Below are 288,358 nucleotides of genomic sequence, written 5' to 3'. Positions count from 1 at the left end.
TAGCACTCGAAGCATTCACTATTTGTATATTATGTTTATACCAAATCCTAAGTACTATGGAGCACTTCCAGAGCACGATGAATTTGCCTGTGTGTGATGTATAACACCAATAACAATCGCAACACCACGCAATATTATTGGGACAACCCAACATAGTTCATAACAATACTAAACAGTGTATATTTGGTTTGCGGTAACACCATGTGTGTATCTACTTGCCAGGTAGAGTTGTTCTTAGGGAACTGTCTTGCTTTATTCTACTGCCGCGGAGTAGATAATCGGAGGTTCGGGAGACTTCTCAGTTCTGAAAAGAACTGTCCTGCTTTATAACTATTACCAGGGCGGATGGTATAGAAATTAGACTGGACTACTACTTTAGCTTATAGGATCGTATTATCTGTACTGCCGCGGAGTCAGTTCTGAATCCTTCAGTTCTGAATAGTAAACAGTACAACGAACTAGCCTTGCTCAAGGCAGTCGAATTATTCACTCTGAAAAAAGACCGCCGCTGTATAAAAACCCACCCGTATTCACTGTGCGTAAAACCCACCCGTATTCACTGTGCGTAACATCGCACGACACGATGCCCCCGTACACTATCCGCATGCGGAGGCCGTCAGGCCGACAGCCTTGTAGGGTCTGTGTTGAAGCCACTGACCTCATTACTATAATAAGCGAAGAGTTCCCACGGTCAGCTCATTACCATAATGCCCGCGAAAGATGAGACATGTCTACATCATCACACACCACCACCACGGACGCTCAGCGAGCATGATAGGCGTGTGTGATTGGACGTCAAAATGAATAATTCATTTTCCTCACATCCTGTGTTGTCTGATAGGTCTGACGAACGACATACATATTCATGAGCTGCATACTAGCATGTCCTAGAGCCCCCCCCCCCCAATTTCGTACACTGTTGGAATTTGTTTCAATACAACACATTAAAACGGGAAGATACAGACCCGACAAGGCTGTCGGCCTCACGGCCTCCGCATGCGGTTAGTGGTGTACGAGTGCGATGACTTGTGTGAACAGTATTCGTGCGATGTGACAGTGTGTATACGGGTGGGTCATTCGGTGTGATCGCACACACCATGCACAGGGTATACGGCGGGTGGGTTTACAGCTGCGTCTTTTCGGAGCGAATAATGCGACTGCCTCTAGCAAGGCTAACAACGAACCAGCAAATAACAAGTCACACAAAGAATTCGCGTCTCTGAACTGAAGGATATAGTTTGTTATCACAGAGAGCTATACAGATTGACAGCAGTAAAATACTACTGCCATTCAATTGATAACTAAAATGTTAAATATAATATTAGTGTCTGAAGCCGATTGTTATAACACCCGACCAACCTTTGAATTAGAAAATAAACAAATGACTTCTCGAAAAAATCTTAAGCGATAGTTATCTGTTGAAGTTACCAAACCAAAATTAAAGTTATTATAAAAACTTATGTTTCAAAATTAGTCCTAAAAAGGAACCTATTTGTTGCAATGGACAATGAGCTTTATTATTGAACGTTAATTACATTTACTTTCAAACATTACAAATATGTCGATGACCTGACTTTAAGTCAGACCCTCTCTAATCCTAATGAGAGCTCCAGCATGCAAAATGTGCTTAATGACCTAAATCAATGGACTGATCTGAATAAAATGAAACTTAATCCCGCCAAATGCCAGTACATGAATATCAGTTTTCAACGTAACCAACCTGATCCACCCACCTTTGACATTTAGATTCTCAAATTAATCGAACTGATTGTTTGAAATTGTTGGGTATTTATATACAGAGTAATTTGAAGTGGGATTCCCAAGTGAACAACATGTGTGGTAATTTTAACCGTAGACTGTTCTTTTTACGCCAGCTTAAACGTTGTTTTATTTCTGTCAAGGATCTGTTAACTGTATATGTTATGTATGTCCGACCCACTATCGAATACGCCTGTCCTGTCTGGTACTCTGGACTTACTAAAACACAACTCATAACCCTTGAAAGGTTACAAAAAGGGCTTTTCGTATCATTCTGGCTGGTCAGCCAAATACACCAACATCATATGTTGAAGTATGCCAATTGTTCAGTTTACCTACAATCACTGATAGACTGAGTCATTTATTTGTCAATTTTGGTAAGACCTTGTTTGAATCTGAAAATTACAAGCACTGGCTCCCACCAAACAAAAACAACAACTTGCGGAATGCCAACAAAATGTGCCCCCCAAAATGTAGAACTGGTCGTTACAAAAATAGTTGCATTCCATCCCTTGTCCAAGCACTCAACTATAGCTCTTGTTTTTTGTTCACTCAGCTGGCTTGCCTTTTGTCCCCAACCCTTCGCCTTGTTCCTTTAAGGTGACTTGCTGTGCAATTTTTTGTTTTATCTATTTTGTTACTGGCACTAGCCAGTTTGCCCTTTTAATGTATAAAAACAGATTGTAATTCTTAATGTTTTTTTTTGTAATTTTTAAACATTTCGATTTTTTATGAATCTCTGTATTTAAAACTCAATTCAGCTTGTAGCTGCAATGTTTGAATGTGTTTTAATAAACTAATAATAAATAAACTAAGAATAGCAAAACAAATTGTTTGTGATATTGGAGGCATTGCTGGTGTGGCTATTAATGTACTATTTGGTTTGAGGTAGCATAATGTGTAACATACATATAGGTTTATCTTGCTCATCTGCCGCATGGAGTAAGCTTAGTTTGCTTTTCAAGTCGAAAATATCTGGCCGGATGTAAATTTCGCCAAAAAAATCCGCGAAAATCGGGCCAAGTAATGTTAAAAGACTATTGATATCCTTTGTTGTTATGGTTGATTGAGTGTTGGTTTGTGTTTGCTGTTGAAGGGGGTTGCACAAAGAAAAATTCCTTGTGGTTTATATTGATACAAATAAAATCCATAACACAGAAAACACAATGCTCACCAAATTTTTTTCACCATCCTCGATTTTGCTTTACGTCGGTTTTTTTAATTGAAGGGCGTTGAGAAATTTAAGAAAGCTGCACTTAAAGACAAGGGCCTGTTTCTTGATTCATGTCAATAGAATAATGACGATTGTATTGAGTCATATACAGAGCCAGATTTGTCATCAGGGTAAAAAAAGAACGGCTTTCAGCACGTGGTAATCAAGCTCCCCCTTTTCGCCCAGGCTTTCAGGCACCCATCCGACCGGAGCAAAGCATTCAAGTTGACGGTTATGCTCTGGTTGGTTAACAAGAGGGTCCTCTGCATTCGCATTATGGCGCCGGTCTCAATATTTAGTGCTTTCCAGTTTAAATATACCTTCATCTATTTTTTAAAAAGGCAGTTGTGAGTCAAGTATTGCAAAACAGCATGTTGAGCTAATTTACGAATAAATTTGATTGTACATTGTACAACAAACCATTATACAAAGTGTGATTTTGAAGAAAAAAATGCAAGGTTCCTCTGCATTAGCACCATGGCACCAGTATCGATACTTTGGACATTGAATTGCAATAATAATTTTGAGAATTTTCCAGTTTATAAAATGCAGTTGTGAGTCAAATATTGGAAAACAACGTACTGTGGTAATCAAGATAAAATTGATTTTACGCTGTGCAAAAAATATTTGGCCTATATAAAATGCGATTTTGAAAAACAAAAAACACAAAACAGGTCCTCTGCATTAGCATTATGGCGCAAATCTCAATACTTTGGCTTCGGATGACAATATGTAGTATATACTTTCTAATTTATATATCCCATAATCTTCTTTTAAAGCGTAAGCATGCGATCGATGGAGAGCTGTTGATAGTATAAAACATTGTGAGTAACGTATCCCTCTAAAGTAATTTTCCACGAATTTGATTTCGAGACCTCAGAATTTGATTTTGAGGTCTCGAAATCAAACATCTTTTGAAAGCATGCACCAAACTACGTGTAGCAAGGGTGTTTTTTTCTTTCATCTCGCAACCTCGACGACCAATTGAGCACAAATTTCAACAGGTTTGTTATGTTATGCACATGTTGAGACAACATGTTGAAACGCCCTTGTCACACGAAGTTGTGTGCTTTCAGATGCTTGATTTCGAGACCTCAAATTCTAAATATGACGTCTCGAAATCAAATTCGTGGCAAAATTACTTCTTTCTAGCAAACTACGTCATGTCAGAGGGAGCCGTTTCTCACAATGTTTTATACTATCAACCTCACCCCATTACTCAATACCAAGTGAGGTTTTATGCTTAATATTATTTTGAGCAATTACCAATAGTGTCCACTGCCTTTAAAATAAACCCGTAATTCTCGACAACGGGAATTGATAATTGTTTTAATGTTTTCTTGAAAATTAAAGCATTTCATGGAACAATATTTCAAAAGGAGTCTTTAACCATTACCTTCTGTAAACCCTGTAAGTTATTTGTAAATTTGTGAACTTTTTTTTTGTGCCGAAAGTGTATAATGGCTTTAAGCAACTTTAACTACGGCTATAAGGCCGAGAATTTTCGGCGTTCAGGCAGTACAGCCAGTACGCATATACACGGGCATTGGGTATCTCCCATTGAGTGTCCATTGGAAACTGAAGGTTGAGAATGAATGCCAAACACAAAATACATTATACTCATTTTGACTCTGAATATAAGTATATTTTTAAGTAATGTGTTTCCCTATTCTCATTTTTAAGACACAGCCGTCGATTTCACAAAACTCTTCCTAACTTAGGATTAATCTTAGGACTTAAGGACGAGTTCAGTTCCGTATCCGAAGACGTTGGGACGCATTGAAACCATCCTAAGTTGGGACGGGTTACTCGTCCTAACTCGAGATAAGACGAGTCCTTACTCTTTGTGAAATCGACGGCAGGACCATAATGTAAAACAGCCGTTGTGCTGATATTTGTATCCTGCTGTGTAAAGATCTTGAGAAAACAAATAATAAAAATTTGCATTTTGTAATCACCGCAACCAAAAGCGTTTATAGATTACCGATATTTTTTTCAATCTGCACTAAGTTAACTTTATTAACTGCAGAATACACATGATTTTAGAGATCCTTTAATTGCTTTCCAATACAATTCGCATATGTTGCCACATCAAGTGTAAATCAGTACTCAATTGACATTGCTATGGATATTTGTTGTTGTGTATATATATACACAAATATTTATATTAAAGGAACACGTTGCCTTGGATCGGACGAGTTGGTCAAAACAAAAGCGTTTGTAACCGTTTTTTATAAAATGCATATGGTCGGAAAGATGTTATAAAAGTAGAATACAATGATCCACACAAGTTTGCCTCGAAATTGCGTGGTTTTCCTTCTACTGTGCGAACTAACATGGTCGGCCATTTATGGGAGTCAAAATTTTGACCCCCATAAATGGCCGACGTGTTAGTCGACGAGGTAAAAGGAAAACCACGCAATTTCGAGGCATGTTTGTGTGGATCATTGTATTCTACTTTTACAACATCTTTCTACCCATATGCATTTTATAAAAAACGGTTACAAACTCTTTTCAAAGACCAACTCGACCGATCCAAGGCAACGTGTTCCTTTAAGTTTGAAAGGTCATTTATTTTGAATAACGTGTCCTTATAACTAAAAGGATTACAATAACTAAGCTTTTAAAAGTTAATAATGCTGCAAACAAAATGCCTTTCTGTTATAAAGGAAAGCCCTTTCGCTTCTGCAATGTGTAATTGAAACTGCTAGAGTCGCTTCCTGAACTGAGCAGTTTCATTTAGGCGTACCTGAAGAGCTCACGCTTGACATTCGGACTTAATTTATCCCAATGAAAGCCGGTCAGAGAGTTAATTTCATCATCCCTTGATCTAGTTTGAAGCTAACGTTATTAACAGACGAAAATAAAAGACCGTCACTCGCGGGTGCCCCTTACAAATTACCTGGAGTGTGTGTCATCTAACACCTCCGATCCGCTGGGAGCGCTCGGATTTAAAGACAAATCCTTTTTGAGCTGTTAACCAATAGAATTAGAGGATTAGCTCATAACTGGTAAATCACCACTTGGGACTGCGTCATGCGATGAATGATATTATAACCCTCCGCAATCAGTTACCGTGGATCCCTCGGAAGAGCGCCCCTTGTTAATTGATGAACTCATTTATTGCAGGGGTTTTCCTTGTATGCTGTCGGTCAGCTAGCGTTGAGTAGACGGCATGGGTGTTACAAAAGCATGGGTGGAGGCATTTGATATACAGACTCAGAAAAACAGGTTCAAAACTGGATTATTTTGTAACTTTTTGAGAGCTCTGGTCTTATCGTCATCCATTTACGTCATACACTTCTAAATTATGATCCTATAGCATTTATATAAGCACCAAGGTCGCGGATAACGTATTGAGTTCCGGTAGTTGACTTGTTGTTGGGTGTGATGTAAAAGGAGCAAATGTGAACTAAAGGTCCATCAGACATTTTACGAGGTCATTGGACATAATGAAAAATAGAATCTGACTGAAGGCTTTCAAAAGGCACTGGATACTATTAGCAATTACTGGCTAATAATTATTGGCATCAAAACTTACTGGTAATGAGCAATGGGGAGCGGTTGGTGGTTAAAAACATTGTGAGAAACGGTTCCCTCTGAAGTAACTTAGTTTTGAACAAAAGGTAGATTCGCACTCAGTTATTCTTGTTAAAGAGGAAGGGAATGCCAAATTAATGTTTGTGATGTAGGCCTACATGTTCGCATTTTGTACTAACTTCCAATAGATTGAGTCTTCACGTGAGTAGGGAAAATGACAAGTCCCTCTACATAACGTTAAATAGGTGCTAATTGCAAATACATTCGATACCATTCCAGTACTAACGTTGTCAACATCCAAAACATCTGTTGACTTCGTTCTGAGAAAGATGGGTCCGTACACATTTTTGTACGGTGTTCATTACTGACTTGTTCAAAGAAACATTCAAAACATGACGTCAATTGGATTTCAACAACTGATGGGACTTTAAATTCCGGGGAGGGTTAACCGTGTGTTCAAAATTCAGTGCAATTTTATATGAAAATCGTTGAAAGTTTACTATACGGTTAGTGTATTATAGCAAAATGCAAAGAGAGTGAGCAATTGCTTCTAGATTGGTTTAGTTTACACTAAAACAAATATGTGTGGGCTGATAACCAAGGGAGCAATTTAAATTCGTTTTGCAATCATAGGTTTTTGTATGTTTTTTTCCTTGTGTTTGAATCTAACTAACTAGGACTACTGTCAAAGTCCCGGTTAGAAAAATATAAAATTGGGAACAGATTCCAGCAACGAAGCACTTATTTTGTGCCGTTACTGGAAGCCCCTACAGTGTTCCGTGTCAACCGAAACGCATCGGAGCGTGACACGATGACCCGGAACGCGTCATCAAACACGTTCCTGAAGCTTGAGAATAACATCTAGGCCAGGGTTGGGGTTTGGGGGGGGTGGTATATAGCAAGCGAGACAGAGCAGACAGAGGTAATAAAGTATCGGGCTTGGGAAAAGGAATGCTGATCGAGATGAGATTCGGGGATGGTTAAGGTAGATCAACTCATGTGTCGTCAGGTCTGAGACTTGCATGGCCCTTGTGTCACGTACTGCTCTCAGCACTGTGGATGTGGTTTGGGATGTAGCCGGGAGACATCGGTATTTAGCACACCGCCAAACGGTGAAGCCTTTCCCTACTCGTATTATTGCCGATCAAAGAGAGCGCTGTTTGAAGCACACGGGGTGAAATGGGAATTTTTGCTCAGATTTCGATTAGGTACCGATTGCTCCATTCTTATGCTCAGGCATAAGGGTCCTTCTGATGTTTTATAAGTGATTCCATTTAGAACTGAGAGGGTCGTAAAAATATGTCAGTTTTATTTGTTGGTTTGAGGGGAGAAAATGCAAAGCTTGTCCATCGGGCTGAAACACTTATTCCTGTCTTGGGTGAAAACAAAACTCATTAGTTCTTTGATTGCTTTTTTTTTGTGTTTAACTAGCAACTTCTTAACTCACACAAGCAGTTTTCTCATTTTGGAAACGAAATACTAATTTTTTCAGCCTGTCAGTCAGTCAGTCAGTCAGTCTAAGTCAGTCAGTCAGTCAGTCAATCAGTCAGTTTCACACAATGTTTTATACTATCAACCTCTCCCCATTGCTCGTTACCAAGTGAGGTTTTATGTTGATAATTATTTTGAGTAATTACCAATAGTGTCCACTGCCTTTAATAATAACATAGACTTAAACACCGTATGGGACTATTTTGTCATCGTCTGCACCATCCCATGTAGCACATGTATTGTACTGCACAGAGATTGGTACGACACAAAATGTATATAACGGTCACTTAACGAGTACAGCACATCAGGTAAATCCTTCATTCACAGGAAGTGCACTTAGACTCAGAATCAGGTAAATACTTGATAAGAAAAATCTGGTTAGTCTCATGGCAACTTAGCGTCTCAAATAAACCAGAAGTTTTTAGAAGTTGTAAATAACTCTGAAACATGGGGTAAGGAATCATTGGACCCGGACACCGGGTCACGTCTGATCCAAGAGCGTTGAGAGAATGCGACATAAAAACTTAAAACTTTTCCAAACATTAAAATCATGTATAGTAAGTTTACAAAAGGCCTCGGGAAGCTTATGAAACAGGGCCTTGTTCTAATTCTTAGAAAATAACAGCCGAGTCTTACTGTCAACTTGTCCAATATCGTTCGCTCTTTTTTACAATATTCCTCGTAACCTGCCTGCGTGCATCCCCCACTCGTCACCCCCCCCCCCCTCCCACGCTACATCAATTTGATGATAAACTCTGTTTGTGATTTTCAACACTGATTAGAGACAGAGCGGATACAAATCGCACTAAATACTTTGAAATCCCAACAGTGGCGTTCGAGCGGTTAACATCTTGAAATGCTCTGTTTGTAAAAGGTTTCATTATCTCTTATAAGCATCTCCTTTTACCCGAAGCTCTTCTTCGTCTTAATTTCCGCAGAGGAGACAAAAGACACAATCTCAGATTTGTCCTCATCCCTCCTGCTCGTGAAGTAACACTGAAGGGGCCGTGGTGAGAATGTACGAGAAGAAAACATGGAGGAGCGGACGGTCGCTGCCGGCACGGGCAATAATGATAATTTGCACGGCGGCAAAAATCAATTCGGGGCGGCAGGTGAAACGGGTCGGCACCGCCAGTCCGTTAGGCGGGGTAAAGTGTGCTGTTTGTAAAAAGTTGCCTGTAGCCACTGTATGCGTATGTACTTTTTTAATGTGATCATTGAGCGGTTCTCGTACAGACTGTCGGCTGAGAAAGTATCTGTAACAATTCGTGCCATAAATGCTCTGTAGTTCGGGGCACGGTTTGTTGGTTGGGCCTTGAAGGGCCACTCAGCCCACGCAGATTTGTACATGAATATAGAATGATTTCTTTTAATACATCTTAGGTAAACACTTGCATGTTTTGATTGTTTATGTTCCAAACCGTGGCCACCGACTTAACCTATATTGTTTTCTTTTTTTCTTTTATTGGTTTATTAAAACACATTCAAACATCGCAGTTACAAGCTGAATTTAGTTTAAGATACAGCGAAGTTTGATATTGGATGTTGGACATTCACATAGGTATGTACAACGAATATCAATGTTGCTTTTTCGATATTGGACATTGGACGTTCACATAGGTTTGTACAACAAATATCAATGTTGCTTTTTCGATATTGGACATTGGACGTTCACATAGGTTTGTACAACGAATATCACTGTTGCTTTTTCGATATTGGACATTGGACATTCACATAGGTTTGTACAGCGAATATCAATGTTGCTTATTCGATAAATCCAATATCGATGGCACAAGATATAAATTCACTGTACTAACATACGGGAATATTCAATATCCAATATCGAAAAAGCAACATTAATTTTCGCTGTACAAACCTATGTGAGTGTCCAAGATCCAATATTAAACTATCTTTACTGTCATGACGTATCTTTAGGTTACCAACAATTGTACACGCGTTGTCTAGTTAAGTTTGAAACAGACATTGAGCTGTATAGGTGCATTCATATGCTATAGTCATCCCGGTATCCCATGACATGCGTTCAAGGCTCGTTTCAGTCAACATTGACTCAAACTGAAAGAGGATACGCGAATCTCTTTAAAGGTCAACATCTAGAGCCATTACACGGACGTCAAATCCGAGAAAAGTAAAAACCACAGAGGAATAAAATATAATAGACCGAAGAAGATTCTTCTTCCATGGATAAACAATACAGTTCAGAATAACATGACAAGAGTCGATCGGCACAACATTGCAAACTTTGAAGACATAATCGAACACAATAACTCAGTTATGTCAAACGATGCTTTTGAGTCAACCTTATTACGTCAGAAAAAAAAATATGTTTGGCCCTCGTGGCCTTTATACATATCAATCTATTTAAGTAAACCAGACATCTTGTTGTCATCTAAAATCCACGGTTGAATCATGAAGAATCTATTTCTGCCTCCATAGTTGAATAGAGTACTGGAAGGTATAATGTGTGGGTTTATGTCTCTCGGTGAATCTGTGTATCGTAACATAAAGGGTTGGATCGGGGGCATCTCTGCCCGCAGCTGATTTCACCAAACGCTGTGAGTTAGGGCGAGTTTAAAACTCGTCCTAACTTAGAATGGGGTCAGTGTGTCCTTACACCTATGGATACAGCCGTCGATTTCACCAAACTCTTCCTAACTTAGGATTAATCTTAGGACTTAGGACGGGTTCAATTCCGTATCCAAATACGTAGGACGCATTGAACCCATCCTAAGTTAGGACGGGTTACCCGTCCTAACTCGAGTTAGGATTAATCCCAGCGCTTCGTGAAATCGGCCGCAGAACTTTTAAGTTCTAAGATTAATCTTAAGTAGGAAGAGTTTGTTGAAATCGACGGCTGTTCCCTTTCGTGCTGTCACTAGTATTAACAAAACATTGAGTTCGTGTTAACAGAAAATGTCCCAATTCAAAACTTCTGCAAACACTCTTTTAAACAACTTAGTTTCCAACAAATTCAACACTGTTTTTGTTACAAACTGTCGCTATCTGTTTTTGCTTTGCAATTGTGACCCGCTACGTGAAAATGAGTCAGATGTTGACAATTTCAAGAATTGAGTTGTATGCATGGCTGGAAAGAACACATCAGCAGCAGTAATTTGGTATATGTCTACACTTTGGGGTGTGTCGCGTTGCAGAGTTACTGCCGTTTGAAAATAGCCAATACATAATTTTTTCTGAAAAACGAATAACAAGTAAAGCGATGTTTTAAACTACCATTTCGCGCGAAAAGATACAATAAGACATAAGTATGAACACAAAATTGTTGTATTCATAGCTTTATCGCCTAAAGGTAAGTGTTCTCAATGTTAACCATGCATATAAAGATCCTGAAAAGTTTTTTTTTTTTTTTTAAATGCATCGGGCGACATCTGACTCATTTTCACGTGGCGGGTCTCAATTTAAGATCCCTATAGTTGTCCAGCTGCGATGGTAAAAACAATGGCTGTGACCAACGAGAAAGGTCTGTCTTTGCTGTGACGTTGCAAAAAAGGGTCTTCAGAGACGGGGATGCAGTTTTTTGTTCTACACTAATATAAGAAATGCCACTGCCCTATTGTTTTCAATGGGGAATTTTGTTCATCACATTCGATTAAGAACGGGAATTCTTAAATAAAAATCAGGAATTGTTTTTAGTATGGATGTTTTTAGGATGTTTTTCAATGGGAAAACTGCGTCTTCCCAAATCGATTAAGAAAGGCAACTCTTAAATAAAAAACAGGAATAATTTTTTAGGATGGATGCTTTAAGGATGCTTTTCAATGGGGAAATTGTGTCTTCTTAATCGATTAAGAAAGGCAACTCTTAAAAAAAAGAATCGGGAATTATTTTTAGGATGGCAATTCTAACGAGCAGAAGAAACAAATTGCCACCTGAGGAGAAATAGGCTGCCTCCTTCCGACGAAAAACTACACATACGCCCATAAAAATCAAGGAACTATGCAGACATAGCTGTATGTGTGGAAGGGTTTTGAGTGAGACTCCGTTTGGTCAATTTCAGTCAGATTCAGCCATCCATGCTAATCACTCAAGACGTTAGAATGCCTTGGTGACTACATTTCTTTACGCTTCATTACAATTTCATTTCGCTCTATAAAGTCTTGAGCCATTTAGTCCGTGAATAAACTAGAATCAGTTAAATATAGACACATAATTATACAAAGAATAGCAGACGGAGGTCACATGATCAAGCAAAGTCAATAGTCTAAAAATAAACAGCATGTTGACTTTTTGAGGTTTGTATTTTAGAGGGAAATATACGTAAGTGGTCATTTTCGTGGGCTAAAATGAATATATCTTGGGGTTTTATACAAAAATATGGTTTAATATAATATTTTTAAAAACGTGGATTTAGTAGGCTGTTTTTATTTTGTTTTCCTTCATAGGGTTTGTGGTTTTTTTGTGGTTTCTGTGGTCTATATAAACTCCAATGTTGAAAATGTCTTCAAAATATGCTAATCTTGAAAACGGGCTTTGCTAATTAACGGTTAATTAACGAAGAAATAAATATACATGACAGTTATACTGTATATTATTTCATTTGTTTGCAATCATAGCTAGGCAACTTGAACTAAAGTTTACCCCTCGAGCCATTTTTATCAAATTATGGCAATAATAAAATGTCAACTAATTTGTTTCAATGTTTACCGGCGTACACGTAAAACAGACAACACGAGTATTCTGTTTTCTTGTTCGGTGTTCATAATAAAGCAAGGAGCACGCGGTGGAAGTCAAGGACCACTTAATTGATAATTTAAAATGGTTACCACTGCGAGAGTCTAGGTAGTGATGAGTCACCATAACAGCTTAATACACACGTCACAAAAACATTCGGATGCAGAGTGAAAGTTATAGAGAGGGAGAGTTAAAGAGGTTGTTGCCGATTCACGAGTAGAGTTGTTTGCGAAACGAACACCTTGGGCCACACCGACAAAACGTATATCCATAAGAAACTATTCACTTTATAAATTATACTTTTTGTAACTAGTTTTCAGCAAAATAAAATATGCTTATACTAGAAATAGGCTTATGAAGAGGGACTTCTCTAGGGGAATCAACGAAAATAAATTGATACATATGGATGTTAGCCTACTGTGTTGTTTAATGTATTTGTATTTCGCACCTTCAGAACTCAAACTAATGGTTAGCTCTCGAAAACTTGATATCAAATAATGGCAACAATAAAATGTCAAGTTTTAGTGTTTTACCGCGCACACTTAAAACAGAAAACACGAGGAGTATCTTAATTAATGTATGTTTTATTTGTTATTATAAGCAAGGGGCACTTGGTGAAAGTCAAGGACCACCTAATTGATAGTTTAAAATGGTTTGCGAGAGTGTATCTGCTGATGAGTCACCATAACAGCTCATTATACAAGTCACAAAAAACTCTTTTTTTTTATTAGAGTACAGAGTGAAAGTTATAAAGAGAGTAGAGAGAGTGTATAGTTGAGAAAGAGGTTGTTGCCGATGTACGTGAGAGCTGTTTACGAACACCTCGAGCACACACCGACAAAACGTATATCCGTTTGAATCTCGAAGAGCCCCGGAAATGATTCGGTTACCATCGATCGGGGCGATTTGAGCAGTTTACCTTGTTGTCAACTTGTGTTGACTTTAATGAATCGGATATTAAAGGGGCAGTATATGGCAGTAATAATATATTAGGTTGGTGTTTCATTTCATCTTCTTGACCAGGAACCCTCGTATGCATTAAAACTAGGCCTACTATATCTTGACGACTGCAACATGGCCATTCAATAGAGATTCGCAGAACAAAGACATTAGATGGGGCATGACTAAACGGATTTTTTCGAAACTAGAAATATTATTCAAATGCTGCAGTTTTCAACGAGCACACAAAATAACATGCGGTATGCTCATCAAATCAAAACTTGAGTTATAGAGCAGCTTTTAAGCTGCTTACAAGCACAAATAATACTAAAATAATCCAATCTGGGATAACAACTGTAAATTATCAATACTACAAATAAAACGATTCTCGAAATCGAAATACAAGTATATTTGTATTGCTATTAATTTTAAGACATATACTTTTCCTTTGAATATCACACCATCATAAGTGCACCAAAAGAGTTTTTATATGTAATAGTTTCACAATTGTTTGAAGAAATTTGAAAATGCCATGTGTTTTTTCTTACTGTTTGAGAACAGGTTAGTTTACCATTACAACGGACACCTTTATATTTTGGAATGCTCTCGGGGAGTTGGGCAATGGTTAACATAGGCCTATACATAATGTCCATAGCTTCTAACGGTCTTGTTCCAGAAGTGTGCACTAGAAGTGAATAGGTTGAGATGGATGTTTGGAATACAACTTGATGTTTGGGATTTCTACAGGCTAAAACCTTAAGGTTTAAATAAATATGATAACCTGGAGTATATGGCATCACAGGATCGGGTGACGGAAATTACTTTTAAAGGTATAGGATCATAGATTTGACAATGCTTTATGGCAGCTTAAGAACGGTTTAGTAAAAATTGTCATTTATGTGAAATTTCAGCTGAGTACATTGTCTTCTTAACTGATGAGAAAAAAAGCAAACAACTGTCATGTTAGTTTCACAATAACGTCAAATCCTACACGTTTAGCCAGCGGAACCAACCGCAACTCTCGCCGCAGCATTCGGCGGTGGACACAAAGCCTCATCATTCCGAGAAACGGCTCAGGCATAAATCGTTTATCCGTTTTTTGTTTTTGTTTTTTTAACCCCCAATTTCTTCGAATGGAATCCATTTTAAAATAGTTTGTACAATCAACAGCTGCAATGTTTTAACATCAGGTTAGTTTGTCATGATCATTATCTGGAGTGTAGCCTTTTTTTTACCAATCTGATGCTACTCTCACAATGGGGAGAATATCTTGCGAATATGAATGTTTGAAATTCGCGATGAATTCGCCCAAATGTAGCGATTTGATAGTAAATAATGTTCTCGGTCATCCTTAAACCTCTCCTTACCATTATCTTACGCATAATACGTACGCTTTACCAACAGTACCAATGGCTTACCAATGGCTTACCAAATGCGTACGCAAATCGACGGCGAATTACCGTCTTCACAACGTTCGCTGAATGTACGGAAGCGCATCGTATTGCTGCTCTCACAGAATGGCGAATGTTCTTGCGAACATGAATATTTGAACTGCGCGTAGAATTCGTCCAAAATGGCGGTTGGATAGTGAATATTTTCATCTCGGTCTCACCCCTCGATCGTCCTCGGTCTACACTCTCCTTACCAATATCTCACGAGTATATTACGAATGCTTATACCAACGCTTGCCAATGCCTTTACGAACGTTGCCAACGCTTACGCAAGATTTACCAACGTTACCAATGCTTACGAAAATCACGCCGAATTACCGTCTTCGCAACGTTCGCTGAAATTAACAAACCGGTTTGTAAATTGAGCGATCGACGTAAGGAGGTGGGGAATAATTTGTGAACGTTCCGAATTTGTTACCAACGCTTACGAAGACACGACACGGCGAATGCTGCAAAGTTTGAGCGATTGTCAAATATGTCCTTCCGACAGCATATTCGCTAGCATATTCGCCGTGTGAGAGCAGCATAAAGTGACCAATCTTCGTAAGGAGGTGGAGAATGACTTGTGAACGTAGTGACTTTGTGGCGAATGTTGCGAAGTTTGAGCGATTGTTAAATATTTCCGTTCGTAAGCACATTCGCTAGCATACTCTCCCTAGTGTGAGAGTAGCATAAACGAACCTCTTTTTTAGGCACTGGACCAGTCTTCTCACTTTGTGTATGCCACCATATGCATTAAATAACAAACCTGTGAAACTTTGAACTCAATTGGTCGTTGAAGTTGCGAGAGAATGATGGAAGAACACCCTTGTCGCACAAGTTGTGTGCTCTAATATGCCTTGAATTCGAGACCCTCAGCTGATAATTTGGTGAGAAATTACTTCTTTACAATACGTTACTTCGTAGGGAGCCGTTTCTCACAATGTTTTTTATTATATAACTGACACACAGATCCTTGTCATTTGATTGGTGGAACTTACTTCACGTGACATTCACTATTACTCCCATCCGCACCGGCGGTCAAAAAGACCAATTCACCCTTGGGGAATAGCATTTTCCATTCAACAGTTAGGATCATCCTTGTTCCCAATGTTTTGAGGAGCACAGCGCTGCCGCGTCGCTGCTAAAACAAAGGAGTACCTGTGCAAAAGGTTGTGATCCGATTTGTGCATTGTTGCCGCTAGCGGCGCTTTATGATTTTTGGTTGTCAGTAATTTGTGTGATTTTTTTCATAATGTTATACCTTTAAAATACATCAAATGACAAGGATCTATATGTCACTTATATAAAACAAATATTGAGTGGCTTTAATTCGTGGAGAGGAAGGAATACTATCGCTCGGTAAAATTTGGACTGTTCCATTTCACTCGGCTTCGCCTCGTGAAATGGAACAGTCCAAATTTGACCTTGCTTGATATACAAACCCGATATAGGCTGTTATTTAATCAATTAAAACTCTCCTTCAACTATAAATAGAGTATATTTTACAACAAGTCACACATGGAAAGTAGAGAAGCAAGTACCAGCACCATTAAAACGAAGATAAATTTGCCATAATCGCGTGAAGTCCCTTAAGTTAATTACGTTTGGAATGATCAAATTTGGCTGTGAGTATTTGACTCACTCTTTCTTTAAAGATCTCTATGGGAAAATTCTGAATTCCAGCATCAAATTCCGAAACGAGATTTTCAGTGCATCTTTTCAAGAACATGCCGTCAAGGTATTTCGACCTCACCGGATGGGTTAGTGTTTTTCTGATCAGAGTTATTTTGGGAGCGAGAATAAAGGAGACTATACTTTCAGATGGTCATTTTGTGTATAACAGTTTATATCAATAAATAGCTAGCCTTTATTCGGTTTGCGGTAACACCATGTGTATATCTACATAGCAGTGAAGAGGGTTGGTTCTTTGGGAACAGAACTGCTTTTTGTTTTACTGCAAGATCTAGTTCCTAAGAACAAAACTCTACACAGCAAAGTGGATATACATATGGTTTTACCGCAAACCGACTTTACAGTGATACATAATCACGCAATACCTCAAAATACACAGCCTTAAAGCCATTGGACACTTTCGGAACAGAATAAAAAAAGTTCACAAATTTACAAATAACCTACAGGGTTTACAGAAGGTAGTGGTGAAAGACTTCTCTTGAAATATTATTCCATGAAACGCTTTACGTTTTGAGAAAACATTGAAACAATTATCAATTATCGATATCGAGAATTACGCATTTATTTTAAACACGTGACATGACACGGCGAAACGTGCGGAAACAAGGGTGGGTTTTCCCGTTATTTTTTCTCCCGACTCCGATGATCGATTGAGCCTAAATTTTCACAGGTTTGTTATTTTATATAATAAGTTATGATACACGAGGTGTGGGCCTTTTGGGCAATACTATCAAAGAAACAAACTCTTCCAAGATCACAGATTTATATAAAACCTACATGGTCTAAAGATGATGATAGTTGAAAACATCCCTTGAAATATTTCAATCTGAAATGTCATAGTTGATGAATAATAATAAAAACTAATTTTCCGTATGGAGTTTATCGCCCAGTGGGCGTTTTGTTTATTTATTTTTTGAATCGATGCCGTGCAAAATGACAAATCTTTTGTTCACTTTGTTTCTCATGACCACGATGGCTGATTGATCTCAAATTTCCACAGGTTTGTCAGTTTATGTATACGGTGGACTACATAAAGTTTATGAATATGGTGCATTACAAAGGTGCTTACACTGCCAGCAAGCGTTTTGTTAGCAAAAACTATTTATGTTAAAATGTTCCTTTAACATAAATAACTTTACCTACGCTACACTCTTTGACCGGTGAGAGGGTTCGTCCAGGCGACAATTGCTGGTCTACTCCCAAAGACACCAGACTGCAATACTAATAATTTCCCTACGGAAAGTAATTATAACCTAACGAGCCACAATTTTCTCTATGCCATTATAGATTTGTTACAGCTGATGGTTTGATGAGAATTGACTCTATCCAATTAATAATGCCTTGTTTGTCTGGAGATAAAGTACAATGTGGAAATTCAGTCTGTGTGCCATCGCCCCCTGTGGCACACCAATAGCCAACCCCCCCCCCCCAACCCCCCCCCCCCCACCCCTTGCAGGATTTCAAAACAATGTAAATGAGCATTTTGAGACTGAGTTCTTAAAACGCCAGCTGCATGAACGCACGGCACCCGAACCCATTTTTAAGAAAAACTCGGGTAACATGTAGGGTCAATGGAGGTTGTGAACACACCAATCCGTTCTTTCAAAGCTCGGGTAACATTTATGGCCAATGGAGGTGTTAAAGCCAGTGGACACTATTGGTAATTGTCAAAGACCAGTCTTCTCTCAACATTAAATAAAATAACAAACCTGTGAAAATTTGAGCGCGATCGGTCGTCGGAGTTGCGAGATAACTATGAAAGAAAAAAACACCCTTGTCACACGAAGTTGTGTGCTTTCAGATGCTTGATTTCGAGAACCCCAAGTTCTAAAATTGAGGTCTCGAAATAAAATTTCTTCTTTCTCGAAAACTACTTCACTTCAGAGGGAGCCGTTTCTCACAATGTTTTATACTATCAATCTCTCCCCATTAATCGTTACCAAGTAAGGTTTTATGCCAATAATTATTTTGAGTAATTACCAATAGTGTCCACTGCCTTTAAGTGTGTATTGCATGATAGCCATAATGGATAATGGGTCCTATATCATCACTGCATTAGCAGTTTCATTTCCAATACAAAAAGGGCACCAGACAATTTTAGCTCTTGCAGTCTAGGTCACCGGACCCATCAGCTCTGGTGTTGTCAGCAGCATGAAGAGTATGGGTTCAAATCCCCGTCGTGACACTATTGCCCTTGAGCAAGGCACTTAACCATAATTGATTCGTAAAAAGATAGGAAGATGGCATTCTGCTTTACCAACCAGCTCCTATAGTGGATGATGATTGCATACAACCTTGCGGATTGTAAAGAGGGCAATACTATTATAATGAACAATGACATTGACATTGCAGAAACATGACATTACTTAACCATAATTGATTCGTAAAAAGATAGGAAGATGGCATTCTGCTTTACCAACCAGCTCCTATAGTGGATGATTGCAGAACTAACATCAAGGTTGCAGCCGATCTTTTCGAACAATTTTGTTTTGATTACTTTATTTATTGTGCTTACATCATATTGGTAAAAAAAATAAAGTCATTTATATTTAGAGCTGAAACGGGTGACAGCGTCGAGATGCAAATGGCATCTTTATAATTTGTGATACTGTACATTTATTTCCATTAAACAGCTGAGGTTTTTTTTCCGTCTGTACCGTCGGTGCTTTAGTTCCCTTTGGAGAGCATTTCCCGGGATGTAATTAATTTGTTCAAAACACTTTTTAATCCGTTGTAATATAGTTTACTCAACTCCACAATTTTATATAAAAAGTCGGCTCCATTTTCTCAATTGGAGAAAGAATAAATGGGGCAAAGACCTACTTATTATGACAATCAAGGATGGTTTGTTGACGGGGGCGGATTGAGTTTCTCTTTTCAATCTGAAATTCCGAGTTCAAAGGGAAGGTTAACGTTTTATTGATTCTGTTTTTATTGATTTTGATTACACATCCAACAGCACAATAGCACTAAAAAAACAGGATGAATGAGAAACGAGAATAAATGTTCAGTTTTAGATGTGGGAGGAAAACCTCGAAGATGGGAAACCCACGCAAACCAGGTATAGGGACTGAAAACCAAATCCACAAGAATGGCCCAAATGTGAGGTGGGGTTCGAACTGGGGTACACAGAGGTGAAAGGCAGGGAAAGAAACCACTGAGCCAATCTGATCCCCAATCCTTAAAAAAATATTGGGGATAAAAACTTACGGCAGTTTCTGAATTATAAAGTAAGTTAAGAAGCAAAGTGGGATTCGAAACTTTGCTGTGAACACGATATGCAATGGTTTGCGGTAACTGCATGTAATGATCGGGGTGGTTCTGAAAAGAACCGTTGGTTTCAACTCGACGTTTCGATCAGTATGCTCTGATCGTCTTCTGCTGAGAAGCATTTCACTGGATCTAAGAAACGTTACTATCAGATACGTTTATCAGACTGAATGTGTATTCCAAATACGGATTAGTCTTCCTGCGCTGACATAAACGCTCCTGATTTTTTGGTGATATCATAAGAACATTACCACCTTTAAAATTACATTTTAACGGTTAATTTTATTGTGTACATCTACATTTATATATATATAGGATTAAAACAATCAAATGGTTTAACACAAAGGTGTACTTTGCATTTAAATTCATAGTTGAATACGAATGCGACCATGTTTTTATTCGAAACCCATTTCAAAAGGATTGACCATTTACACGCTGGCCACAAACAAAAGATATAATGTATGTGGCTTGTTCATTCGTTACTCTTGTTTTAAAGGCACTGGACACATTGGTAATTTCTCCCAAAATAATAATAATTAGCATAAAAGCTTACCTGGTAACGAGTAATGTAGAACTGTTGATGGTATAAAACAATGTGAGAAACGGCTCCCTCTGAAGTAACGTAGTTTTTTTTAGAAAGACACAATTTCTCGCTCATATATTAAAAGACTTCAAGCCTGAAGCCTTTTGTTATGCAAAAGTGTTTTTCTTCTCCCGCAACTTCGATGACAAATTATGCATATGTTAGGATACACCAAGTGAGAATACTGGTCTTTGACAATTACCACAGGTGTCCAGGGGATTGTCTTCACAAAGAGTTAGGACTATTCTTAACTAGGAAGTATCAAAAACTTAGGGCTAGTCCTAACTTAGGACGAGTAACTCATCCTAACTCGAGACAAGACATGTATTAACTATTAATTTTGTTAAATCAACCCCATGCCTTTACATTTGGTGCATGATGAGTTACGGCATAGTAACAGTTGATCCCTGAGTATCCGATTGGCCTTCACTTAATTACCGAGGATTATGTGACCGAGTTTAGTGTTGCATTTCAAATTCGTTAAGTAGAAGAAAACATTGTCAGCATTCTGCTCTTGCCATTAATTTCCTTACACCGAAGGGATGGCGAATTCGTTTTGATTTTGTTTGTTTGTTTGTTGTGTGTTGTTGTTGTTTTGGGTTTTTGTTATTAGTCCCCATGGTGAACATACAAGAAAGGTAAAAATGGGTTTATTATAACAGCAATAGAATTAGCAATAATCCCAAATCTACATGGGAGAAGGACAAATATTCCTTAAAAAGATTTGTTATTAATGGGATTTAAGCTCGAAAACCTGCATCAGTTTGACCCCTTTCGGGCCACACTGACCTATCATGTCCTGCAGTAGATGTCCAGTAGAGAAGGTACACGTGTGGTAATTGTCAAAGACCAGTCTTTTCACTTGGTTTATCCAAACATAAGCATAAAATAACAAGCCTGTGAAAATTCGGGCTTAATTGGTCATCGAAGTTGCGAGAAAATGATAAAGATAAAACACCCTCAATGTGTGTGCTTTCAGATAGGGTTAAAAGACTTCTGGCTATTTAAGTGAGATATTATTTCTTTCTCAAAATCTACGCTACTTCAGTGGGAGCCGTTTCTCACAATGTTTGCTATCAGCAGCTCTCCATTACTCGTTACCAAAATAAGTTTTTATGATAATATGTTCTGAGTAATTACCAAACGTGTACATTCCCCTTTTTATGACACAACCTCATGTCGAACCTCTTGAATGGTTTTGATTCTTCTTAATATTGATGTGCTTCTTATTTTCTACCATGATGCGTAAAAATGATATAATCACCACTATGTGTCCTGGGTCTTATCTCATGATTTGCCTGCACAAGGTCACATGTATAATTTCACTCTTCCCTACTGCTCACAATTTTGCCAGATCTTAAAAGTGCAATATAATAATATATTCCATGCGCAAACATTGCTTAATGAGAAATCAATATTTCGAACATACATGACTGAAGAAAAATGTAACTCAAAATAAAGAATGTATTTTATTTTGTCTGATACCTTAATCGTGTTCTAATGCTCAGTCTACACTTTGGCTGCTCTCAAGAGTTCATGGTTTACCAGAGCTGCTTGGCGTAGACAATAATTTGATGAGTAAAGCACTTGTCAACCTTGTGCTTCGAAAAGCTTGGGTCTTTTATGATAGATAAAAAATTGAATATTAGGAAAAAATTTGTATAATCTTATTAAGCTTTCCGGATATAAAGTACTCATTGTAATGAGAAAAACTCTTGGGTCCTTATTGTTGCTATAAATTATTCAGTAGTTGCGTCATGACAGGGGGAAAGAAAACACAAAACAATTATATTCGTTTGATGCTTTAATCCCGTAAAAAGTGCTCTGCATATTTGTTTATTAGAGAGTGCAGTATTTGGGTCATTCTGGCTAGGCAACATTTGATGAGAAAAACAAATATTTTTAAAAACAATTTCTGTTCAAGTTTCCACAACGTTGGTAAGATTGAAGATCATTGTTCCCAGAGTGACACAAAACTCACTTGGTGAAAAGGTGTTCGTGCATGGTGAAAACTTCCCACTTATATATTTATTTAAATTCCTGAAATGTTATAGTTTTGAAAAAAATAAGTAAATTAATTATTTTTGATCTTGCGAGTGTGAAATTGGATGCTTGAAACCAGTCGAAATAATGTGTGGAATATTAAATTATGTTGACCGCGGGCTGTAATTTTAGTCATTGCGAACAAAAATGAGTTTATTATATAGACAAAAATGTGAGGCTTGAGCTGGGCTCACCGTACTTTCCCCCGCTAGTCCCCCCCCCCCCCCCCGACTTACGACGTGGGACGTCTCAGGTTCTTTCGTGTGGTTGACCACCCCCACCCAATCACCTCGGAAGGTAGTTAACTTTAGTTAAGTATAACAACCCAACTCGAATATTACTCCTGACGATGACTATATAATAGTCGAAACGCTGATACCATTCAGAACTGACTCCGCGGCAGTACAGTTAATTTTCTATACCATCCGCCTTGGTAATAGTTAAAAAAAGCAGGGCAGTTCTTTTCAAAACTGAGAAGTCTCCAGAACCTCCGATTATCTACTCCGCGGCAGTAAAATAAAGCAAGACAGTTTTAAGAACAAACTCTACCTGGCAAGTAGATACACATGATGCAAACCAAATATACATTGATACCTCACCATGCAATGCCTCAAATCCTATATAAAATAGAACTAGAGATTGAGAGTTTGTGAACAAACTCAAGGTGTTCGGTTTCCGGGAGTAAAAGCCTGGATTAAAAAACAAATATTACACCTTGCTTTGTTCTCAAGATTTGTAATAAATGATTCAAATTACAAAAACTGTCAAAACCACATGATTACGTCATCTAGTAAAAGTGTATGTTTGGTGATGTCATCGGTAATACTTGTATGGTGTGATGGTAAAGCATCAAAGGATGTTTTTTCGACCTAAAAGACAATAAACCACGCCCTTTCAAATCATTTCACAGTCACTTCCCGTTTAAACAGGTCAAAAGGTCAACGAAAGTTCACCAACATATCCAGTTCTGTCAAGTACGTAAAGCCCTTTCATATGATGTACAGATTGTCAAAATAGCTTATGTAGTTTAGGAAATATGAGCTTAGGAAATATTGACTGACGACTGAAGAAAAGACTGTAAGGGGCATGTATGTTTTAACCGCCTTGAACGAAGACTATTCTTCATGAAGCTTTTTCGCGCTCTATTGATAATGTTTTTAAAAAGAAGTAAAAAAAAAAAAACGTGAATAAAAAATAATGACTTTTTGAAGTAATAATTTGAATTTTTATTACTCAAGAATGGATGACATCATCATGACCTAACTAACACATTATTCCACTCCTAATGCATATCTAACTATGTGCGAAGTTTCAAGTTCATACGAGTTTGGGAAGTGTGCTTTTGTTCGAGGACAAGGGACGAAGAGAAGAAGAAGATGAAAATCTGGATTGTTTTATTGATTTGTTTGTACTAAAGTTTTGTTTAATCCGGCAGTTTATTTTAGCAAGACCACTCCTAATTGCTTGGGCCTTATGCTTTAACCATTCTGTTTTCTTTGAATGTTTTGTATTGTAACATCCATGTCTGTGCATGGAGGTAGAAATAGATTAGTTTACGTAACGTCCTTTCCTACTAGAGAAAGTTTGAAAGGGCTTATGTTATTTCAGAGATTTTTTTTCTTCAAAATATTTAACTCAAAATAACTTGGATAGTTGTTTTAACAAATAATCAAAACAGTTGATGATTATGCTAAGTTCAAGAAGTAATAGATATCGTAATACTGACGTGAATTCCGTGGGCCCAAAACGCCCTTCACCCGGGGGGAGTGGTCGATCGATGTAACGTCTCTATTCTTCTCGGTGTTTAACCAAAACATGACCAATGTTCGTCATTTTGTACTGTTGTTTTCTCACATAATTAAAAGTCCCATTAATCACTGAAGTAGGTGGCCATCTCAGCGAAACTTCGTCTTCAATTCCACATTGACCACTAAGCCATCAGAAGGGTAACATTTGAACAATTTGAATCTGAAGATTGAAATGAAATCGTTTTCGCAGCGTTCTGCATAGCTATATAGCTCTATGAATATCACGCTATGGCACAGAGTACAACAAACTTGGCAGCATGCCACCAAATAAATTATGCCTTATACACTACACGTGTATGCCACAAGTGTTACGCACAACCAATGGGGAAATTTCGTAGTTCTTTATACAAGAAATTGTGAACTTTCAAACTCGATTTTGAACCAGAAGACGAGCTCAAAATGGGATCACGTCTGCGAGGCATTTACGGAGTTTTTAACGAACTTTCCGATGATGTGTCGATTGTAACAACCCATCATGTAGATCAAAAGTTATGATTTTTTGAAATAATAAACTTTGAAAATTCATAACTCAAGAATTGATGACGTCATCGTGACATAATTCAAACGGTTTCTTCTCCTTATACATATCTGACTATGTGTGAAGTTTCAACTTTATATGTGCTTGGGAAGTGTGATTTTTTTAGCGGACAATCGCCGAATGGATGATCACTGGAGCGTGCTCTGCTGCACCGCTAATACACTACACGTTGTGTGTATGCCTACGTGCAATGTTTATGCACATACCAATGGGGATTTACGTTGTTCTTTAGACGTGAATTTTGAAATTTTCAACCTCTCTTTTGAGCCGGAAGACAACATCAAAATGGGATCATGTCTGTGAGGCGTTTACGGAGTTTTCAATGACGATTCCGATGATGTTTCGATTGTAAAAATCCCTCATGTAGATCACAAGTTATGATTTTTTGAAATAATAAACTTTGAATATTCATAACTCAAGAATTGATGACGTCATCATGACGTAACTCACACGGTTTCTTCTCCTAATAAATATCTAATTATGTGTGAAGTTTCAAGTTCATACGATGTTTGGAAAGATGTTTTTGTAGGGGGACAAGGGACGTACAGAAGAAGAAGAAGAAGAAGAAGTATCAATAAAAAAAAAAAACCGAACAAAAATAAGAGGTGTTTCGGGCTGTTGGCCCGAACACCTAATTAGCTGTTGCAAACAAACTTACCAAGCAAAAGGACCGATGATATCAATATTAATTAGTAAATATTAATTAGCAAATAAATAACATAATAATGAAATTTAAAATTCCAGTTGGAAACAAGAGAATCATACGGTTTTGTCACTCGTATTATGTGATTATATTCCTCATCTAGTTTCTATGATTCATCTTAACCGCCCCCACTCCCCTTTTGCACTTTTTTTCACAAAACAAGTATTTATTTAAAGAATATAATATTTCCACTTCGCTGCAATCTTATTTCAACTCGGGGAAATTCAACACCTTTCCTCGGTTCAGCTTGAGCCACAGAGTACTGGCTCTGTCGGTGTTTTTTAGGCTCTTATGTAGCCCCATAGGCTGATCGGATTTAGTTCCAGGTTTATAACACAACTGTTGTCTTTGAAATGATATACGTTTATATGCAATAAGAGGAACATAACATAACTCACTAGCGGGCGTGACGGCTTTTAATGACACTGCCGTTTTTTGTTGTTTTTTCTTTAAAGGGTTTGAATGGGTACTTTTTGTAAAATAAAACACAATGTCCACAGATTTGCGTTAAAGGCAGTGGACACTATTGGTAATTACTCAAAACAATTATTAGCACAATACGTTATCTTGGTAACGAGTAATGGGGAGAGGTTGATAGTATAAAACATTGTGAGAAACGGCTCCCTCTGAAGTGACGTAGTTTTCGAGAAAAAAGTAATTTTCATCGAATTTGGTTTCGAGACCACCGTATGACAGGGGTGTTTTTATTTCATTATTAACTACCAAATATGCATGAAATAATAAGCCTGTGAAAAACCATTGACCAATTGAGCTCAAATTTTCACAGGTTTGTTATTTTATGCATATGTTGAGATACAGCAAGTGAGAAGACTGGTCTTTGACAATTACCAACAGTGTCCAGTGTCTTTAAGCTTACCAGTACTGGTTCACATGACGAACATTGTTTTAGCATGAAGGGACAACGTATCTACCAGTAAATGGTAAATAAAGGTGTACATGCTAAAATAATTCTCGTCTCACTGACACGAACATGGTTTTTGTGATATTGGTTTACTCATTTCTCAAAAAATACAGCACCTCAGCAAGTAATATTTCAAAGACAAATGGACACCATTGGTAAAATGTCAAAGACCAGTCTTCCCACTTCGTGTATCTCAACAAATGCATAAAATAACAAACCTGTGAAAATTTGAGCTCGATTGGTCGTCGGGTTGCGAGATAACTATGAAAGAAAACAAACACCTTTGTCACACGAAGTTGTGTGCTTTCAGATGCTTGATTTCGAGAGCTCAAATTCTAAATCTGAGGTCTCGAAAACAAATTCGTGGGAAATTACTTCTTTCTCGAAAACTACGTCACTTCACAGGGAGCCGTTTCTCACAATGTTTTATACTATCAACCTCTCCCCATTACTCCCCTCGTTACCAAGTAAGGTTTTATGCTGATAATTATTTTGAGTAATTTCCAACAGTGTCCACGGCCTTTAAGGGAAGCTTTCTACGACCATTATCTTTAAACTGTGTGAGTTTAATGTAGTGGTCGTTGTGTTTTTTGTCCTAAAAAGGTACCCAAACTCTATGTTAGCTGGACGGCAAGCGCAGTTTAGAGAAGATTAACTTCACAATATGAAGTAGGTCTTCGCCACTAAACAAAAGATAAGTAATAATTATAAAAGTAAGTGTTTTCATTATCTTTGAATTATGGTATAGAGCAGGTGTTTATTTATATTGGAATTATACTTGGATCATTGTCTTTGACTTTCTCCATATTTGTAAAGGAAAGTAATTACAGCCAGATTGTTGTGCCACTCCTAGAAAAAAAAACTCAATTAAAATTTGATTAAGCCATCTGCATTGGCCTTGACATTATCAGTGTTTGTGGGGTTTTTGTGAAAACTCATAACATGTGTTGTCCACTGTAGACAGCATTTTCTTGGAATTACATAACAAGAACCTCGCAAAAGTGCATCACAACAATTAGGAAATTTCTTTACACAACGTTGAGAAAAGGTCATACTTCATTTAAGAAAAATATGTGTTTCGAAAAAACAATTGTCAATATTATTATACAATTTATTTCATAGTTGCCGTGGATAATAAGGCGATGGTGTCTGTACAACAGTTTGTAACCGTTTGTTATGAAATGCATGGTTAGAAAGGTGGTTTAAAAGTAGAATACAATGATCCACACACTATGCCTCTATATCGCACGGTTTTCCTTTTACTCTGCGAACAAACACGGTCGGACATTTTGTGGAGTCAAAAATTAACTGCACAACATGGCGTGCCGTGTTGGATCACGACGTGTCGGGGAAAACCGTGCAATTTTGAGGTATATTTGTGTGAATCATTGTATCCTATACTTTTAAATCATCTTTCTAATCATATGCAATTTTCAAAATCTTTTTTAATAGACCAACTCGCCATATCAAAGGCAACTGTGTGTGCGTTCGTTTAGCTTCCCTGGGTCGACCCTGGTGTGTGGCGGTTTTTTTTTCCAGGACGAACGTGGGTAATATCTGCACACGTCCGTCCTGGGAAAAAAACCGCCACACACCGTGGCTGACCCAGGGAAGCTAAACGAACGCACCTTGTGTATCCCTTTAATTAATATGCAACGCATATAAATTATTCATTAAAAGTATATTACTTGGGTGTCAGATGAAAGTATAATGTCAGCAGTGGATACACAAAAACAAAATAATTATTTATGATTCTGGAAACTCTACACAGACACCAGCTTATTTTATCTTGTTTGTTTCCCCATTGACGTTTATAGTGATCAAATAGTTCGAATTTGAATCGACTAAGCCCCCAATTCTGCGTTCGTTTTCGTACAAGGTCAAAGAGATTTGGTGGGACTAAGGTATTCATTGACTAAGGTTTGTCGACTGCAAAGTTGGCATTTGAGTTGAGGTTTTTTATAAATAATATATGAATCAGAAGCTATTGAATCAACAAACAGCAATGTGATCTTATTGTAATGTTCGAGGAAAATTAATTTCCTGTTTATGTTCTTCGTCCGTTTTTCGACGAATCTCATGTTTGTGGTTGTGATTTTTGTTTGTTTGTTGTTGTTTTTAAGCTATACTCGCCTTATAGTTGTGTAATATAGTTGTGTATTTGTGTCATTTTTTTCTTAACGATTTTTTTTCGTCTTATCCGGGTTGAACTGAAACACAATAAATATAGCTCTAGGACGTAAACCTAAAATGGTGATGAGCGTGTGAAGTGCGTGCAAGGGGTCAATACATGTTACCCATTATCAACCGAAACACTTTAGTTTCAATAATTTGATTCTTAATATCCACTTGACAAATATAATGAGATAAACGAATAATATCCACAATCAGATTTAAATATCTTCACCGTAAAGGTTCAAATAGCGGTGAGGGGTGCACCAATCGGGCCAACGTCAACGGCCCGACCGGGGCAAACATGCCTTACAGGCACCCCAAAAGTATCACCCCAAAGTATCACTCCATCCTCGTATTACTGTTAATCCGAATATAATCTCATTTCCGCAGTTAAATCCAACTCTTGTTCGGTCCATTCACTAATAGACAGTGTCAAAACAGACTCTTCATGATTCCGAGCGTGTACTTAAAGGCATGGACACCATTGGTCATTAATGAAAATAAGAATGTTAGCACAAAAACTTACTTAGTAATGAGCAATATGGAGCTGTAAACACATTGTGAGAAACAGCTCCCTCTGAAGTATCGTAGTTTTTTAGAAAGAGGTAATTTCTCACCTAAATAATGAAGACTTCCGCTAAAGCCTTTTATTATGCATCTTTAAAGCACACAAAGTCATGCAACAAGGGTGTTTTTTCATTCATTCTTTTCCAAATTCGATGACCAATGAGCCCAAATTCTCACAGCTTTGTTATTTTATGAATAGGATACACCAAGTGAGAATACTGGCCTTTGACAATATTACCAAACATGACCAGGGCCTTTAAAGGAACACGTTGCCTTGGATCGGTCGAGTTGGTCTTTGAAAATCGTTCTGTAACCGTTTGTTGTAAAATTTATATGGTTAGAAAGATATTGTAAAAGTAGAATACAATGATCTACACATATATGCCTCAAAATTGCGTGGTTTTCTTTTTACCCTGTCGACTAACACGGTCGGCCATTTATGGGAGTCAAAATTTTGACTCCCATAAATGGCCGATCGTCGCGACGTAAAAGGAAAACCGTGCAGTTTCGAGTGATACTTGTGTGGATCATTATATTCTACTTTTAAAACATCTTTCTAACCATATGCATTTCATAACAAACGGTTTCAAACGCTTTTAATAGACCAACTCGTCCGATCCAAGGCAACGTGTTCCTTTAAAAGTAAACGCCAGAAAACGCTTGGCGGTTTTGGTGTTGTAAACCGATATAGTACTAATCCAGTAAATACGGTCGCTTCCGAAAGCAGGGTTTCTTTCCCACTTAATTTGGTTCGGTCATCGGTTCACGTTTCACTATGCTGTGTAACACAGAGCGTACAGCGACGATCCCTCGTGTATTGGGACTCTCGACTTCAGTTGCAAACCCACACCGTTCAAAATTCTGAAAGCAAAAAAAAACAAAATGGGGCTTGCCGACAGTATATAGGACAACAAGAAGTGTTTTTCAAAAACTGCATATCTTGGTATAATACACTATCACGAGGAAATCCCCCTTCAATTTTGAAAAACAAATATAGACTGACTTCGTTTGACAGACCTCCGAGACGATATTGTTTACTTGCTTCATTCAAAGTGTGGATTTTCATCAAATCCCTTGCTCTTTTGAAATGCACCGATATACCAACTAATAAACTAGCACATCTAGAATTTCAACATGGCGGACAAGTTTTGCATTTCAATTCAAAAAGAAATTCGTCTCCATCTCTCGCTCTCTGCGTTGTTTTTCTTTTATGTTTTTTATGTCTTTAAGTTCCTGGGTACATTGAGGATTTAAAGGGGATTTACGGTTAGTTTAATTTTCTGATTATTCCATGTTTGTGCAACTCAAAAATGCATGTGTCTGTTTCAATATTCGAAACTAAGACTTAAGCAAATACTGTTAAGTATTATATATAGCTTCTTGACATTTGCTCCGATGGTGCATTGTAATATCGTTACATACACTTAAGACTGAGGGATGTAAAAGCCAAAAAATAAGTCCCATTTTGAGTTATGTTCTGGACCTTTCGTTGTGACGGTGTATGTATTTGCCGGATATAAAATGGGAGAGCCACTTATTCGTGTAAACATTAAACGGAAATCGACCGTTCAACCGTCGACTTGTCTTGGTTATCCGTCGAGTTGCCTCAAAGCCGAATTGTCTGAACCGTCGAGTTGTCCGAACCCGTCAAGTTGTCTCAACCGTCGAGTTGTCCAAACGGTCGAGTTGTCCGAACGGTCGAGTTGTCCGACGGACGAGTTGTCTGAACACCTTTAATTTTACCATGTGTTGTTCACTCATTTTGATCATTATTATTGAGGGCATGTCGGAGGTGGGATTCTGACTTTGATAATGCAAGAATGCATTGGATTTAGCACACAGTCAGGGATGCACAGGTAGTTTTCAATCAACCAAGTCTAGACCTTAAAACGAGGTCATGGAGGCCAAGAAATGGTACACCATAATATGCCAGCGCTAAAGAGCTGCGAACTTGCATGCTGGATTAAGTTATTTGACCCAATATCACCCTGCGCCGTCTCGAAAAACTTTGTGGCTGAAGATTTTGATTACTATGGCCCCTAAGAGTCATCTAATTGTTCCCCTAAGAGTCATCTTATTGTTCGAAATCCAAAAAATTGAGAAAAAAATTTCGACAGAAGAACTAACATTATTATTCATATTGCATAGTCTGTTGCCATCCATCAAATCAAACCAGGAGCCTGAACATCCGACGTCACGCTTCGAGGCTCGTGACTTACGCAAGATTATCTGCCGTTAGAGCTTACGTGTATAATAACCTTTGACCTCACATCATTTCACATGGCTTTCATCATTGTTCTGGAGATTGTTAGGTAAATCCGACTTACTTGTCTATACATACACCAGATCCTGTCTTTATCCATGTGGATAACGCCAGTAGTAGGGGACCAGTCTATCCAGTAGCCTGCATTGCCCATTTTTTTAGAGGGCGCCCTACTGCATCTCCATTAACGCTTTGTACGGTTCGTCAACCGATGTTCTTCTCTCAACAGCCCTAAAAATACCAAAATGCAGATTGAACAAGTCCGGATTGATGACACTGACGAGACATTGCTCTATAAATATCAATCATCAAGATTGGTGCATGGCTACAATCGGATGCTCCAAAGTGAAGATAAATGTCTCAGTAGGGACTGCTTAACCAATCGGCGGTCTGGACTGTTTGAGTTCTCTTAACTGAACACCAAGCCGATTGTAACAAGATACTGTATTATATGAGTTCCCTATGGGGAGTTTACAGGCGATAAACTATAATACTCATGCCGGACATTAAAGGAAACACTCACACAATAAAGCAAAGACAGGATTTGCTCACGCTTCTAAACAACACTTTTACAGGCAGTGAAAATGAACACTATTGGTTAAATACTCAAAATAATTATTAGCATACAACCTTACTTGGTGATGTGTAAATGGGAGAGGTTGATAGTATAAAACATTTTGAGAAAAGGCTCCCTCTGAAGTAACGTAGTTTTCGAGAAAGAAGTTCCACGAATTTGACTTCGATGATTTTGAGGTCTCTAAATCAAGCATCTGAAAGCACACAACTTAGTGTGACAATGGTGTCTTATTTTCTATCATTATTATCTCGCAACTTTTACCATCAATTTGACCTACAGTTGTCACAGGTTTGTTATTTTCCGACATGTTGAGACACTCCAAGCGAGAAGACTGGTCTTTGACAATTACCAATAGTGTCCAGTGTCTTTAAAGTATAATAAGCATCCTCAAACTATACAGACAACTTTTCTCAGGACAAATTCATTGATCTTTTCACACTTGAATTGCTAAACATGGTAAAATCCCGGGCAAAAGCCATTTCCCGGAAAAATGCTTGACAGTAGGGTCCTCCATGGTGGTAGAGTTAAAGGCAGTGGACACTATTGGTAATTGTCAAAGACTAGCCTTCACAGTTGGTGTATCTTAACGTATGAATAAAATAATAAACCTGTGAAAATTTGAGCTCAATCGGTCATCGAACTTGCGAGATAATAATGGAAGAAAAAAACACCCTTGTCTCATGAAGTTGTGTGCGTTTAATGGTTGATTTCGAGACCTCAAGTTTTAAATCTGAGGTCTCGAAATCAAATTGGTGGAAAATTACTTCTTTCTCGAAAACTACGGAACTTCAGAGGGAGCCGTTTCTCACCTCTTCCCATTACTCATCACCAAGAAAGGTTTTATGCTAATAATTATTTTGAGTAGTTACCAATAGTGTCCATACTGCCTTTAAGCCATACACCTGTTAGCACTGACTGACACGAGGGGTTCAAACTCCCCGGAGATATCCTGTTTTTCGATTCCTATGATGAGACCCTGCTCTATAAGCGTCGACTCTTTGCTTATGGTAGGCAGAGCCATTAAATCGGACCCATGGCCTAGGTTCATAAAGCCTGTAAGCACAAAAACGTGCTGAGCACAGACCGCTTAGCAAAACAGGTTAACAGGCAAAATTACATTAAGTTTGCGTTGTTGATGCCCCTCTCAATTTCTACTTTATAGCAGTTTTTAGCAGAAGGCATATTTCCTGCCAAACAGCTTTATGAAACTGGGTCCTGGTTGATGCTTACATCCAATTATAGTCTGGTGCCGCCTGTCAATGTGACTGACTGCAAAGGAAACTGACTCACATCCAGGGACATGAAAGCTAACATTGAGTGTGTGAACTAGCAGTGTACGGGTATGAAAACATCCTCTCAATGGTGTACCATCAACGCTAAATCGTGCTGGATTTCACACATAAAAGAGCTAGGAAATTGAAATCAGTTCCGTCGGCCGTCGCTGTGACGTCAACATCAAGAAGAAAAACAATCAACAAAACACTTTGAATTTTATACTTCCAGGAAACTGGGAAGGTGCATTTTATAGTCCCAAAAGAGCGCACGCGGAGTGTCTGCACGTGTCTGGCTACAATGATGCTCCAACATGCAAGTAGTCCAAATATTTTTATTTTGTTGTTCCATGAAAGACGAACGAGACTGGTTTATATTTAGACACCTCGCTGCGGTTCGTGCGAACTAAATTTAGGCGTGTTATTCAAAGACCGTTATTCTCACTCGGTGTATCCCCAACATGTGCTTAAAATAAGAAATCTGTGGAAATTTGGACTCAATTGCTCATTGAAGTTGCAAGGGAATAATGAAAGCAAAAAACACCCTTGTTGCACACATTTTTTATGCGTTTAGATGTCTAAAAAGAGCTTCAGGCCTGATTTTTTTTAATCACTATTTGAGCGAGAAATTACCTCTTTCTCAAAATCTACGCTACTTCAGAGGTAGCCATTTCTCACAAAGTTTTACACCATCAACAGCTCTATTGCTCGTTACCAAGTAAGTTTTTATGCTAACAATGATTGAATTAAGTACTATAATACTAAATTTGCCAGCGCCTCTATAAGTCTGTATTGGTTTTTCTTCATGATGGCTCTTAACTTTTGATAGTAATGTGATTGTAGGATCAATGGGGATTACCTTCTCTTTCAGTGTGTAAATTAATTACCTTTTCTCAATGTATAACTATAAACAACTCTGGCGTCGTTGTCCCGTACTGTAGCAGTACAAATTTGCTAGCAAGAAAATTAGGCAGCCATCTTGCGCGTACACCGTGATTTTGCATTGTGACGTCATTCATTTTCGTGCAAACCGCCAGAAAGTTACCATACCTGCTGTTCGTGTGCTTACGACTAGCAGCGCTATGAAATGGAAAACGCACTAAACAGTGAGCACAAAAATCGGCCGCTAAGCAGCTCTACGAAATTGGGCCTTGGTAGTCACTGGGTTGAGTTTCTATATTTTGTTCTTTATTTTTATTAATATAAAAATTGTAAATAATTTGGGTTTGATCAATTTAAGACAAACCATTGTCTGGAGCGGGACTATCCAGGGAAACTTGTCTGCCGGAATCCGCCCCCCCCCTCCCCGCCCCAAAACCCACATGGGAATTTAACATGGGGCGGAGGAAACTGATGATTCAAAAGAGGGCGCTAACAGAAAAACACGGTTCGCCTTAAAGGAATACGTTGCCTTGGATCGGTCGAGTTGGTCTTTGAAAAGCGTTCTGTAACCGTTTGTTATGAAATGCATATGGGTAGAAAGATGTTGTAAAAGTAGAATCGATGATCTACACAAATATGCCTCGAAATTGCGTGGTTTTCTTTTTACCATATCGACTAACACGGTCGGCCATTTATGGGAGTCAAATTTTTGACTCCCATAAATGGCCGACAGTGTTAGTTCGCGATGTAAAAGAAAAACCGTGCAATTTTGAGTGCTACTTGTGTGGATCATTATATTCTACTTTTAAAATATCTTTCTAACCATATGCATTTCATAACAAACGGTTACAAACGCTTTTTATAGACCAACTCGTCCGATCCAAGGCAACGTGTTCCTTTAATGGGATACAGAATCTCTACGGGAACAGAATCTCCTGCCACACTAGTCTTGATTAAAGTCACGTTCTCATGCGGGAGGTCCCTATACCCGCCGCCGTCAAAATGTAGCTATTGTGGTCCCGAGAATGGAACAGGTTGCGGAACAGGGCCCAATTTCATGGAGCTGCTAAGCACAAAAATTTGCTTAGCATGAAATTTCTTCCTTCATAAAAACAGGATTTCTTATGCTGAAAATCATTTGGAAATTTGGTTGGTAACCCTGTTTTTATCGAGGCAATACATTTCATGCTTAGCAAATTTTTGTGCTTAGCAGGTCTATGAAATTGGGCCCAGGTAGGGGTATGCAGAACATCACAAAATAATAGTTTTCTGAGATTGGCACGAGATTTGGATTTGAGTCAAGTCTACTGCCACACCGGCGCTCTATACACTGAGCTGTCTAGCCCTATGTTGGTTGTCTCCCCACATTTTGTTCGGGTGCAATTCATTATTCTTTCAAATCATCATAATGATTTGTTTACCCATGGTACCTTGTTTAAAACCCTCTATAGATCTAAAACACATTTTTCCGCTGTTCCTATTACATGTATTTTGTTTTGGGCAAAAAAGGTTGAAACCCTGTAAAGTGCTATCCTCTGACAGGCCTGAGTGGCAATTATGAGATTATATGACAATGACCCACAGAAACACTTTGTACTGATAATGCATTGATCTTAAAAGCGGGGGGGGGGCTGTTTGTAGGGTTTGTCACGCGAAGTTTAAAATTTAACAAGTAGTCTATAATATTTGCCGGCAATAATTTAGCCCGTGGTGACCGTTTATATTATATTAAATTTTATAAAAAAAATCCCTATGGGTGCGTAGACAAACAAAACGAGCCATCAACGTTGTCAGATGTGTAATACATACAGGAGGGCGCACCAGCAACCGCACGAACGATCGTCATTCCAGACCATCCACTCTCTGTAATTTGCACAAATTAAACCAATGAAAACAAATCCGAAAGGTAAATAGCCTTGCTATTTGAATGTTTACAATGACACGGAATATTTTATGAATTTCACGGCAACAGCCACGCAAACGTATTGACGTTTTCGCTTGTACAACTAAAAGTCAACAGCGGGCGCTATTACAAAACAAGGAACTGAACAAAATCCCAAAAAGCAGACGTTCACGCCACACATGTGCGCGCCATTTACGAAGCTGCAAAAACACCCTTTAATTATGAGGCGCTGTTACAAAACGGGAAGAGGGGAAAATAGGTGTTAATGAACAAGCATAAAGAGGTGCAGCTACATGGACTGAAGCATCAACAAATAGAACAGTAAGTGAAATTGTACTAGTTGCAAAAAGTAAACAATATAGTGAAGCCATTCTGTATACTGTCTTGTGGTACATGTGTTGTGCTATGTGTGTACAATGTGTGTACAATGTGCATGAATTGTACACTACAGTCACACTACCGGTACGGGTAGTGAGTATAGCTGCAGAGTTTCTGTCTTAGACTCGAATTGCATATTCTTGGCTTATTATTGCCGGTCCGCGGGCACCTCTTTAGTAATAGTAGACATTGGAGGAAAGAAATACATAGATATGAACAATGTCATTGCATGCAATGACACATGCAGTCATGTTTTGTAGGTACCATATACTGCAACCAATAGAATGTGTGTGGGGGTTGGTATACACTAGCCCACGTTGTGCGCTGGTTGAAGTGGCTTTCGGATTTCTTATAACATCGGCCTCATCACAGTCGCCATTACTGTTATAAGACAAATGAGAGAGCCAATTACAGCTCAACAATGGGGGGCTAGGTAGACACATAAGAACTGGGGACCTACAACAAAAGATGACAGCCCAGGGTCTAAGGTTGGAAGGTGGAAGGTCCCCAATTGGGTTAAGTTCTCCAATTGGAGGGTGTAAAAAAAAACAGTTGGAGCTGTCACCAAAAGTACAAACATATATAGAGGGACAATAGGAGGTCCCTGATTTCAGGTGCCACACACTTGAGCGTACAGTGAGTGCCCTTGTTTGATCTTTATCCAATGATAAGGTTTATCGCAATTCAGAACCGCAATGCGTTGTGGGAAGGCATATGGGGCAGTTTGCTATGCGGTGTATGTTGTCATTCGCGACTCGCGCACGCATCGCCTGTATCTTTTTGTGGGTTCAACAGCGCCCTCTCTTGATATTTTGCTATTTGCGATAAACCTTATGGAACAATGGACCCCCCTATTGAATTCTCACCTCTGGCAGGCAACCAGCATATTCTAAAGGTTAATACCTAAAGCCTATCGTAGGCGTCAAAATTTCGGTTTCATATGTACGGGATGTCTCGCACTAATTCAGTCAATAGTTTAAGTGCGATGAAATTACCTGTTTTTGCGATATATGGTCATGAAATCTTTTCAAAAATACCCATTGTGGAAGCGCTATCTGTTAAATGAGGTGCATGCTGGTCGAGCAAGCAATCAACTAGCTAGACCGTGCACCTCGTTCCACGCCTAATGCATGCAGGCAAAGTCGAAAAGTGTATCCGGCCTATTCAAAGGTGAGGCAAAAAAGTTAAGGCTTTTCCTCTCCTGCTGCAGTTGGAAGAATCAAACCTCTTATTTCTTTTCATTACTTTTAGACCACATAACTGGGATGCCTCACCCTGGGGTAATGCAACTGATGTACCTTGCTCGATATGTGGCAGAGGGTTTTCTACACCCCCCCCCCCCGCCAAATTTATTACGCACTTTTCCTCATGAACAGAATTAATACACCCCCCCCCCCCCCCCGAGATCCTACAAATTTTTTCAGAGGTTTTCCCAGAACACAATGAATACACAATACACCTCTTTTAATATTTATGCATAAGGTACGTCACAATCTAACCCAAAACGAGGCTATAGGCGCAGCCATTGCAAGTGGTGGCGGACGTGCGCCCATAGCCTCATTTTGGGTAAGAATTATGACGTCATGTATGAATATTAAGAGAGGCGTATAGAAGGCGATACAATGCACTGGTTACAAGTAGTATCAAAATTAAATCTTAAAGGATTCAGGTACTTTTTCAAAATGCTCACAGATTTACATTAAACTACCAGGGTTTATAGATAATGATAGTGGAAAGCTTCCCTTCAAATATTACTAACTGAGGTTCTGTAGTTTTTGAGGAATGAGTAAAATGTAAAGCAAAAAATCCAGCCATGAGAAGTTAATTTACTAAGGCATTGTTCTAGATGTATGCAATCCAACAAAAATCATAATACAAGAACAAGTATTCTTCTCGTGCAAAGATTCACAACACTTTTTTATTGCATTCAGATCAGATAAGATGTTCAAATAAGTTTAAATTAGTAAGTTTTTTTATAATTGCATAATTACAGATTGTATGCCTGCTCCCTCAAGAAAGAAAAGGCCAGAAACAAGTAACAACTCTGAGATGTGAAAAAAAAACACCACCTTATCAACATTTCATCACCGGATGTTACATCTGATGCTGGATTTCTACAAAGAACATGGAGATGAAGTTTCAGCAAAGCCAAGTTCAAAGGTAAGATACTGCATGTGATTAGTCAGGTTTTTTCACTGATCTCCATGTGCCTTGCAAATTTCCTTAAAAAAGGCAAACTTGTCAGTCACAGACATGAAAACTTGTCAGTCACAGTCACAGACATGAACAAATTTGGCCCTAGTTTTTAATATGACCATGGCCCAGTTTCATAGAGTTGCTGTAGCAGAAAACATTGCTTAAACAATTTTCTGCAAAGCCGAAGTTAGCTTGATACTATGAATATTATTATTATTATGATACCAGTCACAAATTGTACATATGGCATGATAATTTGGCTGGTAACCACACTCTTGTTTTACTAAGTATAATGTTGCTGTGCTTAGCTTCCTTTTGTGCTTAAAAAAAGCTCTATGAAACTTGGCCCAGATATCTATTATTTGAAATAATAGTATTTAGACCTCTAACATGAAACATAAAACAAAGCCCAGCTTATGTTGCTCTGTAGTCTTGGCCATTGTGCACCCATTAATAGGTGTCCTATAGCAGGCCTGAAATTCTACTGAAGCAATAGCTTAGGTTGCCCCACTTGGTGCCCCTTCCAAAGTTTCACATGGGTTTTACAATTTGTCAAAGAATTGTGCAGTTTTCTCCCATTGTTTCAGACCAAAATAATATATCTCCAGATATTCATACTAAGATCCAAAGTTTATGTCAAACAATCCCAGCCTTTGATAGTATACATTTGATTATCAACGTTCATGTTTATGAGCTGCACCATTGACTGCTCATGTAACAACTTGATCATTGGAATGTGGTCTTTATTGCGTTCATAATGGATACATTTTCAAAGGATAAATAATCACAAAAGATTCTATATAAAGGCACTGGACCTGAATGGTATTTACTAAAAATAACTGTTGTTAGCGTAACAACTCTCTTGGTAATAAGGTAGGGAGAGCTGTTGATAGACATTGTTAGAAATGACCCTCTCTGAAGCACCCTAGTGTTTGAGAAAGAAGTAATTCTCGCTCAAATATTTAGAGCCTTCAGGCCTGAAGCCTTTTATTATGCATCTGGCTGAAAGCACAACAAAATTATGCAACAAATGTGTGTTTTCTTTCATTATTCTCTTGACCAATTATGTCAAAATTTCACAGATTTGCTAGTTTTTGGCATTTGTTTGGATAAACCAACTGGCCCTTGACAATTACCAAATATTTCTAGTGCCTTAAGGCCGAGTTTAACATTTTGTGAAGCAAGGATTGTAAGAAACATACACTTCAGTTCAGAGACGCAAAACACTGCAAACATATCACAAACATTAAGACCTATACACATTGGTCGCATGCAAAATAAATACTGTAGAAACCTGAGAAAGTGTAGATAATTATGTCCAACTGCAAATTACAAAAATCATGACATTTTCAAACTTAGAAAGACTGAAGGCTGAGAAACGTTTTTTGTAACACTTAGTTAGGCTGGGTATTTTGGTAACTTGCACACCCAGCAAGTAGAATGAAGTGCTCGACGTGTAAGTTTTGTTTATTGTCTGTGTATCAATCGTGAAAAAAAAACCAATATTATGTTTTGTTAACCGAGCATCAGGTATACAAGGAGTGTACGTGAATATTGTAGTAACTGTTTGATGTTTAAAAACTTGCATGGTGTGGAAAATGAGAAGTAACTATTTATCTAGTAAAGTTGCGGGTACAGCCGTGTGTAAATCTCTTTTTGGAAGGGTGTTGGTTCATAAAAGAGCCGGTGTGATCTCAACGTTTTGAACAGTTTACTCATGAGGACCAGCAGAGTGTACTGCTCGAAACGTCGAAACTACACCTGCTCTTTTTAGAGTCAACATTCCTCCCAAAAGAAGTTTGCACGTGGTTGTACCCACAAGTTCACTAGTTACAACAATGGTTTAGTAACTTCTAGATACGCCTACACCATGCAAAGTTTACTAGATATTGTAACTCCTCCTAATGACTGTGATTCAGTGCTCGTTTGTGAAAAGGGAACACATGTGTATAGTGAAATCATTTATTTTAAACTTGATTTGAAAGCACACTTTTGTTACAATTGTTAATCAGGAATTATCCAATAAATCAATTTTATAAAGTCATATATCATACTGGAAGTATTTGGCAAATGTCAATTTTACATCAAATATTTCCATCAGTTGAAGTTTAAACACAAATTATTGGCACCAAAAGTTGTTAAGTAAACTTATTAAGCAGAAATAATTGCTCTTTAAAAGGTATTTCGAATTATTTTAAAACAATCATACTTTTACAATTTAATTACAATAATTTAACATGTCTTATAAGAAAATACGAAGCAGCAATGTCAAGTGACTTCAGCTGGTTTTATCACCATTCGATTTTGATTATAGCGCCATCAAGCTTTTAAATCGGTCAAACGAAAGGCCTATATTTTGATTGTAGCGCCCCCACACTTGAACAGTATTCAAACCTATAGACGCAATGGGTTGATGACGTTAACATGTACTTCGCAAATAAAATCACATTAGCCTAGTGATGAGACTTTTATTTACATATTTTGTGTGTATTTTGCGTGAAATAGGAAAAAACAAGTGAGTTAAAAGCAAATGTGACATAATTATTTGCTGGATTATAAAAAAGTTTTCAGAGACATGAACACGTAGGCCAATATGTACATAATAGTCCTTTACAAAATCTTCAAAATAGTGATCGTAGTGTCACTTCAACGTGTATAAGTGGACCCTGTTTACCCTATTCCACAAACAGTTAACTTTTACAAGTAATGTATCCAAAGTATCCTCCAATATTCGCAACACAACAAATTCCATAACAAAGCGCACTCGTGTTTTGTGCTAAAATACAATGTGTGTACTATATTACAAATTAATAGTTAAAGCGCCCTCTCTTGGATTGGTTGAGCAGCATGAACTAATTCGTTGCGTACGGCTTGTGCAAAATATGCCACTTTAAAAGTGCAATTAAAAACGTTTGTTGTTTGTGATTTAATTTAAATTCATTTATACAATGAACAAAAAATAACGGATTTCTTTGAAAATGTCTGGTGTCAATTTGTGTACACTATGTGAAAAACATTTCATTCTGTTTCTCTTCAGTGTTCTGCTTTTTAAAAAAAAACTTATTAGTCGCAATTCGTGCTGATGCTGCATTTAATTGTGTTTTGTTGTACGTGCCGCAGCTGGGTTTTATGTCTTCTCTAATAAAGTTCCCTTCACTTTCGGTTATTCAAGTTCCCCTAACAACCACCTCCTTCTATGTATTATTTTTAATATCAAATTTATTGTTCAGTCCTTTTTGTTAAAGACACTGGACACTACTTGGTAAACTGTCAAAGACCAGTCTTCTCACTTGGTGTATCTCAGCATATGCATAAAATAACAAATCTGTGAAAATTTGAGCTCAATTGGTCGTCGAAGTTGCGAGATAACTATGAAAGAAAGAAAAAATCCTTGTTGTGTGCTTTCAGATGCTTGATTTCGATACCTCAAAATTCTAAATCTGAGGTCTCGAAATCAAATTCGTGGAAAATTACTTCTTTCTCGAAAACTACATCACTTCAGAGGGAGACGTTTTTCGCAATGTTTTATACTATCAACCTCTCCCCATTAATCAAGAAGGGTTTTATGCTAATACATGTAATTATTTTGAGTAATTACCAGTAGTGTCCTCTGCCTCTAATATAAGACACCTATGTCCAGAGGGTTTGTATATAATATGTGTCCTCTAGATGGATGGACTTGCAACCTTTCCTGACCCCGACTTCATTAGTATTGACCCAGTTATGTAAATCAATGCACGTTATGATACATTCTCATTGGTGGGGTCAGGTGAGCTTTTAGCCACTGGTTACCCATTAGTATCATGGTCTGTATTTATTTATTTATTTATTTTTTACTTCTTGACTTGGAATTTTTGTCTTGGCTTCGGACTTTTGTTTGTCTTCCTTTGTATCCGTTTTCAAATCTAGCTGCAGGTGTGGAAAGCCCTGCTTTGTATCCGTTTTCAAATCTAGCTGCAGGTGTGGAAAGCCCTGTTTCCATTCAATCTGCGCAACGATTTGAGTTTCTTATCAGTTTTTTCAACTCTGTGATTATAACCCGTATGCCAACTTGTTGTTTTGTAATGCGCACGTTAGGCGTAGAATAAGGTGCATGCTGGTCTAGCTAGCAATCAAGTTTGATCGCTAGCTAAACCAGCATGCACCTCAATCAACAGTTGGCGCTTGCGCAGTGGGTATTTGCGGAAGGGTTTATATTGTACATCCCCTATAAAAAGTTGAACTTGTACCGCTTTAGTGCCATTGGCACGCGTTCACTCCTTCAAATTCATGTTTCTTGCCAGTAAAGATATTGTCTCTCAGGTCTGGGTTCGTCTCCGGGAATGTCTTCCGGTACGACTGTCTCGTATCCGTGCGCGTGAAGGAATTCTGCATCTTCAACAGCTTGGTCTGGGGACGATGCCCGAACGGCGAGCTCGGCTTCCAATCCAGTCGGGGGTCCCGCGTTCCTTCCGGGTTGAAGTACCGGCCGTCCACCTGGGGGTTGCTACCGGGGTTCTCAAAAGCCGGGTAGCTCCAGGAGTTAGACGTACCACCCAGTCTCTCACTGGGTCTGTATGTTCTATTATTGACCACGAGGGGTGTGTCCCCACCCCCGGTGGCAACCTGTGCCGTTTCGTTGATGCGGACTGACTTGGGTGTGCTTCCAGCTGACGTGCTGTTGTACATGTTTGGAAGGCTCTTACTAAGTTCTCTGAGGTCATATCTACTGTTGTCGGGTGTGGCGACAGATTTGACCTGGTCGGGGCTGTAGCTGTATGTATAGCTAGACTGTGCTGCGGGTTTCTGGGCTATAGACGCCTCCAGTCGTGGCATCCCCTGCATCATTTGTCTCTGCGTGTATTTGGGTGTGATGTACGGGTTCTTACCAGGGGAGCCAGCGAATTGAACATTCGTGTTCGCTGCTGGACCGTCTACGTTCTGGCGAGTTCTCGCCATTTCTCCCATGGCGGCTTCGAGTTTATACGCGTCCGTCAGTGTCTCCGTCTTGTGGTAGTCCCAAGGCGTGACGTAGTCATACTCGTAAGGGTTATCCCCGTCGTGGTAAAATGGCGGCTTCGTCGTGTAGATCTTATGTAGTGTGTCGTAGTACACGGGGGATTGTAAGATAGGCGTGGTGAAATCCACTTTGCGTTTGAGCATCCTCAGGTCGTGGTGATGCTGCTGCGTCTCGGCTTGCTTCCACCGTGTATTCTTAGTCAGCTCCCGTAGCTCCTCCTCCTTCCTCTCGGCCATCTTCTTCAAGTAGTTCCCTTCCTCTTTCTTCTCTTCGTCGGTGATGATGGGGAGGGAGTTTAAGGGTTCCATGCTGGCCTGTTGTTTTAGCTCTTCTAGTTTGCCCAGCTGTACATCGGGATGTTGGGCGGACTGGAGCTTCTTCCATTGGTCTGTGACGGCAGGGTTCTGGAAGGACTGTTGCGTCTCCGTTGGAAGGTTCTTGTATTCGGGAACCTGAAAATAAATGCACAGATCGGTTAAATATTTTGTGCAAATCGAACTTTATGTATGCAAAAGTACTAGATGGCATAATGGCGAAGACTTAAAAGTGCAGTCGGTCCCACATTTAATGTGCATGGAACCATGACTGGTTCTGCTACAGGAAAATGTTACCGTTAAGCTATATAATTGGGCCCTTGACTAAATTTCTCAAAACACTAAGGGTCAAAGATGAGTTGTCATCACGCCGTATTATGACAATCACATTATTTTGCCTCGAAACTGTTTAGATTGATTCGCATTTGAGATCAAGCTTGGCGCTGTTTGAAATCGGAGTCCCGGTTGTCGCACTAAGATAGTACTTGGCCATTACTGATGTGTCCTTCGAATGGGACATTAAGTAGTAGGTCCCGTGTGTTTGGATTTGTTTTTAGTGCTCGGTAAGGAACCGAGAACACTTCATCGAGGAAAAGTAGGTGTTTGGTTCACATAACATAGCAAACATCCTTGTTAACATATTTTCGCTTACGAGATATGTGAACATGTTCACTTATAAAGCATCCTTGGTTTTATTACCAGAAATAAATAAATAAATAAATGTTTTTATCCTACCTTGTCCATTTCAATCTCCAGCTTGGGCGAGAATGGAACGTACTCGATACGGCCATCTTTGATGACACATCTCACACACTGGTTGGGACCGATCAGGCGGGACACACGACCTTCCAGGGGACGAGGTGGCATGAAGGTAGGATAGGACCGTGGACGCTGGAAAAAAGATTGTAAAAAAAAACAATTAGTGTAATTTTGAGCCAATCACAGCAGTGTCTGTGATAATGTGACATTTGACCTATGACCTGCTCTGAGAAGGTAGAGAGAAATAATGGTTAATCATAAGACAAAGAATTGAGAAGCTATTGGGTGAAGCTGGCCTCGAATCCTTGTTCTGCTGTACGGGCTGAATATCTATTTATGATACGTTGGTGAGAAATTACAATTATTATTGGCTGTATGTGAAGGATAAAGAATCAATTAACTTGACTGCTTGACGAGTGGTGGCGATTTGGCGTCCAGGAGCCGTCCCATGCCAAGACCGTCAGTTGTAAACAATCATAATGAAAATGAGCATGTACACCTGCCAGAGATCTGTAATTGAAAAATTAAAGTAAGGGGACTTGTCTAGCTATGAGACCTAATGTTACGGGTAAGCTAAGGCCACACTCTAAAATACTATGGGATATTGGTCCCATGGATTGGTCCCATGGACTCATGGGTCAGTATGAACCGGAATCTGTGACAAAAAAGACCCAGAAAGGGGTCAATTGACGCAGCATCTGAGTTATACAAAACACTTTTCGGTTCAGCCAGACCTAGATATGGGTCAGGGATCCGGAAACCGTTTAAGTTCTGACCCGATACTTTTTATACAGCAACATTATAAGTGTATGTCTTGCCTAGTCATAGCCCAATCCAATTCAGCCCATTTGGAAGTGGCCTTTATAATTTAAGTCGAGACAAATTGGAAGTCGCCACTATCGATTAACCCATCAAGTAACCGGCTACATTTTGTACCATTAGGTCTTTAGGTTTACCTTTAAAGTATCACTGTCGCACATTATAACTGCAAGGTACATTATCATTCCAGCGCCACCCACTTAAAGCATCGAGGTTTCTATCATGAATAAATAGAAACTTGATTGATCACCGCAGTATTGAATTGTCACTATAAGCACCCTCGACTGAGTAATAGTGCTATCTAACGTTATGTGTCTATTTCCCCTGATGGAAAACACTCGTATGTTCAGGTTGTGTGTTATTATAAGGAACTTATAGCCCCTTCCGTGCGTAGAAACGTAGAGAAATGACATTTCTTGGCGGTAGGAAGCATCAACTGCCCTTTTTGAAGTGTTATTCTTGTCAATAATGTGTGTGGATGATATTGGTTAGTCATCACTGGCTATGCCGCCTTCTTGATATTACTCGTAATGGGAGGTCCAAAAGCTGAAAAGGTGACGCCACAAAACTCTAGAGATTTCTTGAGTTTCTATTTATTTTGTTGTGTACAGTACATAATTAGAGCTTACTTATGAACATAAGTGTCGTTCAACATTTAATGTGGTGGGAAACTTGATTTGAAATCAAGGCGGTTTGCACGTCTATTTGTACAAAACATGGGAAAAGTTGTATATTTTTGAATAAATGTGTAGATTAGTTAATGTCTGCCTGCTTGAACGCCCATAGTCTACTTCCAACAACCAATCCAATCCAATGCAACGCTGCATCACCCAACATGGCCGTCATAATCTGGAATATCCTCTCAGTGAGTCACCTTTTTGAAGTTCTTTTATGCAATTTGATTGAAGCTTTTGCTCTGGGCCGCTTTTCATCTTTTTGATTTTTGGGGTCCCTAAATCCAAGTTTATACCGTCGAAAGTATACAAATAAAAAATTAAACGTTAGATTATTTTAATCCAGTATAACTATAGATATACATATACAAATGTACATGTTAACATGTGCCAAAAACTTACCGAGTAAATTTGTATTGCAAATGTTTTGGGAGTAACTACTAAAATAAAGCTCACTTTGTAAACTCTAAATGTTCAACTACTGCAAAGAACACGATTCTTGAGAGAGTATACTCTCTCAACTATTTATAAATAGCACAGGTGTGTTCAAACGAAAGTAAGTAACCATACTCAAACCCACGTTGCAATGCGGTTGCTTTTAACGCAATCTACCTAAATGTTCCTGCTGTATTTACTTTCTCCATTCACTAACGATTCACCGTTTTTTAGACTGAGAGCTAACGTGTTGCGGTGTCTAATGTATTGACAAGGTGACATACTGGCCTGGCAAGTAAACGGAAACCCACGCGAATTCTCGTGTTTTCTCATGACAAACAGTCACAAATGGAGTTGTGGTGGTGGTTCGATGGGGTGTCATCTGACCAAGTGGGGGAAATTTGTTTATGTTTGCTCTAGATCGATACTTGAAATACAACTCTGTTTTGTAAATAAAACGTTTCTTGCACTAGCCTTAAAACAACGCTGGCATCCGTGAATCATTTGGTTGTAATTCATCTGATTCACCGGATCTTCACTGGTTTTTCATATCGGCGTTTAGTTTTGTTTATGATTTGAGAGATCACTAACATCAGGAGGACCACATTAACTGATTTGAGTTTTTGACCCAAATCAACTGACACCATACGTTGCCACCTACCTCCTGAGGACTGAAACAGGGTTACCCCCTTCACAGTCCCAAGTGTATAGGCATGGTTGGTACCATCATGAGCCTGGCTGGTAGAGCAGAATGCAATACATGTCCAACTTGTTAATGAACTACTAAGAATTGTAAAGTTCTAAAATGAGAGGTTTTTTTTCAAGTGACAATTGTTTGAACAGTTTGTCACGTACATTTTGTAATAGCAATCAGTTATTAAATAATTTCAAAATACCCTTTAGATCATAGCTATTTCTATGAAACACAAGACTAAGGTGCGTCTTCCCTATATTAAAAAAACATGATTCAACAAAGACATTTTTTTTTCATGATGTTCATGTTTTATTGCAAATACAAAATATATTTTTAATTAAATTACAAGTTCAATGCTTACTGGAAGAAAATATTCTTAAAATAGAGTGCGTAAAATAGTGATTACTACCAGGCACGTGTGTATTTAAAGCTACATTCTAGTTTGTTAATATTTGTGATGCTGTGAAAATGGAACAAACATTGCAAAGAAGTATGCTGTTTTGTGGTGCTGTAATTAAATCCTAAAATGCCTTTTGCGTTGAATTCGTCAAACAATTTTCCGAATACCTTTTTAATGCTATAAATCTCTAAGCAATACATGTTGATATCGTTTGTTATATAGGCTCGATTCTTCATACAATTGTACATATGTATTAATACAACTTAATATGTTTATGTAGGTGAGATTTAAAGAGGATCTAAGTAACTAACATATGTGGAGTTTAATTGATGTTAAATTTAACATATGTGTAATCGTTTGCAGTACCCGCTGCTAAAAATAGGATTCGAACTGCCTCTAGCCACCGGGCAATCTCGGTGGTCTAGTTAGTATTACACTACTCTAGAATTGCAAAAGGTCGTGGGTTCGAATCCCACCCGAGTAATATACATATGATTGTTTTCACAGGACTCGGGAAAGTACTGAGTATACAGTGCTAACACACATCGGTGTACATGAATATACCATTAGATGGAGACGGTTTAACTAAACCAACATCGTCCATTATCGGTTATCCGCCTCATACGGGATTTATTTTAATTACTGCTCTCCCAATATGACAAAATTGTTGGGGAAATGTGGGCACAGCAAAAAGGGGAAAAAATTGACAGAGAAAGGCAAACATATTTGTTGACCCATTGTTAATAATCTGTTTATCTGTGTGACATTTCGGGTAAATCAACTCCTCTGCCCCTTCAACAAAAACAGTATCAATGTCCATTTTGTTGATATCATATTATTATAACAATTCCCATGATATTCATACTTCCCATTTAAGCTTAACGTTAACACACTTAAGACTTCACTTCATACATGTATACGAATATGAAATGATAGCGAGCGCGCTTAATCAACGGTTCAGTTCGGTTTCACACACAGGTACTGCGTCTGATTTCGAAAACGCGCAAATCAGATTGAGCGTGTTAGCCACAATTTTTCCCCTGCACTCATCATCGAGGGGTTGTTCGGGGGATATATGAATTATTGAGCGCTGTTCTCTGCACACCTCTGCGCAATAACGGGAGACTTGGCTTGGGCTGTAACAGAACAATCAAACAGATAATGATTAGATAATAAATAAATAAACTGTATGTACATAACTGTCTGACGAAGCTGTACAGGCCGATTTCCTTCGAGCTTCTGGAGAAAATGAGAAAAGGTCATTCATTATTCGTGTTCGTGTAGACCATGCTACATGGACTCAGTTGCCAACCTGGTCGTCAGACCATTTTGTTTGTTTTTATCTGCACACAAAAACACGTCTCACAGAAGCAGGCTAAAATGGAAAGGCTAAACACAAAACATTTATGAACTTCAGAACATACCGAAGTATGATTTACTTGAAAAAGGGACATTTGTTTTGCAATGCATTTACACTTCTCTAAAACCTTTTTACTAGCTCCTTTTTGCTTAGGTGTGATATCTTCAGATGTTTATCCTGAAATAGATTCCAACAACATCCTCATTATTGAGATAATTTGTGTGAGAATAAATACACAATTGTATCTCTCATTACCCATTAGTAATCACATTTTTGGGGTCGATAGTCCATTCGTTCTGTTGACCATACTTTTGTTTTGTCCTTCCTGACTACTTTACTGTGATTGGTTCTTAGCCACCCAATTGGTTGTGAATTACAAATTTTTATTGGCTATAATTTCTCTATAAAAAAAAATGGGTGCCTCCCCTTAAAGGCAGTGGACGCTTTTGGTAAATACTCAAAATAATTATTAGCATAGAACCTTACTTGGTTACGAGTAATGGGGAGAGGTTGATAGTATAAAACACTGTGAGAAATGGCTCCCTCTGAAGTAACATAGTTTACGAGAAAGAAGTTATTTGCTACGAATTTGATTTCGTGACCTCAGATTAAGTCTTTGCTCCTGGTTTTGCTATAAGTGGATGTTTTTGTTTGTGCCTTTTAATGAAGGTCCAGATTGGATCGACACCTAAGACTATCTCCTAGATTCATCTTTGTTTGGTTTCATATGTTTTAAAGCTAAACATATACACAAGATACACTTGGGTTCAATGTAGCTAAATACTTACTAGGCTATGGTTCTCAATTCCCCCTCGTCTCTCCATGTCGACCTTCTCGTCGAAGTTGTCTAGTCTCAGGGCATTGGCGGGCCCGTAACCAGTGAAATTCTTCGAGTATGTGGTAACCCACTGCGAGCGCTCGACATTACGCAGTGCGTTAGCGGTACGGGGATGGATCGAGAAATCTAAATGTCTTGGGGCGTGGGAGGGGAGCACAGCCTTGGGCGGGATGGGGTAGAAGGTCTGCTGACCGCCGGTCGGAGTCTTCCGGTTCTAATGAGAGACAAAACACACAAACAGAGAGAGAAATTAACATTTTGTCAAACATTCTTGAAACAATCTTTGATACCAAAACCTTGCAATCAAGTTTTTCAAACCTGAATTGGAATACATACATAAGCCATTTTACAATGTATGAACTTTGGTGGATTGTTGCCATTTAGAAAGGTTTGCGGTCACACCATGGAATGACTATCCAAATGAGTTGGGGTGGTTCTGAAAAGAGCCGTTGGTTTCAACTCGACGTTTCAATCAGTATGCTCTGATCGTCTTCTGGATTGTTACCGTTGACATACTTTGGAAAGTGTAGCAACTTTGCAGTGGACTAAACAGTAAGACAAGTTCTCAAAAGAACAGTCTAAATAGGTACATGTGTGTATGCATTGATACCTCACCAGTGCCTCAAATAGGGAAGTGTTTTACTTGAGCTTTTTTTTCTAAGTTCGTTGTCTATGGGTACTAATGATTTTTTAATCATTCACTTAATTGCAAACATTCGTCGTGTTTGAATTGGGTCCGATCTATACTGCCCCTCCCATACGCTGAACTGGTGAAATGGGCATCCAAATTGTGTTTTCATTCTGAGGAAGATTTATTCTAATTTACCTGGAAGAAGACATCACCGGGCCAGGACAAAGGTCTTTTGTGTGAATCTAGTGGAAGATCTTGAGTCTCGTATCTATCACCAGTACCTGGGAAATAAATTAAACAAGGTTAAGTTAACCAAAGTGTTAATTAAACAGGGTTTAGTTAACTATAGAGTTAACCACAAAAGTCAAAAGGGATCGGTGGTTGACCATAAACATTTCAAACAGAATGTTTATCTAGTAATTTTTTTATTATTTTTGGGGGGATTAATTTACTTAAATCTTTGTTTATCAGATGCATGTAGTTTAGAAATTATGCATGACACCAACATGGTTCCAAACATAACACAGTTTGGCCTGCTAAATAAGAGGCTGAGTTTGCATGGCATGTATTTATGTATTTTATAACATTATTCTTTCCCTGATAAAACCAAGTGGAATGCTTGTGTTGTTTTGTCAGACTCCGCAGTTGTCTAACCTTTGCTTTTGTGGTTGATTGTCACGTCGTAAGCACTAGCGGGCATCTGAGGGTGGAGTGTACCGGCGGATTTAGCTACTTCCCCGGTCTTGTAGTCGTCGGGTGTGTTGGAGAAACTCGGGAACATTGCAAACCGTGACATGTGTGAACTGTAGGGGTGCTCGGCCGGGAAGGCTTTGTCGATTTGGATTTTTCTGTAGGGTGTCAAGAGAATTGTAATTTGTTATAAATACAACCTTTATAAACTATGTTATTGTATAAAATAGTGTTGTCTCGATGGAACATTTTTGTTTGAAAACTGTACCATTGGAATTACATGCATAGTTAATACTTCATGTTTGAATCCTGTCCCAATTTGCCATCATTGTTAGTTGTTTTAAAACACACTATTGCATTGTAGTAGTCACCCACATCCCATGTATTTCTACCGGAAACTTGGCTCGACTTATTTTACAAACTAAAGATAATAAAAAGCATCTAAATTAAACTTACGTCATGTCGACTTCTGTGGGTCTTGGCAACCTGAAACGCAATTTGAAGAAAAAAAATTGTATCAAACATAATATTTTAAATCTTATTCGCAGATAATATTGAATGAATACTACATAAATCATGCATTTTACACTGCTTGTATCAATCATGTAATTTATAACAAACTTAAAAACGTAACAATCAGGATAAACTTGTACTTACAACTGATCATTTGATCTGGTGTTACTTCTTTTTAACAATGTCAAGTCATAATACTGTTCAACTGGGAGACCCCTGCGAGGAAAAAAAACAAGTTTTTGATAAAATAACTATTACAGTAAATTGAATAGGGCCTACAATATAATAATCCGCTACTTCAAAACAACAGAAACATGTTATAGACATTTTAAATAATGTATGTTTTTCAAAGATTGTGTATAAAATGCAGCGTGATTGCTTTTCGTGACGCTACTTTCGAACTCATATATTGTTGTACGTTTTGGAAAATAATCGGCGATTAGGAAAACATCGGTTGCTGATGCATAGTGAAGTACACGAAAGAAATGAAGTACGTGTACTCGTAAGTAGTTAACACAACGGACGTATCAAAGGTCAAAGTTCAGCATCCATATCAATGGCGTTTTGGGGTCATTTTCGGTAGCCGGTTTATAGTTACAGTTGATGTCGTGGATACCGTTTACGCTAACAGCATTTAAATCCGTAGATTTGCTCGATGTATACCACTTACTGTTCAAGTCCAAATCCAATCAAGTATAAAAAAAAGTAATAAACCACATAACAGAATAATATTAATAATAAATACAGTCAGCATAACGGACACCAATAAATCATTCAACTATCGACAAAGCAAGTATACAAATTGAACTTGTTTTTTTGTAGCAAACTTCCATGAACTTTAATGGGTACATATTGAACGACTGGTACCCAACAATCCACAGAGTATAAGTTGAAGCAGTAACTTTTCCTCAATCAGTTATCGTCTGAACGCAATATTACCAATACAACCGGTGGTAATAATAATAAAATAACAGTAACATGCCCCTCCCTATACAGTAACCACTAGTCTTACGTGTAGTATATTGGGTGAAGTTTGCTGAACACTCGCTTCTCCTTCGCATGAGGGTAACTCCTCGGAAGTGACGGCAGTAAAGACGTCATTTTGGACCCTAAAATGTCCAAAATTACCCCTCAAAAATGTCGGTTTGCTGGCTGCTAAATCTCAATCATGTGTTTGCGTGTACTTCCTGTATGGGACCCCGTTGTCAACGTGTGTGTATACACCCCAACCCAGCACCCCCAAGCTTGGCCAAGTTGCCATGGCGTATGTAAATGAGGTTGAGAGCATGTACACAGACATGATCGATCATTTTATTGAATAGAGTCACCTGTTGATGTATTCATAGATGGCATTTATGATAATGGGCGACGGGGAACACACTGACGGACGGGGGCCTAGCCACACGTGAGACGGTGACAAATCCGATTTGTCATGATTGTGTTTAGGATTTGGACTCAACATATTTTGGTCTTTAGAGGGCTTCACATGGAAATGTTGGCGGAGTTTCTTTCTCCATGTTGTAATAACTTGACTTGTGCACCAGTTGTTGTCATGGTTTAAACTTATGAGCGACCACAGCCAGAAAAAAAGCTATATTTGTAATTATCACAGGACTTGAATTTGTTGGAGGCAGTCTTGTTATTTACTGCAACAACTTTTCAAAAAAGTTGTACTAGACTCCAGAATTTTGTTTAAAAAAATAGCAGAATCATTATGGAGAGAAACAAACTCATTTTGCTACAACACAGTGTAACTTATAGTCCTACTCATTTCTGTTGTGTGTGTTTAACCCCACAAGCGCTAACATGTTTCTCGGATTTGTCTGATGGGTAAACCAGAAGAGCAGACTGGTACGAAGTGTCCAAAGTCACTTCGTACCTTGCAAAAGGTACGAAGTGTCCCGGGTTCGAAGTGGCAAAGGTACGAGTGTAAAATTATTCATTACATTTAATTCAATATTGTAACATTATTTTTGTTATTCGAACTACACAGTAGGCCTAAGGTAGTATGATTAACAAACTAAAGACTGTCGTTCTTCAAGTTGTGGCCCAACACAAATCAAGCAAAAACCGGCCTCGGGGCTGCTTTGCCAAACCCCGTCATAAAATCGGCTCCGGTCTGAATTTCAAAAATAAAACTTCAACGAATGTGACAAGGACGTTTAATAAAGTAGGCCTACAGAATGTTTACGCGGGCATTTATCACAGTAGGCCTAAATGTGTTTGCATTGCTAACAACTTCGTGATAGAATAACTAACATGAATTTCGATGTAATTTTTGCAACAATCGTAATATTGTAACGTTTCATCTTTGTCACGAACCGCCCTGGTAGACCACAAGTTAGTTTAACCCTCCATAGTTTAACCATCAAAGGTTGCCCAACTTCAAATTTACAACAATTTAACTGTAACAATAATAATTTATTTACTGCCCTCTCGTGTTATTGCTATTGGGAGTTGCCAGATGGGCTGTCATTGACTTGTCTCTTTAGAGCTGGATAACATTACATTGAACATGACTGATGATTACAATTAGTGTGTTTGTCTCCATTGCTGAACTATATAAACATTAACTATAGTCGTTTTGTATGGAACGTCGAGAACAGTGAACATTATGCATATTATGATGTGGACTTGGTCTTCAAAGGATTTTACCATTTTTTCCTCTTGTTTAATAACTTGACTTTTAAACTATATAAGGCCTAATCGAATAATTCGCGGAGAGTACACATTGCGTTTTCAGATAATGACAGCAAATTTTAGTACTAAATAATTAGAGGCAGTGGACACTTTTGGCAGTTACTCAAAATAGTTGTTAGCAAAGGAACTGAAAGAGCAATGGAGAGCTGTTTATAGTATAAAACATTGTGAGAAAAGCTGCCTCTGAATTAACGTATAGTTTTTCGATAAAGAAGTAATTTTTAGTAATTTTACATTAAAATATTTGAATTTGGTTTCGAGACATCAGAATTGGGTTTCAACCAAATTAAGTTCAAATTTTCACAGGTTTGTTATTTTATGCATATGTAAGAAGACTGGTCTTTGACAGTTACCAAAGGCGTCTAATGTCTTTAAGGCTTGGGTGACTCCTTGTAAGCTATCTGAACCGGTTTCTGCTCGACGTTTCGATCAGTGTCGATCATCAGTGTGCTCCGACTGTCTTCTTGAGAACGAGTGACTCTACTAATGCGTGTGTGAGCTTATGAGTTAAGATACCATCCTAATCGAAATAATTAATTAAAAGCCTCAATTAATTATTAAAGCATTTAATAAGATTAAGATAAGCGAGTTGAAAACGTGTCTTACCTTATGTCCCTGGCCGCATTCTTGTCCCTCTCGTGACGTCACATCAAATATCGCAAATGAAAAATATCCACAACCGACACCCTAAAATGACTTACCTGGGGTACGGATCCGTCCCTGTGCCGTAGTGCCGATGACCCTTCTCCACAGCGGGTGGGGGCTCATTCTTTGGGCGGTGCTCCTCGGGGAGGTTGACGGGTCCCTCCCCGCCGTACTCCCTCGCTGTTCCCCATGGTATCTTAGGTGTTTTCTCAAGTGCATCCCGGTGGTGCTTGTACCTGATCACAATAGAAATACAAGTTATTGGTGAACAATATAAACATGTTATGAAGGGAACGGTCCACCTTTGGGGTTTTTTGGGGGGTTCGGTTGTTGTAATAAGTAACACAAATGTACAAACGAACAAAACTAACTTGTGAAAATTACATTAAAAAAATGGTAGCGTTTTTGAGATTTTGCCAAAAATCCAGAGCGGTTGAAGATTTATCGTTAATTGGAATACACAATCTGAGAAAGGTTTCTGACGGTATTGTTTTTCAGATTTAATTTACAACTGATATTCGGTGACACTTTAAAGGTTTCAACATTGACTTCAACATTTGACTTCTGCAGTGTTGAAAGTTTAACCCCGTAAAATTGAATGTTGTTCGGCAACTCGAAACACAACAACTCTGCAAATTGTTTGAGCGTACACGTTGTCACAAGTTTTATTTAATTTAGTCTTTTTAATATACATATTAACCTGTCCTGATTTTAGAGGGGAAATTGGATTTGAAACGCATTTCCTCAGATTCAAAATATCCCCGTTTTACAATATCATTTCCATCTGATAAGCAAAACAATTTGGAGCATTCTGTTATGACAGTGTCCCTCGAGCGCTCCATTGCCATTAGGGTTAATACATAAATGCATGCAATCCAACCCCTTCCTCATAGTTCTTCCGCGAGGTAGTTATATAAAATGCAAAAAGGTTTTCACCTTTTCTTCGGAAGCCATGGTTAAAGGGTATGTTTACAGTAATGACTCTGAAAATGAATGACAATACAAGCTCGGGCTTCTTGTAATAAGTTCGAACAGGATTTTGAGATATCTTCACTTCAACTTCAAAATACTGCGGTTATGGAAAAATATCACCAAAACAAATTAAATCTTAGAAGCGTTAACGACAGTAACCCTTCTCATATTGTGTTTTTCAACTGCAGGTTGTTCTTTCTTGGCTTGTTCGAGTTGCCTTGGCTCGGTCGAGTTGGTCTTTGAAAAGCGTTCTGTAACCGTTTGTTATAAAATGCATATGGGTAGAGTGATACTTGTGTGGATCATTATATTCTACTTTTAAAACATCTTTCTAACCATATGCATTTTATAACAAACGGTTTCAAACGCTTGTTATAGACCAACTCGTCCGATCCAAGGCAACGTGTTCCTTTAATGGTATCTACAACTAGGACTGAAACACATTCTCTTTAAAGGCACTGGACACTATTGGTATATTAGAATAATTGTTAGCGTAAAAACTTATTTGGTAACAAGCAATGGAGAGAGCTGTTGTTAGTATAAAACATTGTTAGAAACGGCTCCCTCTGAAGTAACGTAGTTTTTGAGCAAGAGGTAATTTCGCACTAAAATATTTGAATTGAATTCGATACCTCAGCTGAGGTCTAAAATTCGAGGCATCGGAAAGCACACAACTTGTGCCAAGTGTGTTTTTTTCTTCCATTATTCTCTCGCAACTTCGACTACCAATTGATTTCATTTTTTTACAGGTTTGTTTACTTTAAGTGAGAACACCGGTCTTTGGCAATTACCACAGGTGTCCAGTTCCTTTAATTATCACAAAAACAAGTACAATCACCCCATCGATTAGGCCTTTCTGTCAGGTACTTTTTTGGGGGGTTATGGTTCGACTTCGACTCCCTCACTGAGCGAAGTCCAGCCTAATTGCAACAAATGAATTATTATTGATCACTCTGTCACTTTGTGGATAATAGTATCACCTATTGTTTGCTTTGACACCATGGACTTGTCAATGATCGGCAGAGAGAGATAACTGCATATTAAAATGATAAAATCATATTTGTCTTTACACGTTCCACTGATTAATCTTCAGATTTTTTTCAAATGATGAAAAGAGAGGTTGAAGTTTTAATCTGGGAAAATAAACCGATTGATTGATTACATCATGTGAACTAAGTCAGTTCATGATTATAGATACTATTTTACTTTGAAATGAAATAGTATATCTGATAATGAGCGAAGTCCAGCCTAATTGCAACAAATGAATTATTATTGATCACTATAGTATCTCTGATAAGGTATAGTTCAACTGAACTTTTGTGATGAAGCTACTAGGTTAAACTGACCGATTGCATGACAACCATAGACCTTTATCATAGGATGATATCGTCTTTTCTTTTATCAAGTTCAACGTGAGACTGGAAATCGTCTGGTACCTGTCAGTGATGAGATCATCACACTTGTAGTTGATTGCTTAAAACTATTTATTTAAGGTGACGATTCCACTTCGTACCTTTTGCACGGTACGAAGTAGTGACTTTGGACACGGATAGATGAATGTGATGACTAAACTAGAAAGCAAGTGTCATCCTTGTCAAGTTTGCGTGCATACGGTACGGTACCTGCCATCTTAGCCCAATTTCTTAGAGCTGCTAGGCACACAAATTTGCTAAGCATGAAATTTCTTACTTGATAACAACAGGATTACCAACCAAATTTCATTTTGTTGCATACTGCTTAATACTGGTATTCAGCTGTTTGCTCATCCTGAAAATCACGTGTCAATTTGGTTGGTAATCCTGTTTATATCAAGGAAGAAATTTCATGCTAAGCAAATTTGTTTGCTTAGCAGACCTATGAAATTGGGCCCTTGGTTTCCAAAAAGGTTGACCATGGGCATCTTCTAAGGGTGCCTCCAGACAGGCAAAGTAATACCCGTTTAAAAAAAAATTGAACATTTTATTCAATTACTCTTAAACAGTTTAACTGTTTTAAAAAGATGTGCCCTTTTTATTCAAACCAACATCAATCGTAGGGTTCAATCCCCTTGAAATCTTAGATTGGATATTTCATCGAACCGCGCATTGTGCCGGCATAAAGTCCAGGATATGTGACGATTTTACAACTAAAAGACAGTGGACACTATTGGTAACTGTCAAAGACCAGTCTTCTCACTTTGTGTATCTCAACATATGCACAAATAACAAACCTGTGAAAATTTGAGCTCAATCGGCCGTCAAAGTTGCGAGATAATAATGAAAGGAAACACCCTTGTCACAGGAAGTTGTGTGCATTTAGATTGTTGATTTCGAGACCTCCAATTCTAAATCTGAGGTCTGAAAATCAAATTCGTGGAACATTACTTCTTTCTCAAAGGCACTTCAGAGGGAGCCATTTCTCGCCATGTTTTATTCTATCGACCTCTTCAAGATACTCGTTACCAAGTTAGGTTTCATGCTAATAGATATTGTGAGTAACTACCAATAGCGTCCACTGCCTTTAATGGAACGGCTAATATTAATACGATGACTGCTGAGAGTCAAATCTAGATACGACTGACGTTATCATTTTGAGTAAACTGAACATTTCGTTGTTATCAATAAGTCTAAATAATGTCGATTTTAATCACTGTACACATACCACCCACGTATGGTTTATTGATTTATTGTTACATGTATAACAGGTGTGATTGATAAGGAGAGCAAACATCATTGGTTTAATTCTGAAAGTTTACTGTTTATGAAGTTCATATTCTATAGAACCATATTAGTGAAATATTTCCCAGTGAAATTAAGTCATTCCTGAGTATACTGTTGTATCACTCGGATAATCTTAAAAAAGGAATTAGCCGATTCCAGTTGTTGCAATGAGCCACTTCGGAATGTCAGTGGCGCATGTCTGTTACTGCTGACAACGCATTTTGTCTATCTTCCATAACCTTTTGACAATACCCGCTGGTATTGTCAAAAGGTTATTGGAGATAGACAAAATGCGTTGTCAGCAGTAACAGACATGCGCAGCCGACATTCCGAAGTGGCTTCTTGCAACCAAACTTAAGGACAACTTAAATTACTGTTGTATTTCATTTCAAAGTTTCTTCAAAGCTCCAAATCTCACAAAGACCTTCAACTCTTTTCGCCTTACAGTAGTTATTGGGGATACAGAAGTTGTAATGCTCACAACATAGCTCTCTGTAACTCGACTTGTTGCCTCCATCAGTAAAAAATGAAAACAGTTTTGATAGAAAGGGCAGAACAAAGTAATATGTATTCAATAAGATAATTGATGCATCTATCGGTCACTCAACTTAAAACTTCTGAAAGTCCATCATTTTTTACGCGTTCAGATTACATTGAAACTAGAATGTGTACCCTTTGGTGCTGCACAAACATTTCACGCAGTCAAAGGAATAATTGTGAATGAATGAATAAATCATATGTACTTGAGAGTCAGGCTAGAACTGAAGCACGTGGAAGTTTGTTTGTGTTTGCAGGATTTACAATACACTATGCGTGATTATAACCTTTTTGTTTGCGTATAACCATCATAATATACCTCTTGACTTGTTTAAACCAGTACTTCTACGTGTGTTTGGAGGTCAACCGGGGGAAATATTGGTTGGGAATTTCTAAAACCCTAGTCAACACCTTCCTATCCCTGCCTACTTGTTTTCCTCTCCCCCCCCCCCCCCACCCCTGGGAAAAAAAAATATAAAATGTCAGGGGAAACATCTTCATTATTTCTGTGAATAGTAATTTAATTTCCGTTCATTTGTTTCCAATAACAACACCATCCAACAAATCATTCAAAGTTGATCATCATGTTTTAGTGAAACACCGAAAAGTGAATTAGTTCACAGGACTCGGGAAAGTACTGAGTATACAGTGCTAACACACATCGGTGTAAAAAATATATATATAATATCCCTGACGCAAAATTAACATTTTATTTTAAAAATGTATAGTTGGTTATGGTTTCGTCTGGATTGTTGTGCACGTTCAAATCTAGCTTAGTTCGATTTCAGAAATGGAATACAATATACATGTAAGTAGGGACCCTGGTTCTGGTTGGGGTGTTAAAGTTAGAGTTAAAGTTTGATATATAGTTTATTATTACACCATGAATGTGTTGTCACAACTGAAGAGAAATAGCACTTGACACCAAATGGTGTTAAAATAACACTGATTTCTGCCAAAATAATTCCATGGTGTTAATTTTAACACCCCAGTTTGTGCATGCAACATAGGTATTGGATGTACTTCAATATTGGTATATAGACGGAAATGTTTCTTTTGAGGATTTATACTGGTATTTGTACTGGATCGGACACAAGCTGTGGTGTTCTGAAACTGTGGGCTGGAGTTCTTGTCTTGAAACTTGTTCCATGTAGCTTTATGTTGAATGTATTTATAAACATCGTCCTAATCATTGTACAACATTATTCTTATTGTAAGGTGCACATGTACGTTGGCAGCTCTGACCTGTTCATATATAATAATCGAGTGTTTGGGGACAAATAATCATGAAATTTTAGAAAAATTCAACACACTACATTTGTAGTACTTTAAATTTTGGTGTGACATAACTGAAATATACAATGTACAGTGTGCACCCGGTTGTTGGCTTTTAGTGCGACCCTTCGGATTCAGTCCAAGTTGTCTGTGTTTTTCACATCCATTACCTAGTTCGAAGTCCGTAGTTTACAGTGCTTAGCTACGTGATTGAAGGACAAACAAATGTTAGCCATTCTGTCGTCTGCTAAAAAATGTCTGACTTTTGTTAAAACGCTCTAGTGGCTCGCTATGTATCGTGATATTAGTTTCAGACATTGGCCACTAAGGCATTTTACTCACCTGTTAGAGGAGACTGTCGGTCTCTGAGGTACAAGGTATGGTGTGAACAGTTCACTGGATTGGAAGTTTCTTGAGAGGTGATCATTTCCTTGATGTTCCTTGTAATAATGATGTAAACCTAACGGTCCGGGTACTCCACTCACGCTTGCGGCTGCCATAACGATCCAGTTGTGAGAAATTCCAGTCGCAAAATCCTTTCCTTTTTGGTTAAGAGAATTCGTTATCCATCCGTTGTGTTGGGGGAAAAAATAATACAGGAATTGAAGGTTTTGATAATCAGCCTAGGGGTCAGAGCCTACAAATGATACATGACACTAAATGTTACTCACATGGGTTTCCACACTACTACACGCTGGAGACTCTAAACATGGTAGCCCCTAGTAACAGGCCCGACGGCTCTTTGGCGATGCCAGACTTTGTTATGTAAATGAGGCTAATAGACTTTACAACTTTGGCCTTTTGTACGCGACCGTCTGTGTGTCGTGGATGATAGGTATGTTTTGGTTGGCTGTGCTCGGTGAGGCGTAGCCGCTGTTGATGGACGGTGGGGGGTCCGTGTTGGTAAGAAGTAGGATGTCAACAAATAGGGGCAGGGGTCATTTAGGGTGGTTGTGGGGTGAACCATAGGTGAATTGCAGTTGTGAAGGTGCTCACTGACTTCTGATCGGGCTGTTTGGCCTTCAAAAAGCGTTTCGTTTATGTTATGATAGTGGGAATGTAGAATATTATTAACATTACGGCTGTATTCCCACAGGAGTGCACTTCAGGCAAAGCGTATATTATTATTTAGCGAAATACCTGCTTTGTGGGTGTGCAGAGGATTCTTTTTGTTTTTTCAAGAATGGAAAGCGGTTCTCAAACTTTCATCTGAGAGCATTTTAATAAAGCCTGTAAGCACAACTTGCTTAGCACTAGCAGAGAAACCCCTTTAGCAGAATCAGGTTACCAGCCAAACGTATCCATTCCTACCCGTTCGCCCAACCCCAAAATGCACTTGCCCAAACCCCAGCCCACCCTCAACATCACTCGGTAGTTCTCTGAGTGTAAGCTGTAGAGAAACTGTTGGTCTCTTCGTTTTTAAACTACTCCGACCTGTCAATCCAACAGTCCTGATGGGAGAGGCATATTGCCTTCTTGCCCGTCGAAATGTTCGAAAACAAATTGCCTTGCCCATCACTGCGGTGCCCTCTTCACTGTGGACAATGCCCTGCCCTTACAAAATGGGTGCGTTCGTTAAGCTACCCTGGGTCGACCCCGGGGTGTGGCGGTTTTTTTTTTCTAGGACGAACGTGGGTAATTATCTACACACGTTCGTCCACGAAAAAGAAAACGCCACACACTGGGGTCGACCCGGGGAAGCTAATCGAACGCACCCACTAAAGACTGTACGTTCATAAGATTCGGCGATGTACAGGGAGCCCTCTATTGTCGTAAAACACTTCAAGAATGGCCCCCAAAGCGACGCGTTGCTACAGCGGACCCCATCCCACATGTTGACTTTTCCGTGAATGCTTCAAAACAAATGATGTCTTTTAAATCATCATTTGTTTTAAATCATCATTTGTGTGCTACCCTTTTAATAAAAAGGTTAGCACACTCATCAATTCTAACTACGTCAGAGAATGCTCACCTTATTACTGAGTTATTTAGGCGTATTAATACCACACAATCTGCTTGCAGTGTGGCTCGGTTGACTTTGCTTTATTGAAATGGAAATGAACTTTCCCAGCCTAATGGGGTCCGATTTATTCGTGTTGGGAATGAACGATTGCCGTTGAACTATCATATTCTTGATGAGGAAGTTTGTTTCTTCTACAGTTGTTATTCTTGTGGTTCTTTGTTCAATCGATCTTGTGTTTTTAAGTGAGTTTTATAATTAATTTATCCTTTGATCAAGATTTAGCCCTTTTTATATATAATAGCTTCTAATTTTTATTTCCTCATTTATACATTGTTTTTAGGTAAGCTTTTTAAACTCAAATATGCACTTCCAGATATTCTCGCTGCATGTAAATAGGTTTTTCTTAACATAAACATTATTTTGTTCTTCATATTTTTTATTTTCCAAAGTTAAGCTTTACTGTTTTATGAATGTTTGTTAAAGATGCTGTTCCCATTTTAAGATTGGATTGATAGGTTTTCGAGTCACAGTGGTTAGGTTTACTTTTATTAATCCTGGGGTGAATTTCATAAAGGTAGTCCTAACTTAGGACTAGTCCTAGGCAATGCTAAGAGATAGGACTGGTCCTAAGTTAGGACCAGTGACTCATCCTAACTTAGGACTGGTCCTATCTCTTAGCATTGCCTAGGACTAGTCCTAAGTTAGGACTACCTTTGTGAAATCCACCCCTGGCCATCTTAGAATTTGCATGTCCTGTCTGTTTGTATACGTGTCTTGCTTGATTTGCCAGTGTTCTGTTTCAATTCCATCATTGGTTTACAATTGTTCTAGGTGTCACATGTTTTTTTAAGTTTACATTCGTTGTTTCTTATAATATTTTTCGGTAATATTGTATCTGGCACTGTTTGTTGAAATATTGGCCGAAAAATACAAAAAAAAAAAATAATAACATATACATTTTGCAATATGAAAACAAATGTTGACATTATGGGGTGATGAAGTGAACTGCGTAAATGCACAGCCATACGTTTCCTATATCCATGGGTTCACATTGTTCGTGTCCATTTCGTGAACAACAGTTTGTGATGTAGCAGTTGTCTCAATGTTATTGGTATATCAACCAACAAATGACGTGTCAATTATGAATAAAAAGTGCTTGAGTTCTTCGAATACAAGATCTCCAAAGAGTCACTTTATATGTATATGTTGTTCATTTGGTGTCTTTGTAACAAAAGGTGTACACATGATTGTGGCTGTGCACGATACTTATTTAAGTCACCTGGAAGTGGTATTTTTTCAAAATAAAGCTTTTGTCACTAATATATGTGTTTTGATGAGTGGAATGTGAATAAACAGTTAACTAAGGTTTTAAAAAATCAGTTCTTATGTTATTTACAAATTTAAGAGTAGACCCCGACCCGAGAGGGCGCTGTTCGTGACGTCAATCGAGGCAGACTTTGCCTGTAATGCGTAGAGTAAACACAATTGCAAAGTACATGTACGGCCCAAGTCGTAAGTTTGTACGTTTCAAAACAATTTTTTCCGGCAATGCCGACCAGGTGTATTGCTGCTGAATGCAGAAAAACACTTTTTGAAATGTACCAACTAACGACTTGGACGTACATGTACTTTGCACGTGTGTTTACTATACACATTGCAGGCAAAGTCTGCCTCGATTGACGTCACAAAAGGGGTAGGCGGAGTCAGCCCCCCAAACAACTTTATATATTTTTTAAACATATAAATCGTGACAAACAATTACTAAAACAAAAAAATTGTTTTATTGTTCATAAGCATATACTCTTATGTTTGAAAGAAAAAAAATATATATTTCCAGGTGACTTTTAAGACACTGAACCTGAAATGAAATTTAATGTTTTCTTCACAGTCTGCTGCTTCTAACATAATCGTGTAGAGTGCGCCGGCAATACTCTGACATGTATGCAACCGGTTTGTTAGTCCACATCCCCAGTGTAAAATACCTTTTAACCATGTACCGTTGAACTGTGTCATGATTCCCTCAAGAAGCGATCCGGGCTAACCATTAACACAGTCCAGTATATAGCAATGCAAGGTGACCCATTTTTCCACATGTCCGCTTGATTTAGCACCATCCATCATTGCTACGTTAAGAACAACCAGACGAGCTTCGAATTAGGTTATATTGGGGAAATGTTTTTAAGCAAGACTCACGCGTTCACTTCCTAAATGTTCTCTAGCTGTCAGATGACGTACAGTTAAAGGCATATGACATCTTCGGTAATAAGCCATTTGCGTGTTAGATTTGAATATCGTCTTGTACAATGACGTGTTTCATCACAAGTTACCACAATACAATTGTGGCGTTGTGTACACCCGAGTGGGGGAAATGACACCCGAGGCGAAGCCGAGGGCGCTGCTACCGAGGGTGTACAAAACTATGGACCCCAGTCACAGCGTGCAACAATTGTTTTGTTATACCTTTGTTTGATTGTTATTCCGATTATCGAAGTTCTGTTGTCATCTTCAAACATTATTACGACGGACTATTCAATGTTTAATAAGCAGACGAACAAGAAACAATTCCCTCGAACCCGTGTTTATTTCGTGTACAGCGCTGGAAATCGACCAACGACGGGAACGATCAAGGTGATGTACACCGGTGTACATCACTTTTCATATTACCCGACCCCTGAGCCATGTAACATGCGTATTTGTTGCACGGCACGTGATTGGTTCTCGACCAATCAAACTTCATAATTGTTACCGAGGTATAACAATTAAATTTGAATTCCTCTTACTATAATGACAGTAGCATAATATCACATGATTATGGGCAAGCTTTTGCTTATTTTACGTAAGAGACGGTGAACACTTCTGAAGGGATGTGTATGGTGCCAGGGTTTGCTCATCTGGAGGTTTCTATACGAAAGCTTGCCCTGAAATGTAAGCGGTAACTTGTGACTAAGCAAGTCATTGCACCTATGAACATTTGTACTAAAATGGTAACCGAAGTTGCAAGAGAATAATGAAAGAAAAGCATCCTTGTTGGACAAATGTGTGTGCTTTCAGATGCCGAAAGAGAACTTCATCATCAGGCCTGAAATCTTTTAATATTTGAGTGAGAACTGGCCTTTCTCAACAACTATGTTTTTACAGAGAGAGCCGTTTTCCACAATGTTATCAGTATAATCAGCAGCTCTCCATTGCTCGTTACGAAGCAAGTTGTTATGCTAAACATTTGGTTGAGTGTAATATTGCCAATAGTGTCCACTGCCTTTAAAAACAGTGGACACTATTGGTAATTGTCAAAGACTAGCCTTCACAGTTGATGTACCTCAACATATGTATAAAATAACAAGCCTGTGAACATTTGAGCTCATTCGGTCATCGAACTTGCGAGATAATAATGAAAGAAAAACCACCTTGTCACATGAAGTTGTGTGCGTTTAGATGGTTGATTTCGAGACCTCAAATTCTAAACTTGAGGTCTCGAAATCAAATTCGTGGAAAATTACTTCTTTCTCGAAAACTACGTCACTTCAGAGGGAGCCGTTTCTCGCAATGTTTTATACCATCAACCTCTCCCCATTACTTGTCACAAAGAAAGGTTTTATGCTAAAAATTATTTTGTGAAATTACCAATAGTGTCCACTGCCTTTAAGCATGAATCAAACAATTTCCACGGCGCCTTGTGATTTTGCGTTCATAACCTGGCGATATTTCAAATCTGCTTAAACTTTAAGAAATTCTCCCCCGCTGCCATGGCAACGCACTGTTCTCCAGGGTGAGTGGTTTGCAATGGATGCATTATAACTTCGAATGATTTTTTTCCGGAGATGTGGTTAAAACTTAGTCGAGCGTTATACTGATCATTAGTCGATCAGTCGCAGTTTCCAAGAAAGTGAGTCAGTTTTCACAAGTAATCATACACTCATAAATATGGCTGATAAATCACTTTTACGACAACAAAAAAAACAGTTAATGTGTCTGCCATATTGTTTTTTCTCTGGACAAAAAAAATAATCCGTCTAAAATTCTACACAGAGCCGTACTAGTGTACAAAGAGTCTAAAGTCGTTTAATTTTTGAGTTTTACTATCTGTTTAAGGTAATCAATTCAATTAAATTCGATTTGATTTATTTCATCGCAGGTAACAAGTAAAACGTGAAAATTGTTTTTTCATGTATGCACTAAAAAAAAATACAAACTTGATCAAGCCACTGTGTTACAAAAAGAGTCTGTTAAATTTTTTTTTAATTAATTTGCACAAAAGCTGGACCTTTTTAACCAAAGATCTTCGAATGACTTGACCAGTATTTGTTTATTATTGTAGCTTGGGTAATACAGAGTGCACTCTGATATTTTCTCCCGAGACAATGGGAGACTTTCAGGACGCTTGGTGGCGGCAGACTTACCAGGTAAAATCCACTGTTCTCAGTAATGTGCGCAAGCTCAGAACTACGTAAACAATGGAAATTTACCTGGTAAGTCTGCTGCCACCTAGCGCCTCAAAGTCTCCCATTCTTTGGAGGTTACCAAGGGTTTCCATGTGTTCTTTCCACACCCTAAAATTAGTGTCCTGTGTACTAAACATACGTTGGAACCGTATTATGGATAGCCCTTAGTCCTGAAACATATGACTCACAACTTGTGCCCGATGAAAAAAGCTCAGTTATCAACAGTGGGTTTGTTTTTTACAGATGTTCGTATGTTTTGTATTTGAGTCTATAAAAGAGAGCAATCTGTGGAGATGTTTTCTGCATAAACAAGTGTATCATAAACCACTTCCAATGCCATTATACAACTGTTTCCCTTGAAATCGTGAATTCAATTCAACTTTATTCAAAAGTGATGCACCTGTGAGAGAATTTGATCCCACCGATTACTTACGGTCCGGGGGTAAGCTGATATTTGGGTCAATCCAGGTTCGCTTAATCAGGAGTAAACGACAATAATCGGTAGCTTGATCTGTTTTCTCTTGAATATGGTTTAGGAGTATTGTAGGTTATCGGTCGCGGGAATCTGATATTCAGTTTTGCTCTATTTACTTTGTTATGTGTGTTAAAGGCACTGAACATTATTTGTAACGACTCAAAATAATGGTTAGCATAACAGCTTACTTAGAAACAAGCTGTGGAGAGTTTTTGATATAGTGAAAAAGCATTGTGAGAAACGGCTCCCTCTGAAGTAACGTAGTTTTTGAGAAAAGGGTGATTTTTACTCGAATATTAAAAGACTTCAGGCCTGAAGCCTTTTATTAGACATCTGAAAGCACTAAAAATTTTCCAACAAGATTTGTCTTCTTCCATTATTCTCTTGCGACTTCGATAATGAAGAAGTCAAAATTTTCACCGATTCTCTATTTATATGCATTGACAACTGGGACTATCATGCCCGATGATGTTCATCTTTGTCATTTTTTTCTAACCTGTCTGTGTGCACATAATATTTGGTGAAGGCTGTTTTCTCCTATTTGTATCATTGGTTAGCATTTATCTGTCTTAGAACTTTAACTACATTTTGGACAATGGTTTGCCAATAGTTTTACAAACATGCATTCATCTAGTATAGTCTCTAGGTTTCATTACCCGCATTATATTTTATGACCAAATCTTCTTAACCCCTCGACACTTACATCAGACATTGTAAGTGACCCGCTTCTATTACACAAGGACGTTATTGCTTGTTCCAGTTGACTGAGCTGAAACAATGCAAATAAATCAGGTTGTTTGAATAACCTTATGCAACTATAAACTGAGGCTGACTTGACACCATAAAAATCATTGATGCGTTTATATTATAGCGGGAAAGACATGATAGGCCAAAGGCATAAATAATAATAATAATAATAATAATGGAAATTTATATAGCGCCTATCCATGTAAATATGCTCCTGGGCGCTGAACAATTAAAAGAAAACATATTAAAATCCATACAACTAAAACACCCAATAGAAAATACAGTTAACATGTAATACATGCAGAATTTGTACACAACAATCAACGATTAAAAAACACTGAGAATAAACCCTAGTTAAAAAACTGGAATTGCTACAGAGAATACAAAAATATATGTACATGTATTGAGAATTTTGTACTCGTTTTGGGGGTTGTAAGACTGTAACTGATTTCTTCTAGCTTCCATTTATTTATTTGTTAAGTTGTGCATCGGGGATAAAGAATATGATATGTTTTTACCCTTACTCGTGTTTAAGTCTGTGAACAAAAATCCACAGGCAAGTCACTCGGATGGGATTCGAACCCATAACGTTTGCATTGCAGAGCAGACGTCTTACCACTTCACTTCACTCAGTTCGAATCGACGCAGTTCACAGAAGTGCTGAGGGTTTAGCAATTAATACACACATCACGCACACACACACAAAAGAGTTATACTCTTCGTTGTCGAATTACGATTTAACAATTTGGTGTCTTTGTCTTTAAAATAACGTCCATATGTCGAAAAACTTGCATTTGCACCTGCACTCCAAATTCTTATTAAAAAGAGTTGATTTACTCCAACAAGCATGCGAGTTATAACCCTAACCCTGTAGAAACAATCCCTGAATATGGTCAGTTGTGTTAAACAGCAGAAACAGAAACTGCATACATAATATACAGAAATGCACATTTCAGCCATAATGTTATCTCCCAAACCTCGGCCCCTTCATACACTCAAGCCCGGAAGATATTCAAACCTGATAAATAAGTTGATGTCACGCCAGCCAGGTCCTGAAGCACGGAAGATGCCATTATCGCCGTCTCAACAGGGATGGCTGGTACGAGCGGCAAAGAGCATCCACGGTTCCCCCGTCATGAGCTCGAGAGGTACCGGGGGACACCCTGGTGACGTTACTGCCGGGTCAACATCTCTCGGAGAACTTACATCTCTATCTACTTCTCTCTCTCTCTCTCTCTCTCTCTCTCTCTCTCTAGTACTTGTTGAATGTATTATTTTCAACTGGGGCTTTTGAACGTGTGAGGCAAAAAAGCACTTGCTAATGGGTTAAGTTCTATTAGAGGATTCAAAACACGGTCTTACTCTCTGCTTGGATGGAATGATAATAATAATTTGATTGCTGTCGACAATCAGTCTGTGATAAACTTTTGACTATAATGCGCATTTTGTGCGATTGTTTGTAATTTGTATGTGATTGTTTTATAATTGTATGATTTTTTTTCGACCACAAATTGAACTTCGGAATTCGTTGAAATGGTTGGAAATGCTTGACAGAAAGAAAGAGGTATCCATTAATCATTTGTTTTTGTTTTTATTAAAGGTTAATGGAAGGTAGTTTGTATATCATCTCATTAATCTCGTGTATTCTCGTAAATAACGAAAAGGGCTAATTTATAAGCCCATCCCCTGTTCGAGTCACAGAAAGACTCGATCGTAATGTACACATTCAATAAAGATTTATTGATTAATCTTTTCACATAGCTCATTTAAACAGTAAAACCTTCAAAAACTCGAATGTCCTGAGTTACAATGCCAAGGAAATTCATAACCTTTGGGGAAAAGGTCAATCCTATTCTCCAACACTGTAAATAACACTCTGTGGACATGTGTAATTCCAGACAGTGTTTCAGCTCCCTACATGTGAACCTATTGTATCCATAGGTCCACACTTCGTATGTAGCGTTAAAGCACGTTGATTGATTTCCATTCTACGAGGACACTTCAGACAAAGCAATTTCGCAGGATGTAATACCATAATTACCATCTTTATAACACGTAAGCTTACGGAGATAAATTACTCAATTTATCTGAGGGTCATTTACTACAACACAATGACCCTACCTTTGAAGCATTCAAGCAGAGTTAAAGGATTGGGGTACTTTGTGTAACACAAAACATAATGTCCATAGATTTACATTAACCTTGCACAGTTTGATGACAATGACAGTAGAAGGCTTCCCTTAAAATATTACTCGCTGAAGTGATGTAGTTTTTGAGAAATGAGTAAAACAATGTCACGAACATACGTTTTACATGCTAAAATAATTTTCGTTATTTGCCTTACTCAGTTCTCAAAAACTGCATCACCTCAGCCGTTTACCATCATTATCTTTAAACCGTGTAAGTTTAATGTAAATCTGTGGACATTGTGTTTTGTGTTCTACAAAAGTAGCCATACACTTAAACCATCTGCGGTGCTGGTACATCAGTTCAACTGATGAACATTAAGTGGAACGAACAAAATGAAAACACGGGTATCAACAATATCAAGTGATACATTGGGTGGTCGGGATGGTGGACGCCTGAACATCTGACGTCACACTCCGAGGCTTGTGAACTCCCTTCCAAAAGCACCTATGACCCCGCATTCATTTCAAATGGAGTTTCGCAGTCAAATCCTACGTACATTTGTACATCAGTAAACAACATCACATTCATGTCATTATGCACGCTGCATGCATACGACCGAAAGTACAGCTGTCAAACATCACCCCCAGACCAATCAAAACACATACATGGAAAGCTTATGTATACGTCACTGCATGTTTATCTAATAAAATCGTTAAATCCAACGAAATCATTGGGCCTGTAAAACCAGTGCACCTGTCTTTGTCTTTGAGGATTAAGACCAGCCGTAGCTTGGTGGTATCGCTCCTCGCCTCCTACCTCGAATCCCGATTCGAATCACGCCGGGGCAATATGCGGATTGGGTTCAGTCCCTATCTGGCTGCGTGCGTTTTCCCTGGAATTATTTCCCGTGATTTTCCTCCAAGATCTAAAACTGAAACTTCCTTCCTTGTCTTCTCTCAATAAGGTCTTTGGCTAGTACAGTGATTATTAAAGACAATGGACACTATTGGTAATGTCGTAAACCAGTATTCTTACTTGGTGTATCTCAACATATGCACAAAAAGATAAATCTGTGAAAAATTGAGCTCAGTTGGTCGTCAAAGCTGCGACATAATAATGAAAGAAAAAAACACCCTTGTCACTCAGATGCTTGATATCGAGACCTCAAATTCTAAACTTGAGGTCTCGAAATCAAATTCGTGGAAAATTACTTCATTCTCGAAAACTACGTCACTTCAGAGGGAGCCGTTTCTCACAATGTTTTATACCATCAACCTTTCCCCATTACTCGTTACCAAGGAAGGTTTAATGCTAGTATTAATAATTATTTTTAGTAATTACCAATAGTGTCCACTGCCTTTAAAGATCGTTTTACTGAGAGTCCTTGGCTATCTCCAGCCAGAATAAACGAAATGAAACTTTAACGAAATGAAGCGAAACGTTGTTGTCGTTTACGAATGGAATGTTTTTTTTCTACACCCGTCATCGTTCAGAGTGTTGCGAATATTTATCATGGCTTTCGTGACAACTGGACATGATTGCTGTAGTGCAGACACATTTATACCGTGCGTTGATTGATAACGTAGAAACTCTCAAAGCCATTTAATCACATATTCTTATACTTTGATCTTTGGGGAATTCTACGCTTTCGCTTGTGTTCAGCTTTGGTAGTTTATACGTGATGTTAGCAGATACGAACATACGCACTAAAGATCTAGACAAAATAATCATGATATTAATAAGTCGGCATCTTATGTAGATGTAAAACATTATTTCAAAAGTTTACTCAAAATTGGATTTCAAATTTTTTAGATTTTTAGAAAATCATTAAGCTGGATACTTAAATGAAAAATAATACTCTAAAACTTGCCCGTCATAATTGACCCGAGTCAAATGAAACGGGTCAAACTGACGTAGTCAATGTCAATTTAACCCGTTTCTGGTCAGCTTGACCTAGATCAGGGACAAAATGATCGAGAATGGGTCAAACTGACGCAGTAAGAGTCAATATCCTTGTTAAATCCGTTTCTGGATCAGCCTGACCAAGTTCTGATGATGACTTAGAAATGTGTCAAACTTACGCAGATTCAGAGTTAAATATAAATCAAGTTTCTTGGGTCAGCCTGACCCAGCAATGGTCAGACTTCATTGGACACACAATCCGCGAAAATTATGACCCGTAAACTTTTATATAGAGTATAAAGTGTTGAAATTAGCTGCTGAAAACTGTGGCGATTGTCGATGCCTTATCTGCAAAGCCTTCTGCAAAGCTACAATCCCCTCCTCTCCCATATGGAACTTGCAATTTAGCGCCTTTCTTAACCAAATAATTTTGTTTCATTCCTGGCATTCACCTTTCGATAAACAACACATACAGACTCCAGCAATCAGCTGCTTACTCCGGGGCGAACAAACAACGCATGCGCATTGGCTCATTGGATGGTACCCAAGGTTTTTGAATGGTATCACCTCGGCATCATTATTGCTGGGTTTTTTTAATTACAATTTCATCCAGATCGATGCAGTGCCTCCAGTCAGTTCCAAAATAAACTTTGTGAGTGCAAGTTGATAGAGTATAATATAGCTGATAAGAATAAGTCTATAGTTTGATAATAATGCTCAAACTAGTAGTGTTCTATATTTTGTAATTTGGCTCATTTGTAATGCGCCAAATCAATATAAAAGGATGTTCAAGGCGCAGATACAATGTAAACAAAACAATGCATGTATACATAACAATACTTGTACACACTGGAATTATGTATTTGCAGGTTGTACGGGTGCTCATTCGTGCCATTGCTATTTAATTTTCAAGAGCAGTTATTTATATTTTCATAAGGATTTTAACTGTGTCGGGTTATAATTTATTCTAAACAAACCTATGCTACTTAAAGATTCAAGAATTTTAAAGTGAGTTCAATTATTTTGTCAAGAAAACCAAGAACTTCCGGGGCAGAGTTAACCCAGATTGCGGGTCCCTTGCGGGTCCCCAGATTGCGTTAACCCAAATTGCGATACAGTGTGACACGGAACCTTTGTCAAACAGAAGAAGGTGATAATTAAGATCCCATTTCTTAGCCAGATTCGGGTCAGTCTGACCCGTAAATAGTTCTCATTTAACCCCTGGAATCATAATCAATTCTGACCCGGGGGCTTATAGTTATTTCTTCTGAAAAGTTGTAATGCTCTGATCAAACACTATGAACAAATGTGTGTTTATACTCAAACACTCCGGGCCCGCGCCGAAGGCGAGGGCCTTTATCACATGTCAACCACCCTGCAAGGTTTTAAACGCCCGTTAAAGAACGAGTCTCACCACTCTTTTATTCCCATTCATCGGCTCGGGCCTTTATCACATGGCAACGACCCTACAAGGTTTTAAACGCCCGTTAAAGAACGAGTCTCACCACTCTTTTATTCCTATTCATCGGCACGGGCCTTTATCACATGGCAACGACCCTGCAAGGTTTAAAATGCCCGTTAAAGAACGAGTCTCACTACTCTTTTATTCCCATGCATGCCTTTTTTGTTGTTAAAAGGCGTAATAAAGTAAGAAACTCATCCGTTTCTGACGTGCTTGAGCTCTGTATGTACACGTACAACGTCCGTGTGTTGCATTTATGACTGAGGCGCCTATTTGCGGCAGTTTCCGGTTCCGTTTGTGCGCGTACAGTCTTAGTGCAACACGTTCTCGTTTTCCTTTCACACATAGCGCGGCCAACTCACCGACAGCGCCCGCATCGCCCTTAACAAGAAACGTCTTGCACCAAGACTAGCGCTGAGTATCCGCTCACAACCGGTTATAAACACTGGTCATTATCAAAGGTTTGAACAACCCCACGTGACGCGCTCTCCACTAATAGCAATAGCGAAACTGTCTGGGGTATTTATTAATATCTCTTTAGCATTTGAAGTAGGCCCTACCTCAACCTTTCCGTATACATTGGGGAGATGTGAATTATTTATAATTCCCTCCGTGCAATCAAAGCAATCGCATAAAACAGTTTCGTTGTTTGATTGATAGCCGTCGCTGGCAAATCCGGTAATTATGTTTAATGGTATGCTGTCTGTTGATTGTAGCTAAAGGCACTGGACACGTTTAGTAGTTGTCAAAGACCATTTTTATCGCTTGGTGTGTCCGAACATAATATAATAATAATAAACAACGCTTATAAAGCGCCTTAAATCCATGACTGGACCCCAAGGCGCTGTACACATTAAAAATAGCTGCAAACAAGAGCAAAAAAAAACCCAAAGAGCATAAAAGATTTCTAAAAATATGATCCACAAAATGGACCAGCCAATAGTTAAAACCACAAACCTCGAAAAATATGTATCAAATATTAACTCTTTACAAATTTGGACTCAATTTGTCATCGAAGATGCGAGAGAATAGTGTAAGAAAAAACACCCTTGTTGCTGAAATTTGTGTACTTTGTCAGATGCCTAAAAGGGCTTCAGGCCTGAAGTCTTTTTAATATACGGGTTAGAAATTGCCTATTTTTCAAAAACTTCGTTACTTTAGATGGAGCCGTTTTCTCACAATGTTTAGTACTTCAGTTTTCCTTTGCTCGCTACAAAGTTTACGTTATGATTGGTGAATTGTCAATGAATAAATAATTTAAATAAATAATTTAATTTATTTTTGTTTAGATATTATTATTACACGTATTTAGGCCTTTTTCCGTTGGGTTGTAAGCGAGCGGCTTGTCAAAAATACAATAAAATAATTGTAAAACAAAAATATACAAACGATTTTGTTTTTCTTCAATATTTAATCCATTGTTTCCACCAAAGAAACTGCTTGAGTCATCTTGTGATAATTGACAGATTTGAGTGTTAGTGGCCCTGTTAACAAACTACCTTGTATTTTATAAGCCCCCACTGTCTGGGCACAAATGTAGTCATGGAGTCTCTAGACTTCATTTGTTTCGTTTCAAAATATTAATGCCATCTTTAGCCGGCTTTGGTGTCGCTTACGAAAACATCGAGCTGTCGGTTCAACCCTCCTGGCGATACCCGCCTGGGAATCGCACACCTCGTTAGAATGTTTACTTTCAAAATAACCTAAATGGTCTTGATATCAAGTTAGGATTGCCAAGGGAAAACGGCGAAGCTTATAAAGAAAAATATTGTTTTAATATAGTGATCTGATTACGAGAAGATCATGCTTGAATTTATGAATTGGGCAATGTTTTGAAGAATAATTGTTGTTTGTAAAACTCGAATCTTTAAAGGAAAGTTAGACGTTTTGGAAACCACACCAAAATGAAATGGCTATAAAAACCTTATAAAAAGTACAACGGCTTTTGTATAAAGCCTGTATTTAGAATACATCAAACGAAGTAGTTATGAAAAATTTATAACTTTACCCCCTAAAATGTGAATCTGTCAAATGACGGATTAGTCTTCCTGCGTGGACATATTCAATCCAGTAATATCTCAAAAAACAATACAGACCTTAGTTTGAACTGATGCGAACTTTTCGTTGCGAACATCTGACGTCATAAGTCGTTTCGCAATCGCACTTGCAGGAAGTATGAACCGGGCTTTACACGCGAAAGCGAATGCGAAATTGATGTTGGTGACCCTACAACCGGTACACGCCGTTTTTCTAACTATGACGAAATAAAATTCGCTTCGCTTTCACTTTGGCGTGAATTGAACCAGGCTATACCCGAATACATGAATCTTAAATTATTATTATTAATCGATTGTTAATACAAGGGCCCTAGTTCTACGGCAGCATAAACAACTTTGACAACAGAAAATGTGCCTTGGTCGAAGTAACAAGCCCCATGCACACTAAACCTGCAGACTAAGCTACAGTTGTAGATTATTATCATCAGTTATACTGAGCACGTTTTCTCTCCTCTGTATTCCCGTTCAAGGTCTTCGGGAAAGGAAAACAGAGAAGAGGCTGGGACCCGACCTGGTTTATTATAGATCAACCACTTCAAGAAACCCAGGTACCGCACCGAAGGATGAGAGGGTGACGGGTGCGCCGGGAGGGCTGCCTGCCTGCTGGAATATTAAAGGTAAAGTGTAGGGTCCGTGAGCAGTGAAAAAAAAATACTACAATTGAAGATGGCAACGGGTGGCCGTAAGAGTGTGGTTTGTAAGAATTTTAAAGGTGCAGTCTGGACATTCTTGAATTCTGGACAAAACTTAAACATCTCGTTGCTTGGTTTGTGTTGGCTTTTCCCAACATACTATTGTTGTGCAATTTATTCTTTTTTCTAAAGAATTTCCAGTTGGGTTCAGGTTGGACAAATACTTCTCTTGTGGGGTACATTGTTCAATTGTCTACAATGACCCCACACGGGGGCTCCCGTAAGCTCATTATTATGTCTACGCATTTAAACCGAGGACTCGGTTTATTTCGTGTACAAAACCAATGGGGACGTCGTTAAACAAAACATGGGATGTCCTCGGTTTACATCATTTCCAAACTTGTGATTGTGGGTGCGTTAAAATAACTCAACATCAGTTAAATTGTTGAATTTAAGTTTAGAAACATGACGTTATGCTGATACCCTAAATGACATGATACAACCAAACGGGATGCCGGACGGTTCTAAATATTCTTCTTCGTAAAGAAATATTCCACGACGACTTTAAAGATATTATCCATAGTAATGAATGTGCTTAGAGGACGCACTTGTTAACGGGCTTCAATTCACAAATATATATTTCCATTAAAATGATAAAACTATTATATCTTCTTACGTAATGAACTTTTTTTAACCACTAGCATAAGTGATGTTAGTTCGATCTCAAGATCTTATATTTGTTACTTCATATCGAGAATCTTATCTTAATTTGAAATATATTATGCGCGATGATTAATGTAATGTAGTGTCATAAAACCTTTGGGTTGCAAACTTTATCTTAAATTGACCTTGTTTACGGTTGCAACATGACGGTTCAACAATGGATAGGAAATCACCTTTCCATTTTGTAGATAAAACTGTTGATCATCCTGGTATTAACCGGAGACTTCAGGCAACAACCGTCAAATGCAGTCTATTCTCAAGGGTGAAGTCTTTTGGAGAAGAGGTCTTAAGAATGTACAGCCATTATTTTCTGTTTCTTTGATGTATCGTCAATTTCGATAAGAGGAGGTGTGTGCACTGACCGTTGATTATTGTGATCCATCATGTCTGTGCTTATAGATCTGAACCCGAACTTTCCCCCGTCAACTCTTGTGATTAGTATCAATATTTTAAGGTTGGGCGTTGTCTTTATACAGTGTTGTGTTGCTCTAGCTGTTGTATGTTAAATTTGAATCGGGGATGGAGAATATTATTAGTTTTTAACCTTACACATGATGACCTTGCACCGATCGGATGTGTATTAAAGGCAGTGGACACTATTCGTAATTATCCGGAATAATTAGTATCATAAACCTTTCTAGACTACGAGTAGTTGGGAGAGGTTGATAGTACAAAACATTGTGAGAAACAACTCCCTCTGGAGTGACGTAGTTTTCGAGAAAGAAGTAATTTTCCACGAATTTGACTTCGAGACCTCAAGTTTAGAAATTAAGGTCTCGAAATCAAGCATCTGAAAGCACACAACTTTGTGTGACCGGTTTTTTTTTCTTTCATTAATATCTCGCAACTTTGACAACCGATTCAGCTCAAATTTTCACAGGTTGTTATTTCATGCCTATGTTGAGATACACCAAGTGAGAAGACTAATCTTTGACATTTACCAATAGTATCCACTGTCTTTAAAGGCCGTAAGACTATTGGTAATTACTCAAAATAACTATTGGCATAAAAACTTACTTGGTAACAAACAAGTGGGAGAGGTTGGTGGTATAAAACATTGTGAGAAACGGCTCTCTCTGAAGTAACGTAGTTTTCGAGAAAGAAGTAATTTTCTACGAATTTGATTTCGAGACCTCAGATTTAGAACTTGAGGTCTCGAAATCAAGCATCTGAAAGCACATAACTGCTTGTGACAAGGTTTTTTTCCTTTCATTATTATCTTGCAACTTCGACGACCGATTGAGCTCAAATTTGCACAGGATTGTTTATTTTATGCATAATGTTGAGATACACCAAGTGAGAAGACTGGTCTTTGACAAATACCAATAGTGTTCATTGTCTTTAAGCACTCTATGCTCAGTAAATTCCTGGTTTCTGTAACACATAACATCCACAGGCAAATCAGTTGGGAGGTATTGGAACCTAGGACCTTTGCATTGCTAAAATATGTCTTGACCACTAGAACACCGAGCTAGAGGGGCTAGGGCAGTTCGAATCCTATGTGCTAGCAGCGAATGCCGCAACGAAGTTAGACTTCTTAATTTTGCATCGGAGATAAAGAATATTTACCCTTCCATCGATGTGTATTAAACACTGTATGCTCAGTCATTTCATGGGTTCTGTGGAACAATTTCACAAATAGCTCGGATGGGATTCAAAACAACGACCTTTGAATTGCTACATAAAAGATGTCTCGTTGTTTTTTTTTTTATTGTTTACTTGTTTGTGCTTTTTTTTACGCAAGCTTTTTGTTATTTTGTTTGTTATTTTGTTTGTTATTTTGTTTGTTTGCTCCTTTTTGTTTTAGCTTGTTTTTACGCAAACTTTTTGTCCTCTGTTAGGCATCATCCCCTTTAAAATCGGAGATGTTTTCATGAAAATTCATGGCAGATCCAGTTGAGAGCCTAACCTGCCGTCTGACGGTGGGGCATCTTGAGTTTATTGGCCAAAAAAAAAGTAGCTGGCAGCAAGAAGACTAGATATCAAGGTAAAACCATAAATACGAGGTACGTAGGGCCTGACTGAAAGGTCAATGGTGAATTCTGAGAGGCTTGGGGAATCGCGTCATAGCTACGGCGAGTATGCACATTAAGGGAATGGAATAATATTGGGGACAAAAACATTCATAGGGAGATCCATATTTCAGGCAAAAATCTTTATTTGGGTTGGGTGAGGGAAAACACAGTAAAGAGCATGAGGCTTTGCATTTTTATATGTTGTGTGAAAATCTTACAGACCTGCTGCTTGAACGAACGAAAATGTCAAGTCGTAAACTTTGCTGGATTTCATTTAAAATGTTCTCAATGATTAAGGAAATCTAGTACTATGATTATAATTAGATTTTAATTGTGCAAAAAAAAACAATAATTTCGAATACCCTTATCCAGCGCTTTTCTAAGAGCTCAGTTTCTGCTATCACTCTTAAAACGTCATTGTTGGGAGTTCCAATTAATTTGTAAAGCCGCTTTGTTACAGCGTCGGGGTATAACAAAGCAAACTCACCAAAATGACGTCAGCGGCATTGTCCTTTGACGTGCGCCGTCAACGGCAGAAGTGTTTTAAGTTTCTCAAATTTTTAGGTTTGGGGCCTGATTTTGTTGTCGATAACTGCGAAAAAAATGGTGAACAGACAGGTGCATTATTAACAAGTTATAATGCCATCTCATTTAAAAAAAGTCGCTCAGGTAGCTGTTTAAATATTGAGTCAGGGGTGGCACAGCGTGGCATTATCATATTGTGTTTGTCTTCTCGTTTTGTCTTCTAAAAAGAGGGTGGCACAGTTGACCTTATTTCACATTACGCATCCGAAATACCACTGGGTTTCCTCATCCTATCCACATCCTATCAGCATCTTATTGGAAACGAGATGTCAATGCGAAAGCACATGCAGCGCAACACTAATAAGATTTCAAATTCAAATGTGTCTGATAACATTATTTAGTTCAGGCGAGTGGTGCTGTTGGGGGGTGGGGAGGTGGCAACAAGATGGAGTCAAACCAACTTGAAATGTCTTGGAACTGTCTTATTAATGCAACTCTCTTTATAGTTGGAACTGTCTTTGAATTACTACTGGAGCTGTCTTAATTCGGCAATTGTCTCATTAAACAAAAAAATACTTACCACATTGTGTTTGTTGATTTAGGTTTAACTGCAAATGTCTTTACTGCGCCTGTCGTATTGCTACAGTCGTCTTTACAACAGTTGTCTTACTACTGCATCTGGAACTGTCTCAGTACTGTATCTCTCTTTACTGGAACTGTCTTGGGACTGTCTTAATGCTGCAACTGTTTTATCGCTGCAACTGATTCAACAAAACAAATTGACTTCAAAAGTTGTACATTGTTGTTATTATGACATTCTCATATAGTTTGTATTCTTTGTTTTCATTTGTGTTACTGGCAAGGCAATGTGGCAGAAGATGTTTTTTTCCCCTCGAGTCATTTTGTTACATGAGTTATGTCTATTTATTGAGTTGAATGGACTATTCGCTGCTCTGCTGTAACATGCTGCGATGCTTAAAAGCCACAATGTGAAGCAACGTGCGTGATACCACAGTTACGTTTCAATGTTCATCATCTTCAAAATTGATTAGAAAAACATGGCGAACATTGAACCTTTGTGATGATAATAATAAACATTGTGTCATTGCTTTCTTAAAGGGAAGGTGCGCACGTTTGGTAATTGTTAAAGACCAGTCTTCTCACTTGGGTGTATTCCATCATAACCATAAAGAATAAAAGACTTCTAGCTAGAAGTCTTTTATTATTTTAGTGAGAAAATACCTCTTTCTCAAAAACTACGTTATTTCAGAGGGAGTCATTTCCCACCATGTTTAATACTATCAACAGCTCTCCAGTGCTCGTTACCAAGTCAGTATTTAAGTTAATATTTGTTTTGAGTAATTACCAAACGTGTACCTTCCCTTTAAACAATTAAAATAGTATAAAGGAAAGCAAATATTTATTTGGAGTCTGAAACGAGCGACATCAAACGTCTGTTTGCCGCTAAGTCAATGTTGTTTTATGTATTGACACAAAGGCACTGGACACTAGTGGTGATTACTCAAAAAATTGTAAACATAAAAATTACTTGGATTCGAGCAATGGAGAGCTGTCGATACCATCAACATGGTGAGAAACGGCTCCCTCTGAAGTAATTTCTTTCTAAATTATTAAAATTGAATTCGAGACCTCAGTGTAGGTCTCGACTTCATGCATCTATTATTCTTCCATTATTCTTTTGCAACTTCGACGACCCATTGGGTTCAAATTTTCACAGCTTTGTTATTTTAAGCATACGTTGAGATACACCGAGTGAGAAGACTGACTGGTACTTGACAATTTCCTAAGGTGATCAGTGCCGTAAAGCAAAAAGCTATTAATAATCAAATGAAACAACATTGTTACTTTTCAAAACATGTTCATCTTGTTCGCCCTGTCCAAGGCCAGGGAACAATGTTGTTTGCGCGAAAACAAAAGCAATTATCGACACCTTTTTTTAATTATAAGAACAATCCAAGGATAGTCCAACACAAACTGCAACCAATAATTATTTTTTTATTTACGCATCGTTTGACGTGTGAAAGACCTCGAGTTGACACATGGTATAACTACTAGCCGGTGTGAACGGGAAATGATTTTGTTCTGTTTTGTGCTGGTATCCTCCTCGCAGCGACAATCCAACATTTAATATGAGAGTCCTTTATTGATAAATGTAGGACGCTTGGAACACTATGTATAGCGATTGTTTACAGCAAAGCTCAAAAATTTAATATGAGAGTCCTCCATTGATAAACATAGGACGCTTTGAACACTTTGCAGCGACGCTACAACATTATCATGAAAGTCCTATATTGATAACTATCGGACGATATGAACACTTCGCAGCGACGCTCCAACATTAATATGAGAGTCCTATATTGATAAATATAGGACGTTTGCAACACTGTGTATCGATACTTTACAGCGTCGATTCAAAAATCCATTCGAAACAAGGTCGGTTCACTACGAACAAGGTTGGGTGTCTGCCTGGAGTCAGCCATATTGTTTTGAAGAGAGTTTTATCATTTTTTGAGTGAGTTGGGGAGTTTCCGTATCAATTTGGTGTTTCCTTGGAAAATTTCAATTGTCAAAATGTGTTCATGTTACATAAAACAAGTGTTGAACGCATTTAACTCGTACATTGTATCATAAAATCCTCGGCGATTTTTGTCTTCTTTTGGTATTTTTACTCGGCTTCGCCACATAACATTGAATAGTCCAGATTTTCACACCATGATTAGATTCTAAGCAACAATAAACCCATAAAAGTCCAATAATTGTATATCAATTTTTGAAAGGTATGGTCCAGCAAAGGTCTCGTGGGAGGTTTTTTTTTTTTTTTTTTTTTTTAATAACGTGTACCAGATAGAAGGACAATGGTTTCACACAAAGTCATAATTATGTTGATATTATGAATTATTTATCGCAATTAATTGTATTGTGGTAAGTGGCCCCCTGTGCCCGGATGAACGTGTATTATGAGTGTGACCAAGTTAATAATAATATTTTGAAATATGGCTCCAATTGGAAACGTGAAGGTTTGAACAAAGTCCTCGTGTGTGTGTTTTTTTTTTTGTGTGTTTTTTTCTTCTTGTTGTCACGGTGTGAGTGTGTGCTTTTTAAAGGCAGTGGACAGTATTGGTTATTGTCAAAGACCGGTGTTCTCACTTAATGTATCTCAACATATGCATAAAGTAACAAACCTGTGAAAATTTGAGCTCGATTGGTCGTCGGAGTTGCGAGATAACTATGAAAGAAAAAAACACCCTTGTCACACGAAGTTGTGTGCTTTTAGATGGTTGAATTCGAGACCTCAAATTCTAAATTTGAGGTCTTGAAATCAAATTCGCGGAAAATTACTCATTTCTCGAAAACTACATTACTTCAGAGGGAGCCGTTTCTCACAATGTTTTATGCTATCAACCTCTTCCCATTACTCATAATCAAGAAAGGTTTTATGATCATAATTATTTTGAGTAATTACCAATAGTGTCCTCTGCCTTTAAGCAGATAATTGAATCATTTGTATTGATAGGTTGTATGTCAATTAAAGGTTCACTATACTCTGAAGCGAATGTATACTTTTATAAATCACTTTTAAAAGCAAAAAATTACTGTAAAAATTGATAGCTTAAAGCATTCGAGAATGGTTTCACTTAAAAGTAATGGATTTAACTAAAAAAATCATTGACTTCGCTGCAGATTTTCGGCTATATCTATAATTAAAAAAAAAACCGACCACCCTTTGAAATGAAATGTTTACAGGTTAGTTTGATTGTATTAACTACATTGATTAAGGATTGAAACACAACGTACAAAACAAATGAATACACACATTTACATACACAAAAAAACAAAAGTCTATAATAAGGGCAATTTCATTGACCTCGACGAACCTTCGGAATAATTATGCACACTTGACTCGAACGCAATCTTGTGCCGGATGGTGATTGCTGTTAGTGGAATAGGGTGAACTCTCAGAGGTAATTACGCTGATGTGTTTCCCTTAGAGGTGGAAAGGGACACTAGATGGGATGGATCCAATATACATAGAAACCAAGAATATCATTAAACCTGTAGCCCCGGCCGGTAATTCGTGGCTCGATTTTTTGTTTTTCTCGACACTGTCCACAAAGAAATAGATACTGATAAAACATTCCTTTATTGAAGGCACTGAACGTTTTTTGTAAATATTGTCAAAGACCATAACTCTCACTTGGTGTATCCGACATAATAAATCCGTGTACAAATTGACTCACTTTGTCATCGAAATTACAAGAAAAATAATGAAATTAAAAACACCCTGCCGCACAATAGTGTGTGCTTTAAAATGCCTACCTAATTTTTGACAAATTTTGAGTGGGGAAGTTACATCTTTCTCAAAACTACGTAACTATGTAAACTATGTTTCTCACAATGTTTATACCATCAACAGCTCTCCATTGCTCGTCAGTTACCATGTAAGTTTTTATGCTTACAACTTATACGTTGAGTATCTAACCCTTTATATCCAGTTCCTTTCAAGGGAATTGGGTTTGGTAATCACTTTTAAAGCCATTGGACCCTTTCGGTTCAGAAAAAAAAAAAAGTTCACAGATTTACAAATAACTTACAGGGTTAACAGAAGGTAGTGGTGAAAGACTTCTCTTGAAATATTATTCCATGAAATGCTTTACTTTTTGAGAAAACAGCAAAAAGATATAAATTCTCGTTAACGAGAATGACGGATTTATTTTAAACACATGTCATGACACGGCGAAACGCGCGGAAACCATGGGTGGGTTTTCCCGTTATTTTCTCCCGACTCCGATGAGGGATTGAGGCTAAATTTTCACAGGTTTGTTATTTTATATAGAAGTTGTGGTACACGAAGTGTGGGCATGGACAATATTGTTTGAGGGTCCAAGGGCTTTAAATTAATGGTCATAAATACTTTTGGTTGGAAGCCTGCAACGGCTTTCGATAGTATAAAGTATGTTTAAAAACATTTCACTTCGAAGTAATGTGGTTATGGAATAAAAAGAAATATCAGTTGTTACGCCCCAACATTTGAATCTGAGAAAATTGCAAATTCGATGACCAATTGAGCTCCAGTTTTCACAGGTTTGTTTTAGTATGCATGTGTTGGAAAACACCTGGTGGGAATGCTGGTCTTTGACAAAATTACCAAACGTGTCTAGCCTTTAAATGCGTCAATCTTTCTCAAACAGAACGGTATAATCATCTTGTAGTATAATATACACCGTGGTAAGGACTACGCGCCACCATTGTCTTAAGAAGTATAGTTGAGTCCGTGTTATTGTATCCTGCTCGATAAATATTGAATAAATTATGGTAATTTATTTGCCTACATTGTTCATGGCAAACAAACAACAACAACAACCCCAACAACAACAACAACAACATCTTACAGGTTAAAACCGTGTTATTGAATTAGGCTCAATAAATATTGAATAAATTATGGTAATTTATTTGCTTACATTTTTCGAAATACATAGTTAATTTGTCACCGCGGGACTTTGCCCGGTTGCTATTATGTCTACTTCAATATGAAGGTTGGAAATGAGTGGAATTTTAAGCTATGCATTTGTGCCGTGTTAAAAGAAAAGGTCACCAAAACATTATAACTGCAAATGAAAATCAGTTAATATTTTGATTGTACGTAAAGCTATTCACACGTCCAGTAGCAATTATTGTATGGTCTAATTTGGCGTTGTTATAAGCAATGTATTTTACCACATACTTGTTTGGTACTCTGTAATGTTTGCAGCTCGGAAGCCTATTTTAAAATCATTACACAGTACATGGTTGTCCTTGTATCTTGTATCAGAATTAATTAAAATTATGTATTATGCATTCTATTTTAACACCGCAAAAGGGATGTCAAATCTCTCTTTTTATAACGTGGACAATGAAAATCATTGAAGTGAATTGATTACAATTTAATTATTTCACGCTCTCTCCATGCCAGTCTTGAAGATTGAATTTCACAAGAACTACTCTATATGGACACCCCCCCCCCCCCATATAATCATGATATTATTACTTTTATTATGTATGTGTCACGATAAACACATACATATAATACATTTCTTGGCTGTCTTTTTTAAATGAGCTACATTCTGGTATGTTAAATACCCTTTTTGTCATGACGTCATCTGATCCCCAGAATGAATACTCCGGGGGACACCCACTTTGCCAAAAGTACAGTGCAAATTAATGTACTTTGAAAACGGTTCATGTGCAGAAATCGCTACGCTGACTTGGGAATACGCCACCGGTTAAAATGCAATGACCCGCATTTTTGCTCTGTTTACAGGCCATATAATTTACCATAGGCTGGTTCATGCAACAGATGGTAACAGTCAGCACCCAACCATGCTAGCTAACATGGAGACTCTGTTGAGCTTGCCCCCCCCCCCCCTTCATCCCACCCTAATTTAACAAACAAGAGACAAAACAACATAAAGACATCCCCTGTAGGTATTTGTTTTAAAATCGTGTCCTGATGAAATCTCGTGGCTTAACGTAAGCCTTCCCGCGAGATTTGGTATCGAGAGGGAAAATACTAAAACGCCAGAATATATATAGAGAGAGAGGGGAGGCGGGCTGCTGATTGGTCAGCGCAGTACGTGTTATTACGGACAGCGTGAGTGTGTGATCACTCGGAATCAGTGCTACGCCACACACACACAGCGAGCTGGCGTCGCATGCTTTACAATCACTCACCGGCTTGACTATCCCTTGCGTGTATTTTGCTCTCTCTTCTTCGGTCACTTCGGACCACTATTCAATCCTGGATGCGGAGCCGTAATGGACTGAGCTGAAAGGACGACGAGAGGGAGCGAGAAAGAGTTGGCAGTATACGGGCGTGGTGACGCTATGAGCCCCGTCCACTTGGGAGACAGAAATACGCTGTACACCACGTCATCGTTGACGGGTATACACATGCATCCTGTGGATAGCCGGCCTTAGGGCAGCAAGCACGCAACATTATCATTCGGGACAGTAGTAGCTTGCTCGCTCGCACGTACACATATGCCACTGACAACCCCACCTACCGTCAACTGTGATGATATTGGCTTATTCCTCAGGATGAGGCAACATCAGCAAGTCTACTGTGGTCATTATGCCCAGCTCTGTGCACTCGGAAATCCTTCGTCCTACTAGCCCATAAATTGGCTCTCCATAAATTTCGGATATTATTATAGAATATTGGTGTGTTGTTGGAGCAGACTGGTTGTGGATTTCATTGTGGATTTCATTGTGATCATCTACCTATGAAGGAGTTCGTAACTTCAAGATTGCTGATTGGTTTGGGATATTTTTTCCCGCCCAAATAAAAGTATCCTCTCCGTTTGTTTGTTCCATTCGCCTGTTTGGATTTGTTGTCTTTGATGAGCGCGTACCGCTGCCGCGACGTGCCGGTTCGTTTGCTACGTTCAGCGTGGTCGGGTTTATTGTGGTTTGTCTATGGTGCTCAACAGGAGGCTCCGGAATCCGTCATGTCGGCTGCACCCAGCTCCAACCAGGTCGAGGACTGGCTTCAGGCCAACCAGGAATGGTTCGAGGATTACTTCCTGAAATACGGATCCAAGAAGCTAGTTCAGAAGTGGATCGAGAACCACAAGAGCGAAGTGGTCGGGACGGGTCTGAATAATGTGAGTCTGAAACCGGTGTCCCCGTCAAACCAGCGACGGGTTACGTACGCTCAGCTCACCCGCAGCAAGAGCCGAACGAACTCCCAAGGGGACGAGAAATCGGATAATAATAACTCCACCACTCCCGAGGAGGTCGCCCCGATCCGGCCCCGGTCCGGCTCCCGGCAGTACCTCAGACAGGACTTCGCCAAGGCGAGGTCCAGAACGTTGTTCAATACGTGGGCGTCGCCGTCCAGTCCCGGCATGGACAATAAGGACCAGGACAACGACGGAGGGCCGATCTCTCCCCGGGACCCGGCTAACTGTAGACGGGGCCAGCTGCGACGAGCTTCCACAGTGCCCCCTGAGAGACACTCCATCAGTATGCTGAGTCTGCTCTTAGAGCCCAAGGTGCGACTGCCGCACCGGACCAGCATCACCAACGAGGCCAAGCTGCAGCTCCGCTCCACCGATGAGCGAGAGTTCTTCCTGACCCTGGTCAAGGATATCTCCCACGACCTCGATCTGGACAGTCTCCGGGATAAGATAGCCACCAATGTTAGCATCTTGGTCAACAGTGAGAGGTCTTCTCTGTTCCTCTTGGAAGGACCTAAGGGACGGGAAGTGCTTGCCTGTAAACAACACAGATTGGGATTTGAGAGGGACGGGAATTATTTTGGAGGTAAATCCGTACCCTGGCAAGAAGCGGGAATTACTCTGTCTCTTGGTGAGGGGTTTGTTGGTCGAGTTGCGGAGACTGGGCAGGCTCTGCGGATCGATTCCCCGGCTGAGGTAAGTTACCATTCATCTCTATCTCATGACATCAAAACTGGTGCTTTAAAGGCCCAGGACACGATTTGTAATTACTCAACATAATTTTTAGCTTAAAAGCTTACTTGGTAAAGAGCAATGTTCAGCTGTTGATAGTAGAACATTGTGAGAAACGGCTCCCTCTGAGGTAATGTTTTTTTGGAGGAAGAGGTAACGTCTCGCTGAAGTTTTTAACAGGCATCTGAGAGCACACTAATGTGTGCAACAAGGGTTTTCTTTCATTGTTCTTTTGCAACCTTGAAACCAATTGGGCTTGAAATTTTGCAGGTTTGTTATTTTATACATATGTTGGGATACACCAAGTGAGAATACTGGTCTCTGACAATTACCAAAGGTGTCCAATGCCTTTAAAGACACTGGACACTTGAGCTCCATTGGTTGTCGAAGTAGCGAGATAATGAAACAAAAAAACACCATGCTACACGAAGTTGTGTGCTTTCAGATGCTTGATTTCTAAGACTCAGATTAAGAATTTGGGGTCTCAAAATCAAATTCGTGGAAAATTACATCTTTCTCGATAATTACATAAGAGGGAGCCGTTTCTCACAATGTTTTATACTGCCACCCTCTCCCCATCACTCGTTACCAAGAAAGGTTTTATGCTAATAACTATTTTGATTAGATACCAATTGTGTCCACTGCTTTTAATGGAGAAATTTATACGTATTGATCCATGCATGGCTTTATACATTTTTTAACCAATCGATCGAAATATTTAAGTCTGATTTCTGATGATTTCCCTCTCTTGGAAAAACTTTTAAAAATTGAGATTAAATAACCTCAAAGGTCTTATGAGACCTACGTTTGTCAGGTATGTTGGCCTTTGTACTCGATGAAATTATTCCTGTTTCCCCCGAAGGGCCAAACAATCATGCGTGGTTTATGTAAGCATCTGCATCTGTAATTATGTATTTATAATATACATATTATTACTTAACTCGATGTTCATCTGGCCTTCAGGTTCAATTCTTAATTGTCAATTGTCGCCGTCGTAGATAATACAGCACTATTCCCAATCCAATTAGAGGAACAGACAGTCATAATTCTGGCATAATTATTCAGATTATACCACATTGTCGCAAACAAAACATCTAGTCAACTCGCAGAGAAGACTTTTGTGATGACAAGTCTGCAATATTTGAAAGATGCTCCTTTTTCAGGGTGCTTTTGGTTTTTTTTTTTTTTTTTTTTTTTTTAACCCCGATGTTCCATTTATATTAAACGGTCACCAAAAATCCACAACAAAGTCAGTTTGCAGAGAAGACTTTTGTGGTGAAAAACACGCAAGGATTTAACGATTTTCAGTTTCGATTTTGTCTTTATTATTGATATATTATGACCCCAATATTCCATTTTCAGGCATAATGTTAAAATTATATTACCCCGTCGCATAGAAGACTTTTGTGGTGAGAAAAACATCCAATGATCAAAACATGTTCTTTTTTTGTGTGTGTTTTAGATGGACTATAAAACCCCAATTTCCATTACAATTTATCTAACATATATTTTAAAGAGGCCTTTACTATCATTATATTCCGTTAATGGATATTGCATAGCTTCGAGCAATCTCGCCTTTTAATCAGGATAATGCACTGCGAAATGTGTCTGTAAATTTGCCGACTTGCTGACTGCTGTTTTATTAACTAAACAAAAAATCACTAAAATGGCTTTTCATTTCTTTTGTAGATTTTTTGTTATCATGGGAATTGATAAAAAAAAAAACATTCTATAATCATATTAATTCAATTGTGTATCACTACAAATTAGACAAGTAATTAATGACTTCCGTCAAATTATATTGAAAATCATCGGTTGTCGATGTTTTTGCTTTGGCCTAGATCGTTAGAAGCACTGCAATTAGGCACTGCAGTAGGGTCCAGTAAAGTGTCCAGTGCACTGAACACTATTGGTTATTACTCAAAATAAAAATTAGCATTAAAACTAACTTGATACCGAGCAATGGAGAGCTGTTGGTAGTATAAAACATTGCGAGAAACGGCTCCCTCAGAAGTAAACGTAGTTTTTGAGAAAGAGGTAAACAAAATACTTTACTCAAATATTATGGCCGAAGCCTTTGAGGCATATGAAAGCAAACAAATCTGTTTTTGTTTTTTTCTTTCATTATTCTCTTGCAACTTCGATTACCATTTGAGTCAAAATTTCCAAAGATGCGTTTTATAATATACATAATTTTGGGATACAGGTATATTAAATACTAGTCTCTAACAATTACCAATTACGTGTCCAGTGTGCCGTTAAGTCTGTTTGATACTTTTTGATAGGTACCCTCAAAAGGAACTGTCGAGAGCCCGTAGCCCAAGTTCCGCTTACAGCACAAGCCTTGCGCCTATTTTATCACTTCATTTTCACCATCATGCAAGCTTTTCATTTAATTGCACCCCTTACATTTAGCATCGATAATGCATTATCGAATCAATACCAACCGCGGGCCGACTTCCATATCCAATCGACCATATTCCTTAACTCACGTAATTCGATCTAACTACTTTCCTAATAGTATTTTGACAAATGGAACAAATTAAGTTAGCATTTTAAAGCGGAATGAATCGGATTTCAGGTAAATTTTCAGACCTCTATGAATATCTTCTGATACATGATTATGTGGAAAACGCGGAAATCTGTTTAACCTTTGCATCTGCGTTTCACCACACAATGTGAGGTACACACGTGTTCTGATTCACGTCTTACGGGTTAACTTGATCAGGTATCCATTCATTCGAAATCCATTCCGGGTCATAACTGATCCTAATCTGATCCGAATGGGATCAGTCTTACGGATTAACTTGATCAGGTATCCATTCATTCGAAATCCATTCCGGGTCACAACTGATCTTAATCTGATCCGAATGGGATCAGTCTTACGGGTCAACTTGATCAGGTATCCATTAATTTGTTTAACTCTTAAATTATCCAAACTGAGTCGAGACTGATCCAAAACGAGTCACTGACCCAGAAGGATAAAGTTTTTAAAAACCACCAAACAACAAACATAGACTGTTGTATTAATGTGTACTTTACAAAATTATTGCAACCTAGCGTAACTTTGTAAACACACTTGCATTTTGTGATTGTGCCGAACTTACCAAGCGTACAGTCATCATTTCCAACCCGTCAATTCCTACCCAGCCCACTCACCATCTAGAAGAAATTATACGAAACACGCGTACAGCAAGAAATCAAATCTGCTAGTTGTTCAAAATATTTATATGAGGGAGGTTGAATGTCAATGATTTTGTGTTTACTGGGATGGGAGGCAGTGTCCATGCAAAACACGAACACTATAACATATTCATTATTCGGACACCTTTTCTGATCCTGATCTGATCTGATCTGGGTCAACTTGATAAAGTGTCCTGTAATTTGTTTGTATATATTATTTGGATCTGGTCAAAACTCTTGAATAAGACTGATTTAAACTGGGTCAAGTCTGATCCATAGTGGGTCTCTGAGTATGAAGGATCCAGATACCAAGTCAATTTTCTCATGTGGGTTGTTTAATAAGACTGTGGCCTAAAAAGTGGACCCTGTGGAATAATGAGGAATTACAACAGGTGTTTATGTTTTAAAGAGGCAACTTTTGCAGGCAACTCGGATGCCACTAACTGCTGCTGCAGTGTATGCTACAGAGCCACTTAACATGAGTAATTTTGCTAACAGTGTCTTACGATCCAAATAATATATATGAACATTCAAATGTGAACACCTTTTCTTCACGGATAGAGACTGGAACAGGTTGGTTGTAAATTGCTGTGTGACATGGGCCTTACATATTCTATTCATTAATAGCCCATTATCTTACTTTTAAAATTATTTGTTCATCAAGGGAAAGTATGCCTATTGGAGATTGCCTGGAACTGGTTGCATGTATAAAACACCACGTGTGACAAAGGCCTAACAGTTGTTATTCGTGGTTTCTGGGTCAGCTTGAACCGTAAATTGGTCAGACCTCTATGACCAGGTCAATTGAGGAAAACGGCGAGTTCTGATTAGTGCGGGCAATTGTAAAGCTATTCTCAAAATAATTTAAAAAAACTACCAGCAACTTTTGTAATTTCCTGATTATGAAACTGATATCAAAATGATAACGGCGGACTCTTGGATGGTAATGGTATACATTGTATATTAGTTTAGAATATCATCAATTTTCCAGGTTACCAGACAGATAGACATAGTAATTGGTTTCAATTCCTAGTGGTTCCAGCAGACGCCAAAAAAGGATACATAACTCTCCATACTCATGACGCCGAAAAGAAGGAAATCGCTTTTTGTTTCAAATTTTTTCGCTATTATTAGCCTGTCGTCTTATTTTTACAATAATGTTTTAAAGGGAAAGCATACCTTTGTTTTTTGTTTTCCTTCTGGTTGATTACATCATATACAAATGTAGATACACAATGAAATTAACCTGTAGCCACGCAAGAAGAATTATCTAGAATTGGAATACACAATCTAAGAATTGTTCTGCATTTGTTTGGTCCCTTTTTCCAACACCAAAATCTTTGAAAGAGAGCCTTTATTCACTATTAGCCTATCGTCTTACTTTAAAAAAAGAAAACAATTTTAAAGAAAAGTATATCTGTGTTTTTTGGAACTGTGTGGTTGTGTAAATTATATCAAATGTAGGTACCATAATATTAACATGTGGAAATTGCAAAAGTGGTGGCATTTTGTGAGATAGCGCTGGAAATCTGGAGCGGATGTGTCCGCGCAGGAAGAAGTCAAGAATTTGAATATACAATCTCAAAGTGTAAATCCTTACAATGAAATTAACTTGTAGAACGGTTATGTCCACACAGAAATAGTATTCCGTACTTGGAATACTAAATCGGAGAAACGTTTTTGCACTTTTTTTTGGGAATCCCTGTTTCTAAAGCCAAAATCCCTATAAAGAAATCGTTTATCCTATATTGCTAATATTTCTCAACAGCTGCAGTGCTTCGTACCAAACTATTTTATATTCATTAATATTTTGAGTCATTACCAAAGGTATATCTACCCATCAAGTAACATATCTCCCTTGCGGTTTTTAACATTAATTTGATATCTTTAAAATGTGATCAAATATAGATTATTATAGAAACCGCCGATAGTTCGCATCGAACATTGCAAAACAAAGTCTCTTTTTTTTTTTAATTCGTTGTACCATTATTCCTTTGAAAGCAAATTTAATTTACAGCCAACGAATTGCAGTTGCCTTATGCGTAAACCATATGGCACTGTTGATGTTTAATTTCACTGTAAAAATAAACAGATGTAGCGTGTGTTTCTGGTGTGTTTATTTCACTGTAAAAAATAAACAGATGTAGCGTGAGTTTCTGGTGTGTTTGTGAGCTTAGGCAAGAAGTGAGATTGTTGGTACAATCATTGGGTTGCACTTCTTCATATATTATGGAACTGCGAAATTAACAATTGTCACGTTCGCTATAAAGAATGGTAGTAAACATTAATTTACACGGTCGCTTGCAATGGTTACGTCAAGGAGCCAGACGGTCATCCGTGCTTCGCCATAGCAACATAAATTTGAACTTATCTGTTTGTTTGTATACAAATATTGACCACTATTAATTTGTATGGAAGGCATTGAACCACTAAAGTGTATTTACTTGGTGGCAAAACAAAATGTAACACTTTTCATGAAATACAATGCTACCCTTTGTTCTGGATATTTCATTTTATTTATCAAAAAAATGGGTTAAAGCCATTGGACACTTTCGGTAAACAGTATTGCCCAAAGGCCCACACCTCATGTATCACAACTTATGAAATAACAAACCTGTGAAAATTTAGGCTCAATCGGTCATCGGAGTGGGGAGAAAACACGGGGAAACCCACCCTAGTGTCCACACGTTTCGCCGTGTCATGACATGTGTTTACTATAAATCCGTAATTCTCAATGTCGAGAATTGATAATTGTTTCAATGTTTTCTCAAAAAGTAAAGCATTTCATGGAATAATACTTTAAGAGAAGTGTTTTACAATTACCTTCTGTAAACCTTGTAAGTTATTTGTAAATATGTGAACTTTTTTTCTGTTCCGAAAGTGTATAATGGCGTTAAAGATTTGATACTAATATTGGTCAAAATAGGAAGCTGATAATAAGATGCTGTATTTGTTGTGGTAAAATTCCGCCCACACTTTAATGAAACAACCAAGGTTTGCTCCTTACAGCTATGGCATTTGCATATTAGAAAGGTCTGTATGAGTAACTGTAGAAGAACAACCGTTAAGATGGTGCCTTTGGGTAGTTTTATATGTTTTATTATCAAGTTCATGAAATAAACATGAGGACCTTGGGACCTAGACCATGGGCTGGATTAAAAAAAAAATTACATTTCATACTAGTTGCTAAGCTAGGTCACATAAGAGTCTGATTACTTATAATATTAGAAATGAGTAAAAGCTACGTTCTCGCTTGCCGCACTCTAACGTACGGTCTATGTTGAATGCTCAGGTTTTAAGGCAGTGGACACAATTGGTAATTTCTCAAAATAATTATCATCATTAAACCTTACATAATTACGAATAATGGGGAGAGGTTGATAGTACAACTATAAAACATTGTGATAAACAGCTCCCTCTGAAGTGACGTAGTTTTCGAGAAAAAAGAAATTTTCCACGAATTTGATTTCGAGACCTCAAGTTTAGAATTTGAGGTCTCGAAATCAAGCATTTTTCTTCTTTCGTTATTATCTCGCAAATTCGACGACCGATTGAGCTCAAATTTCCACAGGTTTGTTGTTTTATGCATATGTTGAGATACACCATCTGTGAAGACTAGTCTTTGACAATCACCAATAGTGTCCACTGCCTTTAAAAGGGCGTTTGTTTCAAACCCATATACATCATATATTTTGGAGTTCCTTCTACTGCAAAAACAACAACAAATTCCTCTATAGGGTATAAAGAATTGTAATAAAACAACAAATATTAATAACAACTATTCAATAACAATCCTGCTGGTGCAATAGTGTCAGCGGAGCTTTGTTTATTGTACGCAAAAGCTGACCCACATTGGAACAATCGTATACATGTTATATAGGTCAACATAATATGGCAAAACCTTTTATTATCTCCCGGTTGTAATCAAATTGAAGTCAGAATTTTTAGGTTCGTCCCTCGGAGTGGTTTCCGAGTTTTTAATTATAAGTTGTTGTCTTTCTTGTTCTTGTTCGTGTTGCTGTTCTTGATGTTAATATTGTTGTTGCCGTTTAAATGTTGTTGTTTTTCGTTCGTTCTGATTGCTGTTCTTGTTGTGTTGTTGTTGTTGTTGTTGTTGTTGTTGTTGTTGTTGTTGTTGTTGTTGCTGTTGCTGTTGCTGTTGCTGTTGCTGTTGCTGTTGCTGTTGCTGTTGCTGTTGCTGTTGCTGTTGCTGTTGCTGTTGCTGTTGCTGTTGCTGTTGCTGTTGCTGTTGCTGTTGCTGTTGCTGTTGCTGTTGCTGTTGCTGTTGCTGTTGCTGTTGCTGTTGCTGTTGCTGTTGCTGTTGCTGTTGCTGTTGCTGTTGCTGTTGCTGTTGCTGTTGCTGTTGCTGTTGCTGTTGCTGTTGCTGTTGCTGTTGCTGTTGCTGTTGCTGTTGCTGTTGCTGTTGCTGTTGCTGTTGCTGTTGCTGTTGTTGTTGTTGTTGTTGTTGTTGTTGTTGTTGTTGTTGTTGTTGTTGTTGTTGTTGTTGTTGTTGTTGTTGTTGTTGTTGTTGTTCAAGTTGTAGATGTTGTAGTTCTTCTTATTTGTGTTGCTGTTGCTGTTGCTTTTGTGGTGATCCGTTCGTGTCTCCAAAGTAACTATAAGCGGCACATCGTCGTTTTTTGATGACTTGTCACTCATTTTGTCTGCAAATTTGGTATACTCTTATGTGATACAGTTTGCAGAGAATTTGTCAGGCCGTTAATTATTTTGTTGCACATTTCATTGTCAAAAAGCACTCAAATATGTCTTTAAGGCAGTGGACAACGTTGGTCATTACTCAAAATAATTATTTGCACAAAACCTTACTTGATAACGAGTATGGGGATGGTTGTTAGTATATAAAACATTGTGATAAACGGCTCCCTCTGAAGTAACGTATTTTTCGAGAAAGAAGTAATTTTGCACGAATTTGATTTCGAGACCTCAGATTTAGAATTTTGAGGTCTCGAAATCAAGCATCTGAAAGCACGCAACTTCGTGTGACAAGGGTGTTTTTTCTTTCATTATTATCCCGCAACTTCGACGACCAAGTGAGCTCAAATTTACATAGGTTCGTTATTTTGTGCATGTGTTGAGATACATCAAGTGAGAAGACTGGTCTTTGACAAGTACAAATAGTGTCCGGTGTCTTTAATTGAAATAAATATTGGAATAATGAAACAGACTTCCCGATTTCTGCTGTTGAAGGTTGGAGATGAACACCAGTCTCACATACTAGTGAGTAAATTTGGATGTATATAATTGAAACAAAGTTGAAGTGTTTTTTAGCCCTGGTTCCAAGCCATGGGGGCAATGTTACGGTCGTGGTTTCGGTTTTTGTTTCTTCGGGCAGTCTTTTTAGGTGGACGCACAGCCCCGACGGGTAAGCTTGAAATACATTAAGGTGTTTAGATATACGGATCCGATAAATCCGTAGGCAAAGAGTTGGCTAGACTATGCGGCTATACTCCGGAGAGATAAGTGTTTTGCCGTAGCCATGCATGTTTAATTAAGACCTTAATATTCGTTTTTTTATTATTGTGCTGGTTTTGTGTTGAAATGAAATACTTATGTCACATTCATGTTGGCTTACACTGCAAACACGTTGGGCAAATCTGCTGACGCATTTTGTTTGGCAAAGAAGTTTCCTCAATTATTGGTCAAGGATTGCCGGATATAGGCAATCGTTTCTGTTCTTGTGAAAATTTTTGTTTTGCCCCTTTTGTTCTCAATTGTGAAAAACAAAAGTTGGGCATTTTGCTGGGCGAATAAAATCGGCAACCTGAATTCATCATGCAGGTAAAAACTGCTGCACATTTGTTTGTTTTATGCCTACGTGGACCCGTATCGAATCCTGGTCCGGAGCCGCTCACATAGACCTTTTCGCAAATTCCCGCACGCGCGCTTTAGGCGTTGAATTAAATGCACGCTGGTCTAACTAGCGCTCAAGTTTGATCTCTAGCTAGACCACCATGCACCTCATTCAACAGTTAGCGCTTGCGCAATGAGTATTTACGAAAAGGTCAGGGGTCGGTTTAACAAAGCGTTAGGAGACTTGTCTTTGGAGATATTTAAAACGTATGGCTAGTCCTAAGTTAGGACGAGATAGGAGAAGTGAGAAACTCGTCCTAACTCGATAAAGGAGAAGTCTTAACTCTTTGTGAAATCGACCCCCTGGTTGGCAGTGTCTTCGTGATTGTGTGGATATTTTCTCTCAGTGAGGTTTTGCTCACATAACTAAAGACAAGTGCGATTACTCCATCATGTTGTCCGGGCCTAACGGGCTACAGTGTACCTTTTAAGGTCTCTTGGTTTTATAATAAAAAAATAAAATCATAATATGTTACACCATGAATGATTTCCATTTTGTTGTAACGTTCCTCCTCCGGGGGTTCGATGATGATATCGTATGACAAACTCCTTCCCCCGGGACGTCTTTTATACCTCCAGGCGACAGGTTTGAAGTGCGTTCCGCGAATTGCAAAATTTAATTCTAGAATCAAATTGTCGCTGGGTTGACGAACCCACAGGAGGGAAATTAGGAGCAACTCAAAATGACGCAGAATATGCTTCCTTTACCACAGCTTTGCACACATTTCGAATGTTTCATTATTCGTGGACAGGCTAAACAAATCCGTAAGTGTAATCTTCTATTAAAGACAAACGACCAGTCTTTTCACTTGGTGTAGCTCAACATATGCATAAAGTAACAAACCTGTGAAAATTTGAGCTCAATTGGTCGTCGAAGTTGCGAGACAATAATGAAAGAAAAAACACCCGTCACACGAAGTTGTGTGCATTTAGATGCTTGATTTCGAGACCTCAAATTATAAATCTGAGGTCTCGAAATCAAATTCGTGGAAAATTACTTCTTACTCGAAAACTACGTCACCTCAGAGGGAGCCGTTTCTCACAATGTTTTATACCATCAACAGCTGTCCATTAATCATCACCAATTAAGGTTATATGCTAATAACTATTTTGAGTAATAACCAATAGTGTCCACTGCCTTTAAACACCCCCCCCCCCGTCCACTCTGGAAAAATAGTCACTAATATAAGGAATATACATCTGAGAAACGTTAAATGACAGTAACGTTTCTCAGATTCAAATTAGGGGGCCATAAAACTGATTACTTCGAAATAAATTACTTCGAAGTGGAATGTTTGTCGAAATGATTTTTTTACTATCGTCAGCTGCTGTATACTTGAAAGATATTTTAGGCTTTTTACAAAACAATTATTATTGTCGTTCGTTTGAAGAGTGGTTACCAAACGTATATCGTTCCTTTAAAATATCCGTTAACATTTTAAAGACTGTTGTACTCATGTACTTTACAAAATGATTGCAGCTGGCGTATCATGGCGAAAAACACTTACATTTGTACTTTTGATGTGGCCGAAATTACCACGCTTATAGTCACTATTTCCAACCCGTCAATTCCTACCAACTCAAATCGTACAGCATATCGTGTGTGTTTAAATCTGTTAGTTTTTCCGAATGTTGGAGGCTGAACCGAAAGCGTTTTGTTATAAATGTCAACGATTCTGATTAATGGAAAGTTAATTAGTAAGGGCCGGCGGTGTCAATGAAAAACGAGAACCTGATACGCTCTTGAATCTCACAGGTTAGATTTGAACCGGTTCCCAGGTCCCAGGGGGCCTGACTCAATTTCGGGGTAAAGTGATTATACAAAATGGTGTATAACCCGAATTCTGGTTAATTTTAACTGATTTCTAGGTCATTTTGACACACGTGCCGTGGCATACTGAAATATAAATACTCGAGTGATTAACTGTCTGTGGATTTTGGGGGACCGAACTCAAGGAAGATACTGGGTGTACAGTGCTTAAAATACATCTGTGTGAGGGAAGAAACCAAATTGTAGTCCCTATCTGGATTACAAATTAAAGACACTGGACATTATTGGTAGTTTTCAAAGACCCACTTGTTGTCTCTCAACATAATGTGCATAAAATGACAAACCTGTGAACATTTGAGTTCGGTTGGTCGTCGGAGTTTCGAGATAATTATGAAAGAAAGAAAAACCTTGTCACACGAAGTTGTGTGCTTTCAGATGCTTGATTTCGAGACGTCAATTAAATTCTAAATCTGAAGTCTCGAAATCAAATTCGTGGAAAATTACGTCTTTCAGAGGGAGCCGTTTCGCACAATGTTTTATACCGTCAGCAGCTCCCCATTACATGTTACCAGGTAAGTTTTATGCTAATAATTATTTTGAGTATTTTGAGCATTTTGATCATTAGCGTCCACTGCCTTTAAAAGACTGGTCCTCTGTCATTAAATATCCACAAAGGTAAACACATGTATTGGCTTGTACGGCGGTGCAGCTGCGAATCTCCAGGACCATAAAGGACCTGTAAAATAAATGCGAGGTCAAAGGTGATTATTAACATGGGCTCACAGGCAGATCTCTGACGTATTACGAGTCTCGAACTGTGACGTCTAATGTTCAGGCTTGGGGTTACTAACAAGCGGTTAGTGGTGGAGGAGAAGCATTTTGATAGAGGATGAGAAAATCAACCTCGCCCCTGAGAGTACACATGTGCGATCATTACGTATAGTTTTTTAATTTACATATTGACGCATGGATGGGAGCGAGGATGTTGTTTGATCTCAGGCGCTGACGTGTTTAACTTATTCATAATATTCATGTTCGGTTTTTAAATGAAGAGCGGAACCTGTTGATGGTAAAAATCTTGTTAGGTGTTATGAATATTAATAAGGGAAGCTATGACATGATGTCCTGTTAGTGGGAATGTCGGCATACGGTTTTAGTCGTTACGAGCTTTTGCTTTATTATCAAAAAGTAATTTTACAAACGAGTTCGTCATTTTATACCACTTTCAAAATTGATTACACGAAATGTCGTGGCCGGGCGATCTACTCAAGCTCTAATGTTGTCGGGGGTGTATAGGTCGGGCCCCGGTCTCGGCACTAGCTCCCTTGAGCGAGACACTTAACCGTAATTGCTTCGTCCTTCTGATGGGATTTTAAAGCCGTAAAGGTCACGTGTGTTGCGTAAACGGAAGAGGTTCGCCCCGGTGATTGCACTGCATCACCTTGTTAATATTTACCCCAGTTATAATTATTGTGTAGTTGGTAATGAAACCAGTGATGCTCTATAAGTGAACTTAATAACTTTATGCTCGCAAGCCTTGGAAACCTGTAAACAAAACAACGGTCACCATAGTCCGTTTTGGGTTCAAATTGACGACCTGGATTTTTGGTCGGTGTGACCTCTGGATGGGAATTGCGACCTGGATCCCAGTCGACTCCGACCCGTATATTCTGCAAGTGGTTTTTCTCTTGCTGTTTGATGCCATGGTGTGGCTTGTCGTGGCTGAGCGGAAAAGAACACCGGACTCAAGTTCTTGTGTTTCTGATCAGCAGAATGTGGGCTCGAGTCCCGATTGTGACAGTTGTGTCGATTTACAAGACACTAAACCATAATTCTTCGTCTTTCGGATGGGACGTCAAGCCTTTGGTCCCGTGTGTTGTGAATGCACGTGCAATTTATCAGTTTCGTAAAGAGAAGGGGCTCGCCCCGGTGTTCTTGTGTGATCGGTAACTAATGCGCCAGGGCATCTTGTAAAAATTACGTAATACTATATGCATCTCATACTTCGATAGACACACACACCTTGGGTACGCCCAAGGGGTACGCCAAAGTGCTATAAAAACAACCAGTAGTAACCATTGGTAGGGAAAGTGCACTGCATGTATTATTTTTTAGACGTTTTTTGCGGCACCTAAGTTAAGCCCGAGCCCTACATTTAGGTCCGGGCGACATTTAGGTACAGGTTTGGGGCTACATTTGGGTCCGGCTACATTTGGGTCAGGCTACATTTGGGTCAGGCTACATTTGGGTCAGGCTACATTTGGGTCAGGCTACATTTGGGTCAGGCTACATTTTGGGCTCGAGCTACATTTAGGTGCCGCACATACGTTTTTGCGTACACCGCCGTTTTGACTCTACTCTCAATTTGTAACATAACGTACTCTATTTTTGTTACATTTCGTACTTCTTGTGTATAAGTGAGATTTTAATGTTTACATAAACATTGCAAGATGTTTCAATACGGAAGTGTTTAATGGACTGGGGGTCTAGCATAAGTATGTTATGATGAAGCGGCACCGTTACGAGGCCGACAGTGTGCCGGCAGTTTGACACAGAAACACACCCATTCAATATCGTGTAGCAACACACTGGCGCTTCCTGTGATGGTCCAAGCTTACAGAAAGCTTTGTTGTAACATTATTTATACATTGTACCCTTTTCGTCAAAGTCTATTTCTTAACACAATATTAGTCACTATTCTACAGCAGACACTGGTTGGCTGGTAGGTTTTGTGAAATATCTTCAGTGAATATGGCTGCAATGTTTGAAAAAAAGTCCAGTCTAGTAGCCAAGTTTTAAATGTAGCCCAACTGTATCTTAATGTAGCCTAACCTATTACATAAAACGTAGCCCGGTCATGTAGCTTAATCGTCCTAGTGTAGCGTCAACCGTGTATGTAGGAGCCCCATTCTAAATATAACCCAAACTTCGTACCTATTAAACGAAGATCAAACCGAAAGTACCTTAATGTAGCCCCAACCATGCATGTAGCTCCTGCCATGTACGTAGCACCCCCACTCTAAATGTGCCCCCCCCCCCCCATTTGGTATCTAAATAAAGCCCAACCTTGTACCTAAATGTATCCCGGCCAATGCATGTCTCAACTACATACCTGAGTGTAGCCCCGAACCTGAAAAAAATTGTAGTTTCTAACATATACATAAATGTAGCCCCAACACTGATGTAGCGCTAAGCATGTATAATTTAGCCCGAGCAGAGAGCTCCGACCTTTTACGTTGAAACGGCATTCATAAATACCCCAGACAGTTTCGCTATTCCTATTGGTGGAAAGCGCGTCACGTTTGTTTATGACCAGTAGAAAGTGTTGAAACAACAGTTTCTTCATTTATATTGGTCGAGAGCCACATCACGCGATACGCGCGACCCGCACAGTATTCCCTTATAAGGAGTTGTTTACCCGATCGGGCCGAGGGCCTTACCATTTCATAGCTAGTTGTGTTGAAAGACATCATTGACCAAATAAATGTTTGCATTTTGTTTTACTTTTTGACCAAAGAGTGTTGGATGTTTTTTGACCGAAAAGGTATTTATGAATGGGAATCAAAGTGTGTTGAATCGGGTTTCAACTAGTGGTTTAAACCCGCCGAGTCCTGGTTCTTTATAATTTACCTCGACTTCGTCTCGGTTAAATTATCAAGAACAAGGCCTCGTTGGGTTTAAACCACAAGTTAAAAACCTCTTCACCACACATTGATTCCCTTATTCATGGTTACATTCAGGTACGGTGGCTGGAATACAATTGGGAGTACACATACTACAAACTATCACACGTATGTGTGCCGCAAAAACATTCGATGAATTTCTCCCTAATTAATACTACTAATTTAAAGTAGTTTTTCCTCCTTTCTAACCACTGTAATCGCTCCAGTAAATCAAGGCAATTCAACGGCATTAATACCCCCCATTCGTTTCGCAAATACGCAAAAGGCGCGGACAGTTTGGGGTTACTTTGTTAAGTTAACCGCTGCTTTCTAATTGAAGTTTCGGTTCCATTTATACGAATCCACGTAGAATGTTGCTCTTAAAAGCTTGGAAATTTATGAAGCAGATTTCGCAAGCTCACGGAGTAAACAGTGGACGGCTTAATCTGGAATGAGTGTAGTTTATTATCGTTTGAACCCTTCTAAAAAACATAGAGATCCCAAAGGCGACAAGCTCTCTTAACCGTACCACAAAATGGGCCACAATTTGAGGAGAAGATAATGAAAATAATTTAAGTTAAACATGGGGGAAGAAACAAACAAATGGGGATAGAAAAACGTTTGTACAGACTAAAATCAAGCAATACTTAAAGTCTCTATCAAACAGGGATCTAAAAATGAAAGTCAGGGAATCGGAAAGGGACTGACAACTTTTAATTGACACGGGAGGCTCAGAACAGAGCCGGGAATCGAACAGGTGTCCACATAGCTGAAAGACGAGGAAACTATATAATAATAATAATAATAATAATGAAAAGTTATAAGGCGCCGGTATCCGCCATGACTGACGCTCATGGCGCACTAACAAAAAGAAAAGAAAGAAAAGAAAAGAACAACCAATTAATCACAAAAACGTGAGGAAAACAGGTGGGTTTTTAAGCAGGATTTAAATACGGTCAATGAAGAAGACTGACGAATTTCAAGGGGTTGATTGTTCCAGAGTTTGGGAGCAGCATGTGAAAAGGACCGATCTCCCCAGTCCGGTTGGCTTATATTTTTCAATTGAATAAAATAGTATCTTTCAAAACAAAGATTGGTATCCAAATGTTGAGTTAAAGCCTCTTTCTATTATTCAGTAAAAGTATTCTTTGTACGAATGAGGTACTATAGGAACAGTTTACATGTGAAATTGTGCCAAATTTTTTGTCGATCTTGCTTGCCGAGTGCATTTTTATGTTGAGCTATAAACAAGCACTACTGTCTTGTTGATTGTTCCACACCTCCTTAATTGGAGCCCCGAGTATAAAGTTTTCCCTTTCGTAGTGTTTAACATAAACATTAACATTATAATTAAAATTTATAAGACGCCATTCTATCAAGATCACAGCGTACTGGAAATAAATTAACTTGGAAAAAGGATCACGGTGCGGCTTGCCTTGGATGTGCCATATAAAGACAGTCATCATCAATAACGCCCGCACAACGTGGCTGAAGAGCAAGGAGTTTCTCAGAATAAGACAAGATAATTATCCTTGGAACAAAGCGTGCCACAAGCTGACAATCACTCTCCTTTTGGACTAATGAATCATTAAAGCCACCGGACACGTTTGGTAATTGTCAAAGACTAGTAATCACACTTGGTGTATCCCAACATATTATGCATACAATAACAAACCTGTGGAAACCCAGGCTCAAAAAGTGCAAGAGAATAATGGACGAACAATACCCTTGTTGCACGAATGTGTGTGTTTTCAAAAGCAAAATAAAAGGCTTCGCTTCAGCCGATGGGTGTTATTGTTTATTAAGTGAGAATTTACCTCTCCCCAATAAACTATATAATCTCAGAGGGAGCTGTTTCTCACAATGTTCTATACTATCAACAGATCTCAATTGCTCGTTACTAAGTAAGTTTTGTTGCCAACAATTTCTGTCAGGAAATTACCTCTTCCTCAAAAGCCACGTTTACTCCGGAGGGAGTCGTTTGTCGCAATTTTTATACTAACGACAGCTCTCCAATGCTCGTTACCAAGTTTTTCGCTGAATAACTACTTTAAGGGGAATTACCAATAGTGTCCAGTGCCTTTAAGTGGGTTTTTGTTTTTATATCAGAAAGCGAGACACGAGACTTGAGCGGGTGCTTTCAGGCTGTCCCTGTTCATGCTAAATTGATGGGTGTAAATATTCAGCCCAATCAACCATGCATGCTGAGCGACAGTCGTACTTTGTACATTGATGCATTACAATTCAAAATCTGCTTCATTCTACTTTTAGTGAATCGTTTTCAATAAATGAGATACCAAAGTCCGAGGGTTTCCTGGGTATCTGCGGCCCTGTCATAAACCAGTACACTTGCTGATTTGGGCTATCTACCCAAATCAACTGAAGGGGCACATTGCCACCTACAAAAAGGTGGCTGGAATTAGGTTACCCCTCCCCCTGGCTTGCAAAGCAGAATGCACTGCCTCCTAACCCAAAGGGCACAAGTGTCATGACCGGGTATCGAACCCACAAACCTCTGCTGACAACACCAGAGCTTGGGTCCGCTGAACGACACGCCACCCTGCATTTAAATTATAGCAGTTCAAATAATTTATATGTAACATTGGCATAGAGAGTGTTGTCATATGTCCCCCCCCCCCAATTCCTGCTTATACTTATAACCAAAATGCAGACCATTCAAAGTGTCTTAAAGCCCTTATACACTTTCGGTAAACAGTATTGTCCAAGCCCCACGCTTCGTTTATCATAACTTATATATAAAATTCAGACCTGTGAATATTTAGGCTCAATCGGTCATCAGAGTCGAGAGAAAATAACGTGAAAACCCATTCTTGTTTCCGCAAGTTTCGCCGTGTCATGACATGTGTTTAAAATAAATCCGTAATTCTCGCTATCGAGAATTGATATTGTTTTAATGTTTTCTCAAAAAGTAAAGCATTTCATGGAACAGTATTTCAAGAGAAGTCTTTCGTAAACCCTGTAAATTATTTGTAAATCTGTGAACCTTTTTGTTTTTCTGTACCGAAAGTGTATAATGGCTTTAACCACTTATAATATCTCAGAGGAAACACTAATTGAAATAGATACAAGGAGCTCGAGAAAGGCAGAGGAAAGACATTGAAGTGGAAAACCATTACTTACAGATGACATAAACGTATCTCTAAGAATACCCTCCATATTTTAAGACGTTGTTGTCTAAACTCCCCCGGGTTCGCTTTGTCTTCGTCTTTCTATATGCGGTAATTGGTTCGATCTCTTGCGTCATCAGAGACGCTAAACAACAATATTTTTTTTATAAATAAAGAGGTTTTTTTTGTGTCTCGCGATTTTTATCATGATGTTTGTATAGATTTGATAAGTGATTCTAAAAAAAAAAAAAGTGAGGGTTAAGAATTGCCGATGGTGTTTTGTCAGAGTGGCATTCCCCCCTTGTGTTATTTACGTGCACGGCCACTTATATTGTGCACACTTTATGTTATAAAGACACAAAATTAACAACAGATAGATTAATATTGAACATTGCTTAGATAAACATTGAGTCCGTCTTTGCAGATCGTTTATTTGACAAACGCCGCAATCATGTGTATACCTTTTGTTACAAAGACAACAAGTGAAAACAGATAAATATTGAGTAATTCTTTGCAGATCTAGTTAAAAAAAAAACTCAAAAATCATTGGTTACAGTTTATTTATAAACACCGAATGAGCGACATAGACATGGAATAATTCTTTGAAGATCTAATAAAAATGAACAGGGCCACACTACACTTTTTAACACAAAGATACCAAATGAACACAGATAAATATTGAGTAATCCTTCGCAAATTAAGAATTTGAAAAACGCCAAGATTATGGGTAGGCTTACTGTTTATGAAGACAACACATGAACAACAGATAGGTATTGAGTTACTCTTTGCAGATCTTGTACTCAACAAACTCAATTACTTTTTATTCACCATTGATTAAAGGAACACGTTGCCTTGGATCGGTCGAGTTGGTCTTTGAAAAGCGTTTGTAACCGTTTTTTTATAAAATGCATATGGGTAGAAAGATGTTGTAAAAGTAGAATACAATGATCCACACAAACATGCCTCGAAATTGCGTGGTTTTCCTTTTACCTCGTCGACTAACACGTCGGCCATTTATGGGGGTCAAAATTTTGACTCCCATAAATGGCCGACCGTGTTAGTTCGCACAGTAAAAGGAAAACCACGCAATTTCGAGGCAAATTTGTGCAGATCATTGTATTCTACTCTTTCCAACCATAAGCATTTTCTAAAAAACGGTTACAAACGCTTTTTATAGACCAACTCGTCCGATCCAAGGCAACGTGTTCCTTTAAAGGCAGTGGACACTATTGGTAATTACTCAAAATAATTATTATCATAATATCTTTCTTGATTTTGAGTAATGGGGAGAGGTTGATAGTATAAATCATTGTGAGAAACGGCTCCTTCTGAAGTGATGTAGTTTTCGAGAAAGAAGTAATTTTCCACGAATTCGATTTCGAGACCTCAGATTTCGAATGTGAGGTCTCGAAATCAAGCATCTGAAGCACACAATTTCGTGTGTCAAGGTTTTTTTTTTTTTCTTACCTAGTTATCTCGGAACTCCGAAGACCAATCGAGCTCAAATTTTCACAGGTTTGTTATTTTATGCATTTGTTGCGATACACCAAGTGAGAAGACTTGTCTTTGACAATTACCAAAGGTGTCCCGTCTTTAAATCAAAAGTGATTTTCAAACTGGACACAGACACTGTACACCAACGTATACGCATAGATATGTGTAGTTGATACCATGTCATGCACATGCCTGTCACATGAGTTTATTAAAACAAACATTTTCACAACACATTTAATGATGTTTTGACGACTGCTTTGATGTTATGGCGTCAGACGCCTACAAAACACCCGCCCTTAAATTGGATGTTAGATGTTAATGAAAAAAGAGACGGAAGGAATGGAGGGCTTGCAACAACAATTTGGCACAGTGGGAAAAAAGTACTGGATTCTAGCTTAAACTATGTATTAGTCCATCAAACATCATAAACACATCAACATAGCTTGGCAGCTTCATGTTAGTATTAATTACGATTGTAGAAGTCTCAAATTAAAACTCCATGACAACTGTGGTTGGAGGTGGAGTCATGCAAGTGGAGTCATTTACAGGCAGTGATGGTTCCGAAGGTTTGGCTCGGGGCCCTCAGACCCGCCGAAATGATGTATTTTGGTGGTAAATTTGACAAATATAGTTATTGTTTCGTTTTTGAAGGATTTGGTGTGTGTTGTTGTTTCTGTTTCTTTGCGTGTAGATGTGTTCGTTCCTTTGGAGTGTTGTGGTGTTTGATTATTGAAGGAAGAACATATGTTGTATAACAAGCCAGGAGTGGATGATACCCATGCTCACCGTGCCTTTCGCACCCTAAAGGGAGGTAACCCATGAATAGTTGGCAACGTGCCCCTCTTATAATTGGTAAATGACTTTGGCTGATAGTCCAAATCAGTTTTGTTGTAGCCCTCAACGTGAAATGGCCGTCCGGACTTGTGACGTTATAGGCAGTCTCTCATAACTTTGTTTTATACAAACCAGAAACAAATGAGTTTTTTTTTCTTTTCAAGTAACCATTCAACTTATCGCCCATCTTTCTTTATTCAAAATCTCATTGGTACATTGACAGAACCATGACATCTGGTCTCTGGTATAAAAAAAAATAATCAGAGTTCACCTTCATAAGCAAGATGGTTGTCGAAACATTTCACACACGCCGACCGTTTCCTAACAGCCGACCGTTTCCAAACAGAATGGGTTCGCACTTTTCGCAACCATAAAATATGTATAATTCCGTGTGCAAAAGTGCATAGTTTCTCTGTGACCACCCACACACTTGGGGATGGCAAGATACTTCCGAAAGTAACACCTTCAAAGTATTGATACGTGCTAATCAAGTGGATACGTGCTCATAATTTATGCGATTTCTCCTTCACCTTTTTTTAGGTGTTGTCATAGTCTTAGCGCAATGTCATACAGTGCAATTTTTGATGGCAATTCGGAGGCAACCAATAATGTTGCACATTGGCAGACCACATACTAGAACAGCTCACTCTCTAAATGTAAAAGAGTGAAAAACACCACCCTTTACATTTCGAGCTGTCCCTCATAATTATGGCTCTTCAAACAGAGTGGTGGTTATTTCACTCTTTAAGAAGAGGTTGCACTCCAGGACAGAGTGAAAAATCACTCAAAAAGATGCAAACTTCTATCCAAAAGAGTGGAAGACCACTCGAAAAATAGTTGTCTTTCATATAGCTCTTCAATGAGTGCCTTTTAGTTTTCACTCTTTAACATTATTAGAGAGCATTATCTCCAGGAACATGGCAAGCAAACCGAAAATGTGAATGAATGTTTGGATAGGAAATTGCCTGTAATTTTCCTCCTGTGACGTGGCTAGCTAGAATCTAAAGAGTAGGATGAATGTTAATTATCAGCAGAGTATGCAAGCAGGGTGTGATTTCGGTCTCATTGACAACAAGTGTCATGTGTAACTAATTGACGACGCACTTGACAGCACTGGACATTATATTGGTAGTTACTCAAAAGAATTGTTAGCATATTAACTTGTAAATATTAATTTTTGAAATATTCTTATCTGTAAAAACTGCTTAAGAGAGATGTAATATACAACATTGTGAGAAACGGCTCATTCTGAAGTGACGTAATTTTTGTTTAAAAATGTAATTTCTCAATCAGACTTCAGACCTGAAGCCTTTTTTCGGCATATCTGAAAGCACAAATTTGTGCAACAAGGGTGTTTTGCTTTCATTGTTCTCTGGCAAATTTGATTACCAATTGAGCCCAAATTTTCACTGGTTTGTTGTTTAATGTGTGGAAACACCAAGTGAGAATACTGGTCTTTGACAATATCAACAGAGTGCCTTTAAATACAAGCAGTTATAGATTGGACAGTTTGACGTCGCCCTAATAAGTGTCTTCTTATTGGATTTGCCTTGATGGACTTTTCCTGCCCAAAACAGAATCATTTTGGCAGAGGCTTATCATGTATTTATGCATTAATTCTTGGCAAAAACGGAAGTCTTAAAATAGGTCGAATTTTTTCTTGACGATTTAAATTAATATAGGTTAGTAGCAATATGCACGACAGAATTCTTTTAGAATTTAGCAGTCCCCCTGATTTCCGAAATTTACATTTTTGTTAGGCCTTTGTTTTCACCAAGTTATTTCTATTGTTACTGTAAAGCTTTTTAATAATTATTGTAATAAGTTATTTTTAACGACTGTGCATTATGTCGCAACTCAGCGGTAAGCTGCGATGACATTTTGTTTAATAAATAAACCATTTTATTATACTCAGAACTACGTAAACAAACGAAATTTACCTGGTTAATCTGCTGCCAACTAGCGTTCGTAAGTCTCATACTACTTCATCGCCTCTTCCCCTCAAAAGATAGTACAAAAATGTTACCACACTATTCCCAAGAAAGAGGTTTAACCTTTGGGTTGTAAAAGTTTTTCTCTTGTCAACCATGGGGGTGTACTATGACTGGCCAACCTTAGGTTGTGGGGGTTGTTTTTTTAATATAAAAAAAATACGCGGCAGAACCAATTCCAATAACACCATCGGTTAATCGAATGTACTAATTTTCTTTTGAGCTGTCATCAATGATCCAAAACCTAATCTATTTAACTCTATTCGATTGAAGATGAACTCCCCCAAAAAAGGTTAACCAATTTATCAAAAAAACGCAGACGAATAAGAAACAAAAAATATATAGATTTTTCCTGGCCGGTACAAAGCAGTGTCTTTCTCTCTTCAGACAAGGATATGTAAAGAGCAGTGTTCTTCAAACCACCTGTCGGGTTTAAAGGCACTGGAAACTATTTGTATTTACTCAAAATAATTGTAAGCATGAAAACTTGCTTTGTAACAAGCAATGGTGAGCTGTTGACAGTATAAAAAAAAACAATGTGAGAAACGGCTCCCTCTGGATTAACGTAGTTTACGAGAGAGATGTTATTTTCTACGAATTTGATTTCGAGACCCCATAATAAGATTTTGGGTTCCCGAAATCAAGCATCTGAAAGCCTACAAGGGTGTTTTTTTCTTCCATTATTATCTCGCAACTTCGACGATCAATTGAGTTCAAATTTCCACAGGTTCTATTATTTTGTGCATGTTTTGAGATACACCAGGGCCAAAATTTCTGCTTACCGTAAGCTCCAAATCGGCGCTTACGCAGGGAATTCCGTGCTTACGACAAGCGTATTTCACGGGTAAGCGACGAATTTTGGCTTCTGCGCGTGCGTGCGTACTCCGCGTTACTAGGGATTCTACGCTCACAAGGCTAGCGCAGAAATTCGGCGCTTGCACGTAAGCGGGGAATCGTGATCGTAAGCGCAGAATTCCGCGGTAGACTGGTCTTCGACAATAATCAAAACTGTCCAGTACCTTTAACAGATTCCAATTTAAAAGCAAGATTAAAGTGTAGCGAACCGAATGGATAAAATGTCAGCATTTAGAAACCGTCTCCATGTTGCCAGTGAACATACCGGTTGAGTTAGGGTGAATTCCCCGCAGTGTGTGCCCTGCGGTTATCCTACACAACCCACCAATGACTTTTTTTAGCAGGTAATTTGCTTATAAATTGGTTGTTTTTGCACATCTTCGAAAAAGGAACGATTCAGTTTACTACATTTTTATTAATTCAACTTTGAGAGTGATATTTCATTCTTTATCCCCCGATGCAAATGTAACATGATCTATTACATCTTCATGATAGTAATGGTTTGTTGTTGTTTTTCTTCAAGTAATTTGCCTATATATATTGCCTGTTTATAAATACTTCGTACCTTTTTTTCTAACTCGCGCACATTTTAAGATTTAGTGATCTCACAGAGCAAAATAACATATAGTGTTTGGTGATTTTGAAGATGTTTCTAAAAAATATCACGCAATGCTCGGTTTACTTATAGAATTCGTATGTTACACCATATTACATTGGAGTGCTTAAAGGAACACGTTGCCTTGGATCGGTCGAGTTTGGTCTTTGAAAAGCGTTTGTAACCGTTTTTTTTTATAAAATGCATATGGGCAGAAAGATGTTGTAAAAGTAGAGTACAATGATCCACACAAACACGCCTCGAAATTGCGTGGTTTTCCTATTACCTCGTCGACTAACACGTCGGCCATTTATGGGGGTCAAAATTTTGACTCCCATAAATGGCCGACTTTGTTAGTCACAGTAGACGGAAAACCACGCAATTTTGAGGCAAACTTGTGTGAATTATTGTATTCTACTTCTAAAACATCTTTCCAACCATATGCATTTTATAAAAACGGTTACAAACGCTTTTGTTTTGACCAACTCGTCCGATCCAAGGCAACGTGTTCCTTTAAAATGGTTGGTTCTATCTTCTTTATCGTTTTGAAAGTAAAACAGGAATTTCAGAAACTCGAGACGCACATTTGGTGGTTTTTTTTAATAGATTTAGCGAGCGCACACAGAAAAAACCCAAATGGTAATTTTATAAAATTTTGAAGATAGTTTTTTTTAATATCTCACAACAGGCCTTTATGTTAATTTTGTTTGTTTAACTCTCACACCGGTGTAATGGTAAAAAACTATATTTGACCCCTCTGACTGTATTCAAGATTGACACGGCTGTTCAGTTGTTAGCTTTCCAGTATTTTATTTACACTCATGAATCTGTTGACGAAGATAAATACAGTGTGATGAGATCTTCGTCTAAGGATCTTATCAACTTTTACAGTAATAACTATGAATATTAAATTAACACTAATAAATAAACAGTTCTCCCATCGGTTCACGCCATAATTCTAGGCGTCGTCCGCCATCTTGGATATCAAAGGAAAATATAAATTAACCGTTAGCTGGATCCAAGACAGTGCTTACCTAATAAATGCACTATAGATATATTTACACTAAAGGGACTGACTTGTCCCGATGTAATTTACAAAATGAATACATAACTTGTCCTAAGGCATGACCTAAGGGTAACTCCTCGTTTGACTCCGTTATACATGGCAAACGAGTCATCAAATCAAAGATTTAAACAGTAAATATATGCAACTTAGACTATGACGGTAAACGGAACATAGTGAATGATTTAGTTAAACAATATTAACGCAAAAGGTAATCATTAAACAATATAAAACATAATTACCTGTTGACGAAGATAAATACGGTGTGATGAGATCTTCGTCTAAGGATCTTATGAACTGAAATCCCATGGCCAAAGTCCACACACCGTGTATCACAACTTATATACAAAACAACAAACCTCTGAAAATTTGGGCACAATTGGTCATCGGAGTCGGAAGAAAATAACGGGACAACCCACCTATGTTTCCGCACGTTTCGCCCTGTCGTGACAGGTTTTTACATAAATCCGTAATTCTCGATATCGAGAATTGATATTGTTTTAATGTTTTCTCAAAAAGTAATAAAGCATTTCATGGAATAATATTTTAAGAGAAGTCTTTCACCATTACCTTTTGTAAACCCTGTTATTTGTAAGTCTTGTGAACTTGTATTTCTTTTTTTCTGTTCCGAAAGTGTCCAATGGCTTTAAAGGTACTTTTGGCTGGTAACCTTTTTCTGTTTAGCACTACTTGTGCTTGGTAAGTTTGTACACTTTAGGAAATTGGGGTCATAACTTTAGAGACTTTAATATTAAAGGTGCCCCCATATACCAAAAAGCAAGAGGAACGTATAGGGTTACCTTAGTGTGTAAACCTACACAAGAAAAAGACAAACCAAAAGCAAAGGGAAACCCATCGCCAAAGCTATATGGAAGGACTCACTAAAAAGTTTTTTGGCAACCATGACATGAATTCATAAACCCTACTACCCCCTTGATGAGTACCGTATTTTCCTGCGGATAAGGCGCGTCTTATCTGACCCCAAAACGTCGGTGCGTCATATCTTTCGGTGCGCTCTGTCTGATAGGCCAAAAGCCAGGGAGTCTCATGGGCGATAACATACAAAAGGAACCCATTGCAAAAGCAATTGGGTCGTGTTAGCCTTGTCCAAAGCTCTTTACGCAAGCCCCGGCCCGCTCTGACTTCACGAAATGCATAGATAATATACCGCACGGCACACAACAGTACTTGATACCGCAGGGGTCGAAGCATGGCTTTCGAGGTATCAACGAGGTTACAAAACAAGCCTCGTTTTGTAACCTCGTTGATACCTCGAAAGTATCTATGCATTTCGTCAGAGCGGGCCGGTGCTTGCGTAAAGAGCCTTGGACAAGGCTAGGGTCATGTGGGTGCTAGGAGTTTCGTAATACAATATCTTTCCTTTTTCGATGTTGGTTACAGATATACATTGTTGATTCCTGTCTTTCCTCTGTTGTGTTTCGTTGGTTTACATTCACTGCTAATCTCACATAAGCCCAACTGTCATCTACACATTTTGTGCATAGTTTTGGATAGCTTCGGACAGGTTCCCTAACCTGAAATAGTTAAACAAGTACGTTCAACCTTCACAGACGATCATGCATCGATACCCACAATAAGTCAAATTGAGCAATTTGCATTTATATAGCTTTTTCCTTGGGGCAGATTCATTTTGCACAAAAACAGTTATTATAAAAGCGACTTTTGTACAGAAAGCACAGTCATTCTGCTTGGTTGAATAATCTCTGGAAGTTGTTAAGGTATTAATTCTATTAGACCTCAAGAACACCAGCCTTCATCCGATCAACTGATTACTTGTCGTTCTTCCTCTCGTTTACCTTAAAAAATCAGAAATGAAAAACACTTGAAGATGAGCAATGAATATACTATTTGCAGCGTCAAGACCAAACCAGCTCCGTTCAGAGCCAACACTCCCACAAAAGAGATGTACACATGGTTGCGCTTGTATACTATTCATTTGGAATTTCTTCATATTTTATTCACACCATGCGAAGCTTCAAATATACTGAAAAACACATCGCAAAAGTTTGGCTCTTTGCAGTTTCATCATCCTTTAAAATCATCGGAAACATTATTTGGCAAAAATGAATAGTAAATCTTATGTCAACTTTAAGGAATACAGATAATATCGCATTGGGGTTTTTTTTTTAGACGAATAAATTCGCATGTTTTTCAATAAGCAAAGCTAACGACCGGCATGGCGTGTCTTGTCGTGGACTGATATAATAAGAATGCCGGATTCAAGCTAATGGTGTTTTTGAGTAGCAGGGGTGTGTGGTGCGAGTTCCGGTCGTGACACATCCCACTTGTGTTCTGAGCAAGATACTTTACCATAAACTGTTTCGTCCTTCGGATGGGACGTTTAGCTGTTGGTCACATGTACTACGTATGGTAATGCGCGTAATAGAACACTTGTCATGAGAGTATAATATAAGGCTATATATCCCAGTGTTTCTGGTGCACAAAGCAAGCACCCTTGTTTACAGGTTTCAAATCAAATCAAATCAATCAACATTTATTTCTATGCAAACTCAATATACAAATACAAACAACAGGATTTAACAAGACTGAAAACTGTATGGAGGCATGGCCCATTAAAGCAAAGCTGGGATGCCTTTATAAATCAAAGGAAGGTAATAAGATCATATAAATTATAAAACATGTTGGTTTTCCTGGCTTGTGAGCTAGAGTGATGGGGTTTATTTAAGATGCCTCCTTGGTTTCACTACTAGAAATATACTATAATATTAACCAATCTGCAGAATTTTTTATCACAACATGGGGGTCATGTTTTCATTGTTGATATCAACAACACTTGCCACGGTCATACACGGGCTTGTTTGGTTTGTACTATTGAACGAAGGAACGGTGATCAGCGGGCCTCTGAAAGAACCATATAAATAATTTTAAAAAAAATTAATCATATGTTTTCCATTTGCAGCTAATCAATTTTGTTTATCAATGATTAACCGTCATGTACACTATAACAAATATTAGGTAACATTCTTACCTTGTTGGGGTTCCGATTGGGACATGGTTGCCAGCTTGGCTACGAAATGTGCCCAACTGAGGATGGGTAAAAATTTACTCGGTCCTGTACATTTGCCTATACACGATTGAGTAAAAAATAGTGTGTAACCCAGACAAAACCGCATGACACAAGACCTTACCCAACCCAAAGTCTAACCAGATTTGTGTAAAAATTCTTCCCAAGATATTGAGTAGTTTTTTCCTACCCAGATACCATTGTATGTGTAATGTTTAACTCATAAAGAGTTTCTCTAAGTTTAATCTGGGAAAATAACAGGGCCAATCACAATTAAACATGTCTCGCTCGTTTTCTTTCCACAGCTTTCGTACCTGAAAGAAGCAGAGACGCTGATTGGTTTACAAGTTAAGTCTGTCATGTGTCTACCAATCAGAAACAGCGAAGATGACATCATCGGCGTGTGTCAGGTGACCAATAAGGTATCCGGGTCACGGTTCACGGAACACGATGAAAAGGTGAGTCTTAGAAAAATTTGTCTCATTTTGTAATTTTGTATAATCTCGTTTTTGTTTAAATAACAACACATTTGTTGCGATACAAATAAAATAACCCACTGATCTCTAAAGTGACTGTATATTAAGTCAGGCCTGTGCGTGTGCACCTAACCTTACGGATCTGCTATTGTTGTTCTTTAATTTCCTTTTCTAATGAATATATCCTGTGGGGTATAGGTTGAACAAAGCTTTCTATTGTGAGGGTCCATTGTAACATTGTCTGAGATACCACCATAAGGGTATTCCCGTAAGCCCTAAAGACCGTGAAACATTAAACTCCTCCCAAAATGGATTGGACACATGGTTGTCCTCCAAGGTAACTTATTGTATTCCACTTCTTGCAAATCTTCGAACAACAATTACTACTATGCCAGGTTTTATCGTTGCGTGCCGCATGCTTTGAAATCGGCGCGCCATGATGGGTGCCGGTGTTGCGTGGACTCGGATTTGCCCCAAAATCCTATACGCACTGATCATGCGCATTTGGGACTGGGGCTATTCGGGGTCTGATTTCTTAAGTAAAGTCTGGCTTTAGATGCGGTGTGTTTGAAGTTGATTCCATTTTAGGTCGAAGAACATGTCGATCATGCTAAAAGGTATACAACACGTCATCGTAGCCCATTGCCACAATTCGTTTCAAATTCCTTTGTCAAATGGAGAATCCTTAGTAAATGGATTCCTGACGTCTAGCCCGTACGGCCTTGCTTAACAGCTTTCAAGTTTGCTGTTTTAACTGGGTCAAGTATACAGTCATTTGAAAACCCTTGGAAACCAGTGCTGATGAGTTTTAATCCGGATCAACGTCGATATGGATGGCCTTGCTGCTACATTCAAATCCCACCCAAATATTCCAAACAATGACACACTGTGAAGCAGAAGAAGAAGAAAAAGAAGAAGATTGTTTAGAAATGCCTGACACGTCTGCACGGATTGTTGTCGTCTGCCTCGCAGTGAAAACACGACTGGGTCTGAATGTGATTGCCAAACATGCATCACAGGTCAAGTCTTTGTCGGTCCAATGCCCGAGATGTACTCGAGCTGTAAGACTGCATGGGAGGTTTGATCCTGAACGCACGTGATTTGGTTCTCAAAACTTTGAACATTCAGGAAGGGGTGGGCCGAGGTGCTCCACGTTGCAAGTGTGTGGGTGTGTGTCAGCTGAAGAGGCATGGGTTGTGAATGAGACTCGATAACGTGGGATGTGGCGTGCTGGGATGTCGGTGGAACAAGTGGTGGTTTACATAACATAAGAAAGAGAGATGGAGTACCAATTAACTTATCATCCTTTGACTAATAAAGCCATTTCTCCAAAGTGTATTGACCTGGGGGAGTCATTTATTGATATCCTAAACTGGGGCATATTCCGCTTATCTAAAGAGGGGGTTAGGTCTCAGAGATAGTTGTTTGTGTTATCGTCGTCATTTCTATTCCAAATTATTTATGTTTGTCTTACATCGTCTCACCTCTGTGTAATGTTACTTTAGGAGTCATATTCATTGATGTCCTAAACTGGGGGCCATTTCGCATATCTAAAGAGGGGGTTAGGTCTCAGAGATAGTTGTTTGTGTCATCGCCGCCAGTTATATCCCACATTATTCAAGTTTGTCTCACATCGTCCCACCTCTGTGTAATGACTTTGGGAGTCATATTCATTGATGTCCTAAACTGTAGGCCATTCTGCATAAGAGAGGGTTGGGTCTCAGATATTTAATTGAATTGTATGAAAACATAAATATTGGCACTCCTCATCATTGGGAAAAGTGGGATACTGACACGCCCATAATGGCAAGAGGTGACACACAATGGGTGTGATGTATGGCTGGGTAGCTGGAATAAGGTTCGATGTTAATGGTGGCATGGCATGTATGAGTGAGTCCAGGTTCTTCTTTTGGGTCCATCATCAATTCTTCTAATGTTTGGCCAGGTGTGGGCACAACTCACAGCCTCCTAGGAGGTGTGGCATAGTTTGGGGTGATGTGCCACAATCGCAACTGGTGTCATCATCGGCAGTATTTACCCATTTTCTTCATGCTTGTCTTACATCGTCCCACCTCTGTACGAAGTCTATGCTGGATCTGGATTTGGATGTGGTGTGGGATGAAGCGGGAGGTTGCATGCTCTGGGGTGGGCCAACAACCTTTCCATCTTGAAGACACACCCGCCCACTTGCCAGAAACCTGTGTCCATGCGCAAGAACAAAATAACGATTCAAGATGACTTAAGAATATTCCTGCCACACGCGTGGGCTCTAAAGACCATTCAAGCATCAAACAATTACACAGTTAAGCAACCCCATCACACAATCACCAAGCTACCCTGGGTAATCGGCCTACACGCCGGGGTGTAATGAATTGTGGATGCACACCAACCGTGTAGCAGAAGGGAATACCAACCTGTGAGCAAAATGCGAAATAGCTTAAAGGCACTGGGCTCTGTTGGTAATTGCTCAAAATAATTTTCAGCATAAAAACTAACTTGATAACGAGCAATGGAGGGCCGTTGATAGTATAACACAGCTCCCTCTGAAGTGACGTATTGTTTGAGAAAGAAGTAATTTCTCACTAAAATTTCGAATTGAAGTCTAGGTACAAGCTTAGGTGTTGAATTCAAGCATCTGAAAGCACACAACTTGTGCGACAAGAGTGTTTTCTTTTTGCTTTCAGTATTTTCTCGCAACTTCGACTTTGACTAGTGACCAAATTAATCTGACGTCATCGCTCATGGTAGATCTGTGTTCCATTGTTTTTCCAAGTTGCAAAACCCATACATATTCAAAGTCATTGATATCCTAGAATGGACCATTATATCTAGTTCTTAGCGTTGTGGGGGGTTTGTATGGGCTGGAGGAAAACTATGCCTATAACACCCGTCTCGTGGCTTAGTATGAGCATGAGTGTTAACACAGCCCACACACATCAATCCCCTCAGAGAAAGTGGAACCATTCTACCTGAAGGTTTATTGTATAGGTGGTGCACTGAAGGCAGAAGAGCCTCTGAGCTGGTTTGGGGTTTCTAATTTAAAAATAAAAAAAAAGCTATTTACATGGTTTTAATGCTTTTCAACACAACACTGACATTTTTACCAATACTTTTGATTTCTTAAGTTGAATTCCTCTTTATTTATTTATTTGCAGCTGTTGGAAACGTATCTGACTTTCTGTGGAATAGGAATAAACAATGCCCAGCTGTTCGAGACCTACATGAAGGAGTATGACAGAAATAGGGTAAGCCCAAATTCATTCGATTTGGTTTTAAAGATATGCTTATTATACAATCTGTGACATTTGAAGCTGGTCTGCAAAAGGGTGAACCCAGCCAAATAAGCCCCGGAACAGACATTGCTAATGATATTCGAAAACAATTGTTACTCTGAAGATTCACCGCTTTTTGCATCAAAGAGACCCACATTTATTGACTTTTGCAATTTCATTCTCAGCTCAAATTGGTGTGGGGTGTCCCAAGACCCGTCCATCAGTTATTCTCACTGTAAAAGAAATCTCAGGCTATATAGTGTAATTTTCCACGAACATCTAGCTGGAAAAACATGTCCTCACACCTCTCGGCAAATTGGACCATTTGTTTAGGGTATGTTATCCAAAATACCTCAAGTTGGAAGTCAACAATTCACAGGGCAAAATATTTGCAATGATATATAGCTTACCCTTTTTATGTGACTCTCGGAGAAAAGACAGACTGTTTAAAGTCAACCGAACAATACGGAGCTTTGTAAGTGCCATCCAACTTGGGATTCTGAGATATTTTACTGCAAGATGAAGACATCTTGAAAGAACAGGACTGTGTCTTTCCAAAGATAATATGAGTTATTGACATCTTCAAGGATGGTGTCACATCCCATGATGAATTATCTCGGGAACAGGATGTCGTCATCCCGAAAAAATGTTTATCGTGAAGTCGAAACCTTATTTAAGGAGATAAATCATCTCAGAATGTCGTAATCTGACGTGTTCATGATGTCATCGTCTACAACAAACTATCTCAGTATCTGAACATTTCGGATTACAGATTTAGAGCTCCCTAGAACTGCCGCTGAAAATTGTGATTTGTTGAAAAGCTGGATTAAAATTTTCGGCAACCTGTTTAATTTAGAATATGAAGACACATCGCCCTTCTCAAAAGGCTTCACGCAGAATTTTTTAAAAGAAAATTTGAAGTTTTTAAAAAGCAGCAATGGAAATACTATTTTGGTGATATTCTTTGGTTCCTATTAATTTTGTTTTGTCTTCGTGTATGATTTCATTTTTTGCTACCTTATGAAAAACGAAAACAACACAAAAAAAAGGACAAAGTTAAGGTCCACATGGGGGAATTCTTTAGACTGGGGTGTTCAACGAGGAATTTTGTGTGCAAATTATGCAGGAGATACGTAATACTTGCAAGGATAAATGAAAGATCGAAAGACGTCTCCATAGGGATGTACTAGAATGTGAAGACAGCTATTTGTTTAGCAGAATTGTTTTCTTAGCAGGGCCCAATTTCATGGCTCTGCTTACCGCCGAATTCTGCGCTTACGATCACGATTCCCCGCTTACGTGCCAGCGCCGAATAACTGCACTAGCCTTGTAAGCGTAGAATGCATAATAAAGTGGAGTACGCACGCGCAGAAGCCAAAATTCGCCGCTAGCTTGTGAAATACGCTTGCCGTATAAGCACATAATTGTCTGCTTCCGTAAGCGCCAATTCTTTGCTTACGATAAACAGAGCCTCGAAATTGGGCCCTGGTCTTCGAAACTGCTAAAAAGCCACAACATTTATTTCTATCACTTGGTTACCGTACACCGATGTGGGATAAACAGTGATTACTCATTACTTTCCAAAGTTCTGCAAAAAGACCTCAGAGGCATTTTACTCGGGCCGGATTCTTACCCACGACCTTTTGCAATTCTAGAGCAGTGTCTTACCAACTAGACTACCGAGATTGCCCGGCAGCTAGAGTCAGTCCGAGTGCTATATTCTGGCAGCGGGTACTGCAAACGATTAATAGAATGTTCCTGGAAGCGTAGTACACAGTGCTTACCAGGTGTAGGTCTAAGGGTGAACCAAAATAATATTTTTTATCACCAGTACAAATTGTATATACAAAACTATAGTTACTAGCCAGATTGTCAAGGGATTGAGAAAAACAACTTAGGCTCCGTTATTTATATTTGGAGGAGGGGAGGGTAAGCGAAAATTGTTCAGATGCAAGTTTATTAATTTTGCCCCAGGTCTCATGTTCCCTTGATACTGCTTGAAGACCAGTTCAAACAGAGTGCCTTATTAACTTTATATCTAACAACGAAGGCGCCTCAGCGAGTGTTTTTAATGTCCGTGTACTCAATACACTTATGAATTTATGAATAACAACAACACAAACAATCGACAGAACACTCTCCCTCGCTACCCTGGATCATCCACCCGACGCGTCGGGACAACAAGACGGACGTCTTTGACTTTTAAGATGAAATTTATGTAGACGCAGCTGTGAAAGTGATTTTTGTTTTGCTTGAAGAGGGGAGAAAAAAATGTCTGGAAACGTATAAAGTATGATATCTGAAAAACAAGTCGTTTTGTTTTTAAGATGTTCGTGCTTTAGAAACTTAATACCTACCGATTTGTAATTATACTTCTTCTCCATCTTCTACTTACGTTAAACTCTTCTTTACAGCATTCTTACAGGGTGTGGGGAGCAACCTCCTGAAATGTAACATCTGAGAGGTTTTGAGTCAAGAATAAGGGACAACTCGGGCTCGCAAGCTAATTTTAAGAGTTTTCACATGCCTTTAATTTCATCTCTGATATAAATATAAATACATATACATATATATAATTTTTTTATTTATTTTTTATTGTTAGGTACTGTTTCTGTTTTCATTATAAATGTGTAGTACTGCCACTTTCAAAACACATAAACACTGACATTACATTCTATTATTGTAAACACATCCCGGCATAATCTGTAACCGAGCACCTGTTTATTTATAAATAAATAAAAATATATAAAAAAAAAAAAACACTCCTCAGAACATCGATTTCATAAGAAGCAGGCCAGTTATTTCCATCTTCTTCCCTCCCCAAGGAATTCGCCTCTTATTTCCCTCGCACTCTCACCTCCTCCTCCTCCGATGCAACATCATAGGCTTGTCGTTCCCCCCCCCCCCCATCAGAATACTGAGGTATCGAATGCAATAATCTGAAAGCACACAACTTCGTGCAACAAGGGTGTGTTTTCTTTCGTTATTCTCTCGCAACTTCGACGACCAATTGAGCTCAGATGTTCACAGGTTTGTTATTTTATACATATATGTTGAGACACCAAGTGGGAGACTGGTCTTTGACAATATACCAAAGGTGTCAAATGCCTTTAAACACACTGGACACCTTGGGTAGATGTCAAAGACCAGTATAATCACTTGGTGTATCCAAACATAAGCATACAATAACAAACTTGTGAAAATTCTTATTCGATTGGTTATTGAAGTTAGAGGAGAATAATGTTAGAAAAATCCACACTTACTACAAATGTTGGTGCTTTCAGATGAAAAATAAAATGCTTTTAATATTTTGAGTGAGAAATTACCTCTTTCTCAAAAACTACCTAATACTTCAGAGAAAGCCGTTTCTCTGAACATCTCTCCGTTGCTCTTTACCAAGTACCTTTTATCTGCTAACAACTATTTTGAGTAATTACCAGAAGTGTCTAGTCCCTTTAAACTCGAGGTACACTTTCCCTAAGAAAGGCCACAGCGTTGTCTGGACTGCGATAATGGAGAGACAAAATTACACACGAGTGGAAAAAATATCCCCTGTGACGGCGGTGCTGTTTTTGTCATTCTTTAATACATTTTACCCTAATGCCTTGCGCGGGAGTCGCCATTGTTGTGTTTTGAAACGTTTTGTAAGCCCAAGTGAATTAACGGTTAAATAAAACTGCATTAACCTTATGAGAGCTGTAGACGTTGCCATTAGGTGCATAGTAAACTCGAATGTTACCATTGTAATGGGTAGGATTGTAGGGCAAGTTTTTAAGTAGATTTCGAACCTAACAAGATTTCATGCACATTTGCTAATTTTAGTCATTGAAATTGTCATTTGATTTAAATTCCAAGTGACTTGATGAAAACATTAACCTTTATTGGAAATTGCTGCAAAGAAAGACCCTACATTTAAATTTAATTCCTTCTGTGTCTTCTCTCCATTTGGCTTTTCGGCTAGTAGGCCTATGATTAAGTTTGCTTTTCTAAAAGGGTTTTCCCGGCCAACTTAAGCAAAAAAAGAAATGAATGCAATTTCATTAACGTACATTCAAATGTATGCATTTGACCCTTATCCACTCAAACTAGGGTTTCTTTGTTGCTATTAATATTCATTACATTCTTATTTTCGTTGTTCTCATTCTGACTCGTTTGATTCTTTCTAGTTTCATTTATTGCCATTCGAAGTTACATTTTCAATAACATTCTTAAAGGATTCGGGTACTTTTTGAAAAATTTCCACAGATTTACATTAAACTTACAGGGTTTGAAGATAATGATAGTGGAAAGCTTCCCTCAAATATTACTAACTAAGGTCGTGTAGTTTTTGAGAAATGAGTAAAACAAGTCACAAAATAGTTTTGGTCTCATGAGACCAAAATTATTTTAGCATGTAAAATCCCCTTAACCAGTTATGATATTATACCAAAACCATAGCATGACTGGTTAATACGTTTTTACATGCTAAAACTGAGACGAAAATTATTACTTTTACTCATTTCTCAAAAACTACAGCACCTCAGTAAGTAAAATTTCAAGGGAAGCTTTCTACTATCATAATCTTCAAACTGTGTAAGTTTAATGTGTATCTGTGGACATTGTGTTTTTTGTTAGGAAAAAGTACATATACCCTTTAAGTTGAATTTAGTATCTGGTCACAGTTGAATGGTTTTCGAGCCTCTTGCTGCTGGCTTTGCGAAATTGAATGATCTTACTTAGTAATCTTATTAATGAATTTGAATGATCTTGTGCTAGAATAGTGAACAATGTTTACTCATTTTGATTGTCGACTGCTGAAGCGACTGAGTATTCTCTTTGTATACGGAATTGAATTTGCCAGATGTTTAAGGCAGTGGACACTTTTGGTAATTACTCAAAATAATTATTAGCATAAAGCCTTACGTGGAAAAGAGTAATGGGGAGCTGTTGATAGTATAAAACATTGTAAGAAACGGCTCCCTCTGAAGTAACGTAGTTTTCGAGAAAGAAGTAATTTTCCACCTCAGAATTAGAATTTGAGATCTCGAAATTAAGCATCTAGGAGCACACAACTTCGTGTGACACGGGTGTTTTTTCTTTTCATAATTATCTCGAAAACTTTGACGACCGATTGAGCTCAAATTTTCACAGGTTTGTTATTTTATGCATATGTTGAGATACACCAAGTAAAAAGACTGGTCTTTGACAAATACCAACAGTGTCCAGGGTCTTTAAATTGAATGGTTTTGTTTAAATTGGCCGCATACGCTGAAAAACTATCATTCGAAATCATAGGGAAGCCCATACACACACCATGTTACCTTGCATACGGATCCGGTTCGTAGGTCCTGCTATTGTTCTCCTATTCCTGTTCTAAAGAATTTCCTTGCAGGGTCTAGGTTGAACAACTAATTCCTTTGTGGGGTCCATTGTTCCATTGTGTAAAATACCCCACAAGGGCACTACCGTCAGCTCACATATACACACACTACGTAACGTGATATTCTTCTGGTCTCCATCCCAAGATCACCTCATCGTTGTTTTCTTCTTCTCAGAAACTTCTGGAGGTTGCACATGACCTGTTTGAGGAGCAGACGTCCCTGGATAACGTGGTGCAGAAGATTATGCAGAGGGCTCAATCGCTACTCAAGTGCGAGAGATGTTCAGTGATGCTTGTCAAAGATCCAACGGCCGAGGTAAGTGTCTTGAGGAAAATCATCCACGCTCGAAGAATTTTGTTCATTTCTTGTTTTTTTCCCGTTTTTGTACTGTTTTGTTTTCTTCTTTTTTTTGCTTTGTGTTTTTGAATGAGTGATTTATAACTCGAGATTCCATGTTAAGGTTTTAAATTCCATAGAGGTGTTAAGCAATGTTATGGCAATAGACATCTTTGGTTGGGAGCCTACAGCAGTTTAAGATAGTATAAAGCATTTGTAGGAACATTTTGCTTCGAAGCAATGTGGTTATGTAACACAATGTTTTTAGCGGGAAAGATTACAGAAAAAGGATCACATATAAAACACCTGGAGAATGCCGCTCTACTAAACATGTCTGGATATTACGTCATCGTTGTGCGGGTAGGAATCCAGGTTGTGACACGTATTCTCATTCAGAGAGACTTTAATTGCTTCCCAATACCCAGGAGTACATTTCCGGCATTCCTGCAAAAGTAGACATTTTTAACCTGACTTCCGTGCGGCCGGCCCCTGCACCTTTCAAGGCCAATGAACATCCGATTTAACACCCGCTTCTTCTTGGTTACGGTCTTCAAGTGTCAGTTAGTATGATCCTGTCTCTGATGACACAATTGCTTCTTTCATTTTTTGATAGTGGATGATATTGTTTAGCATTTGAAGGCTTCGTGATGAAACTTTCAAAATGTCGCTCCTTAGTGTGAGCGAGCAGTGCGTTTAAAGGCACTGCCGTCGATTTCACAAAACTCTTCCTAACTTAAGACTAATCTTAGTACTTAGGACGAGTCCCAACCCTGCACTGTAGCATGCAGACCTTAAAATTAATCCTAAGTTAGGACGAGTTACTCGTCCTAACTCGAGATAAGACGAGTCCTAACTCTTTGTGAAATCGACGGCAGGACACTATTTTGTATTACTCAAAATAATTGGTATAGCAATAAAAACTAAGTTGGTAACGAGCAATAGAAGAGCTGTTGATAGTAAACAACAACAAGTAAGGTTTTATGCTAATAATTATTTTGAGTAATTACCAATAGTGTCCACTGCTTTTAACCATAGCAGTTAGGACGCATTGAACCTATCCTAAGTTAGGATGAGTTACTTGTCTTAACTCAAAGTAGGATTAATCCTAGTGTTTCTTGAGATTGGCTGCTCTGCCTTTACAGATACTGGACACTATTGGTAATTGTCAAAGACCAGTCTTCTCACTTAGTGTATCTCAACATATGCACAAAATAACAAACCTGTGAAAATTTGAGCTCAATTGGTCATCCAAGTCGCGAGATATTACTATGAAAGAAAAAACACCATTGTCACACTAAGTTGTGTGCTTTCAGATGCTTGATTTCGAGACCTCAAATTCTAAATCTAAGGTCTCGAAATCAAATTCGTGGAAAATTACTTTTTCTCGAAAAGTACGTTGCTTCAGAGGGAGACGTTTCTCACAATGTTTTCACCTAGTAAGGTTTTATGCCAATAGATATTTTGAGTAACTACCAATAGTGTCCAATGCCTTTAATACATCAGTTCTGTATTCAAGCGAGTTCGTCATCAAAAGTGTGTCTCTGTCCAATATGTCATCAGCCGATGATATATATCCCCATCTTGGCCTAGGGTTTCTTTATCTATCGGTAGGGATCAATGCATGGACATACACAGAGCTAATGTTTCAAAATACTCGGGTCCTGAGGGTAATTCCTGGAGATTCGTTTCCGGGATCCGGTTTAAGATCTGTGCAAACTTCACGGATATAAGGTGATGATTTATACCCACGCGTTAGTATGGCCAGGGATGCTTATGGCGTGTGGTGAAGGGTTGTCCGAGATATTAGATTCCTGTAGATGTATATTCATTTTCTGACCGATTTCCAAAACGACTCCGATACATCACCGGTTTTTTTTTTAACCAGCCTACGTGGCCTGGTGAGCTTATAACACCCCTGTAAACCTGAAACACTATATGCGTGTTCATGTGAGATGGATTTTGATGTATTTGGTGTTTTTAGGGTTTACTGAAGGGATTTGATAGGTTGACATGGAGTTTACATCCCGCGGCAGAAACTGGAGTCAGTCAGGACAAACTCGAGAAACCCCTTCCTTCGATTATTGTAGACAAGCAGTCCGTGTCGTTCAGATGTACGTGTTTTGTTTCCTCCTTCACTAGTGGTCCCTTCCGAATCAGAAGGCACTTTACACGTGGTATCTGTCAAAGATCAGTATTATCACATGGTGTATCTCAACATACGCATAAAACAGCAAATCTCTTAAAATTTGGGCTCAACTGGTCATCGAAGTCGCGAGAAAAACTATAATATACTTTAGTGAGAAATTACTAGTTACATAGTTATTTCAGAGGGAGTCGTTTCTCATAACATATTATACTGTCAACATCTCTCCGTTGCTCCGTACCAAGTAAGTTTTTATGCTAATTATTTAAGAACAATTACCAAACGTGACCAGTTAACATTTCGTCTCCTTCCATTCAAATCCAGTCGTGTAGACATTAAGACTCAAGATCATCTTAGGGGTTAAAAGGCCCTTAAAGACACTGGACACTATTGGTAACTGTCAAAGACAAGCCTTCACAGTTGGTGTATCTCAACACATGCTTAAACTAACAAACCTGTGAAAATTTGAGCTCAATCGGCTGTTGAAGTTGCGAAATAATAATGAAAAGAACAAAAAAAACCTTGTCACATGAAGTTGTGTGCTTTCAGATGCTTGATTTTGAGACCTCAAATTTTAAATCTTGAAATCAACTTCGTGGAAAATTACTTCTTTCTCGAAAAATACATTATGTGTTATACTATCAACCTCTCCCATTACTCGCCGTTACCAAGTAAGGTTTTATGCTAATAATTATTTTGAGTAATTATCAACAGTGTCCACTGCCTTTAAGTCAACGACTCTATGAAAGGATGACGCCGAGCAGGAATAGTTTAAACTTCTCCCCCGAAAAATGCCGAAACGCCTAGGCAAACATTCCACGCATAAAACCAAACTCACCTCCAAAGGAAAAACACTCGACAGTCTGTGACGCACGTATAAAATTATTGTTCCATACAATCCATTATCGTACAGCACTAATTAAAGAACACACGAATGACGCTCGCGATAGCTCCAGCCAAAAATAGTAAAACCAAAACAAGCGGCTATTTTTGTACAACCGTGGTGTTTGGAACTTGATAGCAATCTTGTACTTGGTGCTTAATCATCACTTAACGAGGGGAACAAATCACTAGTGTGATTGGATTTGACCTTTAGATGTGTTTTTTTATTATATCTCTCATAGACCACTGGGTTGTTTGGTCGGATTGGGTCGATTACAGGTTTTTTGTCTCCTCAGAAATACATCCTGTACACTTAACCGCACTGGACACTATTGGTTACTACTCAAGATAACTGTTAGCATAACACCTTACTTAGTAACGAGCAGTAACATTGTGAGAAACGGCTCCCTAAGAAGTATCGTAGTTTCCGAGAAAGAAGTAAGTTTTCACGAGTTTGATTTCGAGGCCTCAGAATCAGATTTTGAGGTCTCGAAGTCAAACATGTGAAAGCACACAACTTCGCGTGACAAGGGTGTTTTTTCTTTTATTATTATCTCGCAACTTCAAACTTTTACAGGTTTGTTATTTTATGCATAATGTTGAAATACTCCAAGTGAGAAGACTGGTCTTTGACAATAACCACTAGTGTCCAGTGTCTTTGTAGGCACTGGACACTATTGGTATCTACTCAAATAATTGTTAGCATACAAACTTTCTTGGTATCGAGTAATGTATTTTGGAGAAAGAGGTAGTTTTTCACTCAAATATTAAAAGACTTCAGACCCGAAGCCTTTAATCTAGGCATCTGAAAGCACACAAATTTGTGTAAGAATTGTGTTTTTTGTCACTATCCTCTTGCAACTTCGATGGGGAAACTCATATACTCAGATGAGGCATGAAAACCCATACAAGGCTGGGATAACGTCACACTTCGAGGCTCGTGAATAACGCCACAGACCTGCCTCGAGACCGGCGTGTATATTCACCTTTGACCTCGGTCATTTCACAAAAAGAAACGCAGCCAATTTCTATTGCGGACGTGACAGCAGTGTACTGTTTGGGGCATCTATGGAAAGCTCATGTCACTACACGTATCCAATGATATCATTGTGTCCAATGGAACCACTGGATCTGCCAGCAGGGACCTGTTTTTGCCCCTGCGGATAAAGACAGGAGACAGGGGCACATGCAAGGCTGGGATTCGAACCGTAATTGAGAGGTGAATTATGGGGGAGAAACCACTGAGTCAAAATATTCGTAAACAAAATTCGAACATTGTTCGTAAACAAATAAGGCCAACTTTCTCTGATCTAATAATATGAGTTTCACCGACCCTTTCCAATAACTTTATAAGCAAAATTAACAATTTCAATAAACCCGTTCGTACATTAAAGATTGACTCCGGATACAGCTTCCAAGAATTAAATCCTCCCAACAAAATTAACTCCTTCCTAATTGTTTAAAAGATTAATTAATTCATTAAATGGAATAGTCTCTTAACTTAAACGTTCCACACGAAATATTAATAGCAAAGCCGGAAATGGCTTGTTAAGCCATTCCAAAATAGTCACAATACATCTGTATGTTCAATTGTGGTTCCATCAGACAGCGCAATGTTGAATTCAAATATTATTTGGGATTCAACAGATGGAGTTCTACTAAATGTATTTTGGTGCCGCCTTTTGCATAATTGGCCACAGTTTGCTTGCTACTTCTGTCAAATTATTGCAGATTAAACTAGTATATAATTTTCTGATTATTTGGTTATGAAAACAAAGCAGTGAAAGACAAATTTGTAACCTCGATTGATTTTATAACCAGTTAAACTTGAGCTACACGCAGCGTTAGTTATAAACTCGCCTTTGAGTTGACATGGGGTTTCATAAAAACATGATAAGGCTCTATACACTACAAACTCAATCAACTCCATAGTTGCATTGTGTATTCTACATTCATACATGATTATAACAATCTGTCGTGCCCAAATACAAATGGTACTCTTTCCCTTCAAATGCACTGGTCACCTTCGGTAATTGTCAAAGACCAGTATCCTCACTTGGTGTATCCGGACATATGCATAAAATAACAAATCTGTGAACATTTGGACTCAGTTGGTCATCGAAGTTGCGAGAGTATAAGGAAGGGAAAACACCCTTGTTGCACAAGTATGTGTGCTTTTTGATGCCTAACAGAAGGCTTCAGGCATGATGTCTTTTAATAATTGAGTGAGTGATGAAACTACCTCTTTCTCAAAAACTATATTACTTACAAGGGAGCCGCTAGGTGTTATGTTGGCAATTACTTTGACTAATTACCAGTAGTGTACAGTGCCTTTAAACACACGTACTCACACAATCTCTTCATCAGCTCGTCTAGTGTTGTTCACTGCCGTAATGTCGCTCATGTATAAAGGATATTAGTCTGTAATTATTGATCCTGAGGTCCTGATAATGAATAGATGCAGATGTGACATGAGCAGGGTATCCAAAGCTTGCCCGGAGATTTATCGCCTGTGACATTTAAAATGTCATTACTGTGCCCATTATGTCGACCATTAGTGACCTGTGTTCGTGCGCTTTTGGTGTAACCAGAGAACACCGTTCGTGACTTGTGATACCTTTTCTTTGAAATGGTCTGTATAACGTACGGACCTTTTATGTACCTTTGATATAACTGTGTAGAAATATCAGAAAGATACAATGACTTGTGTATGTCGTTTGTATAGGTTTAGTTTGTGATGAATTTGTGTATTGTGTTGAGGGCCTTTTCTCTTTGAGTGTAGACAATTGATATCGAGTGACGAAATCTGTTTGTTGGATTCTGAGGAAGACAACGTGTATTAGAGATACTTGATATAGTAATAGCCTTGCTGTAAAACAAATAATAATAGTAAATTTAACCCGTTTTTATATAGCGCTTTTCACACCCGGAGGGCGTCCCAAAGCGCTTCACATTTATGACCCCTGGTCACTGGGCCTTAAATCACTCCTTAAACCATCTCAGCTCCCTGGTGGGGAGTATGCAGCCTGTGCAACATTAATATGCGCTACTCGGCTAAATCAATCACAAGAACCATCTCTGCCCTCACAGGTACCCATTTACCCCCTGGGTGGAAGTGTGAGTGAAAAGGCTCTCATGTGACTTGTAGGCGTTCTGAAAGAGCCAGTATTGTGGTAACATCCTTTTGCTTCGTTACCCCTATGTTTCGACCCCCTATGTTCTGACACTTGATTAATCTAAACCCCAACCCTATAACTCAACCCTAACCCTCGCTCTCACCCAAACTCTAACCCAAACTATAACCCCAACTCTAACACCGACCCTACCCTTAAAGTGAAAATCAAAAGGGTTTTCGAAACATGGGGTTGTCGGATGAGCGGTAACACCCCGACGTTTCGATATGTATGCTCTGATCATCTTCAGGAGAAAGCTAGACTCGGGTACTTAAGGATGTATAGATACTCTCTGGCATGACGCGCATGACACTTGAACAAGATTCATTGATGAGAAGATCGGCAAAATAATGCGTCAAGGCGGGAATGCTGGTACTAAAAGCTAGTGGGAGTGTTTAACCGTTGAATACCAAGTGTCCACACGCTGTGGGGATTTCAAACGCTTTGTGGACACACACACGTCCACAGAGCATTCTATGCAAAACAAAACTGCATATAGGTGAAGAGTTGTGCTCAATATAAACTGTGTCTTGAGTCAAGCTTTCCCCTGAATACGAAGCTGCTCAGTTGTCACACCACTGTTTTTGATCCACCACTGACCACTGTCTTTAAAGCGAACACTACCAGAACATGTGTTCACTTTATTGAAAGTACGTGTATTTACAACTGTCTACACACATCAAGGGGTTGCAGAGATTTAGGTCATGCATAAGTGTCTTTCGTTAATCTTTCTATGTTTTGTTGTATGTGATCTATTTATAATGTTTGAATCGGTCAAACTACAGACTACAGCATGAACTTGCTTACACCGTGAACCCTTTCAATTAAAACTTACTGTGAACCCTCGCAGTCCAAGGCATCCTCGGCAAAAGAGGCCGATAATTTGTTCGTAGGGCGTGGGGAGACAGAAAGAGAAATCCTACCCTGTCAAAATTAAAATTCCAAACAGGTTTATCAAATAGACACTGTACACAATGAACGCTACATTAAGGAGGACGTGTAGTCCCAGGTCCGTATACAGCGACTGGGATGGGGGGAAATCACCATGACGAGCATTGTGTGTGCCATTCTCTCTCCCTCACTTCATCTATATTTACTCTGCGTCACTACCAATGATAAAGACACGTACGGCTACCCTAGAATGGACTCTCCTTCGACCAAGTACTCCCCCAACTTCTTGATCAACGGTAAACACTCTCTACTCCCCCCCGTGTTCGCGCTCCGTAAACACGGACGGCAAATGTTCCTCTTTGCTCGCTCGCTCTCTCTGTCCCTCCCCCTCTTTTATTGTGCGTTCCTCACGTATTGATCTCGGTAGTGCCTTGCATTTTCTTTTTCGTCATTGTAAAATATCTATGCATGTTATTAATATTATCATCAAACATAAACTATATCTCCAGCAGCAAGTTGAATAATAACGAAATATGGGGGAAATCCGGGCTATAATTCTCGACTTAAAGGCAGTGGAGACTATTGGTAATTACTAAAAAATAATTATCAGCACAAAGATTTACTTGGTAACGAGTAATTGGGAGAGGTTGATAGTATAAAACATTGTGAGAAACGGCTCCCTCTGAAATAAAGTAGTTTTCGAGAAAGAAGTAGTTTTCCACGAATTTGATTTCAAGACCTCAAGTTTAGAATTTGAGGTCTCGAAGCGCATAACTTCGTGTGACAAGGGTGTTTTTTCTTTCATTATTATCTCGCAACTCCGACGACCAATCAAGCTCAAACTTTCACAGGTTTGTTGTTTTATGCATATGTTGAGAAACACCAACCGAATGAGAAGACTAGTCTTTGACAATTACCAATAGTGTCCATTGTCTTTAATGTTCTTGGCTATAATGTAATGATAGATTGGCTTTAATGGTAAAATTCTCGTTCGAAAAGAAGTACCCAACCATCTTTCGAAACAGCCGACCTCGAGCCCCGTGGACTGTGCAGGCCTGGGCACCTCATAATAAATGACAAGTGGTTGCACCTTGCTCCTTCATATGGTAGGGTTGAGCACGGACAGCCTTTTACATATACACACACCCACGCCAAAAGCATTCTCTCTCTTATCGCTATGCATTTTAAAGGTACTGGGTGGATTTCACAAAGGTAGTCCTAACTTAGGACTAGTCCTAGGCAATGCTAAGAGATAGGACTTGTCCTAAGTTAGGACCAGTAACTCATCCTAACTTACGACTGGTCCTCCTAACTTAGGACTAGTCCTAAGCAATGCTAAGAGATAGGACTTGTCCTAAGTTAGGACCAGTAACTCATCCTAACTTAGGACTGGTCCTCCTAACTTAGGACTAGTCCTAAGCAATGCTAAGAGATAGGACTTGTCCTAAGTTAGGACCAGTAACTCATCCTCACTTAGGACTGGTCCTCCTAACTTAGGACTAGTCCTAAGCAATGCTAAGAGATAGGATTGGTCCTAAGTTAGGACCAGTAACTCATCCTAACTTACGACTGGTCCTCCTAACTTAGGACTAGTCCTAAGCAATGCTAAGAGATAGGACTGGTCCTAAGTTAGGACCAGTAACTCATCCTAACTTAGGACTGGTCCTCCTAACTTAGGACTAGTCCTAAGCAATGCTAAGAGATAGGATTGGTCCTAAGTTAGGACCAGTTACTCATCCTAACTTAGGACTGGTCCTCCTAACTTAGGACTAGTCCTAAGCAATGCTAAGAGATAGGATTGGTCCTAAGTTAGGACCAGTAACTCATCCTAACTTAGGACTGGTCCTCCTAACTTAGGACTAGTCCCAAGCAATGCCAAGAGATAGGATTGGTCCTAAGTTAGGACCAGTAACTCATCCTAACTTAGGACTGGTCCTCCTAACTTAGGACTAGTCCTAAGCAATGCCAAGAGATAGGATTGGTCCTAAGTTAGGACCAGTAACTCATCCTAACTTAGGACTGGTCCTATCTCTTAGCATTGCCTATGACTAGTCCTAAGTTAGGACTACCTTTGTGAAATCCACCCCTGGACACCTTTGGTAGTTATCAACGACCAGTATTCTTCTCACTATAGGTGTAGACCAACATATACATAAGAAAACAAATCTATGAAAACATTTACTCAGTATGTCGTCAAAGTTGCTAGAGAATGAAAGAAAAGAGTTACACCATTGTTGCACTTTGTGTGCTATTAGATGTCTGCTAAAGGCTTCAGGCATATAGTATTTTAATGGTTGCGAAATCACCTCTTTCTACAAAACGGCGAATACTTAATAGGGAGCCGTTTCTCACAATTTCTTTACTCATCAACAGCTTTTCATTGCTCGTTACCAAAGAGGTTTTATGCTAACAATTATTTTAAGTAGTTACCAACAGTGTTCACAGTGCCTTAACTGTGCAAAAAAAATTACCTCTTTCGCAAAAACTACGTTACTTCAGAGGAAGTCGTCTCTCTATACTATGAACAGCTTGAAGCCACTGGACACTATTGGTAATTGTCAAAGACCAGTCTTCTCACTTGGTGTATCTCAGTATATGCAAAAATAACAAACCTGTACAAATTTTAGCTCAATTGGTCGTCGAAATTGCGAGATAATAACGAAAGAAAAAAACACCCTTGTCACACGGAGTTGTGTGCGTTTAGATAGTTGATTTCGAGACCTCAAAATCTAAATCTGAGGTCTCGAAATCAAATTCGTGGAAAATTACTTCTCACTTGAAAATTACGTCCGTTCAGAGGGAGCCGTTTCTCACAATTGTTTATACTATAAACCTCTTCCCATAAAATGAGACTTTATGCTATTAATTATTTTAAGTAGTTACCAATAGTGTCCACTGCCTTTAAACAGTTGTTATGCATATGGTAATTTTGAGTAATTATGTATAGTGTCCAGGGCCTTTTACTTTAACAAAACGGGGTTCGTTTATGACTGACGGCAGACAGGACTTCACAGAATTGAACCCTTCAAAAACTCTTTTGAATTGCAGTGTGGATGAGTACGGGGTAATTACTTATAACTCACTCTAGATGTATTATTAGCCTGTGGGTTATGGATGTTCAAGTAGTGTTGTCAACGTGACAGGTTGTTGTACCTCAGTCTGTATAGAATGACGCTCTGGAGGTGAATATTCCCTCAAGAACTTGCGGCATTATTTTCTTGTCTCTTCTTATTTTTTTGTGGCGAACCCAGCCTCATGTATTCGTAAAGGTGTTCGATATTCTTTACATCTGTGAGGGAAAAGGGGTATTACTAATGTACCGGTTGAAATAATAATTATATCAAGACATTCAAAAGACACTTACACCTTCAGTCTTATCTTACAAAGTAAAGTGCATAGCTGAATTACATTAGAATTTCTACGCCAAACAAGTGTCTTAAATAAAAAAAACTTTTGGGTAGAAAGGCACACATTGTGAGGTTTACAAAAAGTGGTGATGAACAGCCCCATTTTTTGGCAAAAGGCACACAATGCAGGTTGAGTTTGGGAAAATTATCAAATTCAACGGATAAAAAAATTGTTTTGTCTGAAACAATCAGCATGGCGAACTAATGCTAATCATGGCATGTTTAGACCTTTACCACGGTGTGGTCATCTTTATTTCACTCCATTCCAACTCATTGTAACCAAACTGAGGCTGGACGCAATAGTAGTCTGGTGTCATGTTTTCGCAATGAATGTAAGCATTCATTACTGTTATTAGAAACAGGAAACATGACCAAGATGGTGACAGCGTGGTAACAGTCTATTTACACTCACGATGATGTTAGTGTTTCAATGAATGATTTTAACAACCTCAACGCCCCCTGAATAAGTCAATATTTTGAACCATTTTGTGGGCATCTAATACATGTTTTACTGATTTGACGTCTTTGTCACGATTTTCACGCAACATTTCCGGTGAATCTATAGTTCATGCCAAAGCAATTTCGACTCTTGTTTTATTAAAACAATCAATCTTTTTGAAATATTATGAGCTGACGAAGTATAAGAAAATAATTGACAGAGACATCGCAAACAGGGGTCGGTTTTTTGTTTAAAGGGTCTATCTGTACTTTTTGTAGGACAAAAAACCACTATGTCCACAGATGTACATTAAACTTACACTGTTTGAAGATAATGATAGAAGAAAGCTTCCCTGAAAATATTAGTTACTTTCGTCTCAGTTATCATGAGACGAAAATTATTTTAGCATGTAAAAACGTATTTTCATGACATTGTTTTACTCATTTCTCAAAAACTACAGCACCTCAGCAAGTAAAATTATAAGGTACGCTTTTTACCATCATTATCTTCAAACGGTGTAAGTTTAATGTAAATCTGTGGACAGTGTGTTTTGTGTTACAAAATGTACCCAAATCCTTTAAAGACACTGGACACTATTGGTAATTGTCAAAGACCAGTCTGTTCACTTGGTGTGTCTCAACATGTGCATAAAATAACAAACCTGTGAAAATTCGAGCTCATATTGGTCGTCGAAGTTGCGAGATAATAATGAAAGAAAAAACTGAGGTCTCGAAATCAAATTCAAGGAAAATTACTTCTTTCTAGAAACTAAGTCACTTCAGAAGGAGCCATTTCTCACAATGTTTTATACTGTCAACAGCTCCCCATTACTCGTTACCAAGTGAGGTTTTATGCTAATGATTATTTTGAGTAATTACCCATAGTGTCCACTGCCTTTAAACTGTTAAAAACAAAAAGCATTGCTTTTTAAAACAAATTTATTTTCAAATCAAAATTAGCACGGCACCAATCAAGCATATAACAATACATAGGACTGCAATACATTGGACGGTAACCCAATTCTTATAAGCAATAATTCGCTCTTTAATTTTTTTTGTTTAACCTGAGCAGCAATTTTGAATTCTTGCCGAGATGTATCCTCAGCTCTCATTTATTTGATACCTCAATCCTCATACTTATAAAGTGATATTTATATGGTGTTGGGATTTATTTTTATTAAGATGTCGCCATGTTGGCTGGCTCCCTTGTTACTATCAGTTCATGCAATCTTAGGTTATAGATCCACGTTATTCATCCTCGTTATTATAGGCAGCTGCACCACAGAAAGAAACCTTGCAAAATTACAGTGCAATACGGGGGAGCATCGGATGTTTACATGTGGTGGTGTTTGTAGAGCTTTTCGTAACAAAAATGAAGATTGGATTCAGCTCACAAATTGAAAGAAATTAGTGTATTATTCGGTGTATATTCGTATCAACGGCAATAACAACTTACTTTTTTAAATGTGGGGTTCATCCAATCGTTTTGTATGGATCTGTGTTATTCAGCCTCGTTATTGGGCAGCTGCACTATACAAAGAATCCTTAGAAAGTTACAATGCACTGCGGGGGAGTATGTTTTAAAATCGAATGTTTACATGTGGTGGTTTTGTGTGAGCTTTTCAAAACAAAATAGAGACAGGATTCGGCTCACGAATTGAGAAACACACGAGCGTATTATTTGGGGTGTATTCGTGTGTCTTTTAGTATCAACGGCAACACAAACCTACTTTTTGAAACGTCAATTCATCCATTATTGTATGGATCTGTATTCATCCTTGCTATTAGGCAGCTCCACTACAGAAAGGAACCTTAAAAAATCACAATACACTGTGCGGGGAGCATGTTTAAAAATCGAATGGTTACATGTGATGGTGGTTTTGTATGAAGTTTTCAAAACGAATTGAAGCCAAGGTTAAGCTCATGAATTGAAACACATGTCTGTATATTTAGTTGGTGTACATTCTTTGTGTATTTTAATAACCATGGCAGTAAAAACTTACTTGATAAGAATTACAGCATATTTGGACAGTATAATACAACTTAAAAAGCTTTTCACTCCAATGGAACAAAATTATCATCTTTTTATACAAACAAATATAAATCCGAAAAGTGTTACTGACATTAACGTTTCTCAGTATTCCAATTGCAGATTATTCTTCTTGCGTGGACATAACAGCTCCAGATTTTCGGGCAATATTATTTCAAAAACGCTACCACTTTTTCAAATGAAATTTTCACAGGTTAATTTTATGGATTGATACAATGAGTGGGTTACTAAGCTAACACAGTTTCATTAAAGGAATCATCATGCTGTATGTATACGGGATAGATGTTAAATTTGCATCGGTGATATTTTGAGTATACAATGCTATTACACATCGGTGTAAGGGTAAAAACCAAAATTAATATTCTTTATCCCCGATGCAAACTCTTATATCGTTGCGGTACCCGCTGCCAAAACATAGGATTCGAACTGCCTCTAGCTACCGGGCAACCTCGGTAGTCTAGTTGGTAAGACACTGCTCTAGAATTGAAAGGGTCGTGGGTTTGAATCCCACCCGAGTAACATACATAAAGTCTCTTGAGTCGAAATTGATCCGGACCCGGAACTTGGAGGTTTAGACCCACTTCGGGATAAATCAGTGGGACGTTTTGAACCAAAGACCCAACTTATCCGGAGTCAATGTCCGGCACTAAGTGCATTGGAATCTATTCGAACCCGGATCGTGGAGGTCTAGACTAACTTCCGGATTAGTCAGTAGGGCCCGTTTTGAACTGTCTGTCAAAATAATCCGGAATCACTGTCCGGAATTTACGTTCATTGTCATTTTGGCCCGCGGATCACCGAGCCGGGATTATTATTGAGTGGATGGGACTCACGTCATTGAACCCGGGTTCACAAGTTTAATTTTTACCCCGGGGTTCTTGCGAGTGAACATTTCTAAGAAACTCTGTGTGTCCGCCATGACAGTGCATTAACCTGATGCACGGCGTGTAGCATTTGATACCCAATCAATAACGTCCTCCTTCCCAATAGTCAAGCATCCTTTACCATCCTACGCAGATGCTGCCTCACACTTAAAGGCACTGGACACTATTGGTAACTGCTCAAAGTTATTGGTGGTTTCAAACATTGTGAGAAATGGCTCCCTCCAAAGTTAGGTAGTTTTTTAGAAAGAAGTAATATCTCACCTTCAGTTTAATAAGAGACCTCCGCTGAGGTCTCAAATTCAATGCATCTGAACACAAACAACCTGTGCGACAAGGGTTTTTTTTCCACTATTCTCTCGCAACTTTATGTAACCCACCATATACATCAACTGACAAACATGTAGAAGTTTGAGATCAATTAGCCATCTGGGTCTTGAGAAAATAGTGAAAAACTGACTACACATTTTCCATGACATCGATTCAAAAAAAATGAATGAAACGCTTCCTGAGCGATAAATTCCAATCGGGATATTAAGCCTTATTTAATTCTCATCAAATATGACATTTCAGACAGAAATATTTCAAGTGAATTTGTTCTACTATCATCTTCATTAGACCTTCGTATGTAAATCTGTGATCTCGGACAAGGTTTTTTTTTTTTACCAATTCTTTGATGTTCCTTTTATTTTAGTAAAAGGTACTTTATAAGAGCCCAACCGCATGAATAATGTACCCGGCAAACTCAAGAGAATTTGTTTTACTATCATCTTCATTAGACCGTTGTATGTAAATCTGTGTTCTCGGACGAGTTTGTCTTTTTTACCAATTATTTAATGTTCCTTTAAGTTCACATCCTAAAAGGTACTTTATAAGAGCCCAACCGCATGAAATATGTACCCGGCGAACTTCAACATTATGTGCAGTTGTCCTGCCGTGCAATAACAAAACGACTAACAGGCCTGTCCACATGATTTAGAGAAAGCTCTGTTTTCTGTGAAAATAATATGCAAGACGTGAGAGCGAATGAATTATGGCTGTAGTCACTTTAGTCTCATAATATCGCTGGCAAATTTAAGTTTCGTGTGGGATTTTGATGACGTAGTGTTTGTTATGATAGCATTTCAATGTACGTATTGCTTCTTCTTCCTTATAACAAGCTGCTTCAAGATGCATCATTGCTTGATTATTATTTGTCTAGTGTTTTTTAATGTAATTGGCATGAAGTTATTATTTTTGCTATGACCAGCTTGCATGCAGCTTCTGATGTATTGCATTGTACAGACGGTACAGAGACACGACTGTTCATTATACCATCTAAACAAACAATGCTCTCTCGTGTAATGGCAACTTCAACTAAATTATAGCCATCGAGAAAGTCGCTCGTTGCTTAAAGCAAGCTCGCTGGTCTACCAGGGTATCTACCTGTAACTTCTATATGAAGATGGCGTAAAATGGCCATACATTTTTTTCTTTTTCGGAAGCCGGATTTTGATTTGAATTGTGTGTCTCTATCTTGCTTATAGTTCAGGAGTTTTTGTCAAACATACTGTACGGAATGTAGTATGTTCGATTCCCAATTGGTGTACCTGTGGCTTTTATTACATATACAAACCACGAGAGGTAATGTTTTGGTATTTTTACCATTAATTGTATGTGTGAATAGCATCTGCATAGTTACGAATGGCTTCTGACTGGCACCCTAAACAAAGATATTGATAAAATAGAGAGACGGCAAACATAGGGCTGGATAGCTCAGTAAAGCGCCGGTCCTTGGTTGAAGTCACACTCCAGTAAATGTGTCTCTATTCGAGCCAATTTTGTTTGAATGTTTTCACCAAATAAGTGGGTCCCTTTGTTTCTGTATGATATTTGAGCCCTTTTATATTTCCATATTTGATTTGTCAGCTCGAAAGTTAGCAACCCGGTGTTGAGGAACAATCCTCACCACCGCACAACAGTACTTTAGACGGGGAAAAGTACCCGAACTAGTGGATAAGCCTAAATGACGAGGCTTGACGATTGAAAGCAGTTTCGCTGGAAATTGTTTCCACCATGTATCGTACCTTTAAGTAGATACAATGCATAAAATGTATTATATATGCATGATGAATGATAGTACATCCGATGTATGAATGATGAACAAGATATTAATACACGCTCAGATTTATTTCTCACTGTGGTTGGCCCAATTACTCATCAGGATCTTTAAAGGGTAGTAAAAATCCATGGTAAGAATCGAACCAGATCCTGGGTCTCAGGGGACCTGACTCTCTTCTAAGTCAGGCTGACCCGGAAATTGGTTGTCAAATGTGATTTGAGCTTAGATTCAAGCTCAGCTTAACCAACTTAGGGTCTGTTCGACACAGATTCCGCGTTGCAATGACACGGAAAAGGTCACTATCTGTTAAACTGGGTACCCACAACATGATTCTTTAACATAAGGGAATAACAGATCAACAATATGAAGTCCCCACAACACTGTATGTGTGTACATTTGGGGGCATTTCATGGCAGGCAAAATACTACAGTGGCCTCGTATGACGTTTTACATTTTGCGTAATTTTTCCAGATAAAGTCAAGAGTTTAAAAATTACAGCTTAACATGTTTTGAGATGTGCCCCCTGTCTTCATATCAAATGTTAATAAAAGTCAGAGAGTGCAATCTCCATAAGATATAAGATGTTATGTCTTCTTTTATAGGGTTGTAATTGTCTACAACATCTTGTCTGCGGGAAGTCCAGGCTCTGTGGCTCTGTTTGTAAACATATCATGTCACAGATGACATTTTCTTGTCAGAAAGCTTTTCCCACTAAACGCTGATTCCTTTTTAGAACCGTTTCAACTCTTATTTTTCACCGTGGATGACTGCTACTTCTACACATTAGCTTTCAAGAAACATGTACTTGATCATTTTGTTTGTTTGGGGCTTCAATGGCCCCTTTAATTAAAACAAAGGTTACATGTCTGTGTTTCTTGATGTGATTCAGTCAGGCGTGAAATTAACATTCTTAAGGCACAAGAAGATGAAGGGCATACAGTGTACATGATCACTTGTTGAAATTCGTGCGTCAAGTCGGATTACATTGAAGGGCCTTCTTGAGTCCAATATCAAACAGTAATGACCTACCCACCCCCCTCCTCTCCACCACCCCCGCCCCTGCTCTCTCTCTCTCTCTCTCTCTCCTCTCTCTCTCTCTCTCTCTCTCTCTTCTGGAGATTACAGTTTTATGTTTAACTGCATTGCAGCGCACAGAGGACACGAAGTGCTCGTTATGGTGTCAGCAATTGTTTGATGCGTCCATTGTTTTATAAATGTTTACTGCGATGATGTGTATAAAGAAAGATACCGTCATGATTTACCTGCAGTTGAACTGCGGTGATCAGTTATGGTGAAACGGTTATCTGGTTACGGTTATTTATTTTGTAAAATAATGTGGTTTATGTAAAGGTTATTATATCATACATATCGTCCCATGTTATGTTTAGTATGTCTATTTGGGGTTATACGGTTGCTCATGTTATGTTATGCCTATATGTTATGATAATATGTTTGATATCGTTTTATGTTTGGTTTATAGTTTGTCATATATTTTTTGTTTTCATATGCTATGGATTTGTTGTTAATGGTCCTGTGTTATGGTTACACGTATGGGTATAAGTTTTGTTATGCTTATTTGTTATGATCATAATTGCTAAATTAAATTTGTTTACCATGCTCTTGAGTTCATGTTCCATAATCATAACAAATCCTCTCGATTCCCATCTACATTTGTAAATGGTGGATAGATGACTTTAAACTCTAAACCACGCTCTTTCCCCACAGACAGCCTGCCCACAGACCCTTACAAAGAGTACACATAAACACATCCCCAGGTCAAACAGAGCCTCGATGTCTGGCCATGATCCATCTCTCACCCAAATCTCTGCAACTTCCCAAATGTTTTCCCAACAAACAACACATCGGGTGAGGACGATGACGAACACGCTCTCTCCAGAACTTTGCCACACCCCCCCCCCCCCCCCCCCGCGTGCAATCTCGTTGTCTGTACATCAAAATTGCCACTGTCGTAGTGCTTTTCAATGGGGGTTATTTGTTTTTTTCTAAAAAATATTTTTTTAAAGGGCATCCTTCAGTACACTAGACGAGCAATGGAGAGCTGTTGACAGTATTAAACATTGTGAGAAATGGCTCCCTCTGTAACGTAACGTAGTAACGTAGTTTTTGAAACATAAGTAAACAAAATTTCATTATTCTCCTGCAACTGCGATGCCCAATTTTGAGCCAAAACTTTCACAGGTTTGTTAGTTAATGCACATGTTGAAATACATCATCTGAGAATACCTTAAAGGAACACGTTGCCTTGGATTGGACGAGTTGGTCTATAAAAAGCGTTTGTAACCGTTTTTTTTTATAAAATGCATTTAGTTGGAAAGATGTTTAAGAAGTAGAATACAATAATCCACACAAGTTTGCATTGAAATTGCGTGGTTTTCCTTTTACTGTGCGAACTAACACGGTCGGCCATTTATGGGAGTCATAAATGGCCGACCGTGTTAGTCTACGAGGTAAAAGGAAAACAGTGCCATTTCGAGGCATGTTTGTGTGGGTCATTGAATTCTACTTTTACATTATCTTTCTACCTATATGCATTTTATAAAAAAAACGGTTACAAAAGCTTTTCAAAGACCAACTCGACCGATCCAAGGCAACGTGTTCCTTTAAGTGCCCAGTGCCTTTAAACAATTATTCAGGACAAATTGTGAGGATGGCAATTCTATACTACATACAAAATCCCCCCTCCCGTTGATACCCTCGTTCCGTGTCACCTCTCTCTCACCCTCTATATCCATCTCGCTCCCCCCTTCAGCAACACCGATATAATCAGACAGCAAACAGCAGACTCGTGTCTTCACTTGTTTCCCCCAATTACTTGCTGACATATACGTGTGGTTATCGCTCGTTCAACTTTTGTGTGAGGGTGTCACTCAACTGGTACCCGGCACACTCTGATAAGGCGTGTGTTAAATTGACTGTGTCATTGCTGTTTGCTGCCAGTGATGATGCTTCCTCTCGATAACAACTTTCTTTTATTGAAATATTTGTTCAGGGTTATACTTTTTCTACACAAATATTATTACCTCGATACATGCTTTAGTTGTCGAGGCCTGTTAAGATATGGATCATGCCTTTTGGATAAAACTAACAGGGTAGGTTTGACTGTATGGGCCCTCAAGTAAAATGTATGTCAGACTCAGATAATGTTTTGTTTTAGGCTTGGAACGACCCGAGCATAGCGTATCTTGCTATGGATGTGGTTATATTAATGAGTGGTATGCATTGCAGTGAACGAGTAATGCAGACATGGTGGTCTTGCCATAGCCCAAGCCATAGTGACTCTCGACCATTTTTACCAACACGATCTTCTTAACCATGGTGCACGTACTGCCCTGTACTGCCCAATAAGCCATTTGCCAGTATACAATTGTTGCACGCTGTGACGGGGTCCATGGCGTTTTGTACACCCAAGGGGGAAAATGGCGCCCGAAGATGCCATTTGCCACCGAGTGTGTACAAAACCCAAGGACCCCGGCCACAACGTGCAATAGTTGTTTTGTTATACTTTCGTATAATTGTTATTCCTCTTCTTGAAGTTTTGTTGTCATCTTCAAACATTATTACGACGGACTGTTCAATGTTTAATAAACATGCAGACGAACAAGTAACAATTCCCTCGAACCCGCGGCTGTTTCGTACACAGCGCTGGAAATCGACCAACGCTGGGAACGATCAAGGTGATGTACACCAGTGTTACTCGACCCCGAACCATGTAACATGCGTTTTTGTTGCACGTCACATGATTTGTTCTCGACCAATCAAACTTCACAGTTTGTTACTGAGGTATAACAATTAGATTTGAATTAATGTCTGGCTCAATAACGTGCTTAACCACAAGTTACCTCTTAAATTTGAATTCCTCACACCTTTTGGGACGGTCCGTATGTCACATGGTTCAAGGCAAGCTCTTGCGAGTTACGTATAAGAGACGGTGAACACCCATACACAATTATGTATAGATGTATAAGGCACAATTATGGCATTAATTAAATGGTTTCAGGCTTAAGAATAAATCGCAAGGCAAGCTTTAAAAGAACATAATCTACCCATGGTGTTACCGCCTAAACCAAATATACAGCGATACCTTACCAATGCCTCAATCCCACATACATGGAGGTTGCTATACAAAAACCTTCCCGAATCATGAGACATAGCAACTGTTACTATAGTCTGAGGAATTCATACTTAATTAGTAACTTCTGAGTAAGCTATTAATAATTGTAAACCAGACACTATTCAAATCTAACTCACTAGTGGCTTATAGGCTGCAGGGGCGTCAATCCGTCTTGAAGTGTGGGGGGGACATAACATTTACGGCGTGGGGTTCCGGGGCCCGCTTTAGGGCCCCGGAATTTTTTTTAGCCCGTAGATGCTCTCTGGTGCAATCTAGTGAATCTGAGGGGTGATGTTCCCCCCTCTCAGATGTTGGAATTTAATGCCTATTTCAAGCTATGATGCACCTATTCTTGCTTTCATTGTGATTGTACCTAAAGAGCAGCTCAATTATAGCTTCGTTATATCAATATTGTTTCTGCATTGTAATGATCAGACGGCGTTTCATCCCTATCATCACCAGACCGAAGACACAAGTTTTATGGGGCAAATCTGTCAGAATGGAACAGAACATCTGTAAAATGTGAGCAGCAGTAGAACCTTTTGGGTTGACAGCATCTTCAAGTGCGGCTCTATGAACCAAGTTTTAGGGGAAAATACTGTCAAATAGTGAGCACGTGAGTGTGAAACCTTTACGGCATGGGTCCGGGCCCGCTCAAATTTTGTATTTTTAGATGCTCTGTGATGCAATTTTTAGGCCATTTAGCAGCCAAATGGCAAACGAAACAGAACAATGAGCTGTGTGAATATTTGTATTCCAGTGCTCCACAGTTCCTCAGTGCAAAACACGATTTTCATAATAAAGGTGGTCAAACGACACGGGTAACACTGATACTGTGTCCCCCACCCTTCGAAAATGGGGTGGGGTGGGGTGGGGGTACACGTCCCTTCCACTCTTTCAAGGGGGAGGTGCAAATCTGTCATCGATGGAGCATGCGCATGAGAAGCATTTACGGCGTGGGGTGCGGGCCCGGGAAAATTTTGCATTTTAGATGCTCTGTGATGCAATCTAGGGCCAATTTAGAGAGGGGATATTGTGTCATCCTTTGCCCACAGGATTAATGCCCATATAGGGACACAGTGCAAAACTTTGGCTTCATGATAAAGGTGGTCAAAAAGGTGGGGGACACTTGATATTGTGTCCCCCACCCTCCAAAAGGTGGGGGGACATGTCCCCCCTGATTGACGCCCATGATAGGCTGTAACAACAAACAATGTGTGGTATCTTTTGACGAGGGATATTTTTGCATATTTTCCTTCTCCAGACCATCACATTCTCCAAGGTGTTCGACCTTCCCTCGTCTCTCCACAATGGTCACAGCACCAACACCATGTGCTGCACCGGTGTCAAGCTATCTAATGGTATCATAGAACACGTCGCATCGACTGGGGACACGTTGAATATCTACGACGCTCAGAACGATCCGCGGTTTGACAAGGAGCTCGACAAAGCCACTGGATTTCACACACGCTCGATCCTGTGCATGCCAATCAGGGACAACAAATATCAAATCATAGGTAAGCAGTTATGGTTTTTCGATCAAAACATTGACTTCTCCCGACGTTTACTCACTGATGACGAGCGCAGGGGTACACTCAAAAAGAAACTAGGGTCAGAAATCAGAATTAATAGGTCAGACCTGACCCTGAAATTTGTCAGGTCCTTTTGGATCAAGAAATCATTTCTGATCTGGGAACTGTTTGTGTGGTGTCACGTCATGAACGAGCGGTCTAGTTCTGATATTTCGTTCGCGACCCCCGTGCCCCTGAGAAATTCACTTTTATCATAATTGCTTCTCTCCAACCAGGAGTACAAGTAGGTACCGGTGAGAGCTGATGAGTCTCCTGCGATAGACTGGTATCCTGTCTCCTGTCTATTGGATCATCAATATTCTCATGCAAATGAAACTGGAATTACAGACTTTACTTTATACTTCTGGTGGAAACGCTCTGACCTACCTGGGCCCAATTTCATAGAGCTGCTAAGCACAAAAATTTGCTTAGCATGACATTTCTTTCTTGATAAAAACAGGATTACCAACCAAATTTCCATTTGTTGCATATTGCTTGTTAGTGGTAGTCAGCTGTTGTTTCCTTATCCTGAAAAATCACGTGGAAATTTGGGTGGTATCTTCTTTTTTATCAGGGCAAAAATTTCATGCTTGGCAAATTTTTGTGCTAAGCAGCTTTATGAAATTGGGCCCAGTACGTCACTGTTCACAAACTTGATTTGTCTTCTCTCCATTGGGTTCTTTGTTACAGCGGTTAGATTCTCTGTTAGAGTTTTTGGCTTCACAACCAAAATACATGAAATGAAACAAAATAAAAATGAAAGATATCTCAAGTGAACTGACTTGGAGTCTTACTTCTAAATGTAACATTGGTCTTTAAACCATGAGAAAATGGTTAAACCAAAACGCCCACTATACTGCTTCTTTGGTACTTATCCATTTAGCAAAGCGGAAAACACGAAACGGGTCAGGCATACATGGAACATGTTTTAAAAAATCATCCACGCTTTCCTCTTTGAGTCTTCGGCATTCATCAATGACAACAACATGTCAAACTAGGGCACCGGAACTGTCTCCACGTAGTGTGTAATTTTAAAAAGGGTGGGGTGGGGAAAATGCGGGTGCTAACCTAATAAGATGTTTTACGCATGTCACAAAGAAACAGAGAATGTTTGTCATTTTAGCAGTGAACTTGGTGTGATCTCCAAGCCTATATTAAAGCCATTGGACACTTTTGGTAAACAGTATTGCCCAGAGGCCCACACTTCATGTATCACACTTATGTATTAAATAACAAACCTGTGAAAATTTAGGCTCAATCGGTCATCGGAGTCGGGAGAAAATAACGGGAAAACCCATACCTTGTTTCCGCACGTTTCGCCGTGTCATTTCATATATGTTTAAAATAAATCCGTAATTCTCGTTAATCGAGAATTGATAACTGTCTTTCACCTTGTCTAAACCCTGCAAGTTGTTTGTAAATATGTGAACTTTTTGTTTCTGTTCCGAAAGTGAAGTGTATAATGGCTTTAACCATAGACCTGTTTCGTGAAAACTTGCTGAGCACGACTACGTATCGCTAATAGCAGAACATCTGGATGCAGTGTTTTGGGAAAAAACACGTGTTTGAATTTTGTCGTATATTCAAACTGCTTAGCCACATTGCTTAGAAAACATGTAAGCATTCTCGCTGTTTTGTTTAACAAATTAAAAACACAAAACAACTCATAAGACAATTTCCCCTGGATGTTATACTTTAGAGTTTAAAAGCTGAATAGATGAAAAGAGTCCGTTCATTTTGTTCAAGTTCATTTCCAAAGGTCCATGGCTTTCGTCATTTGTGTTCCCTACCTCATGTGGTGAACAAGCCCATTCACCCCCCTCCCCCCCCCCCCTGTGGCCCTCCTCTTATCATGACGTACTGGAAGTTGGCTTGAGAATGCGATACTGGTAAAGTTGATGTGATTTGGGTGTCAACCAGACATTATATGTGATTTTGGTAATTGGCAGTTGACCACAGATGTGATTTTTGTCTTGGATGTGATTTTGGCTACCGCCTGGGTAGTGGATGTGATTTGAGTAAGGCCCCTAGCATTAGATGTGATTTTGCTAATTGGCAATTAAACATAGATGTGATTTTTGGCTCGGATGTGATTTTGGCTAAGGCCTGGACAGTGGATGTGATTTTAGTAATGCCGCTAGCAGTGGATGTGATTTTGATAATTGGCAATTAAACCTGGTTGTGATTTCTAGCTCGGATGTGATTTTGGCTAAGGCCTCAGCAGTGGATGTGATTTTAGTAATGCCGCTCGCAGTGGATGTGATTTTGATAATTGGCAGTTAAAGGGACACACCGGCTCACCGTTTACGCAATTTAGGGGTGTAGAATCATAAATAATGTTTTTATAGATGGTTGCTGTAAAAAAAATCATCAAAATGTCACGTATTTAGCGAAAAATGATTTTAAAAAACCAAAGCGGCCATAACAAGCTTCCGTTACACGGACTCTTTGAATGTGAATCTTACTTTAGATTTTTCACCATTATTGACATTTTGTAGCGATAATTTGAATACATGATCTTTTTCGTCAATTATTCGTAAATAATTTTGTAAAAAAAAAGATTTAAATTTGGTTAAGTAAGTTACTTATAGACGGCTGAAAGTAAAACTAGCCCGGAAGGTCACGTGATTGTTTGTACCACTTTTTGGTTAGAACAATCACGCGACCTGCGTTTTTGTCTTAAAATGCTCAAAAACGGCTAAATTTGATGATTTGTTTTAAGGACTGTTCTTCTTCATTCCTGGAAGACCGTTGGAGTCATATCTTAGTCTATTTTGTAGCCCAAATAGCCCATTTCGGCCGGTGTGTCCCTTTAAACACGGATGTGATTTCTGGCTGTGATGTGATTTGGGACAAAATCACATCCTTTTTCCAAAATGACATCCCAAAAAATAGCCTTTCCATTTTAGTTGTAAAATCACATCCAGTCAATTCACAGTGTTAGTTTATCCCTCTGTTTTCTCTGCGTGGTTTCATCTCTACTCGACTGCTTTGGTTGCACCAGTATACCTGTTTATGTGTTTTCATTTAGCCTTCCGGAAAGACTTTGCAAGGGTCGGGACGTCGGGTCGGGACGTCAGGCCAGTCAGCCAGTCAGTTATTGTATGCTTAAAAGCATTTATACCAAAGGTCCTTCAAGTTGGCTAGCAGTTTCTAACAGCTAATACTTTTTTTCTTCTTTAGATTAGGGAGGTTTAGCTGCACGTTACGCGAGCAAAAACGTGAATGTGAACGTCAGACAATTGTGTCGTTTCTAGGTGAATCACCACTTTGGGCTTATTTCATGCTCACGTATGACGTCTGCATGTACGTACCTGACGTGAGAAATGATAACTTCATGTATGCTTAAAACGTGAGATTTTTACAGCAAATTATTTTGACTTTCACGTTCACGTTTTTGCTCGAGACGCGCAGCTAAACCTCCCTATTTATAACAACGAAACGTGCGTATATGCCTATCTTGCCATATTATAAAATGATTGAGTTCCATGGTCACTTGATTAAGCTCTGACTACCGCCCCCCCCCCCCCCCACCTCCCCTACTCTCCCAACCTCCCCTACCCTCACCACAAGCTAATAACACAGTCACGAATAAATAAATACTCGTGTTATTTATTGTAAATAGTGACTTAATTCATCTTGATCAGATCCCCTTTGGCCAGACGTGTCTTCCTTCCTACATTACAAGATAATAGTCAATATTTCTTCTCTGAGCTGTCGGTGGCTCTTCAGTACATACACAGGGGCTGACACATCATTTTAATAAATTTGCCCTCTTGTGGGTAGAGAAGGGGCAGCTCTTGACTTTCAACACATTTATTTTAATCTATTTGAGAATGAAATTGCAGATGGGGGATATTGATCTACCATAACCATTGCTTTTTAAAGGCAGTGGACACTATTGGTAATTACTCAAAATATTTATTAGCATAAAACCTTTCTTGGTGACGAGTAATGGGGAGTAATGGGTTGGTGGTTTAAAACATAGTGAGAAACGGCTCCTACTGAAGTGCCATAGTTTTTGAGAAAGAAGTAATTTTCCACGAATTTGATTTCGAGACCTCAGATTTAGAACTTGAGGTCTCGAAATCAACCATCTAAACGCACACAACTTCTTGTGACGAGGGTTATTTTTCTTTCATTATTATCTCGCAACTTTGATGACCGATTGAGCTCAAATTTTCACAGGTTTGTTATTTTATGCATATGTTGAGATACACCAACTGTGCAGGCTAGTCTTTGGCAACTACCAATAGTGTCCTCTGCCTTGAAAGGGAAAGTAAACATTTGGTGTGGGTGTTTTTAACCGTTCTGTTGTTTTTGAGACATCGCACAAATTTTGTAGGTATAGACAACTGTTTAGCATAATGCAAATTGAAATCGTCCATACGTAATCCGTTTTTGGCGTTTAATTGTCGTGTACCGAAATTTTTGTTGCTTTAACACAGATGCTGAGTGCATTTCTAAGATATATGGTTGCAAAAGAAATTTTACCCCAACTAGCAATTAAAAGCGAGCCTATATTTACGTGGCTTGTGTGTCTTTCAATGCGCATTGTAATAATGTATTCCACCGTTGCGAGTAAAATTATCTTGAAGTTCTGCGTAAACATAGAAATTGCCGACTTTTGTTCATTAATAGACCCCCGCCTGGTTTGGCTGTCACAAAGCGACCCTTCGTGCAAGCCGCCGCTGCCCGTTGACAAATTTGTTATCAAATTCGAACCTTGGAATTAATTTGACTTGATTCGTATGAAGAAATATGCAGTCTTTATGACTGTGAACCTGTCTACATGTTATATCCGAAAATTTTCTGCGTCTTTCTGCCGAAATTAGTTGAAGAAAAAAATAAATGCGATAATTGTGAGGAGTATTAAAGCCATTATACACTTTCGGTACAGAAAAAAAGTTCACAGATTTACAAATAACTTACAGGGTTTACAGAAGGTAATTGTGAAAGACTTCTCTTGAAATATTGTACCATGAAATGCTTTACTTTTTGAGAAAACATAAAAACAACATAAATTCTCGATAGCGAGAATTACGGATTTATTTTAAACACATGTCATGACACGGCGAAACGCGCGGAAACAAGAGTGGGTTTTCCCATTATTTTCTCCCGACTCCGATGACCGATTGAGCCTAAATTTTCACAGGTTTGTTATTTTATATATAAGTTGTGATACACGAAGTGTGGGCCTTGGACAATACTGTTTACCGAAAGGGTCCATTGGCTTTAAATGCTCGGACATGTTTACACTAACACTCTTCAGGAGGTTAAGTCGCTTCCCATAGACATCCCAGCTGCCATTAAATATTGAGATATCTTTCAGAAGGATCGAGTCTTAAGACACTAGCTTTAAAGCCATTGGACCCTTTCGGTACAGAAAAAAAAAAAGTTCACAAATTTACAAATAATTTACAGGGTTTACAGAAGGTAATGGTGAAAGACTTCTCTTGAAATATTAGTCCATGAAATGCTTTACTTTTTGAGAAAACGGTAAAACAATATAAATTCTAGTTAACGAGAATTACGGATTTGTTATAAACACATGTCATGACACGGCGAAACGCGCGAAAACAGGAGTAAGTTTTCCCGTTTTTTTCTCCCGACTCCGATGTCCGATTGAGCCTAAATTTCCACAGGATTGTTATTTTATATATAAGTTGTGATACACGAAGTGTGGGACTTGGACAATACTGTTTACCGAAAGGTATAATGGCTTTAAGAAGAAAGAAACACGATCAACGTCAATTGTGGGCTTTTGGACAATACTGTTTACCGAAAGGGTCCAATGGCTTTAAGGCAGAGTATACCTTTGGGGTTTTTAACCGTTCGGTTATTGTAATTATTTTAAAGGCACTGGACACTATTGGTAATTGTCAAAGACCAGTCTTCTCACTTGGTGTATCTCAACATATGCATAAAATAACAAACCTGTGAAAATTTGAGTACAATTGGTCGTCGAAGTTGCGAGATAACTATGAAGAAGAAAAAAAACCTTGTCACACGAAGTTGTGTGCTTTCAGATGCTTGATTTCGAGACCTCAAATTCTAATTCTGAGGTCTCGAAATCACATTCGTGTAAAATAACTTCTTTCTCGAAAACGACGTCCCTCCACGGGGAGACGTCTCTCACAGTGTTTATTACTATCAACCTCTCCCCATAACATGTTACAAAGTAAGGTTTTTTGCTAATAATTATTTAGAGTAATTACCAATAGTGTCCACTGCCTTTGATGTAGATATTGACAATAAAACCATTCTTCGGAAATGTAATTTCAAAAGGTGGTTGCGTTTTTGAGATATCGGCGAAAATCAGGAGCTCTTTAAAAGAACACGTTGCCTTGGATCGGACGAGTTGGTCTATTAAAAGCGTTTGAAACCGTTTGTAATGAAATGCATATGGTTAGAAAGATGTTTTAAAAGTAGAATATAATGATCCACACAAGTATCACTCGAAACTGCACGATTTTCCTTTTACGTCGCGAACTATCACGGTCGGCCATTTATGGGAGTCAAAATTTTGACTCCCATAAATGGCCGACCGTGTTAGTCGACAAGGTAAAAAGAAAACCACGCAATTTCGAGGCATATTTGTGTAGATCATTGTATTCTACTTTTACAATATCTTTCTAAGCATACACATTTTACAACAAACGGTTACGAACGATTTTCAAATACCAACTCGACCGATCCAAGGCAACGTGTTCCTTTAATGTCAACGAGGGAAAAATAATTCATAATTGGAATACACAATCTGAGAAACCTTTCTGACAGTAACGTTCACTCAGATCCAATTGTTTGGAATAGAAACTGATATCTTTTCCCATAACCATATTACTTTCAAAGTGAAATGAATCTCAAATAGCTTTATACTATCGAAAGCTACAAAACCAAGTGAGTTTTTTGACGTTGGTTTAAAGGAGTAATTACTAAACGATCTTTCCTTTGGATGAATTATTCCCTTTGTATGTATAGTTTTTGGTATCGTTTTGCTGCTTAATCTATGCATTAAGTCCATTCCTATGTAAACTTTTCACAGGTTAATATCTTTCCATCGTAATGATATAATATTTTTACGAAGTGTAAGGCTCCCTTGTAAAAGCAAATTCTTTCGATCAGCATTGATCTGCCAACAGAACGTGCGTTATGTTCAGTCAGTTCACTCCCCACCCCCCCCCCCCCCCCACCCCGTACAGAGAATTCCCACTACGCACCCACCGAAAGTGTATTAATGGCAAATTTTTCCTGCAAGATTCTTTCATTTGGATTGGCATTCCTTACGCTAAAAAAAAACTCTGTCTGTTTTATTGAGCCACCCCTTGTCTGCCATAATTATAATGAAGAATATTCTAATGCGTTGTGCCTTTGTGTATAAGGACGGTTTTTATATGACGAGTTAAGTAATTGATTAAATGTGGCACCACGTACAGCAGCTAGGTGTCTCGGGTTGCAAACCTGCCTCGGCTCATGCTCTCCTCCCGGACCCTCGTTCCTGCATAAGAAGGCGGGGGTAAAACAAAAACTCCCCTGCGCTCTGTGGGTTCATATGAACAGAAAATATCATGATGTGGCTGGAAAGGACGTTGGGGTTATGAGAGGGGTTTTGTTGCGGGCTGTTCGGGATAATGTAGTTATATTTTGATATTTACGATTCTTTTAGTACAAGATGGTGTAGGCCCTGCATTTAAAACCTGAATTCGGCTAACCTGTAAACATTTCACGTTTTGATATATCGCCGCCAATCCGGAGCGGGTATGTCCACGCACGAAGAATAATTTCCGAGTTTCTGCGTTGCGTTTCTCTGTTTCGCTGTCCATTTACAGCAGCGTTGTTAAGTAGGATTTGAAACTTTGCATCGAGAAAATACAATATGGAAAGGTTTGCGTTAACACCATGTAATGACTACCTCTAAATGAGTTGGGGGTGGTTCTAAAAAGAACCGTTGGTTTCAACTCGACGTTTCGATCAGTATGCTCTGACCGTCAAAGAATACTGATCGAAACGTCGAGTTGAAACCAACGGTTTATTTCAAGAACCACCCTAACTCATCAGAGATAGTCATTACATGTAACCGCAAACCTTTCCATAACGTTGCTGTTATAAAGAGGACAGCTAGTCCCAGCTATCGACATTCGACTGTACTTTTTTTTTTATTCAGTATCCTGAACATACTTGTTTCCTCTATGGGGTTGATCAAGAGGGAACTTTGTATGGCCAAGTGAAATCAAGTATACCCCCTTTGGGATCAATTTATTATGAAGTACTGGGATTGTTGGCCGGATGCTAACTATAGACATGACCTCGTGCGCACGAACATCTACTGGACGAAAGACTAGAGTACCCCTTGCGCCAGCAAGAGGCTGTCTTTTAACTAAATAGCATTTACCGACTGCTGTTTTAAGTGGCACAGAACGGGCATTGACCATGCTTTCAAGTTGCTGCTCATTAAACAGCTACTTGAGCGCAAATTGTTTTTTACGGGAATGCTACAAAAAAATTATGCCCCAACCTCAAGGTTTGAAAAACTATAAACATCTTCTGCCGTTGACGGCGTGCGTCAAAATGACTATATGCTTTGACGCCATGTGTGGGGTACATCCATGCTGCAACAAAGCGGCTATACAAAACGTAACTCCCACATATTACGTAACATGAGTGATGATATACATGTAACAGGGTTCTTTCGTGACTCTTTCTGAAGAGCACCGGAGAATAGTATACAAATATTGACTGCTTCGAGTGCTATGGTTAAAACTATGACTCCCGAGGTAATCCCCGTAGCGTTCTATTTTCGCGAGGCGAAGCATCGGGAAAATAGAACGCTACGGGGATCACCAAGGGAGTCGTAGTTTTAACCATTGCACGAGTAAAAGCAGTCAATATTTGTTTTATAACACCCCAAACATTTCTAAATATTGTACTATTATTATTAAGTTACAGACCTGAATGCTACAATCCACGGACGACGCGAATACAGATTGCAAAAACGTTTACTGTGCTGCATGTAGTGTCGTGCAATCCGTAATGGTTACAGACTATTCATATATTATCCTCGTACACGCAACGAACGTCTGGGTACTGCACGCCGTGTGCTAGTCTTCGGACTAGCGCACAGCAAACCGACGCACTATCACACGGCCGTCGTCTAGCAAAACTAAGACATGTCATGTGACGCGCTCTAAACCAATGAGCAGGCAGAATACTTGTAAGGGGTGTTCTAACATTCAATGTTTTTTACACAATTGAAATTTGTTCAATCTCATGTGAACTCAATTGCCTTATGATTGAAATAATTTTAAATTAATTTCAGCAAAGATCTTTTATTGGCGTTTTTGTTCAAGTAGCTCTTTAAATAATCAGCGCAAAAAGATCGACCGCCCCTTTACTATCGGGGAGAGACGACATGGCATCGCGTCGACGGGGCCCAAGTTGATCAAGTTGCCCCAGTACAATTGATTGAAATTGAGATGACGAGTTAGCCACCGATTCATATACCAGTCTCTCCTCCCCATCAGGTTGCTCGAGTGTTTGAGCGCATTCTGGTAATATCTATGTACGAAGCTCTGGAAGTGCCATCCGACATGTCTAGATCCTGAGATAATTTACTGCAAGATGATGAAATAATATACACGTCAGATGACGTCATCCTGAGACGATTTATCACTGGATGTCGACATGTCTTCCCAAGATTTATTTTGGGTTCTTGACATTTTCAAAATGTCATCGTCAGTGAACCATTTTAAAGCCTCCTTCAAAAAAGTCGTTGTCTGTACGTATATAACATAGCTTTCTATCCATTGACCGCTTTGCCTAATTTTGTTTTTTCTTTTCATTTATACATCTTATTTTCATTTTGAGTTAAATAAGCGTTGTTGTTGTTCGTGCGTCCTTTGTTCGTTCGTCTAAGTATCTTGTCTCTGTCTGTCCACAGGCTGATTTCTACAAGCCTCGGCTTATCAACTCGCCCACCATATTGTTCGATTTCTTTGACTGTATAAACCTTATCTGTTCGCTATTGCTAAATTTGCATTTTGTGATGGGGTAATTTTGACAGTATGGATTTAAATGTGAATTGAATTGAAGATGGAATTACGAACGAAAACAAATGCCAGGGACATCGTACAGGAAATAAAACAAAGAATAGAGATGGGCAGGCCACCTTGCAAGGCGTCATGACAACAGATGGACACAATGAACCCCAAGAACACAAATGAGACGAAGAGGCAGACCAATATTTGGATGGACGACATCAGATAATTTGGAAGTGTCACATGGATGCGACAAGCACAAGAAAGATCAAGGTGGAATGGTGATGAAGAGGCATTCCTTCTGCAGTGGAGTGAAAGAGGCTAGATAGCTTTCTGTGGGAGTCGGCATCCTACGTTCAGGATGTCGATCGGGATACTGTTAACTAACTGTTAGGGTGTCGACATTCTTAGATAAATCAATCATATCAGGATGACGTCATCTCCGTCTGTGATGTCATTACCTTGCATCAGTCAAACTACTCAGGATCTCAACATGTCGGATGGCACTTCCAGAGCTCCGTATCGACGCTATTATTGGTGCTCGTGATTTTGATGGTGTCGTCTTTCCTCCCATTATTCTTTATTAGGGGTTTGGGTACTTTTTTTGTAGGACACAAAACACAATGTCTACATATTGTCATTAAACTTACACAGTTTGACGCTAGTGATGATAGTAAGCTTCCTTTAAAATGTTACTTGCTGAGGTGAATTGGTTTTTGAGAAATTAGTAAAACAATGTCACGAAACTAGTTTCTCAGGAGACGAAAATTATTGTTCAGCTTGTACAACGTATATATCAGTACTGGTATCACGCGAATCTCCTGAAAGCATAGCTCCTTGTTTTTCATTTTTTTCTACAGGTAAATAATATTACATGCATCTTCGTTCACCAGTGAATAAGGATTCATTTCATGGCTAACAAAATTGATATACGATGGGGTATCAGAACCCTTTAAAAGCATTGTCATCTCTGTGGGGTTTTGTTTGCGTGAAGCAGGATGTGTTACAAAAAGCAAACCTTCAGGGCTTCAGGGGTGTGGAGAGGTATCGGTTTTTACGGTCACTGTTTGGCATGAGGAAGTTAATTACAAGACCCACGGACAGATGGAAGGGAAGTTGCAAAGGCAATCGAATAAAAGACTGAGACAGAGTGCATTTCCTTTTCATGTGAAACTAAAATGACGCAGCGTTCATCAAAGCAATGTGGACATTTTTAAGTGCAATACGCGAAGCTTGAATGGTGTTTGTAGTAGATAATATGGAGAGTGATAAAACCGTGTGAAATGTTTCTACAAAAAGCGGTGTTTCAGGTTGAGTGAAAGGGATGGAGTGGCACGGGCACGTCTCCCCTCTAAAACCGACTGTCTGTATCCACTCCCATGTTTATGTTTTGTTTAAATGTTACCCGATTCAGCCCACATAACACCCATTGAAACATGTTCTTATATTCGCATATGCATTTCTACACGAACTTAGAATTTTATTTTTTAGATAAAGTTTGCAGCAAACATAAAAATTATCTTTCTATAAAACAACAAGTATTTCTAGAAAGGAAATTACATCGGTTTGGGATCACCCAAACAAAATTCATCGCCCAACAATTATGTCTTCAACACTTCTTCGTCAGTGATTTGTTTGGGAGGCTCTAGTTCCAGAGATATACAATCGAATGTAGAAATCATGTATAGAGGTACAATGACTGCAAGGTTGATCACTTTTATAATGATCATTTCTACCACAGGGAACTAATCACAGTAAATCTTTATCTTTTAAGAAATTGTTCCTTTCTTTCATCTTCTTTCCCCTCTAGGTGTGGCCCAGATTCTGAACCGGACAGATGGTTTTCCGTTCGATGAGAATGATGAACAGCTGTTTGAGGTAAGAACACAAGAAACAACTTAAAGAAACATTACGGAATGGGTTTTTGCCAACAAAACAGTTGCTGGCTTTGTAAAACACTTAATGTTATCCACTATATACATAAACTGACAAACCTGTAGAAGTTTGAGATCGATCGGTCATCTGGGTCACGAGAAAATAGTGAAAACCAATCAACATTTTGCTTGACATCGATTTAGAAGAAAAATTAATAAGGAGTCACAGAGCGATAAACTCCACACGGGAAACTTACCTATTTCTCGTCAAATGTTAAATTTCAGACAAAAATATTTCAAGGAATATTTCCTTTTATCATCACTACACCTTGTAAGTTTTGGTAAAATCTTAGACGATTTTTCGTTTACCAATTAATGTTACTTTAAAGGGTATTATGTACTTTTTCCTAACAAAAAACACAATGTCCACAGATTTACATTAAACTTACACAGTTTGAAGATTATGATAGTAGAAAGCTTCCATTGAAATTTTCGTCTCAGTTTTAGCATGTAAAAACGTATTAACCAGTTATGCTATGGTTTTAATATAATATCATAACTGGTTAAGGGGATTTTACATGCTAAAATAATTTTGGTCTCATGAGACCAAAATTATTTTGTGACTTTTTTTACTCATTTCTCAAAAACTACAAACCTTAGTTAGTAATATTTGAAGGGAAGCTTTAACCACTATCATTATCTTCAAACCCTGTAGATGTAAATCTGTGGACATTTTGAAAGAGTACCCGAATCCTTTAAGGAGGATAATATCATTTGGGAAATATAATCATAAAGGCCCCCGTGGCATCAGTTACAAACGTCTGTGACGGTAGTGTCTCCTAGAAGCCTGTTCAATAATTCAAAGGATATGACACAGGAAAAACTGCTGCCCTAGACGTTGATCGTGTTTCTTTCTTCTTAAAGCTAGTGTCTTAAGACTCGATCCTTCTGAAAGATATCTCAATATTTAATGGCAGCTGGGATGTCTATGGGAAGCGACTTAAACTCCCGAAGAGTGTTGGTGTAAACATGTCCGAGCATTTATAGCAAACATATTGGTAAAGCATGCCATTTTGGGTTGTATCAAAGTTAAGGAATATTTGAACTGCGATCTGTAAAAAAACGACTGTTGAATTTAAAAGCTCAATGATCATCAATAGGAGACTTTTGGGACGCTTGGTGTCAGCAGATATACCAGGTAAAATGCATTGTTCTCGGTAATGTGCGCACGCTCAGAACTACGTAAACAATGGAAATTTACCTGCGTCCTGGTAAGTCTGCTGCCACCTAGTGTTCAAAAGTCCCCCATTGAGTTTGTGCCGATACCGATCATCAAGAAAATTATGTCCGTCAGCAACTTGAGGATTAGCATGATTTTACTCTGGCAGTTGTGTATTGCCCCGTTTTACAACTAGAATGACTTTGGGATGAAAGATCCGAACTCAGTCAAGCTCTGTGGACGTCTAGTTTTAAGAAAGGCATCTGCACTACAGAGGCAAAGGTCGTGGGATCGAATCCCACCCGAGTAAAATACCTGTGTATTTTTGTCACACTACTAATGAGTACACACATTGATGTGTGTGTAACACAATAATAGCGCGATCGTCCTACGGTTAACAACTTCTCTTTAAAGACAGTGGACACTATTGGTAATTGTCAAAGACTAGTCTTCACTTCACAGTTGGTGTATCTCAACATATGCAAAAAATAACAAACTTGTAAAAATTTGTGCGCAATCGGTTGTCAAAGTTGTGAGATAATAATGAAAGAAAAAAACACCCTTGTCACACAAAGTTGTGTGCTTTCTGATGCTTGATTTCGAGACCTCAAATTCTAAACTTGAGGTCTCGAAATCAAATTCGTGGAAAATCACCTCTTTCTCGAAAACTACGTCACTTCAGAGGGAGCTGTTTTTCACAATGTTTTATACTATCAACCTCTCCCCATTACTAGTAATCAAGAAAGGTTTTATGGTGATAAATATTTGAGTAACTACCAATAGTGTCCACTTAAGGCCTTAGATGGATTGCCCAGTTAGAAATCAACCAACCTGCACCCATTTTTCACCAACATTCCCTCGTAAATCACATTTTTTGTTCTCAAAATGTCAAAGAGGTTTACCGTTCGATATAAGGGCCCCTGTATTGTGTGCTCAAAGGCGGAGTGCCCGAGTTGAAAGAAAAGCAGATCCCAAGCTGTTGAAGTAGTTTGATTTAATTTTGAAGTCACCCGACGACCGGTTTTTAATGTTGATTGAGCCAAGTTGAAGTCGGGGAAGCACTCCAAGGTGTGTGTGCATGGCGATCCCCGTCTTGCAGTCAAAACACAGTTGTCTGTGAAATGAAGAAAATTCCCACATGGCCCTTGTGTGGTCAGAACTCAAGTTCTGTTTACCTTACCTAGAGCGATTCAATTACGGTTCCCGATCACACATTGTACACATTGCCACACAGTATTCTTACAAAATGTGGATCTCACATAATGTGAATCACAATCCACAGGCATGTGACTTAAGTAGTCATTTTCCTTAGACGTGGCTGGATGTTGTTTTTGCCCTTCACGTTCTGGACAGTTTTCCATTGTGGATGTGTGAAGTACTTGTGGTTCTCAGAAGAACATAACTATCTTGAAGTTTGGTGTTTTGTTTCCACACAAACAGGGGTCCACCTATGCTTAAAGATGCAGCACTGCTTTGTTCTTTCCTTTGTCCCTGCACGTAACAGTTTCCCGTATAGACTTCGTATACGCAGATTTCCTTGTGGGGCACCCCAGTCTTTAGAATTCCCCTATGAAACCTTTTGTTTTCCTTGGCCTCCATAGACATTTTTGCGAATACTCGGTACGTGCGCGCTTGGCGTGGAATGAGGTGCATGCTGGTCTAGCTATACAATCAAGAGCAAGTTCGAGTGCGTACAATGGTTAACTAAAGGTTGACCATTTTGACTCGAACCCAGGCTGGTCGACCATTGGTTGAGTACTGTGGTCGACCATTTGGAACCAGCCTCGAGCCCATGGTTTCTTCACTGGTCCCAACAGCATGTTCCATTCTAACATTTGTTTAGCGCAGAGTGGAACCAGTGACACTTTAGCGAAAAAGTGGAAGGTTGACTAGACTACCAAAGGAGTCGTTTGGGTGAGTACGTCACTGCGCATGTGCGTTGCTAGTCTGTGTTCGACCACTGGTGGACTTAATGTGCGCACTCGAACTTGCTCCAAGTTTGAGCCCTAGCTAGACCAGCATGCACCTCGTCCAACAGTTAGCGCTTGCGCAATGGGTATTTGCGAAAAGCTCTATAAGGTACCGAAAATTAGCACTTAAGTACTTGTAATGAGTTACCATGTTTATTCAACCACACACCAGTGAAAGTTCAAGGAATACCGTTCAGATTGGACTAACACAATTCCCGGGTCAGAAGTTACCCGGATTTCGGAATCAGATGATCTGGCCCATTTGCGGGTCAGGCTGACCCTAGGACGTCGTTAGAAACTGGGTACTTCAACTCGGGCTCTTCATTAGAATGACCGATATCTGAGTCATTTCGGCAAAGATTCATGATCAACTGACCCAGGAAAGAGTGAAAAGGCACTCATTTTGTCCGCCATACCGCTCTTGCAATATCGGATATTGGACATTGACATTAGTTTGTACAGTGAATGTCTACCTTGTACATCGATATTGGATACTGGACATCAATATCACTAACTTTACTGATGTGAGTCCATTCGCTAGCAATAGAACTAGTTGATCTACACGTATGAAGAGGTCCCCGTGTTGCTTTGCATGGACTGGTCCCTATACTGACACCATTAACATTCGACATTTGGACAATGGCCGAGCGATCCATGGTTGTGAGGTAGATGTTTTTAAAGTCACCTGGAAATATAAGTTGTTTTCTTTCAAACATAAGAGTATATGCTTACGAACAATAAAACAATTTTTTTAGTAATTTTTTGTCACGATTTATATGTTAAAAAAATATATAAAGTTGTTTGGGGGCTTACTCCGCCTACCCCTTTTGTGACGTCACTCGAGGCAGACTTTGCCTGCAATGCGTATAGTAAACACACGTGCAAAGTACATGCACGTCCAAGTCGTGAGTTTTCTCAGATTGCCATGGTTTTGAACCTCTCTCTCTCTCTCTTTCTAAAACCATATCCCTTAAAGGGGAATCGTTTCTCAAAATGCTTTGCGTTATCAATAGCTGCAGTGCTTCTTTGCCAACTCAATTGTCAAGATCATTACGTTTTGGAGTAACAACCAGAATGGTAAACTTTCCCTTTAAAACCTAAATGAACGTACGTTTTACTTTGTGCTTTCTGCACTTACTGCACTCTCGTAATGTGGTTTCCTTGAAAGAGTTTGTACTTAATTGCATTTCATATGCACTGATGTAGAAAGACCTATGCAGGGAACAGACAGACAAACTTTTGAAGTAGTCGCAATTTACAGCTGTGTAATTCCATCATGTAATAATCGCAGACTTCCTTCAGTTTCCTCCCCGTGTCGTGGTTGGAACAGTACTGGAAATCGGTTGCCATAGGCGACCGTGGGATACTGTCTATTTGCACATGAGTACCTCTCAACTGGTGAGGGGAGGGAAAGGAAATGGGGAATGGAAAGGGGAATTCTAAATGATTCTCGGTTCATTCTGGTCATGTTTGATGGCGAGATAAAATTGTATACAAGACAAACAACGCTAGAGAGAGTAAGTTCAGCAGTGTTTGACAGGCGGAGTTGAATCATGCCTAGGACGCAATTTTTTTTTCTCTGTACATTAAAATTGCCACTGTCGTAGTGCTTTTCAATGGGGATTTTTTTTCTCCAAAAGTGCAAAATATTTTTTTATGTAGTCGAATGTATTCATCATATTATGTAAACTTATTAATCCTGGCTAGCTAGAACTGCGTTGTCTTTGTTCAAAATCCCCTGCTGTTCCCTCCCCACCCCATTTACTGTCCTTACCCAATCTGCCGTCATCTCTCATCTGGGCCCAATTTCATAGAGGTGCTAAGCACAAAAATTTGCTTAGCATGAAATTTCTGCCTCGATAAAAACAGGATTACCAACCAAAGCTAGCTCCACACGGTTAAAACACCTGAATACCAGTAACAAGCAATATGCAACAAATGGAAATTTGGTTGGTAATCCTGTTGTTATTAAGGAAGAAGTTTCATGCTAAGCATATTTGTGTGCTTAGCAGCTCTATGAAATTGGGCCCTGTTCTTCACACGCTCCTTGTTTCATCCGGACGAAATTGTTTTTCTTTCTATACATCAAACTGCCACTGTTTCTATACATCAAACTGCCACTGTCGTTGTGCTTTTCGATTGGGATGTTTTTCTTCTTCTTCTTAATCGATTAAAAATGGGGAACCCTTAAAAAGAAAACACCATGACAATTTTGGGGGTTGGCAATTCTGTACTACAGCATGTACAGACACAAAAATTGCATCCGGAGAAAGCACTCATTCTAATGATGCATCAATTCAACAGTCTACAAGGCACGCTCAATGAAACTATTATACAACGTGCGATAAGTATTCACAAAATTGGACTAAAGTTTCGGGTGAACAGCCCTCAAGGGTTATACGATGCTTCCTCGGGAAAAGTGGTAAATTGTTGAGGATGGCAATTTTGATGTACGGAAAAAATTCCCGACCGGACGCTAGTTGTTGGGGAGGTGCGGTTAAAGGCAGTGGACACTATTGGTAATTACTCAAAATAATTATTAGCATAAAACCTTTCTTGATTACGAGTAATGGGGAGAGGTTGATAGTATAAAACATTGTGAGAACTGGCTCCCTCTGAAGTGACGTAGTTTTCGAGAAAGAAGTTATTTTCCACGAATCTGATTTCGAGACCTCAGATTTAGAATTTGAGGTCTCGAAATCAAGCATCTGAAAGCACACAGCTTCGTGTGACAAGGGTGTTTTTTCTGTCATAGTTATCTCGCAACTTCTACAACCAATTGAGCTCAAATTTTCACAGGTTTGTTACTTTATGCACATGTTGAGATACACTAAGTGAGAAGACTAGTCTTTGACAATTACCAATAGTGTCCAGTGTCTTTAAATGGACTCGAGGAAGAACCTGACAAGGATCCCAATTAAATGGAAACCCGATGCATTAGGTATAGGTTACTAACACGCTGAACTACAGATCAACATGAGTATTATTCAAAACCATGTTTGGCATTTCAGAGGAGACGAGAGTAATTGGAGATCATGAGCCCTCGCCCTTATTCAAGAGCCGTTGATATTCAACACGGGGGTGCAAGTGATTTTCAGCTTTATAAGGGAAAGAGAGAATCAATGACAGTGATTTGTTCACCAAGTTGTACTAGATCGAATTTTAACCAGCAGTTAGGGTTGTTAATTATTTGTCTGTAAGTCATGACGCTATGATTGTTTTCAGTAAAATATTGGATTTTGTCCAACCACTACAAACATGTCTCTCGGGACTTTATTAACCTGGTTTTCTGAAATGGGTTGATATAGTGAGCATTTTGAAAAAATGTATCTCAATCAGGGGAGGGGAGTCGTGCCATGCCCAGGAGGCATGATGAATTGCTTAAGGCAGCGTAATTAAATCCCCTCCCTTCCTTAAGACCCCTCCGACACCCACCCCCTTTGAATTCTTGTGGGTATTCATGTTGTTTGTGCATGCAAGGTTCTCCAATGTACGTGGTTGTGCCCATTGTATCACTCCTGCTACCCCATCTTCCCCTCCCTTACCGTTAATACTGATTGGATGAGGCTGCCTGATTACCCCCACCCTCTTACCCCCACCCCAGCCACCCTCTTTGACTTCTGGGGTGTTTTCTCCCAAATGTACCCGTTCACTCATTCTTCGTCTTCGGGATTTGTTTGTGCATGCAAGGTTCCCCAAGGTACGTGGATGTGCCCATTTTGCCACTCCTGCTACCCCGTCTACCCTCTTTACCCTCTGTTACCGTTAACACTGATTGATCAAGGCAGCGTAATTAAATCCCCCCCCCCCGCCTCAGCCACCCCTTTGACTTCTGGGGTGTTTTCTTTCAAATGTACACATTCACTCATTCTTTGTCTACGGGATGTTGTTTGTGCTTGGGTTGTTCCCCAAGGTACGTGGTTGTGCCCATTTTATCATCCCTGCGTCCCCGTCTCTCCCCTCTCTTATCGATTGATTGCCAGCTGCCTGACTGACTACATTCTCGATCAAGCGGAACTCTGTAAAGGTTAAAATGTGGAGATGTCAGAATGTGTTTATTCCAGATGTCATTTGGGGCAAGACGTTGCAATTTCTCTTCCTTACTCATAAGGAGACATTGATGACTGCCTCTTTGCGTCCCTGATAGATGTAATCTCCTTACTGGCTTATAATCACAACATACTGAGAGACATTATATTGGATTTTTCTCCGGAATGTAGCCAAGTATTACCGGCATGTATTAACATAGTCGCGACAGTTATTCGTTGTAAAGGCTCAGTCCTAGAACCATCTTTATTTTATTCCTCATCAGACAAAAATGGATTACAATGGTGAGAACGGAGAACACCAATGTATAAATACTCCTCACATGGAAATGCAATTTTTTTTCGGACGGTTAAGCCTTTTTGAAAACCCTCTTTTAAAACCCTGTAGTGCGATACACTGCCAGTAGCAACTGGCGTTTTGTCTCTGCATATGAATTTAGTTAAAATCCCAGTTTCCCTGACTTCTGAGAGAATACGCTTGAAAAACGCAATTTAAAGTTTTGAGTGACCAGAGCAAGAACGTTTACCCGCTGGTTTTATTTTTACAACATAGACTCGAGGGAGTTCTTCCATTGACTTGTAAACTTGTCGTGCCTGAATGAAGTCCTGGGTTGTTATACATAGTCTACAGTTCAGCAGGAACACTACATGGATGTCTCTTCAGTGTACCTTCTCTGCCTGAACTTATGTAAAATTGGTCGGTCCCTTATACACAGAGATCTGTTCTACCGTATTTAGTTAAGAAAATACGCATGAAAAAAACATAATTTAAGGATTTGATTGACCAGGACAAGAACGTTTACCCGCTGTTTTTTTTTACAACATAGACTGGTCCGCTGTCTCGAGGGAATTCTTCCATTGACTTGTAAACTTGTCGTGCCTGAATGAAGTTCTGGTTTGTTATAGTCTACAATTCAGCAGGAACACTACATGAATGTCCCTTCAGTATACCGTCTCGGTCTGTATGTTAATTGGTCGGTCCCTCATACACAGAAATTTGTTCTACCGTATTTAGTTAAGAAAATACGCATGAAAATCATCATTTAAGGATTTGATTGACAAGGACAAGAACGTTTACCCGCTGTTTTTTTTTACAACATAGACTGGTCCGCTGTCTCGAGGGAATTCTTCCATTGACTTGTAAACTTGTCGTGACTGAATGAAGTCCCGAGTTGTTACCTAGTCTACAGTTCAGTAAGGAACACTACATGGATGTCCCTTCGGTATACCGTCTCTGTCTGTATTTATGTTAATTGGTCGGTCCCTTATACAAGGAGATCTGTACTACCATATTTATTTAAGAAAATACGCATGAAAAACATAATTAACAGTTTTGTGTGACTAGGGCAAGAACGTTTACCCGCTTATTTTTTTACATCATAGACTGGTCCGCTGTTTCTCGAGGGAGTTCTTCCCATTTACTTGTAAACTGTTCGTGCCTGCGGGAAGTCCAGAGTTCTACAGTTCAGTATAACAACTACATGCATGTCCCTTTAGTACTTCAAGCTCTCTCTCTCTCTCTCTCTCTCTCTCTCTCTCTCTCTCTCTCTCTCTCTCTCTCTCTCTCTCTCTCTGTATTCATGCAAATTGCGTCGGTCCATGATTCACAGAGATCTGCATTAGCGTATTTTAATTTAGAATGGTACACATGCATTAATCTAATCAAGTCTGCTGGCTTTGTAGCCGGTGTGTACGTGTATCTGATCTTGGGGTCTCGATCTTTCCTTTCCTCATCAATGTTTCACCGCCAGCTTGGTTATCAGGTTGCTGTGGACGTGGTTGCATGTATTAATGGGATATTGATGAATAGAAATGGAACATGCAGTGACTTTAAGGCGGAGAGGATTTTACTTTGGGACCCTGGCCGGCATTGCAATTTGTAAAATGTTGACAACATGCTCAAATGAAGCAATGGACCCCTGCTAAACTGCTGTTGTATGAAAAAGGCTTAATAAGATGAGATATCGGTTGTGTGCTCCCATTCTCTATACGATAAGTGTACTTGATTAGTTTACGTGCATTACTGAATTAGCGGCTACAGCTACGGCTACGACTTCTGCTAAGGGTGTTGCTTTAAGGACGCCCTATATGTCGATGAATGATGACGCAGCAATCTAGCCGTAGCCATACTGTACACGGCCTAAAGAGTTGGGACGTGGGGGAGTGGTCTGTAGAACGTCAAAGAGATCAAACACCTGGACCCATTCGTTGGACAGATTGCATGTGATAATCGTGTAGTGCTATATCACATCATTTTGAGTCAAAAGTGTTTTTACCATTTTCTGACGAAAAGAGATTGTAGTGTTTCAGATATCAATCGGAAGAGAGCTGTCGAGTGCACAATATTACAATCCACTAACCCAGGTTAGGGTGCGATAAGAATACTCTGATCTGGGTCAGGATTAACCCGGATTGGATCTTAATTAACCCGCATGCATACTATACATCATTGTGGGAAAAAATAACCTCAAAACATGGGTCTTTATCGCCGATTAGAAGACTTTGAAACACTGTGTGTCAGGGAACATACAACTATCACTGTTTACGTTGTTCTGAGCATGCGCATAGTGCAAGTCTGCTGCCATCCAGCGTCGCTGACATTTAACACCAAGTAAATATAGAAATATTCGGGTTTTTGTTTTATCCTTGTATTCCATATTTCCCTCCAAGCCCCAATCAATATTGACATTTCCTGGAAGTCATCCACCATAAACCATAACAAAATCCATAACACAGCTGTCGTTACTGAATAATTTGTTCGAACGGGTGTGATTAAAACAGAGACTGGCAATCCACTACAAATTCTGATCAGGTGTCCCATGAAACGCCGCAATACCGATTGTGATTTCTGCTTAATACCTTTCAGGTGTTTTCAGCATTTTATGAGAAGAATGACCTTTAAGGGTTCAGGATATTCAAGTCGCTGCTTAAGCACCCCGGATTCAAATCACAACACACCCGTTGATCTTATAGTTCTCTCTGTTATAGTGCAGAGAGAAACACTCAACGGATGTCGTCAACCATTCATCACACTTTACATCTTCCCCATTCTCTCTTTAAAGGCTCTGGACAGTATTGGTAATTACTCAAAATAGTTGTTAGCAAAAAAATAGTAGCAAGAATTGGAGGGCTATATTGATAGTATAACAAGTTGTGAGAAATGGCTCCCTCTGAGGTAAGTCAATTTTGAGAAAGAGGTTATTTCTCACTCAGTAAAAAGATTTCGTCTGAAGCCTGTCACCAACAATGGCGGGTTTTTTTTTTTTCGTTCATCATTCTCTTGCAAATGAGATATTCAGTTGAGCCCAAATTGCAAAGGTTTGTTAATTTATGCATATGTTTAGGTACACTAAGTGAAAATACTGGTCTTTGACAATTTGTAGTCCATCCAGTGCCTTTACGAATCCCGGATTCAAATCACAACACACCCGTGATCTTTAGTTCTCTCTGCCACTGTAGATAAAAACACTCGATGGATGTCGTAAACCATGCATCACACTGTACATCTTCCCCATTCTCTCTTTAAAGGCTCTGGACACTATTGGTAATTACTCAAAATAATTGTTCGCATAAAACTTGCTTGGTAACGAGCAGTGGGGAGCTGTTGAGAGTATTCTGAGAAAGAGGTAATTTCTAACTCAAATAGTATAAGACTTCAGCTGAAGCCTTTTAGCGTGCATAGTCGATAAACAGTTTGAGACCAAATGTTCACAGGTTTGTTAATATTTTATGCATATGTTGGGATACATCAAGTGAGAATACTGGTCTGTGACAATTACCGAAGGTGTCAAGTGCCTTTTTAAAGGAACACCGGATTCAAATCAAACTGTACCCGTTGACCTTTAGGTTCTCTCTACTACTGCAGAGAAAAACACTCGATGGATGTCGTCAACCATTCATCACACTGTACATCTTCCCCATTCTCTATTTAAAATCCAGCTCAACGAGCTGAAGTGCTTTTAAAGGCACCAGACACTTTTGGTAATTGTCAAAGACCAGCAGTCTCTCTTGGTGTATCCCAAAATTAGCATAAATAACAAACAAATGAAAAGTTTGGACTCAATTGGTGATCGCAGTTGCTAGAGATGACAAAACACCCTTGTTGCATAAATGTGTGTACTTTCAGATGCAAAATAAAAGGCTTGAGCTGAAGCATTTTATTATTTGATTGAGAAATTACCTCTTTTCTCAAAAACTACGTTACTTGAGAGGTAGCCGTTTTTCACAATTGTTTTATACCATCACTAGCTCCCCATTCCTCGTAACCAGCAAAGTTGTAATGCCAATAATTATTTCGAGTAATTACCAATAGTGTCCAGGGCCTTCAGACACACACATTAACACCAAAGTCGGGTTTGGTCATTACGTTAGAGGACACCTATTGTATTTTCTGTTGTTCCTGTACGAAGCAATCCCGATTGGTTTTGTACACAAATGACTAAGGACCTATGAAAACAAAGAACCGACTAGTGAGGACCTATTGTCGCTATTGAAAACTGTCCCGTAAGGTAGGCCCAACAAACCCAAAGACGTTGCAATGGAACCACACTTGAGAAAAGAAAAAGCTGTCAAAAGAAACCGTAAGATCCTGATAAATAATGCACAGGAAAGATTCTAGTCCGGGGTTTCATATCTGCCACCTGCAAGGGTGGCTTGAGAGCGGGACTACTGGGGGTTAGCTCTGACTCGCACCTGCTGATGTTTGTAACAAGGTGCAAAGGTGTTAGACTGTTACCTTAGGTGCTAGACGGTAATGAGTGAATTATAAACATGCTGAGATCAATGGTCCCGTATAGTCAGAGCCCATTAGAAATGAACTCTTCAAACTACTGTTTAAAACACAGCAGTGTAGCAAGGGTCCGTTGCTTATAGTTTAAACATAATTGCGAAATGGCTCCCCGTGTGAAAGAGGACTCTCTGTGTCTTTAGTTTATAACTATATCTCATGTCACTATTTCACAACGGGAAAAGTATGTCGAGAAGCCATCTGTGTTTGGAGGATAATGTGGTTTGTTGTTTTTTTTTTTCAATTCAATTCAATTCAATTCAATTGTTTATTGTCACACATATGAAAACATATACAGTGAAATTCACTTCGGCTTGCAGAAAACCCTTAAAGTCACCTACTGGAAGTGGTATTTTGTCAAAATAAAGCTTTTGTCACTAAATATGTGTTTTGATGAGTGGAATACGAATAAACAATTAACTAAGGTTAAAACAAATTAGTTTCCATGTTATTTACAAACTTGGAAAAAAGCCCGAAATAATAGATCTAGATTTCTTTGGAACCTGTGCAGCATAAAGTTTATCCAAAGCAGGAAGCTCACGACCAATAATAAAGCTAGCAGGGTCGACTACAGGATTGAGGCGTTTTTGGTCATCTGCCGTGGTGTTGCCATACCAGACAGTGATCGAGAGTGTCAAAATACTCTCAAAAATTCCTTCAAAAAAGTCATAAAACATGTGTGGGCTTACCAGTAGTTTTTGTCGGCCACTCAGTATTAACACAGCATTATATAGCCTTATAGGACAACCACAGTATGAAATAATGTACAATTAAGCATTGATGATAATGTTTTGGTCTACCTTTAGAAAGTCAATCCTGAAACCACGGTTGGACGTTGTCATGAAAGATCCGAAAAAAATCCAGCCAGTAAACAGAATATACATATAAATTTTCAAAATAGAATTCGAGATGGATGGATTTTTGTACCTAAAACCAGGTCAGCCTTTCTCCAGACACGTACCGAGATGTTTTCATATCCAAGGGAAGACGTTCAACCAAAGAACATCACCGCAAAGAGTTCTGTTACTCAGCACATAAAGAAAAGCCTTTCTCAATGCTCTCAGCTTTGTCCAAGTGTGAAGAACAGCCTCCTCTTCCGAAGCAGCACACTGACCTTTGGATGCAGCCACATATACCCCTTCTGTGAACCCGCCGATGAAAACGACAAAAGTACGGGGGCTATATTTCGGAGGGCCTGGATCGATTTGTCTCGCTGGAATACGCTCCCCCGGGGGCGAGGTTGTGTAATAGGACCCATGTAGAGGATGCCCTACTCCTACAGGTGCATGCTAACCAGATGTACCTTTAAAGGAGATAGTAAATATGACGTAAAGCTTTGGTGAGGAATGTACGTTCATGGATCAAGTGGTGGTATTAGAAGGCATGCAGTGCTTGAAACAACTCTTTTCGTTTGAGGTTGTCTACCAATTTGAACCGAGGAGTTGTAAAACAAATGGGTTAATGAGGCCCCCCCCCCCCTTCTTACGCCTGTGCGTATGGGGACTCTTCGGTTTAAGGGGGCAGAGGGGTTAGTTTGCCAGAAATGTAAAACATCTTGTACAAGTTTCTTTTTCTTCTTGCTTCTTGCCCCATTGGTTGCCCGAATTTGCCCAGCCCCACCCCACCCCGACTACTGGGTGGTACGCCTTTATGCCTCCTCCTGGCTGTTCAAGTAAGAAATATTTTTGGGCAAACTTTGTTGGTTAAAACATGGCATGGTTCATCAGAACACAAGGGGAACGCCCAATAAATTAAGCCATTTGTGGAGATGTTTATCCTTTTACACCGACACATGTAACAAAATTGTAAAGAGGGTCCCCTATTTCCGAGGCATTCTCTGTTTGCTCCTGTGTACAACCCTAATCAGAGTTCTATTAGTCTGTGCAGCATTGCACATTCGCTCTGCAATGTCTATGCTTGGTCTCTCTTCACATTGGTAATGATTATCAACGTGCTCCCTATGCAGAGTATAGACGTTTTTCATGCTGCCAACATCTTGGTCATGTTCCTTGTATCGAATAGCAGTAATGAATGCTAATAATCATTTTGCAATTAGGAACCTGACTACTTTGTGTGGTCTTCCAGCCTCGGTTTGGTAACATTGATATAAGGGGAGAAATTCAAGATAGTTGCACCGTGAGTAAGGTCTATTGCCCCACCCTAAGGATTGCAAATTTAATTTGATTTTACTGCTACGATGGTGGCCTCCTTCTGACATTGCCAGTAGGCATATACTTTAATATGTTTGTTGCCAAAGTGTATCCATGTCTCATCTTACCATATGATATAGTACCTGTTCCCCTTCTTGGACCCGTAATTCGAACCGCACTAAACGAAGTTGAGATCAGAACCCAGGGGGACTAATTTTGACCCACTAATTTTGACCCACGGGACCATCGTATAACCATTGAAGGTGGTTTTCCCCCTCCCCAAACGTCATTCCTATTTTGGGAATACTTATCTCCATTGTATAATAGTTTCATTGAATGTGCCTCGCAAGACTGTTGAACTGATGCATCATTAGAATAAGTGCTTTCTCCGGATGGCCATTTTTTTTTCTTCTGTAGTACAGAATTCTCATCCTTTAAACAAAATTCGTGATTTTGTTTTTAAAGGCAGTGGACACTATTGGTAGTGACTCAAAATAATTATAAGCATGAAACCTTACTTGGTAACGAATAATGGGGAGAGGTTGATAGTATACAAATATTGAGTGGCTCAGAGTGGAATGGGAGGAATATTATCGCAAGGTGAAATTTGGACTGTTCCATTTCACGAGGCGAAGCATAACATTGCGAAAAATCACACAAATTATTGCCAACCAAAAATCAATGTACAAATAACAATGTACAAATCGGATCACAACCTTTTGCACAGGTGCTCCTTTGTTTTAGCAGCGCGCGCGGCGGCGCTGTACTACTCAAAACATTGGAAACAAGGATGATCCTAACTGTTGAGTGGGAAATGCTATTCCCCATGGGCGAATAGGTCTTTTTGATCGCCGGTGCGGATGGGAGTAATAGTGAATGTTACATGAAGTAAGTTCCACCAATCAAATGACAAGGATCTGTATATCAGTTATATAATACGGCTCCATCTGAAGTGACGTAGTTTTCGAGAAAGAAGTAATTTTCCACGAATTTGATTTCGAGACCTCAGATTTAAAATTTGAGGTATCGAAATCAAGCATCTGAAAGCACACAACTTCATGTGACAAGGGTGTTTTTTCTTTCATTATTATCTCGCAACTTCAACGACCAATTGAGCTCAAATGTTCACAGGTTTGTTATTTTATGCTTAGTGTTGAGATACACCAAGTGAGAAGACTGGTCTTTGACAATTTTATCAATAGTGTCCATTGTCTTTAAGGTTCTTGAATCGATTAGGAAGAAAAAATCCCCCATTGAAAAGCACTGTCAACCGGAGGCAATTTTGTTTTTTTCTGTACATCAAAATTGCCTCCGGTTGACAGAGTTCGTTCTTAATGGAATAGGAAAGTGTATACCATTTATTTTATACAACCATGTGTAATGTGTGCTTGCTATTCTTCCATTTACTCAAACAGACGCATACGAAGAATTGATTTGATTTATTAGGGAAAGGTTGCTGTTAAGGAGCAAGAACCCTTATATGTGATAATAATTTGTATAGTGCCCTTGGTTATGGGTGATTTCTCAAGTTTCTTATGGTGTTTTTCTGCCATTTTATAGAATTTTTACACAAACAATATAGTAAACAAACTCTTGGATTAGAATTTACCCGGGACATGTAACAAAAGGTTGAAGTGCATCCCGTATTTCCGAGACATCCTTCCAAGGCATCCTTTGTTTGCTCATGCGTACACCACCGATGAGAGTTGTTCTATAAATCATTTAGTTTTTTTCAGCATTGCGGGGGAACACTGAAGTTTTGTACTCGGGCAAGGACGGTTATGTTATATTTATAGTGCCCTTGGTTTTGGGTGATTTCTCAAGCTATTTTATGGTGTTTTTTTTTTTTCCTTTCCCTTTTGTAGAGTTGTTCATTTAAACATGAACTCACGCACAGAAATGATTTAAATTCCGAATACCAAATTTACCCAGTTGATCCGGAAACTGGTTTAAATGGATTTCAATCCTAGGTGCCAAGGCTCTATAAAAAGATGGCGGGCAACTTTTGCCTTTTGAAGGCACTTTTAGTTGTGTGGCAATCATGGGGGGGGTACCAAGGTAAATCTCATGAGGGCTTTGTAGCTGATGCTATAGATTACATTATGTTGGCGGCAGACCTGATCAACAATTCAAGGCTCGTGTACAAATGCACGTATGCGAAAATCTGTACGTGTTTCAATGAGTGTTTTTTGCCGAATATTTTGATTCAGAAATGGGTCGGGTCAGGCTCCTTTGTGATACAGAATTCGGGTCAACTCTGACCCGGGAGTTTTTTTAGAGTGCCAAGTGGAATGTAAAAAGATACTAAGACGCACGGTTGCAATATCCCAACAGCCAAGCTTTATTCAAACGAAACATATACTCGTTTAAAGTGTATGAAGCAAGTTGTTACTGAGATCCAGTAGATTGTGGGGTTTTTTTTTTGTCCAGTGTTAAAGGAAGTAATTTATTGGTAATTACTCAAAAATTAATTACCATAAATGGTATACTTGGTTAGAGCCATCATACACTTTCGGAACAGGAAAAAAAGTTCACAGATTTACAGAAGGTAAATGTGAAAGACTTATCTTGAAATATTATTCCATGAAATGCTTTACTTTTTGAGAAAACATTAAAACAATTATCAATTCTCGTTGTCGAGAATTACAGATTTATTTTTAACACAATGTCATATCACGGCAAAACGTCGGGAAACAAGGGTGGGTTTTCCCCGTTATGTTCTCCGATGACCGATTGAGCCTAAATTTTCACAGGTTTGTTATTTTTTTATATAAGTTGTGATACAAGAAGTGTGGGCCTTTGGACAATACTGTTTACCGAAAGTGTCTAATGTCTTTAAGAACACAGGATAGCTCGGTTTGTGTTATTAAACATTGCCAGAAACTACTGTCTTTGAAGGGGAATTTTTCACACACAAATTTGAATCTGAGAAAGACTTCAGACATGAAGTCTTTCGCTGTTATCTGAAGCACGCAATTCTGTGCAACAAAATTAATTTTTCTTGCATTGTTTTTTTACAACTTCGGTTGCCAGTTGATCCCAAATTTTCACAGCTTTGCCATGTTATGCATAATGTTAAGGCACACTAAGTGAGGATACTTGTCTTTGAAAACTAAAACAAGTATCCCTGCCTTTAAAAAAAAACTTAGATCCCCACTCGATTCCCCAATCCAATACCGATATATTCCCGAACCTACATGCTGATCACCCAACTTCCCCTCTTGTCATATCGTTACTTCCAAATCATCAAGCTAATCAAAAAATCCCACACATGTCAACTATTAAACAAGAAACAGTAGAGTGTATGGTATAACATTTAAGTCACTTCACTATATAGGAGAGCGGGGCGGATAATACAGACCCAGAGTGCAGTGTCGTTCTGTAATTTCACCAAAATGGATATCTTGTTACAGAGGTATAATAATAGCACCGACGCACATCTGTGCCTCAAGTACATGTAAGATGGCCGTTAAAGTGCATTCGATTACGGCGTACTCGCTCCCTATTAAAGAGAGGCCACTCTCTGAGTGATTCTTTTACTGCACTGATTTGATTGATTTGATTTGGGGTGGTGGGGATCTGATAAATTATTTATGAGTGAGGTGATAGTCTGTGACTATGGTTCGATCGTCAAGGTGTATGTTCCCTTGAGGGTTATACACAGTGTTATGCTCGGGTGTATCATGTACGACTGTGAATATATCTTGGTATTATTGCGTGGTTTATTGCAGGAATAAAAACCTTCACAGCCTTATTGAGGTTGAATTGAGTCTGAGTTTGACAATATTAAGAAGAGTTAAACAATATAAAACATTAAAGTAGACAAAGGCTATGGAGCATTTTGTTTAGACATAAATGAGTAAAAAAAAATAACGCCAAACTACAACTACACTCAGACATGAGCAACAATGACAGAAACTCGGACATGGGCAGCAATGTCAGCAACAACTCCCAAAACTGACGTCTGTGCGGCACCTAAATGTAGCCCGAGCCCTAAATGTAGCCTGACCTAAATGTAGCCCCAAACATGTACCTAAATGTAGCCTGAACCTAAATGTAGCCTTACCTAAATGTAGCCCGGACCTAAATGCAGCATAGGTACATGTTGGGGCTACAATTAGGTACATGTTTGGGGCTACATTTAGGTCAGTACCCAAATCCTTTAAGCTTTCCTGTGAAAAATTGTGAAGGTGCACTCCACAATGACAAAACACCTCAAACATATTGTAATGTTTGTTTAGCGAAAAACACCATGAACTAACTATGATTACTTGCAATATATACTACGTGGAATATTGACTGTTACCCATTTCTGCTTAATATTATTTTCATGTACTGAGCAAAAATGTCTTCCATTGGAAACTAAAGATGTAACACAGCGTCCCTTTTAAACCTACTTTCCAGGCGTTCACGATATTCTGCGGCTTGGGAATCAACAACACGCTGATGTACAACGAGGTAGCCAAAGCTATGGCCCGTCAGAAGGTGGCGCTAGAGGTCTTATCTTACCATGCGTGCAGCACGTCGCATGAAGTGGAATCACTCAAGGTAACTTAATATGATAACCAGACCCCTTGCATGTGACGTCACAAGTCTAACATAGCCCCTCGTTGAGGTCAATGAGAGATATCGTTGGGTGAGAGTTGACCGCAGAGCTTGCACTCGTGCATTGTCCATTTTTATGATGCTGCTAAAAGGCACCGGACACTATTGGTAATTACACAAAATAATTGTTAGCATAAAAGTTACTTGGTAAAGAGCAACAGAAAACTGTTGATAGTATAATAACACGGTGAGCAACGGCTCCCTCTGCAGTAACGTAGTTTTTGAAGTAATTTCTCGGTAAATTATGTTAAATGACTTCGAGTCCTCAAGCGTGAGGTGTCGAAATCAAGCACTTGAAAGCACACAACTTCGTGCGACAAGGGTGTTTTATCCCCTCATTATTCTCTCGCAACTTCGATGACCGATTGAGCTCTTTGACAATTACCAAACGTGACCATCAGGTCCTTTAACGGCCGCTGTGTACTTACATCACGGGGTTTCCATTGCATAGCGCTGCTAACCGTAGGCACACTAAAAAAATGCATGCTAACCTTCATGTGCTTACTGTTTTAATATGAATGACGTCACAATGCAAATCCATGGTGAACGCACACACTGGCCGCTTTACTTTAATGCCAACCCGTGAAACACGCTGACACTCACTGGCAGAACTTTCTGCTATATTTGGCACGACAATTTTTGTTTGCCGACAGCGCGATGAAGTTTGCCTCAGGTTTCCATTGGCTGTCTATCTATCTATCTATGCTTGTACTCATCGACGCCTTTCAGCAACTGAAGATGGCGGCCAATGTAAGAATTCTCACATTACACACACACCCCGGATGCAACCAATGAAAACGTGTGCACGTCACGCACGAACGCCAAGACAATGATATATTCTAAGTTTGATCTCAGTGATTGAGCTGTCGTTTTAGGTTGTGAAGTAATCCCCAAGGGATATGTATTATTATCAACAGTTGTATGTTTCTGGGAAATGTTTTCGTAGCCTATGTGCTAATAATTTAAAGCGGTTGTTTGGGGCAAGTTGTGAAGTGTTAGCCTGAACATCTGACGTCACACTTCGACACTTCAATATCGCGTGGTGAATACAAAACTAACACTACAAGATGTACGGATATTATGCACAGGTACGTCTGCACGCAGGCGATCGAAAGTGCGAGCTGACAAATTACGTCACCCTCGGACCAATCATAATACGGATATGGAAAGCTTACGTAACTACATATTTATCTAATGAATTGTTTTGGCCTATTAGACCAGTGCATGTATTTATGCAAAGACAGGGGACCATGTCTAAGAGTTTAAAGGCAGTGGACACTATTGGTAATTACTCAAAATACATAATGGCATAAAACCTTACTTGGTGACGAGTAATCGGGAGAGGTCAATGGTATAAAACATTGTGAGAAACGGCTCCCTCTGGAGTGCCATAGTTTTAGAGAAAGACGTAATTTTCCACGAATTTGATTTCGAGACCTCAGATTTAGAACTTGAGGTTCCGAAATCAACCATCTAAATGCACACAACTTCGTGTGACAAGGGTGTTTTTTCTTTCATTATTATCTCGCAACTTTGATGACCGATTGAGCTCAAATTTTCACAGGTTTGTTATTGTATGCATATGTTGAGATACACCAACTGTGAAGGCTAGTCTTTGACAATTACTAATAGTGTCCACTGCCTCAAGAGTTTGTGACATCTACATAGTGAAAAGCTGTATTAGAATTTATGATGAGCCGATTTCATCAATAGTCGTAAAAAGATTGAAATCTTCATTGTGACTATTATCCATTATGTTTTCTTGGCAAAGAAAGAGTCCAGTAAAGAATTTCGTCTGAGCCGAAGCCTCAATCAAATTGGTGGATTTGAAAATGCCACCAACTTTAAATTTGCTCATTCAGATCGTACTAAGAAATTGTTTCTGCGCAGTATAAACATTTTTGTCAGCGCAGTACAATGAAAATGCAATCTTTAAAACATGGCAATGATGTATAGGTTTTGTAGGTTACAAATTAATTTTAATTGTGGTAGGTTGAGTTAAGGATTCTTCGATGAAAGGCTATATTAGCTTGAATACTCTCCATTTTTGTTGGTACTGTAAAGGCACAGAGGTCGATTTCACAAAGAGTTAGGACTAGTCATAACTTAGGACTAGTCCTAGGAGATATACAAATTGCATGTGTATTCCTAAGTTAGGACCAGTAACCGGTCCTAACTCGAGATAAGACTTGTCCTAACTCTTTGTGAAATCCACTCCCTGGACACTTTTGGTAGTTGTTAAAGATCAGTCTTCTAACTTGGTGTATCTCAACATATTCATAAAATAACACACCGGTAAAAATTGGAACTCAATTGGTCGTCGAAGTTGAAAGAAAATGATGAGAATAATGAAAGAAAAAAACAACCTTGTTGCACAAATTTGTTTGCCTTCACATGCTTGATTTCGATACATCAGGTGAGGTCTCGAAATAAACTCGAACATTTTAGTGATAAATTACTTCTTTCTCAAAAACTACGTTACTTCAGAGGGAGCCGTTTCTCACAATATGTGTACAACCAACAGCTCTCCTGTGCATGTTACAAATACGTTTTTATGCTAATAACTGTTTTGAGTAATAGTGTACAGTGCCTGTAAGCGAAACGTGGACATATAAGACACATGCGTCATTATGTCTTGTGGTAAACATTTTTGTTGACGAAGGAGCTTTTGGCAATTAAATATAATGTTGAGATGTACGTGCATCATTGTCAACATCTCTTTATTGTATTTCAAATTAATCCAATATGTTTCCCTAGGCCGGTGCTAATATTAGAATTTGTATCCACAGTACAAATTAAAACCATGGAATAACTTACTAAAAAAAATACAAATCAGAGCCAAACAATGTAAAAGCTCGCATCGTATGCCTAACATATTGAATTCTGGTTGATTTAATCGTGATTAATTCAATTGTTTGCCATTGAACAGCAGATTAATGGTCAATATTCCTGTCGTCATTGAATTAAAAAGAACTAAGCAAGATTTTGTTTGCCAACGGGACAATAGAAAACTGTGATGAATACAATTTCATCAAACACACAATCGCGCGATTTGTTCTGAAATGTAATCAAGATGCGTTGTAGTGGGAGTTGGTTTACCTCGCTGTCGGCGTCTCTTGAGGCACAGCATTGCCACTGAAGGCCGATTCAATATTTTGCTACAACTGAGCACTCCCAAACGATTACATTTTCAAGCAGAAAGTATGTCCTAAAATTGTTTTCCTTAACAATCTTAGCAAGATTAAAGACACTGGACACTCATGGTAATTGTCAAAGACCAGTCTTCTCACTTGGTGTATCTCAACATATTATGCATAAGATAACAAACCTGTGAAAGTTTGAGCTCAATCGGACATCGAAGTTGGGAGATAAATAATGACAGAAAAACACCTTGTCACACGAGGTTGTGTGCTTTCAGATGCTTGATTTCGAGACCTCATATTTCTCGAAATCGAAATCAAATTCGTGGAAAATTACTTAACAGGGAGCCATTTATCACAATGTTTTATACTATCAACCTCTCCCATTGCTCTTTACCAAGTAAGGTTCTATGCTAATAATTATTTTGATTAATTACCAATAGTGTCCACTGCCTTTAAGCAGAAAGTATTTCTTCAAAAAAAAGAAAATCCTTAGCAACCTTAGCAAGATTTAGCAGGAAACCAGTCAAAGGTTGTACATGTAACATGGCTTTTTAGCTGATAACCTTGTCTTGATAAGCATCATCAGCTCTGAGAAATTTACTAGAAACCTCATTTCAAAATTGTTAAACCGGCAGCTGCAATATTGAAACATGTTGGTGCCTTTATTCACCCACAGGCATGACACATTGGTGTAAATAGTGAAGTCCTATTCGACAGCTTTAATTTATCACGGTCCACAATTTCAATATGTTTTTTTTTTTAATATCTGGACTTCTCTAGCGCGAGAGATGTGTGTTCTGCAACGTGGGAGGGAAGTATAGACTTGATACAAGTCCCAATCCCGTGAGAAGTCTTCTATTTTCAGTCCCATCGCCTAACATCAGAAAACTCCGACCTGTGCCGCGCCATTCTCAGGACCACAAAAGCTCTTTGTTAGGGAGGTTTGGCTGCACGTTAAGCGAGCAAAAACGTGGACGTGAACGTCGGAAAATGTTGTTGTAAAAATCTGACGTTTTAAGCATACGTGAACTTACCAGATTTCACGTCAGGTATAGGTACGTGCAGACGTCATGCGTGAGCATCAAATAAGCCCAAAGTGGTGACGTCAGCTAAATACGGTACCATTTTCTGACGTTCACGTTCACATTTTTGCTCGCGTAACGTGCAGCTAAACCTCCCTATTGGCGGCGGACAAGCTTAGGGACCTCTCGCACGAGAACGGGGCTTGAATCAAGTCTAGGGGAAGGGTTGCGAGTGACATCTAAGGGAGAGTAGTGTTGTCCCCATGTTTGACATGTTGACTGATTCCATTCTGAAATCTAATTAAACGAACTGTGTTTAATGGGGAGCGGGAATTGCAAGTGATTGTATTAACCTTTTGATGAAGATTGAGAGTGACCTGGTGGAAATGTGTGTCAACTTCTAGTTATTACATGTCACATGAGGGAGAGTAAATTGTAGCTGTATTCTTGGGTGGAGAAGAGGAAATGTATGGCCTTATTAACCTTGATAACAACATAATGCTGTGTGGTGTGTCACAGCCGAGCGGTTACGAGCCCATGGACTCAAGCTCTGGTGTTTCTGATACGCCCCATGTTATAGTGTTCTAACCTTAGCGTGTAAAACACCATGCGTTTATTCGGAATATTTGTCGGAGCATAGCGGTATCGGATTATAGAGGAGTCACCCTTTCTGATCAGCAGAGTTGGGGTTCGAGCCCCGGTCGCGGCACATGGTTGTCCTTCGGATTGGGCATTAAGTCGTAGGTCCTATGTCCTATGATAGGTAGTACACGTATAAAGAACACTATGGAAGAGGGGTAAACCCGGGGTTAACCCGGGGTTAACCCGGGGTTAACCCGGGGTTAACCGTGTGTAGCAAGCACCCTTGTGGACAGGTTTCCTCAGGCTTGCAGCTGTGATTAAAGTTCACTCATGGGGCATCACTGTTTTTATGTCCAGAATACTAATATTTGCCTATTAAGAAAGCAGTAGATTCTTAAAGGGTAACCGTTAGCCGCGACCTCGTTTGACCTCACGAGAGAGGGTCAATTTATATTTACATTCAACCCTATGGGACTCTTTATTGGTGACGTCAAGCGAGGTCGAAGCTACACCAGTTACCCTTTCGTGTCTGTCAACCGTAGCTGGGGGACCATTCACAGTAAATTGTTTCCGTTCCTTCGGTCATTCATTAACTAGATGGCGTTAAATATAACATGCTCGTCGCGGTACATCCGTCTCGTTTTGTGCCGTAAATTCCCAATCAAATCAGTGGAGCAAACCGAGACTGTGTTGGCATTACAAAGTTGTTCGACCCTCTCTTGGGATTTCGGTTTTTTACTTTTTTGAAAATCTGCAGGATTTGTATTTTTAAGGTGAGGGCTAGACTTAACTGATTTGGGCTGTCCACCTATACCAACAGGGGCACGTTGCAATGTACTTTGGGCTGAAACGGGGTTATACCATTCACAGTTCGTAACGTTGTGGGCATCATCCACTATGCGTACCGTCAGCTATGAGCCTTAGGTTTTTTTTAAACACAGTGTAATTTAGTTTGGGTTCGATGGATGACAAATTTAACATTGTAAATTATATAAGCTACCATTTACCGTGTATTTCGTGTATATAAATATATTGGCTGTGCAACTCAGTGAAGCCTTCCCAAAGCTTTTACCATAGGGATAATTGTATATTTTTTCAGTTGGATTCGAAACTCAGCATGGTTGGAAAACAGTCAAATTAGGTCTACGAAGAAACCAAATGATTATTTCTCGCTCTATCTCTTTTTGAACTGTTAATTTTCAGATCTCAAGCTGGGGTTTAATGGGAATATATAATCAAAGCCTTAGCAACATGAGGAATAATGACTGCCTTTACAATATTATAGTTCAAGATCTTATACCCAATAATAACAAGGCACTGCTGCTTTTTGTGAGGGCCTGCCTAAAAAAACAATCCAAAGGAAAGTTCAAGTTTTTCTTCCAGGAAGGTTTTATTTAGGCCGGCCACTTTAAGAGTAAGGCATTTAATAGTAACGTGCCATCTCTCTGGGAAGTGGGAGCCGTCCAACCGTTGCCGAGACATTTTAGCTTGATATTATTTCCAGGTCCCCCATATTTATTCTCGACTGCACTTTGCTCGTTATACATTGTCCGTACCATTTGAGGGTGTTTTCTTCTTTTCTTACCCCTGCCTGTGAGATGTCAGTAACTCAACTCCAATGCCAATGGTTATGTCTGCTGAGATATAAAGCCCTGTCATAATGTATCTGGGCAAGTCTACTCTTTGAGTGCTATGGGGACTGGAAGTTGGGTAACCTGACGACGGGTGAGACTTGATCAAGGCTGCCATGTATAAATTGACACACTCCGGTGCGGGGGTTACTTAAGTGCCTGACTGTATTATTCGGCAGAGAATGTGAGAGACAGAAAATCATTAAGGTTTGTCATCCATTGTGGTTAGATTAGTTTACCGTGAGAGCTGTAGCACTTTCTTCAAGAGAATAGGGTCTGAAATAAAGCTACAATCAAATCGGTATGCAAAGTCAGGCATGACCTTCTAGAATGGAATTTCAAAATGAGCGGCCCACCATGTTTAAAGGCATGACGCAACATTGGAAACAGCGCAAGTACGTGTTTAGATATAGCGCCCCTATGTGTGGGCTTATTTTTGTTTACCTCGCCATCTTTGTCGTTGCTTTTTACTCCATCAGTATTAAATTAAAGTCCTTTTGTATAAGCATTTTAATTTGTATTCTGCAGTGGCTACCTTGTGTTGTTGCATCCATCTCCTTACATTGGTATTGTAGCAGCAATAACAAATGCAGGAGATCACCCTAGGAAACAAAACTAATTCTGAGTGATTAACAGCAAAGTGTCATTTAGCCACCGACGGATCAAAACTATAATATTATGTCAAATCCTTCTTTCCCCGTCGATAAAACACTTTTAGCTACAAAATACCATTCTACATCTGTATCTGGTATCCTTCTTAGTTTTTGCTAAGCATGAAACTGTCATGTGTGGGTCATGGTTGTTAACAGTTGTTAGTAGTTTCTGTTGGTTATAAACAAACTGCACACGGCCCATTTTCATAGCGCTGCCTAACGGTTAGCAAATTTTCGTGCTTACTGTAGCAGAAAAATTTGCTTAAGCCTTAGCGGCCATATTGTGTGTTTACCGTGGATTTGCATTGTGACGTCATCGATGTTCGTGCGGTTAGCACCGGACGGTTAGCATTCCTTTTCGTGTGCTTACGGTTAGCAGCGCTATCAAATAGAAATTGCAAAGTAAACACAAAATCGGCCGCTAAGCAGCGCTATGAAATTGGGCCCTGGTTGGCGTGGACGGCCGATTGATATATATAACAACATTTTGAATTTCCATTCTGGAAGGTCATGCGTGATTTTGCATACCAACTTGATTTAAGCTGTGTTTAGACTACCAACACATTCACTTATGTTAACAGAATCTGATCTGATGTTGCGGCCAAACTCAGCATTTTTTACCAACTTTCATTAAATGAAATACCTCCCATGATTGGTGGCGTTGTTTACAACGAATTCGAATTGTGTGACATTGCTACAAACTACGGCCATCCATTTTGTGTTGCACTCATGGCGCCCCACAGTTTGCCAACCTCGGTTGGTGAAAACTCGGGCTGTGACGTTGCAGTGTATATTTAACTGTCATAGATTCTGGCTGGAACTCATAGGAACTAAACTACCTTCTTTAAAGACAGTGGACACTATTGGTTATTGACAAAGACCAGTCTTCTCACATTGTGTATCTCAACATATGCATAAAATAACCAACCTGTGAAAATTGAAGCTCAATTGGTCTTCGAAGTTGCGAGTTGTGTGCATTTAGATGGTTGATTTCGAGACCTCAAGTTCTTAATCGGAGGTTTCGAAATCAAATTCGTGGAAAATTACTCATTTCTCAAAGTATGGCACTTCAGAGGGAGCCACTTCTCACAATGTTTTATACCTTCAATCTCTCCCCATTACTCGTTACCAAGTAAGGTTTTATACTAATAATTATTTTGAGTAATTACCAATAGTGTCCACTGCCTTTAATATTCCTTTAAAATATAAATATCTAGGTCCCCCCAAATATGACTTGTCAGTTTATCAGTCTTGTCGTAACCGTCATTTAAGGCAGTTGACAATGTAGCGTGTGAGTAAGGGAGGGTTGGAAAGTAAAAAAAGAGAAGGATTTCACACGCTGGTTATTAAACACTCCTCTTCCCTTGTTATTTCAGCGGGCCCTGGCGATCACAAGGCCTGCAGAGCACCTGGAACTCAATGTTGTTGAGACATTGATTAAATGTCCCAATGCGTGGAGGCATCTTCTTCATCGTTCAATGTCTACACTTATAAAACTGTTGCTTTTTTATTACTGCTATTTCTTAAAGGCACTGGACACCATTGGTAATACTCAAAATAAATGTTAGCATCAAAACTTACTTGGTAACGAGTAATTGAGAGCTGTTGATGGTATAAAACATTGTGTGAAACAGCTCCCTCTGAAGTAAAGCGTAGTTTTTGGAGAAAGAGCTAATTTCTCACTCAAATATTAGAAGACTTCGGGCCTGAAGCCTTTTATTCGGCATCTGAAAAAACACACATTTTGGCATTAAGGGTACTTGTTTTTTAAGTGTTCTCTTGCAACTTCGATGACCAATTGAGTCAAACTTTTCACAGATGTGTTATAATATGTATATGTTGGGATACACCAAGTGAGGATAATGGTCTCTGTCATTTACCAAAGGAATCCAGTGCTTTTAAATGTTTAAGTCGGGAGTTAATTTAAAATAATTCCAAGCCCCAGGATAATCAAGGTCCAAGAACGCAGGTCTTTTGAAGTCGGATGATGTTTCAGGCTGCAGTTTGTTGTACACAACTTGCATTTGAAGCAAAGTGATCATAACAATGGGAGACTTTTGGACGCTAGGTGGCAGCAGATATACCAGGTAAATTTCCATTGTTTACGTAGTTCTGAGCGTGCGCACATGACCGAGAACAATGGATTTTACCTGGTAAGTCTGCTGCCACCAAGCATGCCAACAGTCTCCCATTGTTGTAACTTTTTCTGTAAAATGTTGCCGTGACGAATCAAGGGCCTTTTCGACACCATGAGAATAGGCCGGGTTTGGGCTAAGGCATGGGATCCATTCTCGTGTACGTTAAGTGCACGTTTATTCGAAATTACCGCGGAAGCGGAAGCCGTGGTTTCGAAAAGGCAACGCGTGGTATATAATGGACCCAGCCAGAGGGGTTGTGGCTGCTATAGATTGGTGACTTGAAGGCCAAATGATTTCATAGGACAAAATTACTGTGTCATGATTGGTCTGTTCCGAAGAGATGTGGGTTGTCAGCTAAATACAAGCAGTAAATTGTATTTTTCATTGTCTGCTGCTGTGGCATTGTGTGAATAATTGATGTAATGTTGGTTTATTCACAAATCACAAAGTAAGGTTTATGTACGTAAAAAACCTTTAGTGTATTTTCCAAACCCTTGAAGAAACACAGAAAACAAATCTGTGCAGTTTGATAGAACAGACCTCTGTTCCCTCCTGCAACGAAAACATTGATAACCGACTGTTGTACGACTGTTGCAATTCGGTTATTCTGTTAATCGAAACCGAAAAATCGTAACAAGAGGTTGTTATACCTCATGATTTTGAGCTTCAACAACAGGCATATAATATTCATAGCAGATTTCCGGCAAAACCATCCGTAGAATGAACATAAGGTTCGGGTTAAACCGCTTATAAAAATTTTATCCTTTGCATTTCCCTGTGCGTTATTTCTTCATTCCATGACGTCTCTGCGTTTATAGCTAAAAGGTAATCGTGGTGCTGTGGAAAAGACACTGATTTGACGAGATAATTACATTTATTTTTACCGGCAGCCGCAGACAAACTTTGCGATAACCCGACGAGATAAACAGAACGGGGCTCTTCTAGCCCCCGCCGTGTAAAGACGTGTAGCGTGATTTATGAATTATAACTCAATCTCGCAAAAGACTAATCTACACACCATGCAGTTCAATTACATTTTCTCATTACGGGTGGAAGGGCTGCGGCTATGCCAAGGCACTACCCTCCAGCCAACGGGTAATGTGGACTCGTTAATGGGCCGTCGAAGAGTCAAATGCAAGGGGTCGGCTAGTCATCACTCAAGGTTAACAAGATCTGGCATCGCTCAGCTTTGTATACTTCTTCTTCTTCTTTTTAATCCCAACCTTTCTTGTACTTGGCAGATCTCCCGCCTGCCGCAAATCCAGGCCCTAGGGATGACAAGATTCGATTTTGATGACTTCAAGTTGGACGCCGACGAGATGGTTAAAGCCTCGTTGAGGCTTTACATGGACCTTGGATTGTTGCAGAAATTCAAGATTGATACCGAGGTGAGGGGGAATATTTGTTCTCCTGGGGATTGGGAGAGGGTGATTTAAAGATACTATGTGGTTTCGCTTTCACTGTTTGATGGATTGAGTTCTGACCCTAGATCCGTTGTACCCTGATTGGTACCCCCCCCCCTTCTGTTGATGAAGGAGATATAGTATTCCCAATCGGGATACCGCAACAGTTTTCCTTTGGCTGTACAGTTTTCCTTTGGCAGTACAGTTTGTCTGACCACTTTGCAAATCATAAAAGGGTCACAAGTTGCAAAGCAAACCCAATTGGGACCGTTCTACCCAGATGGGAACTCTTGTTTGCAAATAAAATGTTTTAGTATTCCCAACTCCTAAGAAGATATGTGGTATACTTCTGCTATATTTCAAAAAGAGTTTTTGTTTTTTGTTTTACAGGCAATGACACGTTTCTTGTTGACAGTGAGAAAGAACTACCGTCCCGTTGCTTACCATAACTTCAGACATGCCTTCAATGTTCAGCAAGCTATGTTTGCCGTTCTGCAGGTCAGAATCCACAACTTATCTTGCATGCAAAAGTTCATTTTGAGTGTTTAAAAATAAAGTGTAATATTACCGAAAACTATAATTTCAAATATACCACAACAGTCTTACAACGGCTTGGGTCAGACTTGACCCTCTTGAAAAAGATGACTCTTCTTGGATCAGACTTGACTCTCGTATGGTCAGAACTGAATGTCTTCAAAATTTGTGATGCTGACCCGAAATATATATCTTCCCGGACCAGATCCAGGTCAATCTTCACCCGAATTTTTTGGAGATTATTTTGTTAATAATTGTACGCATTTTTGTGAGAACCATTCTTTGCCTACCAGATATTGACAGTTGAGACGCCATGATGTCATAATGTCTATAACGAAAATGAAGTACTTGAAACTAATTAATGTTTAATATTAATGATTAAACAAACAGACTTACTCTAGATTTGCAGGACAAACTCTTATTGGCATCTCATAAAGATGGCAATAAAAACAGTTATAGGGCACTCAAATCAAAATGGTTGCAAAATGCTGATGTGACCTGTGTTGCTGTGAGACCTATTATAATCGGGTGTTTCGGGTGTTTTGTGTTTCTGTTTTTATCTCTCAACAGAATACAAGTGTGATTCACTACCTCACAGAACCCGAGCAGCTTGCATTATTGGTGGGTTGTCTTTGCCATGATCTGGACCATCGAGGAACGAACAATGCATTCCAAGAAAAGTGAGTTTACACGAGTTATTATGTTGCTCCCAGTCATACAGACCCTCATGACGCTCCTTTGATATTCCATGTGAAGTCCGCTTCGGGGGACGCTATGTACCAGGCAAATCCAACGTCCACGGAAATGTGCGCTTAAAAAAAACAATCTATCTGATCCTGCTATAGCGTTCAAAAATCTCCAGCTGAGTTCACTTTAAAAGTAGTGCGAGAAAAATATAATTACGTGAGCCGATGGGTCACCAATAAATAGTATCCCGGAAAGTTAGATGAACTAGTACTTGCACTTTACAAAGAAGATACTCGTACACAATATTCTTTGACACGGACTCGCACTAGTTCTCGTACTTTACAAAGTACTCATACTCTTTACAAAGTACTCGTACTCTTTACAAAGTACTTGTTCTCTTTACAAAATACTCGTACTCTTTACAAAGTACTCATACTCTTTACAAAATACTCGTACTCTTTACAAAGTACTCGTACTCTTTACAAAATACTCGTACTCTTTACAAAATACTCGTACTCTTTACAAAGTACTCATACTCTTTACAAAATTCTCGTACTCTTTACAAAGTACTCGTACTCTTTACAAAATACTCGTACTCTTTACAAAATACTCGTACTCTTAACAAAGTACTCGTACTCTTAACAAAATACTCGTACTCTTTACAAAATACTCGTACTCTTTACAAAGTACTTGTACTCGTTCTCTATATAAAGTACTTGCATTCGTACGCTTTATAAAGTACTCGTACTCTTTACAAAGTACTCGTTCTCTTTCTCTTTACAAAGTACTCGTACTCTTTGCAAAGTACTCGTACTCTTTACAAAGTACTCGTTCTCTTTACAAAGTACTCGTACTCTTTACAAAGTACTCGTACTTATACAAAGTACTCGTTCTCGTACTTATACAAAGTACTCGTTCTCGTACTTTACAAAGTACTTATAATGATACTTTACTAGACTCGTACTCGTATTGTAGAAAGCACTCGAATTCTTACTTAACTCGTAATTGTACACATACTCTTTTACTTGGGCTTGTGCTTGTACGCTAGCAGGCAGCATATAGATAATGTTTTAACAGCGGGGGTGGTTAAGCGCACATTTCCGTGGACGTTGGATTTGCCTGTAAGTCTGCTGCCATATGGTACTGGGCCGTTGAGCTTAGTACTTGGGTATGAGAACACTCGGTGCTTGGCTGTCATAGTACTTAACAGTATCTTGTCAACTGAAAGGTACTTGACTTTACCACTGGGTTTCTTGATACTGTGTACAGACCCTCCTTTGAACGACAGTAGTTCGTAAAAACGTATAAAATAGTGACATTTGAAAGGTGTTTGTTTGTTTGTTTGTTTGTTTATTTGTTCGATGTCCGAAAGGTGTTTGGGTTGTCATATTTAACAAGTAAGGCCGATTTGACCAATACATGCATTACTGGCACACACCGCTGCCGCCTCTTGAACCTGATGTGTTATATTCCGCCCTGTGTTTATACACTGGGTTTTATGTATAGTTCACTGAGTATATATGACTAAAGTTCTACTAATTTGAACTGCCAGGCTTAAGGCTATAGTGATAGACGACTGACAGATGAGGCAAGGCAGCTGACTCATCTCTTCGCATCTGTCTACAAAGTGACCTACTTTTTTTTGTACGAAACTGATGAGCTAACCGCAGTGAAGATAAATAATGTTCTGCCTCATAATGCTCTGGCTCCTTGCTTGTAATAATAAACCCCCAAAATTAAAAATAAAGAGGGGCTCCAAAGTTAGGTTCAGTTTAATGATACACTCATTTCCCAAAATGAAAATGGAAAATGGAAAATTTAACGGAACTTTACAGAATTGGTAAGAAACAAAAGTCGTGAAGATCACATATTTACATAAAACTCACACGGTCTAATGATGATGATAGTAGAAAACATCCCTTGAAATATCTGTCTGAAATTTGATATTTGATAAGAAATAAATAATCTAATTTCGCGTTTTGAGTTTATCGCTAAGTGAGCCTTTTATTCATTTTTATTTTGGCATCGATGCAATGCAAAATTTGTAATCGGTTTTTCACTATTCTCTTGTGACCCAGATGGCCGATCGATCTCAAACTTCTACAGGTTTGTCAGTTTATGTATATTGTGGATTACATAGAGTGCTTACACTGCCAGCAACTCTTTTGCTAGCAAAACACAATTCTGTAGTCTTCCTTTAATTACAAGTCTCTAACCTTGCGTTAACATGGTGAAATATTGTGACCGATTCCCTTCAAATGCGCATTTTTGTGAAAATAGTAAAATGTCCGATGTCACATTTTAAACATAATGGTCTGTACATTTTTGTTCATATTAATTTATTCTTGAATTTTGAATGTTGATGTTATTCAATCAAAACTGAATTGGTCTACCTTTTGACTGGCTCAAAAAAACAAAATTGGTGAGATGTATACACCTCATTATTATTTTACATCTGATGACGTCATGTTTTCCCCACTTTCACCAGGACTGTATCGATTAGAGAGAAGTGCATTACAATACTGAGTTTAACCTTAAAGTCACTCTTTAATGTTTTATTTAATTTGCAAAAAACTTGATACGAATTGTTCACAAAAAACACTGTTTTTAACCAATACTTTGGATAGCCAGAGCATAAAGGCCATCTACCCTACTCATTATATAAAAGGAGATTATCATGTGATTAAAAATGAACATTTTATTGAACGAAAATATTAATATTTTTCATACGTTAGGAAATGTATTAGTCATTAGTCAAATATAATTTAATCCCAAAAATACTGTTTTTCATTTATTAATATCTATTGATTTGAAAGAATACTTGACGGTTGTTTGCATTTGGTTGATTTATTTGTGTATATAATTGTTTTACCTTTGCAGGAGTCAGTCTCCATTGTCACAGCTGTACGGTTCAAAGGCCACCATGGAGTACCATCATTTCAACCATACTGTTATGATACTCAGTAGCCAGGTGGGCAGAACTTTATTTGTAAAATTGGCAAATTAAGAAACAAGCGTAAGAGAATTGTCATTTTCAGCTACGTAGCCATACTACACTGTATGAAGCTTTAAAGCTTAGGTGTCAAAAAAGGCCTCTGTAAGCATGTTGCCCTTATGGCTCTTTTTGTCATACTGAAAATGCTGAACTCCGGCCACGGTGGGTCAGTATGACCGACTCTGTGTCCGAAGCACCTAGAAAGTGGTCAAAATGTGTGTTTTATCAAACTAAAAAATTAGAGAAGGTAGAAAAATTTCCAGGTCAGAGATCATCTGAAGTTTAGAGAACGTGTACATTTTTATTATATACAGTGTTAAAACATAAACAGTTTCAGCATTTAAAAGCCATGTTTGATCATTCACAACCGAATTTAATCTCAAGGCAGTGGACACTGTTGGTAATTACTCAAAATAATTATTAGCATAAAACTTTACTTGGTAACGAACAAGGGAGAGCTGTTGATAGTATGAAACATTCTGAGAAACAGCTCCCTCTGAAGTAACGTAATTTTCGAGAAAGAAGTAATTTTCCACGAATTTGATTTCAAGACCTCAGAATTAGATCTGAAAGCACACAACTTCGTGTGACAAGGGTGTTTTTTCTTTCATTAATATCTCCCAACTTCGAGGACCAATTGAGCGCAAATTTTCACAGATTTTTCATTTTATGCATATGTTGAGATAAACCAAGTGAGAAGACTAGTCTTTGACAATCACCAACATTGTCCAGTGTATTTAACTTGAAATTATTAAAGTTCAAAAATCGAGAGACCCTATTAAAAAAAACGATTGAAGGAGATCATGGCAAGGTGTGGGGGAAGTCAAAGTTTAATCATGTTACACAAGACGACTTGTGAATGTGGTATTTTTGTCGTGTCACACAGGGCCACAACATTTTCGGTAACATGGCAGCAGAGCAATACAGTGAAGTCATGAATGTTCTCAAGCATGCTATTCTCGCCACGGACTTGGCTCTTCACTTCAAGTAAGTCTGATTTACACCGACAGCTATTAAACGGTAGCGTTTTTGTGATATCGACGAAAATCTGTCCACGCAGGTAGAATAATCGGTAATTGGAATACACAATCTGAATTCTGAAATCCTTTTTCCATATTCCACTTTTGTTCAATTTGAGTAAAATATAATTTGTTATTGCAAACTGAATAATAACCAACATGAAACGTGGTGTAAATGCATACACTCCAAAAACCAAAGAGTTGAATCCAACACTTACATGAGTTCGGTGAGTGACTACACTTTGAAAGTGTTGGATCCAGTATTTTGTTTGTTAAAACTAACATTTTAAATTTTTGATCCAACGCAAAAAGGGTTAATTCAACAATTTAAGTGTTATTTCAACTTTTCTTTAAAAAAATCTTTTGAATTGTTGGATCAACGTTTTAAAAGTTAAACTGGCACTTAAATTGTTGACCGAATACATTAACATGCTGGATTTAACGTATAAAATGCTGGATCCAACACTTTCAAAGTGTAGTCATTCACCAAACTCATGCAAGTGTTGGATTCAACTCTTTAGTTTTTAGAGTGTAGGAAGGGCAATAGCTGACATTTTAACCACATCAGAGTCTTTCTCGAAGGCTAAATGACATCACATCACATCATATACAAGTGTACTATAGTGTAACAGAAGTCGAGTAGTCAATTAACGTTTGGTAATCACTCTTAAAATTAGTGGCAATTACAGCTTACTTGGTAAGAAGTACAAAAGCTTTCGATTGTATCAAGCAATTTCAGATTCATTTCAACTCGAAGTAATGTCAAATATGGAAACAAGATTTCAGATTGAGTATTCCAATTACTGGTTATTCTACCTTATAATGGTTTGACCAGGCCGAATTCCCCTTCTCTTTTCGATAAGTGCACTGGGTTCTTTTACATCCGCAAAAAAACAACGCTACCACCTTTTAAAAAAGTGAAATTGTCACTGGTCAGTTTCATTGTACATACTTTATCTACATTATTAACATAGTATTAAAACAATCAAACGGTTCAAAAAAACAAAAGATACACTTTCCACTTAAACGTCAGTGAAAATGTGACACAAACAATGAAACCTGGATGCATTAAACCCTTATAATTTTTCTTAAAATCCATGCATCCTCTTTATAGAAGATTCATGGATTTTCAGACAAATTATTCGGATACAATCGCCTTGTTTGAAGATTTCAAAAACACGATACAAAGTTTCTCAGCACAGGAAAGATATTTCAAGATACTTGCCTTGTTGTGATTTAAGAACTAATTCGCTATGTTAAATGATTGATTGTTATGCGTTTGCCATCAGAGTAAGGGGCCAGTTCTTTGAATTGGTGAGGTCGGGAAAACATAACTGGCGTAACACTACACATAAGGAATTGCTCAGGTAAATAACTTTTTGAAGTTCACAATTTCTTAGTAGAGTATTAAGAATTCAAGAATTTATTTCTGTATTTGTAGATTGGTTATTGTTTGTTTTTGTTTTTTGTCCAATTCGTGCTAGTTATGTTATGCATCCTTTTTTAAAGGCAGTGGACACTATTGGTAATTACTCAAAATAATTATTAGCATTCTTGGTGACGAGAAATGGGGAGAGGTGGATGGTAAAAAAACATTGTGAGAAACGGCTCCCTCTGAAGTGCCATAGTTTTCGAGAAAGAAGTTATTTTCCATGAATTTGATTTCGAGACCTCAGATTTAGAACTTGAGGTCTCGAAATCAACCATCTAAACGCACACAACTTCGTGTGACAAGGGTGTTTTTTCTTTCATTACTATCTCGCAACTTCGATGACCGATTGAGCTCAAATTTTCACAGCTTTGTTATTTTATGCATATGTTGAGATACACCAACTGTGAAGGCTAGTCTTTGGCAATTACCAATAGTGTCCACTGCCTTTAATAGCTATCAACAACAAAATCCCATTAGTGTCTTCAAAAGTGTCCATCGCTTTTCGCAAGTAGACCAGTATGTAGGGCTATATGTTTGCGCGTCTTGTTGGAGTCTTCATGAACTAGGATGTCCCATATGTACGGTATAACCTAACACTCACAAAGGTCGCAATGTAACTTGTGCCAATTAGTCAAGTCATATTTATGAGATTTCTCTCATAATTTGTGAGATATAATTATGAGATCATAATTATGACTTATTATACTAGTCATAATTATCAGATACAATTCTTAACTACATACAGTCTTTGTATTTCAGTGGTTTAAAATATCTACTTTTGTTTTGAATAGGGGAATGGTGATGACAGCATGTGATGTTGCAGCCAGCACTAAACCATGGAGAATACAACATAAGGTGAGAGATGGTTTCATGTTATAACTTTATATCAACTGAAGAGAAGATTAGAAAATATTCAGCATTTACTTAGATACAAATGTTACTATGTTTGGGTCAAGTTTGAGAATAATTTTCTCTCAGAGTATACATGAGTAGCAGAGGACCTTGCAGAGTACAAAGATAATGCTAGGAAATGTGTTCAGTTATGGATGAAACACAATATCTATTGTGTGGACATGTTAAGAAGAAGAAGTGGTATTTATGATAACTAAACGTCTGCTGTTCTTTTGAAATAACATGTGGCAATCTGTAGGGGGCGGTGTGTGATGTGAATAGCACGTATTGACAATGTTCACTGGGAACAGCCAAAGGTAAATCTTTTTTTGAGGAGTGTTGGCTATGAATGGTTGGCATAATCTTGACGTTTTGAATGGTTCACTCTGTTTGTGTTTAACCGAACAAATTAGAGGTTTTACATTAATCAGAAAGATAACTATTGCGTGGCCAAAAATAAAAATGATTACTATACATATTGACAATTTTGCTGACATTTTTAATGTTTTTGTTCCCAGATTGCAGAGTTAGTTACTAGTGAATTCTTCGATCAAGGAGACAAAGAAAGAAATGAACTTAAGATAGAGCCAGCGGTAAGTTCCTCATCAAGTGAATCTTAAAGTTTCAAAAGAGAGCCGTTAAAGTTGGTCACATCCAACACTTTCCTGCCACTTCACTTTCATAATAAATCCAGATTTTTTTGGGGAAGATAAGTTTTAAAATGCCATATACAGAAACTATTTGTTTTGGAACAGTAAGTTGTACATTTCGTTATTGGAAGTTGCCAAGCACATAAACTGTCGGTAGAAAGTGAGAAAGAGGGATAACAAATGAGAAATCACAAAGTGGAAAGATAACCATTCATACAGACTTTAGGAGGCAGGGAAGTTGTTGAAAGTACAAATTCAAAGTTAGGCAGTGATTTGGTGAGAGCTTGATGAGCTACACCGAGTATTGGCATAAAGACACTAGACACTATTGGTAGTTGGTAGTTGTTTTTGCTGTTTATCTATATTTTAAATGTTTCTCTGTACTAGCGCCATGGAGCATTGTTTTCGATGGATATGGCGCTATATAAATTTTTACTATTATTATTATTATTATTATTGTCAAAGACCAGTCTTCTCACTTGGTGTATCTCAACATATGCATAAAATAACAAACCTGTAAAAAATTGAGCTCAATTGGTCGTCGAAGTTGCGAGATAATACTGAGAGAAAAAAACACCCTTGTCACACATGAAGTTGTTTGCTTTCAGATGTTCGAGACCTCAAAATCTGAATCGGAGGTCTCGATGTTTTATATCAACCTCTCCCCATTACTCGTTACTAAGTAAGGTTGTATGCTAATAATTATTTTGAGTAATTACCAATAGTTTCCACTGCCTTTAAGAGTTTAAATCCATGTATACTAAACAAAACTTAATTGTTCTTGAATGTTTTTCATTTCAACAGTCGATGTTTGATCGGAACCGAAAAGACGAGTTACCTCAAATGCAGCTTGGGTTCATCGACGGAGTTTGTCTGCCACTCTATGAGGTTAGATCGTCTGCTAAAACAGTAGCTTAGAAGATATTTTACCATCCAGAAGACAAACACAATATTAAAAGACACAATTCGTGTCTCAAGTTTGAAAATTCTCACTTCCTAATGCTACACTCCAGTATACATGCAGGGCAACTACGACCCCTTATGAAGTATACTGTTTACACATTTGGGCTGGAGCTTCTGCCTGTCATTTGTCTTTATTAAAGGCAGTGGGCACTATTGGTAATTGTCAAAGACTAGCCTTCATAGTTGGTGTATCTCAACATATGCATAAAATAACAAACCTGTGAAAATGTGAGCTCAATCGGTCATCGAAGTTGCGAGATAATAATGAAAGAAAAATAACCCTTGTCACACGAAGTTGAGTGCGTTTAGATGGTTGATTTCGAGACCTCAAGTTCTAATTGTGAGGTCTCGAAATCAAATTCGTGGAAAATTACTTCTTTCTCGAAAGCTATGGCACTTCAGAGGGAGCCGTTTCTCACAACGTGTTATACCATCAACCTCTCCCCGTTACTCTTCACCAAGAAAGGTTTTATGCCAATTTATAGTGTCCACTGCCTTTAAATGGAATGCAGAATTACGGAGCTTTTAAAGGGACATATAAGGTGAACAAAATAACATTCTCGGTTTGCTGAGATGTAGAACAACATTTTCATTCCAAACGCTTTATCCCACTCTCTTGCTGCCATTCTCTGTATGGTGCATGGTTCTCTCCATTCCTACCTTCAGATCCCCTTTTTAGTTAATCATCTTAAATATTTTCTTCTGGGCCACCATACTAGGATGTGCTTTTGCCCTTGTCTGGGGGAAACCTTGAAAATAGTCATTGTATTCTTTAATCTCTGTCTTGTTTTCCATCCAGTCAATGGTAAAGGTATCGCCAATGTTCACTACAATGTTAGAGGGAGTCCGTGCCAATCGTAGGAAGTGGCATGAGCTGAACGAACAACGCAAGAGGAAAAAGAGCACATCGGAGATCACTAAGCCCAACATCTGCTGACGACAGAGCAAAAGTTTGCATACGAACATCTGACGTCACACTTCGAGGCTCGTGAATATTAAGCCAAAAGCCAGCTCTGAGCAAGCGTACGGATCCTTACGGATGAACCTTTGACCTCGCATTCATTTCGGAGATTCGCAGTCAAACCCTACGTACATGTATACCTATAAACCAACATTACATGCACCCCATTTCACAATGGTTGAAACATTACAGTGCACACCGCATGCTGACGACAGAAAGTGCAGCTGCAGGCATCACCTCGTACCAATCAAACATAGCCATTTTTCGAATCCATGGCTTCGGCTTTGGATTCGGCTCAGACTAGCTTGGCCCCTGCAGTTGCGCGTGCTTTGTGTACGCGCTCAGACAGGGCTTCAGACGAGAGGACGGAGCCTGAAGCCGAAGCCGTGGTTTCAAAAAGGGCCAGAGAAAATGGAAGATGATCAAATGGCGATATCAGAGAGAGCTGCTTGTGAGATGATTTTAGAAAATTGAAATCGTTCAACAGAGATTATTTCTGCAAAGAGACTTGCTGTCTAATCTGTCTTTAAAGTTTAATCATAATCATTAGATCGATCGAAATTTGCGAATAGATCCGCCGAGAGTGATCACCGTTATTTAGATGTAATCATTTCCACTGACAAATTCACAGGCCAGTAGTTTCTCAAGATATTTCCTGGTTTCAGGATTTTTACCTCAATCTCCTTGAGTCTTCACTCACAGGCCTCACAATTCAATATTGCGTTGACAATCCCACAATGTTATTTTAAAGTGCTGTAGATTGCAATGCTGAGCATACCCATTGGGTTGGTTTGGTGGCGTACATTCGAAGAACCAATGTCTACCGGTATGTGTGGCCCCTCAAAGGCAGTGGACACTATTGGTAATTACTCAAAATAATTTTTAGCATAAAACCTCACTTGGTAACGAGTAATGGGGAGAGGTTGACAGTATAAAATTTTGTGAGAAACGGTTCCCTCTGAAGTGACGTAGTTTTCGAGAAAGAAGTAATTTTCCACGAATTTGATTTCGAGACCTCAGAATATAGATTTTAAGGTCTCGAAATCAAGCATCTGAAAGCACACAACTTTGTGTGACAAGGGTGTTTTTTCTTCAACGACCAATTGAGCTCAAATTTTGCTCACAAAGTGAAAAGACTGTTCTTTGACAATTACCAATAGTATTCAGTGTCTTAAAGGTATGATTAACAAGGAGGACTGAAAGAAACTGGATCAACAGAGGGCGCTATCATACTTAATCTGTACACAATTCGCCGCCGTGTTTTGGAGAGGGAAGAATCTCAAGATCCAAGTATACGTTTTGACGATGAGCCGCGTGTCACTTAATAGCAGGAACTTGGGCTGGGCGAACACTGCTGCACAAGATTTGCTGGGAGGGGATGGTATCTTGCAACTTTCCCTCTTCTTCACCCCAACCAACTCATGAAAGTCATTGGTACTCTGCGCCAACATCTAATGCATTTTGTTCAAGAAGATACTCTTGCGTAAATTTCATGTAGCTAGATTGTACATGAAATAAATCATTTGTATGTATTGTGCATAATGTTAAAGCTCACGTTTTTTCATTAATTTAATTAAGACAAGCAATGTAAATCGGTTGATATCGCATCCCCAGTGTACATTTTGTCCAGTAAAGAAATATGTTCGAACTTCTTTGGGATTTCTTTTTTCGTAGGGGGAATTTATCTTCCAATCGTAGATTTATTTATCAACGTAAATGTTGTATTTAAATTGACGTTGATAAGAATTGTACATACATTTTATAATATCATTCCATTTAAAAGATTTTAACAACGTCTAGAGAAAACTGTCAAAATAATTATTTCCTTTTTTATATAACAAAGGCTGTAGATAATTATAATAAGCAAGATTTTAATCATTCATAGAAGTGGTTTTAAAGGGGGACTGCCGCCATGATCTTAGCAGGCTTGTGGATGTACATTGAATCTTTAACTCTAACCCAGTTACTAAACACACACACACACACGTGGCCGTCACATCGCACTGTAAACCTTTATCACGCTCTCACCATCTTGGTCATGTTCCCTGTTTTCAATTACAGTAATGAATGCTAACATTCACTGCGCATGGCACCAGACTACTATATTTCGTCCAACCTCAGTTTGGTTTCAGTGAGTTGGAATGGAGTAAACTCAAGATGACCACACCGTGGTAAAGGTCTATAGACTTTGTGGGTCTGAAAAACGAGAAAAACGGAGACTGTATTTTTCTTACGAGTCGACTTCCATTAGTTCTCAGCATTCGCACATTAACTGGAACAGTTGATTAACCTGGTAAGTCTGCTGCCACCTAGCGTCTCATTAATGTTCCCATTCCACCACGTCACCATGGCTAAGTGGTGAGACTGCAGGGCTTGCAATCACAAGGTTGTGGGTTCGAATCCCCCCAGCTATCCGCAGATTTCACAATGACTAGAATAAGTATTGTCGTCTAGTTACTGAATCACAATTTATTGATATGTGTCATTCATAATCATAGACGTTAAACCAATGTTTGTATGGGAGAGATTGGCTGTTGCCAGCTTGGTGTTTATATTCCTTTGTTTGAGTTTGCTAAATTCCCATGATGGGAAGATCATTCAAACCAACAAACAAACAAACAAACAACAAACAATTCCATGTACAACCGAAGGTCTTATGATGACGACAATCGAATTTCAACAGTTGAAAGAACTACACTCACGGTTGCACAACTTGTTCGACAATGACAATGGCGTGATATGCACTTTTTATATGTGTTTAAATCAAGGGAAGTTAATGCTGATTCACCAACAAAATGTAAAGGGGATGTTATTTAGCAAAAAAAAACTAAGACTGGCTAGAAGGCTCAAGTTCATGAGGCTATGTAGCAGGAAATTGTGTTTAAAAGCCCTGGACACGTTTGGTAAATGGCAAACACTAGTATTCTCATTCCATCGGTCATCGAAGTTAATACCGGAGACAATGGAAGAAAAAGCACCCTAGTTGCACCTTATTGTGTGCTTTCAGATGCCTTAAAAAGGCATTCAGGCCTGAAGTATTTTAATACTTGAGTGAGATATTACCTCTTTCTAAAACAAAAACACGTTACTTTAATAGAGGGATCCGTTTCTCACAAACGGCTCTCCCTTGCTCTTTACCAGTTCAGTTTTTATGCTAACAATTATTTTGAGTAACTAACCAACAGTGCCCAGTGCCTTGTAGTTTCACACCTGGGAACCAGAGCCGGGAACCAAGGTGTAACCAATGCACGTTTGCACAGGTTGGTTGGTTACTCATTGGGTGCGTTCGTTTAGCTTCCCTGGGTCGACCCCGGTCTGCCCCGGTACGTTCGAATAGCTTTGACGGGGCTCACCTGGGTCAGCCCCCAGTGCCCTGCTTGTGGAGTTGATCACTTGGGGTGACTTGAGTTGCATGCCGTTACCACGAGAGGGCGAGTGTGATCGTTCGTCCGAGTGAGCACCGCGGGGTAGACCCAGGGAAGCTAAACGAATGCACCCATTGTTGTCGGGACTAATTTCCATAATGTTGCCCAGTCATACTACCTATAAACAAAATAAACAGTAGGGCATCATTCGAATACGATTGTAATGGTAATTTGACCTCAAAGAGTGTGTCTGCTCAGCAAACCATGTCAAGTTAAAAGTTGTTGTTTTTGTTGATAACCTTCTCAACTTTCTGAACTTTGTTAAATTTTAAAGGAACACGTTGCCTTGGATCGGTCGAGTTGGTCTTCGAAAAGCGTTTGTAACCATCTGTTATAAAATGCATATAAAAAGATGATTTTAAAGTAGGATACAATGATCCACACACATTTGCCTCGAAATTGTGGGTTTTCCTTTTTACTTTGCGAACTAACACGGTCGGCCTTTTATGGGAGTAAAAAAATTGACTCCCATAAATGGCCGACCGTGTAAGTCGACGAGGTAAAAAAGGAAAGCTACGCAATTTCGAGTGATACTTGTGTGGATCATTATATTCTACGTTCAAAATATCTTTCTCATCATATGCATTTTATAACAAACAGTTACAAACGCTTTTCAAAAAACCAACGTTTAGACTCTAGCAGAGTTTTTCTCGAAGGCTAAATGACAACACAACAAATATGAACAGATGACTAAGTGAAACATGAATAGTGAATACATGAATGGGGTTAGAAAGCCGCTAGAAAAAAAACATGATTTCTAACCCCATTCATGTATTTCCACTTCACTGCCTATCTTTTACTTTAGTTACCTGTTCATATTTGTTGTGTTGTCACCCTTTGAGAAAGACTCTGCTAGTCTGGTCTTGTTTGCATTTATACCATCGGTCCATTTGGTTAATTGTTTGCAACAGCTTATTCTATTTTCTCAGTAATAATAATGATATACGATTATAATGACTATAAATAATTTATCACTACTCCACCATACACATTTAAATATTTCCTCCGTGATATGGGAACGTCAATGAACATTCACTATATTAAAAAGAATCTATACGTCCTTGGATAGGAAGCGACGCCTTTGTTGTTTTTCATCAAAACTTTCGACATCTTGTTTTCAGAGTTGACGTGGGACCTATGATTATCGGCGGGTCAAGCGACAGTTTGAACCTTGCGTTAATTCTCCTAGCCTTCCCGTACAGTGTTGACAGAGCTTTATTAGATCATTCATCATTTATGTGTGTAAATGCGGCGATTCAATATTGAGAACCAATCTGTGTTTGACTCTCTTTTGATTGAGTGTATATACCTTTCTTTTGCAACGTCACAGCCCGAGTTTTTGCCAACCCAGATTGGAAAACTATGGAAAGCCATAAGTACAAATCAAGAAAGGATCGCTATTTTTGGTAAGAATGTAACCAAACTTGTTGATTTTGTTTAAAAACAAAACAACGTATTATGAGAGGTATTTTATTTAATTGAAAGTTTGCGGAAAATGTTGAATTTGGTTAAAACATCTGTTTTTACGATTTGGTGTTTTACTAACATTCGGCCGACCATGCCAACCAAGGCGGTTTGTTTATCAACAAAAGAAAGGTCAATTGAACTCGACAATGGAGGGAGAATGACTCGACAGACACGCATGGTTGTCAGCCCATAGCCTTGTCATTCAATCGCCCCAAACAGTGGTTAATGCTTCTCGCGGCGGACTCTGCTTGCCTTGAAAAACAGCACAACAGTCCTACATAAGGTGAGGGATTGCAGCCAAATTGTTTAGTTAAGGCACTGGACACTATTGATTATTACCATACACAAATAATAGTCAACAGCTAGTCAGACCGTGGAGGAAGGAGACCAAGTATTGTATGTGTAAGTTACATATTACTATACATGTGTTTTGATATTGTAGATAGGGCCACGGGCATACGATTAAGTGTGGTTTGCTATATAGCAGTGTATAATGCCCTAGGTAAAACATAAAGGCAATCATAACATGTAGGCTAGTCCTACGATGATGGTTTCATGCCGGAAAATAACTTAAATCTGCCTTTTTGGTGCGTCACGCTACAAGATCCCTAGACATGTACGAGGACCAATTGTCAATCCATGGTAGGTAGAAATCTCGTGGTCATTTCTAGCAGGCTAGATACTGCGGTGTTTACACTTTCACATAAAGTTCAAAAGTCATTAACGGGAATGTACACGTTTAGTAATTGTCAAAGACCAGTGGTCCTCACTTGGTGAATCCCATCTTAAGCATAAAATAACAAGCCTGTGAACATTTTAGCTCAATTGGCCATCGGAGTTGCGATAATATGATGAAAGAAAAAAACACCCTTGTCGGACGAATTTGTGTGCTTTCAGATGAGAATAAAAGACTCACTAGCTAGAAGTCGTTTATTATTTTAGATAGAAATTACCTCTTTCTTAAAAACTGTGTTACTTCAGAGGGAGTCGTTTCCCACAATGTTTTATACTACCAACAGCTCCCCAATGCTCGTTACCAAGTCAGTTTTTAAGTTCATATTTGTTTTGAGTAATTACCAAACGTGTACCTCCCCTTTAAGTATATCAGCTGCTAGTTTTGAAGTGCCGCCTTTCTTATTAGCATCAAATGTTGATTTAAAAAAAAATCAGGCGATTCAGTCGCCATATTTTCTGAAATACGGACTAATAGTCTATATGGATCTTTTGTAAACATGTTATGTAATAGATTACAATGGTCTATACATACTGCCGTCTGTTATATAATCAAATATGGGGGAAACACTCAGCAGGTCGTCCCAACGTATGCGAGTGAAATAAGCGAAATGGAAAATATTGATTGACCTTATGGTTTGAAAAGTGCGAGATTCGAGTATGGTCCTACAGCCAGCAACCATCCTCATCGGGTTGTTTTCATCCCTTTCTGGGTGAAGCCCTCCTCCAGCAATGTCCATTCCCTCTTCTGCCACAGTGTCTTTCGACTCCATGTTGTCGAGATCATTTGGTGATTTCATCTTTCGCTGCATGCTGTCTTTCACTTTTTCTCTTGCAATTAGGCCTACACCAAATGAGAAGACTGGTCTTTGACAACTACCAATAGTGTACATGTTGCCTTCTTTGCACTTAAAGGCGCTTTCAAACCAACCCACCAATCCACCCTCCCCCCCCCCCCCCCTCCACCAACCCCCTTATGATCTTATTCTTATTGAGGCAAATGAAATTAGCAATGGTATTTGTGGGACATCATCTCAACTTTGACAGTATTTTAGCGTGAACATATTTATCTCGGAGATTTAATTGGTCGAGCTGAAGTAACCAATTAAGAGATAATCGGTTTTTGATTTACATTATCAATAATAATAGTACGGTATATCGGTAGATTCTGTCCCCAGAGATCCGGTGTCGCATACAATTATGTCCTCTATGCAATACTATCCAGAGGACATTATTGCATATGCAATAATGTCCGCCGGACGGTTTTGCATATGCAATTGTGTCCGCCCGGACGCTGCTGCATAATGCAATTGTGTCCGCCCCCATGCAAAACCGTCCTTGCAGTAAATTAAGCGCCCTTGATAGACGGAACACGTTCGCCATTTTTGTATACAAGCTAAGTGTATATCATGAATGACATGGGAAATGTTCGGCCGTTGGGTATTCGCTGCAATCATAAAACACGTGAATAGTAATGTTGCATATTAGGTTCAATCAGTGCATGCACGCTGTCTTGCGCGCACACATATTATATGTACAGTCATGCACATGTCCGCCGGACGGATTTTGCATAGCCCCGGACACGATTGCATAGGCAAAGTGTCCGGAGCGGACAGTATTGCATGGCGGACACAATTGCATCTGACACCGGTCCCCCATATGGCAAACTGTGTACAAACTTTTTCTGATAGCGCTCTTATTTGAATCTTCCTCCTCAGCCCATGTTAATTTTCCATTGAGGATCGGGCAGAATTCCTTGGGCGCCGGCATTAGGGCGCCCTTTATCTGCCAACCTAGCTCAATCAAAAAAACTCTCACTTGTGTTTACGGCCAATCTGAAAATGTATGTTTTAAGAAATTGATGGAGTTGGGAAATGTCGTATGAGTCTCCAATTAAAGTAGGCAAAGAGTTCCAGATAAGGGGGGTATTAGAAAAGGCCCTCGTTCACCTTAAAGCGGCAAGGCGAGTCCTGTGAATAAACAGTAAACTGCCCGATAACATCAGACCTGGCCTTTTTACCTTTTCTTACCTTTTTTCTATTGATTTAAAATATTTCTCAAAAGTTGACCCCGAACTTAATATGAGAGTTGGATGGACTGATTCGCAGATGCTTCAAAGTTTAACCGCGTTCGAGACCCTGTCCTCTTCCGAATAAAGAAACCCTTAAAACCCTTTGCCCTGCTGCTTTCCTTTGCCAACATTCCCACCCATAACAAAGTCAAGTTCGCCCTCTATTGTCGATGATCTATATGAACTGTTGTAATCCTCTATGAGCTGTATGTTCTCTACCCACCACTATAACCTCTTCCGAATAAAGGGTCCCTCATAAAATAAAACATTCTGCCCTGCAGAGCAGCTGCCTTACTTTGCCGACATTCCCATCCACAAGTTCGCCCTCTATTGTCGATGATGAGAACTGTTTTATTCCTCTAATAATGGGTTATTGTATCTACCCACACACAGTCGACCTGTTTTGACAGCGATAGAAGCATTCTAACAACGTTTCTGTCCAAGTGTCCACTGAGGAGTCCAACCTTGATGAACTGCTCTTAATGATTCGCGATGGGTTCCACAGAAGGCATCGACCCCTCTCAGTCGTTTGTTTTGCCCCGTCTCCAGTCAGCGGGTACGGCATCCAACTTGGCCCTCAATGAGCAAATCATTCAGATGATCGCCAATGGGAAGAAGGTTTATCACTTCGCTTTTGGTCAGTCTCCGTTTCCAGTCGCTGATGGAGCTCGCAAGGCACTGGTTAACCATGCATCCAAAAATGCATATCTACCCGTAGCAGGTATAGTAACTCTTCGTATCACTATGACATTGACCTTAAAGACACTGGACACTATTGGCAATTGGTAATTGTCAAAGACCAGTCTTCTCACTTGGTATATCTCAACATTATGCGTAAAATAAACAACTTGTGAAAATTTGAGCTCAATTGGTCTTCGAAGTTGTGAGATAGTAATGAAAGAAAAAACACCCCTGTCACACGAAGTGAATGGGAACAGGGAGTGCAGAAATGTTGCGCTAATTACTCTGAAAGTGGTCAAAAGTGGACCGTCAAACCGTAGTAGAGTTCTGCGGTTGGCAGAGCCGTGAATTTGAGTCTTGCTATCACCAGCAAGTAGTAGGTTTATTAGTAGACCAGCCAAACTTGAAATGTTGCGCAACGTACGTACCTGACGTGAACAATGGTAACTTCACATGTGCTAACAACTTGAAATTTTAACAACACAATTTTCTGACGACTTCACGTTCACGTTCACGTTCACGTGGAACATACAGCGTATACGCTCCCTATGGTATCCCTAGATAACACAATATTTCAGAGATAACACAATATTTCAGAGGTCATTCGGCAGGTTTAGCTGCATGTTACGCGAGCAAATACGTGAACGTCAGAAAATTGTGTTGTTAAAATCTCACGTTTTGTAGCAACGTGAAGCTACCATTTTTTCACAGAACTCGTGTAATTACTGAGTATACATTAGGGAGGTTTAGCTGCAGTTATTGTGTTGTTAAAATCTCACGTTTTTAGCATACGTGAACGTCCTATTTTTCACGTCAGGTACGTACAGCACACATCATACGTGAACACAAAAATAAATAAGCCCTAAGTGGTGACGTCACCAAGAAATAGCACAATTTTTTCATGTTCACGTTTTTGCTCGCGTAACGTGCAGCTAAACCTCCCTAGTGCTAACACACATCAGTGTATTAGTATGCCCTAAATTATTCTGTCAGAGTATATAAAACGATATCCACATTTCACATTAGGCTTACTTGAACTTCGAGCCCAAATATGTGAGTTTCACTCGGAGCTAGACGGACTTCACGAACTGGATCCCAACTTGGTTGTGGTGGGACCCGGAACCAAACAACTCATATTCCTTCTCGTTCAAGTGTTCAACGGAGGTAAGTGGTAAAAAAGAAAGAGGAAATGTTACATAAATAAAGTTATAGTAACATATCCTTTAAACCAAAACACAATTTACATGAAATATAAACGATATAAACAGTTTAATTTTAAAGATTACTTATTTGTAAAATAAATTACGTGTATTCCGTTTACGGATTATTATTCTTCCTGCGTGGATCGCTCCGGGTTTTTTGTGAAATCTCAAATACGCGAACATCTTTTGAAGTGAAATTTTCACGGTAAATTTTACTGTTAATATCTATAGGAATAAAAAATTCAAACGGTTTCAAAAAAACAAAATACTGTCCCTCTAAAGGGTTTTGGTTCCTTTGTATATTTTTTGCCATGACATAAATCTATACACACTTTGAACGAAAATATGTAATATAATTTACCTATAGAATTTCAGTTGCATTAGTCGTTTTTTTTTAGAAAAGGTGAAAATCACAGAGCAATGTTTTTAGGAGAGTCGCGTAAATCCATTGTACATGCTGAAATTATTTTCGTGACATTGGTTTACTCATTTCTCAAAAGTAAAGCACCTTATCGGTCATATATTTTTAAGGGGATCGAGCTTTCTACTTTCATTATCTTCAAACTGTGTAAGTTTAATGTAAATCTGTGGACATTGTGTTTTGTGTCACACAGAAAGTACCAAGACCCTTCCAAACAAACAAACAAACGGTTTTAAACAACAAAGATATTATTTCCCTTCAACTAGAATTTCCCAAGCAGATCATTGGGTTTTATATAGGAATTTGGACAGTGTAAACAATCTTTAAGGTTCGTTACGTCTGTTTGTGGTTTTTTTTAAAACTATTTGTGGGTTGTTTGACTTTGCAGATGTATTTATTCTATCACCCACCTGGATTACGTATAAACCAATCACAAATCTGGCCGGTAAACACGTGACTGAAATTAATTCATCGAGAGAGGACAGCTGGAAACTCACATCAGATGCGCTGGAAAAGGTTTCTCTTTCTTCCTTCATTTGTTGTTGTCACTCGTCTTTGCCATTTTCTTCTTAAACCCTTAAAGGGTTTTGGTAGTTTGTGGACATGACATGATTCCCTAACTGTGTATGAAGATGTATAATGTAAGATAATATACTTGTAGATGTTTCAGCTTCCAATTCGTAGAGCAACATTTTCAGGAGAGTCGCGAAAATTCGGTGTTCTTGCCATTAACAAAATTGTCACACTCATTTAAAAAATAAAATACATCACCTCAGCAAGTAATGTTATAAGGAAAGCTTTCCACCTTTAACATCTATTATATCGTTGCGGTACCCACTGTCAAAGCATACGATTCGAACTGCCTCTAGCTACCGGGCAACCTCGGTAGTCTAGTTTGTAAGACACTGCTCTTACTAGAATTGCAAGGGTCGTGGGTTCGAATCCCACCTGAGTAACATGCCTGTGATATTTTTTTTCACAGGACTCGGGAAAGTACTGAGTATACAGTGCTAACACACATTTGGTGTATGGGTAAAAACCAAAATTAATGCTCTTTATCCCCGATGCAAATTTAACATCTATAATACTTCCCACCCTCATTATCTTTAAACCGTGTACGTTTCAAATGTTAATCTGTGGACGTTTGTGTTTTGGTGTTGTACAACAAAAATACCCAAACCCCTTTATAAGAGGTGGCTCTTCAACCTAGGCTAAGTCATATTATTTCGGAAGAGCTCGTCATCGAGGGATTAGTTTAGTAAAGAGTGAACACCGATTGTAACCAGACAATTTGTATGCTGTGTGGCTAGGTGCAGAATTGGGGAACTTTTTTTAATTTTTGTATTTAACAGTATCTGGCGGAGTACCGACTGCTTAAGGAAAAACGCATGAGTAAGGTTGCTTTCTAGGTCTTCATGTATCTGTCCACTTTTAATTGTACTTAAATTAACAAGGGGTTTGGGGTGGGGTGGAAGTGGAGCGTTGCCTTCCGGAAAAAACACCAGGTTTTGTGACTCGTCAGCTTATTTTATTGGATTTGTTCGATCATGTAAGAGTTTTTCAAGTCATTCTTTTTTCTTGTTTTTAACACATGCATAGGCACTTTCTTCTAGCAATTCTTCAAGTCACAAACTGTTGATATTCTGCAATCCGGACAATCCAAGTAAGTGAATTTGAACAAAGACCATTTGACTCGAGCAGTATTTGAACCTGCAACCTCCGGATTAAAGTGCCGGCACTCTACCAACTGAGCTGTGTAGCTCTATAATATTGGCAGTATTTTGTCAATATCTTTGTTGGGGTACTAGTTTGAAGCCACACAACTTATAAGATGTTTATAGGTGTATTTTTTTGTGTTTGCTTTCATGTTGTTTTGTACATATTTATTATTTTGTGCTGATATATATTTTTTTGGCACATTTTGTGTTGTCTTGGTCGAATAAATAAAAAATTACAATATTTTGTAACTGTCCTAAATCCAGGGATCACAACCAAGTTCACGAGCAACCCTCATCAAAGAAATGAGGCACGTTAATCCATGAGATTTAAATCCCGCTTAAGTCAATTGGTCATCGTTCAATCCCCAAATGATTAGGTATTTGTCATTATTTTGTGTGAGACTTTATATAAATCTGTCGAACAAACAAACTTCGCGATAGATGATGTTTGCTACCCTGTACAGCATACGAGGGCGTGTTGGGCTCGAGCAGAGTTAATAACAACAAAAATTGAACCCCTGCAAATTTTCTGGATACAACCATAAATATTATCCAAAGTTAACCTCGCCAGTTCCCCTTCTGGTTTACTATTTTGTGTTTTAATGAAGGCATAAAGTACAGCCTTTTGATCCTGAAACTGAAAAGGCACTGGACACTATTGGTAACTACTCAAAACAACTGTTAGCATACAAACTTACTTGGTACCAAGCAATGGAGAGTTGTTGAAAGCATAAAACATTGTGAGAAACGGCTCTCTCTGAAGTAACATAGTTTTCGAGAAAGAGGTAATTTTCCACTAAAATAATTGAAATTGATTTTGAGACCTCAGAATTATAGTTTGAGGTCCCGAAATCAAGCAGCTGAAAGCACACAACTTCGTGTGACAAGGGTGTTTTTTCATCCATAATTATCTCACAACTTCTACGACCAATTGAGCTCAAATTTTCACAGGTTTGTTGAGTTACACCAAGTGAGAAGACTGGTCTTTGACAATAACCAAAGGTGTCCAGTGTCTTAAACAGACCACGGTAGCCAAGCGGCCATAAACAAATAGACGTTAATGGCGTGCAGTAAAAAATAAAAATGGTGTTGTCTGACACTACTGTATTATGTTTGGTTTTGAAATGAATGCTTTTATTTGCTTGCAGTCACACCCGTATATATATAGGCCGTAGTGTACGGTCTGTATCTAGTTCAGTTGAACGAACCCCAGCATAAAAAAGGTTGTGAACACTGACAATAGATCTCGCGATCAATTAAAACCTGGGCCCAATTGAAAGCCATACACTTTCGGAACAGAACAAACAACAAGTTCACAGATTTACAATTAACTTACATGGTTTACAGAAGGTAATGGTGAAAGACTTCTCTTGAAATGTTACTCTATTAAATGCTTTACTTTTTGGGGAAAAACATTAAAACAATTATCAATTCTCGATATCGAGAATTACGGATTCATTTTAAACGCATGTCATGACACGGCGAAACGTGCGGAAACAAGGGTGGGTTTTCCCGTTATTTTCTCCCGACTCCGATGACCGATTGAAATAAACTCGGGCAATTTAAAGGGTCCAATGTGCGAACCGCACGAGACTTACACAGTCTATTACATTCTATTTATGACTCGTCATTTAAACACAGTTATTGGTGTTTGACTACATCGGTTCTATCTATTGCACGTTTAATTGAATAAGGGCAATCTATTTTGTGACCTTTTATGACTGATTAAACATTAACAGTTAAGTCACTTCGTGTATTCGCTAAAGGCACTGGGGTGGATTTCACAAAGAGTTAGGACTAGTCTTATCTCGAGATAGGACCAGTTACTCGTCCTAACTTAGGACAATCCATGCAATTTGTATATCTCCTAGGACTAGTCCTAAGTTAGGACTAGTCCTAACTCTTTGTGAAATCGACCCCTGGACACCTTTAGTAATTAAGCATAACATAGCATAACATAAGCATAACATAACAAACTTGAGAAAATTTGAGCTCAATTGGTCGTCGCAGTTGCGAGGTATAGCAATGAAAGAAAAAACACCCTTACACGAAGTTTTGTGCCTTCTCCATCAGATGCTTGATTTCGAGACCTCCAGAATTTAATTATGAGGTCTCGAAATCAACTTCTTTCTCGAAAACTACATTACTTCAGAGTGAGCCGTTTCTCACAATGTTGTATACAAAGTACTATCAACAGCTCTGTTTTGTATGCATATAATTAATTTGAGTAACTACCAATAGTGTCAAGTGCTGTGAACGCAGATGACGTGTCATAATGTGTGGAAGTAAAGGTATCTGGGGTGGATTTCACAAAGGTAGTCCTAACTTAGGACTAGTCTTAGGCAGTGCTAAGAGATAGGACTGGTCCTAAGTTAGGACCAGTAACTCGTCCTAACTTAGGACTGGTCCTATCTCTTAGCGTTGCCTAGGACTAGTCCTAAGTTAGGACGATCTTTGTGAAATCCACCCCTGACAACTTTGAGCTGGGCCCAATTTCATAGAGCTGCTTGGGGACTAAAAATTGCCATAAGCATAACAAAATAAGTATGCTTACCATCAGAATAAAGTTACCAGCCAAACTACCATGTCACAAGTGCTGCTTAGCAAAACATTTTTGAGAAATCCTTTCTGATTAACCAGCTCTGTGACATTTGCCCCTGTCATGGTATGCACAATGCTGAAACAACAACTGCGGTGAATTAATAATAGTAAGACAATCAAATCTAGCCATACACCCCACGTATACTGCTAGAAATGCACCAAAGCCGGGTTCTTACTTTGCAACATTGGGTTCATTCCTTGATTTTATATATATAAGCTATTACTTATAAGTGGAAAGAAAGTTGTGCAACACATTTTATTTTTCGATGTCGTGTCCATGTTTGCTTGGAAAGAATTGCCCAGTAAAGATTACCGCCGAATATGTTATGAAGGCCTAGGACAAAAAAAAAGAAGAAAAAGTACAACACAACGACAACGCACTAAAAAGGGACCCCACTAAAACCGGCAACTAAAACCGCAACCGGCAGTTATACAGCAAAGGGAAACATCAGAGGCGTAAACAAACATTCATAAAATGAATGGAGAAAAAACGAAACAAAATGTGGGTTGCCTGCCGTGAAAAAGACACAAAGGTCAATCACAGACTCGTCATGCAAAAATAGGAAGTGGGGCGACATATAGAGGGCGCACTTTAATTCCCACATTCTCTTTATAGGGTGCGTTCGTTTAGCTTCCCTGGGTCGACCCCGGTATGTGGCGGTTTTTTCTTCCAGGACGAACGTGGGTAATTATCTGCACACGTTCGTCCTGGGGGAAAAAAACCGTCACACACCGGGGTCGACCCAGCGAAGCTAAACGAACGCACCCTTTATAAAAAACTGTTTCCTGTTAGTTGTATATACTGATTCATTGTAGTATGAAAAATGTGACGCAGTTCTAGCAAACCTTGTCTACTGGTTCCAGTTTGACACTCGTTTCTAACGCGTATTGTTACTGCGGGTTTCACGTTTTACTCACTTGCATAACATAATATGCATTTGCGATGCCAAATGATGCTTTAGATAACTGAATGTTTATTCATGATTTTTCTTTGAGCTGACATTGCTTCTTTTTTCTTATCTTTTTGATAGCTGGCACGTCGTATACAGCAGAAGAGCTTATTGCTTTGAGGTGAATAAAAAAGAACGGCAAGTTCCCTTGAAATATAGTATAGAATGTTGCTATCGTGTCATGGACCGCATTCTAAAGGTTGCACTTAAGTTTTAAAGCGGGCACTGGACAAGTTTGGTAAATGTCAAAGGCAAGAATCCTCACTTTTGGTGTGTACTATTGCATAAAATAAGAAGCCTGTCAAAATTTGGACTCAATGGGAGACTTTTTGGACGCTTGGTGGCAGCAGACTTACCAGGTAAAATCCATTGTTCTCGGTAATGTGCGCATGCTCAGAACTACATAAACAATGCAAATTTACATGGTAAGTCGCCTGCCACCTAGCGTTCCAAAGCCTCTCATTGGTCATCGAAGTTGCAAGAAAATGATGAATGAAACGACACCCATGTTGTACAAATTTGTGTGCCTTATAGCTGAAGTCTTTTAACATTTTAGTGAAAAAATACTTCTTTCTCAAAGCTAATTCAGAGGCAGCCGTTTCTCACAATGTTTTATAGTATCAACAGCTCTCCGCTGCTCGTTTCCAAGTAAGTTTTTATACAAATTTATTTTGAGTAATTACCAATAGGCCCAAGTGTCCAGTGCCTTAAAGGACCCCGAACTTAAGTTGAGCGATTAAAGGAACACGTTGCCTTGGATCGGTCGAGTTGGTCTTTGAAAAGCGTCCTATAACCGTTTGTTATAAAATTGATATGGTTAGAAAGATGTTGTAAAAGTAGAATACAATGATCTACACAAATGTGCCTTGAAATTGCGTTTGGTTTTCGTATTACCTCGTCGACAAACACGGTCGGCCATTTATGGGAGTCAAAACTTTGACTCCCATAAATGGCCGACCGTGTTAGTTCGCGACGTAAAAGGAAAACCGTGCAATTTTGAGTGATACTTGTGTGGATCATTATATTCTACTTTTAAAACATCTTTCTAACCATATGCATTTCATAACAAACTGTTTCAAACGCTTTTCATAGACCAACTCGTCCGATCCAAGGCAACGTGTTCCTTTAACCACCAACATGTTTTTACAAAACATCTGTCGCCCACACCTGTCGCTGAGCTACGCGTGAAAAGCTTATTTTGATCATAAGCTTTGAGCTATGTGCACTACGTGTATGTCAACCATTGTTACCATGGTGATTGGACTTAATCAATTAATAGTAAACAAATTTTTCAAAGTTCACTTGCAATTTCAATCTCGAGTTTTAGGTTGTGTTTTTTTTTCTTTTCATTTGGTGATATGTAATAATTGAAAGTAGATGTACGTGTGTATTATTTAGTTATTGCTGAAAATGTTTCTGACCGTAGATAATTATGTCATCTGCGCTTGTATTTTTTTCATGCAGTGTCGTTCTTCGGAAGCACAAAGTGGTCGTATTGAGTGATGAGATTTATGGCCACACAAAATACGACGGCGAGTTTCTGAGTCTGGCGAAGGTAAATGTGACAAGGTTCCAAAACAGCCTGGTTCTGTTTTGGGGTTTGTTTCTAGTCCTGTAAGATTTTGTTCTTCCTGGCTGTGGCTTTAGCTCTGAGTCTGTAAGGGTTTTGGCGCTGATCATGGACCAAATACGTAGATCTGCTTACCGCAGTGTGCGCTTAGGCGCAGCCTGTCTGACTCTGACACTACCTAAAGGCGCTCAGCTGATTATTAGGCTCTGTTGGTGACTCTGTCTTACGCAGAGTTGACTCTACGTAAAGCTCTGACTTTGCCTATAGGGCTTTTACACTGCCTTAGCCTCTGACTCTTATTATGGGGCTCTGTTTCCACCAGTGTTGTAGCCACGGTGGGCGGTGCTGGGCGGGCCTGCCCAGGACTCACAATTTTTGCCCAGCACTCTGAGAAAAATACATTATGCCACCCAGCACAGATTTCAAATATTGTCCACTTTGCGTTGGTTTGAGACAAAGCTAAGGAGTGATAAGGAGTGAGAACGAACACAATCCAAAGGCCATTCAACTATTGGATGGCCACATGACACAAACAGTTTGAGAACCTGGCCTCACTTCAGCAATAATGGCTCCATAATTAAACATGAGTAATTGTGTTGATCCCCTTGCCCTCAGTACACTTCCAACAAAATTTGAATCACTGCCCACCACTAAAATTGGTCTAGCTACAACCCTGGTTTCCACCTAAGTCTATGAATACTCTGTCTTAGGCTCTGACTAGATACTCGAGGAGCTGACTTTTAGGCTCTGGCTACTCTTTCTTAGGCTTTGCCTCTATAAAGCTCTAACTAAAGCAGATTGGAAATAAGTGTAAAAAAAATGTGATTTTAAGACCGTCCATGTTTTGCTTCTTACAGTACTATCCGGAGGGCACCATAATATCCAGCGGTTTGTCAAAGTGTTTCAGTGCTGGAGGATGGAGGGTAGGTCACCCTTAGCCTTGACCATGGCTTTGAAGTTTATTTTATTTTATGGTTTTCTTTTTCTTTGTTTCCTGTAATTGCGCTATTGCTATTTCTGAAAGTTATATTAAATCCCTCATTGAACTATCTAGATATTCAATTTTAGAAAGAAGGTTCTTTTGAGGGAAATGGTGAGTGCCGTGTACGACTGAACGGCTTTTCATCTGTTGGTAGACGGGAGCATTTGCCGTTTAGAAAATGTTAATTCTGAGGCAACGTACACATCTTAAACATATATTATATGCATTTCGTTCAAACCAAAAATATTATTTTTTATTAACAACGAAGACAGAAATCATTTACGTACGAGTGTTCTGTAGTGCAGTCTCAACGGCCGTCGTGTTCAAATAATGCTGTGTGTCAAGATGGTATACACGCTTGATACAAAGGTCATAACGAGGGAACTTAGTGACTGACGTTGAAAACAAATCCATCATTTGCTTCCCATACTGCGTTGTTTGCAGTCGGCACCTAGTCGGACTATAACTTTACATGATCTGCATACCAGCATATCCAAGCGTTGTGTATGAGAAAAAAAATACGCAAATATGCCTCAAATTTGTGTGTCTTTCTTTAACTTCGTAAGCCAACACGGTCCGCCATTTTGCAAAATGGCGACGGTTAGTTCACGAAAGAAAAGGAAAATAAATAAAAAATGAGACAAAATTGTGTTTATCAGTGTATTCTACTGTATAAACATCTTCCCAGCCATATTTTTTCAATTCTTTTCATGTAAGGAACGCTTTTATAGCACAAATCGTTCAATACAATGCCGTTTAATGTCCATGTATAATGTTCAAAATAAAGTTAAAATTGTACTGGGCCCAGCCACTTTGAGTACCCCTCCTCGTTTAGTTAATCTATTTTATGTGCAATTAGCAAGATTAAACTACAGAATATTTCTTGACTGCCTTCATTAATGTTATCCACTACATTGTCTTTCAGTGTGGATACAACATCTACCCAAAGGAGTTATCCGAAATCTACAAGGCAGTCTGTAGTGCTGCCAGCAACACGCATTCCTGCGCACCGGCACCCATGCAGTATGCAGCCCTTGACGTAGGTCATCAAGATTATGTAGATCATTCCTGAGCTGGGGAATTGTTTCATTGATATCTTTTGAAAGCCTTTTGTTCTTTGAAAGACATAAACTTGACCAAATATAAAGGTCTACTAACCCGATGCCTTTTTAACACGTATTTTAGAAATATCAGCTTTGCGTAGTGTGTGGAAAGTCAAAGGGGACACGGTGGCAAACAATGTGTTATAATCACCATTGTGTAACTACTTAGACTTGTGGACAAGTCGTTAAATGTCTGTCGTGATAGTGTTCCCACTCTATTCCGAATTCTCCCTGAGATTCCCACGGTATTTGCGCGAGACTGCTGGCCCCGCAAAACTACTGCTGTCACGACTACGGTCCCAGTTAATGGGGAGTAAAAGTCGGCAACCAGCAGTTCGCGCGAGAGCAGTGATCTCATACGAGAGCAGTGCACAACTCAAATATCTCACCGAGGCACCATTAACAATTTGTCCACAAGTCTAGTCACTACTCGGTTTAAACTTTGCTCGGGCACACCGTTCTAATTCATGCAGCTAGTGAGCTTGTAGTCTGGTCCCCTGTCTTTACCCTCAAGGGTAAGTGTAAGAACGTCTGGTCTTACATGTCCAATGATTTCATTGGATAAACGTTCGGTGACGTACAGCTTTCCATAGCTGCGTTTGATTGGTCCGATGTGATGCACTTTCAATCGTAGGCATGCAGCGTGTGCATAATGTTTGCCATGTAATGTTGTGTTATTTATTATCTGTACAATGTCGTGTTACGTCAGACGTTCAGGAGTCAGGATACCTGGCAGCTGATGAGCTTGTACATGTTCTTGTTCGGGATGTAGTGATGACTGAAACAGTTAAATTGCACCCTGACCAGTGCAATGCGTACAACCACAATACCATTTACGCACATAGTATAATGTTACTGATCGTTTGGCCCTCTTTAATAACAAAGTATAATAAAACTGCACATTGTATTTTTATCTCGTTCTTAAACTCGCAGCTTTTTAAATTATCAGAGGACACGCGGGAATACATAAAGGGCTGCCGATGCATCATGGGAGCTGTAGCTAAGATGTGCCATCGGTAAGTACGCCACTCAGGCAAACCACCACTCAGTGTTGAGTTATAATTAGAACTGGGAGACACAAGTTTAATGTAACAAGTTTTCTAAGATGCCAGCAAGCAAGAGTACTGCTATTATGCGATTGTGGCCTCCTTGTCCTCGTGTAATGGGGGCTCATTCTTGGAGTCGCCTCCATCACTTGTTCTCTTTCAGTTGCCGCAGCTATTCTCAGCACTTGCACACGCTCCATTTGTCACATTGACTGTCCAACCATGGTGGTTTGGTCCATGCCCATCGCAGCTTATAGGGCGACCTCTCTACCGTGACTTCTGATTGCCCTAAGGCAGACGGTCTGTATCTGCGTTGGATAGTCCTTGACTCGTCACAATGAGCCCCAATTGAGTTTTACATAATTTGTAAGATTTATAAAATTAAAATAAAATTATAATAGTTTCGTCTTTTTTTCACAGTGAATTGGATGGTGTCGGGGTAAAGGCCATTCTGCCAGTGGGCGGGTATTACATTTTCCCAGACTTTGAGATCTTGCGTCCAGTCTTCAAGAAGAGAGGTATATCTACTTGCCAACAGATGTGTGACGTCCTCTTCAGAGAACAAAACGTGGCGGTGAGTTGAGGGTTTTTAAGGACACAATACATCAAAGTAAAAGACCTTTATCATGGTGCGGCCATCTTGGTTTTTCTCCCATCCATTATTTTAATTAGATACAGGGAACACGACTATAGAATAGTCGGGACCGTGATAAAGGTTTATTGTACACGTTTTGTAGGTAGAACCCACTGTTTGATTCAATCATTAGCGTTGTTTATTATAAACCTCAAAAGTAACCTGCTAAAAACAAAAGTTTTGAAATGTGGTAGGCTTATTATATAGCGTTTCTGACATTGCCGAAATGTGGAGCGGTTATGTCCACGCATGGAGCGGCTATACCTTACGTTCACGCGGGAAAGTAAACCGCAATTGGGATTTGTTGTCTCGTTGCAGTGTCTAGATAGATAGATTGATAGATAAAATGGTTTTGTCCTCGCAGCACAAAAGCTGAATTACAACATTTATTTTTTTAACAATATGTTTGTTTGTTTTTAAATTAAAAAGAGCTTCATCTATTTCTTTGTACGAAATTCAATGGTGCTTTCTGATTTTGGGGTTCATTTCAGCCTTGATTAAGTTAAATAAAAAAGGAATAATGTTTTGACTTAAAGGTTATGCCTGGTGGTCCGGGGTTCATGAGGCCGGTCAATGAATTAACCGTCCGTCTGTGTTTCGTGAATTTTGACGGAGGGGCCGCCTTAGCAGCATGGAGGAAGCAGGGATGTAACGAGGAATTGGACCAGCAGTTCCTTGAAGACTATTGCACTATGGCTGTACATGGGATACAGGTAAAGTAATCTTAAATTAATCTAAGCAAAATATGATTTCGATTCTGTTTCGTTTGTTTTTGTGTCACGATCTTTAACATTTCCCAAACTCTTTTCGGGTACAAAATTACAAAAATGCATGAGTCAACTCTCCTCAGACGTAAGCTAGCTAAGAAACTTTGGACCTCAAGATGCAATATTATTGACTTAACATCGTGTGAAAATAAGAAGAAACTGTAACTAGTAAAGCTTGTGGGTACAACGGCTAGGAGTGTTGTCTAAAAGGAGCCGGTGTGTTCTCGACGTTTAGAACAGCAGATCGTCTGTGCCTACTCTTGATGATTTGGAAGAGGAGCAGCAGTGTATATCGTTCGCAGTGATAGTCTTTTTTCGTGCGTTACATTTTTTTGGGTTGTGCGTGCTATCCGGTGTGCCGCGTGCGCCTTGACTATAAAGGCTACAGTGTATACTGTTCGAAACGTCCAGACCACAATGAGAGTTCTTTTTAGAGCCAATACTCCTCAAAGATGAGTTTTTACACATGATTGTACCTCTGAAGTATTTCTTATCGTTGACTTAAAGGCACGTTTCAAATGTTGCGCTCTTGCCGCGTTGAATATAAATAATTTGAGTTTGGCAATAACGCGGCAATAGAAAAACAGGGCCTCCCTGACGAGCCGTGGTCAAACTAAGTGCCTCTATTGCCGCGCCAAATTCAAAAAGTAGTTTCAAACGCCGTGTTCCTGTTTTGTCCGTGAATTCGACACGGCAAGAGTGCGACGTTTGAAACGGACCTTGCCGACTTATTGGCTGATTCTCATTCATAATAAGATTTTTTAGAAACAACCAAGGGTCCAAAAGTGTGATACTAACCGTCTCGTTGCTGTTCCTCATTTCATTGCAGGCGATTGTTGATTGGGTCAAAAAGCTTCAAGCCTCCGGTTAAGTGAGTCAGTGCCGTCACAGTCCTCAGTTGTCGCTCGAATGAGGGGAACGTTATTGAAGCATTGGTTGGATTCGAACCATCTTCACACAAACAACCATGCCAGGAAGTCTTTAGTTGATGATAAAGCCTATCCAACTAATCAAAGTATTGGTCTAACTTTGACTGGAACCAGACGATCAATCAATCAATCAGTCAATTAAAGGAACACGTTGCCTTGGATCGGACGAGTTGGTCAAAACAAAAGCATTTGTAACCGTTTTTTATAAAATGCATATGGTTGGAAAGATGTTTTAAAAGTAGAATACAATGATCCACACAAGTTTGCCTCCAAATTGCGTGGTTTTCCTTCTACTGTGCGAACTAACATGGTCGGCCATTTATGGGAGTCAAAATTTTGACCCCCATAAATGGCCGACGTATTAGTCGACGAGGTAAAAGGAAAACCACGCAATTTCGAGGTATGTTTGTGTGGATCATTGTATTCTACTTTTACAACATCTTTCTACCGATATGCATTTTATAAAAAACGGTTACAAACGCTTTTCAAAGACCAACTCGACCGATCCAAGGCAACGTGTTCCTTTAATGTTGCATCATATCACGAAGGCGTCTCTCAACTCCTACCTAATTTTGTTGTGCCAATTTAAAATTTCAAATAGTTATATAGTTTATGTAAACAAATTAGTTGTAATGCTTTTAATTTTTTTACAAATCATGTATTCAGCCTACTGGCTTTGAGAATTATTTTTATTTTTTTATAAACCTTTTCAAATTTCAAATTAAAAATATACATATATTATTAACCAAACAACGGGCGATATATTCTATCAGTAAGGAGAATATCCTTTTGGTAATGGGAGACTTTGGAACGCTAGGTGGCAGCAGACTTAACAGGTAAATTTGGATTGTTTACGTAGTTCTGAGCATGCGCACTTTACTGAGAACAATGGATTTTACCTGGTAAGTCTGCTGCCACCAAGCGTCCCAAAAGTCTCCCATTACTCCAAACATTAAGACCATAGCAACTTGGTGCACTATGTAGCACGGGAGAGCTGTTGATTTATAAAACACTGCTGGAAACGATCCCCGTTGAAGTGATATATATTTAGAGAAAGATATATTTCCACGAAAAAAAGTTCAAACTGTCTCAGGCATTTGAAAACATACAAGGAAATCTATACAGCAAAGGTGTTTTTCTGAAATTCTTGTCATTTTTATGCACGTAATCGACAATGCCTTTGAAATTACCAAAAGTATATTCAGCCTTTTGAATGAGGTATGTTAATGTTTAACCTGTGAAACTTGTATGTTTTAATGGGTGAAAAGTTTGTTTCCTAGAGTAAACCCTTCTTGTTTGTTTTAAAACCAAACGAAATCTATAAAATTAATATTAATAACAGTAATAAGTTCCATATAGTATAAACAAATAAATAAAAGATCATTAAAGTTTTCGTTTTTCATTTTCATGATTTTCTTGTAGTGGTGCCCTGAGCATTTAAAATGGATCCGCCCCAAAATGTAAATTTTTAGCAATGTGTAAGCCAACAATAATCTTGCTGTTAGCATTCCTCGTGCACTTAGCAAGCAGATACGGGGTGAACTTGCTAATTCGGGCAACTCTTATCACAAACTATGGGTTGAGACCTACGATTTGTAAAAATGCGTGTGGGTCGACCAAACTTAGAAGTTGTTAGAAGTTGTAGTCCTACACCCCCAAAAACCTACCATTCAGGTTCAATGTTTCAGGTTGGTTTATTCCCACTAAAGAAAGTAAATGATACAAAAATTACCCAATATGTAGAATAAATCATAGGGTGGTCGTAACATTCTGTTTGTTTTGGGTTTGTTTCGAGTAACTGCGGAGGAAAGACTAACATTTGCGGTGACACTTTTGTTTCTTACGCTAAATTTATTCGAAAACACTCAACAAATAATGAAAGTTTCTCAGCCTCTTGAAAAAACAATCAAACAAGTTTTCGGACAATTAACTTCTTATTTTGTTTCTAATTTTTTGGCGAGTAAGCCCTTTTGAATCTGTCGCTAAATACCCCCAAGAAAGTATCCCAAATTTGCTGCCAGTTTTAATGAAGCAGTCAAAGCCAAACAGAAAACATACATTATCTAGTGTCTCCTCGCACAAAACCCCGAGGTTCAGACATTTTTTATATTCACAAAATACTCATGACCCGAAAACGCTATTTTGTTTTTCTGTTGTATGCATTTTTGCTAGCTGCACTATAGAGAGAGTTCCAATTATTGCTTCTAAGTAGCACTGGAGGGCGCTGTTTACAATCACGTTTGCTTCTTGTGAATTTTCGTCTGGTACCCGCCGCTTTTTAATCGCTAGATCCGTGTATATAGCGCAATTACTTTCCAGGTTGCCATTCTATTGTGTACGATAGAAACGAACACGTACTCTCTGAAACTACGGATGGAACGTGAACTTTCTTGCTACTTTTGAAGGTAAGTTAACAATCTTTGCTTGAGTGTGAGAGGGTCCACGGTAAACATGTAACAAACTGCAGTAAGGAGGATGCATAAATAAGTGTGAAATGGAACTGTCGGGTTATGAATGCGAAGAATATGGAAGTTTTGTTGGCGTTGTCGCTTGTCGTTATATTTGTTGAACACCGACCGACATTCGTGTGATGACACACAGATCTAAGCGTTGCTGGCGGGCCGGAAGTGTTTCACAACGGCAGGGACATGGGTGTATTTTCACGGTTGTAACCAGTGTATCTGTATGTAGTCAGTAGTGTTATGTTAGCTACTGTACTGTGCAAACTCCGTCTGGTGGAAATCCAGTGGATAACCAATTCAACTGAAGTGAAACAGACTGTTTGTGACCACGAAAACGCACTCATTACAAAACGTAGGGGGCCTACTATGATACTGTACTACAAAGTTGTACTGTATGAAGCGAAGGTTTCCTACTTATTTTTTATATAAAAATAAAAGAAGAAACTATGTAATTTTGTCCCGAAAGACACTGTTGTTTTGCTTGCGTTATTAAGTGCCAGCCATTTTTGTAGCAGGCTTTTTCATCCAGCCGCCATCTTTAAGGTCAAACGGTGAGGAAACAATCGAAACACACATAGATTGGCCAATGAACAACCTCCTTTTGCCCCCATGGCGAGGGCGCCGTACTGAAATGACGTCATGTGCATAAGGTCTATTCATCATTTTGTCCAATTGTGCGCACCATCTGTGACTGGGGCAGTGTGGGATTGCTGCAGCGGGGGGTTAGCAAGATGGCTCTTAAAAGTTGACCGCATACGTATTTAATATTATGGTGTCAGGACACTTCGTACCTTTGCCACTTCGTACCCTGGACACTTCGTACCTTTTCAAGGTGCGAAGTGACTTTGGACACTTCGTACCTTGGACACTTCGTACCTTCTTACAAGACACTTCGTACCTTCTCACGAGTCACTTCGTACCTTCTCACGAGACACTTCCTACCTTCGTACTAATTTGGGATTTCTGCATCGTTTATGATTTTTTTTGTGCTTTGTGATCGGATGATTATGAAATAAAAGCAAAACAAACCAACTGTTACTATTTTGTTGGGACACCAGGGAGCCATTTTGACGATTGCTTGATTGTTTGACTTTAAAATATTTGTAAAAAATATGGGCAGAAGATGTTGTCCTTGGCGGTAATTAACTTATACAAAACATTAGTTTCACATTAAAAATGACATTCACATACTCAAACAAAAATTATAATTCATTAAGTAGCCTATTGTTAATTTTTTATCTCAACGAACATTAAAATATTGAGGAATACACATTTTAATGGAGGTACGAAGTGACTCGGCTGAAGGTACGAAGTGACTCAGCTGATGGTCACTTCGTACCCCGCCCACGGTACGAAGTGACCAATTTGGTTACGGTACGAAGTGTCCCGAAGGTACGAAGTGTCCAGGGTACGAAGTGGCAAAGGTACGAAGTGTCCGACATCCAATATTATAATAAATCGCCTCGTCTAATAACCGCCATATATTTATTGTGATCACCATAATTCTGTAAGATCTGTATAGTTGAGCCGGCAAAAAAAATGTCTAAAGACACATCACACCAGCTTGTGCATTGTGTGGATGGGATAGCTTATTTTTTGAAGTGCTTAGTGAGAGTGTCTATGAAGACTTCTATTGAGTTGCTGGGAATTGTACTACAGGGTATTAAAGGCATTCCAGTCCTTGATGGTGGCCGGGAAAAAATGCTGGCGTAGATTTTGGTTGTATGACGAATTTGATGGAATTGAAGATTGTGTTTTCTGGATGGTCGAGTTGAATGGAGGGTCAAGTTTGTAGAACATGGCTAGCCTTCTAGCTCTTTTCCAACTTCTAGTGGTTTCCTGCCAAGTTCTTCTAGTATACTGGTGGCTGATGTTATTGGGTTTTTTTTATGGATAAAGCAAATAAATCAATCAATGCATAGACTGTGGACCTTGCTCTGCTGTATTTGCGATAACGTCACCCTCTTCCCGGCGGTCGCCAGGCCGGAGGGTTACGAGATTCTTTCGAGTGGCAAATGACAATCTGGTCCAACACGTATAATTTCGATAGCTAGTCACCAGATTTGCCCCATTTTTAAAATTGTCAAAAATCATGATACAAACTCTAAGGGCACGAATTTAATCCTCAATGACTAATGAACACTCTAAACACAATTGCGAAAATGTTTTTGAAGAAAAAGGACAAAAACTTACCAGATCCTGGAGCGAATTCCAAGGCTTTATTTTTTGGTTGGACTAAACCATTCTGTGAAAGGGGTGTTGCAAGGCAGTACGTGCGCGCTGTCCGTACATTGCCCGCCGTTCACTCAATGGCGCGCACACACTGCAGCACTGCCTTTTAACACCCCTTTCACTGACTGCTTTAGTCCAACCAAAAAATAAAGCGTTTGCAAATCGACGCGACAGGTTCAAAATTTAAACCTGGGAACTCGCTCTGGGATCTGCTAAGTTTTTGTCCTTTTTCTTAAAAAATATTTTCTCAATGGTGTTTTGAGTGTTCATTAGTTCATTAGACATTCGGGATTAAGTTTGTGCCCTTAGAAGTTGTGTCATGATTTTTAAAAGTGGTAAAAATGGGGCAAATCTGGTGACTAGCTGTCGAAATTTCACATGTTGGACCAGGTTGTTATTTGCCGCTCGAAAGAATCTCGTAACCCTCCGGCCTGGCGGCCGTCGGGAGGAGGGTTACCTTATCGCAACTAGCTCTGCTGATGCTTTTGTGATTCCACCATACTTAATAGGTACCCTAGTTTTAGAACAATCTTGCTGAAATCTTTTATTTTAGTTTTGACTGTAAACGCGATCCTCCAGACTCCAGACGGTTGTTTTGACCAAGCAACAGGCCTTGAGCTCCATTTTACAATGGTGTGGCTTCATGAAAATTAAATGTTGTCCCGAAGCTGTGTGAATATTTCCTCGGATTAGAATATGTGAAAATCCTTGTCTGTCTACAGTTCTACATGTAGTTGCGATAACAAACATGTAACCCTCCTCCCAACGGTAGGCTGGCTACCTGTAATTGTTGAGGTTCACTCCAAGTGCGTCCATAATGACAATAACATATTTCAGAGAAATGAAGTTGTTTAGGTACATGTACATGTATTATACTACATGTACATGTACCTCTCAACTCCTACTGGGACTGGTGTCTCGCATTACCTGATGTATGTACAAGCTTCAAGGTTTCTGTGTACATCAGTGTGTCTAACATTTGAGTGTTAACAGAAAAAGTGTTTGAACACAGACGTAAACTCTCGGGGAAAAAAAGTTGCATGAAGGCTGTTGCATTTGTGAAATGGTACAGTTAGGCCTACAGTACATGTATGTAATTCATAACTTTTAAAGTTGGCACATTGATAAGAGCAGTTAAGTCAATTTATATCACCCAACACATTACCAGTTTTTTACTATTTTGTTTTCGACATGGTAACCATGTAGTTGAAAACAAAATAGGTAAAAACTCCCCATGCTTTCACAGTTTTCAATTAACAAATTTCGGAGTGGCAAGATAAAAACTACTGTTTTACTTTAACAAAAAAAACAATTCAACTTATTTCCAGGGAAGTTTTCCCACCAAGACCATCTTTATACGTACCATACACTCATAGTTACATGTGTGTGCAAATTTGTGAATGTTTATAGTTTTAATCTGACTCTTCTTGCCCAAGCGGAATTTTCTGCACTGACTATACTGTACACTTGCAGTATCCTGCCAATTACGGTGAGTGAGGTCACTTGATAATCTTTTTAGTTAAGTTTGCTTGATTGAAGCATGGATAGAAGTAATCAAATTCTCATGACATCCTGAGGTACAGTACACAATGTATGGCCTCCGAAAAATTGGTACTATACATGTAGTGTGGGTCTTACACCTGTATACATACGCCTACAAACGTACACGTAGTGCCCAAATCATACACTGTACGCTGTTGTGCAGAACAACACGTGGCCCCAATTGAAGCGAGTAATGTTTTGTCAGCTTTTGTTTATGGTGAGAACATTTTTTATGGCATTTATTGAATTCAATTTACAATTTGCTTAACCAACAACCAGACTCTCGAGTCACCAATTCCTATAAAATTCAACAAAAAACTTCTTTGTATAGTTGTTCAATTTGCATTTTTTTTCTGGTGATGCACAGAGTCTGTAGGCCTAAATCTTGGAATAAGGGGGAGCCCAGGCCAGTAAGCCAGTTTCAGGGAATTTCCATACCAGGCAAACCTCTGGCCTGTTTGCTTCGTTTTTGAAGGGGCAAGGGCACCAAGGCATTTTCTACTTTGTAAAGGGCACCCTATAAGGAAATTGTAAATTTCTACTGTGAGAGCATTTACTGAGAACAAAGGCAATGACCATAGGGCACAGAGGCATTCGCCTCTTGGTACTTTGTAGATTTTCCTCCTAAAGCTTCCGCTGGGGAACTTAAGGGAGCGTCTCAAAAGTCGGGCACGTTCGTAGCGCAAAAAAAACGTTCCTGCGGGCATATGCCCGCCGCGGGCATATGCCCGCAGGATCGCAACATCATGACAAAGTATACGCGGAGCGTTCCAAAAGACCGGTCCTGTGGAACGGACAAAAGCGGCGGGGATACTCTTGCGATCCAAAAAGAACGTTCCTACCGCTCCGACTTTTGAGACGCTCCCTAACAAGGAGGTCAGGAGAGCGTCGTCTTATTCGGTTTTTTGTTGTTGTCATATAGGCCAAGATTGTGAATGTAATTACTTTTGAAGATTTGGTGGGATTCGGAATCTATGAGGGATTGTGGAAGATTATTCCATAGTTGCAGTGTTCTTGGAAAAAAAGGTTGTTCGTAGATGGTAGATGGTACATGTAGATGAGTAACCTCTGTTGCCCTTCATAAAATATCAGGCCTGAAACCTCATTACATTTGAATTGTTGATCATTACCTGCAGTTAAGTTTTTTGATGCCCCGTGTCTTCTTCAAATCTTTGATATATGAATGTAATGAAAGTAGTGGGTAAATGTCACTGTTTTTGTACATCTCTGTGAAAAATGTTGACAATGAGAATCAAAGTAGCATGGCAAATGAGATGATGTTCTCTTAAAGGAACACGTTGCCTTGGATCGGTCGAGTTGGTCTTTGAAAAGCGTTTGTAACCGTTTTTTATAAAATGCATATGGGTAGGAAGATGTTGCAAAAGTAGAATACAATGATCCACACAAACATGCCTCGAAATTGCACGGTTTTCCTTTTACCTCGTCGACTAACACGTCGGCCATTTATGGGGGTCAAAATTTTGACTCCCATAAATGGCCGACCGTGTTAGTTCGCACAGTAGAAGGAAAACCACGCAATTTCGAGGCAAACTTGTGTGGATCATTGTATTCTACTTTTAAAACATCTTCCCAACCATATGCATTATATAAAAAAACGGTTACAAACGCTTTTGTTTTGACCAACTCGTCCGATCCAAGGCAACGTGTTCCTTTAATGCTTGTTCAACTCATTTTGAATCTGCTCTTTTAAAATAAATTCTGGTCCAGTGTACAATCCCTGTGCAATCTTGTGGTACATGTATGGCCCCCAAATTCGAGCCCTGGCATTTGTCATTCCTGTCATTGCACAGTATTAAAGGCAGTGGACACTATTGGTAATTGTCAAAGACCCGCCTTCACAGTTGGTGTATCTCAACATATGCATAAAAAAACAAACCTGTGAAAACGTGAGCTCAATCGGTCATCGAACTTGCGAGATAATAATGAAAGAAAAAACACCCTTGTAACACGAAGTTGTGTGCGTTTAGATGGTTGATTTCGATACCTCAAGTTCTAAATCTGAGGTCTCGAAATCAAATTCGTGGAAAAATACTTCTTTCTCAAAAACTATGGCACTTCAGAGGGAGCCGTTTCTCACAATGTTTTATACCATCAACCTCTCCCCATTACTCGTCACCAAGAAAGGTTTTATTCTAATAACTATTTTGAGTAATTACCAATAGTATCCAGTGTCTTTAAGGAAGAAACATCAAACCTGTTATTATTGTAGTCTGAACATCCATCATCTTGAATGTCTTGCTTTATAAATAGCAATGTCTGTGTTGCTCTGTTTTAATTGGAAAATCTTGCAGTCGGCCTTGAATAAGAAAAACATTGTTATTGCAGACATGACATACATGTATCACTGTCAGTGAAATGTGAGAACCCAGCGGGAAACAACTGACATTGGAGATTTGTTGTTGGACACGCATTTTGCTTCCAAAATGATTTCAATCTTTGGATTCATTCAGGTCATGTCACGCTTTACCTGTACGTGTTCATGCACAGGTTAAAACAGAAACAATCATATTTAGCTAAATGTATGCATTTCATTAAAAGGAAAACAGTGCCTCGGATCGGACAGGTTGGTCTTTGAAAAGCGTTTGAAACCGTTTGTTATGAAACGCATGATTAAAAAGATGTTTTTTTAAAAATGAATACTTTTAAAAACAAGTCACGAAACTTATTTTGAGACAAAAATGATTTTGCATGTAGAAACGTATGGTACATGTATATCGGCGATTCCATGAAAAGGTGGAATTTTCTTAGAAAAATGAAATTGCTCCCAGAATTGAATTTTTATCTTTATTTCATTCCAAACATGTCCAAGTGTCAGGGGATTTTTTTATATTCTGTTTGGATATTGTTAACTGTGAAAAAAAATACTTTTCCAATAGTGCACTTTGGTTGGAACAAAAGTAATGTTTTTTATGGTTTTATCAATTTGACCTATTTTTATAGTCAGTATCAGTTTTCTTTAAAAAAGTATAAATGAGAGCAAGTATGGGCAGTATTCTTTCAGAAACAAATTGTAAAATTTCAATACAACTCAATGTACACTTGTGTCAACACTTGGTTTGAGGTACTCTCAGAGAGCGTAACGCATGTTACCAAAACACACCCCTTTAAATATAATTACTAAACAGCCTGGTTTCAAATACTGCAACTTTTCCTCCTACTAAAAAGGGCTCATGTAAAAACAGTAAAAACTTAGATGAATTCTTAACCACCGCTTCACAATGAGCCTCCGAAAACTGTAACGCGTGTTACCATGTAACGCGTGTTACCAATGTAACGCGTGTTACCAAGACCAATACACTGTATACAATGGTCAGATGGGCACAGCACACAGTTTAAAAACTAAAATATTCCTGCCACGTTCCATGACCTGGTAGGCAAGCATAATGTTAAATACTTTTAAACATCCCATGGCAAAGGACATGTCGATGGAATGGGGGGTTCAAATTAACGATTCTTAGCATGGGGAGTTGTTTTTTGTGGTTAACGATTGGGATTATTTCCGTGGTGAAGTAGTGCAAGTAAGTAAAGAAAATGACTTCAGTGTTTTAGGGATACCCCCTGCTTGAAGGAATTGGAAGTTGGCAAAACATTTTATTTAAGGAATCATATTATTAGGAAACTGGAGAACCCGTGATAGTAAACAATCGCATGCACTACAAATTTTGGGATATGTAGAGCAACTAAAAAAATAAATGGATAGAAAGGTCTATAGCTACTGTTTTGCTCTCCAAATATGATGTGCAACTGATATTGGTTGATAAATTTGAGAAATTGTAACTCAACAATTGAAATAACATCAGTAATGTAGCAAGACAAATTGTAACGCGTGTTACCGTAACGCATGTTACCTTAAATTTTGTGATATGTAGAGCAAAACGTTAAGAAAAAGGTCTATTTAATTTTTTGCTCTTTAAATATGATGTGCTACTGATATTGGTTGATATTTTTTGAGAATTTGTAACTCAACAATTGAAATAACATATAAACATGTAGCTTGGAAAAATTGTAACGCGTGTTACCGTAACGCGTGTTACCGTAACGCGTGTTACCGTAACGCGTGTTACCGACTATTTAGCAATTTACTAAAAAAGTTACACTTGGATTATTGTAATTGTTTTGGTATAATAAACCTAAGCATAGTACATGTACTTGATAACAATAGAAACAAATTTGTAGTAGACTGGTTAGTTTGAGGACAAAGTTGAAATGAAGTTCAGTATTTTTTTTGGTCATTCCATTCAGCGTAACGCGTGTTACCGATATTCGCAGAGCTCTCTCAGCTAAACCAGTTGATCTTTCACTTTTGTGTGAACATGGGGATCTAGCCTAGATATTCAGATTTTAAAATACAAAAGATGAACCCTTAAATCAAAGTAGTCTTGCAGCCAGAGAATGGAGAATGATGAAGGACCCTCAAAAGCGTAACGCGTGTTACCGCGGAATTGCCCATATAATGTTATGGTAAAATTCACAGATTAATACGATTTTAATGCTAAAACTGAGACTAAATGTTGTGACATTGTTTTTCTAATTTCTCAAAAACTACAGCACCTAAGCAAGTAATATTTTAAGGGAAGCTTTCTATTATCATTATCTTCAAACTTCAAAAAGTACCCAGACCCTTTAACTTTTCCAAACATATTCCAGAGCAGCAGCTGCCAGCTCTCCATGATTCTGCAGAAAGTTCCCTGAAAACAAACCATTCATTCCACATTTGGAGGAACTAATTTGACAACCTTGATATAATATGGAAACTATCCCTTTCCCTACCCTTTATGTTGAATGTATTCTGAATATCTCCCTGATTTCAAGATGCCAATATAGGAAGCTCTGATAATGGAAGAAAAAACACCCTTGTCGCACAAGTTGTGTGCTTTCAGATGCTTGAACTCGTGATCTCAGCTTAGGTCTCAAATTCAATTCAAATATTTTAGTGAAAAATTACCTTTTTTTCTCCAAAACTACATGTACGTTACTCCAGAGGGTGCCGTTTCTCACAATGTATTATTCTATCAACAGCTCTCCATTGCTCGTTACTAAGTATAAAGTTGTTATTTGTTTGTTTGTTTGTTTGTTTGTTTGTTTGTTTGTTTGTTTGTTTGTTTGTTTGTTGTGTCCAGCGCCTTTAACCCCAAAAAGTCCAATGGGAAGATGACTAAAGACTCACTGCCTCCATTATAGATTGTGACCTAACATTGACACTGCCTCATTTGTCATTATCAGAGACAAGCCAGCAAACAGTCATGCATGGGAGGTTTTTTTGAACAGACAATGAAAAACTGTGGTTTAATCAAAATTACCCAATAATCTAATACACATACTTTGATTGATGTTGTCTCTGTGGAGTGTTAGATTCTCTGTGCATATATACACAATGTATGTATCATTCATTCAGTAATTGCCAACTTTCAAAACCCGTCCCCATTAATTTTACTGTTCACAATTTAATTGGATCAACTTTCAGCTCTGGTAACCAGCACGCGACCAGCGGACAGAATAGAAATTACTAATATGAAATTAAACAGACAGTTTCTGAAATGAGGGTTTTATTAAAAATGATGGAAAGATTGCAAAGTATTGCGGCATTATGCACTTCGTGATCAACTTGGGGCTATTTATAGATTGGATACGGCAATGGGGAGGGGATACAGGCAAATGGTGGCCTAGTTAGCCTTCAATTACAATGTAGCCGACTAGATCAATAATGGTTTTGAATGAGTACAAGTACAGAGTAGTTATACAGCGTTTCCTGCTCAACATGGGTGCATTCTCCTTACTAAAAGGGCATCTCTTTAAAGGGTACATGGTTTGGTTATTGGAACCCACTGTAATAGTTTCAATTTGATATAATTGTAGATACATGTATAATAAATGTACCATAAAAGTTACCTGTGAAAATTTCACTTCAAAACGTTTGAACCTTTTTTGAGATAGTGCCAAAAATCTGCATGGAGCAGTTTGTCCACGCAGGAATCTCAGGTTCAGATTTTGGGGAACAAAAGTGATATTTTCTTTCCATAACTGCAGTACTTAAAAGTAAAACGTTTTTCAAAATGCATTAAATAATACTCCAAGGCTGCTGTACATACTTCTTACCAAGTAAGTTTTTTTGCCATTAACTTTTAGGGTGATTGCTTTTACTTTTAAATAATATTATCACACTGAAACCCTGAATGCATAAAGTAAAGACAACAAACTTTCTCATAAAATGCAGTAAATGCACTGTTATTTCTCACTGTCTTTCGATAAACTACAATGTCTTACTGTGATTTGACCCGATTCTTGGCCTTAAGCCATGGCGAACAGTTTCAGGACAGCATCTTGGTGCCTGCACATCATTACAGGTTTGCTCAGTGGTTTCTTTCCCTGCCTTTCACCTCCATAGACCTTGGTTCGAATCCTTACTGTCTCAGACCAGATCCTTGCATTTGGGTTTTCAGTCCTTACCTGATTGCAAGGGTTGTCCACTTTTTCCTCCGTTCAAAATTATTCCTCTATTTTTATTTATCAATTTTTTTAGCTCTAATGCGCTGTGTTATTGACTGCTAGGGGGGCTTTGAATAGTATTGGTGTCACTTTTGGGGGTATACACAATTCGTCCTGCTCACTTTGAACACAAGGTTCTGTCATTTTTGCAGTTAGTTCAATTTGGTTTAAAGGCAGATACATGTAATGGCTCCTAAAAAAATTAATAGGTCTCATTGTCCGTGATGGATATGATGTCTGTGGTGGTAATTGTGTCTCAGTCTTTAATAAATGTTTTGTTTATGAATGAAAATATCCCCCGAAAAGATACAAACATGTTTAAGAATGCCCCCTCGCAGTAAAAACAATGATTATTTTAGTGATGGATGTGTAATCAGATACATTTGAAAAACTTAAAGAAGGGGGGCATCAATTATAATTGCTTTCCAACAGTATCCAACACTAGTAAAACAGCACAGTCCCTTTAAACTCTGTACCTGTTTAAAGTTCAAGGCCTACTTAATGTACTAGTAGTTTGATTGGCGATATCAATGAAATTAATGTCTAGTTCCTGGGAGTTTTAATTGAAAAATCTCCCGGTCAGCCTTGAAGAATAGAATATCAATAAACCTGTCAAATAACGTGCCGGTGTAAGTGAGTTCTGAGACTAATGAAGCTTCATGCCTTGTGAGCATGTAGAGCCCGCTGTAGGTGGCACAGCTGTAACCCTATGGCAAACAGAATATAGTTTTAAGGCATCGGAACATCAAGTAAAGGATTATTGAGGATTGTGTGTTCGAAATATGGGGGATAACATGGTTGAAGATTGGTCTTAGAAAGCAGCTGTAATCAGGGTGTTGAGTCATACATGCATGAGGAAAACATGACTCAAATTTTGGGAGAAAAAAAAATACACTAGACCACCGGTCTTGCAGTTTAAAATGTTTGCTGTGACCAGAAATATTGTACAAGAACAGAATCCAAATGAGATAAGAATTTCCTGGGTCCTGACAGTTAACTGCACTAATGACATCTGTTAGAAGAACATATTTATTGTAGCTGTCTCCTTGCAGATCATGTAAGTATGTGTACATGGACTTAAAAGTCAATATTTGAAGATAATTTGTTTCTGTTCAAGATATTACACGGTGAGGTACATGTACATACGCAAATTATTTACAGAGCACAAATCTTGCATACAGGAAGTTGCGCTGAGAGCAACTCTATTTCTTATTAATATAAGTTGTTCCTCCCGCATCCTTTCTTCATCTGCGCTGAGAGAAAGGCTTAAATAATTCTGACAGTCCGCCGTGGGTAATAAAGATCATAATAATGCGAGTTGACACTTTGCCGTTTGGTCGTTAGAATCGGCAATATCTAGAGACGCTGAAATTGTCTGGAAATGGGAGATTGTCTTTCTTCTCTCTGTTCTGAGCTCATGAATAATTCTACCTCAAAAAGAAAATATTTGTCTGTAATTTTTCTTTCTTCTTCATCAGAGGACAAAGACTTGTTTTTGGGGTGTGCATTTTAGTGGGGGGTTTTTGTGTTGTATTTTTGCCAATTGACCCCTTGCACGCGCGTCACACGCGGCGATTGATGCCACGCTCACCACATTGGTGGTCAATAGGCTTACCTGTAAACGCCGCGTCGCCTGAAACGCGCACTTGACTGAATAACACACATTGACATTGACCACCAAAAGGGTGCATCGAAGATTACTCTGATGATGACGTCAGGTGAATTGGGTCAATAGGCTTTGTTACTGTAAATATAAAATTTATTAGAAGTTACTGCATTCATTGGGACTTCAAGAGTTTCCTCGTACACATTAACCCTTACAGTTAGCTGTGTGTGTGGTTTTTGTTATTCAGATTTATTTGTCTTTCTTCATTGATTTTTAAAACATCAATTTTATCCCACCACTCTCTTTGAAAAACATCAGTGCCAGACAAACAATCACAATTTAAATTTCCTTTTTTTTGTGAAATGATATTTTTCTTTGCAACCCTTCCACTTAGAATGTGAAGCCTTTTGACGAATCTGTCTCTTTTTTTTTCCTTCTCCTTTTTTTAAGAATTTGTCTTTTCTATTTAGAATTTATCTCTTTTTATAATTATTTGTCTCTACTCTTTTGCTGATAAGTCCTTTCATTATCGTTTCTCAAAAAAACAAAATAGATAAAGGCCAACCCTACCTTTTAAAGGTTTGCAAAAACTCGGGGCAGTGACATTTCAAATGAAAGGTCTTAAAATGTCTTGAAGTCAATTGACCAAAAAGCACACATAAAAATAGAAACATGCTATGTGGCTGAAATCTGAAGAAAAACAATTTTTATTTTTCAGCTTTAATGCTTGCTGAATTGTCCAACAACAGTCCAATATGTTATGTTTTGACATGCTTTTGTTGAGCGTGAGTAACCCCTCAGTTGTTTTCCCTGGCAGATCGTGTTTCGTCCCGGGGGAATCTAGCATGAAATACAAATATCAGAGTCAGTTAAAAGTATCCACTGCCTGAAAAGCTGTTCCTCTTGCCATAATTCCCATGAAAATACTTATTTTAGAAAGGTTGACATCTGTGCAAACATACAAAGTGACTCAGTCATATTGAGAATGATTGAACTACATTGTAGGGAAATGTATGGTACGTGTTTGAACATAGACACCTATCTTTCAGCCGATATTTCTGCAAGATTTGGGGCCCCTGGCAAACTATCTTTGTCTGCTGGTTATCGACCTGTTTCCTGACACATTTTTTTCAGATTTCTTGTATTTGTTTAGGTCAAATTAATAATAATAATAATTATTCAGCATTTGTGTTAAATATATTATTTATTTATTTGTTTGTTTTGTTGGCTTCTAGATAGGGATATCAGCTGGTATATAGAGCACGGACAGGTTAATTTGGATGTCGCTGGTTCAAATCCCTCTCTAATAAATGTTTTTTTTTTTTTTTTACTATGCCTATAAATAGGGAGACTGTCAACATTGGGGTGGAAGATCAGCTGGTAGAGTACCGACATGTTAATCTGAAGTCATTGGTTCAAATCCCTCCCTAATAAATGTTTCTTTGTTCAACCATTTACCAGTAAAACACAAAAGCGAATGAGAATCAGAATTTAAAATGAGAACACAGTTCAACATAATTACCTGTTTTATCTGAACCAAGCACCAAGATTGCCATCATTGGTAAATGAACTTTGATACTCTTTGATAGAATTGAAAGATATTTTCAGGCTCAAAGTGTACAGGTTACTTACAAATTTTTTTTTTTTAAAGATATTACGCACTGAAACAAGAGTGCTAGACTTGTCTGTTCTCGAATTACTGGCCGGACTCTAAGATCATTGGTATCAGACCCCAATCTAGTGTTATTTGGATGAGTCTAATTAGTCTGGGATTTGTCCAATTAATTATTCACACTTTCATACTGTCTGTTAATTTTTGGTTTTTAGGGAGCATCTCAAAAGTCGGGCACGTTCCTAGCGCAAAAGAACGTTCCTGCGGGCATATGCCCGCAGGATCGCAACATCATGACAAAGTATACGCGGAGCGTTCCAAAAGACCGGTCCTGTGGAACGGACAAAAGCGGCGGGGATACTCTTGCAATCCAAAAAGAACGTTCCTACCGTATCGACTTTTGAGACGCTCCCTTACCCATATACACCGATGTGTGTAGCACTGTATACTCAGTACTTTCCCGAGTCCTGTGAAAAAAAATCACAGGCATTTTACTCGGGTGGGATTCGAACCCATGACCTTTGCAATTCTAGAGCAGTGTCATACCAACTAGACCATTCTGTCTGTTAATTCGTTATTTTTTAGTCTCTTAAAGGGAAGGTAGGGCCTACACGGTTGGTAGTTACTCAAAACAAATATTAACTTAAAAACTGACTTGGTAACGGGCATTGGAGAGCTGTTGATAATATAAAACATTGTGGGAAACAACTCTTCCCTCTGAAAAAACGTAGTTTTTTAGGAACAGGTAATTCCTCACTGAAATAATTAAAGACTTCTAGCTACATGTAGAAGTCTTTTATTCCTATCTGAAAGCACACAAATTCGTCCTACAAGGGTGTTTTTTCTTTCATCATTTTCTCGCAACTTCGATGACCGATTGAGCCCAAATTTTCACAGGCTTGTTATTTTTATGCTTATGATGGGATATACCAAGTGAGAACACTGGTCTTTGACAATTCCTTCCCTTTAAAAGGCAAAGTGTTCCCTTTAAAAGGCAAAGTGTACCTTTGGTTTTATGGACTGTTCAATTGAGAAGTAGAATACAGTAAAACTAAACTGTGAATTTGTTTTTGGAGAGATATGGAGTGGTTATGTCCGGGGAGGAAGAGTCATCCATTATTGGAACGAAACAAATCTGAGAAACCTTTCATACAGAAACATTTATCATATTGAAATGTTTTTTAATCTCTCTGAATCTCTCTGAAACCTCATTCCTTATTAGAAGGGAATTGTTTCTCAAAATGTTGAACACTTTCGTAACAGCTGCAGTACTACATGTAACTTACAAGTACCATTGAGGAATTTTTTATGTTCACTAACTTTTGGAATAATTACCAAAGGTATATCCTTCCTTTTAGACACTGGACACTTTTTGTAATTGTCAAAGACCAGTGTTCTCACTTGGTGTGTCTCAACATACATGCATGCACAAAATAACAAACCTGTGAAAATTTGAATTTAATTGGTCGTCGAAGCTGCGAGATAATATTTGAAGAAAAAGCACCGTTGCCACAGGAAGTTGTGTGCTTTCAGATGCTTGATTAGAAATCAAATTCAAATATTTTAGGGGAAAATTACTTCTTTCTCGAAATTAAGATACTTCAGAGGGAGTCATTTCTCACAATGTTTTATACTATCAACAGCTCTCCATTGCTTGTTACCAAGTAAGTTTTTATGCCAACAATTGTTTCTCAGTAATTACCAATAGTGTCCACTGCCTTTAAATGGTTGGAGAGACTTTAACTTGCGAGTTGCAACAAGTGGTTTGTACAAATAAAAATATGCAAGAGTCCCTTGGTGTTACATTTGTGTGTGATATTTATACTCTGACCCTGGATGAAAGTTTCTCTCATCTTTATTCATCAACCCATTGATCCTTATAAAGATCTAGCTGTATTGCCCCACAGACATGGTTGGGTATTATTGGTGATGGATGCACTCAAACTGATTGGTAGAAGATGGTAATATGGATAATGGAAGGGGGTAGAAATGCGAGGGGGGGGGGGTGTAAGGACTGGCGCCACTTCGTCTCAAAGATTCGTAGTCTCATCTCTTCAGAGATGATAACCCACGGGGAGCAAGCACAACGTTGCAACTTTGTAGCTCTCGGCAAGGTAGAGAGTGCATTTATGATGACGAAAATAGATGGATGGATTTTTATATTATCAACACTCTAGGAGATGTGCAAGAAATTTTTTGCTTGGGGTTGAAAAACTATTGAACAAAAAATTGCCGTGAATTTTTGAAAGGGCAAGGGCACCAAGGCATTTTCTCTTTGGTAAATCTATACTGGAGCATTCCAAGGGCACCAAGGCAATGACCAGAGGGGATGGAGGCAATCGCATTCATTGAAGTATCCGTTTTTGAAAGGGCAAGGGCACTTGGGCATTTTCTTCTCCCTGGTATTTCAACTTGAGCATTTCAAGGGCACCAAGAAGGCAATGACCAGGGGGTATGTGGGCATTCGCCTTTGTTGCCTCCATGAAGTATTCGGTTTGAAAGGGCAAGGGCATCAAGGCATTATCTCCTTGGTAAAGGGCACCATGATCACGCATGAGTAAACTGTAAGTTTCTACTTGAGCATTTCAAGGGCACAAAGGCAATGAAAATTGATCAGGGGGGCACGAAATTGTCTTTGTTGCCTCTGTGAAGTATTAGGCGTGAAGGATCCCTGATGCATGTGCTAGGTTTCTGTAACCACACTGTGATCTAGGCCAAGGGGGTTCGTTCTAATCATCATTATTATGCCACGCTCACCATGTTGGTGGGCAGTTACATGTACATAGGTTTACATGTATTAACGCCGCGTCGCCTAAAATGCACACTTCACTCCATAATGTTATTATATGAAAACGCACATTGAAATTGCTCACCAGTATGGTGCATTCAAGATTTTTCTGATGATGACGTCAGGTGGATCAAAAGACTTTCAAATTTACAATGGACACATGATGGAAGCGCCCTTTGCCAAACGAAAATGGCCTTGTCCTTTCAAAGATGAAATTCCAGGCCTGCAGGTTCTGAGTACAGTTTGCTTTCATTGAGTAATAACCGCGCTAATATAACTCATTGTGATTTTGAGTATCTAAGCGAGTGATTGTTATCCAATACAAATTTACAGCGCAGCATAACAAAAACAAGCCTAGCCCCCCCAGGGGTAGAGTTACACACTGCTGTGGCTTATTTTGATTTGTTACTGACTTTCCCCTGACTGCAGGGTGTGTACAGTATAAGCCCTGTCAGTTCAGCGCAGAGCACGACTCCTCTCTATCTCACTCTCTCTCGGCTTTCACACTTGACTGTCTTTCATCCGCGTTCATCCTTGGATGTCATGCCACTACTCCTGGAGGTACGGTGAGAGACGCTGATCTACTACACTTCTCCTGCACTCCGTGGCGGCAGAGTAACATTACAGTACACTGTGTACAAATGTAGTGGTTGCAAATTCAACTTGAAGATTTTTCAGGGAGATCGATCTTTTATTGATGTTTGTTTCTTCTTTGCTCATCTTTACTTTGGCTGATGGTTGAGAAGATGGTAAGCATTTCTGAATCAGTAGTGAGAGTATGGTGTTTTTCAGGGTTTTTTGTGGGTGTGTCTGTTTTGTTGTGTTTAGAATTCAGATGTTGTTTGCAGCTTTGGGTAAAAATGCTTAATCAACTGGCGGCTGGACTGTCTATCAACTTGGGTTTCATTTTATTTTCTTTGGTGAGTCTGATTTTGTATAGAGTTCAGATATTGAAAATTATGCAGCTTGGATAAAACGTTCTTGTCTCGGGTGCTGTGCACGTATGATGGGATGTGACTGATTTCATGGAGAAAAAGATAGGGTCAAAAATACATGTTTTTCAACATAATGCTGGTTTATCGACAACATAAAACAAGTCACCTTGTGAAAGTTAATAAGCTGAATACAGCAGGCCTTATACAAGTACTTCACGGAGGCAGCAAAGGCCATTGCCTCCGTGCTCCCTGGTCATTGCCTTGAGTGCTCTTGAAATGCCCGTGTAGAAATTTACAACTTCATCATAGGGTGCCCTTTACCAAGGAGAAAAAGCATTAGTGCCATTGCCCTTTCAAAAATGAAACATACAGGTCAGATACAGTGTCTACTTGTTGACAAAACAGCAACAAATTGTCACAAAATTGTCATCAAGAACAGTGAATCCATCCACGTTGAGCGAGGTGACAGCAGGTACGTGTATCACTGCATCTCTGGCTCCAGCACTTTTTAAAGAAATTTTAATCCCTCTCAAAAATTTGCCTTTGGGCAATCTTTTGCAATTCCAAATTGTCAGCATACTTTTATTGATTTCTAATCAACTGGGGCACTTTAGATGAAATAACTTCAGGGTTCTCCTCATACACAAGCTAGCCACCAGGGCCCAATTTCATAGAGCTGCTAAGCACCAAAACTTGCTTAGCATGAAATTTCTTCCTTCATAAAAACATTTTTTGCATATTGCTTGTTACTGGTATTCAGCTGTTGTTTGCTTATCCTGAAAATTCCGTGAAAATTTGGCTGGTTATCCTGTTTTTATCGAGGAAGAAATTTCATGCTTAGCAAATTTCTGTGCTTAGCAGCTCTATGAAATTGGGCCCAGGTTGTTAGTGCGATTTGCGTGCCGATACTTGCACGTCAAGAAACATCAGGAGAAAACCATAGAATGCTCAAGATTAAACAGTTTGGGTTTTGGAACCGAGATAAACACCAACCAAGTAGAAACATTCCAAAGACCTTGTCTAAATTCAGCGTGCTTCTGCCAAACATTCCAAAATTTGAGTCAAGAATGTCCCACAGTTTTGAAAAAAAATTGGAGAGAACCCTATTTGGACTATACTTTGTACCACTACTGTCTTTTGTAACATAAAAGCTTTCTGATGAAAATTCCACCTTGTTTTTAAGGTCACAACCAAAGTACGACTAAAGTACGACCGTACTACCTTTTAAGCTAATTCTAAGAAAAGACAGTGTACAGTAGAGGTTTGTAGTTTGGTTCAGTTTTGCAGACATTACAAGTGTTGTATTGTGCGTCCTTTAAATGTTCACCGATTTTAAGTGTCAAAAGTCTTCTTATTTTGTTCCCTCTCATGCTCTCAGTTTGAGGTTGGACTTTCACCTCGTTGTTATGCTTTCAGATTGACCCTGTTCACTCAAGAGCTCTGTATATAAACAAACACTGTTGAAGAATGAATGCACAGTTAGGAATATAACTGAAGTGAGCACCAAGTTCTTTAAAGGCAGTGGACACTGTTGGTAATTACTCAAACTAATTATTATCATAAAACCTATCTTGATTACGAGTAATGGGGAGAGGTTGATGGTATTAAACATTGTGAGAAAAAGCTCCCTCTGAAGTGATGTAGTTTTCGAGAATTTGATTTCGAGACCTCAGATTAAGAGTTTGAGGTCTCGAAATCAAGCACCTGAAAGCACACAACCTAGGGTGACAAGGGTGTTTTTTTCTGTCATTATTATCTCGCAACTTCGACGACCGATTGAGCTCAAATTTTTACAGGTTTTTCATTTTATGCATATGTTGAGATACAGCAACTGTGAAGACTAGTCTTTGACAATTACCAACAGTGTCCAGTGTCTTTAAACAGTCTATAGTTACTTTAGTACTTGCTAACTTTTTCAAGGAGTTGGTAAATGTGTGAACTGTGTGACAATAATGAGCTTCAATTGTGGTCCTCAAAGCACAACTCACTGAGTGGAAAAGCTGGTAGAGAAGGTTCTACTTGTATAATACCTGAAATGCCATTATATTGATGAAGGCCATTTGCGCAATGTGTCCCCATTTTTGAGTTGTTATCCAGCTACTGTTCACTACACTTATCATTGTTGCATAAAATGCAGTGAATGCCATTTACTAATTACATACTACGTGTATGGCTTTGGTACTAAAAGCTTTTTTCCATTACCTGTATGGGATTATTTTCAGTAGTAACTTTTTTGTCTTGCCGTTGGTAATTTGTTTTGTCATTGAAACACATTTGGGCATCCAGATAAAGACGTTTTCTCATTGTCATTTGCAGATGGCAATGGCTTGATATCTTTAATTTATGGTCATGGTTTTGAAGCCGGTCAGACCATTGGAAAGTAGTTATGTAATGGTTGATCAATGATCAGTAATATAGTTGCCGCTAATCAGGCTGAACTCATCACGAGAGGTTATGACCCAATTTTTTTTTTTTTTTTTGTGCCATCCAGGCCGATCCTGATGGGCAGCATGAACAGCCTGATCACGTTGTAGGCCAAAGGCGTTGAGGTCGTCTATAGCATTTGATATGGGGGTACAAATGTAGGTTCAGCACAGGCTCTGATCAGAAAAACGTTGGGCCATATGCATCTTAAGCCATCGTATGACAGCTGGTGGAGTTTATTAGGCTCCGACAACAATTTTGTGAGCAGTGGCAACATCTTTGGCATGACAAAAAATTGGAGAAACACCTTACGAAGGTTCATTTTTTTGTTGAATTCGTGTGTCCATTTGCCCTTCGTAAGGCCATCGTGAGGGCATTTTGTCAAATCAGTGTGACTGTACATGTATGTTGCTGGCGTCACACTGTCCTGAATACGACACCAGATGTGGACACAATAGAGGAAATGTTCACATTCGGAGGACGGTTTTATACCATCGGAAGGTCATGTGACGCCTTTGTGACCCAGTGGCGCAGGCTTGTGTCGATTTTAGAACATCGTGACGCAGGACAGTTTGACGCAAGCATAAAAAGACAACCTTGCCAACCGTCTGTCAGTCACACAATCAAATCATTTTTTTAAATAATCAATGCAAATCAAATACAAGTACAGGAAGTCTGCCTGTTGTAAGGGAAGATACGCATTTTAAATTTAATGTGACCGACAGACATTCAGCCGATCGCCCGGAAGCCGCCTGTGCATTTTACATTGAATTGCCCGATCGAGAGCTCTTGCCTAAAACACCGATGGTATGTAAATTCAATTCAGTTTAATTCACTTCTGGTTTATTAACAGGATCTGTTTGTCTCAGCCTTCAGGCTGAATTTTCAAACAGGCGAAGAGATGACACATTATACAGTGTGTTTGCTCATAAAATAATTACGATCTGTGTTTCTATAAACAAGGTATTTTTGACTGATGTGCTGTGGTGGTATTGTACAGGTGTTTACAAATTGTAGTCAAATCTCTGGTCTAAATGTCATGTTTCCAAATTTGTCAACATAACCATTGAACTGGAAGGAATTTATAGGTACATGTACCATGGCAGACCTGCCAATCAATTTAGTTGAGTATTTAAGTATTTATTACCCATAAGGAAAACAGTTATGGCCCAGTTAAAGGCAGTGGACACTATTGGTAATTACTCAAAATAATTTTATCATAAAACCTTAATGGGGAGAGGTTAATAGTATAAAACATTGTGAGAAACGGCTCTCTGAACTGACATAGTTTTCAAGACAGAAGCAATTTTCCACGAATTTGATTTTGAGATCTCAAGTTTAGAATTTGAGGTCGAGAAATCAATTGTGAAAGCACACAACTTCGTGGGACAGGGGTGTTTTTTTCTTTCATAGTTATCTCACAACTCCCATGACCAATCGAGCTTAAATTTTCACAGGTTTGTTATTTTATGCATACACTGTATTTTGAGACACACCAAGTGGGAAGAGATACACCAAGTGTCCAGGGATTGTCTTAAAAGTATTGACCTACAAGCCCTGCGTTCTTGTGGATTTGTTCTTCAAGTTTGAGCTCCGGTTCAGATAAAATATAATGATCGTCTGTAATAAAACCATAGTAGTACATTGGGTATACGTGTAGTTTGTTCTTGCCATCAAGAAGACACATGAGTTCACAGGATCAATTACAGACAGTAATTACTCTTAGATTGAGTGGGTCCTTTATTGCTGCTCGTTAGGTTTACTTAGAGACCCATTATTATTAACGATGGGTTGCTGATTGGAGTGACGGGCGATGAGAGATGCCCCTGGTTGATAACAGCTGAGGCCGTTTGTCAACAGCGGAGAATATGTCAGAACCACGGCTGAGTGAAGTAACTTGGCCTTTACAAAACTAGAGTTCTATCTGAATGATGAAAAGAGAGGCTGGTAAAAGAAGTCAGGCTGCTTTGATTTTAAAGGTAGGGTCATACTTTGGTAATGAATTGGGTAAAACAAATTGTGTAATTTTGTATCCGAAATCTTACTTGTTACACATCAGAAGGCAACTTTAAAGGCAGAGGACACTATTGGTAATTACTCAAAATAATTATCATCATAAAACCTCATTTGGTAACCAGTAATGGGGAAAGGTTGATAGTATAAAACATTGTGAGAAACGGCTCCCCCTGAAGTGACGCAGTTTTCGAGAAAGAAGTTATTTTCCACGAATTTGATTTTGAGACCTCATTTTATGAATTTGAGGTCCCAAAATCAAGCATCTGAAAGCACACAACTTTGTGTGACAAGGGTGTTCTTTTCTCCCATAGTTATCTCGCAACTTCGATGACCAATCAAGCTCAAATTTTCACAAGTTCGTTATTTTATGCATATGTTGAGATACACCAAGTGAGAAGACTGGTCTTTGACAATTACCAATAGTGTCCATTGTCTTTAAGGCGTTTGGACATTTTGGTAGTTCCTCAAAACAAATGTTAGCAACTGAGAGCTGTTAATAGTGAAAAACATTGTGAGAAATTGCTCCCTCTGAGTTTTCAAGAAATAAATAATTTCTCACTAAAATATTTGAATTATATTTATACACCTCAGCTGAGGTCTCAAATTCGACAAGGCACACAACTTGTGCGACAAGGGTGTTTTTTTCTTCAATTATTCTTTTTTCAATTTCGACGATCAATTCAGTTCAAATTTTCACAGGTTTAAGAGATGTTAAATTTCCATCGGGGATAAAGAATATTAGTTTTGGTTTTTACCCATACACCGATGTGTGCTGGCATTGTATAGGCCTACTTTCCGAGTCCTGTGAAAAAAATATCACAGCCATGTTACGTGGTTGGGACTCGAACCCGCAACCCTTGCAATTCTAGTACTTTCCGAGTCGTAACAAAAAATATCACAGGCATGTTACTTGGGTGGGATTCAAACCCAAGACCCTTGCAATATGAATGTGGAACATTGTGCAATTCCGAGGCATAGGGCCTACCGTATTTGTGTGAATCTTTATATTCTACATTTAAAACATCTTTCGTACCATCATGCATTTTATAACAAACTGTTTCAAACACTTTTCTTAGACCAACTCGCCTGATCCAAGGCAAACTTCCCTTTAACTCTCAAACATGTACACAACCGATTTTTGCTTAGGAAAAAACATATGCATTCCTATAGAGCAGTACTTTCTAGATGCTAATGTACAATGTAGGAAGAGCAACAAGTGGTCTGTAAATTGTGTTGATCAACTGTCTTTTGTTCTCTGTCTATTGTCATTGTCTATTGTTCTTACAAGTGTATTGTCATTGATTGCCACTTGGGGTTGACGATCATGTCTCCTTTCATATGTAATGGTTGCTGCGATCAATAGACTAGTGAGGTGAAAAAATGCACTGGTTGCTATTCACATAAAATTTACCTCCAAAAAGCTCTTGATGTCATGGCAACCATTGAACGCATTAACCAGAGTGTGTGTTGTACAATGTTATCAGATTTTAATTGCTCTACAAGGTGACTCTTCGCTTTGTCTGGTTTCACTGTCATGCTTACAAGTGAGGTTTGTATTGTGCGTAGTTTCTCATTGGGGAAGACTTTCAAAAGCTGACTTCTGTTTGCTTCATCAATTGCAGTTGGTTTGTTTGAATACAAGGCAACTATTTCTCGAAATTGTGCCTTTTTTTTCTGTACTGTTGTCTTGAAGATATCGCCTATAAGTTAATGTATTTGGAATTGTCATGGCAACCATTGAACGCATTAACCAGAGTGTGCGTTGTACAATGTTATCAGATTTTAATTGCTCAACAAGGTGACTTTGCTTTGTCTGGTTTCACTGTCATGCTTACAAGTATGGTTTGTATTGTGCGTAGTTTCTCATTGGGGAAGACTTTCAAAAGCTGACTTCTGTTTGCTTCATCAATTGCAGTTGGTTTGTTTGAATACAAGTCAACTATTTCTTGGAATTTAGCCTCTTATTTTGTACGTACTGTTGTCTTGAAGATAGCGCCTATAAATTAATGTATTTGGAATTGTGTGAGTTTTAAATAAGTTGAACACACACAAAAAAAGGTTCTACTCGGCTATGCACGAACTTGCATCTGGCTGCAGGTGGGATCCAGAAATTCAACAGGAAAGGGGGGGGGAAACTACTCCCCCTTCCCCAAAAAAATAATCAATCAAATAAATATTATGAGATGAAGGGTTTAGGCATCATAATTCAATAATACAATAGGGAAAATTTTTACTTGTATATAGTGAAATTGTTTACTTGTATAGCAAAATGCATTACAAAATGTTTCATCTGCTACTCAAAAATCATCATTTGCCACTCAATATTTTCAAGACAAAACTTTCCAGACAAAATATTTTGCATTGCAAAATAGCTGAACGAAATCGTTCCCTGAAAATGTGCATATGTACATGTATGTGACGTCACAGTGGTCTAGTGGTAATATTATTGCAGGACTTGAAATCACAAGTGTGTGTTTATGAATCCTACTAAACTAACAGCTGATTTCTTTATTAGAATATTTGTATTGTCGTCTAGTTACTGAATCACAATGAACTTGTTGAGTGTGTAATTCAGACACAGATGTTTATACCAATGTTTGTTTGAGAGAGATTGGCTATTGCCAGCTTGGTAACATACACTGTATAAATCCCCTGATGCGAGTTTGCCGAGTTCCCGCTAATAGTAACCAAAATATACATTGGGGCAATTCCACGGTAACGGAAGGACGTTTTGACTCATTAAACAACATTTAAATCGTGGATGTCATTAACAGTTTAATTAGTTTCATCAAGCAAATGTCACAGTTTCTTTTATTAATGACTGCCTTCAAAATGAAATGGCCTCCACTTTTTGGCTGAAAAACTTTTAGTTTATAAAATATGAATATTAATAAGGTCGGTAACGGAAGGACGTCAATGGTGTCCTTCCGTTACCGTGGAATTGCCCATTGTATTTTATAAAGCATTTAATCTTTTGGCTTGTAAATTGTAACCCTTTTTCCTGCTGAGTAAAACTTGTCCATGCTTTGCAAAATATTCTGCATGTACATTGTACATGTACATGTATGCAGCACTCTGGATGAAACCTGTGAAATGTACTGACTCGTACATGATTTGAGATTGATGTTCAATCTTATTATTATATTGATCCTTGGCACATTTTTATTTACTGAAGTGTGAAGCTGCATCCTTGTAGATCTCTTCATCTTGAAGATTTTCCTAAGTACTTCCCACAATTATTATTTCACATATGGTGTGGAATTTCCAGTGCAATTACCGTTGCCCATAATAATATGCAGTTCTTATTTTTAGAGAGCATTTAATCAGACACCTTGGCCACATTTCATGAAGCTGTTAAGCTGATGCATTTTACGTTATCTGAGCTGTACTTCTATTCTAACCAAGTAAGTTTTTATTGCCATAAATTTTAAGAGTAATATACAAAATGCATACAATCCCTTTACATGGATACAAAATTATATGGTGTTTTATTTAAGAATAGAAAGAAAAATAAATCCCTTGTGACTCCCCCTGTTATCAAAACCAAGTTGTACGGTTCCCGCTCTTTCCAATATGCATCAGTTTAGTTATGGAACAGTCTTCAAGAGGTTGTCAAACAGGCTGAGACATCAGAACAATTCAAAACCCGGTTAAAATCATATCTGTTTACTTTGTACAATAATTGTTGATTTCCTTTTGCAGCGCCTAGGGACCTCATGGTGATATGCGCTACATAATGGTTTTATTATTTTATTATTATTATACGACAAGATAATATATAAAGCCAAGTGTGACTTGTGAATGAGTGAGACCCATTTATAAATGTATAGAGCTGAGAACCATCTTTACTGCCTCATTTGGAAGTGCATACAATTAATGTTTAATTTCTATGGATTTTCCTATGTTATTTTGATCTAGGATTTTGCGGTCGCTGTTATTGATTGGAGGAATTCATTAATTCACAAATTCTATCACAAAGTGCGGAACACCTGTTTGCATTCCCAGGGTCTTCGTTTCATGTTCTATGCAGCGATTAAACATCTCTCATTCCATTCCATTCCCAACAAATTAAATAACAGCTTCCAGCACACATTACACATTACCAGCATGTGCATGGTACATGTACATGATTTTCATACATGAAATTTTAAATTGAATGGATTCTGGCTGGAAAAGTTGAAAGCCTTAAAGACACTGGACACTTTTGGTAATACATTACTCTAAAATGATTGTTAGCATAAAAACATATTTGATAGAGAGCGATGGAGAGCTGTTGATAGTGTAACATAATGAGAAACAGCTCCCTCTCTCAGCTGAGGTCTCGAATTCAAGCATCTGAAAACACTTGACTTGGGTGTCAAGGGTGTTTTTTTTTCTTCCATTATTCTCAAGCAACTTCGACGACCAAAGTTTCACAGGTTTGTTATTTTTTGCTTACATGTATGTTGCGATAAACCAAGTGATAATACTGGTCTTCTTTAAAGGGAGCAGATGCCTTTGGATTATTGAACAGTTCGATTGTTTTAATTCTATGAAATGTAGATCAATATTAAAAAAACTTTGTAGCATTTTTGAGAATCTCTTCACATTAAATGAGCGCTTAAATGTCCATACTGATAGAGTAATTCATATAGGAATAAGCACAGAAACAGTTCTCAGATTCAATTTCTTTTTAGATGAAAACTGATGCATTTTACGTTATCTGAGCTGTACTTCTATTCTAACCAAGTAAGTTTTTATTGCCATAAATTTTAAGAGTAATATACAAAATGCATACAATCCCTTTACATGGATACAAAATTATATGGTGTTTCATTTGATTGGTCTGGAGGAGGTTTGAAAAGGAAACTATGTAAAGCACAAACATACATGTTATTGTCTTTTTTGGTAGTTTCCTTTTGGACTTGAGTAAAGTGAACCACATTTATTTGACTGTCTGTAGTGTAACTACCTAACATACTTTGATGGGAAGTTCATACATGTGCACCATGCTGACTGAATTTAGAGCTGCAGTCACGGGGGTTCGGCTGGTAGCATTGTGAAATGGGCAAAGGGCCTGAACAACAATAGTTGTCTGACTACACAGGAGTTTACCTTGGGCGTATTATCGCTTTGTTGGATACAATACCTGCGTCTATTGAAGGTGACCAGGAGGTCTGCGCTGCATTATGTGAAAGTGTATTATTGTACATTGGTGGGCAGGGGTGCTGGGTGTTTGGACAGTGTGAAGTGCCACGCCCACTTTTACACCTCTGTACACGCAGATCAACTAGTGTTCAGTTTGTGAGATGCATCATACAGGTGCCTTGACACCCTTTCTAATTGAGCCATTGAATTGTACGTGAGATTATGTATTGTCTATTTTTAGAAAGTGCTTATCGTACATTGGTGGGCGGGGGCTGGGTTTGGACTGTGTGAAGAGCCACGCCCACTTTTACACCACTGTACACACAGATCGATTATAAGTCTGGTTCAATTTGTGAGATGCATCACACAGGTTAGTGCTTTGACACCCTTTTTGTGTTTGATGTTGACTCCACAAAATGGCTGACCGTGTTTCTTCCCTAGCGTAAAAGGAAAACCGTACAATTTCGAGGCATGTTTGTATGGATCATTATATTCTACTTTAAAATTATCTATCTAACCATTTGCATTTCATAACACGCTCTTTCAAGACCAACTCGACCGATCCAACGCAGCGTGTTCCTTTAAAGACACTGGACACCTTTGGTAATTGTCAAAGACCAGTTTATCTCACTTGGTGTACATGTATCTCAACATAAATGCGCAAAATAAAAAAACTGTGAAAATTTAAATTTCAAATGTTCGTCGAAGTTGGGAGATAATAATGGAAGAAAAAACACTCTTTTCACTTGAATGTGTGTGCTTTCAGATGCTTGATTTCAGGACCTCAAAATATAATTCTAAGGTAATGTATCAAAATCAAATTCAAATATTTTAGTGGAAAATTACTCCTTAATTGAAAACTACATTACTTCAGAGGGAACCATTTCTCACAATGTTGTATACTAACAACAGCTCTCCAAAGCTCGTAACTAAGTAAGTTTTTATGCTAACAGTTATTTTGACTAATTACCAAGAGTGTCCAGTGCCTTTAAAATCAACATTCACCCCTACAGCACCCATACATTTTAATCCATTCAGATGTTGGCTGGATATAAATAAATAAAAAATATAATTGTATTTACTGTGCCTCATCTTGATATTGACCCTTCTGGCTACGTTCCACCGTCTCCCTCAGATACACATCTAAGAATCTGATTCACACTTCCCATAAATCTCACACTTCCCTAGTCTCTGACTCTCTCTCCTACCACGTCCCATAAATATTCCATTTTTCACATCTTCAATAATGCTCCCTCCGTTAATGGAAGTTGTGAATCGATATCCGATCGTCAGAGCCACTCCCGCCTCCAGGCATACTTGGATGTTTTTAGTTACAATGTACGTGCTCTGCGTTCTTCCCGTCCCAGTTATGAAGCGGATGTAACGGTCAGACTCGTCCCGATAATAAAAACACTAAACGCGACAGCAATTTATCGCCGACAAATTTAATCGTTAGAACGCGATCTAATACGTAAACATTTAAAGTGTGATTTAATCGGTTTGTTTGATTTAGGCATTGCTGCACACGGTTGATATAAGGCGGAAAGACACAGGACTTAATGAAAGTGTATTCTAGTGATTAGTTAGGTCGATCATGCATTCAGGCCACCAGCTAGTGGGAAATACATGCAGGCATGATGTACACAAGACGTACACTAAGACATTCTGTAGAGTTAATATGGCTAGACTTAAAGGACAAAAAAAAACAATATTCACAGATTTACACTAAACTTACAACAGTTTGAACATAATGATAGTAGAAAGCTTCCCTGAAAATATTACTCGCTGAGGTGCTGTAGTTTTTGTGAAATTAGTAAAACAATGTCATGAAAATAATTTTTGTCTCGGTGATCATGAGATGACAATTATTTTAGCATGTAAAAACGCATTTTCATGACATTGTTTTACTCATTTCTCTAAAACTACAGCACCTCAGCAGCTAATATTTTAAGATACGCTTTCTACTATTATTATCTTCAAACGATGTAAGTTTAGTATAAATGTGTGGACATTGTGTTTTGTGTTACAAAAAGTACCCAAATCCTTTAAAGACAATTCAGGAACTGCTGTGTGTATTTGAAGGGAAGTTGTATATGTTTGGTAATCAGTCTTAAAAATTAATGGCAATACAAACTTTTGGTTAGAAAGCTTCAGCAACAAAAGCAGTTTGAGAAAACATTTGTCTAGTTTTTATGCCCCCAAAGTTTGGTAGCGCTTTTCAGATTGTGTATTCCTTTTATTTTTAGGGAATGTTCTTCTTCGGTGAATATATTCACGCGGGATTTTGGGCAGTATCTCAAAAACAAGAGCACCTTTTGAAATGAAATTTTCAAATTAGTTTTATTGGACATACATTACATTAAAGGCAATGGACACTATTGGTAATTAATCAAAATAATAATTACCATATAACGTTCTTGGTGAGGAGTGTGGGGATAGGTTGATAAACATTGTTAGAAATGGCTCCCTCTGAAGTAATGTAGTTTTCAAGAAAGAAGTAATTTTCCACGAATTTGATTTCTAGACCTTAGATTTAATTTGAGGTCTCGAAATCAAGCATCGAAAAGCACACAACTATGTGTAGCATGGTTGTTTTTCCTTTATTATTATCGCGCAACCTTCGACGACCGATTTAGCTCAAATTTTCACAGGTTCGTTATTTAATGCATTTGTTGAGGTACATACACCAACTGTGAAGGCTAGTCTTTGACAATTACAAATAGTGTCCAGTGTCTTTAAATAATAATTGCCTAAAAATAAATTGTTCCTCAGATTTTTTGGTCTTGAATTTAATATCAATGATACATGTAACCTTGTTCATTGAGTTGCTTGTCAATAAACCGTGACACATCAAGGTTGCTGAAGTAAATTAATATTAGGAAAGATGAAGTATATATGGGACTTGTAAGTCAAGTCGAGATTTGTTTGCCGTGTGTGCACAGAATGATAAGGCCTAATTAGAACAAACATGATGGATGTAAACATTATGCAGTAATTGGTGATTTCCGTCAGGCAACATTGGGTTCAATTATCAATTGTATTTAAATTAGCTTTTTTCACTATTTACACTGGTGACCTGTGTTTACTCTCCATGGTTTACTTAAACTACACAGTGGTTATGCCATCTGTACACATGGCTCAAATCTCAGGACTGCATGATGGCTAGTACGTACGTAGCTCAAGAGTTTTACTGGACCGGAAATATGTTTACATGACCAAAATTAAGCTGTGAAAATACAAGAAGAGCCCAGAATTGAACTGAAACGACAAAAAAAGACCAGAATCAAAGTGGGGCAAAAGACTAGAAAAGACCAGAATCAGAAAATGTCAACACAGTTTAACTTGTATGAACTGTTATTTTTCCAAACACTACATTTAAGAAAAGAAAAAAAGGTTCCTCATTTTTATGAATAAATGTAAACTTCGATACTGGGCAGATTTGAATGATGCTATCTTCTGCTCGTGAATGCTGCGTCAAAAGATGCAGTTGATATACCTGCTGATGCTGTCACCCTGCTAAACATGACAGTTTTTTGCTTTTTTTCCCCCAGTAACTAGACTCAACTGTATTCCGCAGAAACTTTCACTAGTGACTTATACATGTATGCTGTGTTTCTTTGTGATTTGCCAATAAATAAGCATTACATTGACCAAAAACCGAAACGACAACCTTACATGTACCTTTAATGTACCATACATGTACATACACAGCATTGAGAATGCAAAACTCAAGCAACTGTGCGGCCCTGATTAACTTTTAATGAAATTGATGACAGTACCACAAGTGTAGAATGATTTGATTTAGCCGTAAGCACTGTCGTCAGTTTCCGACTCGGATAACACCCCCAGCAGAAACAAACGATACTGTTTTCACATTCTTGAGATGGCTCCCTGTTAAAACATCTGATCATTTTTCAGAGGGGCCTAGTCGTGGATACCGCAGGGCCAAGCGACATTTGTCGTACTCCGCAAATTAGAAAGACCGGCTAAGCTTTCTTACTTAATCCGAACCCACGGTAATATTATTCCAGGACAACTTTGTGGAAAAGCCAATTTCGACGGCGCGGGGAATTGAAGAAATAGGATTATCGGTCTTTACACTGTACTTGAGGACTTGAGAATATTAGCGGTATTATGTTGGCTTGAAGAAGAACACGGCTGCATAATTCTATTTCACAGATGGTGGCATAAAAGCAGAACAGAAAGCCCTCAGTAATTCAATATGGTTGGGTGTTTTCTTCTCGCCCTGAAATTGAAATTTTGAAATCGTGTTTTCTTCCTTCTGCTAGTGCTAGGCTTGGTGGTGTTTTGTGTATTGAATTTCACTGTCTGTTTGTAAGGAAGAGTGGGAAACTTGATAGGAAGTGTACATAAGACCATCTGGTTCTTTTGCTGAATTTATTCAGAGGAAGTTATCGACCATATTGAAATTTAACGCGGCTTCTGTGAAGCCACAATGTAGGCTACTATGCATGGTCTGTGTGTACATTATCAGCAAATTCAAAAGCATGGTGTCTTAACATTTCGACAGGCATGATATTCTTCCTTTTTATTAGTCTGATTTACGAGAAAAAAATGGCCATTGTAAAAATCTGAAAAATTGTGATTAAATGGGTCCAGACCTCTAGGAGAGTCTACACCATAGTAAAATATTCCTGCTTTTTAAGGACAAAAATAATATCTTGTCTATTTGCAATATGTTTACACTGTACAATGTAGGTCAGGCTTGATACTTCATGGAGGCAACGAAGGCGATTGCCTCCGTGTCCCCTGGTCATTGCCTTGGTGCCCTTGAAATGCTCCAGTACAAATTTGCAATTTCATCATAGGGTGCCCTATACCAAGAAGAAACTGCCTTGGTGCCCTTGCCCTTTCAAAAATGAAGCATACAGCCCTGGACGAGGTGCACATGTAATATAACAATATATCATCTTGCAGGGTCTTGAAGAAAAAAAAGGGGAAAAAATTACCAAGGTTCTCTTCTAACTAATACTTATGCTGTAGCTGTGGCTAGCCACTGGCTATGTCTTCTCCTCCCAGAGTAAGACTTTGACTTGAGCTTTGGCTTTGGCTTTGGCTTAGGCTTCCACTGTTTTATTGAGCCTTCATGTTCTTCCTACAATGTATAAATGGCTCTGTTTAAGTGAAGCCTTTTCCAAAAAGCACATAGTTTCTTTGTATGGCTTTGGCGTACACTTTGTGATTAAGCCTAGAGCTGCCACTTTGTGGAGAATGAAGCCACTTCTGAATTATCAAGCCATGTTAAGCCATTGTCTGATAGTCATGGCCAAAGCCATTAATCTTGGACATGGCCATGCATACTGCAATTTGAAAGCCTGTTTGAGTCCCACCGAAACAAGCAAGGACGGATTCTTTCAAAGCGGAAACGTGCATTGTACATGTAGAGTGCCAAGGTTCACCTTAGGGCACCTTAAGGCCAATAGTATAATGAAAATGAAATTTATGCACAATCATGATTTATCTTTAGAGTATGATTAGAAATCTTGCATACTGTACATGGCTGCTTAATATCATTTTGTCCCTGACACACACACACCATTGATCTAGTTCACAGGAGGTATGACTGGATGTGTATGTACAGTAGTTCTTACAGAACATTATATGAAATCAATTTGACAAGGAGTTGTTCTTACTCCAACCATTCTCTACATGTACATGTACTTGTGTAAAGGCCCACACTTCGTGTATCATAACTTCTATATAAAATAACAAACCTGTGAAAATTTAGGCTCAATCGGTCATTGGAGTTGGGAGAAAATTACGGGAAAGCCCACCTTTGTTTCCGCACGTTTCGCCGTGTCATGACATGTGTTTAAAATAAATCCGTTATTCTCGATATCGAGAATCGATAATATTGTTCTAATGTTTTCTCAAAAAGTAAAGCATTTCCTGGAATAATATTTCAAGGGAAGTCTTTCACCATTACCTTCTGTAAACCCTGTAAGTTATTTGTAAATCTGTGAACTTTAAATTTTTGTATAGGGCTCCAGGGCCCGCTTTAGGGCCACGGGAAAAAAATTATGTCTTAGATACTCTCTACAGTACTATGTATGTTAGCAATCAAAGTGAGGGAAGAAGTATTTACATACTACCATCAGTACCCCCGGCCCATATTCTGAAGAAAAAAACAAGGAAACCCAGCGAAGATGGTCATGCCAAGTAGATGTGTATTAGATTACATGTGTGTGACAGGGACATGCACGTAGAGTGCTTGTTAAAGTGTAAAGATATGTACATAATTTTGTTATGCTTGGATTGCCCATGGAGTTCTTGTGTCATTAAATTTCAAAAAGGCATACCGCCCAAAAAATACATATAATGCATTTTACAAGGATGCTCAAATGTACTTTGTGTATTAAATTTGTTTTCCATAATAACTGTCATGATTTGTCTATCTCCCACTTGTAGGCACTTCACCATGATGTTTCCCTCCTCGCTGTTGAGCTGACATGAGGCCCTCCCTGCTTCCTCTTCGACGGACCGACCACACCCAAGAGATTGACCACGCCCAAAGGTTCGACCACACCCAAAGATTTGACCACACCCACAAGCTAGCCGTTGTCCTGCATTCTCCACATGCCCACAGAGATCGCAGACAACATGGCCGGTCGCAGACAGAGACTCATCATCGGAGGCCTGTTGCTGTTTTTATTATGGAACGTTGCAACTTATATGGTCTTCACTCGTCAAGCTGAGCAAGGTTCTACACAGGTACATAAAACTAATGATGTTCGTTGCTGCAAACGTTCGCATATTTGCAAGTCAGGGAGATTTTCTAACAGCAATCATTGAGATATTTAGAATTACAGGCAGTGGACACTATTGATATTTGTCAAAGACTAGCCTTCACAGTTGGTGTATCTCAACATATGCATAAAATAACTAACCTGTGAAAATTTGAGCTCAATCGGTCACCGAAGTTGCGAGATAGTAATGAAAGAAAAAAACACCCTTGGCACACAAAGTTGTGTGCGTTTAGATGGTTTTGAGACCTCAAGTTCTAAATCCGATGTCTCAAAATCAAATTCGTGGAAAATTACTTCTTTCTCGAAAACTATGGCACTTCAGAGGGAGCCGTTTCTCACAATGTTTTATACCATATTACTTGTTTTATACCATATTACTCGTCCCCAAGAAAGGTTTTATGCTAATGATTATTTTGAGTAATTACCAATAGTGTCCACTGTCTTTAAAGGCTTGTAAAGCAACCATCAAAACCTTGTTAAAAAAACACTGCACACCTTTGGTAAATGTCAAAGACCAGTCTTCTCACTTGGTGTTTCTCAACATACATAGGTATATGCACAAAATAGTGAACATGTGAAAATTTGAACTCAGTTGGTCATCAAAGTTGCGAGATAATTATTGAAGAAAAAACACCCTTGTCACACCTGGTAGTGTGCTTTCTGATGCTTGATTTTGAGACTTCACGCATGAAGTCTTGAAGTCAATTCAAATATTTTACTGAGCAGTTACTTCTTTCTAAAAACTATATTACTTCAGAGGGAGCCGTTTCTCAATGTTTTGTAACATCTTTGTAACCATATCAAGAAAGTAACCACTCACCGGGTAAAATGTTAAAAATAAATTGGGGTAGAATTACTTGGAGGGTTTGAACCTGCTGCATCCAAGTTAATGTGTGCGCTCCATCAACTTAGCTGTCTATGGATTAGTCCTAATGTTGACTGTCTTCCTGTTTTGTCAATATCCAGGCAAGCAACTCTTTTTTTCTTCTTCTTTTTTTTGATTGTTTTTTCTTTTCTGTTTTAAAGCCTTATATATGCCTGGCAACAACAATGTACAACTACAATAATGTAAAATAAGCCTAGTACATGCTAACAATGTACCTTAGAGCATAATAAACCTCAACATTTTCTAGGGTACCATTGTGGGTCTCGTGTCTTGTGTCGTTTCGGCTGCCTCACTTGCACTTGGGTTGTGCCTTTTTTCTCTCTTTTTTTCAACGTGCAGTTGCATGTCTGAATATCTCTGTAACACTCTAGTACATATAACAGAGCCACCACTGCTCAAAGAAGGCAACTGTTACAAGTTCATTGTTGGTACCAGCAAAAAAGTTTATTGGTTGGAAATGTTAATTATTAATATATTTTTGGTAGTTGGAGGGAAGGTCTTTTAATTTTAAATACTGTGCAACATACCTGCATTTTTCTTTGAAATTAGTTTCTACAAGGGGATATTTCATTCAGCCATTTTGCATAACTGGACTTATAGACTGAACATTTTGTTGTGCACGCTGGATGTTGTACAACATAGTACGAGGCTCAACATTTACTGTACTTTGTCTGTATTCCATATATTTTTTTATTTTTTACTTAAAATCCAAGTTGATAGTCTTTACTTACATGTACAGCATGTATGGATTAAGTTTTGAAGCAATTGTGTCCGTATCTCGCACAAGTTTTTGTCCTACATTGTTCAGTCCTTAAAGGCAGTGGACACTATTGGTAATTACTCATAATAATTATTAGCATAAAACCTTACTTGGTGACGAGTTAAGGCCGAGTTATAGTCGGTCGTGCGATGGTCGGGCGTCGGAAATCTTGACGCGCGATCATAAAAAGACACGGTTTTTAGGCCGCAGTCTTAGGATTGCGCGCAAGATTTCCGTCGCACGACCATCGTGCGACCGTCTATAAACCGGCCTTAATGGGAAAAGATTGTTGGTAAAAAAAAAAAGTGAGAAACGGCTCCCTCATCCCTCTGAAAGGCCATAGTTTTCAAGAAAGAAGTTATTTTCCACGAATTTGCTTTTGAGACCTCAGATTTAGAATATGAGGTCTCAAAATCAACCATCTAAATGCGACCGACTATAAACCGGGGAGAGATTGTTGGTAAAAAACATCGTGAGAAACGGCTCCCTCTGAAAGGCCATAGTTTTCAAGAAAGAAGTAATTTTCCACGAATTTGATTTCGAGACCTCAGATTTGGAATTTGAGGTCTCGAAATCAACCATCTAAATGCATACAACTTTGTGTGACAATAGTGTCTTTTCTTTCATTGTTATCTCGCAACATCGATGACCAATTGAGCTCAAATTTGCACAGGATTGTTTATTTTATGCATAATGTTGAGATACACTAAGTGAGAAGACTGGTCTTTGGCAATTACCAATTGTGTCCAGTGTCTTTAATATTAAAGGCAGTGGACACTATTGGTACATGTAATTACTCAAAATAATTATGAGCATGAAACCTTACTTGGTAACTAGTAATGGGAAAGGTTGACAGTATAAATCATTGTGCGAAACGTCTATCTCTGAAGTAATAGAGTTTTTGAGAAAGAAGTAATTTTCCTCAAATTTGATTTCAAGACCTCAGATTTAAAATTTGAGGTCTCAAAATCAAGCATCTGAAAGCACACAACTTCGTGTAACAAGGGTATATTCTTTTAGCTCAAATTTTCACAGGCTAGTTATTTTATGCATCTGTTGAGATACACCAAGTGAGAAGACTGGTCTTTGACAATTACCAACAGTGTCCAATGTCTTTAAATGGACACGTTGCTGGATCCGGCAAGTTGGTCTACATGTATGAAAAGCGTTTGAAATTGTTTGTTATGAAATGCATGGTTAGAAAGATGTTTTGAATAGAAATTAATGATCTTCACAAACATGCCTTGAAATAGCCTGGTTTTCCTTTAACGTCGGAAACACTGCACGCTGTTCAAATATCTGACTTCAGAAAATGGCCGACCGTGTTAGTTCGCAAATTAAAATGAAAACCGTGCAATTTCGAGGCATATTTGTGTGGATCATTGTGTTCTACTTTTAAAACATTATGTATGTTAGGCATGGATGCATTTCTTAACAAGCGGTTTCAAACGCTTTTTAAAGACCAACTCGCCCAATCCAAGGCAACATGTCCCTTTAAAACTGCACAATGCTAAACATTCTGTGTACAGGTGTACACACTGTCTGTGTATCTTTCTCACTCGAGTGTCTCCCAATACAACCCCCAGTTACTAGTGTTGAAATTTTCATAAGACCTTGAGTCAAGATTAGAGTGTGATGAGCTGAGGATGACAGTGACGCCAGGTGTTTCTAAAGGTTTCCTATCGAGGAATACGACCTTCGAGATGATGGGGAATTTACTTGTAGTACTTTCAGCAGATGAGACTCTGAAATATGCTCTCTTGGCTAAAGAAGAAATTAACGTTGAAGATTTAAGAATTTGACCAGATGTATCTTCGATTCATTTTAATTCTTCATATCAGATGAGATCGACATTCCTACTGTAAATTTCTCGTTACTTTGGGTATAGGATTTCTCAGGAATTTTTAAGTCCAAATATTATACAAAAGTCAGTGTAGTTACGGTATCTATCTGATCACATACTCATCATTTTTCTTAGTGCTGTGAAAATAAATCCACAAAGAAATCACTCAAAAGGGTTTTGAACCCACGACCTTTCCATTAATAGAGCAGATGTCTTGCTACTAGACCACCGAGAGGCATTTTGTGTCCGGGCTTGCTCAGTAGCAGGGTGGTAAGACATCTGCTCTAGCAATGCAAAGGTCATTGGTTCGAAACCCGCCCGAGTGATTTGCTTCTGGATTTTTTTCCACAGAACTCGGGAAAGTACTGAACCGAGGATGACAGTGACACCTGGTGTTTCTTAAAGTATTCCTATCTTGAAAAACGACCTTCGAGATGATGGGGGAATTACTTGTAGTACTTTCAGCAGATGAGACTGAGAGATTTCTCTCTGGTCTAAAGAAGAAATTAATCTTTGAAGATTTAGGATACAATTTGACCAGCAGTCGATTTCACCAAACTCTTCCTAACTTTCTTAGGATTAATCTTAGAACTTAGGACGAGTTAAGTTCTGAGCCATAGACGTTCGGATGCATCAAACCCATTCTAACTCGAGGTAGGATTAATCCTAGGGTTTTTGTGAAATCGGCTGCAGGTGCATCTTCGATTCATTTTAATTCTTCATATTTGATAAGACTTCCCACTGTAATTTTCTCAGTTGGTTGATAAATGGGAAACATAGGATTTCTCAGGATTATTCCTGGATTCACTATTTTTTTTAAACATCCTTAAGTCTTCAAATTTTCTTGAGAGAAGCAATTGCAGTTACAACTGTCTTTTAAAGGCAGTGGACACAATTTGTAATTACTGAAAATAATTAACAGCATAAAACCTAACTTGGTAACAAGTAGTGGGAAGAGGTTGGTCGTATAAAACATTGTGAGGAACGGCTCCCTCTGAAGTGGAGTAGTTTTTGAGAAAGAAGTAATTTTCCACGTATTTGATTTTGAGACCTCAGATTTAGAATTTGAGGTCTCGAAATCAAGCATCTGAAAGCACACAACTTCGTGTGACAAGGGTGTTTTTTCTTACATTATTATCTCGCAACTTCGACGACCGATTGAGCTCAAATTTTCATAGGTTTGTTATTTTATGCATATGTTGAGATACTGCAAGTGAGAAGACTGCTCATAGACAATTACCAATTATTCAATTCAATTCAATAGTGTCCAGTGTCTCTACGTACTGTACACTCAGTACTTCTCCAAGTTCTGTGAAAAAACAAAACACGGGCAAACACTTAGGTTGGATCGCACCCACGACCTTTGTATTGCTAGAGCAGACGTCTTACCACTAGACAACCGAGCGAGCCCAGTGGCTAGAAGCAGTTTGAGTCTAGGCTACATGTAGTTCATTGGTCTGGTGTTAAGACATAGCCTGCTCTAGCAATGCAGGGGTCATGGGTTCAATTTTTTCCCCCCGTAAAGTCGGGAAAGTAAACAGTTCTTAATACATGTATCAATGTAAGGGTAAAATTAAGAATTTATATTCTTTACTCGATGTAAAACTAACGATTTTCCTAAACATTTCACTGTTTGTATCATCCAAAATCAGATAATTTGAAAGTGTTTTTGTTGTTGTCTTGTTTACTTTTATTTATGCCAGGTGGAGTCTTCCCAGACGATGAATGAGCGATTAAATCGACTTCAGGAGCAAATGAAAGATCAGATGGATATTAATGAACAGCTCATTAAAGACATCATCCAACAAAAAGAAGCCATTTTAAAAGGTGAGAACATCTTAGTATTTACCTTAAATGCTTTGGTTATTCACTTCATAACGACAAATTGTTTGAAAAGTTCTACGGATAAAACACTTTAGATTAAAGAGCGTGGGAAATGTCAAATTCAATTTTGTGGTGCACTCATTTCAAAATAGAAAGGAGTTCTTGCAAAATATGTGAGTGAGGAAAAATGACAAATCTCTAACCTATGTTAAAACAGTGTAATTAGCCATTGCATACAATGCTCTTCCGGGGCATCCGATGACATCAGTCTGAGAAAAATAGGTCTGTACATTTTTGTACAGGGACATTTTGTTAAATTTCGGACTTAATTTCAATATTATTATTAAAATCGAGACAGCCTTGAGTTTGACATTTTGTCTGATGAAATATTCATCCTTGGAATGAAAAAACCCCAAATAGTTGTTGAAACCAAACTGTGTTTAAAGTTTTTTCTGAACAAGTCAGGAATGCACCAAAACAAAACATTCCCGTATTAGAATATGTACGAGTACAGACTACTTGTTCCCAGAATGTCATCATTTACTGGATTTTGAAAATGTTTGCACAGGAATGGTTTCGAATTCAAAGGCAGTTTACACCATTTTAACGCGAGAGTAGAGATTTGTAATTTTGTACCCATTCACATTTAGTACTTGACATATCTATTGGAAAATGAGTACTGTACATAAAATAATAAAATAAATTGACATTTCCCTTACTCCTTGGAGGAGTGTCTACTGCATCGGACTTGACTTCCCTGGTGTTGTCAGAGTGTTGGGTTCGGGTCATAGCACTTGTGTACTTGTGCAAGACACTCAACCATAATTGCTTTATCCTTCAGATGGGACAGAAAGCTGTAGGTCCGGTGTTGTGAAGTGTTACGTAAAATTTAACAACCCAGTACACTTGTAGTTAAGTGAAGAGGGATTGTTCCGTAGTTTCTTGCATGGTTGTCTGCAGATTGCGCTACAACACCTTCCAAGGTGCTGGGTTCTGTGTCGTGTATTGCATTTGAAAAAAAAACGTGTACACTTGTTTGATAAGGGATGGGGGTCTGCTCGTAGTTTCTGGCATGGTTGGCTACAGATTGGCTACAGATTGCGCTACAGTGCCTTCCAAGGTGATGGGTTCTGTGTTGTGTATTGCATTTGAAAGAACCACACTTGTAGTTATTAAGGGATGGGGGTTTGCCCATAGTTTCTGCTTCAGATTGGCACATTGCGCTGTTACACCTTCCAAGGTGCTAGGTTCTGTGTTGTGTGTTGCATTTGAAAGAACCTTGTACATGAAGGGGGTCTGCTCTGGAGTTTCTGGCATGGTTGCGGATTGTGCTACATCACCTTCAAAGGTGCTATCATAAAAACAATTCTTATTAGTAGATAATTCTAATTCCAGAGATAAAGTGGTATAAAAGAAGTGAGTATTATAAGAGTAGGCTAGTCGAAACATTGAGACAAATCAAGAACTCACTCTGCAGCAGTGAAGTCCTCTGGAGTACATGTAGTAGTCCCATCCGATTGCCTACCTTCCGCCCAGGTAGTGGTTAATAAGTTTGAAAGTTCTTTTTAGGAATTTCAGAAAAGTCTACTCTGCGACAGTAGGCCCTTTAACAAATAGCAGGGCAAGTTCTCAACAGAACATAATGTATTCAGCAAAGTAGGTAAACGCAGTGTTGCCGCAAATACATTATTATTAATTAGTCATTAATTTTTCTTGAGAAAAACTAATGAACAGCATTTAGAAAATCATGTTTAAAAGATGAGAGCACTTAGGCCGACTTTAATGCTTTTATGAGTTGCTTGATTTGACGACAAGGTTGAATGTTTCTCACCAATGTTATGTGTTAATTTTTGTCCTCGGCAAACGTTCCACAAAGAGGTTAATTATAAACTAATAAAAACATTTTGGAACCATATTATTTTTTTCTGTTTCAGGGAAAAAATTAGTACATGTACCAGCTCCACTGGCCAATGAAAACGTTGACTTAGCGGTACATCAAGATGTCTCCAAATCACATCCATTTAAACTAGAGGTGGCCAGCAAGGTCACGTACCCATACTCTTCCTATGTCATTCCAGTATTGATGATTGCTTGTAATAGACCCAGCGCCATCCAAAGGAGCCTGACCAATTTGTTGGGGTAAGTGTTTTATTCGAAGAATGCAGCGCAGGGATGTGGATCCCATGTCCAATTAGCTATTTGGGAGTTAAATTTGAATATCTGGTACAATGACTTCCTTAGTTACAGTGCACCCTTTAAAGTTGAATTCCTCAGACTAAATGTATCAAAAGAGTCGCTACGCCACATGATTAGGGGCAAGCTTTTGTATAGCAACCTCCAGGATGAGCAAACCTTGGTACCATTGTGCCATACACATCCATTCAGTAGCAACTGTCTTGATAGTCTGAGGAATTCAAATGTTAATGGTGCATCATAACTAAGCGAGTCATTGTACCAGACATTACTCAAATCTAAGGCCGTGTCCGAAATGGTGACTTGTCTACAGCTACGGTTAGATCGCGCGCGTCTGCCTATTCTTCAATACTGGCAGACGCGCTGATCTAGACGTAGCTGTAGCCGAAGTCGTCGTTTCGGACACGGCCTAACTCTCAAGCGGCTTATTTCATGGCTCTGCTTACCACTGAATTCTGCACTAACGATGTCCTGTAAAGCTCCCAGTTCTACGGGTCGTAAGCACAGAAATACATGCTAAGGAAAGCCATGAAATTAGACTTGGAATCGACATCACTGTGCTGCATAAGCTTTTCTGCCATTTTGGAACTGTATCATAAGAACACAAGCCTTTAGAGATGTACATGTATTCCTCTTTTAGAAAATAGCCAAGTAAAAAATAACCATTTGAAAAAAAAATTCTCAAACAAGATTTTCTGTTTTCAGTGCCCCTCCATTTATTTTCGGTGCGTTTAAACCCTCAGGTCGTTGTACTTACGTGTGCTTTTGTAATTTTGTTTTATACCTTTTAACTGTTGTTAGCCTTGCTTGAGCTGTGAGGTCCATTCAGTTCCGTTCCTTGCTTACCTAAATTTTGTCTCATTAGTGATCAGCACCTTTTTTAACGCTGCTTTTTGTGCTACCAAGTATCAAGTTCTACTGTGTTTGATATCCCTTTGTCAGGTTTTAGCGCTTTACAGATTTTTTCTTTTTAGTTTTACAAACTTGTCATTTTCCGAAAATGTACATTTGAGGTTTTTTTTTCACTACTTGTGTATTTTTCTGGGTTGAATAATAAACCTAAATGAATGAATTATGGGGAAAAAAAAACTCTCACACTGAATAATAAGACAGACCTGCCGGGTTGCAATAAGTCTCAAATGTCAAGCAAGTTCCCAAGACGTTTTACACCTCAGAGCCACCTCACCAAGACACCCCCCCCCCTGTTTTCTTGAGCCGAGCGTCGTTGTTGAACCGACACAGCTCTGCTCTCTCACCATGGCTGATTGCCAGCGGCTAGATATTCTTCTTCTTTGTGCATATTATCTATAAAACATGATGCATTCTACAACACCTGCGATTGCACATTTCCCTTCAGACACTATCCTCTCCATGGACATTGGAGTTGCCAGCGTAAATATCTTAAAGTGTGATGGGGCCTGAGGCACTAGGAAGCTAATGTTCGCACTCGCAGTCAGAGAAGGCTTCATGCCCCCCCCCCCTTAAGAAAAATAGATTGAACTTACTTAAATATACAACAGCATTATTTTTTAAATGATGTATTCTTAGTGCGTTTTTTTAAACCCCCAGTACTCTGTGTTAATCCCTAGGTATTCACATGTTGGAAATAGAAATGAATGTATTGAAAGTGATTTTGATACATTTCAGATAAGCAAGCTATTGGTTAGAATCCATTATGGTCTGCGATTCGATCAAGCTAAACGAGCTGTTTGTTGAAAATATCAGTTTGGAGAAACAAACCAAAACAGGCCAACAGGGGTGTAATTTTCATTTCAAATGAGCCATTTGCGAGTTTGCAAAAGCTTGGCCAAAACCATATGACACAACAACTGTCTCTATAGTCATGGAAATTAATTAATGTGTCAACATTAAGTTGTGAGTACTACAAGAAAGTCATTGCACCAGACTTTAATCAAATCTAACTCGCAAATGACAGATTGCTTCAAGGTGCTTTTTCTTCACCCAATGAAAAGCAAAACATTTTCCTACTTTTTATCGATTTCTGTTTCCTTTGTTATTTCCAATGAGAAAAACCAACAAGGCCAATTTCTAATTGAACACTTTCGTCGCCTTCTTCTATTTTTCAGCACAAGGCCCTCTCCCACTCAGTTTCCAATTATAGTTAGCCAAGACTGCGGACATCAAGAGACGGCCGAAGCCATTCAGCGTTTCGATGACAAGGTCACGCATATCAAGGTAGGATTTTTGTTTCGGCTGGGTGTGATCCAATTAATTAGGTGCACTCATTACGTCGTCGACTTTACCTGTGAAATCCGATTATAATGCTGTCTGAATTGGTCAGGCACGAATTTCACTGAGCTCTTAAAGGGGAAGGTTATCATTGAGGAGTACATTGTTTCCCATCTTCTAGTTTTTTAATTACATGTAAAGGGAGGATAACAACAAATTCTTACATAGCGCATGTCACAATATCCGTATCAATGCGCTTTACACTAGTGCCCTGGTCATGGGGCCAATAACATCCCTGTAATGTTTCTCATCTCCCTTGGGAGTATACAGCCCTGAGCTGCCTGTAAGGCGCTTGTGGCTTTTAGAGAAGCAATTATAGTAAAGTATCTTGCTCAAGGACACAAGTGTCACGACCGGGATCCGAACCCACACTCCAGAAGTTGCACCAGAACTTGAATTTGATGCTCTTAATCACTCGGCCATGACACTCTGTACATTATACGTTAGGTAATCGCTCTAGAAATTAGTGGCAGTAAAAATTTACTTGGTAAGAAGTACAGCAGCATTCTTTAGTATGAAGCATTTTGAGAAAAATTTCACTTTGGAGTTATGTGATTATGGAAAAAGATATCACCTTTTGTGAACAAAAAATTGTATCTGAGATGTGCTCGATTGTTTTATTTCGACATAAAAACTAACCTTCATATTAAAAAATGTTAGTGTTTTTGAGATATTGAAAAAAAAATTCACAGGTTATATCCATGCAGGAAGAATAATCCGTAATTGGAATACACAATCTGAGAAACATATCTGACAGTAACGATTATCAGATTCAAATTTTGGGGCATAAAAACTTATATATATTTTTCCATAACTGTATTACTTCGAATTGCAATGATTTTCTTCATGTCATCTCCCGATAACCTTGTACCCTTGTTTTCTCAAAATACGAGACTGTTTCCAATTCTCAACGAGATTGATTTTGGAGATAGTCTGTCTCCATTTTGTCAGACAGAGAAAAAGCAACGTTAATGCTATCTTGCTGACAGGGAACAAGACATTCGACAATGTACCTTCGCTCAAGCATTATCGCCCTAAACTAATCTGTTTTCTTCCTAACCTCACTATATCTCCCGATAACCTTGTACCCTTGTTTTTGCAAAATATGAGACTGTTTCCAACCTCAACAAGATTGGTTTTGAAGATAGTCTGTCTCCATTTTGTCAGACAGAGAAAAAGCATTGTTAATGCTATCTTGCTGACAGGGAACAAAACATTCGACACTGTGCCTTCGTTCAAGCGTTATCGCCCTAAACTATTCTGTTTTCTTCCTAACCTCACTATATCTCCCGATAACCTTGTACCCTTATTTTTCCAAAACATGAGACTGTTTCCAACCTCAACGAGATTGGTTTTGAAGATAGTCTGTCTCCATTTTGTCAGACAGAGAAAAAAGCAATGTTAGTTCGACATTCGGCACTGTACATGTACCTTCGTTCAAGCATTATCGCCCTAAACTAATCTGTTTTCGTCTTAACCTTACTATATCTCCCGATAACCTTGTACCCTTGTTTTCTCAAAATGCGAGACTGTTTCCAAATCTCAACGAGATTGGTTTTAAAGATATTTACAACTCTTCTGTGAGATTGGTTTGAAGCGTAGGCACTGAGGGTAAAACGAGCCTAGCGCGGGCGGCCTGATCAATCTGCCGGGGCCCAATTTACCGATATCTCGGTTTCTTATTACATCCAGATCCATTTGCTAGTGCCCCGCTAGTAGATTGCCTTACATCGTTGACTGCTTCAGAGTCCCTGACTTGAATTTTAAGCACCATCCAATCCCGATGGGGTTTGACTAATATGCCAGTACATGCTCGCTGAATACGCCCTTTGTTTGCTAACGACATTTAGGCTTCATGTTTGTGAATTTTCGCATTGCAGTTGAAAAATTAAAAGGCTTGAAGGTGTTTTGGAATATCTAAGAGGCTATAATGTTGTACTACGTGCCTGTGAAACAGATTCTTTATGTTAAATAGAGATATAAAAACCCAGATACAATTGAAAATTTTAGGTTTTTGTGGCATACTTAGTACCATAGTACAGAAAATATTTCACCTCTGATAATCTACATATGCATTTCCAATGCGCATAAACAATAGACAATTCTCAGATGATTAAAGACCAAACACATTGTGTCTTGAAATTTGTCAAACATACTCTAGGGTTAGGGTTTATGTTGAATATAAAGGTACAAAGAAATACTGTGAGCTGGAGAGAAATATCCTCAATTCTTTTAAGAGTTAAAGACACTGGACACTATTGGTAATTGTCAAAGACTAGCCTTCACAGTTGTTATATCTCAGCATGTGCATAAAATAACAAACCTGTAGAAATTTGAGCTCAATCGGTCGTCGAAGTTGCAAGATAATAATGAAGAGGAAAAAACACCCTTGTCATACGAAGTTGTGTGCTTTCAGATGCTTGATTTTGAGACCTCAAATTCTAAATCTGAGGACTCAAAATCATATTCATGGCAAACTGCTTCTTTCTCGAAAACTACATTATTATTTCAGAGGGAGCCGTTTCTCACAATGTTTTATAATATCAACCTCTCCCCCATTACTTGTTACCAAGAAAGGTTTTATGCTAACAATTATTTTGAGTAATTACCAATAGTGTCCACTGCCTCAGTTGGAAATTACTAAAAGCAGCTAATACAAAACATTTTTGTCAAAGTATCACAATACCAGAAGTAGTTTGACATTCATTGTATACATAAAATTATTGAAATGGTTAAATAGTTGTATTTTATAACTATTTTCTGACATCAGAAATTTCTTCAGCGCGAGCGTGGTGAACATGGAAGTTATCGCTGTTTTTTTTTTTTTCATTCATCTATTTTTCTTGAGGGGTAGGGGTTCAATTTTATCTATTTATATGCATTGTGCATTGATCTCATACACAAAATTGTGACAATAACCTACTCCAAAATTGTCTTTTCAAATGCAGTCAGGTTTTGACTTTTTGTTGAAAAAAAATAAATAACAAACATTCCTGAAGTTTGACACACCACTAATGAGACTCATTGTCACGGACAGTATACCTCGTATGTGTACATCCTCTGCCATTCATAATTAAAGGTACTGGACACTATTGTTAACTACTCAAATAATTGCTAGCATAAAACCTTACTTGGGGAGCTGTTGATAGTATAAAACATTGTGAGAAGCGGCTCCCTCTGAAGTAATGTAGTTTTCAAAAAAGAAGAAGTAATTTTCCACGAATTGGATTTTGAGACCTCAGATCAATTGAGCTCAAATTTTCCCAGGCTTGTAATTTTATGCATATGTTGAGATACACCAAGTGAGAAGACTGGTCTTTGACAATTACCAATAGTGTCCAGTATCTTTAACAGAAACAAAATTATGCTGTTTCATTCACGCGTCCATTGATGGTTTATTCATAAAAAATATTCCATGGCAGCCAAAGGCTGAAATGCAGACATTTTGTACATCAAATAAAAAAGATAAAAAGGAAAGGAAGTAACAAATGCAGACAAAAAAAAAGTAAAAGTGCACAAGGCTGAATGAAGACAGACAAGTTGAAATTGCTTTAAAATTTATGCAATCAAGAGCTTGTCTGACTTCTTTAACAGTCATTCAAAATTCCAGCAAACAATCTCTATAATTAAATATCCATATTTTTTCCATTACTTTTTCATTCTTTCCCCTCGAGCCCCTCCAATCCAACAAGCGCACGACAAACATTGATTATCGGCACAGTACGCGATGCAAATATGATTGGTAATTATTCCTCATTGCCGACCGCTTGTCTGCTGGCCAGCCCCTTGATGTGATTTAGGGTACAGGAAAAGCATTGAGTTGTCTCTCGTTAATGGAACCGTATATTAACTTCCCCGCAGGCAGATCGATCAACCGATAGGCATGGACGCTCCTGTGTTTCAATTTCTGCAGGGGATGGGGGAAAATATTTCACATGCTGTACATGTAGGATTGAGTTTTATGACTTGCTCAATGCTATATGGAAAGGTTTGCGATAACACCATGTAATGACTATCTCTAATGAGTTGGGGGTTGTTCTGAAAAGAACCGTTGGTTTCAACTCAACGTTTCGATCAGTATGTTCTGATCATCTTCTTTTTTTTCCTTTCCAGAAGACAATCGGAGCAAACTGATCGAAACATCAAGTTGAGACTAACAGTTCTTTTCAGAACCACCCCAACTCATTGAGATAGTCAGTACATGGTGTTACCGCAAACCTTTCCATATCATATTTCCTCCATGCAAAGTTTCAAATCCTACTTGCTCAATGTTGTTTTTATTGCACAGCATATGAAATTTGCAAAACTTGTGTCTTAATGAGACACCACATGACGCTAGCTCAGTGGCCCCTCCATTACGGCAAAACAGTCTAAGGGCAAAGAATGAAAATGATACAATAAAAATGCATGCCCTCGATTGGTTGATTGAGCGTGGGCATATTCTGGGTGGAGCATTTCAACCAATCGAGGGCGTGCATTTTTATCGCTATCGTTTTTCGTTATGGGGGCCTGTGTGACTTGGCTTTAAAGGAACAAGTTGCCTTAGATCGGTCGAGTTGGTCTTTGAAAAGCGTTTGTAACCAAATTTTCCTTGTACGTTGCGAACTAAACACGGTCGGCCATTTATGGGAGTCAAAAATTTGACTCCCATAAATGGCCGACCGTGTTGGTCGACAAGGTAAAAGGAAAACCACGCAATTTCGAGTGATACTTGTGTTGATCATTATATTCTACATTTAAAATATCTTTCTAAACATATGCATTTTATAACAGCTTACTAACGCTTTTCAAAGACCAACTCTACCGATCTAAGGCAACGTTATCCTTAAACTCCACAATGTTGGTTTCTTATAAGATCATATCTGGGTAACAACTGTGGCAGTTTGGAATCTGGGCTTGACAACGAAACCGTTCAATTATATATTTGGTTTACGGTAACACCATGTGTGTATCTACTTGCCAGGTAGAGTTGTTCTTTAAGAGAACTGTCTTGCTTTATTCTACTGCCGCGGAGTAGATTTATCGGATGTTCGGGAGACTTCTCCGTTCTGAAAAGAACTGTCCTGCTTTTTAACCCTAAAAATTGGCTGGGACTACTACTAAACCAGTCCAGTCTGGATGATTTTTTGCTTCATCGAAAATGCACATTTCAAGTTTAGTGCTTACATTTTTGGAGTCAGTATTAATGTATATCTTTTAACTAGCAAACGTAGCCTATTTCTTTCCCTAAAATAATCATGACAGCCAGGCTTTCAGTTTGTTTAATGCAGTTGTCGCGAAACAGGAAAGAACATACATGTGCTTCAATTTCAACATGTAGATTTGACATTATGTACAAGTGCAACAATGTTTTTTGAACTGCTGTTTTTTTTCCACCTGCCTGGGTGAATTGTGCAAAACTTGTGTTCTAACAAAACAACACAACCAACATGTCAAGTAAAAACAGATCAATAAAACAAAAAACTTCCATGGGGGATTTCCATATTGTGTCCCTGTGCGACAATATTTAATGAACTGCTGTTTTGTCGCCTGTAGTGATGAAAAATACCAAATTTTTGTAGGAGTCGTAAGTGAATTGTATCATATTATCAAGATGTTTGTTGTTGTGAGACTTTACCTGTGCTGTATTCATGGTCGTCAGGATCAATTCACTGAAAACACACTTTTTCTATATTTGGTTACCATGGTGACTTGGATCTTATCTCAATCATAATATATTATAACCAAATTTAATGACATTTATTGTAGGAGTCATAAGTGAATTATATCATATAATCAAGATATTTGTTGTTTTGAGACTTACCTGTGCTGTAGTCATGGTCGCCTGATGCCCTTGAGGCGCTGCGTTTAATGAACCAGGATCAATCCACTGAAAACGCACTTTTTCCTTATTTGGTTACCATGGTGACTTGGATCTTATCTCAATCATAATATATTGGAACCAAATTGATTGACATTTATTGTCAAATAAAAAGAGAAAATTTCCTTAGCATGCCGTAACAGCCTAGTAAAAGGAGGTTGATTTTAAAGACACTGGACCCTATTGGTAATTGTCAAAGACTAGTCCTCACAGTTACTGTATCTCAGCATATGCATAAAATAACAAACCTGGGAATTTTTTTTAGCTCAATCAGTTGTCGAAATTGCAAGATAATAATGAAAGAAAAAACACCCTCACGCGAAGTTGTGTGCTTTCAGATGCTTGATTTCGAGACCTCAAATTCTAAATCTGAGGTCTCGAAATCAAACTCGTGAAAAATTACATTACTTCAGAGGGAGCCGTTTCTCACAATGTTTTATATTATAACACCCCTTACAAGTATTCTGCCTGCTCATTAGTTTAGAGCGCGTCACATGACATGTCTTAGTTTTGCTAGAGGATGGTCGTGTGATAGTGCGTCGGTTTGCCGTGCGCTAGTCCGAAGACTAGCACATGGCGTGCAGTACCCAGACGTCCTTTGCGTGTACGAGGATGATACATTAATAGTCTGTAACCATTTCGGATTGCACGACACTACATGCAGCACAGTAAAAGTTTTTGCAATCTGTACTCGCGTCGTTTGTGGATTGTAGCATTCAGGTCTGTAACTTAATAATAATAGTACAATAGTTAGAAATGTTTGAGGTGTTATAAAACAAATATTGACTGTTTTTACTCGTGCAATGGTTAGAACTATGACTCCCTTGGTGATCCCCGTAGCGTTCTATTTTCCCTCGGCTTCGCCTTGGGAAAATAGAATGCTCCGGGGATCACCTTTGGAGTCATAGTTTTAACCATGGCACTCGAAGCAGTCAATATTTGTATACTATCGACAGCTCCCCATTACTCGTTCCTAAGAAATGTTTTATACTAATAATTATTTTGAGTAATTGCCAATAGTGTCCACTGCCTTTAAAGGTAGGGAATCAAAAGTAGAATCAAAATTTTTATGATAATTCAACCTATACATTAACACATCTTGGTGTACTTACTTCACGTGACATTCACTATTACTCCCATCTGCCGCCACTCCTAGAAGTACTCCACTCTCCCAAATTGCCCCCACCCCTAAGTTGTCCAAACCCCTTCTCATAACTTTGTCTTGATATTTTCCATTTTGTTTATTCCCTTACACAGCAACCTGACCTGAGCAGTATAACATTACCATCAACGCAGAAGAAATTTGAAGGATATTACAAGATAGCCAGGCATTACAAGTGGGCCCTGAATCAGGTGTTTCATCAATTTAAATATGATGCTGTCATCATTGTAGAAGGTACGTGACCAGAAAACAGGACTTGTCAGTTTCTAGTACAGTACTTTCACCTTGATGTTAAAGGGACACATTGCCTTGGATCAGACGAGTTGGTCTATAAAAACCATTTTGTAACCGTTTGTTATAAAAGGCATATGGTTGGAAAGATTTTTTTAAAGTAGAATACAATGATCCACACAAATATGCCTCGGTATTGCGTGGTTTTCCTTTTGCTTTGCGAACTAAACACGGTCGGCCATTTATGGGGGTCAAAAATTAGACTCCCATAAATGGCCGGCCAAGTTAGTTGTCGAGGTAAAAGGAAAACCGCGCAATTTTGAGGCATATTTTTGTGGATCATTGTGTTCTACTTTTAAAACATCTTTCCAACCATATGCATTTTATAGCAGACGGTTAAAAACATTTTTCAAAGACCAACTCGACCGGTCCAAGGCAACGTGTTCCTTTAAAGGCAATGGACACTATTGATAATTGTCATAGACCAGTATTCTCAATTGGTGTATCCCAACATATGCTTAAAACGAACAAATCGGGGGAACATTTTGATTCAATTGGTCATCGAAGTTGCAAGAGAGTGATGAAAGGAAAAACACCCTTGTTGCGCAAGTTTGTTTGTATTCAGACGCCTAAAAATAGCTTCAGGCCTGAAGTTTTTTATTATTTGAGTGAGAATTTACCTCTATCTCAAAAACTATGTTACTTCAGTGGGAGCCGTTTCTTAAAATGTTCTATCAACAGCTCTCCATTGCTTGTTACCAAGTAAGTTTTTATTCTAACAATTATTTTAAGTAATTACCAATAGTGTTGTACATTTCAACAATAGAGTGAGGTCACAGAAATAGTTTAATTTAAATGAATCTTTCCACCCTTGCCTAAAATCCATGCCCTGCTTTTGCCAGAAAGGTTTTGTCATTGAGTTATGACATGTAAGACTGCTGAGAAATGAGAAGTTTCTCACTTTAAAAAAATATACAGTTGAGGCTCCGCCAATTAAGTCAGTAACTTTTGCATTGACAATCTTGCCTTTGAGATCTTGAAACAGTTACTTGCACTTAGTCTGATTCCCTACAGTCAAGTTCCCCCCTCCCCAGGCTCATCATTAAAGTTGTGATTTGACTGATGAATTATTAACAGCCATCATTGGCTCTCTCACGGTTCTCTGCACAACAACATTGGCACAGATCTCCCTTTTTCCCTCCCTCCCTCCCTCCCTCCCTAAAACAACACTACACTGGCTTCCTGGACAAACAGTCTAAGAAAACCCAACTCCTCAAATTTCTTTCTTCAAGATGCAGCGAGATGCAAACAGAATCCTCTCGTTATTCCCCGGTGGGGTTCTCAACACAAAGCCACTTTTCCTCAATTAGGCCGGTTCACAGGCCTGTCTTGAGTCTGGTCACGGACCCCTCTATATGAGGGTCAGTGTTCTTTTTCTGACTAATGCCCAGCTCGACGGATGCCTTGGGTTTTTTGTTTGAACGAATTCCAAACTGCTGTTGAAATGTTAATAAAAAAACAGCACAGCAGAATGGTGATGTGGTCATTGGCATTTTGTCCGGAAGGTTCACAAATATCCGTGATTTGCAATTCAGTGCCCCATCTACAGTTTACCACGGACCTTGCCTTTCAAGTATCAGGCCTGTATTTAATGCGCTATGGTGCTTTTAGAGTGAAGTAAATGTTTCTGAAATCTAAACAGAATTGAAAGACATGTTTTAAAGGCAGTGGACACTATTGGTAATTGCTCAAACTAATTATCATCATGAAACCTTTCTTGATTACGAGTAATGGGGAGAGGTTGATGGTATAAAACATTGTGAGAAACAGCTCCCTCTGAAGTGAAGTAGTTTTCGAGAAAGAAGTAATTTTCCACAAATTTGATTTCGAGACCTTAAGTTTAGAATTTGAGGTCTCCAAATCAATCATATGAAAGCACACAACTTCAAGTGACAATGGTGTTTTTTCTTTCATTATTATCTCCCAACTTTGATGACTGATTGAGCTCAAATTTTCACAGGTTTGTTATTTTATGTACATGTTGATATAAACCAAGTGAGAAGACTGGTTTTTGACAATTACCAATAGTGTGGCCAGTGTCTTTAACGTACTCTTCCAAGGGCCATCTCTTTTTGATTCTCCCTATTGTTAATTGTCTTTTATTATGGCACTGGCAGCCAACACCAAGCCAAAAAGGTGGTAGCGTTTTCAGATATCGCCGAAGATATGGAGCGATTATGTCCCCGCAGGAAGAATCATTTGTAATTAGAATACACAATCTGAGAAACCTATCTGACAGAAAAGTCTCCCAAAATCTAATTTTTTTAGGATAAAAACTTTAATATTTTTCCATAACCACATGGAAGTGAAATGATTTTTAAAATGCTTTATTCTTTCGAAAGCTTCTGTACTTTTTACCAAGTAAGTATTTGTAGCCATTATTTTTAAGAAGTGATTACCCCAAAAAACCGTAGGTCTTCCCTTTTAGTGGTATCTAACGGCTTTATCATTTACTCAGGACTCACTTACCCAAGACTCATTTTCTCAAGGATTTTATTATTAATGCCAAAGGATGTAGTTTTGTATGTAAAGAATTAAAAGCTACATTCACATCTGGTTAAAATACCACCATATGTCCCTGAACTCCACAGTAGAAAAACCATTTCAATAAAACCAGAGTATTAAAAGTGTAAAAAATGCCACGCGCTGAGCTGGATACGTGTCAAGTGGGTAATGCATTCCTCTTATCTGCATTTGTTACAGACGATTTGGACGTGTCGGTGGATTTCTTTGAGTACTTCCTTGCCACGTATCCCCTTCTGAAAGAGGACCCCACATTATGGTGCGTCTCGGCATGGAATGATAACGGGAAAGAGAGCAGAATATCTAGAGATGCAGGTAAATTTTTCTCCGCGAGGCCTAACCCGAGCGAGGGGAGAAGAAAGAAGAAAAAAAAAAAGTAATATAAATTTTATAGCCCGGGGGATTTTGCATTGATACGTGGCACATTTTAACAAACGAGTACTTATATAATGTGACTCTGGGCAGAATATGGGATGCGGAAAAAAGGTCATGCATTCAGCGATTGATGAAATGTCAGTGAGAATACATTCTTTAGTTATTATTTATGGGAAGATGCTGTGAAGAATCTCAGAATGAACTTTAGCGGACTGATGCTTGGAATATGAAAGGGGTGAATTGTGTTGTAGAAATTTAATAACTGCTTTGGTAAAAATGTACAGCAATATGAATGGGATTTTTGTTTACACTTTTTCTGTTATTTTAGATTGAGTAGATAATTCATGAACTTTTGCAAAAGGGGATAATTAATAGAAAAAATGTGTAAAACTTCTCTTAATAATTATAATAATAATATCAAAATATTTATAGTGTGCCAAATTGCCATTGTGGCCTCAAAGCGCTAAAAAGCAATTACCAAATCCCACCATTACACTACAGAAGGTTTCCCAATAATGCAATTTAAAAACAGCCAGTGAAAATGATATACTAGGTTTAAACCAGCCAGAATCAGAGTGAGACAATATTTTAATTCTTGAAAAGACAGTGGACGCTACTGGTAATCGTCAAAGACTAGTCGTCTCATTTTCAACATGCAAAAAATAACAAACCTGTGAAAATTTGAGCTCAATCGGTCACTAAGTTGCGAGATAATAATAAAAGAAAAAACACCCTTGTCACACGAAGTTGTGTGCTTTCAGATGCTTGATTTCGAGACCTCAAATTCTAAATCTGACGTCTCGAAATCAAATTCGTGGAAAATTACTTCTTTCTCGAAAACTACGTTACTTCAGAGGGAGCCGTCTCTCACAATGTTTTATACCATCAACCTCTCCCCATTACTAGTAATCAAGAAAGGTTTTATGCTAATAATTATTTTGAGTAATTACCAATAGTATTCGCTGCCTTTAAGCTTTTTCTACGCAGTGTGGACCTGAGAACAAAACAGTTCCAAATCATGTGGAGACTTGAAACACTATCTGGTCTTACAAATAATCTTCTTCTTTTTTTCTTTTTTTAATTTTCTTCACTTGCTTTTTTTCTTTGTCTGCAGAGTTACTTTATCGAAGCGACTTCTTCCCAGGATTAGGTTGGATGATGAGAAAAGAAATTTGGCAAGAATTAGAAAACAAGTGGCCAGATGGGTGGGTGAACTGATTAGATGGAAACTATTTACAAATGTAGTGCAAACACGACGCTGTAGAAGTTCACAAACACAATGTTGTAAAATATTCACAAACACATGTTGTGGAATATTCATATAAACATAATGCTGTTGAGTGTTCACAAAAATAATGCTGAGGACTACTCGTAAACACATTTTCTGTATAGAATATTCACAAATACAATGTAGAATACTCACAAATAATGTTTAATGTAGAATATTCACAATACACAATGCTGCGGAATATTCACACACATAGTAATGTTCAATGTAGAATGTCCACAATTACAATGCTGTAGAATGTTAGCAAACACAATGTTGTAAAATATTCACAAAACACAATGCTGTAGAGTGTTCACAAAACACAATGTACATGTAAGACCCTTTGATAATGGGAACTATATTTCAGTGTTTCTGGTTTGTAGCAGGGACCTTTGTATACGGTTCTCCTCTAGGTTTCTAGCTACATTGATTAAAATTGCTTTCAGGCACGCTTGGTTTGATTATACCAGAAATATGTAATCTAAACCCCACATCTCCTGTGAGTGATTTTACTAGGACCCTTCCAGACTCTAGCAAAACACATTATGGTAACCCAACACCCAAGCTGTCGGGCTCTGATTATGTGAGTATGCATGATCAATGGTCATACCACCCTTGTCCTGATCCCATGTAAAGCATGATCTGGTTACTGGTGCAATCTTCAGTTCAACAGAATCAAACAAAACATGCTGTTGGATTTATTTTTACTTTCAAATTATTACATGTATATATTTCTGGTAATGAAAAGCAGGATGCCTCATAAGTGAACTTCATCACTGTACATTTATAGCTCACAAGCCTGAGGAAACCGGTAAACATACTTGCTATATTATCTATAGCTACCTCCATGGTTAACCAGAAACATTGAAAATAACCCATAGAGCTACACATGTGTTGACTATATGTAGTAGCAGGTACAACAACTTGGTTACCTGTAGACAGCTCTATGAAATTGGGCCCAGATTAATTTAGGTAAGCATGTGCGTATTTTACAGCAAGAAATTTAGTCGACCATTACTTTAAAAAACAGACTAATTAACTGAAAACAAAAACCGTAAGTTCGACTTGAATGATGTACTGAAAAAAAGTATACGCACCATTTAAACACGATAATGATGCTCGCCGTTTGTACGCTCATCAGCAGAATGTGCGTTCACATTTGCTGCATTTTTTGGTTCGATGACACATAGAAAAGAACAAACACACTATCATGCAAATAAACGTACAATTGCCGTACAAAATTTCAAGCTTTTGTATTGTATTGGTTTGTACATAAACATGGATGCACCCACACGGGGTTACCAAAAGATGGAAATACCTCATGTCATTTCAGTTTACCTCCCTAGAATTTTTATCCTAGTTTAAGTGGGTTTTTTTTTGTCAGCAACAACTCTCACCCCTGATAAAATCAGTGAGCTTTCAAATTACAAGTATTTTGGATAATGACCCAGTTCTGTCATTTTGTCTTTGAAGGTTTTGGGACGATTGGATGAGAGATCCAGCTCAACGTCAGGAGAGAGCCTGCATTCGTCCAGAAATATCTAGAACTGATACCTTTGGAAAAGTTGGTGTCAGTAGGTAAGTCGGACAGGTGCGGGGAGCAGTAAACATATTCCTTGACAAGTTTGCATTAGGCAGTGTGTTTGTTAACGCTTCCTTTTTTCGTCTTGTTCTTTAGGTAAAATAAAGCAACACATCTTTTTCTTATCAAAGAATTATACATTGTAACTTCACAAATTCTATACATTTGCATGAAATTTACTAACAAAAGCATGGAATGGTACCGCCATGTGCAGGCATGCAACTGATCAGCTGGTTTCCTTTTTTTCTTTTTTTACAGTGCCATAGAAAACTGAAAACACTGTACAAAAAATACGTGTGATCGGCCATTTTTTTTGCAATTAGAAAGTTGCATATCTCCATGTGTAAAATCTCTTATGGAGGAGTCAGAGCCGGTGTGGTATTGACGTTTCTAACAATTAATTTTGCTCGTCTGCAGACACCTACATATTCAATTGCAAACCTTTATATTGTGTGCAACCCCCATGTGTCTTTCTTGGAGAATTGATTTTTTATTTATTTTTTCCTTTTTCTATCTCTTTGACATGAGTTTGAATTTAGTGTGTCATGGCTGAGTTGTCTAGAGTATCAGCTCTAGCTCACGTATGTCTTTTGGGCTAGACACATACATGTATATTACAGGGTGTCTCAAAAAAAAGGTAATCCTACTTTAAAGGGTTTTTATGGCCAGACTATTATGTAAAGTACTGTTATCAAAAGTGAACCAACTGCATTTTTGCACCACATTTTCAAGACAATGGTGCTCGCTGATGCATGACCCTGGAATGTAACCAAATGTATCATTGGAAAGCACAAGGTTTCAGCTTTAAGATGATGCCATACTTTCTGCTGGTAAACATAATAGTCTGGCCATAAAAACCCTTTAAAGTAGGATTACCTTTTTTTTGAGACACCCTGTATAATAGCTTCTTATCACCCAGGAAAAAATGGGTACCTGCAAGTGTAGAGATTGTTGTGATGTTAAGCAACCTGTACAGCCAATTGGCTGCCAGTGCTGCATACTGCAAAGGAGTTCAGATGGTTTTAGGAACGCTTGAAGACTTGATGAATTTGGAAAGTGATATGGTAATGCACTTTAATACCATGTTAAAAAGCGCTTAGTGAATGCTCATCCCTGATCAGTAACATTTGTAAGCTTTTGTTTTTCTCTGTTTGCAGGGGGCAGTTTTTCGAGCAGCATTTGAAGTACATCAAACTCAACCAAAAATCAGTAGCTTTTACACAACTGGATCTCTCCTTGCTCAAAAAGGTTTGTGTGAAAAATGTTCATTCAATACTTTGTCACTTGTGCAGTTCTTATTGATTCTAGTCATGCATCTAACATAAACATTGTTTGAACCTTAACCCTTGAATAAGGCATTGGTGAGTTAGATTTAAATGTTGTCATTAGTACAACGACTTTTTATATCTCGGTCTCTTTTTACACTTCCCATTTTTATCTTCCCTCATCTCTGTCTTTGTAACAAAACGTCATTCTTCGAGTGAGGCTGTAATGGCATGGAAGGACAGAAGTGCCTGGTAGAGAGGAAAACTCGTAGAGTGTCATGGCCGAGTGGTTAAGAGCATCAAATTCAAGTTCTGGTGCTAAGTCACCAAAGTGTGGGTTCGAATCCCGGTCGTGACACTATAATTGCTTCTCTTTACCCAGGGGTATAAATGGGTACCTGCGAGGGTAGAGAGGTTGATATTGTGAATGAAAAGCCTTCAGAGCGCCACTGCAGCTCGGGGCTGTATACTCCCCATTGGGAACTGAGAAAAATTAGAGGAATGTTATTGGCCCAATGACCAGGGCACTAATGTAAAGCGCATTGATACGGTTATTGTAAAATGTGCTATATAAGGATTGGTTATTATTGTTATTAACACAAAAACTAAGTACCAGGTGTTTCTTCTTGTTTCCTTGCAGGATAATTATGACCCAGTCTTCAAGAAGGAAGTTTACGGAGCTCCAGAGGTGTCGATATCGCAACTCCAGAAGCAGGACGCTCTTGGACATTCTACCGTTAGAATCACATATAACAGTAAAAATAGCTTCAAACTATTGACCAAACAATTAGGCATCATGACAGATCTAAAGGTAAGGTTATTATTATTAAAGGAACACGTTGCCTTGGATCGGCCGAGTTGGTCTATAAAAAGCGTTTGTAACCGTTTGTTATTAAATGTATATGGTTGGAAAGATGTGTTAAAAGTAGAATACAATGATCCACACAAGTTTGCCTCGAAATTGCATGGTTTTCCTTTTACTGTGCGAACTAACACGGTCAGCCATTTATGGGAGTAACAAATTTGACTCCCATAAATGGCCGACTGTGTTAGTCGACGAGGTAAAAGGAAAACCGTGCAATTTCGAGGCATGTTTGTGTGGATCATTGTATTCTACTTTTACAGCATCTTTCTACACATATGCATTTTATAACAAACGCTTTTCAAAGACCAACTCGACCGATCCAAGGCAACGTGTTCCTTTAATCATAGTGTATGAATCCTCTGTTGCCTCTTATTCAAATCTGTCTGACTTAAAACAGACTAGCACCTTTTAATATTTTACAAATATGATAACTATTAATAATTGAGTTTTATATAGTGCACATACTCCTAGAACTATGAGATTCATTCCACTATCGTCTCCATGAACCTCGTAGGTGATCATGTACAAAATCCTAATCAATTTTTTAATTTTTTATTCAAGCTGCCAACCAAGCTGCCAAGATGGATGCCATGTTGTGGTTTACAGGTTTTAAAAGTTTTGCATTGCTTAAAAATTGGCGTGCCATGATGGTTACCGGTAGTTCATGGACTAGGCAAATTTGGATATGCTTATGGGGATAATAGCAATCAAAGTAAAGAACAAGATACACCTATATTAAGTCTGCTGGCACCTTGTGTCCAGGGAGTTTTTTGTTGAAGACACTTTTTTAGTTTAAAAGTTTTGCAGATGTCCTGGAAAATCTGTCTCCCGGAGATTCTGTCCCTCACATGGAAATTAACATGAGCTATATGTGTCAGAAGCAGTTTTTACACAGTTGGTCATATTGGTGGACAGAATCTTTCGGGGGGGGGGGGGTGGACAACAGAATCTCCTGCCATACTGGCACCATTCAAGTTGGTTTAGTCGTGCAAAACTTTAGGTCATCATGTACAGAATCCTATTCAAAACTTTTTGAAAATGATTCAAGCTGTCAAGCAACTGCCAAGATGGATGCCATGTTGTAAATGTAGTTTAAAGGTTTGTTGTTTCGCAATGGGATGAAAAATTTGACATTTTTTTCTTTATCTCTTTTGTCCTCACCATGTTACAGTCTGGTGTTCCACGAGCTGGTTACATGGGTGTAGTCAGCTTTATGTTTGACAACCATCGTGTCTATCTAGCGCCCCCAACGGGTTGGAAGGGATATGATGTATCGTGGAGTTAACCTCGGCTGATTATCTGCAGTTTGACACTGGACACTATTGGGCTCTTGGTGGCGCAATACATGAAAAAAACAATGATTTGAGCATGCTGTTTACAACCCACTGCCATTGTGCATGGTAGCTTACATATATGTGAAAAGAGACTCCAGCGAGAAACTCAAATGACATCTGTCAATTGGACAGTATGTGAACACAGTTAAAAACAGGCATCGAATCGCTTTTAAAATACTACAATACTGAAGATGATGAGCAGATGGTGTTAGTATGTATCTTCCCTGATGGAGCACAGATCCGCCAATCCCATGCTTTGGAACGTCAGCGGGAAATACTCAAAAGGTTAACTTCGGCAGGATGTGAACCTGCCACGTCAGGCCCATAATCCCCTAAAACGACTGCCAAATCTGTTGAAGGTCCCATTTTCTGATACCTACATTCTTGAATTGGTGGAAATGGTGAATATGAAATGATCTCCATCTTCTCATTTTCTGTTGAAGGTCAACGAGTAAGATTTCATGCAGGATGTACTTACATCCTGAATGAAAATGCTTTGGAACTTTTGTTGGACAAACTCCAAAGATAATCCTGAGCAGGATGTGAACCTGCAACATCTGGCACATTAGCCCTAAGACAATGAATGGCTAAATGCTCTTTGAAATCTGTTAAAGATCCCGCTCTGATACTGGTGTTCTGGGACGGGCAGAAAATGGGCAATAAGAACAGACTTCCGTCTTCTTATTTCTGGTCATGCTGGTTGAAGGTCAAAAAGTAAGATTTTCGTACAGAATGAACTTACAGCTCCCAAGGCTTTCCTAATTGAGATCTGGGCCCAATTTCATGGCTCTGCTTACTGTAAGCACATAATCAGAATTTACAGAAGCAGGGAATTCTGTGTTTACAGCAAGTGTATTTCACGGGTTAGCGACGAATATTGGCTTCTGCATGTGTGTACTCTACGTTACTAGGCATTCTACGCTTACAAAGCTAGCGCCGAAATTCGGCATTTGCCGGGCAAGCAGAGAATGTTGATCGAATTCGCAGAAGTAGGCGGTAAGCAGAGCCATGATATTGGGCCCTAATTCCAATCAGGGTATATAACCCAACCAGGGTAACAGTTATATCCAGATGGGGATAGTTTGTTTAACATTTACCTATAAAATATGAGACTTTATTCAAGGGTTATTTAAAATCAAACAAAAAACCCCAACCCAAAGACCCACCTTAATTGTTTAAAAGCCCGCATTTTTAGATAATAAAAAATATAAAAAACTTTGATAGTGTGGTGAGTAGTAGAGGGAACAAGACATAAGAGGACAGTGCCCTGATGAAGAAAATTGATATAGGCGTGGAACATGTGCCTTTTATTTTTAAACAGTATTTAAAATTCAGATTTGCTATTAAAATGATATGCTAAAATGTTAATAATATGGCAATTAAATCTAAGTAAACAATAATGTAAAATATTAGCATGAGGGCCCCATTGAATATTTGTAAATGTTTTTTAATCATATTAATCGAAAGATGTCCACCACAAGATAATGTCTTGAATATTCCAAAACGCAGCATTCTTTGTGTAATGTTGGAAAACCTGCACCATACAAAAATCTATTTGGTAATTACAATGCGAAATTGTGTGCATTTTTTACAATCAAAAGATATTCCTTGACATTCAGTTTAAAGATGCTATGTCAGTTTTTTTGCCGATTTGACCCAAACATTTTGATTTAAATTCAATAGGTATTTTGATGGGGTCGAGAAAGTTACAAGCTTTCATTTGAGCCATTGCTCGAAAAAGGCCGCCAATTATTAGTAGAAGTGAAATAAAGTGCTCAAAATTAGTTTTTATCGGGATCCCGACAATATATCACGTGACCAATTCTTATGTGTTTTATAAGAAACGTTTTAAACTTTTGTCATGGTTCCTGACCATTAAAAGTAAAAATTTAACTTTTTTTCGCTAGAGTGGGTGATACTCTTAGAAATACCATTCACTCAAAAAATTCTATTTTTTAATGTTTGGGGCCAAAAACCTGACATAGTATCTTTAAAGCGTATAGTTTTTGATGAAGAGATTTTGAGTAGTTTACACTTTTAAGCAACTTCTGCTTCAGTGCACACTTGGGCCCAGTTTCATTTAGCTACTTAATCAAAAATATTGCTTGACAAGTTTTGGCATAGCAAACGTTATCTGGAAAACAGTCACAAATAGTACATGTGGAAAAATATTTTTGGTGGTGACATTATTCCAGTAAGCTCAAACGTTTTGTACTCAAAATTGGGCTCAGAGCCTGATTTCATAAAACATGAACTGCAATTTAAACATTTTGCATTGGAATTTTCTGTACTTGGCTAAAATTAGCAAGGAATCAGCAAAAACTGTTTGCATTGCGTGGTATTTTTGCTGTTAAATTGCTTCTGCAATAACCTTGTTAAGCCGGCAAGAAGACAGTCCAAGTGTGCATGTCTTTGATGTAGCTGGTCTAGGCTTAAATGTTTTGGGTTCAGCAAAAACGAAAGTCAAGAAATTGTTTCTTTCAAGTTCTTTTCGCCACTAGCCTTGCCCATGAAATACATGGTGCTGATTGTGGTGACTCGTACATACTTGGGCGTCTGCCTGGTGCCCAACTAAACGTAATTGGCATATTTTATGGAGAAGGCTAATTCTGCTGTCCTTCAACTTACGTTTCATTAAATGTTCAGGATTCTTCGGGAGAGTAATTGTTTAGTTGATTGGAAGGTTGGCATGGAAATATACATTAATACCAAAAAGTAAATATTTTTGAATAAATGTAGAGAGAATAATATAAAATTTTCCAGTGGACGCTGGTATATTGAAACAAGAGTTATCTTTAATGATATTGATGTAATGAAACAAAACAAAATTATAGGAGCTGGGTTGTCTTTTTGATTTGTAAAGAAACATTTGTAAATTAAACGCTCAAAATAAACTTTTGTAAAGATCAGATAAGTTGAGACTCATGAGTACATGAGTTTATCACAAACCAATGTATTTCCAACACGTAAGGTTTTTATTTTGATTTTTTTATTTTAAATCTTTAGATTAATGTTCTATTTGAAGATCAATGGGTTCAAGAAAATGTTCCTATTTATTTAATGGATGGTACAGCATTTAGGTATGGGAAGAATACATGCATTCCTATCCTTGGCTCAATTTCATTGAGGTGCTTAAGCAGGGTGTATTGCTAAGCAATTTCCTGCTAAGCAACAATGAGCAGGATACCAGTCACAATTGGTACATAGTATGAATGCTATTTTGGCCGGTCACCTCATTCTGCCTTGCATAATTTTGTTGTGCTCAGCTACTTTGTTTTCATAAACCCATTGGACACTTTCGGTAAACAGTATTGTCCAATGCCCACACTTCATGTATCACAACTTTTATATAAAATAACAAACCTGTGAAAATTTAGGCTCAATCGGTCATCAGAGATGGGAGAAAATAACGGGAAAACCCACCCATGTGTTTAAAATAAATCGGTAATTCTCGATATCGAGAATTAATATTGTTTTAATGTTTTCTCAAAAACTAAAGCATTTCATGGAATAATATTTCAAGAGAAGTCTTTCACCATTACAGATTTACAAATAAATTACAGGTTTTACAGAAGGTAATGCATTACCTTCTGTAAACCCTGTAATTTATTTGTGAATCTGTGAACTGTTTTTTTTTTTTTTTTTTTTCTGTACCGAAAGTGTCCAATGGCTCTATGAAGTTGGGCCCTGTAGTTTCTTCTCACAGGAGGAAGCATTGAAAACAGAAATTATAACAACGACAAATTGTTAAGATGCTTCCAAAAGTTTTTTTTTTTTAAGTTTCACACCCCACAGGAAGGTACATGTGTAGTCCTTTAATGTGTTTATAATCAATGTTTCTAAAGATGTACCCTCCATTAATATCTAACCAGCGGTGGCACTGCGGGCGGGCAAGTCCCCCCACCAACTTTGTTTTACCATGTCATGTCAAACTTAATAGTCTTGCCTGCATGTGGAGTATGTTGGAGATAAATCTTGTCTTGTGTAGTGGATCTAGGTTTTAGACCTTTCTTTTGCCATTTTGACAGTAAGCCTATGTTATAATTTCGGTTATAACACACCTCTTGCTTGATCTGTATTTTGGTTGGCTGAAACACGGTCACGTGGGATGAACTAATATAGTCTAGTGATCGCACGTGCAGGTTTTGCGGAAACTAGTTCCCGAGCGGGCACTAGTCTTTGAAAATAGTGCCCGATTACAGCGCCCTCTCTTAACTTGAACCGTAAACAGCAACTACAAAACTTCCTTTCTTTGCCAGCTTTCTGTTCTTGTTTCACATTTAAGACCGAGCTGTGTTATAAAACACATATTGACTGGCATAATTCGGTAACCAGTGTACGTCTATTCCCCCTCGGGCCTGTGAGTGACCAGAAGAGGGGCCTTCGGCCTCGGGAAATAGGTGTAGGTCGCACTTCTGGTCACTCAAAGTCCCTCAGGGGAATAGACATACACTAGTTACCTCATTGCCAGTCAATATGTGTATAATAATATCCTCAGGGTCTAATTTCATCTCTGCTTACTGCTGAATTCTGTGCTTATGGCTCATGTAAAGCACAGAATTCTACACGCCATAAGTGCAGTATTACGCAGTAAGCAGAGCCATGATATTAATTTTGTCCCTCCAAAAACAACACAACTTTTTTAAAAATGAAGAAGGGGACGGAGCTGTTTTTTTAAAGAAAGGTCTTGTTATGTTTTAGTTTATTTCTTTCTTTTCCTTAAATAATTATTTGGCTGAATGGATATTGATTTACCAAATGGGTGTCTTACAATTTGTTTGTTTTAAAAAGGAAAATAAAGTGTATACCTGTATTATTAATTTTTTTATGAAATAGCAATGATGCTTTGTGTCTCGAATATTAATTTGCAATAAATGTGTTCTGAGTTACAGAATGGTTTAGATGACTGAGAAAAAGGGTGGGCGAAGGGGAGGGGGTTGCATGTGAGAGGGTATTGAACGATTTCAAAATTGATGTAAAATGCTGAAGTGATGAGAAACACTTGATTCAGAGACACTATTTGTTTCATCATCTTCACCATCATTTGTGGCTGAGCGGTTAAGAATACCGTACTCATCAAACTCTGTTTTTTCTGATCAGCAGAATGTGGGTTTGAATCCTAGTTGTGGCATTAGTGTCCTTAAGCAAGATACTTTAACATAATTGCTTCTCTCCTCCCAGGAGTATAAATGGGTACCAGAGAGCGATGGACTGCCATCCATCCCAGGGGGAATGGATTTCCATTTGTTTAATGCTAATGAAACCAGATATTGACACTGACATGATAAGCCATATTGGTTTGGGACAGACTTGACTTATTTTTAAAGCGTTTAATTTTATTTTTAGAGAAAGCACATTGGGTTGGGGCAGGGGGGTGGTGGTCATGTCCAGGCTGTTGACAAATTGTCTGAGATTTCCAATCT

The 288,358-nt window shown here is 38.7% G+C and overlaps 4 protein-coding genes across 8 annotated transcripts; 3 read left to right on the top strand and 1 right to left on the bottom strand.

The window, feature by feature from the left end:
- Positions 1 to 43,065: 43,065 nt before the first annotated feature.
- LOC139937873 (uncharacterized) lies at positions 43,066 to 61,427 on the bottom strand. Of its 2 annotated transcripts, XM_071933245.1 has the most exons (9): positions 61,149 to 61,427; positions 55,380 to 55,559; positions 52,123 to 52,194; positions 51,922 to 51,951; positions 51,430 to 51,623; positions 50,971 to 51,056; positions 50,095 to 50,358; positions 44,901 to 45,056; positions 43,066 to 44,303 (listed from the first exon to the last, which is right to left on the bottom strand). In XM_071933245.1, the coding sequence occupies exons 1-9, from the start codon at positions 61,304 to 61,306 to the stop codon at positions 43,086 to 43,088; spliced, it is 2,358 nt and encodes a 785-aa protein (XP_071789346.1). In that variant the 5' UTR covers positions 61,307 to 61,427; the 3' UTR covers positions 43,066 to 43,085. The 2 variants fall into 2 exon arrangements, with proteins under 2 accessions (XP_071789346.1, XP_071789347.1); XM_071933246.1 differs by lacking the exons at positions 55,380 to 55,559; positions 61,149 to 61,427 and adding an exon at positions 52,991 to 53,189.
- Positions 61,428 to 87,135: 25,708 nt separating this feature from the next.
- On the top strand, positions 87,136 to 202,413 carry LOC139937872 (dual 3',5'-cyclic-AMP and -GMP phosphodiesterase 11A-like). Its single transcript, XM_071933244.1, has 17 exons — positions 87,136 to 88,308; positions 116,143 to 116,295; positions 119,469 to 119,558; positions 125,120 to 125,260; positions 146,644 to 146,896; positions 158,795 to 158,862; positions 177,434 to 177,577; positions 188,045 to 188,191; positions 188,597 to 188,704; positions 189,311 to 189,420; positions 192,308 to 192,398; positions 193,309 to 193,409; positions 194,731 to 194,808; positions 195,665 to 195,728; positions 196,283 to 196,357; positions 197,219 to 197,302; positions 198,177 to 202,413. Exons 1-17 carry the CDS (start codon positions 87,274 to 87,276, stop codon positions 198,312 to 198,314), a joined length of 2,880 nt encoding a protein of 959 aa, XP_071789345.1. The 5' UTR covers positions 87,136 to 87,273; the 3' UTR covers positions 198,315 to 202,413.
- A 956-nt stretch (positions 202,414 to 203,369) lies between these two features.
- LOC139937760 (aspartate/prephenate aminotransferase-like) lies at positions 203,370 to 220,844 on the top strand. 3 transcript variants are annotated; one of them, XM_071933057.1, is made up of 13 exons: positions 203,370 to 203,513; positions 206,427 to 206,754; positions 207,741 to 207,878; positions 208,726 to 208,853; positions 209,937 to 210,000; positions 213,688 to 213,727; positions 215,071 to 215,161; positions 216,034 to 216,099; positions 217,084 to 217,197; positions 218,195 to 218,277; positions 218,728 to 218,881; positions 219,478 to 219,654; positions 220,538 to 220,844. In XM_071933057.1, exons 2-13 carry the CDS (start codon positions 206,526 to 206,528, stop codon positions 220,577 to 220,579), a joined length of 1,326 nt encoding a protein of 441 aa, XP_071789158.1. In that variant the 5' UTR covers positions 203,370 to 203,513; positions 206,427 to 206,525; the 3' UTR covers positions 220,580 to 220,844. The 3 variants fall into 3 exon arrangements, with proteins under 3 accessions (XP_071789158.1, XP_071789157.1, XP_071789159.1); XM_071933056.1 differs by having other exon boundaries at positions 203,370 to 203,632; XM_071933058.1 differs by lacking the exon at positions 206,427 to 206,754 and having other exon boundaries at positions 203,370 to 203,632.
- A 2,121-nt stretch (positions 220,845 to 222,965) lies between these two features.
- On the top strand, positions 222,966 to 287,760 carry LOC139937248 (alpha-1,3-mannosyl-glycoprotein 2-beta-N-acetylglucosaminyltransferase-like). 2 transcript variants are annotated; one of them, XM_071932343.1, is made up of 13 exons: positions 222,982 to 223,042; positions 239,816 to 240,135; positions 256,318 to 256,620; positions 261,848 to 261,971; positions 263,903 to 264,107; positions 266,249 to 266,357; positions 273,529 to 273,667; positions 276,428 to 276,562; positions 277,737 to 277,827; positions 279,363 to 279,467; positions 280,629 to 280,719; positions 281,377 to 281,547; positions 282,773 to 287,760. In XM_071932343.1, exons 3-13 carry the CDS (start codon positions 256,486 to 256,488, stop codon positions 282,884 to 282,886), a joined length of 1,419 nt encoding a protein of 472 aa, XP_071788444.1. In that variant the 5' UTR covers positions 222,982 to 223,042; positions 239,816 to 240,135; positions 256,318 to 256,485; the 3' UTR covers positions 282,887 to 287,760. The 2 variants fall into 2 exon arrangements, with proteins under 2 accessions (XP_071788443.1, XP_071788444.1); XM_071932342.1 differs by lacking the exon at positions 239,816 to 240,135 and having other exon boundaries at positions 222,966 to 223,042.
- Positions 287,761 to 288,358: the final 598 nt, after the last annotated feature.

The sequence above is a fragment of the Asterias amurensis genome, chromosome 5 (genome assembly GCF_032118995.1).
Source record: "Asterias amurensis chromosome 5, ASM3211899v1".
In the NCBI taxonomy this organism is placed as follows: Eukaryota; Metazoa; Echinodermata; class Asteroidea; order Forcipulatida; family Asteriidae; genus Asterias; species Asterias amurensis.
This window is presented reverse-complemented; position numbering and strand designations above follow the sequence as displayed.

Coding starts and splice junctions, on each gene's coding strand:
- LOC139937873 (XM_071933245.1), bottom strand. CDS start 61,306: ATGGCAGCCGCAAGCGTGAGTGGAGTACCCGGACCGTTAGGTTTACAT. Junction 51,952..52,122: donor ACCAGATCAAATGATCAGTT/GTAAGTACAAGT, acceptor ATTGCGTTTCAG/GTTGCCAAGACCCACAGAAG. Junction 50,359..50,970: donor CCGGTGATGTCTTCTTCCAG/GTAAATTAGAAT, acceptor GTCTCTCATTAG/AACCGGAAGACTCCGACCGG.
- LOC139937248 (XM_071932342.1), top strand. CDS start 256,486: ATGCCCACAGAGATCGCAGACAACATGGCCGGTCGCAGACAGAGACTC. Junction 256,621..261,847: donor CTGAGCAAGGTTCTACACAG/GTACATAAAACT, acceptor TATTTATGCCAG/GTGGAGTCTTCCCAGACGAT. Junction 277,828..279,362: donor GAAAACAAGTGGCCAGATGG/GTGGGTGAACTG, acceptor TTGTCTTTGAAG/GTTTTGGGACGATTGGATGA.
- LOC139937760 (XM_071933057.1), top strand. CDS start 206,526: ATGGGTTCCACAGAAGGCATCGACCCCTCTCAGTCGTTTGTTTTGCCC. Junction 217,198..218,194: donor TGCAGTATGCAGCCCTTGAC/GTAGGTCATCAA, acceptor TTAAACTCGCAG/CTTTTTAAATTATCAGAGGA. Junction 218,882..219,477: donor TCAGAGAACAAAACGTGGCG/GTGAGTTGAGGG, acceptor TTTGACTTAAAG/GTTATGCCTGGTGGTCCGGG.
- LOC139937872 (XM_071933244.1), top strand. CDS start 87,274: ATGAGCGCGTACCGCTGCCGCGACGTGCCGGTTCGTTTGCTACGTTCA. Junction 88,309..116,142: donor GGATCGATTCCCCGGCTGAG/GTAAGTTACCAT, acceptor TTCTTTCCACAG/CTTTCGTACCTGAAAGAAGC. Junction 196,358..197,218: donor AACTTAAGATAGAGCCAGCG/GTAAGTTCCTCA, acceptor TCATTTCAACAG/TCGATGTTTGATCGGAACCG.